This window comes from Dicentrarchus labrax, unplaced genomic scaffold (assembly GCF_905237075.1).
Source record: "Dicentrarchus labrax unplaced genomic scaffold, dlabrax2021, whole genome shotgun sequence".
In the NCBI taxonomy this organism is placed as follows: domain Eukaryota; kingdom Metazoa; phylum Chordata; class Actinopteri; family Moronidae; genus Dicentrarchus; species Dicentrarchus labrax.
This window is the reverse complement of record NW_026136719.1, coordinates 23,552,806-23,772,604: the sequence shown is the minus strand read 5'-3', so window position 1 is coordinate 23,772,604 and position 219,799 is coordinate 23,552,806. Positions and strand designations below refer to the sequence as shown.

Sequence of the window (219,799 nt, the reverse complement as noted above, 5' to 3'; positions counted from 1 at the left end):
GTAGACTTGGGAAAAGTCTAGCTCGTGTGACTTTTAAGCAAATATGTAACAGCCAATAGAGAGAACAAATCATGTTTACTAGTGTTGGTAACATCTACTAGAAGTGCAGCAGAGTCAGCAAAAACATTCTGTAGGAAGACATTTCTTGTTCTGTTTCTGCTGTTCATAGTTAAAATACAGTTTCATATAATTATAGCAACAGCTATAAAATACTTAATTCATCTTTCTAGTTATTCTTTTTCTGTAATTCAATATGTATGACGTTTTGATCAATGTTGCCATGGATACTGAATATATATGAACAGTGAACTGCGTAACCTGTCATCACTTTAGGTGACTCATATGTTTGGCTATTTATAGGTGAAATTTGAAGTACAGTATCTCTTAACCTCACCAGTATGTCTTTTGGTCTCAAATGAGGTGCTGAGTAAATGTCTGAATTATCATGTTAATATCCAGTCAGCATTTCACCACGTTTAGACAAAGTATACATTTAAAGGTACTCAGTTGTTGTCATTGTTTTGGTTTTGCGGCCACAATAATGTTTTGGTTCACTCTCACTGCTGCTATCATCCTCCAAAGTTGCTGAAAATGGTAGCAAACCTGTACACTAAATCTAAAGATCTCAGTTACACTCCTGCATAAAAACAGTTTCCATCCACTTACTTTGAAAAAAACATATCTGTCAGTCAGTTAACTAGACTGAAGAGAATCTGTCACAGTAATGAAAACAACAAGCTGAAGATATTGGAGAAAGTCACTGAAACGAGATCGAGTGATGCCGTTTTAAAACTTGAAGACAGGACTCGAGAAGACAATAACAAACCAAAACAGCACAAGAAGCAGTTCACATAAAAATAATCTGAATTTTTCTATAGATTTGTCTCTTTACCTTCCTGCGCTGATGTTGGCCATTACAGCCTGATCCTATAGTGTGTCCTCAATACAAATTTCTAATCTACATTTCACTGGAAATCATTGACACCTATTTCTCTGCTGGTGCACACGTTTTTTCTCTAATGTTGATTGCCCCCCCTTAAATCCCTGTCTCTTCTTAGAACAAACATCCAGGGAAAGAAATAATAACGTTTCAGTCTTTGCGTTATTTCTGTTTGTGTCACAGAGGCTCTGATATGGATTATGATGTTATTGTATGAATCACTTCATGAGATGAAGGTTTACAAGCGTTGAAGTGAGTTTTTTATATTTGTATGACTTGTTTTTCATATCACACACTCTTGTCACTGCTTATGATCTCTCACTGAACACTCCTTATTCTGCTGTTTGTCCCTTTTAGCTTTGCTTGAGTAGTTTTGCACGACAAATAACCCATTCAGCATGACGTGACCAAGGGTGAAGATGTGGTCATGTGTTTAATAGTGATCTATCCCTTTTCAAGTGTACTCCTCAACACCAATTAGTTAATAGCCAGTCTGCTCACTGGATTAAGATGTAATCAGATGCTTGTTAAACCTGATATTTGAAATTCATCACTTTCAGATGACAACCTTTCACTGACCGCTTAAATTAAAACCATTTCCAGTTATCAAAGACAGATGGACAATTAGCTAATTTTGACAATTATTCGTAGTGCTGCAAGGTTTTAAAAGAACAGATAATTTGTCTCAGGACATATACTGTGCTGGGGGTTAATATAAAGTAGTTGGCTAAATGTGGCAGGTGTAACACTGTAACCATGCCAATAAGAAAGTACGTGAATGTGTGTACAGCACAAAAAACGTCTCCTTGTGGATTTCCCACATTAATAGACAGCAGTAATTTACATTTCCTCTTACACATGCCCAATGAGTTGAATATCATTTGTTCCTTTTTCAAATTTCTCCGTATCTTTATATGAACTGTAAGGAATATGTCATCTGTAATTGATTAATATGATCTGACAAACCGTAACTGCGTGGCTGCGGAGAAGCTAAAACTAACCATATGGTGATGGATCTCTAAGCGTACATGGAGACTTCCTGGCTCACCCCTGAAGCTCCACAGCGCCAAAACTTGAGATAAACACAGCAGCTGCCTCTCCTTGTGTGACCTGACCTCAGTACCCGGCTGCTGCAGCTATGGCTTGCTTTTTTTAATGTGTCACTTTAAAACCTCCCTTCTCACTAAAGCTCTCAAGGCACACTCTAACAGCATGACTACTGCATCTTTACTTCAGATAACGATTGTCATGCTGCTTGCAATGTATTTTGTGGGTACAATATTTTAGATTTAAGTAGTCACAACACGAATACATTGTGATCTATGCATAGATATTTTGCTTTTCTGATGTAAATCTGCAGTTCATTTTATGTTGTTTATTTGTAGATATACTTATCTAGTCTATCTGTATGGAAATCTGTGTTCTACATATGATGGTACTCGCTGTCAGCACAGGAAGTCACAGATTGCAAAACCAGAGTGTATCCTGTGGTTGCACACACACACACACACACACACACACACACACACACACACACACACACACACACACACACACATCCAGCTGAATTCTCTGGCAGCCATATGGTGCAGATTGATTCATGTTGATTCCCCCTGGGTGTAGCTTTAGAGTATCTTAAAATAAATACTACAGAAGGAAAAAATAATTATTTACATTGCAGTGACAAACACACATTGGCTGTGCCTCTGCTTGCCTAATTACTCACCAAATTATATTAATGGAAGTAACAACACGTGGGACAAACAGTATATACTGAAGACAGCCCCTCAGACATGTATTAAGACATAATACAAATAGTCTGCTTGGAGCAATGTGTCTCCACAAGAAGTATAATGTGGCATTACAATCCTTAAAAAAGCATCTACTTCTACTTCATTAGAAATTGCATATGCACATTTATTTAATTTTTTTCCTGCTGGACACAAGATGTTTCCTACTTCTCTGTTAAGTGTATGTGCACTGGTGGTTTCAAGTTTCTACATCACACTTGTATAAATTGCATGCTGGACCAGGATTGATTTCCAAACGATTTGTGATGTCACAAATCATGCTTGTAGGCCCCGCCCCCTGTCATTCTGCACAGTGAGTCTCAGACATCCAACTGTAGGAACGAACAAAAACATATTTTTGAGTGGAGGGGAACTTAAAATGTTTCTCTAAAAAAGCCAATATTATTTCAGTATTGATTTTTATTTGTGAGGCTTATAAGCAGTTCATTTCAGGACACTTGAAATTAGACTCCAACCATATAAATAACATAGCGAAAATGAAAGCAAGCAAACCAAGCCTCAGCCAGGAGGTAAGTCTGCTTCTTGTTGACAGTGAAAACATGTAATTAAAAGGAAATGTACTTACACATGAAAGGAATAATTTGACATGTTGGGAAATATGTATGTAATAAAATATGTATTTGCTTTCCTGTAAAAAGGACAATTTGCTTTTTTATTGTGGGGGATTTTCCTGACTCTTTCTTGGACCTAACACACCATAAACAGTGGAATTTACGAGAAAAGATTTAACAATAGTATGATGTCAATGTTATGGCCATCAGGTTTAATTATTTCAATGCTGTTTATGAGAAATAATGCCTTTTCCTTTATTGTGGTATGACAGAGGGCAATTGGTGGTAACAGAGAAAGTAAAACAGTAGAAATTACCAGTGTCCATTTCATGTAGAAAAAATTAGTACCCAGCGATGGTTCAGTGATGAAGTCCCCTGCCTCTTACAACACATGCAGGGAACATTATACCCCTGCTGGTCAAGGATCAATGCCTGCCAGAGCCTGCTCCCCTGTGTCAACACTCCGCTGCGAGAAAATATAATAAAAGTTCCTTTATAAGCTAATAGTCAATCCTTTCCCCACTGTGTGCTTCCCACATATTGAGAAGGGACAGGAATTTCAAGCTAAGGGGATTGTGATGAAGGCTTTAGCTCCAGTTCAAGAAATTACATGCTCCAGCTGCTCCAGTCGAGATGGTGAAGTGTTGCTTGGTTGAGTGTTGAAGCTTGGTCGCCTCTGTGCAGCAGGGAGTTACGAACTACACTTTCATGCGTTAGTCTACTGATTGGCCTTTCATTGATTGTGAAATCAGTTCAATCAAGCTGTTTACATGCAACTTTGAAGCATCTATTTCCATCCTCATTTTGCATAACTGAATATATTATCATGCTCATCAGATCAGCCTTTTATTCTTTGCGATGATGACATACAGTACCTTAGAGGTAAAACACAATAGAGTACTGTAGCTGTAACTGATTCTGTGTGAAAATTAACTTGGAAAAACTTGAGACTTGATTTGGAATGGTCCATCCATCACAGTGAATGTGTTAAGCGCTATTTTATAAAGTTTACATTGTTGTCGTGTGGTAAAACATGTATTAGATTTATCTGAAAAGTGGTGGTATCTGATATGTGAAACCTGTGTAATTTATGGTATGTGTTGTAAAAGCCAGTCTAGAAACAAACTAAAATAATTTTTTGATACATTGTGGAAATGTAGGACAATGATCTGAGGCGAAAGTTTAAAGAAAGTACCAGAGAAAAGAATATATAAGGGTCAAATGAATGATTTTCATGTTTATGTTCTAATTTTTTTACCAGGCAAATTAAAAACCAAGAGGCTCACAAGGAAGAAACGGATTCCTGTGAGTCACCTTAGATAATGACTCACTGTGAGGGAGCCGGATGTGACAAAATAAAAAAACGTTTGTGGAGGTGGGCGTGGTTTGCGCTCAGCTGCAGGAGGGAGAGGTGTGGGGAAGGCCTGGGAGAGTGGCACCAGGTGAGTTGATTACCTCACCTGCCAATGATTGTCTGATGACTCTACCTTTTATCTTGGCAGTAGTGTGCTGGATCCGGGGGAGACACACGCCGAAAGACAGGCCTCTGGGCGGAAGCTGCCGCAGCGGTACAGCTGCATTTTGTGCCTCAAATAAAGAGTTGCGTGAACCGACAGTCTGGTCCGGGAGTTTTGTGTGCTGGGGAACCCCGTCTGTAGCACGGCTTGCTACACTGGCGCCCAACGTGGGGCAGCACACGGAAATGTCCGATCCACAACCGCCCATGCAGCAGCCTCCACAGCAGCCGCCTCCGCAGCCGGTCCCGCAGCCGCCTACGGAGCAGCCATCACAGCTGATCACACTGCTGGGAGAGATGCTGGGGCAGATCACGGCAATACACAGCCAGCAGACGGCAACAAATAGACGGCATTTGGAGGCACTCCAGAACCAGGCGGGGAAGCAGAACCAGCTGCTGGAGGGACTGCTGGCCCGGTCGGGGGCACAGTCTCCATCCTCTCCATGCTCCTCCTTTTCCGGCATCACCATGCACCGGATGACAGCGGCGGATGACCCCCAAACCTTCCTCGAAATGTTTGAGGCGACGGCGGAGGCCTGTGGCTGGCCGGCGGCGGAGTGGGCCGTGCGCCTGCTTCCCCTGCTGTCAGGAGAGTCCCAGACTGCGGCGCTCGGCCTGCCAGCTTCTGCTCGGGGGGAGTTCCGGAACGTCAAAAGAGCCATCCTAGACAGGATGGGTTTTTCCCCCGAGGATCACCGCCGCCGGTTCCGGTCCGCCACACTGGGATCCTCTGACCGTCCATTCGTCTTTGCGCAGCAGCTGAAGGACGCTGCCACCAGGTGGCTGCAGCCGGGGGGATCCAGCGGTGAGAGGCTGATGCTGGAGCTGGTGGTGCTGGAGCAGTTTGTGGAGGGGCTCCCGACCGGGACCGCGGAGTGGGTGCGGTGCCACCGACCGGTGGATTTGGAGGCCGCCATCACCCTCGCCGAGGATCATCTGGCTGTCCACGGTGGGGACCGAGCCCCCGGAGAGGCGGCCCTCTGCACCCGCCCCGACCCGTGCCGGCGCCCCGCAGGGAGACCTCCACCTCCGCTTACCCCCCGACTGGAAACTGTTGCCCGGCCTCTGCCTCTGCCACTCAGTAACCAAACCTCTTCTCTCTCTCCTTCCCAGGGTCCAGCCGCTACGGGTGCCGCTCTCGGCCCACAGAGGGTTCCTCAGGCGTCAGGGCAGGAGTGTTGGCGGTGCGGGCAGCCCGGGCATTTCCGCAGGGAGTGCCCTCTCATGGAGGTCGGACAGGTGGTCCGGGTTGATGGCCCACCAACACCCTCCCCCGGTCCAGGAGGGACATACAGCGTCCCGGTAAGGATCCAAGGGGGTATACATCAGGCAATGGTGGATTCGGGCTGCACGCAGTCTATAATTCATCAGCACCTGGTTCGACCCGGGGCTTTGGTAGAGGCATCGTGGGTGGACATTAGATGTGTACATGGGGATATTCACAGATACCCGGTTGTACCCGTGGAAATTAGATATATGGGTAAAAAGCATATTGTTAAGGCTGCGGTTAGTTCCCGCCTGACGCACCCCCTGATTTTGGGCACGGATTGGCCTGGGTTTAATCGATTAGTGGGGCAGTGTGCGGGGGTGCGTTCACGGCCGGTAGGGACATGGGATATGTGCGCTGTGCTCAGTGGTGACGCGAGGTTGTCCGACGCTGCAGAGGGGGGAGGGGGGATCTGTGGTGCCTCCGCCAGAGGCTCCACAGGTCCCCATGTTGCGCTCCACGGAAGATTTTCCACTCGAGCAGTCTCGCGACAATACTCTACGCTTTGCCTTTGACCAAGTAATAAAAATTGATGGTCAGTTGGTGCACCCTGATGCAGCGCAGACATATCCGCATTTTGCATTGGTTAGGGACAGGTTATACAGAGTGAGTCGTGACACTCAGTCAGCAGAGGAAATCACCCAGTTGTTGGTGCCGGAAAGCCGCCGGGAAACAGTTTTCCAGGCGGCTCATTATAACCCAATGGCGGGGCATATGGGGTATGAGAAGACACTTAACCGGATAATGGCCCGATTCTATTGGCCTGGCATTAGGGCAGATGTACGCCGCTGGTGTGCATCTTGCCCGGAATGTCAGTTGGTTAACCAACCGGCCATCCCGAGAGCGCCTTTGCGCCCATTACCACTCATGGAGGTTCCATTTGAGCGTATTGGCATGGACCTCATCGGGCCATTTCACCGGAGCGCACGAGGATATCGCTTTGTATTAGTCCTAGTGGATTATGCAACTCGATATCCGGAAGCAGTGCCTCTGCGCACAATCTCTGCAAAGAGTGTGGCACAGGCACTGTTCCAGGTCATCTCCCGAGTTGGGATCCCAAAAGAAATCCTAACGGACCAGGGCACCTCGTTTATGTCACGTACACTCCGGGAACTTTATGGGTTATTGGGCATCAGGTCAATTCGGACTAGTGTGTACCACCCTCAGACCGACGGCCTTGTCGAGCGTCTGAACAAAACCCTGAAGTCCATGATCCGTAAGTTTGTGCACGATGACGGCCGTAATTGGGATAGGTGGCTAGATCCTCTGTTGTTTGCAGTGCGCGAGGTGCCCCAGGCCTCAACGGGATTTTCTCCCTTTGAACTGCTGTTTGGCAGGACACCACGGGGGGTTCTGGACCTTGTTAAAGAAAGCTGGGAGGAAGGTCCGAGCCCAAGTAAAAATGAGGTTCAGTACGTCCTGGACCTGAGAGCAAAACTCCACACATTGGGCCGGTTGTCACGGGAGAATTTGCTCAGGGCCCAGGAGCGTCAACAGCGCCTGTACAACAGAGGAACTAGACTCAGACAATTTGCACCGGGAGACAAAGTACTTGTATTACTCCCTTCTTCCAGCTCCAAATGACTCGCCAAGTGGCAAGGGCCCTTTGTGGTCACACGGCGAGTGGGTGATGTCGATTATGAGGTTGGGCGTTCTGACAGGGGAGGTGCAGCACAGATTTACCATCTCAATCTCCTTAAAGCGTGGAGAGAGGCGGAGCCTGTTTCTCTGGTGACCACGGTGAAAGAGAGAGATGAGTTGGGGCCTGAGGTCCCAAATTCCACCAATCCTGCCTCACTCCATTGTGGTGACCATCTCACACCGTCCCAGAGAGCAGACGTTGCCGCGTTGCAACAGCGTTTTGCTGACGTCTTCTCCCCCCTGCCAGGACGCACAAATCTCATACAGCATCATGTTGAGACTCACCCGGGCGTGACAGTGCGTTCACGGCCCTATCGGTTACCTGAACACAAAAGAAAGGTGGTTCAGAAGGAATTGAAGGCCATGCTGGAGATGGGGGTAATAGAAGAGTCCAACAGTGCCTGGTGTAGCCCCATTGTTCTGGTACTTAAGAAGGATGGGTCTATTCGGTTCTGTGTGGACTATCGCAAGGTGAATGATGTGTCACGGTTTGATGCTTATCCGATGCCTCGGGTCGACGAGCTCCTGGATCGGTTAGGCACTGCTCGCTTTTTCACGACACTGGATTTAACCAAGGGCTATTGGCAGATTCCCTTGTCTCCAGAGTCTAAGGAAAAAACGGCCTTCTCCACTCCGTATGGATTGTACCAATTTGTCACACTTCCTTTCGGGTTGTTTGGGGCCCCAGCCACTTTCCAGCGTCTCATGGACCGGGTCCTGCGTCCGCACTCTGCGTATGCGGCCGCCTACTTGGATGACGTTATCATCCATAGTAACAGCTGGCGGGAGCATGTGCAGAGTGTGGCGGCGGTGCTCGAGTCACTGAGGCAGGCGGGGCTCACTGCCAACCCGAAGAAGTGTGCAGTTGGACGGAGGGAGGTACGGTATTTGGGGTACCACTTGGGCAGTGGGCAGGTGCGTCCTCAGGTAGACAAGACAGCAGCAATTGCAGCCAGCCCACGGCCCAAGACCAAAAAGGAGGTGAGGCGGTTCCTGGGGCTGGCAGGTTATTACCGGCGGTTCATTCCGCACTTTGCAGACTTGACCAGCCCCCTGACCGACCTCACTCGAAAGGGTGCCTCAGATCCGGTCCAGTGGACGGAGCAGTGTCAGCTGGCGTTTGAGAAGGTAAAACAAACCCTCTGTGGGAAGCCTCTTCTTCACACACCTAACTTCTCTCTCCCCTTTATCCTGCAGACTGACGCTTCGAACAGAGGGCTGGGGGCCGTTCTGTCCCAGCAGGTGCAGGGTGTCGACCGCCCGGTGTTATACATCAGCCGGAAGCTGTCGGAGAGGGAGTCTCGGTATAGCACGATCGAGAAGGAGTGCTTGGCGATCCGGTGGGCGGTCGAGGCTCTGCGTTATTACCTGCTGGGGCGCTCGTTCACCCTCTGTTCGGACCATGCCCCCCTCCAGTGGCTCCACCGCATGAAAGATGCCAACGCCCGGATCACTCGGTGGTATCTGGCCCTACAGCCATTTAAATTCAGGGTGGTCCATAGACCGGGGGCGCAGATGGCCGTGGCCGACTTTCTCTCCCGCTCTCCCGGGAGGGGGGGGGGGGAGTAGGTTAGGCCGGATGACGCCCCGGCCTAAATCGGGCGGTGGGGGTATGTGGAGGTGGGCGTGGTTTGCGCTCAGCTGCAGGAGGGAGAGGTGTGGGGAAGGCCTGGGAGAGTGGCACCAGGTGAGTTGATTACCTCACCTGCCAATGATTGTCTGATGACTCTACCTTTTATCTTGGCAGTAGTGTGCTGGATCCGGGGGAGACACACGCCGAAAGACAGGCCTCTGGGCGGAAGCTGCCGCAGCGGTACAGCTGCATTTTGTGCCTCAAATAAAGAGTTGCGTGAACCGACAGTCTGGTCCGGGAGTTTTGTGTGCTGGGGAACCCCGTCTGTAGCACGGCTTGCTACAACGTTGTATATGCTTTTTTGATTCATTCCCAAATAGAGACCATTTGAATGTTAAGTGAGAATCAATCAAGTGTAAATCAATAGTAAATCAATGAAAGTGGCAAAGAACTACTCATTCTGTTGTGTCCTCCAAATAAAAGAAAGTAAAACACAGGATAGTACAAAGGATATTACAAGCCTGGAAATGTCTCTACCCATCTTAATGATTGTGAGGTCAAAAACAGTACCTAGCAGTTTTTGTTGGACAATGTTGCATTGCGTTGCAGAAAACGCACTTTTATGCTGATGACGCCTGACTTTTGTTGCCAGATGACCTCAGTGCAGGTCCTCTCCATTAATGAGGAGGCTGTGTTATTTGTTGCAGTTATGTTAACCTGATCACATTATTCGATGGTAGGATGATATATAAAACCATATTCAACCGATTTGTAATGAGAGAATAAATTCTGTTCCTGCATATTATTATAAAATTCATAAAAATACTATTGAGAGCTACCCAAGGCATAGCACTCCAGGATGTGTGCAGTGAGTGTAAACTTTGCTAATGAGTCATACACAGTAAACTTTTAACAGACTCATATAACTCTGAAACTTTGTGTGCCTATCAGCAAATATGAGTAAAAGAAAAATCAAACCTTCCATTAAAGGTCTAATCAACCAACATCGGGGCACTTGAGACTGAGAGCTGTTTCCACTCGAGATGAAATTTCATTATCATCAAAATGTGGTGCATTTGTACGAGGACATACCACATTGCCATTTAGCAAACATAGTGGCCACATAGATGTAATAACTGGATAAAATGCTGAAATGTGGCTTCAGTTTGAAATGTCATATTCCATTTCAGTCACATTAAACTGAAAATCGTCTCGCATGAAAAAAACTGTGATCAATTCTCATCACAGTGTCCCTCTTTATGTCATATATTATAAGGCAGACAATAAATATAGAGATAATTGATAGTGATAGAGTGACAGGTAAAGTGGGTGAGGGGATGAAACGCAGCAAAGGGCGACAGGTCAGAGTTGAACCCATGGCCCAAGGACTCAGCTGTGGTACATGGGGTGCCAACTCTAGGTGAGCTATCAGGGTGCCACTTGAAGTTCCTTTAAATACAGGCAAGAAGAATGCTATGATGTGATGTGAATACATCACATCATACTGAATATGAAAAAAAAAAAACTTCAAAGGAGGCTACAGTGAGCTTGGCTTGGCTGGACATGAAGAACATTATACACAAACTCTAAGGCTCAAATTTAAACACTGTGTGCACAGTTATGGCTGGCTGGAAAATATATAAATAGAAATATAGTTGATTAAATTACACATCTCCTCTTGATAAATGGCCATTTAACATAACTTTATTGATCCATATTTTCATTCCTTCCATCTAACTAATTAACAAATGCTTTAAAGCTTAATAGCATGATTGAGTGTAAATTGAGAGCATTCAGTTTGTGTTGTACATGACTTCCCTTCAAGGGCTCATGATGAATGAAGCCGGAAGACTGGGGTGACAAATAACAGCATGTTTTGGGTCAGCGTGTTCCCTTCCTTCCTGGCCGTGAGTTGAACGTGGTGTTCAACTCACGGCCAGGAAGGAAGTTGAACACCACATAACTATCTATTTCAAATTGGAACCGGGGAAATTAATCCGTCTCAATAAATCAAAACAGACCATGCAACATGTATACAAGGACATCCCAAAGGAATGGAAATGCCTTTCTAATTATCAAAATAATGAATGTTGTAATCAATCAGAAAAGCAGGGTGCCCAGGTGTCATAATGTTATGGCTGATCAGTGTATGTTGAGATGTATACCAAGAGGAATTCTCAGAGACTGAGACAGAGGTAAATAAAGTAAAGAAGTAAAGACATGACTGTCCAGCACTATACTAACAACTGATAAATATAGAATTAAACTTTATAAACAGGACAGAGGGAGTCATCTTCATCTTCAGGCAAAGTCCTTCTGAAGTCCATATTTCACTGGGAAGGTATAATTCATATAATTCAGAGGATGTTGCCTCCTCATTGTCACCAGATACATTCTCAGGTTTTATGGTTTATTTTCTGATCATAAATTTGTATGGCAGACAAGCAACATACAAGTATCATTAGATGTAGGGTGTACACATCATTAGACAGATAAAATGTGTCAAAAAGCATAGAAATGAAAAAAAAAAGTAAAATAAAAGATAAAATAAGAGCAGCAATTATCAAGATAATAAAATCATACAATGAACTGACTAATAATCAAAGAGCAAGATCAAATCCATTATCATACATCCTTGGCAAGTACACTATTCCAAAGTTGTTGAAAAAAAGTTTTAGCTTCACCAAATCTAATGCGGTCAGTGGGTGAGAATGGACAAGCCTACAGTACATAACCTGGCTCACACTGTCCATCTATACTCTAAATGACTCATGCTGACATTTCAACCCACAACCTTTAAATCTCAGGACAAACACTGGAGACTGAGTTAAAAGAACAAAAACCCAGCCAATGTTTACAGTTGAGAAAATGTCACTGTGCTGAGCAAACAGTGGTCATACTGTACATACGAGTTATTACGCATGTGGTACATAAGCGGTTCCGGGCTTCAACCAAGAAAATGAAAGAAAGAACCGAAAAGAAAATAAATCGATATATAAAATATATCGAGATAATATAGCACTTTATGTTTCCTAATCTCCTATCCAAATTTCTTTAATAATTTCTTAAGTGCTTGTTTGCATAAATACATGAGGGTTCTTGTCCTTTTCCCAATATTGTAAAAGAAGTATGGTGTTCCATTTCAGCTCTTTCAAAAGAAAAGCCTTGAGGGGCACTCACTTCCTGTGTTGGACCCAGTGTTGACGTCAGTTCTCTGGACTAAATGTTTACTTCATACTTTAATAAAAGAAATATAAATAAGAGGAATGTACACTTTGCCGTAACAGACTAGAGAAGGAACCAGAGAAATGAAAAATAGATCACAATCCAGCACTGGATTGGAATTAAAAGGAGACATTTAGGAGGAGATTTGAATAAAATATTGCTTTTATGAGACTGCTTAAAATGTTTCTTTCCACACTACTGCAAACACTAATACAATTTATTTGTGGTATTTATTTTACATGTGTGGTGGGTGGTTTTACTTCAAGTTCACATACGCCTATAAGGAGAAAAAAAACTCATCCTGACAGTGATAATAATAATAATTCATCAAACAGTAAACGAGACAGAAGGGACAGAAACAATTTATCACCCTTGCTCAGCTATAAAAGTGCCCTCACTTTGTTTCAATTTCTCATACAGCACTCCCATGTAATGGACCTTTGATTATGTAATTATGGTCTGAGGGTGGTCAACCTCTCTCTTTTGTGTTTTTACATTTCTTTCAAGCTGGAATGGATAAGGAGGAGGAATGTGCTGGGGGAAGTTGAGAGAGTGCTTTAATTAATCCCTATCACCTCTCCTCCTGGCTTTGACCTGTGTTCAACTTCCAGTTAGACATTACCATGGAAACAGTGACATATTTATTAAATCTCTGTAACCATTTTGTTAGACAAAATAGATACCTCTGCCAGTGAAGGTGTGCTAGATCCACATAGACCTAGCATATTTTTATGCTTTTTTTTTTTTTTTACACCAGGTGAAAACAAGTTAATGACTGTAATCATGTGATCATGAAATATCATGCATAACATTTTTGGCTGCCCTTCCTACTGTCAACGCCAAGCCCAAGATATCCACTATTTAGCCCCATTTTAGCCGATTGGACCCGATCTAAGCATTTTTCTCCTTTTCCAGTAGTATGCCTCGAGATGAGAAGCTTTGAACAGTTTTTACTCCCAAATGTAGACAACTGTGTGAAAAGTTTATCACTTCTGTCTTGCCCCATGACCAGCTTGTCAGGTAGGTCTTCTAAGAGCTGTACTCCATTTGTGATGAGATTAGCTTATACAGTATTTACAGTATTTGTCTTTGTCTTGGTAACTTAGACCTTCAACACATTCTCTATGATCTACAGATTCAGCTGACAGACTTGGATCTTCTTTTTGTTGCATTTGTCCATGTTTCTCACAGTCAAAGAGAATATTGTTTTTTCAAGCAGCTCTGAGCCTCAGCAGCCTGTGTGCTATCTCATGAATCATGTTTTATGTAATAGTGTAGCTTTTACTGCAGGATTTCACGCAGCACAGGCACATCCCAAACTGTGACTTTATAATTCATATTTTTTCCCCCATGTCTCCTACGACTTATTTCCTCCTGGAATTTATTTAGATGCTCGGTGTTTGCCTTGCCTTTTTTTTTTTACCACGTGTTGATCATCAGTGGTCATTGTTATTCGCTCTCACGTGTGTTTCTTTTGTTTTCTAACATATATGTCAGTGAATATGGAGTTGAGGTCCGACCACACCCCGGGGGTTTGTGTTGCACGCCTCTGATTGGTATATGGATAAAGGTGGAACGGGTGGAAGCGCACAGGACGCGCTGGATAGCAGAGGAGCTGGACAGCTGCAGAGGATGTCGGTGAACCTGCTAAACTTACAGCAGACTACCCATGGAAGACCACCTTACACGAAGCTTCCGTCCTGCGAAGATTTTTAAATACCTGGGGTCTCAAAAGTGCGCAAAAGGCTAAACCCAGAACTCTCTCCAATGCACAAGAACGTAAGTTTGCTTTTACGCACATTGAGCTTCTTGTAGTCGGGCTAAGCTGTGGTTAAGCTTGTTGAGGGAGACAATATATATGGTTTGGTTTTGAATGTGCTTTAGGACTACAGGGGCACTCAGTGTCACGTGTGGGAAGAGAAAATGAAGTGTGCGCAATATCCACAGACCTCAACTGAAATGTCATTTTTTATTTGAAGATCTGGAAGTCTTTTATTGAACTGATCGGGGTGAACAGTTATACATTGTAGATATATTCAGTATGATCTGTCTGCAGAACAAGAAGGCTGTGTAATAATTCGTGCAAAGTTGCGTCTGTCTGACATGAGTTATCCGCATACTGCAGACACCGGAATGTCTGTGTGAGTGCTGGGGTTTAAAGACTCTTTTGGGATTGATTATTAACAGAAAATGTCAAGTTTCGAGTCAAATTAGTCAAATCAATCTTTGCTTATCTTTAAATCGGATCAAAATAGAAAAATAAGCGGGCGTGCACGTGTGTATGTTTAATTGTGCTTAAATGAGCAGTTTTATATATCATATTCAATACAGAATGCGTTTACATTAAGATTACTTACATGGTGTTATATGTCATCTGTTCTACCACCATATGCTTCCTTGTCCCTTATAACAGCTCCTCTTTTATGAAATCTAACATTAGGATAAAATATTAAATATTCAAGGCAAATAGGTGAGACATCACTTGTTCATTTTTTTGACTTGTGAATGGGCTCAAAAAGGCCTTAACTTTTCTTTTTCTTTTAGTAGGAATACTTTTGATAGTCCATGGTATTGACAGCTCAGTCTAATGTTGGTGATACAGCTGTTTTGCTGTGCAGGTGTGGGCACTACAATATTAACTAATAACACAGAGGCTGCCAACAACCAGGACACTGAACAAGGTCGACTGAAATCCTCCTGCACGTTTCCTGTTTGCATTTCAAACCAGTCAGATTTATACAGAATGATTTTGTTTTCTTGTTGCTGTTTGTTGGGTAACAATTTTTGTTTGGCCACACACCACAACGATTAATAACATGGTGACTCCCCTGTTTGAATTATTCAAATTGTCTTGGTTGAGAAATTCAAATTGTCATTATAATAACCTTTTTTATTACTATTACTATTTATCTATTATGTTCTCTGCCCCCATGTTATTATTACTAAACAAGGAATTCTGCACAGCAGATGAAATGTGTAAATTGTGGTTGAATATTAGCACTATTACAGTACATGCACTCTAGGAAAACATGGACGTGTAGCAGTTAATACCATATAATATTAGCTCATTGTACTGTATTCATAATTTCCCTTTTTCTCACAGTTTGTTAGCTCTATCTTTCCACCTCATTGAATTGAAATACGAATAATGCTTCCATATATGCATATTACTTCCTCTTGATGGGCCTGTGTATTATTCATTTATGGGATGTTTCTCTTTCTCTCATTACACAAATGTGTTTGGATGATCTGCGCCCACTTCCTGGCCCGTGACTCATCCATCTTGTATCTTGCTGATTCCCTCTTTTTGTCTCACTCTTGTTACCAGCGCTGATCTTCATGGTGAATGAGCAGAATGTTTCTTCCTCTGCGACCATCCGAAAATGAACACCACTCTGTGTGACTCTGCCGTGGCCTTGTATCACCTGACGACAGACCACCAACTGAACGCCAGCTGCAACTACTCCTCGCCTACGTCCAACTGGACATCGGGGGGTGGCGCCCTGCAGCTGCCCACATTCACCACAGCGGCCAAAGTCAGAGTGATCATCACCTGCATTCTCTGTGGTATATCGGCCTTTTGCAACCTTGCAGTGCTGTGGGCGGCACACAGCGATGGGAAGCGTAAATCCCACGTCAGGGTGTTGATAATCAACCTGACTGTGGCTGATTTGCTGGTGACCTTCATCGTGATGCCTGTGGATGCCGTGTGGAACATCACAGTCCAGTGGCTTGCTGGGGACCTTGCCTGCAGGCTACTGATGTTTCTAAAGCTGCAGGCGATGTACTCTTGCGCCTTTGTCACCGTGGTGATTAGTCTGGATAGGCAGTCAGCCATCCTCAACCCTCTGGCTATCAATAAGGCCAGAAAGAGGAACAGAGTCATGCTGACTGTGGCCTGGGGCATGAGTGTCGTGCTGTCAGTCCCACAGGTAAGGCCAGGTATCCCAGCTGACAAGGTGGATGTACTCTGATATAATTCTTACTTTGGCTTAAGTTGTTTACATGAATATTTTATATGCTTGGATTTACAGTTTAAGGCCATGAATAACCATTTCCACAAAAAAACTGCTGAGGAAGACGTATACAAAATGTGTGACCAGTTGCTCTCCTAACATCAGTCTGAAAAAAAAAAAAAGATTATCCCATCAGCAAGGAGAATCTATTGCCAACATATTTTGTTTTATTAACATGATGGAGGAGGTTGCGCTAAAAACAGGGTGGAGGGAGGACAGGTACATAATGTGGTACATAAAATGCTTGTTTTTAACCTTTAACAGGATAGTTTGGCCTCTAATGCCTCAACAAATCATTCAAATTACACAACCAGTGGTGAGAGGATAAACGTAGACAATTATAGCTTTGTGGGTTGTGAGAGATAAGGGTTGAGTGTTTTTTTTTTCTTCAGACAGAAATGATGAAGTGTGACCTTCTATTTTTTTGAGAAGCACAAATTAAATTCCATTTAGTTCCATTCATTTTGGGGGACGGAAAAAATCTCAGAAACAGATAACTCGAATCAAAAACTACCTGCATGGCTAAATAGCACCACAGGTAGGTGAGTTACTGGCAGTTCAACCATCACTGAATGATGATATGGCCACCAAACACATGAGCAGCCATAGATGTTTTTCCATATGACTGAAAATGCCTTCCTAACGATCCTCTCCCTCCTCAGTTATTCCTTTTTCACAATGTGACCATCATCCATCCCGAGGACTTCACTCAGTGTACCACACGTGGAAGTTTTGTCACTCACTGGCACGAAACAGCCTACAACATGTTCACTTTTTCCTGCCTGTTCCTGCTGCCGCTGGTCATCATGATCACCTGCTACACCAGGATCTTCTGTGAGATCTCCAAACGAATGAAAAAGGACAACTGTAAGTCTGTGGATCAGTTCACGTCAGTGATTAGTGTTTATATAACATAATTGCTGCTGCACAGTGTGTTTAACCTTTCTGTTATTTGATGTAATGATAAAAGCTCGGCTGTGTTAGTTCTTTGGTGATTTAAGGTTTTTTTACATTAACATATATAAATAACAAATACAGTAACACACCAAAATGTAACTTTGTGATTCTCTAACAGCAATTAATGGCTTAATTAGTGCATGGACTAAAGGGTTAGTTCACCAGCAACAGAATGTCTTAGTATAATTAAAGTTTTGGATGTGGATGTGACTAGTTTTACATCCATTGTGTAACTAGTTGCTCGGTATAATCCACAGACACTGTGCAGTTTTCATGACATAAATCTACTGAAGAAATAGTCTCAAAACTGTTAACAGTGTGGTCAAGATGTTGGGGCGAGGCTTTTGGAATGGCGGACTGTCGGTCTGTTGGTCGGGCAGTCAGTCCATGGCTTTGTTCCGGGCTGAAATATCTCAACAACTATCAGATGGATTGCTGTGAAATTCATGTTCTCCAGAGGATGAATCTTATTGACTGTGGTGGTACCCTCCTGACTTTTGCTCAAGCGCTACCATGAGGTTTTTGGGGTTTTTAGTGACATGTCAATCAGACAACTATCGTATGAACTATCGGATTAATTGCCATGAACTTTTGTACAGATACTCATGATGGATTCAGAGGATGAATTTCAAAAACATTGGCAATCCCTTAATTTATACTCAACTTAATGTGTCTACATTCGAAACTTAATCCTTTCAGCCTCAGCTGTACTTTGTCTTTACTGCTAATAAGCTAATTGGAGCAATCGTGGACATGTTATAGTATGCCTGCCAAACATCAGCATGTTAGCACTGCCATAGTGAGCATGTTAGCATGCTGACATTAGCATTTAGGTCAAATATCTGCTCTGTGTGGCTGTAGATTGTTAGTTTTGTTAGTGCTGTGAGCAGACACAGAGACAGAAACCTTAAGAACTGCAATTTCAGCAAATCTACTTAATGAGTAAGAAACTAATATATTTTTGTACTGTTTTGTTTCTATCACCTGTTGTGCTCTTAGTGCCCTCTAATGAAGTGCATTTGCGGCGTTCGAAGAATAACATCCCCAGAGCCCGGATGAGAACTCTAAAAATGAGTATTGTGATTGTGTCGTCTTTCATCGTCTGCTGGACTCCATACTACCTGCTGGGACTGTGGTACTGGTTCTTCCCCGACGACCTGGAGGGGAAGGTCTCCCATTCACTGACCCACATCCTGTTCATCTTTGGGCTCGTCAACGCTTGCCTCGACCCGGTCATCTATGGCCTGTTCACCATTCACTTCCGAAAGGGGCTCCGGAGGTATTACTGCAACGCCACCAAGGCAGCCGACCTGGATAACAACACGGTTATAACCGGATCCTTCATTTGTGCTGCCAACTCGTTGCCACTGAAAAGAGAGGCCAGCCAGGAGAGGTTCATGTTGTACAGCGATAACCACAGCAGAGCAGAGTCGACGTCACCAAGAAGCATATTTTTAAGAGATCCAAACCAGTCCAGCTCCGAGAGCAACCTATGAGGAGGGAGGAGACTATTTTTACTACTGCTATATAACTGTTTTATTTATTCAGTTTTATTCAGTGTCTGATGTGTGGGGGTCCTGTATTCCTTGAATACTACGTGTCGTTACTTCATAAATCGCAATGTGCTTCTGCGTAACACAAAGCTGGGTGGGAAATACAGAACTTTGTGTTTCCTTGAAAAGGGGAAGCTTCATAAAATAAATTCACTGATCACACTACACTAACCTAATGAGCTTCTGTCTTCTTGTTTCAGTCCTCTGTAAATTGTAACCTGTGTTCATCTTGAATTAAATTTATTCGCTGTAATTTGGAGTGTCTATTGTGAATCCATTCCTGTTGGAAACATTGACGGCCCATTTTCAGAGGTGAAATTACAACAAGCCCTGTGGGGAAGAGAAGAAAAATCACACATATAAATGAAATTGTTTGCATGTAAATTCTTGTTGCACGGCAATGGCGTGCAATTTCTGTGCAGATATCTTATGCAAACACACTTCCATGTTTGTAGTGATGTGTCGCAGTAGGATCCCAGAGGGGACTGCTGTCTATAATCAGTGATGAGTCATAGAGTCCGAATGGAAAGGCAATTTCTTGCTATGAATTATGACAAATGCATGTGTGGCAGAGAACTTTAAATAATCTTTAGCTCTTTAAAAAAATTAAGCATTTTTTTTCTTCTTGTTCACAACAATGAATGACTTAGACAGGTAGGTTCAGGTGCAGTGCCTGTATCATTTTATCTGGTTCTTGAAGATTAGAGGAACCTCAAATGCAGACAAGAGAGACATTACATGTAATTTTAGAAGGTAAATCATAGCAACATGCACTTCTTTTATGTCTTTAACACAGATAATGTAGCCAGAAAATGTAATTAGTCCGGGCAGTTTGTGAAATCCAGCTGTAACAACAGCTGCTGTGTTTCATATGTAAGATGATCTACGTCACTATCTGCCGTGGCTACAAGCCATAATAATTTTAAACTGAGATAAGAATCTGAATCCATTATCTAAATTGATGCCTATAGCATCCATCTTTCATTACCTTTTTTCCGCATACATTTGCTCTTCCTGACTGTGATCAAGTACACCGAATAATTTCCAGATATATGGTGTGCGAACCGAACCAGGAAAAGTGTCCTGATTTTAAGTGTGACCTTTGACAAAACTTTTAAAATTTTTGTGGGCAGCAAATAATTATTATTTTCATTATTCATTAATTCATTGATCTATAATAATCAGTCTTCTCAACTAACTGATCAACAATCTAAAACCTAAACGTATTCAGCTGACTATTATAGAAGAATAAGTAAATACAGAAAATATTCAGATTGGAGAGGCTGCAGCCAGTGACTTTCCCAATTTTTGCTTAAATTTGCCAGAATGATTATTATAAATGTTACCTATTCATATTCTGTCAGTCAACTAATCCATTAAAGGAACAATTTACAACACAACATTTATAGAAATGCAGTTATTCACTATAGAGATCGATAACACTCTCTGTTAAATATGAAGACACAGCCAGCAGCCGGTTAGATTAGTTTAGCATAAAGACTGGAAACAGGAAGGGGACAGCTACCCTAACTGGTCCAAACGTAACCAAATCTGCCCACCAGCTTACAAGCTCATCCATCAACATTATATCTTGTTTAATCACTACAGAAAACAAAGTGTAAGAGCGACACATTTGGCTGCTATCTATAGCTTCATGTATACCGTACAGACATGAGAGCGGTATACTGCAGCTCACCCTCATGTCTCATAACTTTTGGCAAGCGACAAGGATTATTTCACAGAATGCAGAAATCCTTTAATCAACTTCATTTCAGAACTTCTGCATTTATTATTCATGTAACACAATAATTTCAAAGCTCCATTTACTAGCTTTTGTAGCTTTCAACAGTCATTTAGCTTAAGAGGAAGACATTTTTCAGATAAGCAAACCGCTAAGGTACTTGTTCTTACCTTAGCTGTTGCCAATGAGTAACTGAATATATAAAAAAGGCTGATATTACAGTTAATTGTACGTATCTGAGAAAAGGAAAACATAAAATGATGATGGTTGGGTTTTTTTTGCATGTTATAGTAAAATAAAATGTTGAGACAACTAAATACCACAAGTAACATCTATAAAAACACTGATATTAAATAATCAATTAAAAAGTCAAATGAGACAAATCTGACAAGAATGAAAGTCTGCTCTTTGTCGGTGCTTAGTTTCATTTAAGAGGCGGTAAATATCTGATGGGTACACATGCCAAACTCTTTGAATAGAGCTTTCATTACACTTTCAATGATGTGTGGCCCTTTGGCACCCTCAGCAAAGCTTTATAGAAATTCAAATGAGGCTTTGCTTTCAAAAAGATATTAAAATCAGTATCAGTTCTCTTGACAAAGAGACACCACAGTTTGAACTGATTGAACAGTATAAACACTGTCTGGTGAAGATGGACTACAACAATGTAGATACATTTGTGTGTATAATAGCAGAAATGCGACACAAGTGATCCAAAATGCACTCAGTGAAATGAGCACCCATTATTGTTCTGTCACCAATCTAAACTCACACAAGGAGCCAATCAGGAATAATTCTCCAGCCACACATTACTGATTAGATATAACTGAACAGTATGGTCTCTGATAGATTGAGGTTTTCCGACTCTGTGAGCCCACCTCGAATATTTTAATCTAAATTTGCTGTTGCCCTGGTATTCAATAAATATGGACATTATTTAGTAGCTGATTATGCTCCCTTCAATTTGAGTGTGTCAGTTTGCCAAAAATAAAAGTACTTAGCTACTAACGCTGTCCACCCGCTTCTCCATTTTGTTTATATACATAATCCTGAAAAGCAAGGTTTGTTTTTCTTTCCATTAAATTATACAAACTGTATCAATGACGGACAAGAACATACCTCTTCTGTCTAAACCTACTCTCACATTATAGACAGGCAAAGCTCTGAATGAGTATTTCCTGTTGCATGATGCATGTATTTGGTTTAAATTAAGAAAAGTAAGCAAATCTCTGCACTGTCCTACTTTTTGTGTCTTCTGACATTAAAAACATGACGCATGAAGCATTCAAGGACCCTAAAGGCAACAAAATGCCAATGTGCCATTACTGAATACGGCCCAGTCACAATCAGTCATCCTGTGTATTAGAGATGGCCTAGCAGCACCACAGATATAAAAATGTTGCCGTAGTCAACACAAGAAACAATGTCAATCCTTCTTTATACAGAAAGACACAACTGTTTGATTTGTCTTAAAAGCAAATAAGAACTGGAGATTAGGTTATGTTGGTAATGTACATTTGGACCAGTGGAATACATTTAAACAAGGACTTACTGACAGACAGAGTACATTTACAGGCAGAGCCACTGAGTTAAAGTGTTACTGTAAGAGGATCAATTATAAATATTCAAAAAGAAATACTTATTCTGCCTCAATCATGTTATGATTCACCAGTGGACAAAGTCTTGCAACCGTGGATACAGTTACCATGGCATTTACTGCTTGCTCCTGCTTCATAAACAGAACCTTTATTGTTAGCATCAGTTTAGCCTAAATAGACCTTTTCACAGCAGCCATTTCAACATGAAATTGTAGGGTATGCACAGGTGTTACCAATGAAACTAATTAAGGTTCGTTCCATTTCTGTTTGACGTGAATGGAACAAATCCTTAGTTAGCATCATTGGTAACACCTGTGCATACCCTACAATTTAATGTCGAAATGGCTGCTGTGAAAAAGGGGTTGTGGCACTGCCCTCATTTTTTAAAGTCCTGGAGAAAAAGTTATATTTGATCATTTGCAATATGTATTTATAGCGACACAGACAATACATGACTATACCATATATATATTCATTAGGTATGAACCGTTTAAACAGCATCCCTAGACCCCATGTGGAACAAGTAGAGAAAATTCTGTCTTCAAAAGTAAGTCGTTTTCACCTATTTTGTACAATTGTGTAAAAAAAGAAGAAAAAGGAAATATAACAGATATTACATCTGTGTTTAAATGAGCACTGTGTATCAAGGTGAATAGTGCAATTGAAGTGGGAATTAGAAGAAGCTTTAAAACAACATAAAATGAACACACCATGTACAATAGTAGCTCTATCAATCCATGAAACTATGTATCGTTGCAGTTCATCAGCTGGCTGCAGCCCTGCTGTGTCTCTGTTGTACCATCACTGCAGTTTCCTGTAGCTGCCTCCAGGTCTGCGTTATAGCTTTGTTCCTTTCCCCACCGGATGCCACTCTGCACATAAAACCACGACAGGACACAGCTTTAACATTCAAAAATGTACTCTTCGTGCTAGAAAGTCTACACATCATCAGACTTATTTTAAGAGTACATTTAAAAAAATAACTGGACACCTGATATTCAGATTACAGGGGAAAAGAAAAGCAACCTTTGCTGAAGGTAGACGTTGCAGGCTTTCTCTAGAGTGACACAGCTCAGTGTTTTTTGTTGTTGCGGAGAATCTGGAAGTGAAACAATATACTGCTTAAAGATGTCAGATTCTCCAAAACGGAAGGTGAATAGCTGACTCTGGTTTCCTTCTTTAGAAGAACCACTGCAGCTTGGGTCCTGGTCACCTGCTGAGATATGAAAGCCTTTAGTTACAGTAGTTCCATTTCACCTTGTTATTGCAGATTTATTGCTTACATATCAATGTAATATGAACTTGTTCAATGTCATAGTCTTAGTGAACGTCACCAGTGATTCCCTCCTTTTCCTGAAACTGACAAAACTTTCAGCAAACAAAACAAAAATGTTGTCTTTAGGTTTACCTTTTATGAACAGAGTTTGTTGTTTGGTGTTCAGGGCATAAACAGGATTACAGGGAGTACCAATCAGATGAGTTGGGGTAGGAATCAAGAAGCACACGGTGGTTTTGTTGATGACATCTTGGAGAAACATTTTTCCATTTCTTTGCACCACAAGCGACTAATTGACGTAAGGAAAATAAGACAGCAGCAATTAAAATACTGCAAGTTCTATGGAATTGTTTTATGTGCTTTAAACCTTTTATCAAAAATTTGAGTGTTTCTACCAAGCTATGCAGGAATGGCACTGATGCAGTGACAGTTGGGAGGTCCCCGCTGTGTTTTGGCCTGTAGAGATACAGGAAACCTCTTTTTCTTCTGATACAATATGATAGCATTTAATTTGACAGGAAAAAGTTAGATGCATGCATTCAATTAAATATGTAAATTTCAGGTAACCTTTCAGTGAGCTGCACTGTGCAGGATCGTATCCCTCGTCCTGTGGTGACAGTATGAATGGTTCCACTTTTACACAACACCAAAAGATTCACTTTTGCTTCGGTAAAAGTCTGGGAATCATTCGCCGACACAGGCCAGTAATCCACAAATTGCATACAGGAGAAGGCAGTGTCTGTAACTGATACCAGGACAACAGACAACGGAGACCCTGAGGAAAGGACAAGAAAATGAGAATCAAACAGGCTATAACCTTGTTTATATTACAAACCTCTAAAAATGGTTGTTAGCTTGTCAGTAACTCATGCACCCAAATTTGTATCTTCCTACAAACGGATTGTGCCTCATTATTGCTTTTTCCTTTCGGGGAAATCCTAAATATATCACAACTAACTGGACCGAAGAGCTTGATAGAATTCACTGAATCATGCTTTAATGCGTGTGGTTGTGTGTGTCCGGGGGTAATTTAACAACAGGAGCACTCAGAGATGCAGACAAACCACTATGTTCTCTAAAAGATGCCAGTGTAACGGACTTGCAAGAGGAAGATGGCCTCTTTTTTTGTTTGCACTTCTGTGATAGAACCATTGAAACGTGTATGTGTGATTGATGCTGAAATGAAGTGTAACAGCAGCATGAATAAAAGAGATCCTACAGTCAGTCTAGCTGAAGTTAGCTAAGATTAGCCACTGGTCATGGTAAAGCTGTAGCAACAAAACCTTTGAGTGAGCTAGAGTGAGCAAGGGTGTTTTTTATTACTTATAATTTCAACTTTTAATTTGTAAGAGGGAAAAGTTTTTATTCCTTCTTTTTACATGGTGTAATTTTAATTTAAGGCCGATCTGAATTGCCCTTTCCAATTCATAGTATACCGGATATTACACTGCAGTGTCTAGAGTATTGGACTACTAATGAAGATTATGAAAACGGTGCCGCTATTGTGCCAAGCTATCACACAGAGCTTTAACATTATACATAACAAATACTGTAAGCATGTCAAATAACACAGATGGAGAAAGATTATTCGCAGTTACTTGCCAGTAGTTACTTCAATTAATTTTTTGTGTTGTCTGTTCTATAAACAATATCCAATATCATTTACTCTTACCGACTGAGTTTGTGTAGGCAGAATACAAAACTTATGCCATATTTATCAACCAACAAACACTTTCAAAATAAATAGTAATTTTCAAGTATCTAGAGAATTTTCTAGCTCACTATGATTTTGCCTGTAGCTTATCAACAACAATAAAGTGGTTTGGAGACATAGTTAGATGCTGAAAAGTAGTAAAGATTGCTTTAAAGTTAATTTATTCAGGCTTAGTCTTACTTCACCCAAACCAAAGGTTTATAATATATCATAAGGTTTGCTCACCCAACTGCCTGTCCCAGACACACACCAAACCATCATCAAGCCCAAGTGCTACGTAACGGGTGCATCTACTGACAGCAGAGCAGAGGATTTCCTTTGCATTTGGCCATAACACATCTGGCATGGGTTCCACATCTGCTTCGAAAACAGAAGGATCAAAACAAAACATGTATGCCTGTTTCCCACAGCAGACACAAGCTGTGCTAAGTAAAAAAACAGGCAACATATTTTAAAGATGTGGTTGTGAACATCCAGTAGATCGTCTCTGAACAAATGAATCCCTACCTGGTTTGTTCTTTGGTGCTTTTTGCAGCAAATACTGAAGAAGATTATGGCTGCCACTCCACCACACACAGACAGCAACAGGTAACCCTGCTGAGAAAAGGTCAGGGATTAAAGACGACATTAAAAGGAGCTTGGCCTGTCACCACCTGCTATTACAGGGGATTGAATAAATATGAGGGATAAAATCCAAATGAATTCATTAGCTCGGGTATATCCTTATGCCTGTCAATCTGCCATTCACCCAGGGTTATACCTTAAATCACAAAGACCTTGTATATGATCTATTATTCTGGACTGCAACATTTTTATAGTGAAAACACCACTGAAACACTAATGGCCAATTGTTTTACATCATTCTTTATTATATATTCACATTTTAAACACTCAAATTTCAAATACTCATCTATTACAAACCTGGCTGGGACTTTGCTTTACTGTCACCAGGAAACTGACCACAAGGCAGAAGAAAGTGGTGGGTGCAACGTCTGAAAAATACAAGAAAAAGGCTGAACATCACTCATTTAATGGTTTAAATGATCCACACCCAGTGACAGGTGCCATGGTAACCAGATAATCAGTGTTATTCACTTCACCTGTCAGCGGTCATAATGTTATGGCTGATCGGTGAATGTTATCACATATTAGATCTACAACAGTGCTATCATAGCAGCTTAGCTGTAAAATGCTGATTGTATTTGTGTACACTGTATTGCAGTGGTTCCCAACCTGGGTCGCTAAATCTTCATGGGGTTGATTTTAAGGGGTATAAGGAAACTTTAAAAATATACAGTCGTCAGTTTACTCAATGATAGAAAAGGAAAAAAGTTGGGAACTACTGCTTTATCGTACCTTGGGCTTTCAATGGTTTCCTTTGTTTTTCCTGCATCTGTATCAAAAGCCGGTTCCTCCCACTGACGACTGCTCCTGGTGTCTACATCCAGAGCCAGGCAGTGTGTTAAAAAGTCTGTCATCTGCAAGACCACAAGTGGATCATCCAATGCTGTCCCTGCAAAACAGCAGAAGCATGCTGGGATATTGACTCGGCTGCATGATCATTCTTTTACTTGGAACAGCAAAAAACTGTGACCAGTACCCAGACACACACACACACACACACACACACACACACACACAAACACACACACACACACACACACAAAATGTATTTCGGTTCAGTTAAATTATATCAAATTATAGTTGTATTACATTTTTACTCTATATAAAATTATACCTGCTGGGATTGTGGGTGGCTTAATTCTAATCACCACTGCAATTGGAGTCCATTTAACTTCCACATCTCCAGATGAGTTTGGGTCCTGAGGATAAAAAATAAATTCAACTGCCTCAAAGGTTTTTCCTCAAAATTATAAAAAAGTTTTGAACTTTTAATTCACTGGTGTAAAGTCGTATATGATAGCAATTAAAATGGCACATGTTGTTAAAATTGTGTAATGTAAATTAGGAATCTGCTTCCCAGTGGAAAATGCTTTCCAGCCAGGTCAGTATGGCTGTATTATATGTGCACACAGACAGGCATTTATTGACATGAAGAATACAAAAAGACTGGCAGCTACTCAGGACTGCAACACCTTTTAAGCTTAAGCCTTTTTCTGTTATTTTTTGCAATTGTGTGCCTGTATTTGTGCACATATTTAGCATTTTCTCAATTTTACTTTGTTTTCTTCTCTTGTAGTCAATTTAAAACGAATGTCTTCAATAAAAGAGTTAAACCCAAACTAAGCTCAGACTCAAATGGCAGATGACAATCAAATGCCACTGTTAGTAAGATGTCTAATATGATGCCTAAAACACGATCAAGCTCAAACCAACCTAGCAATTAAATCTAGTACAATACCTGTTTCTGTGATAGTGCCATCTCTAACTCTTTCAGCCATGATTCTGAAGGGAAGTGATAGACCTCAAGCCAAAGAGCACCACTGCCTGATAGGAAGTGTGAAATTTCCATAATTCAGTATTTGAATGTGAAGTCACATAATAAAAACTAAAAGGAAGCCCTTACTTACAGCTCACTGATGCGGCTCCATAATCTCCCCCTTCAGACAGTTCAAATGTCAAGCAGATGCTCCTTTTGTTGATATTTTCCTGATATTGAAAGTATTTTTTGAATCTGTTATCTTTTTTTTTCTATTCCTAAAGGGAATTACATGAATTCAAAAATGAAAACGATATCCTATAGATAAACATTTTCAACATATAATTTTTTCTTATACAACTATGAAAACATTGGTGGTGGACAAACAAAATATGATAAGGTATATCTCAAGAAATGACACTGACACTACTCACCATGTTGTTGATAGCACTGAGGAGGTGAATGCCTTCACAGTGATATACAAAGACTCTGGCAACACCTGCAGTGAAAGACGACAGCAGCTGATGTCAGGATGATGATACATTTTTAGCAATGTACCTGTTCCTACACTTTCTGAAAACCTCTTTCTCCACTTTTCTTTCCTCTAATTCACAGGTGTTGATGTCTCAGTTCAGCACAGCAATGGTTCATGACTCCAGCATCAAGCTGTCAATCTGTTTTTGTTATTATGTGGAAATCTATACAGGTTTTAGGCAGGAGAGGAAGCAGAAACTAAAGAGAGTCAGTGGCTGATTAGAGGTGTACTACCCACCCATGTCATCAACAGTGCCAAGCAGATAGAACATGTCAGCTATCCAGGTAATTTGAATAGATGTAATTTCCAGTCTGTCCTGCAGCCACTCTGCAACACGGCTCAGAGAAGACGCACACCACACAGACAAGCCCTGGGAGTGACCCAGGCTGAGGTACCTGCCGTCTTCCGAGCACGCCAGGCAATTGGTACTCTCTGGAAGCTGACAGATAAGTCACAACAGTGAATCATTCATCCCTTTGGAAAACATATCTTCTTATTCGATCGTCTGTATAGTCTTTGGGACACATTTGATATTGGGCTACACAACACAAATCATTTTTGAAGTATTTTTGTCATTAAACTCATTTCTAGAATGAACCCAGTAAATTTAAACTGTGTATCATCTGTACCTGTGTCACACCGGCCAGTTCCAAAGTAGCCGTTTTCTTTTTAGATGTCTCTGTTTTGCAAGCTGCTTCCATCTCGGAGTCTGGGGTACTTCTTCTGGTGTACACCGACATCCTTCGACAAAAACATATTCATTTTAGATGAAGTATTAAGAGTACATAACAGTGCTCTCATGTTGCAGGAAAAGAGCACACACTTTCCCCAAGTTGTGTCTGACGATGCAGACATATGTGCAGTGGCGGAAGAAGTACTGAGATCTTTTAGTTCCAAATGGTAACAATACCTCGTCATCACAAGTTAAGGTCCAGCATTCATAACTGTACTTACATAAAGGACAGAAGTAGCTATTATCATCAAAATGCACTTAAAGTATCAAAACCATCAGTACATTTGTGTGTTATAGCTGAGCTCATTCTGACCACTATTGGGTGGTTTAATCTGTATCAATGAACCATATTTTATAAACTGAACAGGTGCTTTGTGAAGTGTGAATCTGCTAAGTAATTAATTATCAATTAAATTAAACGTAGTGGAGAAAAAAGTCCAACATTTGCCTGTGTCAAGTAGCATGAAATAGAAATACTCAAGTAAAGTAACATCATCATTTACATCAAAACTACAGAACTGTGCAAAAAGTACAGTAACGTTACTTCAGTAAGTAACGTTATAACGTTACGTTAGTTACACTACACCACTGTGAATACACCAGCTATAGCGTAGGAAGTAAGGATGAACTAATGTGGGGTACACACACAAATACACACACTATAAGTTAATGTCGGCGCAGTACAATAAATACATGTTGCATGTTGCAGCTGTTGTCTAAAGCTAACTGTAACGGTTGGGGAGAAACAGAACAGCTTATTAGCCAACTAGAGCTAACAACACAGCACAAGCATCCACACAGGTTAGCTCTTACGCTAACGCTAGCAACAACAACATCCACGGTAAAGAAGGAAAACGGAAAGGTGAACCCATTGTCACCCTGGGTCGGCTGTAATTATAATTTAATTCATTATATTATATCTCATATACCTTAATTTGCCTCCGTTTGAGTTTATGATGGACACAGCAGCAGCGGTAACCTTGGCAGCTTTAAGTATTCATGGTCGTCATGACAACAGGGCCTCGGCGGACGCACTGTTGCCATGTCCACCTGCAGAGCAAATAGCCAGTCATTACCTCCACAAGGCTTTCTCAAGTCTTACTCGCCACGTTTAGGTTGCTGTCACGGTTGCTGTCCGATATCTGTCAAAACCCAGCAGTTTAGGGATCTTGAGGCTTTGTTTCTCACCATACAACCCTCAGAATTCAGCACTGTCAATTGTGAGAAATGGCACAAGCTGGTGTTTTACACACTTATAAACTCACAGTGGTTTAATGAAAAGCTCTTATTAAATACAGTCATTCTTACTGGATTATCTTCCGAGCAGCAAAGGAGATAGGATTAAGTATTATGGGTAGGTACCACTTTCTGATCAATCATGTGAAGGCTTTATAACTAAGGGCTTTATTCATTGCTAATGACATGACATTTACTAATGATGTATAAAAAAAAAAGCCACACTAAGAACAACATCTGGATTGCCTGTCAAGTTTATAATTAGGTAATAAATGGATTTTTTTTTTTCCAGAAGTGGTCCATTATAGGATTTTAAGGATTAAGTAAAGATCTTAAAAAAGGATAATCATCTGCTTGAGTATTTTTTATTTATTTTTACAACCTGGCAACCCAGGTAGTAAATAAATTTGTTCTTGAAAAGGCTTGTAACAGATTATCATCTTCATTAAGTCATTATTTACAACGTAGCCTACAAACCCTTTATAAATTGTGATTTATCAGAAAGTAATTAGTACCAGTTTGTTTACAATGTTAAACATTGTATTTGTGTCTGTAACAGTATTTTGGGGTCTCATAATCCCATGAGCCAGACACTTCTATTCCCCTGACAAAAATAATCCTTTTGGCATTTACTAGCAGTTGACCTATCAAGTGGTTTAGGTGAGGACGTATAGACAAATCAATACACAGACAAACTTCATAGTCCTGTATATTTGTTGACGACTGCACAACTGAACACTGCTGTGATTAAAGAAAACCTGAATGATGCAAAACATTGGCATAGAAAATTCAAGAAGCAAGGTTTGTAAAATGAGGAAATCAAAAGACAAAAATCACTTTGATGTTTTTATTCTTTTGAACTTTGCACAACAGAAAAAGAGAAAGTATACATTTGTAAAACGTAGTCCATAGTGCATACTCTCTTCTCTGACTCCTCTGTGACTAAGATGAGGCTTTCCCTTCAGCAGGTATGTGGTACATAAAAACACCTACTGTGCAGTACACACTGGTGCCTTGTAAATATTCAGCACCAGTCCAAAAAACAGAACACCGTATGAACCTTTTGTTGTAGCTTGTGATTAAGAGAAGATAAATAAAATTAATTTAGTGACTTTGTAAGAAATATTCTGTCTTCAAGACCAGTGATTCTTTCATCATACTCAATAACCCCCATATAATTATGATCTCCATCAAACTCAGTAACCAACAGATAATTATGGTCTTTCATAAACCACTCGACAATATACCATTTTCCCCCTGAAACCTTCTCATAATTGCCGCCCACTACCTGAAAGTGATTGAGTATAGTTATTAACAATGGATTTCTTTTGTGCTTAAAATATCACAGGAATCACAGAAGACAATCTTCCAATCAAGATGATATTTAGATGGGACGTCAATAGGAATATCAGCCACATATATCTATGAGCATATCTCAGAGATGATGATGATAAACAGAGTACCACAAGGATTACAAATGCAACTGAGTAAGCTATGCCACCATAGCCAATGAAACTGTGCACTAAACAAATTTTAAATTACATTATGAAACATTTCCTCCAGAAAGTAATATTCTGACGTGTGACAAAGCCACTGTTGGCATCCATTTTAACATTGAAATGGCTAAGAAAGGTATAAATGTAACAGCTAACAATAATATAAGGCAGATAACAGATGTGTGTGGATAATGACTCCTTGTTGATATTGGCAGTTTGAAGATTTGTCCTATAAAAAGTGTAATCTTAAGGCTTCTACGTCATTGACTTTGTGATAACATTCAGTACAAAAACTGCAACCACGGTGAATGATTACAAATCGGAGTGGAAATTTTATCCGTCTGTCGTCCCCCTTTCTTCAGACTGGGTTTAGTGCAAAGAATGGGCACTGATTATTAACTGGAAACTGAAGGATAGAAAAGCCTCCAGGATATTGTTTTAAAATTCACAAGTACCAAAACTGCTTATGTAAAATCTTAACCAATATGGCTCCATGTTTCCCTGGAGACCAAATATCTAGGGCTGACTCTGAAATCATTCAGTGTCCACTACAAAGTCCCCAATTTAGTTCTGTAGTGCTGTCTGAATTCTTAAATAATCCAACAGTGCAATACAATGTGAACAAACCGGTAACGTACCACCATGCTTTGTGTGTGATACAGTTTCTTCTTTATAGTGAGAAAGTGAACAATTTCAGACACAGCTCAAGTGCACGGCAGGGGCATCATATGTCGAAGGGGCCGAGGCCTTTTGTTGCCATTTCGACATGAATATTTAGAGGACTTTGAAGCAGCTTTAACTCAGCCACTCTCCACAACTCTGTCGGGTCAGACAGAGACAAAACATACAACACGGACCTTTGATTTATTCACAACCTCTCCCACCTCGCTCCCCCAGCTGCTTGGATATAAACACTTTCTCTAAGATCTAATGAGACCTGACGCTTCAAGCTGAGGAGGTCAACAACACAGAGCGGAGGAAGAGGGCTTAAAATAAATACATCAGTAGTTCTAAGAAGGAAGAAGACAACATCTGAGAGGGAAAGACACTTTCTTTTTCTCCACTGGGTTGAAATACTTTAAACTAGACATGGCGCCTGATTAACCTGCCTGATTGATTCAGTAATGGCTTTGGGGAGAAAAATCCTCTTTCCTCACCAAATTATTGCAACAGCCATCATGGCCAAGCATTTTGGTCCCTTTACCAGTCTTTCAAAAGAATGGGGTGGGGTAAATAAATACTTTAAACGCAAGTGCATTTGGGAGACATAGCTGAATGTACTGTATTGCAGCTGGTTCTACAGTATGTGAGTATGTGCAGCTATTTTAATATTTTCCAGTTTTAACTCATTGGATTCAGCGGTTGACAGCAGGTATGTAAAGGATTTGAATTTAGTGTACAATAAGCCAGCACCACTGTATTGCAAGATATCTGTATTTTATAACATCACTTTGTATATTACTGAGTCCTAAATTATTACTTTGTGCCAAGGGGTGAGATTATTTCCATTGTGCCAATACTAAATCTATTTCTTTCTAGATTCATTTAAAAATCAAGTTTCAATATCTTGATGCTAATGCAAAAAGGAAAGGGGAAAACTTGCCTGAAGCAATGTTTGACTTAACAAGTGTCAGAAACAAAGTCAATAAGTTAAAGTCATATTTGCTACCTTTTACATATTTCGTAGAAAATGGCTTACACTGAAATTGGTTTTAACTAGTTTTTGTCTGTGATGGCAAGATCTCATTAGTACCAAGACTTTTTTCCCCTCTTTCCTGGACTTTTCACATCAACAAATATCTGTTAAAAAATGACAACTTTAAAACAAATAGACTTACAAATACCAGACTGGAATCTGCTATTGATCTATATCATTAGTGCTCCCAGCATCATCTGTGATCCCAGCAGAAGCTTGCCATGTTGATGTCTGAAGTTTCATCCAAAACATTTTATATCACTCTCAATAAAAACGCTTCGTTGGACACCTATGTTGTTTATGCAAAGAAGGGAGTTCCATATAAAAAAACTGATAAAGCGGAGAGTGGATGCTATGAAGAGGCCTGTGAGACGTCATAGTCTATGATGAGCTGTTTGATGTAGGAGAGCTTCTCATGGAGATACTCGCACCGTTTCTTCTCTTCCCGGTATCCTGGGAACTTCTGTGGAGGGAGGAGAAAGCATTTTAATAAAAGGTTTTCACACTACTCACAAAAATATATTCCCTTATTCTCAACCCTTAGCAAAGTGATGGATAATACCTGAAGATGGGAAACATGTGAAGGTAGAAATAAATGGACCAAAGTGTAGGACAATTGTAACATTTGATGACAAGGTCTACATCTCTACATTAAAATCTTTTTTAAATAAGCACGCTCATGACTTTTTAGTAGATATCTCCACAACTTTCTGCTGCTTAGCACTTGGTTTTAATTTGTCATTGTCAATTAATGGGGACTTGATGAAAGTAACTTTCCCTTCTAGACTTGTTTTAACATTTTACAGTTGTAATCCATATTGCTTTCAAAGAGAATGTTACAAATCAGTCATTAAAAGTCATTAAAATGAAGTGAAGTCAAATAATAATACAAACAATGATAGTAAGAATGTTCCCTCTACTTAGAAATATTGTGTAAATCCTTAAATAGAAATCATTAATTACATTCGATTCATTGTGGTAATGTACTAGGTAATTACTCTACTGGAGCCAACAATAATTCCGTACCTGTGTAAATTATAGGTCAATATAAAAATACTGGTAGGAAAAAAAAACAATATCACTTAAGGTTTCTGCTTAAATTAAATGCAAGTCTCTTTACATGTTAGATGTGATACTGCATAAAAAAATATCAATGCATGATTTCTTTAAGGAGATGAAACAGTAAACAACAAAATAACTTAGACTATTTAAATGATTGACTTACCTTCCGATACTTGTTGTACTTTTCTAGTATTTGGTCTTCCATTATCTACATGGTACAAAATACAGATCATTAAATTATAGGCTAAATATTAATTTACCTGCATAAAATAACACCGTAGCAAATTAAGATCAGATCTAGTTGTATATATATGTACCTTATATTCTTGCGTGCCAGGGGACAAGCTTTTGATCTTGGATCCTAGCTGAACAAACATGTGAGTTATGGTCGCGATCCGGGAGTGGAGGTCTTTGTATTCATCATACTCTGCACAAAAATCCTCCTGGTACCTCTGACGTTGCTCCAAACTCATGATGGTGCCGTATGTGCTGCAAGGAGACACAAAGACAAACACTTATAGAGTTAGAGGGTGATGATATACAGGCTAACACAGACACTAATCATCATGGCCATGGACAGATTAAAACATAGATAGGAATGTTATCCTGCAGATAGATTTTAGTCACATGTTTTCATTCACTATTACCTTTTAATATTTTGAAAAAACATTTCAAAGCCATTTCCTCAAACCCTGCTTTTCTTTTCTATTTGTGTAGTACCTCTTTTTTGACACAAGGTGGAAGCATATAACCACACTGTAATGCTGCTACCATACAGGGGTACACCAAATCATCCACATTCATCACCAATGGAGACAATTCCTCAATGGTATTACAGTAGAACAGTTATGTATTTAAACAATAGCAATAAATGAAAAAAATAAAGTTGCCTGCTATCTCGTAAGAAGGCCAAGTTAGCTGTAATAAGGATTGTCACACGTGCATATTTAAGCCCACTCAACACATATTTAAACAGCCAGTATTATTTCTTAAATGTGTTAAAAGGAAACTACGCCAAGTGATACCACATGGAACCATCACCACAAAATCATTTACAAATATGTTCATACTCACAGCACATAATCCGGCTTCTCCTCAGAGGCCACAGCGTTTGTGATGTCAGGATCTGGAATAAAGGCACCAGATAAAGAAAAAGAGTTGAGTCAATGCACTTTGTCATTGTCTGAACGTTAAGCAATGTGTTTTTGTTTTGCGCGTGTGCCTGCCCGCCTCTGTGCAGACTTGCTAAGAGCTTGTGGGTATCAGGAGACATGTTAGCTTAGAGACCTAAAGTACTGCCCGGGCTGTTGTTGAGTCAATCAGCCACATAGCACACTGAGGACTCAAGAGAGTGAGCTTAAGGGAGCAAACACAGATATGCTTATGAGATAATACTGTATAAATGCACCAGTGGGCAAATGGTCCCTCAGAGAGACCTCACACACTATAAGCATTGGTCATCAGCTCATAGTATGTGTGGTTAACCTGTTATTGCAGTTGTAGAGGAGAAACAACAGCTCAACAGCGTTTTGGAGATGGAGCCACTGCCATATAATGAGCAATAAAGTGACATCTCCAAACTTTCTCCAAGTCAAAAGGAAGAAAATGTTTATCCGCCAAGACTCACCATCTTCATCACTGTGCTGGTTACAGGATGTGATCAAAAAGTATAAGACAAATGGATGCTAACATCAGTCAAAAGAAAAATCTACATAAAAAGAGCCTTACTGTCAAGTTTGTCCGGGTTCTGCTTGATATCAGGACTCGTCTCTAACCATTCGCTGCCCTTGTTGTCTTTTAACCTCTCTCGTTCCTTGTCTTTGTGCTTTTTAGATTTCTTCTTCCTGTGCTGGCTGTTGGCGAGCTGCTGGTGAGCGCAGTTAGAGTCGACCTGCGGTGGCTGGTGGCTGCTTATTTTGGGTTCTTGCTCTCCCACAGGTGTGTCAGAGGTGCTGTGCATTAGAGGAACTCCATTGTGGACCCCTGGTAAGCCATTTTGGTTACTAGTATGGTTACTTGTCCGTTGAAACTCAGTCTTTGTGTGGAAACTGGGGTTGAGGGTAGGAGTTGCAATGTTGTGTCCTTTATTGTTTAAGAGTCCGTTTACTGTCGGCTGCTGTTGCAACCTCTGGTCTGCAAGTCTTTGTCTCTTAACAGCTAGCCTTTCCGGTGAGTCAAAAGGCACAGGGCGTTTCTGGGAAAGGAAGAAGAAAAAGAGAGAAATTAAGATTTATCACTGAAATCATGCATTCATATTTCCTTACAGAACCACCGAAACAATCTACAACAGATACAAAATACCATTCACAACCTTTACTAATATTGACTTCACTCATACAATGTAAAAAAATCAGCAGTCATCAAAAACCAACAAGCCAACGTATAATATATACAAATTTATTTACATATACATACAGTATATAGAAACATACTGTATGTTACACACAGACTAATAAAGTTGTAGAGCTAAAAACAGATTTTTACACAATATGGCCATTTACCACTGCAGGATTTTTTGCTGTGCTGTGATGTAGCGTTGTATCCTCTGAGGTCTTCAGTATCGACACATTTGCTTGAAGATTCCTCGATTGGTGGCTGATATGCGGCTGCAACTTCCTGTTAAACAGAAAGATAGAACAGGGACATTTGCAGATGAGACAAAAAACATTATCAGTACCAATTTCAAAACTACATCTAACAGATGTCACTGCAGAGTTCTGTGGATTTACAAGAGAACTAATAAAGTTGAGCATGAATGAAGCAGATTGTTAGTGTGGCAGGTACAGGCACGTTCTGTTTCCAAGTGTTGATTAGCACCTGAGATGTGTGTGACCAACAGAAGAAGATGTGGAGGACATATTAAAATAAACCCACCTGGCCAACAGCCTGCTGATCAGCTGCCTCTCCTCCTCGCTGTAGCCTGGCCAGTCCCTCTGCACGTGCTTGTAGAAGTCATCCCTCAGCAGGTAGCTGCTGTCTTTGGGATTCACTTTTGCCACCTAAAATACAACATACCACATGATGTTACTATAAACTCCCATTTAAGTCTTTAATGTCTTACTTAACTCACACCTGAGCACACAGGTTAAACTTATTTGAAAGAAAGTGGACTACTCTGAAACAATCAAACAATTGTTACAAAACTATTGATTATTGATTATTATTGATAACAAGCAACGTAATGTCTATAATGGGATTATTTTGATCATAGTGACTTCGTTATTGCTAGACACGTCGTGTTAAACCATTTCTCAACACATACCTATCTGATGTGTTTGAATTTAACTTATGACTTATTGAGAAATATTCACATGTATACAATACATCATTTATCTACATTTGTCAATAACTGATATGTTTTTGTTATTTTATTTTGTTGAAAATAGATACTACCACTTCTCCATGTGGATTTGTCGTTTTAGGTATCAAGATAGAGAAAACACATTTTGTAGCACAATAATATACTGTAAATTGCCAAATGTACATTTTTAAAGGGCCAGATTTTTAAACAAAAATATCTAAATACTATCAAACCATTCATAAAAATAAGTTCAAAATTCCATTTTGCAATCTAATATAGTACGCTTTTATTTTGCTTTGCATCACATTTGGGTTGGTTCCAAACTTGTGCTGTCAGGACAAACTGACCACTGTAATTATAGACATTTTAGTTGAATCAAATAGTTACACTGTCACTAACTGGAGTCCTGGACGTGCTGAAAGTGGCACATCCACATTCCTGTTAAACTTTTTTTTCTGTGATTCTGTTCCCAACTGAGAGTCTCAGGCTTTACGCTCCTCTCTAATCTCCTCAGACTGACTTTCTTGTAGGACATCTATCTTTCTGGGGGCCTACTGACAGAGCGGCCCGCCCCACTGCAAGCACAATCTCTGCAGAGACAATTACAGCATCGACCTAATTACACACACGCACGGACACAAAAACCGCATGCATGCACACACATCAACAAGTAGAAACACACACACACACACACACACACACACACACACACACACACACACACACACACACACACACACACACACACACACGATGAGAGTACAAACATCATTTAGGAATTACTCAAAAATGTACACAGGAAAGTCATATAAAGTAAACCTTTCTAAATTAGATAACAAGCTCAATTAAAGTACAACTGGCCCCTGGTTTCTTTCAGTACATGATTATATGTTTGATAACTGGAATGTAGATCTCTACTTTTCAGCTCTTTGGTCATATATACTTTTAAATAGTCATATTCAACCCTGCCAAAATGCCAAAATGTAGCTTTTTTGTGGTTTGTTGTTTTGAATGGAAAGGGTGGTGTGAAACTTTGGTACTTGTTGCTACTAGTATACTAGGAATAAATGCTGTTCATTATCATCTTTGAGAAATTGAAAGCAATGACTTGTTGTGTTGTGTTAGTGTATACTATTGATGTTTATTATACATCAATGCTCAGTTGTGTTTTCACCCTAATACACCAGACAGAAAAATGTTTACGTGTGTGCACATAAATAAGTATGCTCTTATGTGTAGGCGGTGTGCTCAGGCACACACACAAGCAACAGCATTCATTGTTTAGGATTCCTAAGGTCAGATATGTGTATATGCATACGTGGAAGTGTTTATATATGTGCATGTTTACACAGACACACAGACACAGACACACACATACACATACACATACACACACACACCACTTCTGCGTACCTCCTCCAGTATGTTCCCCAGGTCAGCCTTGTCCTTGGGGCTGGCCCTTTCTCTTTCCAGCCACAGCAGCAGCTCCGGTTTCCTGTATGGTTTGAGAGCTAGCAGGTGGATGATGCGCTCCCTCAAGGGCTTCTGGGTTGCCGTGGCCATACCACTGTTCCTCCGATTGTTGGTAGACTGCTTATGGAAGCTGCTGTCTGACGCAGACAGAGAAACTGGCCTCTTGTGGAACTTCACGCATTTACCTAAACGTACAAAAAAGCAGATAGAAAGAACAAGATTTATGAATAAAAGTTACTCAGTCAAACAGTTTATTGTTGTATTTGTATTACATTGCTCCCAAACTGGTAGAAAAACACATTATTCCCTTTAAATAGGTCTCAGTAAGTCACAAAAAAATCTAATCTTAGAAATTTACTGACATTAAAACTCTGTGCAAGGAAAATGTACAACAGGAACTGAGTGAAATGTCTTGTGCGAGCATAAAAAAAGGAAACTTCATGAGACAAGAGTTAAAGTCAGACTCTCTCACCACTCACTTTACCTATTCAACATATGTACATACTCTCTAGGGTGCATCTTGACAATTGGTTGAGTAATGGGGAAACATTCATTAAAATATCTTGTACTAACCTTTACCTCTAGATCGCATGTACATGCTGGCCTGCAGCTATTTGTCTTCACATGTAAACACCCCATAGATCATTGCTTACATCTCTGTTGCAGACAGATGGGGCATGTTGGAGCAGAGAAAGCTATCTCTCTGTGCTAAGCCCATTACAGGTTAATCTGCTCTTTGAAGGTCAGAGTGGGGTAGAGGTAGAGGGAAATAAGGCTTTCCTTTCAACCACAAAAGCATGTCCTGCCAAGTGATAATAACTATATGCATTATCATTACTCTTCTAGCAGCCATTAATCATGATAACAATACACAGAATTACGTAACAGTTAGGGTATAGGAAGTATGGAGTGTCAGAATCATGCTTGATAGGGTTTTGGCATGCCTGATAATATGCACTGTTCATGAGCACCCCCTGAGGCTGGAAGGGGAATATAGAGTGCAGATATTAAATGTTTCCCTACAGGCATATGTTATATGTTGCTAAGTCATCTCCACCTGAAGACCTGATGTTGCACAATCCACACAGTCTAAATTTGGTCTAAACCACCCGGAGTTTCAGCTTCCCTGGGGCTCCAGCACTGATACAGGGGTCCAGAATCATGCCAAGAAACAATATTGCATAACCACGGCAAAGGTTGGTGAAGAGAAAAAGGAGAAAAGAAAAAAATAAGTAGCTTGCCAGTTCATGTCTCTTCTCATATGATTAATATGCTGTAAGCTATCCTTGATGATTAATATCAGAGAGTGTGCACACACACAAACACAGACACACAACTCTGGCCAACGTTGCAAGATTTGTTGGAAAAAAAAAACAGTCAAAATTCAAATGCAGCAACAACCTATCACCTGTGAATGTATGCTATTCAGTTTTGTTGCAAAACCATTTATCAGAGGCTTGTGATACATTTGCAACAACAGTGAGCCATTTCTGCAAGTTTGTGAGAGAAAAGTAATTTGCTGAAAAAAAATAGTTATACCCTATCAAGCTAATATTTTATCTTTGTAAGACAGTTATACAGTTACATCTTCAGTTTTCAGTACTATAAAGAGAAAAACTGGTTTTAAATATTTGAATTGGCTTTCTACCTCTGAAATGATGGTTCAAAGACAGATGCTGCTGACTTAGACCAATACAAAACTTCTACTTGGCCAACAAATACAGATGTAAGAGGAAATACTAATTAAGACAGAACAACAAACTCAAAAACAAAAGCTAAAAAAATGGTACAAAATAATAAATATGAGAAACAAGAGCGAGCTTCTAGTCTTATTTGTATAACCCAAAATAAGGCAGGCACATCTGGTTTCATTACACATCAAAATAGGAAAATATCTGGCTTTCTGCTTAAAGCAATGAATACAGCAATATTTTCTCATGTGAGGCAAATATTCCCATTACTTTTATAGGTGCTATTATATTTCTATTTTTGTTTTTATATGCCATTCAATTTGCTGATCCATCAGAAGCCTAAAGCTGTTTGGCCTCATCCCTTGAAAATCTGCACATGTATCATCCTCTGATCCTCTGGTTTTGCTCCACAAAGACCTCATGTCTATTCTTACTTGGATGTGTGGCTCCAGGTTTGATCTCAATGGCAGAGCGGCTCCAGCTGTCCTTCTCCACCTGAGACATCCTCTCACGGGTCATCTGGTACGAGTCGTCGGTGGCACACACTGTGATCTTGTCCTGGATGATGCCTTGACCTTCCAGCTGCTCACGGCCGTCACTGCAAGACAAAAACACAGAGCCATTGGACCGCAGGGCTTTCTGCTGGCTGTACAGTCAACACTGTAAAGATATCCTATAAGCTAACTTAGAGCAACATACCAACATTGACTCCATGCAGCATAAAGTGGCTTTGTGGTGGGAGCTGGCTAAGACAGGTCTATGGTTACTGTATGTTATGTCACAGGCTAGATATAGCTCTGCAGGCTGCTAATGTGAGAAAGCCAGATATCCTGGTTCAAAGCAGGATAGAGCCTGTGGAAAACCACCAGGATTAGCTTGGCTCCGGCCAGCACGCTTGCAAAACAGGGATCATCTTGGACAAAAGTAAAAAGTTTTAATACATGAACCTGGGATGCATTAATGCTCTAAATAAATCAAGGATTTACTGTGATGCCAAACTCTTTTTTTTTTTTTTCCTGAAAAATAGGTTCCCTTGATCCCATTCTCATTTTCACAACACAATTACACATGTGGCCAGTGACCATTTCGCCTCTTTATCCTCTAAATATCAAAATAAATGTGGGGGCAGAGAGAGCAGGATCTTGCCCTCACGCTGTTACGCTGTTTCTCTTGGCTCCAGCAGCTGACTGGAACCAGAATGAGTTTGAGTTCTGACCACAGTTAGCCATCTGGCAGCAGGAGGCAGCAACAGAGCACAACCCTCAGTTTCCAAGCATATCCACTCCATAAACAAGGCATCACAGGTCTCAGTAATGAGAGGGTCAGCCCAGAAATACACAGGAAATTTCAATTGCCCCATCCTGCATGCAGCAAGCAGTGAGCTAACCGTCTCTTATGATGTCCTCAGAGACGTGGGCTCACACAGAGAGCTGGTGGACTGATGACCTATAGAGATGCCAGAAAGGTATCGTCCGGGGTCACATATGCCACAACCAGCATATAAAAAAAACTTGCACCTAAAATAGCCGTGACTGACTGAATTAAGCTTCAATTCAATTCATTTTTTGCTGTAAATTTTTGCCAAAATCCTTTTCTGATTTATGTGGAAAAAAATGATTTCTGGGTAGTTTTCCCTGGAACTTGACACAGGATCTTGAATCAGGAAAAAGGTAGAGTTTGGTGTAAAATTTATAAAAGAAATAAATCAAATAGTACTTGAACTGCTCTTCAATGCATGAACATAAAAATAGTTTCAACTGACTGACCCCATACCTTGAAACATATTGATGGATGCAGTCAAAGCTGGCTTGAGGTTGGTCTTTGCTGTCGCTGGATAAGTAGAAGGAGAAGACACGAAGAGCAGAAGGTGACTCTGGTGTGGGAGCTGGGATCTTGATGTACTGTGCAGAAAAACAGAAGAAAGTCAGATTTTTACTAAAAACATTTACGCCAACAAACATGCAGAGTTGCATTGCTGCATAAACAACCAAGCAACACACAAAAGTTAACATGCCAAGTTTTCCTGTCTTTGTCTGTATAAACATGCTATGTGTAAATTACCTAAGAGAAGGGTTATATTGTTCCATGGGCCTGGTTATCAGCCAGCTGTTTTCAATTGTCAAAATACCTCTTGAGTTCATACATCTTTTGTTATCTTTCAAACTGTCATCTTATTGTAGGGAAAAGCAATTATCTACTCAGCAGAATGTCAGAGACACGCTCTGATGCCAAAAGCATTGTAGCCAGGAACACAGTCCAACGTCAAGGTTTTTGCAATCAACATAAATCAATAAACAACTTAACAGCCCACTGCAAAGACTCTGACAAAAGTAGTTAAAAGGTCCATAAAGAGTAGTTCATCCTAAAATAATACTAAAAGCCTGCTAGAAGCTGCTAGAGGCTGCATGGAACAAACAGCAACTTTACATTTTGACATATGAAAGCCATACCAGGAATGGGGCTAACAATATACACATACATGTAAAAAAGAAAAGATCAGACGACCATTGAAAGTTAACCAATTTATCCTCAGTTTCCAAAAATCATGAATGTGCTCTCAAAATTTTACAGAAATTTAGAGATTTCTTGGATGAAAAGTTTGGGGATGGCTAAAGAGGGAAGATGGGGGGGGGGAGATCACCAAAAACAGTAACATCCTTCCACTGAGGTACTTGAATAGCCACAGCAAAACTCAACGTTGACACCTTGCTGTGGACCAACGTGTTGAACTGCCAGACATACCGACTGACCGACCACCATTCTTGACTACTGGCTGCTAGTTGTGCCACTTGGGAATACCAATCAGAGTCGACGGCACCACCAGAGATAATGGAAATTCCCCCTCTTAATCCGCTATTCACATGAGCTGTCTTAATCCCTGGACATTCAGACTAGACTCTGCATGTGAATGTTGAATACAAATCGTTTAACCATCATGACATGAAAAAGAAATCCTTTTGTTTATTAGTCAAAGATTAGTATTGTCTGATTAACGCTCCACAGAGAAAAGTGTATTGAATCCAGATGACACGCATGTGAGTCTTTCGTGAGAGTACAGGATGCAAGTACACGCATGACCTGATCATTGTCACAAGGGAAAATCTGGAAGATAATGAGAACTTTTGAACAAGTAGTACAACTGTTGGACTACAAAGCACATGGTTTATGATGGATGAGTTGTGGAGAAAATAGTCCCATGAAATAAAATTTTAACATCCTATATGCAGTTAAAAAGGACTAGGAAACACTAACAGCAATCCACGATTTGTACATCTTGTTTTCAGGATATCTCAACGCATAGTCACATGTGTAAATACCGTGAGTAACACACACACACACACACACACACACACACACACACACACACAATCACACACACACATACACACAACTAAACGGATATAGAGTGAGACTCTGTGCCGCTCTGTAACTTTAAATAAATCTCCTTGGGTAAACAGTGTTTTTAAGAGTCTGCTCCACTGAGGCGTCCATGAGATCTCCTGGCAGACATAGTGGAGCACACCAGAGCCAAGCAACCTCCAGGGCAGACAAATGCACACACGAACACACACAGAGACATATAATAACAGATCAGGAAAAATGAGGATCAGAAAGTCAGAATCTGCACTGATTTGACCACTGAAAAAGATGTAATTGCACGTTTCTTCACTGGTATCTTCATTTAGCTTTATGGGAAATTTGTACTGGAGAAGCACTACATTAGTTGTAGGTGGTACAAAAGTGAGAAAGTATGGATACACAGAAAGTAAATACAGTATGTTAAATCTGAAAAGTCCCTGTGCAGTCAAGATCCACACCGTCATCACAAGTATTCTTCACTGCCTCCTAACTGTGGCAGGGAGGTCAGCAGTTTCACAGCAATCCCATTCTTCATGCTGCAGACATCTTTTTGGGGCTGGGAAGCAGCTTTAAGTGATAAGGTATCACAGGGAATTTCCTCTACTTTCTCCTCGTGTCCCTCGGCTCCCGTGTGGCTCTGTCTCCTTGATTTTCAAACCATGTCCAGTTTCTGCTCAGATTTTCCCACCTGTATGTGTGCATGCGACACTGGCATCCACAGAAGCTACAGAGACTGGGCAATATGATCTCAATTTACTGTATAGACAAACACAACTTTAATAGCCACAAAACTGTGTGTATTTGCCAATAATCCACGTCCAGTTTTGTTTATATAATGCCCACAGACTAATCTGTGTACAAATCCATAAATGTTTAATTTCACATTGTACAAATAGTCAGGTAAACATGTTGTTACTTCAAAAAAATTTTAAATTCCATACCTGCTTCCAAAGGTAAGATACACTGAACATGACACTATGAGAATTAATGTTTTAAAGGGTTGTGAACTCAACCTGACTAACAAATTCGGCAGTGTGGCCCGCTGCTTCTGTGCTGTCATTTAAGGTCACTTCAGATGTGTTGACGCAAGTGTGCAACAAAGCAACACAGACGTTGGCTCTATTCTCTTATCAGCCCGCTGCACATGTCCATACTCGCAGGCTTTCACCACAGGAATTTATCCAAACTATATACAGCTGAGCTCCAATAGCACTGAAAGATACAGACCAGCTTGCATGTAGCTTGTTTGACATAACTTGTGTTTTAATGTGTCTAGTTTGGGATTACATAATGTTTTCCTGTGGGTAACCCTTCAATGATACCCGCTTAAAGCCTGTAAGATGATACTCATGTCTATGATTAGCCAATAAATCCAATAGAAAATGTATTCTAAACAATTTTGATCATCAATGAATCCTTTAAAGTTGCTCAAATGACATATATGTAATGTGAAAGGTGTGACTGCTGTTTAAAAAGAGTATCATGGTTCATTTTTCATCTCACATACTTGTATCGTGATTTAACTGTCTCGCGATATATTGTTACATTTCTAATTCGCACTCACACGTTGTCTGTGGGAAGCAACTAATTCGCTACACAAAATTCGCTGTGTTTAAAGCGCTGCCCTCAAGCGGCAAAAGAAACTGTTATAGGTCCAAGTTATTTATAAAGCAAAAATGCTTCACTCGGACCAGCTTCTCAAATGAAACAATTTAATGCCTGTTTCTAGTTTTAAATTAGGCAATACATTCATTTTAAATGGAATATCTCAAAAAGGAATATGAAGAGGTCAAACTGACATCTATAATTATAATAATCATTAGTTGCAACTCTAATCCCCAAAACGAGATCACGGCGTCTCATAATAAGGAACCAGGATAATGGCTGAAGTCCATTTGTCTCTTCCACTCTTGTCACTGTCCACCTGGCAAATGCTGCTCACACGGATTACTGCAAACAGCCAAGACAGATTGGGAAGAGCCGTGCTGCTTGTTTTGAATTCCACTTCCAGTGAAACTTTTACATGAAGTGCGATTAGCATTTCCTGGAAAAGCATTAAGTCAGCACAGAGATTAAGTATGGACGCGTGCCATTACACAGGAACATAGTATGGGAGCCAATCGGTAAAATGTAAGAATTCAACAAAAACTCGAAAACGAAAACTCTACTGTTCTCATTCAAACTAACTGAAAGCCCCTTTTTAAATTTTTTTAGCAACATCAGTTTTTGTCAGTGCCAGAAAACCTGTAAGTTCACACACCTCTATTTGAGGATGCCTGGAAGAGCTGCAGATGTAAAGCACCTCTAGGTGAAAATGAAATACTTATTTGATACAAAGCGTGTGCCACTCATTCAGTGAGGAGATCATCAGAGGATGTTTCCTCCAATCTTCCTGCACAGTAAAAACAATTAATAATTTATGGCCTGTGTTCACTGGATTGGGCTGTGTGCCGTCACAGGATTCCAGCTGCTGCAAATGCCCAGTCATGCAGCGCACCCAGGAGCCCTCGCTGGCATTTATCCTGTGATGGCTGCTCGTATGACCTCCACAGGCAGACTTCTAGACCCCCACTGTGCAAACTACAACAAGCACTCTCGTTCCCAGCCCACATTAAAGCCCAGCACATTCTCCTGAGAGGCGCACATGTCAATTCGAACCCAGAGAGGCGCTCTTACAAAGGACTTGGCACTTAAGGAATTCAACTGACCATGAATAATGAAATATTTATTGTTTTCCTTTCAAGTAAAAACTTTAGGGAATCTGGGAAGGGAAGCAAAAAAAAAAAAAAAAAAACTGAAGCAACAAAACAATCATAAATAAAGTTACCAAGATGGTTAATTGTAAATACGATTGTTATCAAAAGGTCCATGCTTAAGAGATTAATGTAATAAAAATGTCCCTACACTTGGGAGTGACTTATGACCTTAGTAATGCTCAGTGACCTCCAGAGGCCAAAAGGCAAAGAGGTGAACCTAGAAGAGCCTGAATCTGACCAGGGTTTCAACATGTAATTCATTCTTTTGACCCAAACCATGGCCCCTGATGCCTACTAATTTATTCAGCCCAGGACAAGCAAGTTTTATCACCGAACCTACCTGTCACTCTCCACATTCCCCTTTCTAATTTTAATTAATGCAGCCAGGACACTCTCTTCCTGGTTGTCCTGTGTTTTCAATCATTCAATCATCTGTCTTTGTCAACACAAAATATCAAGCCTTTTTTTCCCCCTGTGCTATAATTTCACTCTGTCCGTCTGCCTCTGCCTTTTTTCCTTTGTCTCCATCAATCTCTCTCAAAGGCGTTACTCTTGGCATATGCCCGTGTGTCCATCTGTTTTCTCCGTCTGCAAGCTTCACAACACTTTTTGCTTCAATACAGTTATTTCCATTGGTTCGACAGACTCCTTTCAAGTTTTAGAATTTCCATCAAAATCGTCCTATTCTGTATGGAGATTTAGGTGGTGCACATACTCATTCAAGCAAATTACACAGATGAAAACATGGAGTGTATGTTTTTATTAAAATTTTGATGTAACCAGAACGTAAAACAATCATTAAGGTGTGATTTGTGCCAAAAGCTAACAGGTGCAACCAAGCTTACGGGGTAAAGATGTAAATCAATCAAACACCATCCTGTGAAGAGGCCGAATCAACCCGATTAAGTGAGAACACCTGTGAGTGTGCTTTAAACAGTATCCACAGTACACAGAGGCAAATACAAACCAAACACACACACTGCCATCATGAATGGGCTGCAATCTTCTTCTACTATTTCTCTCTATACTGACTGTGAACAGGACACTCCCTTTAAATCAGCACACATCCATTCCCTCAGGCCTCCAACATTTTTGTCATGATCTTGCTATATTAATCATGTTGGAAAATAGGAACAAATGTGAAGCGTTTCAACTTTTCACCCGACCTACTTATGTAAGCGAACATATCAGCAGTTTAAAGTTTAGTGACTCGTTACTTGCAGTTCTTGGGTTCTTGAGCTGAATGGCACCTCCATGCAAAAACCAGAAATACTAGTATGTATGTGTTTATACTGCAGCGCCTGCACGCCTGCATGTGGGTGTGTGTCTTTGGTGTTGTAAATGCATTTGTATTTTGTTCCCTTTAACTTATGGTCAACTCTTTCTTTGCCAATTAACTATACTGTTTGAAATCTACCTAATAAATATAGCATCATATCATCATCAAATCATGCTCGATAGGTCGAAGTCAAACCCACAGCTGCTGCTGCAAAGGCTCAGCCTTGGTACATGGGGCGCCAGCTCTAGTGGTGAGGTACTGTGGCACCACAAGACTTGAATTTCTGAAAGATTTCTGTGATATTCATGGGATTGCACATATACACAACACATTATTGTAACCTGTTTTAAGAAGAAACTGTTTAAAAAGACTGCGACTGACATGTTAATCGTTGGACAAATTAGGATAGTGCTCCATTTTCCCCAACTTCCCCAATAACCCAGGTTCACATAAACTGTTTTATTGCTGGTCTACAGGAAACATTAGCACAACGCATAAAAAAAAGGAAGAGAGAAACTCAGTTAGTCCTTGTTGTTTATCAAGTTGGTAAATGTACTTTTATTTACAGATATTCCAGTAGCAACTACTTGGCTGTGTTTTTGAGAATTGATACAAAACATAATATCCAGATACTCAAGTGAAGTGATATTTTATTACACCCCTACTTTGCATGTGCCTCACTTTAACCAAGTATAAACGTTAAATGGGTTTTGGGTATGAAAACCTTGTTAATCTGTTAGCGTGACAGACAGTAATTGTATTGCCTTAATATGGTTAAAATTGAATTAGCCTATGTACACACACTACGTGAGAGCAGAGAAGAGTGCAAATCTTAAGTAAAAGTAAGTCAGTACAAATCGTATAAAACCAAAAATCTCATTACATATTGCACATTCTTCTGATCAACTTTTGGTTCATTGTCTCCCTTCAGATCTCTCTTTTTCAGGAGTCTGCTATTTTGTTATCACTGTTTTTATGGACACACAAGCCTGTTGAGGTGACTTTTGACCTTACAAAATAACTGGATGACTTTCAGTGGCCTATAATCACACTGTTACTCTACTAACCTGAATCAAATTGGAAATTCCCCCCTGAGAAATACTTGCCAAGCAACACCAGAAAACCATACTGCCATTTCGAAAAGATTTCAGCAGCTGAAGTTTGGACACAATAAAAGTCCTGACAGTCGGTATGTGTGGCACCACTATCTTAATGAGCCACAGTTCACTCTCAACTGTCATAAATGTCTCCACGCGTTGAAGACGCAGGACGGGAGCGGCTCATTTTCCTGGCTTTATCAAACTATAAAGTCGATTGAACAAAAACTGTGAGAGACTGCTGTCGGTGCACAGGGCTTATGTTTCCTGCTAGCTTTTGGTTGAATGTGGGGTCTGGGTGTAGATCTCATGCAGGCTATTGTTTCCACATCCTCTGCAGCCTGAGTAATGGCCTTCTGAAAACAGGCTGTCTTTTGTTCTGGCCTCCTCGGCTCCAGAGTGGGATGCCATGGCACTGCTTCCCTTTCTGGTTGATAGGAGGAGAGGGAGGAGGTGCAGCAGGAGGAGGAGGAGGAGGAGGAGGAGGAGGAGGAGGAGGTGAAACCTGTCGCCGCCACCGCTGTCTGTTATCAGCAGGAGGCAAGGCACTCTGGGCCTGGTGCTAATGCAAACTCTGTGTATGTCCGTGTGTGTGTGGGGGGGGGGGGGTTCTGTATTAATCCAGCATGAGCAAGCTCCAGCTCCTCTCACTTCTGCCACTCATAAGGCTGAGGAGGGAGGAAGGCCCAAGTCTAGCTATCAGCCAAACATCTCCGCTACTGGCTTAGACACGCACACACACACACACACACACTCTCTCAGACGGCCAGCCAGCCACCACCCTCATCCTCACCACACTTCAGTAAACACTACTTCTCTCATCATCTCATCGCAAACAAAAGAGCCAAATCGTTCCCAGGGCCACAAGTTGACACATGCCATTTAAGACGAGCCCCCACCACAATGGAGGACAGCGATACAAAACACAATGTGCGTCTGTGTCTCTGGCTGAGTGGAGGAACAAGGGACCCGGGCGCAGAGGGACGTACAAAGAGAGAAACTAGAGATTTTCTTGTGTGTTTCTGCGCATGTTTACGATCCCACAGTCAATCAGTCAGTGCTCCAAGCTATGTGGTGTCTTCTCTCTAGCTGAGCTCCACATGCTGGCACTGGGTGATTAATGTGGCTGCCTTGAGTGGGAGACAGTGCATGTAATCAAGCACCAGCCTGTAATCACCTTCCACTCCTTTTCATTTGCAATTTCACAGAGGGACAGAGATGCTGCCGGAGCTGTGAGTGTAGTACATGAGGAGCGGAGGCTGGGTATGAAGGAGGAAGAGGGAGGATAGGAAGGGTGCTGTGCCACAAGCATCCCCCGAGGTTTCCCCCACCAATGCCAAGAACGATACGTCTCTGGCAGGTGCCTGAGGGCCAGACTGTCAACTTCAACAAATTGTGGGTCACTGTGCCTGACAAAAGCCCCTCCTTCAGTCTCCCCGACCCCCAAGCTAGGTTGGATCTTCCACAGAATGCTATCTTTCTAGACATGCAGGGCCATACCATGACACAAGTGCGGGGGGGGTGAAACAAGTGCCCTTTTATGCCTCATTAGCTTATGGTGTGGATTTTCTCATGAGGGAATTAGACGGGACACGTTTCTCAGTGAGCCAAGATGTGCTCCATATCTCCGAGCTGCTTAATCTTAGACAGAGAACAAATTTTTCCAGAGCTGCTGCTACGGGATCTCAGAGAGCCGCTTGTCTCCGTCTCGCACACACACGCTGGCTAAATAAATATGTAATCCGGTCGGTGCACAAGATTTTCATTCCTGGCTTTTTAGAAAAAGTAGCAAGTTATAACCACCAGTGTTTAAAACATCATAATCCCTCAACAATCTCCCCTTTGTGGGAACGCACTGATTAACGCGATCTGAGAGAAAACAACACTATTTATAACAAGTAACAACATCCATATATAGTATACTGAAGAGATTACTGCAGTGAAAGCTCTTTTGTAAAGTGAAAGTATGCTCACGTTCTTAATTGCCCTACAGCTTTTCCATGTGTTTTTAATTTGACATTTCAAGATGATTCACGCACAAATTAAGAGTGCAATTTTAAAGTGCTTTATAGCGCAGTCATTTAGATAACTAGACAGTTTTTATACCTGCATATTTGATAATTCAGTTTATAATGCGATGGAAGTCAGCATTAAAAGGTCTAGACTTTTCTCATGGTTAAATAGCTAAATGTTCATGATGGAAGATGTTGTTTTGCTCCACTCCATTAGATCCACAGCAGGGAGGTCTCTATCATGTTGGGTACAAACAAACCCTCGGGGAAGGCCGCGACACATCTGGACCGACTGTACTCGATTCATTTTGGGTGATCCAAAGAGGGTGACAACACACAGCTTGCATTCCCCCACTCATTGTTATTCAAATCATAGGGGGGCTCTGGGGATCTTAGCATAGGCAGCCTAAACACACACACAGACACAAAAAAAACTGCAACCAATAGCAAAGGCAAACCAAACAAACAAACACACACCACACACAGAGGGTCCTTAGGGGATCCACTCTGGTTCTGCCAGACTAAAGACTGCTGCACAATGGGCAGAGGGGGCAGGACAGAAAAAAAGGGGGGTGGGACATGAATAAATCATGTCTTTAGGCCACACCGGACACAGCATAAACACACACACAAAAAAAAAAACAACCATCCACACCCCCATCATAGCAAACAAATTTAACACATTTAACCACATGCATACATGCACAGTATGCAGTATACCACTCATACACACCACTTCAGCATGAGTGTGTTTTCTCTTTCATTACACACACAGAGAAAAAGTGGGACTCCAACCTGGGAATGGGAACAGGAAAATTAGCAGGCCAAAGTTCATGTCAACTGCCTAGCTATTACTGCAGCAAAAGTGTGCCAGCACTACACACACACACACACACACACACACACACACACATATTCATGAACGTCTGAGTCAGGCAGACAGAGAAAGCTAATGCAAACTGAAGTCATGATGCCTCATGCTGTAATCAAGAGCATTATGCCTTCTGTAATTACCTCTAAACATTCATTTGGCTAATAACTTTAGCTGTCTGTGCCACATACAGGGAGGGGTGTTAAATTCCCTGCAATCCCTCAGTCATCACAATAACAGCAGTGGTCCAAGGATGGGCTGTGATGTAAAAACTCAGATACAAGCTGTTTAATCAGTTTCATTCTTTTCATTTAACAGTTGGTGTATCCCTCTTTGATGGGGTAAAACACTTACATGTTACAGGTACAATAGTTTCTCAGATAAAATGGGACTAACTACTTTTCAGCACAAACTCAGTCCCACAGCTTAATGTGTGAGCTGTGAAGCTTTTTTCTTCTAATTTAATGCCACACGTTCCTGCCTTGTTGGAGTTGCAGTCGTGAGATCAAAACAGTCAGAAAACAGAAAAAAAAAAAAAAAATCAGCAGCTGACCGACTATTCCCTAACCTCCAACACTTGACCCAGAGCAGAGAACTGCTTCTCAGGCAGACCACCCTGTGGTATCGCAACAGTGTGTGCAGGAGATGAATGTGTAACTTTACAGGAATGGACAGGAAGTAAAAATAAATATGACTTCCCTCAAATAAATATACAATAATGAAGATTTAGGAAAAATGGAAAAGGCCGTTAAACACTCTTTTAGTTACTAATTTTTAAAATGTACCTCAAATTCAGACTTAGTAGAAGCAACACACACTCCAACACCACACACACTTACAGGTCTGTTAACCACACAAGCCTCCTTACAAAACTCACCACCACTCAGCTCATCTTATCATGGCAGGAAGGGGGTTGCAACTCTTTCCAACCAGCCCATGCAATTAGACTGAAAAGTAAAGAATTCCCCAAGGACACAGCTGCTCCTGACTTCAAGTCAAAACACACATAGTTCAGGCTGCATACTGCAGATTATGATTCAGTTACAAGAGCACAAGAGTATTACTGTATGTATTAGTGTCTAAGTGTATTACATACAGTGAATACACACCCACACGGTGCACAAAGCTAATCTGTCACTGAAGGCTCCTCATTTGACTTATGATAACTCCTCTCCCCTGCTGTCAGTGTGTGCACGCTCTTCTCCCTGCCTCCCTCCCTCCTGTCCTTTTCTCAGCACTGCTCACTGACCTAACAAAGCATCTCCACAGTCACCAGCCTGACCCAGTAACCTGTATGCCTCCTATCTGCTGGAGACGGCCGGCTATAAGCTTCCATCTGAGCTGCAGTACGGTGGGACGTGTGAGTCAACAGCAATGTGTAATGAACAAAAGCTTCTCTGTAGTTGTAGAGAAAGTTACTCGGCAAACGTTCTTGTTTTAAAAAATGTTTTTAAATGTTTTATGTTATCCTCTTTTTTTGTCATCCCACAATGCAATTCAGTTCATTTAAACAACTTAGCTAGAGCGATGTGGTTTGCTAACAGATAAAGGATTTGAAAAGTGATAGGCATCTGCTCCTTTATCTGTTTGTTTTTCTTTATTGTTAGATTGGATTTATAACAAGATTACACTTAATGTAACTTACCCCTTGGTTTCCTTTGAAACAAATCGATGGTTCACTTGGTAAAGATCCCTGAGGTGAGAGAAAGAAAGGAATAAAAACAGACATTTATTGTGGCATAGTTGCACATATTTCGAGAGATCTGCAATCTACTGCAAACACAATTACGCTGTGTTTAAATGTTAAAGTTAAAGTTACACACTCAGTAACGCCTGCGTGCTGTTAATGGTCTCCACTGGAGCTAATTATGAGACAAACTACTTGTCAATTAGATAACTAGGCAGACTGCCACTGTGGTTCACTTTGAAGCTCAAGGAAGGTTTCTCAGCAAACAGCTGACGGGCTCGTCTTTCCCGACAATCACAGGGTTCAGCCCTGGTATGCTATGCCGCCATGTAGCCAACTGATTCAGGGGTAGCGCAGTCAGAAGTAATTGTAAACTAGTTTGAGCGACTCCCATTTATTTATCTATACTAAACAACCACCGACGTTACTTAAAAAACCGAATAAGCTAAATAAATAAAAACAGCAGAATAGTAGAATTTAACCAAACACAACTGTGAAACAATTTAAAAAGACCAACAAAAAAAAAAGGCTTCAGCGACACTTTGACAGTGAATTCATCTCTAAACACACGCGCGCGCACACAGAAACACACACACACACATAAGGAAAAGTTACCTTGAGGTTTTGGTAAGCCTCCAGCGCCCTGATAGCCGTGTCCGTGAGCTTGACATGGAACAGCGTCCCGTTGGAGCTGTTTTTGTTATTTTTTCCACAGGAGAGCCCATACTGGTGCTCCTGCCTGAGCGAAGCCATCGCTGGCTTTTCTCTCTGCCCAGCAATTAAAGCTGCTTTCCTCTCTCAGCTCAGCACTCTCCCTGAAACGTCACGGCGTGGGAGGGGCCACGGCGACAACAGCACCGTGAACTGAAGGCTGTGCGAGTACAGCGGGGACTGTAGTTCAGTGTATTTGTACTCTTGTCAGTAAAAGAGCATGTATAATATCTAGAGCAGTCTGTCATACGTTTTTCTTTAGTGTTTTAAGATTATGTTTTATTTTTTTTTGCCAAAAGACAAATAACCTGTAGGATTACTGTATTGGGTTTATATCTGCATTCTTTCACATTAAAGCTGCACCAATATTTTTTTTATATATAAACAAAGGGTCAAATGACTATGTGTAATGTGAAAGGGGGCACTCATAAGCACAAACTTACAGATGATTATCACCCGACTCTGCAGTTCTGCTCAGCTCTGCAGAGTTTTAGCATCATTCAGCTCATTGTTTTGGTTTTTACGGCCCACAACTGTTTTGGTTTGTCTCACCAATCTCACCAACCTCATTTCCAGCAGCAGTGGGATGCTGTCCTCAACAACAAAGCTACCCCAACATCCACCAGCAGACAGACAACGTTAGTGACTAGTTGGTGAACAAAGTGAAGCATTTAGCTACAAAAAAGGCAGGTAGTTTTCTTAGAGGAGAGCAAATCAAAGCTAAAAGGAGAGAGAACGTTGGACTTTACCAGGTCATAAGTTTTGCCCGATCGGTGTATATAGGCAACTAATATAATAATATGTATGTTATAATAAAAACAATAACATAACTATGAATCTTTTAATATAATATATATACTACTATAAACTCAAACAATGAACAGTTACTGAAAAAAGTAATAATTAATTGTCAAAGGTACAAAACCACACTCCTCTTCTTTCTTCCAGTGCAAAAGTCCAGCAAAGCATTTTTTTTTGGCCTTATTGATAGAGACAGCTGTAGATAGACAGGAAAGGTGGGTGGAGAGAGAGGAGATGACACGCAGCAAAGGGCTGCAGGTCGAATTCGCACCCAGGCCACTGCAGCAACTCCGTATATGGGTTACCAACTCTACTGACTGAGCTAACCAGGCACCCAGCAAAGCATTTTTTAATAGATAGCAGTGTATGTTAAATGTGCCAACCATAAAAATGTGACAGCTTGTGTGTTTAATACACCAACACATAATTGGACAATGTTCTATTAATTAAACAAGACAAGGCAAGGTGCAAATGTGGCCAGTTAGATAGATTGTTTATATCTCAAACCCATAGCACAAGAGTAATACGTGGCAATGTCTGCCAGAATGATGGGATTGCTTTTTCACATAAGCCAAATTAAATGATAAAAATTTAGGTTGGGCTGGTACCTGTGGATTATTAATTACAAAACCAGTTTTAATACAAATGGACAGTCCCCAATGAGTTAATTTATTTACGATGAAGTAGTAACAAGATATTCTGCACTTTTGGTACAGACAGTAGGCTGTGCCAAGACATCCATCCAATTCATAAAAACAAAATGTAGCTTTTTTCCAGACACCACAGAGTGTACTAAAATGAAGTATTAAACAATTTTATAAAGAATGAACAAAAAAGACAGTGTTAACATCTCAGTAAGCAGGGACGTCTGTCAGTCATAATTTTAGTGTATGTTGTCTGTATGTATGTATGTACTCAGTAAGGGTGTCCAGTTCATCTCATGCATGTGCTTTACATTTACTCTGATAGGCCACACTGCATGTAAGCTTCATTAAATGCTATTGTTCAGGGAAAAGACAGTCACTGTTAAAACCCAGCAATAACAATGTTAATATAGTTTGAATTATTTATAATGGGTCTGTAATTGTCACCAAATCACAAGGTCAAAGTTTAGATTCATTACTTCATTAAATGTACTCTGAATGTAGATTGTTGTACAAACTGTTGATGATAAATGTCCTAGTATCCTTGTATAACAAGCAAGCAATCAATGCAATGAATGAATTGTCCATTTAATGACAAATTATTTTACTGTAGGCTTATGCAAGCAGCCATATTCAATAGTTAGCAAAATAATTAAATCAGATTTAAATAATGTAAATATTTAAACAAACAATAGATATTTGCAGAAATATAATTTCTGCAGATATCTATTGTTTTTAGTTTTTTGTCAAATACTAAATTGTTTGGTGAACGTCATAAAGAGCTAAAAAAAAAAAACATAAGAAAGAAAAAACAAGCAACAGTCACAATGTGGGTCAGTTTGCAAATAATCCTTGACAGGAAAGATGCTTATCCCAAGGAGTTAATGGGCTTATTCATTGACATTTTTGACAGTCTGTCCAACTTTCCTTTTTCTTGTCCGTCAAGGTCCAACATTTACACAACAGAAACAGATAAAACAGACACTGAACCCACTGGTGGGTAGAGCTGTTACCTGTTAAGAAATGTAACACGTTGAATGTATGCGTCTCACAGCCCGGCAAACATGACTAAGCTGAATGACGGCAAATCCAAGCAACTTAAGTGTTTGCATAACTGTGAGAAAGCGCACAAGAGATGGTGGAGGTTGGGTCTGACAAGTAAGCCTATTTAGTTAAATTACTAAGCTACTCCCTGAATGAAAGTACATAACAGGTGGGGGAGGGGTAACTGGAGGAAAATCCTGTATCCTTCTGATAACCATGTAAATCTACAATCAAATAAACCTTATATTCCACCAAAGTATATCTAAAATTCAGCTCCAGAGATGACAACATGCAGTGTAATAGTACTTAAAACAGCAGTCCTTCCCCCCACCCACTGATGCATGTAGGTTTGAAGTCGCCCCCCCAACAGCCAAGCAGTGGGAGATTAACCCACTTCAGCCCCTCCCTTTTCTTTACCTGGCTCGTCTGTCTCATCCACTCATTGTCTATGGATTGCCATCTGCTGCATGGGAAACCGCTAATGCACACCGACCCCCTGGGAGTGACGTTTCACACCTGAGGTCAGTGACTCCCAGAGCACCTGCAACTGGTAACAAGCAGTTTGTTCACATTGTGCTGTTGTCCCTAATGTTTCCCTTCATTTAATGCAGAGCAGAGTGTGTTAAAAGACTAATCGGTGCACAATGTCAGGTTGAATAATACAGATTAAATCACAGCCTCATGGGGAAAAGTTAATGGTCAATGAAAAACATACATATGGATCGAACGGATGTAAGATTAAATGTGGAGAGCTAACAAGACATTTTGTCAGCATTAGGCTACGCATGTGAATAATGAAATACCTTTAAGCAGAAAACATGTATTAAAGGTTGTCTTCCATTGAGTCCATGATGTTGATAAGCCATGATTATGGTATCCAGTAACACTGGTTATAGTTAGAGGTGTACACATTTTTTTGTGCATTTCGCACCCACTGTGCTTGGAAAGGCAGGGTGAAGCGACGGAGTTGCGATCTGCAACTGCACCACTAGATGCCACTAAATCCTACACACTGGACCTTTAAATTATAATTTGTTTTATGACATTCAGTGCCATGTTACAGTTAGTGTAAATGTAGAGCCACTTATTCATTACAATATGTTAAGGCTCAATATGGCCTTCGTACACTTTGCTAATTTGGAGTGTAGATGGGAAGGGAAAATATATTTTAAGGTACAGCCTATCATTGAATCACATCCCAACCAGAAGAATTAAATGTGAATTCCTAGTGAGGTTTACAAACTTTAGTGTGATTAATTAACAACAATGTAAAACCTATTTAGTTTGAATACAATTTAAGTACATTAAAATAATAAATATTATTCATGTTTTGGAAGCTCGAACGCCCCAAAATGTTAGGCAACGCAACTGTCTGTACAAGTGAACTCACTAAAAAGAGAATTAAAAATCATATTTTAATGGTGATAAATTCAAAGTAAAATACCATGGCATGAGTCTATGTTTGAAACCGTTCAAATAAACCAAATTTACATTTACAATTTACAAATACCAATAATTTTAAAGCTGAAAAACTTTTGTTCAACAATTTGTATGTTATCATATGTCATGGGGGCACAACCGTACCATAGGGCTTTTATTTTTAAGTGAACAGGTTATAATGCTAACCGAATATTGCAACCAGAGGGCCCCAAGTGACCTTTATGGCTGAGTAAAAAAGTTTCTAGATCTCACTCAAATTTTGACAAATATACAGTAGCTAATTTCAACTCATAGGTTGGCCGGTACACTTTCCATGTCAGGTGGTACAACCAATGTAAAATTCTTTATTTTATTTTGCAGTAAAGACATATAACACATATATGTTAACACATATGAAATGTATTTTTCTGCATTCAAAGAATGCAGTACACATCACTGCACATTTCACTGTAAAAAAACACGGTGACATTTTCACAAAGACAGTGCTAATGACTCAAAGGCTGAGGCCTAGAGAGGGTGGGTAATGTGCACGTTTGTATTTGAGTGTGCTTGTATACACACACACACACACACACACACACACACACACACACACACACACACACTGTTATTTCAGCTGGCAAGGATGCCGTATCTGGCAGAGTGAGAAAACACTTTTTTGGGAAAGGTATCGGCTTAGACAAACTAACGCCTTTTCTGTGAGACTAACGCGTTCCCTGGTGTCAAACACAACAGCACGTTTATGGTGTTCTTTCACAGGCTGAAAATTTAGATTTTCTTTTTTTGGAGAGAAGAATTTGGACAAGTACAAATAACTGTTTTTAGTTGTGCAACATGAAGACCAACATTACAAAGTCCAGAAAATATACACATATTATATAAATATATAAATATATATTTTATTACACCATCGTTGATTGCAGTAAAGAGTAGCAATATATATTCAATATATTCCAGGAAATATAACATTTAGGAATTATAAACAGTACAGTCATGGAAGTCATGTAAATCCTTGCTTGGCCATTCTTCAGAAAAGCTGAATTAAGAATAAGAATGAAAAGACTGTATCTGCTTCATTAGAATATCTAACAATTGATTTGTATTGTTCTGAACTTTAGCATTAACAAATAATAAAATCATATTAAGTAATTCATTTATTTTAATGACCTCCTAAACATTAAAATAATGAGGCAGCAAAAGTTAGCATGTTGTTTCATTAAGTCAGACTGCAGTGCACTTTGTCAAATGATGACATAGTTTTGCTTGTTCTACCTGGTTGAAGAAAGACAGCATCTAGCTGGCTGTGCTGTAATAGAGATCAGATAATTGATGTTTCCCAGCAGCACATGTGATGTTTGCAAATGAGCATGATCTCTAAATTACAGGTAATACCACTGTGCTCTGTAGGCAAGATAAAATATTAAGCCAATGTCTTTACTGTATTTAAAACCAGTTATATAATTTAAGTTTGCTACCCTCATTGGAATGTATTTTTTTTCTGTAATGTATGTGCAGTAAACTTTATATGTGTAATACTTATAGAATGTGTCTTATAGAGTCATAGAATTTATTCTTAATACAATTCAACACGGTTAAATATTCACCATTTCAATATTGTAAAAGGAAAACATTATTTGTTTGTTTCCAACCCCATGTGAAGAATAACCTAAAGTAATGTAATGGAAATGTAAGGAAATGTTAAAATACTATAAATCAATGTTTCTTTTGGAAATTTCACTGAACAGGTAAAAAAACGAAACTTGTGTGATGACCGTGCTGGATACAAATTTGTAGTGGGCCTACTTGTGTATAGGAGTACAGCCTGAGAGGTATCCTAACATTGTTACATTGAGCCACACTCAAGGCTTCAGTGGTGGAGGAATTTCAAGGCTGTGTGTTACTTGTGAAGCATGTTGGCAGTAGGGCCCCCAGATCACTCCATCTCTCTCTGAAAGCCGTTGTTAGTAGTCAGGATGTCTTCCTGTGCAACACATAGACGACAGACAATCGTGAAAAAATAAAGTAAATCACAATTTTTTTTATCTTACAACAACAGTTCATTTTGAAAAATATTTAGTTAGACTGAACACTACTGAGTTGGAAAATTGATGCGACTCTCATATCTGTACGGTAAATAGGAAGCTGGATCCAGCAGCCGGTTAGCTTAGCATAGCATGGAGGCTGTAAACAGAGGGAGCTCTGTCCAAAGGTAACAAAACCCGCTTATCAGCACCTCTCAATCTCATAAATTATCACATTACATCTTGTTTGTTTAATGTGTAAAGTGTAAAAAGAACAATTTGTCATTTTACAGGTGGTTATGTACCAGGGTACCTGTTTCCCCCTATTTCTTGTCTTCATGCTAAGCTAGGCTAACTAGCTGCTTGCTCCACCTTCATATTTCAGTCAGACTATTCTTTTAAGGAATGCGATGACACGTTATCTTTTGCTCTGTTAAGCATAACAGAATTAGTATTATGTTTTCTCAAACTTGGGTCCAAGGACAAAGACTGCAGCTGTGCAGAAGAGAGTCCAACTAGATTTAAAGCTACTATGGTAACCTGGGTCAGACTCAAAAAACCCACTGCAGCACCATGTAAGATAAGATTTAATAAAAACAATCTTCCTAATGATTGCACAGACTGGAAAGAACAGTGGCTCAGCTCAAACCAACTACCTCCTTCCTCCAAAAATTTTGAAATAATAAAAAAAAATCCGGAAGTGGTTGCGCACAGAGAAGCAGGTTTACTCAGCAAAGTCTGTGGATTATGTTCACATCTGAGATTTGCACATTTGTTTTCACTGTCTTCAAAGTGAAGGTGAGCACAAACGTTCCCACAAAGAAACACAATCAGACTTCGGATTCAGCTTTTTCATTGCCTCTAATGTGTGTGTGCGTGTTCCTCTGTGTCTGTGCCATCACTGACACGCATGCACGTATGCACTCGTTGCTAAGCAGACCCAGGTGTTTGGTGTTTTATTGAGATCATAGGGCCTTTACTGCCACCAGTTTTACAGTGACTGTACAGGTGTGTCTGATCATTCCACGCATGAAAAGAGACAGCAGTCAAACCAGAGCTGCTCTGTGCCACTGTGACCTGGAAAAGATCCTGATAACAGCAGCGCTCAGAGCTTTTGTGCCTTCATGTAGTCAAAGCTTTAAAGTATTCAGAGTTTGGCATCTGATGAGGGGTTAACCCATCCATATCCCCTGTTTTTGTTTGCTTCCCTGTCTTCAAACAGTTTTGTGTAAATGCTCCAGCAGTGAATACCAACCACACTTTGCTTACAGCAAAATCTTAGTAGTGGCGGCACAGTTAATGTCTGTGTTTTTACGGCATAATTGGACAATTTCTGATTAAAACATCAGTCGGGTCTGGCATAACCAGCTCTCTGCCACCACACACAATACACAACAATATATGGCGCCTGCCACTGTAACGGGATTGGGTAATTGGAGCCGATTTCCCATAACCACAGGGGAACAGTGACAGAGCGATCCAATAAAAGTCAGACACCAGACTACTGAAGCATTTATATCAAGGGACCAGGATGGGGCTGTGTCTTTGAAACCATGTTTTGACGGAACAGGGTAATGTAGTGACCAGACTTTAACACTCTGATGAATCTAATCTAGCCTTTAAAATCCAAATAGGATGTGACTTTAAAATTCATCTGCAGTATGCTTTTGGGGATTTTATTGTCCCAAATGAAGTGGTTGAATCTTGGGATTTAAGCCACAATTCTGTCTAATGACATGAGACTGTACTTAGGCACAGTGGTGCTTTTAGCTAAATGCTAATGTCAGGATGCTAACAAGGTCACAGTGACTACTTTCCAATGTTTCATTGGTAATGTATTCCATCTTCACCATCTTTAGCGTATTAGCACATTTGGTAGTCACCGAGCCCCCAGGAAGAGTGCTGGGCTTTGAAGGCAGTTTGACATAGTAGCCGATGCTTATAATCACAGCAATGCCATCCGTCATAGGAAGCTGCTGTAAAATAGAGGATACATTTCTTGAGCATCAAAACCCCCTCGAAATGATTCGTTTCAGTATCAGAATTTGATCCATTTGGTCCAATAACATTTGGAAAGTTTAGAAGAGCTGCAGGATTAAATCATTTTATCTCAAGCGGCTACCTCTGTGGCTGGCAAATAAGGCCAACACAGGAGTAACAAAAACTGCAGTTACTCAAGTGGCCACTTGAGGCTGGCTACAGAGGTGATCAATCTCCATATTAAAATGCTCAACTTTATGGTAGTCTCTACGGCTAATTTACCTGTTCATGACAACTTTATGGTGGCTTCATTTTTACATTGCTCACCCGTTATAATTTCCATTTAAGGCTTAAAGTTATGCATACTCAGGCTGATTTGAGTGACAGGTGGGTGCCGTCACAGGTGACTGTTTCATCTCCACCCACGCTTCATTATTTGCTCATTTTTTATTAGCCAGGATCCGGCAGAATCAGGACGGCCAAGATGGTGACGGCTAGAGCTACCACACTTTGAGCTTCATGGCAGCTCTTTAGAAACCTACATATGGGTGAAATAACAGAGGCTACATCCATTTTTAATTATACAGTCTGTTTTATCAACATTCAAGTTAGCTGAAGAAGTTGTGGCTCAGCCATACTTGGATGGCAAAAGTCTGCAGTGCAAATGCTCAATGGGCCCCAGTCCCACAACACAGAAGATCCATGTAATCAAACTCTTTTGGCCTCATGAACCACTGAGCAGCTTCCATAGGAACGAACAGAGCTTTGCCTTCATACATGGTTTGCACAAAAAAAAAAGCACTGTTGAGGCTGATGGGAATGTCATTAGTTTTGCAGGTATCTGGTCATAAACCAAAGTACTGATAAAAATTGGACCTGATGATGGTGCTACCTGAAAAGTTATGAGATCATTAGGATTCAGGTCTGGGCATCATGAATGTCTGTAGAAATTCTCCAGGGACTTTGTAACAGTGAAAACCATGAGTAATCTTCACTCTATATTGATGCACAGATGAGTATAGTAGTCAATGTGCATCACTTGGTCAACAGCTCATATTTCAACACTCTTCACTCCTAACAAGACTGTCAATATGTAAAACTTCTGAGCAAAGCCTTCTGACTAACTGACAGTTTTTTCTTCTTTTGTGTGTGTGTGTGTGTGTGTGTGTAGCCACCACATGATGCTTTTCCCTTTGAAGCTTGATTAAAGTCGTCACCTTGTCAAGAGCTGTATTATGACGAGGTAATCACACTTGAAAGTCAAAGGACTGGAAACATACAAAAGCGTTGCACAGTGTCTTATCTCAGAGATTTATACGACTCATTTTGTGCCTGTTGTTCAGCTGGATGATTGGAGCTGCCTCATCCCGAGCTTTATGTGTGTGTGTGTGGGGTACAGTCATTCAGCCCCGCTAGTTTCCCTGCAGCTCTTTAGGGTCTTGATGACTCACTCAGGCCACAGACGTCATCATATTCAGGGCAGGTGCCTTCGTATTGCCACAGCTGCACAGCACTTCCAAAAAGGATTGAGAGAGAGAGGGTGAGTAAAGAAGGATAGACTGAATGTGCAAAAAAAGAACAAGACAGAGGGGAAAAGGGCTGATAGAAAAACTTTCAGCCACATATATAGCAAAAAAACCAAAAACCTAATTGTGGTTTTGGATTATTACTGCTGCTTCCTGAAAAATAAATCTACTGTAATGGATTAATGAACCTACAGCAATATGGTGTTTGCTTTGGCAACAAGTCAGTCATATGTACATGGAACTGAAAGAGACAAATTAAAGCTGCAACAATCTACTTTTATATTAACTGTAGGTCAACTGATTATGTATAACGTGAAAGGCACAGAAGCCACAGAGATTTATTATCAGTCTCTGCAGTTCCCCTCGGCTCTACACAGTGTTTTTGTGTCTGTAAGCTCGGCTGTTTTTCTGCCCGTTTTATAGCCTGAAACTTTACTGTTTTGGTTCACTCTTGTCACCATAATTTCCAGTCGTTTTCAGTGAAAAAGCTCAGAAAACTGACTGCGAACTACTTGCTAAGCACTAAACAATACAACATTAAAAATAAATATAAAACAATAAAAAGTGTTTCTCTGTGTCAACTGTATGTGTAAAAAGCAAATGTTTGCCAGCAAGTTCAACATATCAACAATATGTTTGCAGTTTGAAGGTCACAGTTATAGATACTGTGAGCAGGTGCCTGGTTAGCTCAGTTGGTAGAGCTGGTATCCCATGTACCGAGGCTGAATCCTTGCTGCAGCGGCCCAGGGTTCAAATCCGACCTGCGGACCCTTACTGCATGTCATCCCCTCTCTCTGCCCCCCTTTCCTGTCTATCTTCAGCTGTCACTATCAATAAAAAAAGCAACAAAAAAAAAAAAAAACATAGATACTTTGTGTAAAAATGTATTTTGTGTATCCTTAACATGCCATTAGCTTTACCACATCTAACAACTGTTTAGTAGAATTCAAATATTAAAAATCGCATTAAATAATGAACTCCCACTTAACACAGACTGTGTTAAGTATTCCTCATTATCCACATTATACAGGCTTTTATAGCTGAATAGCCCAGGGAGCAGGATCAAGACCAAAGGAACAAACTACATCTAATTTCACCCTTCATAATATTTGTCTCCACGTGTCCTCTCAGGGAAAAGGCACTGTGGATATTTGTTACACCTCAGACCAACAATGATGGGCTATACTGCACAGAACCAGTCTGCTGTACTCATTGCCCTCTGCTCTGGTCTCTGGAGTCCTGTCTCGAGATGGGTAAGGGGTTCCCATGTGTGCTGCCACTCAGCTAATTGAGGCCTGGTAAAGGCAAGTTGCCATGGAGGAGACTCCCACATATGGGATGCTACTTTTAGTGTTGCTCTTTTGGGAAAACTGGTAAGTTCGTGCTGAACATTTTATTTCTATTTTGTGCATAGAGTAGAATTGTTCCATTTGCTGTGATTTCCAATTACACTAATCACAATTTCTTAATACAAAGTTCTGTAAGACATAAACAGAATACAACTTCTATATGATATTATATACAATATCATATGAAGTATTATAGTAACTGATTGAACAGGGGTGTGGAAGTGAGCTCTCTTTTTTCCATTCTTTACATAACTACTTTTACCACTTTTCATGTTTAAATGACACACTCCAGGAGAGACTATCAGAAAACGTGAGCTGCTATCCACATATTTAAACAATTACTGTAAGATTTTACCCCTCTCTATGACAGCCGACTATTTATGTCCCCTTCGAGCGTGGCTGACTGGAACAGCTATAAACACTTTTACCTGGCTCGGACAAATGTTGTACGAACTATAGTTTTAACTGCTTCTTGCATAGCCTGGCCCTTAAGCACAGTGGAGCTTTGAGCTAAATGCTAATGTTAGCAATTTAACATGCTCACAATAAAAATGCTAGCTTGCTGATACTTGGCAGGTATAATGTTTACAAGGTTCCCCCTCTTAGTTTCTGTGCCAAAAGATTTTGAACTGAGTCACCAAATTTCATGGCAATCCATCCAATAACTGTTGAGCCATTTCATTCAAAACCACAAATGTGAACCTCATGGTTGAGGCTAGAGGAAAAGTCAGGGGATCATCAAAATCATAAACGTTTTTTTATGGGAACTATGAATGTCTGTAACAATTTAATCTATCCAACAGTTACTGATGTTATAACATAAGCAGTGGACTGACCAAGCAGCGTTTCCATCCATAGAACCACACTGCTAGCAGCGTGAAAGTGAAAAGTTTCTCTGTGCTCATTAAAAATCTGATTTTAAGGGGCGGGGCCTACAAGCATCATTTGTGAGGTCACAGATATTTTGGAAGTCAACCCTTGTCCAGTATGCAACAAGTGTGATGTAGAAACTTGAAGCCTGAGAATGGATTTCACAGTGAAGTAGGAGAGATCTTAGAAATTAATATATATAATATATTTGCATATTCATTGATTCTGGATTTTTTTTATGAAGTAGAAGGAATAGATAGCTTTGGAAGGATTTTAATGTGGAAATTATATTTTTTCGGACACACATTATTGTTCCAAGCAGACTATTTGTACATATGTTAGGAGGAGATCTTTATATTATGCTACCCAGTAAAACCACTGCTACAGGAGCAGTAAACACTAAAAGACAACATCGTTTCAGGTGACAAGCTTGATATTACAGGTTGTTGTGCACTGTTTTTGTAGCTAGAACATCTATTGGATTTGGCAACACATTTTGTAATGTCTTATTAAAAGTTACATTCAGTCACATCACTTCCACCAAGCATATGTTGTACAGAATGTGCAGAATCATGTATTGGCCACTAAAAAAATGCTGTGAGAGACACACTGATGAGCTCAGTGGAATCAATAACATCTCATGCATGCAGAGTATTTTCAGTGAGTCTGCACTGCACGTCCTCTAGATTTCACAAAAATGGAATAACTCTCTGTACTTTGCATGAAGAGTGGGGAGCCGTCAGTCAGCCAAGATGAGTCAACCAGGAGACAGTGGTGAGCTCATGCACAGCAGGAGTACGAAGAAGCAGTGACAAAAACCCAGACATCTTAAGCAAAAAAATAAATAAATAAAAAATAGGAAGATATGTTTGCAAAAATAAAAGCTGTGGTCCATATTTTGACAGTTGAAGATGTTTGTGTGTGTTGAGATTTGTGTTCACTCTAGTTTTGGTGCCATTATCCTATTTCCAAAATCAATTGATGTTGGACCAGTCAACCTTGTCAGAAGCACTTGAAATGATCCTGCACATCATCCACTGTTATCTACTCATCCCTTTATTCTGGACATCATGCATTAGCTGAGAGATGGCTGTTACCTTGGCAACCATTTGAAAACATATCATCTGGACAATGTCATGATTTCATTTCATTATTGTAATGAGGCTATGGTCTTGATGTAAGCCCTTTTTGCTCAGCATAGGCCTACTGACGTGTGCAATTAAAAATCCATAAAACAGCATTATGGAGGCGTCTGTTGGCTTTGTTCTTTTTAGTCAAATGCACTAAATGTAGTACAGAAGCGAAATGCAAAGTAGCAATATTGAGGACTTTTTATCAACAGCCTGTTGCATTTACAGTTGATTTAATGCGTTCCCTCATTTTGTGCTGTTATAGGCATGTTACAAATGACTTAAACCATGATTCAGACACAGCAACACAACACAGAAGACAGTCTATGTCTGAAAATATAGACAAAAAGACATGATTTGTTTTCCATGGATAACTGCTTTTGTTCCATACCATGTGAAAGAACATTCACTTAATCTGTATCAAAGCTGTACACTACAACATTGCTCATTTGTCAATTAGCAGCGCAAATTGAATTTGTTCTTTCACACAATGTTCACTTAGTGTCACAGTTCCTATCATAGGCATTGTGAGTGTTATGGCACAGAGAGGAGTGATTCACAGAGAGGAGCACAGGGGTAAGGTCCCCACTCACATTCAAAATACTAAATTCACATTACAGCAAGTTCAGTTTATTCGTGTTGTATGTCAAATAACTGTTTGTAAAGATTTGTGACCCTTTTTTGTATTTCCTCATGCACCTGACATGACTTGTAGGAATCCTTAAGTTTCTCAGTGTGTCCTGTCAGTGTAATTCAACCCAGCCTTATCTCCACCCCTGCTGGATTGTGCTTAGTGTTTCCACAGCATAGGGTCAACCGGTACAACATCTGCACTCCAGGAGAAATTACCTTGATGCTCACATGCCTCTTTTGTCGCCAGATAACTTCTGAACAAGTAGACTAGTTCCCCTCAGGCAAGGCAGTTAGACCTGAGATAAAAGGTGACACAATGGGTCTACTGAAGTGGCCTCTAAATAAGGTGAGACAGGGGTTTGAATACAAAAGAAGAATGGGAGAAGGTCATTTTGTCTGGCTCCATCGCCTCAAAAACAGAAAAATCTTCGTCCTCCACATCCCTTTCTAATCTGTGCATAAAACAGATGGGTTTGTGGCAACGCAAGGCACACATAAAGCCACATGAGGCAATATAAAGGACACAGTTAAATACAAGTATAAAGAGTTCAATAGAGAATAAAAATAAGACAGAACAGGATACTAGTTAAGGTGCAGTGTAAGATATCAAGCAAACACAAAGAAAAGGAAAAAGTCTGCCTTGATTTAAAAGAACTATGAATTGCAGCAGACCTGCAGTATTCTGGGAGTTTGATCCAGATATGTGGTGCATAAAAACTGAAAGCTGCCTCTCCATGTTTAGTTTTGACTGGGACAAAAAACAGACCTGACCTGAGAGATCTGGATGGTTTATAATGTAGCAGAAGAAGACCTAAACCATTCTGTGCTTCGTAAACCAACAGCTGTATTTTAAAATCACTTCTTTGACAGACAAAAAGCCAGTGTAAAGACCTCAGAACTGGAGTCAGGACACAAGCAGCGCCATTCTGAATCCGCTGCAGATGTCTTATCAATTTTTTAGAGAGAGCTGTAAAGATACCGTTACAGTAGTCGAGTTGACTAAAGATAAATGCATGGACTAGTTTTTACAACCAACACATAAGTCCTTTAATTCTTGACATATTCTTTAGGTGATAGTAGTGGTGCCCATTGAAATTCAGGTCTGTGTTCATGACTGCATCAAAAACAATTACTTTAGTTTCATTTTTGTTTATTTGAAGAAAATTCTGGCACATCCAATCACTGATTAGTTGAAAGCACTTACTTAGTGCTTGAATGGGATTATAGTGGTGATATGTTAATCATTCATATAATGTGTGTCTTGCCTGTATAATTATGGTAAGATATTTTGTTATTTTCCATAATCTGAGCAAGTGGGAGCATGTAGATGTTACAAAAGAGGCCCCAGAATGGAGCCTTGAAGAACTCCGCAGGACATTTTTGTCCACTCAGATGTGTAATTACCTAGAAACACAAAGTAGTCCTTGTCCTTCAAAGTAGGATTCAGGCCAGTTTAGTTTTGTGCTAGAGAGTCCCATCTGTTTTTTTCCGTCGATTGTGTAGAATGCACAACAATTAAAACCAATAATACTAAGACTGAAATTCTACCACTGCCGTATTTAAGTGGATGTCAGTGAAGACCTTAACAAGAGCAGTCTCGTGTTCTTCAGGAACCTAGCCCAAAAAAATTAATGATGAACTTCTGGACAGTTTTTTGTCTTGGCATCATACAGACTCTATTAAGTTGCTGTACTTTAATAAAACAGTTACAGTGACAACCAAACCAAACTACTTGTGGTTGAGATGTTGAATATCCAGTAGTAGTCAATTTTACTCACACCAATGTCTGTTGTTCGGTCCACCAGTTGAAATATTTCAGCAAGTATCAGATGGATTGCCATAAAATCTGGAACAGACATGGTCCCCAGATGATGATCTACTGACTTTTCATCTAGCGCCGTCATATTTTTTGGTTTATGACCAAATACCTGCAAAACAATGCAGTAAAGCCACACAGCCACACAGACCAGGCAAAACAGATTTTGTGGTAAAGGTAACACCACCTACATTACAATTATATCATGTTTAACTTGCAAACTTGCATGCTCACAGCCAGCGCCCCTTTGTTTTTGGGTTTTTTTTACAAAAAATATTTAGAAAAAGCTGAATTCAGAGAACAAAGAAAGAATGCATATTAAAGTCAGAGCTCTGGAAAGTAACACATTAGCTTGGTTAAAAAATGCAGTAAATATTGCATGTCAAAACCAAATCTTTCAGTAGAGATGAAAAATACATATACAGTAGTTTGCAGTACAGCACAAACAACATAATTTCATAGGCTCATGTCAAAATTAGCTCCAACAATCAGGACACAAGGGACATTAAAGCAATGCAGAAGATGGGATCAGCAAGTCCCATCAATCATTCATGACAGCAGGCAGGACTCTGGCACCGTGATGGATGACAGCGGTGAAATGAGACAGAGAGGAATGCACCATACGTCCAGCTTGTCACACTAAGTTTATACTGCCACACATCAGTGCTTCCACCACTTCATGATCAGCGTTAGCAAAGACTGCTCCAAACAGTGCAGTGTAGTCTATGCATGAAGATGGTGCCATCAAATGTTGGAGAAATTAATGGTGGTTGTCCTGTCTTCGCATCACATCATATGCACCCCACAACTCCATGATTTCATGAATCATCTATCACCAGTTTGGACCGAATAAAAAAATAGCAGTACATACACAAACACAATTACCTCTAAAAACAGCAAATCCCATTGCTTTTGACATCTACATAATTATCCCACAGCACATACTTAATAGTGAAACATGCAGACACACGAACTACAGGCCCAAACTGAACAGTTTACTTGCATGTGATCATGTGAAAGGGTGTCTGTCACTAAGTAGTCAGTATGGAAAAGTGCTGGAGGTAATGAGAGTGCAATGGCTGTTAATATAAAATCCCCCTGTTAAATTTAGTATGAAATTAATGGAAAACAAAGTTTTTCCTCCCCATCATCCCCATTTGATTAAATTGGAGACAGGACGGACAACATGAGGAGCTGCTGAGCTGCAACAGCAGTCACACAAGGACAACATTAACATTTAGCGGCTTTGTAAAAGCAGAAGCAGTCAACATTGTCAAAATTACCAGGTGGTGATAATTGCACTGGGAGACAAAAATAGTTTGCTTTAAGCAGGATGCTGTCACTGAAAGCAGCTGTGTGGAAAACAAGTCAGAGGCAGACATCCTGGGCTGTCCTGTGTCGCCACCAGCCCAATAAACTGACCACAGCGATCGACATGCTGTTCTACACACTGTTAAAGTCTTCATGCTCCAGCACGCAAGTGGCATGAAAAAGCCATTGCTATTTATCCACTCAATCCTATGTAACTGTTGGATGGGTCGTAATTTTAGCAAAAGTGAAATTCATAAAAACTAGATCATTTAAATTTCTTTATTTAAAAAAAAAAAAAAACTGTTTATTTGTTGAACCAATTAAATGGTAGAAAATAAAATTTATAGCCACGCTAGGGGCATGTTGGTCGGTTGGTCCACTGGCAATTAAAGTTCATACAGATGTTCATGGTCCTCAGTATACTTTGGTTTATGACCAAATACACAAAACTAATGGCTTGCTCATGAGCCTCAGCTATACTTTGTGTTTAGTGCTAATTAATCAGCATATGTTATGCTAAGATGACAAAGATGGCAAACATTAAACCTGCTAAACATCAGCATATTAGCATTGTCATTGTGAGCATGTTAGCATTTAGCTCAAACCACTGCTGTGTTCAACAAATCGTTCAAATTAAATGACAAAGTGCACTTCACACTGAGGAGTGTACACAATTGTGTATAGTCCTTCAAACAATTAAGGGAACTTGTGTCCAATGATGATTATTATGTACATCCTTAATTAACACATAGAAATACCATGTGGCTGCTGGTACTTAACTACATTCCTTACTTTTTTCCAACAATTTGAGGAGAGTGCTCTTTTTCAGGTCAGATTTAATACATTTAAATGTCCTTGTGACCACCTGTCACCTGTGTTTGTTATTTTTTAGAAGCGTGCACGTGATTTTGACCTCAAGTATTTGATGAGAAATATAACAAACGTCAGAAAACAAAAAAGTGTTTGGGCTCTACTTAAGTACGTTTTTTTTTTGCCGACATCCATCAAGAAATAGGGCTGTGGACCAGTACAAACTTACAGCATATAATTCAATTCAAAGAAGACCTTATTCTTCACCCAAATAGACTGCTGGCTAGACTGGCTAGTCACAGCAGAAGTTTGATGGCTCATTGTATTCAAACAGTAATTATGTCCTTAAAATACAGTATTCGTCTTTCAGCAAGAAACCCAGCCCTGTCTTCATTCTCATTCAGTACTAGCTCACTTCCACTGCTATGAACACATTTTAGGATTTATATTCCAGATGAAATGTGTCATATCGACAACCACAGACCTACGTTTCCAGTTCTTCTTTAAAAACTATTTGTTTTGGCCTATTTTTTGCTAAATCTGATGATTTTTCAACAATATCTTGTTTTTCAACTGTAAACTACATTATTTAACTAAATGTAGCTGCAGACAATCAGAGGTTTCCCATAAAGTAAAACAGGTGTATCCACTTGTGCACATGCAGGTTAGGCCGCATACATTAAGTTGTCTTCTATTCATAGTTTAAGTGTCTGGGTAGAAGTTCAGTTTTGGGCAGACATGACTCAGTAACCTAGCCTTTAACTGCCCGACAGTCAATAAAATCACCCCACCAAAACTGCAAGGAAAACACTGTGTGGTTCCTATTGTAGAGACAGAAATAAAACCTCCAATTACTATTAAGAAGATACCATTTTGCACTTAGGCAACAATTTAATATTAACAGTGGAATGATACTCTGGTGATACGATCAGATTGTAATTAATTCCAATAAATTTGGATTGTAAAGTAAGAAAATCAGTTGGGTTTATTTTATATGTGTGAGTTTTGTCTGGTGTAATACATAACACTTGGATCACAGTTCATTGTGTGTAATCATATGTTACATTAAATCTATACAAGTATTATAATCTTTCTCTAAAACAATATACTTATTACAGTATAAACTTCATGATGATCAGTCTCTGCATCGCAAATGCCAATGTAGATTCCCTAGTATTCTGAGTGCATTCATTTCTAAATACTTAAGCCTAGTCTGCCCCCTGTTGGCTCTTTTGTGGTAAGTTTTTAAAGAGATAGCTGTGAATTAGAAGTGAACGTCTCATTGAATTGAGTCCATTGAATTTACATTAAAGATGTAAGTAAAATTTACCAAATGTGTGTATTTAGGAGACACCCACAGATATCAGAGGTACATAAAGTGCATCAAACTGAATGCAAATCAAATACATTTTTTGTACATTTTTACCCTACAAGCAACTCTTTCTCCTATCCTGGCATTGGCCCAGGATGACGGAAGAGGAGAAGAAAAGTCACTTTAGGACAGTGCCAGGCTTCACATCCATCAACAAAAGCCTCAGACTCTGTAGGCTTAATAACAAAGTTTGACAGTTTGACAAAAACCTTCTCCGTGTGATTGCTGGAGCCATACAACACTGTCAAATAAACTGACTAAAAACTGACTAAACTAAGAAAACTCACACACTGTACTTATGACAGCAGTTACTGTCATGCATAATAATATATCATTATATTTTTGTTAATAGTTGAGCTTAAAGAGTCATTCTTTGTCTTGCACACAGCAGCTTGAAAAACAAACTACAACTACTATACAAAGGTACGTTTCTGAAGATTTCAGCCACCTCTTGTGGCCTTCCTCAGAGGTGCTCATTTGCCTTTGAGAGGGTTTAGTTTAGTTTAGTTAGTCAAATATATTAATTCTGAATCCTTATTTAGATACAAATGAAAGAAATTGTAATAACATTGTATTATACTTTTTTTTACATTTTAAATATATTTTGACCGCACGGATTTCTATTTAAAATTTTACACTGAATGTAGTATTGCTGCTTTTACTTAAACAAACGATTTAAATAAAACCTAATTCCCGTGTTATTGTGCTGCAATCAGCAATCAGCGATGCGCATGCGCAGTGCAATCAACGGAGAGACGGAATGTTCTGGTTCTCGCCTCACGGAAGTCTCGCGCATATTTGGCAGCCACAGAGGCGCAACCAAAAGCATCAACAGCGACTGGAGCGACGAGAGGGGAACCGACGGCCCTTTGGCTGAGCTGATTTGGATCTTGAGGAAGGAAGCGTCGATTAATAAAATGACCAGTGGGTATCGACATATATTTTGATTGTAAGGCATTAATGTACTTAACTGGCTTGCATGTCGTCTGTGGTCATTGTTTTTGCCGTCCGTTAGCCATGGCCTCCTCCGACCCGGGTTCCGTCTATTTGCTGAAACAGACGTAACGTTTTTTTGTTTTTTTCTTCTTCTTCTTCTGAGGGATTCATGGCAGTGTTGTCGCGTTGGTTCAGAAACCTCTCGCACCGCTGGTTGTGCTGTCTTTCAGTGGGCTGAAATGAAGTAGACGGGCTGTGCTGCAGTGTGTGCCACGTAGCTAGCTGAGTATCACATTGTGTACGTTGTAGGTTAGCCAGTGGGCCATTTTGTTGTTCAGTTAATAGTCAAAGCCTCGGCCTACTGTGAGCCCATAGTGAGCAGAGACATAACACGGGCATTTTTGTGTCTACACTGCTGCTAGCAGACAGACTGCAGAGTCGTTGCCAGTAATAGTTTGTATTGCCTCAGACGTGGCTCACTTCTTTGTTTATTTTGAATTACTCGACTGGATGGACAACCCGTAATAGGATGGAGGACGCTCTGCTGCTGTCTCTGCTGCTGTCTCTGCTGCTGTCTCTGGGCATGAAGCTGCTCCGGAGCGCCCCTCTGCCACGTCGGCTGCCTTCATGTTTTGCACCATTTTTATTTATGCCATCGCACAGTCGTACTGAATGTGAACTGATCGTCTGTCACTCACAGTTATGGTTTGTTGCCGCTTGTAAAGTGCTTGTTGTTGTTGATGTTAATGCTCCCGGTTTTTTTGGTAGTATTTGGTGATCGAGACTCTTAAGAGTGTAGCTCACATACCTGAGGTGGTGCTCATTAAAGTGCCATTTGCTGTTGTTACATTGTTTGTTTTCTTCTTTTGTCCGACATGCAGGAGGAAACCAACGTGAGCTTGCACGTCAGAAGAATGCCAAAAAAAACAACGATCAGGGGAAAGGAAAGAGGGGCGATGATGGTCTGTCTGCGGCTGCTCGGAAGCAGAGGTAGGCAGCTGGAGATTAAAGAAATGGGATACACACAACTCTTCATCATCATCACTGTGTGTTTTATCCTGACTTGGATGTGGGGCTCTAGGGACTATTTCTCTTCTTTACGCAGTTATGTATTTTCTGTCACATAGAAGCAAATTCTTGAGCTCTTAATGTTACCACTGCTGAAAATAAGTACACTGCATGTTTGTAAAAAAAAAACACAAGTAATTTTAAGTATATGGTTGTGTGTTACAGTAGAGTTTCCCCTAACAAAGTCTGTTCTCTTTCAATGTCCCTTTCTCTCCAAGGGATGCCGAGATAATGCAACAGAAGCAGAAAAAGGCGAATGACGGAGGGGACGGAGGGAAAGGAGGGGACGGAGGGGATGGAGGTAAAGGAGGCGCCAAGGCCAAGTAAAGAACGACGTCGGAGATGAATTCAACTGAATTCAACTCAAGTGTCTCAATAACATCCCATGTTCAGCATACTTCCTGATATTTATGAGAATGGATCTGTCATTTTTGTCTAGACTCAAGAATCTAGGATCCTACATTCTTCCCTATGGCAAATGACATTGCTTATTGGATTTGTTATTTTTACTTGGTGAAATTATGTCTGAGCAAGTTAGCAGTTGTCCCACATTTGTGCTGCATGCAGAGGAGCATCAGTGGTGTAAGCAGTAGGAGAAAGATGAACGATTCTTGACACAAAGCATCCACGTAAACAGTTGCGTGTTTTTGTACAAAAATGTCCCCAGCCGGTTTTAAATAAAGTGTTATCTTTTTAGTTCATGCTTGCTTGAGTTATTCTGAATGTTGGAGTTGGAAGACAGTTTGTGTAACATTTTCACATGATGTGTATTTCTGTTGCACGGGCATTGAATGGCCAACATTAACTTTATAGTTACGTTAGTTACATCTTGTAGCACTTTTATTTTGGCGTAGCATTCAGATGCAATTTATTGAAAACTTTCTATGGCACAGGGGATGAGGAATCATTGGTAAATAAACTATTAATAGCTATTCCTCAGTGTATTCTGGTATTTGAGTAATTTGACTTCAGTTTCTCACAGATAGAAATGTGGTCAAACTATTAGAAAATTGCATTGCAAATACTTACTTACAATACCTACTACAAACAAATTGTTAAACAATATAGCAGTGATAAAATATAATTTCACCCAGGCCCTTAAAACCAGGTGAACCTTCCTGGTACATCAACAGTTCAATCTATAAATAGCATTGTATGGACTGACAGCCTGGATAATGTGCTTTTCTGATGTTTAACACAGAAAGATAAAAATATTACTAATCCTCTTACAATGTTCCTGCTAGGATTTCTCAATATAGAACTTTTTCCTTGATTAGTGTGCCAGTTTTTATTAAATGAGGTGCATCGTTACTGGCTTTTATCACATGGTTCGTGGAGATGGACTCGATAATCTGACAAAAGAGACAGTTAACTCAGAGACGGCCAACAACTTGTTGCAAATAATGAAAAGTTGATAATCATTTAGAGATTGCCACTGCATTTTCTCAGCCTCTGTGACAGGATGCGATCAACATCACTACGGGATAAACAGCGCAGCTGGTGTGGTACAGTATGCTCATGCCCTCTTTCAATCAATGGTGTATCAGGGTCTGCAATGTGTGCATCCCAGGAAAATACAGTAGGCTATTATGAATAATGTACACAAATTAATGCAGCACAGCAGAAGATCTTCATCCAGTATTAAGGTCACGGATGGCACACACTGAACAGTTAACCAGCCTATCAAGGTGCAGTCTGCAACAGTGGTCGGCTCAGAGGAAGCTGGTACAAGCGGAATACAGTTCACATTCAGTAGTACATGCCCTTGCATACTGATATTAGTAGGACAGAATAGCTCCCATTTTCCATAAATAGCACAAGATCCTGCCCACATAACTTGTGGTTAAGAAAAGGATACATCTGTGTTCTGTCAGTGTTGTGTATCACTGGTGTCTGCCAAGTGTACTGTAATTAAACCAAGAGTTCCAGCAGACATTATAACACTGCTGCAGCATTTGGGCCACTAGGTGGAAGCATACACCAAGATATTTTTTCAACTGTATTCTTACTGGGCAGCACTGGATTTGTCAGAATGGCTGATTTTGATTATGGCGTTATTGTGCCTTCGCTCTGCTTAAGCCAGTCACAAGAACACATACAGTGAGGAGGTTAAGGGTCAATGTGACATTTAAAAGTCTTTTGAGGTGAAAAGGGACATTGGATTAACATGTTATTTGTACTATTGAAATGAAGCAAACGCACGGACACATACATAACCTGCTCAACCTGCTATTACAGAACATTTGTATCATGACTGTTGTCCTCCAACATAAGCACAAAGTGCATATTGCTAATATTTTATAGTGTTCACTGAGCCAGTAAGCTACAGCTCAGCCTATTTATAGTCAATAAGCTGTGTGTCTATTTACTGAAATCCAGTGAGTTTGTATCCTCAGTTCTCAGATTACAGGGCGTATAATTAAGTCACCAGTTTAGCTCTTTTCCATCTCAGATAGCAGGGGAAGTAGCTGAAGAGCTGAATAGTGATGAGGAACAAATGCAGAATCAGCAAGTTGCTTAAATTCAAGAAAATTCAAACCTTATCCAGTATCATCCATGATACTCACAGCTTTGGGTAGATCTCACTTAAATTCAGACATAAGGCTCAACAGACTGACTGTGGGTTCTGGCAAGTTTTCTTAAAACAGACCAAGAGAAGAGCCCAGTGGTAATGAGAGAAGCAGAACACAAAGAAAAGACAGGAGTCAGCTCATTTAATTAAATTCATATAAGAAGCCTCATCTCTTTATGCCTTCTCTGCTGAATTTATTGAGATAGGGTAGCAAAATGCATTGTTGTAGCAGAACCGTTGCTCTCCTATTTACCATGTTGAATAGTCCAGTGTCAAAGTACAAATTGGGGAGAAGATAGACAGCAATGTACTGTAGCTGCTTGGCTTTACGTATGTTAAATATGGCTGTAAAATACCCACTGCAAAGATAATCTAAGTCTAACCCTATTTATACACCTGCTCTTCAGAAATACAGCTTCAGCTAAGTACTGTTTTTAGGTAAAAATAAAATATGATGTATACAGGTAAAATAAAAGCTGTCTATCCAAAATGACCTGCACGTGAAATCTGAAGTAAAAGAGCACAAGAGAAATTAGTAGTTGTGTCAAAGAAGCACCAGAAAAGGTCTGGGACTGATAGAACATGCACAGTGCTAATGGTTATTGATGTAGTCCAGTACCATTTCCACACTATAATTAAAAAGGCTCCATAATATTACATTTGTATAAAGGTTCTGTATACAGGTAATAGGTTAATGTCCCACTTTCTGGCTTTCAGTACTCCTGCTTGGTTTGTGTAGTCGTAGTGAAACACACAGGGCTCAGAGATCAGTACAGGGCAGAAAAACTGACTGAGTTTAAACTTGGGGCTGTATAATCTCACTGTTCTCCACCACTTTACAGCACACAAGATCTGGTCCAGAGGTGCTACCCCCTAATTACACAACAATGTGATTCTATCGTCCAAGGGTTGGGAACTGTGTCACATTTAATAATTCCATTTTTATCACCATCTCAAACAAAGTTGCACTTCTATCTATCCAGACTTGTCAGCTACATGCAATTTTATTTTACATCGACAGGAAGCATATACAGGATTCTCCTTTGCAGAAATATATGATTATTGTGCCTATCATGTGGTTGATGAATATAGCCACTGGCAGGTATTCCTCCTGTTTGATTACGCTGAGGGTGAAGGCGGCTCAGTGTTTTAATAATGCTTGTTTTTTGAAAAGAATACATCTCTTAAACAGTGACACTGCAGTAACCACTTAGATAATGACTGCACAATGAATGATCGATGTTATAAATCATGTAACCGGTTGAATGCCACAGTGTGCTCCCAATACCTTATTACAGAAGCTGTTTCTTCTTAGTTATTATTCTATAAATAATGATGAGGCAGGAGGTACATACATCGACTGTAAACCATTAGACTGCTGTGATTCTCCTAAAGGTATGTCTCATGCTGCTGCATAATGACAAGCTTCACCCAACACTAATTAAATTTGATATGTCTGTAAATATTTAATAATACAATTGTAGTTTTAATATTTCAGGACAATATAATTCTATATTGCCACTAAACATTTAATAGAACAGAAGGAATAACACATTTGCAGTATGTTACTTCCATCAATGCTGTGTGTACGTGGAGACACTGAGAAAATTTACTTTTCCTCCCTTGCGTCACTCTTTAATGATCTTGCTCTCTTAACCCATTGCACACATGACTGCTTCTTATGATGGTAATCCAGAAACTGAAGCTCATTTTTACTACTTAATGTATTTTTCTGAACTAGAGAGCCACCTGAGCTCCTGGAAAGTAAATGTAAAAATGTCTGCACACATGCACACATACAAGACTGTATGAGTTCATGCATGCAGGAAAATCTGTACATGCTCACGTGTACAATATGATGCATGTGTGTATTTGTCCATGTGAAAAGTGTAATTTATCATCGATTGTTAGAGCTAAATTATTTGCTGAAACACTAATAAAGATGAATATACAACCCCAAAACCCATTTTACACTCAATGTTTATGCAAACTAAAGCTGCTGATTTTTCAGTGACATAGAGGTTGACAATTTGGGGTTATGGATTATATGATTGGTATATTTTTGAGGTTTTACATCAATTTGAGCTACATTCATCATTACATTTTTAAACAGTTTTGAGTAAAAAAAAAAAAAAGCTGCCTGATCAGAGTATTAAGAAGGAATACTTAGTTAGAGATTTCAGGAAGTTGCTGCTCCAGGTCATGAAATAGTCCCCATAACCTCCTATAAAAGAGCTAATTGACGTTGTTACATTTAGTTAGATAGGACACTAATAATTAGTGAGCTTTAGAGCCTTAGCTTAGTACAAAGAGGCGCTGGTAAATGGAGTTAACGGAATCCATCTACCAGCGCCTCTTTGTACTAAGCTAAGGTAATGGCTTGCTGGCTTTATATTCATCATACTGACATAAGAGTGGTATAAATCAAGAATAAGTGAACATTCCCAAAAAAAATCTAAATAAATTACTTTACAATTTTTCAAGCACAAAAAGAGAAGGAATTTGAACTATACTCACATTTTCAGTATAATGACACAAGCTTGTGCCAATGTATCACAGGACTGTACACACTGTGACAACAAATTCCCCCGGTCTACCATGTGACCCTACACTGTACAGACTCAAATTCCTTTTTAATTTTAGTGTGTCCACAAAATCAATGTCCTATTCTCTGAAAGCAAGACTGGAACAAACTGACTAGGTCAATGGGAAAAACTTGTCAATTCTACTTCTGGGTGAAGTTTCTTTTTAATTAGGAGATGTTTTGGGTTATTACTGGATGAGTTACAATCATCACCCATTCAACAATATTAATGTGAATACCCAGTTTTAAGAGAGATGACAGTGTGTGACCTGGGAAGTTGGGTCTGGGCTGATTTAAAAGATCTTCCACTTCCTTCCATTCACTGTGAAAAGTAAATCTGCTTTTCAATTTCACTGTCAACGAAGCGTTGCCATGAAATATGCAATGCAATCACAGCTGAAATGCAAGTTGACTGTAATTGTTTTCAAGGCTGAGGCAAACAAAAGGCACTTTTCACAGCGCAGTGATTTGTTAATAATGAATAGCAAATTACCGTCTTTGCTCTTCATCAAATGGTCGGTGACAGCAGATGAGCGGCTGGTGTTGAAAGTAAATGGGATCTGTCGTGGAGAGAGAGAGAGAGAATACCCTGAGATTTAGTGGGATTCAGAGTAAATAGAAAGACAGGCAGACATAGACGAAAAAAAGATGGGAATGGATAGGCTTCTTTTTGTTTTTATTAACCCTGAGTCATCCTGAGGAAAGATGCTGGATCAAAGTCTTCTGCACAGTCACGGTCAGCTCCACCCATGTGACCATCAGAGCTTTCATACTCATGTGCAGTCTGTGCGGGAAGAGGCCTATTATTCCTGCTGGCAGCTGATCTCTGTCTCAGCAGGGCTGTTAGGACATCAATAAGGTGAGATTTATTCACAGTGCACCGTCCTGTCTGAGCAGAGATTCATGCAGAACATTTTGTGCATGTGGAGGATAATTTTGGGTGTGAGGTCTCAACAGAATTCTGACTTTTGGGTCAATTTTTGGCATGTCCATGAACTTGCACTTTCTCATTAGTACATATAGTGAAATAAGTTGTAATTACAAAAATCCTGATGCAGGTACATAAAAGCAAAAAAAAAAAATGTTGTCACAGAGGCTCAGTGGACATGTGAAAAGGGATATGTGACTACAGAGTTTAACAAAAGGGCTGTCAGGGGATGTCTGGACGTAAGTAGCGGCATCCATCATTTATTTATACTGCAGAACGGATCTTTAGAAGACCTTTATAATTACACCCAGTGGTATTTTATGAGCTTATTTCATTTCCACTTCTGTGTTTGTAGTATTACTTCTGTCTGGTCTTTGAAATGTCAGCAAAACCCAAAGTGAAACCAACTTCTGGAAAATGTGGAGTTACTGACGGGACAACAAAGTCAGCACAGAAGCAGATTATTACACACACATACTAATGGTTGATGATTAAATTGTTGCTTTGGTAAATAGATCTAAAAAGGGACAAATGAGTGATGTTGCTCGCTTTCTGTAGAGCTCTTCACTCTGGTCTAACCTGCCCTTTTCAACAGCAGAAATAAATGCAATGAAAATTAATATAACAAACCAAAAAGTCAGGAGATGAAACGTTCTCAAGACCCATTCTTACACATCAATCCAGGAAATAAATGTATCATTACCAGACATACCAAAGCCCAGCACTCTACACAGTCAGCAGCATTAAGAAAAGAGCTACTGACTGTCATCAACTCCATCCCACCTCTTCCTCCTCTTCCTCCTCTTCAGTCTCCACTCTCCATATCGCTTGTCTTTGTGTGCAAATCTCCGTGTGCACTTGTGTACTCAGTGGGTTGCAATTTTAATACCTGTCATAATGTCACACTTGCCCTATAAATGTCCAAGACTTTAAATTCTCTGATTTACTGTACAGCCAGACCAAACAAGACAAGGCAGATCTAGAACCACTGATCCACTGTTAGTATAGTATGGGAGACTACTGATGCAAATTGAGAAGAGGATTTGGCCAGGTTAGGAGCCCTGTGGGACACTTAAAGGAAGAGATTGAGACAGGAGCTTTTTAAATGTAATTATCTGAATGTGAGAATGAAGGTTTAATGCTCATTTATTTTTGTGTTAATTTTATAAAGAAGAATGAAATGACCTGCTGTATTTAAAACTTTGGTGAATCTATGTCAAATAGAGCAGTTTGTTCATAGTATCTTTAAAGATTTTTGAGAATTTTAGAAAATAAGTGCAAAGATCTGCTTAGTTGTAATAATGCTCAAGAACTGGCAATAAAATATTGCTAGTTGGTCAGATTTTACATTTCACTACATTCACTATAGTTTCCTTTAAGCACTCCCTGAATGGCCAGATAATATCTGTCATTACATGACAATGACAGATGATACATTTTCCCTCTCTCAGAAGAGACCATCTGCAATGTGGCCTTAATACAGTAAAGTCTGTAAAGTACAGTAAACTGTCAGTCATCCTATCAGGCTGGATGTTTGCAGATGTATTATGCAAAAGATGGTCAGTGATATGCAGTAAACAAGTATTAGAGGGTATGAATAGTTGCTTAATGTTTGCAGCAACTGTGGTGAAGAATAGAAGAGCAAAACGAAATAATTAAGTGTTCCTGAAATATTATATTTAAAGATGTACTCATGAACTTCTTGCTTCCAGGTTGTGAGAAAGGACAGATCTTTTATGTGGGCAGGTCCTTGATATTCAAGTAATCCTGATGTGGATTTGAGTGCTGGTGGAGAGTCCAGTGGAGTTTTTCTCGTGTGCTTGTTGCAGCATTCAAAGTCCACAGCAGAGAGACAAACTGTAAAGAAAACAAACCCAGTCTTGACACAACATATATACAGCGCGCGCACACACACACACACACACACACACACACACACACACACACACACACACACACACACACACACACACATAAACACAGTATTATGTTTATTTATTCTTTTCAGAACATCAAAGCAAGTTCTCTTATGGAAATGTATGCACAGTGAACTTCAAATAGGTTTAAATACTTCAGCTTTACTTTCATATCTAAAAAAATATGTGAATTTGGTATTAAAGAGATTTACTATTTTCTCTTTCTCTCTTTTTCTTTCTCAAACATGCCTTCTATGCAAAAGTCGGACTAAAGAGCAATTTCCAGAATAAAATGGACTCACACATACATGTGTCAAAACATGTATTTTATTCTTTTATCTTAAAAAATTAAAATAAAGTGCCTTTTATGTACAATATAATAAAAACAACAGTCACAATCTCAATGATACAAAAAATACAGTTCACAATGTTATTTGTACACAACAAATAAAAAAGAAATCATGCAGGCAAGACCACATTTGTCTAATAGTTATTCAGTCAAATAAGCTTATGGTGTTTAGTATGCTGAGGCAAAGCTGTTGCTGTGTCTCATGGCTGATATGGAGGATTTGAAGCTGTGCTTGCATCTTACTGCAGTACTACACCGTGCAGCACAAATGATTCATTACGTCTATTGTGCCGCTTACTTGTAGTATGAACCTTTCAACAAAATCCTGAAAAGATGTTGCGATGGATTGCTTACTTAAGCCGTTTTAGGAAAATAGACTGCTGTAGATATTCTACAAAATGTGATATAGTTGGCTACATTCATGTCCAGTACAGTATGTTGCATTATTGAGGAGCCACTCAAAATGAAGCATCAATCACCATGGTAGTATCTGCTTTTTGATGAAAAGCACGTCATTAATAAATATGCATTTATGACACAGTATTGACCTTTTTGGCATTGTTAACTATTAAGGTCAGATGGCACTGTAACTTCAGCTGTTCTATATGAGATTAGGAAGGATTACTATTGTTAAATATTGGCCTGGTCAGAAAGAGGTTTCCTATGTGCACAGTATCACTTTTGACACAAGCAAACACCGCAGAATGGTACGAGATTTTGAGCAGCTCCTAGTCTTACGGTTTGCAGGTAAAGTTAATGGTGGCTTGGGTGAATCTGTAAATCTACTGTTGACCCGTGTTGTGTCGTGGAGTTAAGTGTGCCCACGGAGGGCTACAATCAGGCCACTCACCACGTTCCGGTTAGTGAGGTCCCTGCTGGGTGGTATAAAATGTGGCACATGGCTAAAGGCAGAACAATATATCTAAAAGGCATTTGGAAAATATGTTGTGAGGTTTTCCACCAAGCATCTCAAAGCAGGGTACCTGTTTTATGGTTTTAGAAACTAAGCTGTGGTCTTATAGAGTGACCTCTTTGTGGTGACAAACATTGTTCTTCACCACGGCTTTTAGAATCTGATTATTCTTGTTACATATCTGTTGGCAAATGTTATCTCTGGTTTATTTTGTCAGTCTCAGTTTGCAAGTAAGCACACAAGGCTAAAGAAACAGGTAGAACTGTGGGGAAAATATTTCTTGTCAAGAGTTAGATGCAAAGATTGATACCACTGTCATGGTTTTAAGGGGGAGGGCAGTGACTTCCTGGAGTCTCTGCTTGTTTGTTACCTTTGGCCAGAGCCAGGCAAGCTGTTTCTCCATTTCTAGTCTTCATGCTAAGCTAAGCTGAACGGCCACTGGTGCTTGCTTCATATTCAGCATGCAGACATAAGAGCGGTATCGAGCTTATTGTCCAACTCTCATCCAGAAAGTGAATTAGCCCATTTCATCCATACCCGTTTGACTCAGTATGGCATGAATATAAAAACAGATGACCTCTCCTGCTTTGACATGCTCGATAAAAACCAGCCCAGGTGCTGAACTAACAGCATGGTGAGAAATGTGCAGTATTCTGTGCAAGTCTGTTGAATTGTATGCTGAAGTAGGCAGTAAAGCACTATGAAAACAAAATATCAGCAGTGTTCACTCTCTAGTTTCAAGACTATCTCTACAACACATCTTGCACAAGGTCCCTTAAAAACACACAATATTAAGCACAGATACTGTATATACACAACAAAAACGTAAGAAAAAAGTAAAACACTGACCACTGCTGCGCAGTATGCTGTGCAATTACTTTGTCAACTTGTAGCAGTTACATAGCATTTCGTCATCCACTCAGTGTTCGAAATAGCAAAAATGTTTATCTTGTATGATACTGGAATATATACTGTAGGCTTACTTGATCAATACAGTGAACTGGTTATGTATTCTAAGACATGTGGTGCCATATTGTCCCTATGGCCATGTAAATGTTTCTCGTTCGGATTTACACAACACTATAGGCTTCCTACATCTTTGGAAAATTCTGCTTGATAAGTCTCAAAAGTCTCTAAGCAATGTGGGTGCAAGAGCGTTTGTGATGGCTGCGCTGGTCCCTGTAATTACTGATTTCTATAAATCATTGTCCTTAGCAGCCATACCTTTCTGTCTCTCAGTAGTTGCATTTATTAGAAGTTGCTCCAATTTTACTGACATGTGCAAACCTGTAAGTATTCAAGACCCTGATTACTTGTGCTTTCACATTAACGTCGCCTTGACTTCTGACTGAGTGTGGTGAATGCCATGTACGAAATGTAACCTGTTGGGGGATGTAATATTATATAATATGGCGCTCTGTGAAACTACATCACTACATAGTGCAGCAAGAGACCACTAAATATTATCTCTTCACTACAGTGACAGTTGTTTATTCGTTGTTCTGTGACTTTAATTAACCAAAAACTTTGTACTGTTAGTGCTCGTCAAGCTCTACAGTTAAACTGGTTGTACCTGTATGTTTCAGTGTATGCTAACAAGGCAAATGACTCCTTTGAGGGTAGCTGAAGCAAAACCGGAATATTTTCTCACAACCACAAGACAAGTTCTAACATGAAGTAATCTCCATGCCATATCCTTTGGCCCCAGTTCAGATTTGACATTAAAGTCAATCATTTTGCCCAACACAGTCTGAAAGGTTCATTATGAGCTAACAGTCTTAGAGAAATTCCCAACCTTGCACTTCACATTTGTTTATTATTAGTGCTGCTTTACTTTTTTCAAAATCCAACTCTGGTTCCGTCACCATGTGCTCTTTGACAGTGATCAATGCTAACACAAAGCATGGGAGTGGTCATAACAGAATGGCACTATTGCATTTAGAGAAGACAATCAAGTTATTTCTGTTTTTTTGGCACGATGCACATGATGATTTCAGTGCCGCCCTGAACATGGTAGAGGTGTGGCCATCGGCTTTTTTTCTTGGCTCTCTGTGTTTTTCAATGTCAGGTCTCTTTTCCATATTCGCCTCAAAAAACAGGTTATCTGTGTCAATTTATGAGCCCATCGTGGTACCTCCGGGTCAACACTGAAGAACAGGGCTGTCTCCGATGAGCAGAGATGCAGAGCAATGGGTTCCCTAAATTGTCCATGGTGCAGTGATGTGTGAATGAAACAGACCTTCTTTGAACAACAATAACAACAATGTACATTCAGGAGGTGAATGCCAGTATTTAGGCCCTGGAGAACAATTTATGATCAAAACATTTTGATCATCTTTCTTATGTCGCAGTCCTTCTAATTGCTGTTTGTTAAGAGGGCTCTATCTTTCCCAAGGTGTGGCGCATTCTTCTGCCTCCTCTTTCATCATCTTTATCCTCTTACAGTCGTAACATTTATTTCAGCAAAAGGGAACAAATGTGCTTCTGACTTGCTTCCATAATGTGTGGATCATAATGAACAGGCAATATATGGATTATACTCTCCTAAACCTGAACTCTTGGACACCATGTAGCTGAAGCTTGGTTCTAATGTGCATAATAACAGAAGTTTAGACTTTGTGGCAGCCAACTTCTGCAGATCATGTTTACACATCCTCAAATAGGGCTGGGCAACATATAAATATTAATTGTTTATTTTTTCTACTATATCATGTGATGGAGATCAAAACGATAATTTCATGTTGGAATTTTGCATACCTTAAGAGAAGTTGTGATAAATACTGATATTGGAAGAAGATCTTCCGTTTACTGTGTTATTTTCTTCCCCATATTGCCCAGCCCTACACTCACGCACATTAGTGGCCATGAGAACGACACAAACAAAGACTGTGTTATAACTCTCCTTAGCAGCTGTCATGGTTTGTGATCCTGGTTGAAACTGGAGTGTTGAGCTGCTTCGTCTTCCTGCCCTATGCAGCAAACCGGACCAACCTCTAGCTTCGGAGTGGAAATGGTTAAAAGAAATGACCTCCGCACTGATCACAGTACAAAGATGACTAAAATAAAAGATGTGCTGTGATGTAGAAGGATGTCGGGGTCTCCTCTCCTTTACTCGGTGGCCTGTATCCTTCATGGAGATACAGGGTGACATTCTTTAAGTAGATACTGTGCTCTCATACGATAGAGTCTTTGATCTCCGAGCCTAGCCTCACTCTGGGTCGAGGGCAGGTTGGGGAGTACTCCACGTGGCTCTCCTTCAAGTTAAGCGGCCGCCTGTCGGAGGACTCGGAGAAGCTCTTGCTGTTGTCTGGCGAGGACTCGTGGGTGGGTGTGCTGCAGATGTAGTTGTCATTTAATGTCTGGTAGCCCTTGTGATCAGAAGTGGAAACAGGGATGGTGTTACCGTTTAGGGGTAAGCTCTCTGCAGGCTTTCCCACTATCCTCGGCTTCTTCTGCTGCATGTTAGGACACTCTCCCTGCTTCAGCATGGACTTCATATGATCTCGGTTTCTGTAGATGACGAACAAGGAGAACACCACGAGGGAGAACGCCAACAGGGCGCACACAACAATCAGCTCGTTCCAATACGTCTTCGTGTGTACCTGCTCAGAACGGGACTCGCCGGGCAGGATGATGGTCTCCTCTGGCTCGATGTGCGGTGTGCGTGAGTGACCAATCAGAGTGGTGCTTTCCTGGCGGGGCTCCGCCCTCACACAGTAGTTGGACAACAGCTGGCGGAAACCTTCCTCTTCTGACCAGCACTCATAGGTCTCGATCCTGTCGGACTGAGCCACAACCACCAAATTTCCTTCAGGAGTAGCGTAGAGGAACTGGCTGGCGCTGTCACTGTAACGCCACCTTCTCTGTGCCAGATTAGAGCGCAGCTTACAGGGCAGGACCCTGAATGTGTTGGCAGGGATTGTAATGAGCTGGCAATGGGAGCCTATAAAAAAAACAACACAATAAGAACAAAATTGCTTCAAAACACTTAAAGATTCCATTCTAGGAATATTTTACTAATTGTACATGTTATTAGCTTAACTTAAAGGACTAGTTCAATATTCTGAGAATACTGACACCACTCTCACATCTATTTGTTGAATAGGAAGCTACAGCCAGCAAATGGTTAACCAGCCTAGCATAAAGACTCGGAACTGGGGAAACGGCTAGTCTTGCTCTGTCCAGAGGTAGCAAAAAACACCTTTAAAGTTCACAAATTAATATGTTAAATCTTGTTTGTTTAATATGTATCAAAACTTGAGTGTAAAAATGACAAGCTGAGGTTTTTACACGGGTGTGGAGGTGCTGGTAAGCAGAATTTGTTTTTAGCCTTTTTTTAGCCAGGCCAGCTGTTTCCCCCTGCTTCCTGTCTTTATGCTAAGCTAACAGTATCTTGGCTGTAGCTTCATATTCAGCAGACTACTGAACTCTAGAAAGAGCAAAAAAAAAGCAAGAAAATAAGAAAATTTGCCAAAATGTTGAACTATTCCTTTAAAAGTTTGGTGAATATTGTACAATGTTGAATTCAAACTATAATATATATGAATGACTCACTACTTTCCTGACATCATAACAATCTGCAACAACATGTGACATCTTCTCTGACATGTCTATGTGCATGTTGTTGTGGCGTCCATGAGGTAAATGACAACAGTTTAATCAAAGACCCCAATACACAGAGAACACACTCACGAGAAGCTGCTGGTCTGGCAGATCTGGTGCTGGGAAACGTCCTGTTACAAATCGCTGATGTATCGGCCTCCTCCACATCCTGCTGCCAGTGACTGAGTCAAAACATACCAAACAAAACAACAGGGTGAGTGTGAGCAGCTGTAATGAGAGGCACCTTGCATGGATGCACCCATTTCTCCCTCCAAGCCTTTCATTTACAACCTTTGAGTATAGCTTCATCAGTATGACAAAGAGAACAGTTGTCTTTTAAAAGCTACTTATTCAAAAACACATGACTATGAGCTTTGCATGCCCACTTTATGAGTCTGTTTGGGTGTTCACATCTAACAAAAACATCACATCTATCTAAAGTCTTTTAAGGTGAAGTAACACGATTTCTGTGTAAGCACATTGAGCCTCAGGACAGAACCACTCGTACAAACAGATGTAAGTGGATTGAGAGAATTTAAGGCATTAAATGTTCTGCAAATGTTCTATATTTAAAATTTTTCCTATTTACAAACAAAATTCACAAGTTGTTGTTTATTTCTCAGGGACACTGCATATTAATAAAATATTAATGCTAGAATTATCCAAGAAGCTAATTTTATAACATTTATAGTCCCAGGCCAGGTGTAAAAGTTGGCAGTATAAAATCAAGAAACAAGTTTAAAACAATGTCTGCAATGTTAATTACAGTAAAGGCAGAACACAGGGGCAACAATAAAAGTAGAGCACATTACAGCTCAACAAAGCAAAAAAACAAAACAACAAACAGAAGCAAGGATGAACACGAGCAACGAATGAACATAACGGCTTCGCAACAACAGGCGTAAGCAAAGACTGAGCAAACAGGACCACAGTAGGAGTGGTTCAGACCTCCTGTATGAGCCATGTATAGATAAACTAACTCTCTACATAGGAGACATCTATAGTGTATGTATGTATTTAAAGTGTAAATGCAAACTTTTCTGAAGGCAATATAGCAAATCAAATCTATTAAGGTGGCTTAATAAACAAATATTGCCGTACTGACTGTGAGCTACGGTAGATGAACCACTTAAAATGTTTTGGAACAGTTGAGGAATTTGTGACCCTGTGTATGTGATCTCTCACCTGTCAGGTGGAGCCATCCTGACATCCCGACACAGCCGCCCAGTCCAGGCGCAGTAGGGGTCTCTGGACAACACACACTCTCCACAGCTCAGGTAGTTGGAGCAATTGGCCACAGGAACCTCCACCAGCCCAGAGTTGGACGACACAAACAACAGACCCTGCAGGAGAGAAAACAAACATGTGAGATACAAATCTCTCCCCAAAAGGTGAATGCAGGGCAGAACAGAACTTCTGCTTTTGGTTACGCATTTTTGATTTCAGAAAGGAAAACCATGCTAAAACAATTACTTAAGATTAACATAAGAATATAACCTAAACAAAGGACTAACTATGACCAGCTGTTAATCTTACTTGGTGTCAGCCAAGTAATTTGATTGTGCTCAAAAAAACATGGCAACAAGTGGCTGCTACACAGCATCGTCTTAAATTTGTTATTATTGTGTACTTTCAACACTTTTCAGACAGTATGTATCATTGTGTAGAAGCACTATTATCCAGAAATTCATTTTCACCACGAATGTGACGTTGATATTGATATACAGCACATCCCTGTGTTCCCAAAAGCACTGTCTATATTTAATCCATCTTATCCACCAGTTTATTAGACAGACATCATGTCATGTCATCATATCCCTATTTGGAGCTAAGAATATACTCACAAAAAGTATGTTGGACTTAGAATTACATAATCTTAGATAAGATTGCTGTTTGGCTGCTTTTGCCCAGGGAGAGGCCATTATGTAATAAAGAGAGAAAGGTAATGAAATTTAGCTCCGGGTATAATGCCAGAGAGGATCATAAACTCAGTTCCAGACGGTGCTGTAACTTACAGGAAAACTAAATGGAATGGCCACTGCGGAAAGAAAATGTCTGTAACCAGTCTGTGCTCTGGTAAATTTAGCTCTTCCACAGTTTTATTACTCTAAAATGAATTTGAGTATGAAATGAGTAAACATTAAATATAAACTGACACAAACCAGTGTGACAATAGTCTTTACAGAAGTGTATTATGATGACAGAGCTGTGATTTACCCGCTGAGGATCCAGTTCGATGTGCTGCACAGGCTGAGGCTCAGGAAACAGAATCATCTCCTCTATGATGTGCATTTTATCATTGGCATTGATGGCCTTATGAAGCTTTCCATCATCTGGAAGACACAGAGGATGAGTGGAAGTGACTTACACTGAAGGAAGTTGACAGTTTGTGAGGGGATATAAGCAACTTCTACAGGTTTACAATCACAACTTAACTATTGAAATGAACCCATAAAAGTCTGCTGTACCTGTTCCAATGAAGAGCACGTCATACGCCCTCTCCATGCCTTGGATTTTGTGTACAGCAATCTGTGTGTAGCGAACACTGCGTTTCAGAAGCAGGGGAGAGCTGCGGATCACGCTGTCCATCAGGAAATGGTCCTTGACAAAGTTGAGCACTTTATCGGGCATGTGCAAGGACGACTGGATACCCATTTGCCTGGCGTGGTTGGTCACGCACTGTCAGGGAGTAAATTAGAAATGAAAAATGAATCTCTTATTCATCCTGGAAATACAAGCATACAATGAGAATATATGTAGAACTATGACCCTAGCTTTAGTTATGAAGAGCATGACGTTTTGGGGTGAGGTATCATTGGAAACAACGTCATGGTGATATACAATAGCAGACCAGAAGTTTTTTACCATGTTTTTAAGCAAATATCTACTTGTTTTAAGTTTTTAGGCATTTGTTTTGCTCCAGGGACTGATGGAGAGCCAAGCAGAACATCAGCAAGACAGTACTTTTGGATTCTGTCATCAGGCAAAGAAAATAAAAGGAGAACATCTGCTTAACATCAGGCTCACTTGTTGAACAGGCCAAAAATCTGTCTACAGGTACAACTGGGTATGTTTGGTTGGAGACTGCAATATACATTGTTTGTAAGTGTGATAACAAGAAAGATATTTAGGATGTTAAAAACCAATCTCTATTCATTTTATCTGTGTTTTCTGACTGAACAGAGCTAATTGAATAAAAAAGTTACACAAGACTGAACCAAGAGAGGTTGAACTGTATTGTTTGTCGCAGGGCACTGCCTGCACCACTCACCGCCCCGGGCCGTGGTTCTGGCACTGGGTGATTGTAGGTGTACCACTGCTGTGTCTCCCTGTTGACCTCTCTGTAGCGCCCGCTGAAGGCTCTTTCCACCTGTGCCATGGTGAAAGCGCACACCGCTGAGCTGCCTGATGCTCCTTTATACCTGTGAACACAAATGTTTATACGTTTTCCCTGTTTGAATCTATGTGTTATGCTTGCATGAACTATAGCCTCCATACATCTTTGCCACGGGAAAATTAAGCCATTTAATTTCAGTCTCACACTAGCATCTTGCAGCATGTTACAGCATGTTTTTACCTCATCCATCCTTTCTGTAGCTGTTGTCAGTGTTCTAACTGGAGAACAGTTGTAGAGTGGGCACTTGAATGATTTCCATATTAAAACCTTTATTTTGTTGATACATTAATTAGACATTGGGGTTGCATGAGCTTGTGTTAGTGTTTAAGCTCATTACAGCTGCTCTAAATTCAGAGGAGCCAAGGAAGAAAAGGCAACATGCCAAGTTTGAGTGAAGATATTAAATAAAAACTGGCTCAAGATGGTGTGTGTGAGCCGTGTAGATTTAAGTGTGTGTGTGTGTGTGTGTGTGTGTATAAACATAAACTGTTACATAAATCAGATTCATTGAAGTGCTTGTGTGTCTCAGTTATGTAGGTCTCCATTCGTCTCTTACCACTGGGAGGTGAAGACGCCATAGAAGACGGTGCTCTCCCAGCTGTCTCCCATGGGCTTCAGGACAAACATGTCCTGGATGATGTTAAAGGGGAAGCCGTCATCAGGGAGGGAGCACAGGAGCTGGGCCTTCAGGAAGGTGGTCCATTTCTTCTGCAGCACCCGCTCACCACCTTTATCACCCTGCAAACAGTTCAAGTACGTAACAGTATGTTATAGAAGACTTTATGCCTCATTTAACAATTATTTACACAGGTTTGATTGTTGGAGCATGCGTAGGCAACACCCTGGTTAGAGTTATCCTGAAAATTAAGAACAGGGCCCAAAAGGGACAGGACCAGACACACAGCTAAAGAAGTTGTGTCCCCAGTTTCTTTTACTATTGCAGTAAGTGTCATTAGAGTAGACATGAACAACAATTCTGGAGGTGGAGGGGAAACATTATTAGAAGAAAGTAACCAAGTTAGAGCAGGGCAGTATATTAACTTAAAAGGTAATTTAATCTACAAATAATTATAATACACCACAAATAGTCAGATATGGTTTTATTATTTAAAAATGTATTCTTAAAATAACATCAGAATGAGTAAATATGCAAATATTTTTCATGTTTAAAGCTGCAGTAGGTAACTTTTATAAAAATAACTTTTTGTTGTGTTTGCTGAATCTTGCACTATATCCTAACTAATATCCTATCCAAAGAACTGTACTGTCTCCCTTCCTCTTCACCACCTACACTGCAGACTTTAAGTACTGCACTGAGTCGTGTCATCTGCAGAAATTCTCTGACGACACGGCTATTGTGGGGTGTGTTGAGGGTGGGAGGGAGGCTGAGTACAGGGACCTGGTTGACCGCTTTGTGAAGTGGTGTGGGGAGAACCACCTGCAGCTGAACGTTGCAAAGAAAAAGGAGATGGTGGTGGATTTTAGGAGGAACAAGCCCCTGCCCTCTCCTGTCAGCATCGCCGGGAGCGATGTGGATATGGTGTCGGTGTGTAAGTACTTGGGTGTCACACTAGACAATAAACTGGACTGGTCCACAAATACAGAGGCCATCTACAAGAAGGGCCTGAGCCGGCTTTACTTCCTGAGGAGGCTCAGGTCCTTCAATGTCTGCAACAGGATGTTGCAGACATCAGTCTGTTGTGGCGAGCACCATCTTCTATGCTATGGTGTCCTGGGGTGCGGGCATCAAAGCAAAGGATGCCAACGGACTGAACAAACTCATCAAAAAGGCTGAATCTGTTGTTGGCTTGAAGCTTGTCACCCTGGAGGAGGTGGTGGAGGAGAGGATGCTGGCCCACCCCCTCCACACAACACTGGACAAGCTAAAGAGCAGCTTCAGCAACAGACTCATTCAACCACGCTGCTCTAAGGAACAATATAGAAAATCATTGCTCCCCACTGTTATAAGACTGTATAACTCATCTGCCTCTATCAGATCCACAATCACAGAACTGGACTAAATCTACCTGTGGAACATATACTTCATCATATAGCTACTATCGTATGTGATATGTGTTAATATAAACCATGTTGATATTATATATCATATTTATACATTATAATTATATTATTATTAATATTATAATTGTATTATTATTATTACAATTATTATATAATATATAATGTATGTATATCTTGTATAATCAAGTATCTATTATACACATGCTATATATCATATCATATCTTGTGTGTGTATATATATATTGTGTATATATATTACAGTATGTATGTATGCACACCTTGCACAGGCTGAATATATCACACGTTTACATTATATCAATATTAATGTATAATATCTATGTGTATACATGTATATCTGTTCAGTCATCATATTATATATACATATTATTATATTATTATAAATATTATTAATATTATCATTATATATTGTTAATATTATTATATACTGTTATTAACAATAACACTACCATCATGTCATCAGTACTATTACCACCATCTTGCAACTACAACTCTTTGCACTTTACCTACCTATTTATCTTTTTTTATCTTTTCTATTGCTGTATTTTATTCTATTGCTGTATTTTATTCTATTGTATTTTATTGTATTTTAATGTACCTGGCTGCTATGACGACCCAATTTCCCTTCCGGGATTAATAAAGTCTGTCTATCTGTCTGTCTATCTGTAGTACATGAAATAACCAAATAAATAACAAATAACCAGGATTTAAATGTTCTGAGGCAACTCCAGGCAACTTATATCTTTTCCTGTGGTACAGCATATGTGTCGTGCATTTATACAGAATTTCAAAGGATATTTTGACAAAAAAAATCTCATAAAAGATGCCTTAGCACCAAATATCAGTTGCTCTTTGAAGGAGAGGAGATGGTGAAATGAAAAACAAACAATGGTTAGTTATTAATTACAGCTTTGAAATCCACATCAGTGGTTCACGGCTCACTCCGCCTTTAAGATACAGAGACAGCGGTCACAAAATATTCACCTAAACAGTTATCAGACAACTTTGCTATGACTAGCAATTATCAAAGAGTTTGTAAACACACACACACACACACACACACACACACACACACACACACACACACACACACACACACACACACACACACACACACACACACACACACACACACACACACACACACACACACCAAAAGAAACTCCCCCCAAATACATCTAGCAAGCTGGAAAACACAGAAGGAGGAGGAGGGGGAGGAGAAAGAGGAGGAGGTGGAGGAAGAATACGACCAAAACAAGTGGTCTCGCCCAATCTCAAGACAGCTTTCCTGCCTCAGATCCAAACTATCCCGTCAGCAGGGCCTCCAAAACCCTGAACAACTCGTACGTAACAGCACGAGGAGTGAATCCCCCTTGAGGAGATAATAAAATGCAAAATTATAACTACCTCTATTTCCTCCTCTGTGTGCTGCTACACACAAACAAGCATGATGCTCAATCGTGAGGTGAAACCTCATGGGACTGATGCAGGGCCTGAGAACCAATTACTAGGCTGTGGTAGTAGCCTGTCCACATAATGAGGAGACCACATTCCTGCTCTCTCAGCTGTCCACCGCTGTTGTTGCTGCGCTCCGCTGCGCAGCTTGTACTTTCAATCGCATCGACCACTCCCCCCCAATAGCTACCCTACAAAAATATACTCCCTTCTATGTGCTGTTTTACACTGCCATCGCATTTTATCTGAACTTCACATTTCGGATTCCTCACGTTTGTCAAATGGAGAAGTTGCTGAACAAGAAGTAAGGAAAATGGTGCCACACAACGTTCATAATCTGCCTTCTTTCCACAGTTCCTCAGTGAGCACACCTGAATAAACAACTGAAAAAGAGGGAGTGGAAGAGGGGAGGGGGACAGATAGGAAAGAGGGGGAGAAAAAAACAACTCGGAAGCAGAATTACTTGGCAAAGTAAAACAGTAGTTAGAAACTCATGAAAAAAGCTAAAGAGGCTTTGATTTATCTGATCTTACGAGAAACATGTCCTCTTTATATGGTAGAAAAATGTCTGCCAAGATGGAGCACATCCATTTAAAATATTGAAATAAAGCCACATATTTGGCCTTGGCCTGATACACAGAGTGTATGCTTTCTGTCAGTCTGCAAAAAAGTGTGTTAAAGATACTGAGCCTGCTAACAGGGAGGGCCCTTCATACCTCGCTGTTACCTAACTCTAATCTGAGTTCAGCACTTTCTGCTCACCAAAGGAGTACACAGGGCGTGTGTTCAGATGTGAGAAACTATCCTGAGAAAACCAAAGGTTTATATGAATATGGTAATAGTTTAGTAAGTCAGCCTGCAGCAATTCAGGGGCTGGTTTCTCAAAAAGATACTGGTCTGTTAGTGTTAAGCCAGTCTTGATTCAGCTGTCTAATGCAGAATTCGTCAAACTGTGTGGGAGGCTTGGGAGAGTTTCTGAGAGGGATGTGAGGCAAAGACACTGAGAGGTGGACAGGTGCATGCTGATGTCCTGGAAACCACAGGAAGTTAGTTATTGTGGTTTGGCCCGCTCACTAACACGGTGAGCAGTAGCAGCAACAGTGACACACAGGCTCATGGAGGCAATTAAGGCACTTGAAAACCCTTTCGACCTGATTGCCGCAATTTGTGTCACAATCGCACTGCTTCTCAGAGTAATAACTCTAAAACACACAGACACGATGTGCATATTTTTAGATTCAGTGTGACACGTTCCTATGATGTCCATTGCACATAAACCTAAATACATTTGGTTAGAAGTCATACAAAGACACTCATAACTCAAGAACTTGATTAAGAATCATCACATTTGTCCATATTCTTCAGTATTGAAGTAATCCAGTGACAGCTGTCTGCACATCCATAATGTAAACAAATATAAGTTAAAAAAAACAACCCAAAAACGGGTCTCAAGTTTAAGCCTAACTCACTGAATCATTGGCAACATTAGACTTCCTGTTAACATCCCGCAAAGAATTATGGGAACTGTAGTATAGGAGCTGGCTGTGATGTACAGTACTGTATTGTCTCAATATTGTGTGTGTGTTTCAGACCTCTGGTATAATGTGAGTTTCCCCAAAATAAATTATAGTAGTAGTATAAAGTATAGTATATAAATTATTTTATGCCTAAAAAGTTAGCCATCCTAACCCCCAGGCTAACTCTGAACTAAGAGCCATGTTTCCATAGCAACAATCAGTGACACATACTTTTTTTTTTACTGAATTTTCACAGTAAAATGTCCCTGTAAATGTTGAATTTTCTGCTCGAGTGAGGGGAGCTAAGCGGCTTGGTGCAGCTGCTCGGTCAGCCATGTTTTTTAAATTTGAAAAAAGTCTTTATTTACCCAGATTCATAAAATTCAAGACAGTCAACAACTAGATGGCTTTGTACAACAGATGAATTTAGACATCTATCTGAAGACTGATGATTAGTTCACCCCAAAGCCTTTCTTTTAGTAGAAACTGGACATTTTTATGTTGATGTTCTTAAGCATTTACCCAGTTCAATGCAGAATAAACCACCTGTATCACTACTGTATTGCCACAAAACATCATCTGAAAAGATGTCAGTCGGGGGAAAAAAGAAGGCTGCTGCATTCCAGTGAAATAAAGGAGCTTTATAGAGCAGAGAAAGCCATTCTTCTGTCTCCATTGCACAGTTCATCTGCAGCAAGTTGCCACAGTCTGGGGGCCTTTCTGTCAATGATTTCCATATATAGAACCCAGGAGCTGCTCTGCTGGCTTCGAGAGGTGTCGCAGCACTGAGTGCCAGAGCCTAGCAGGACTAAGTCATTAAACTGTCACTTAAGATTACATGCTGTCCCCATGATTACTCACATTACTGCCTGCATGAACAAGAGGCATCAGTCAGGAAGGGATGCTGAGTGCATGTATATCAGGCAGCTTCATAGCCGTTTAATTGATCTGATGACAGGTGAAAAGGGATAAAGTCTGGTGTTGATTATTCAGGGTGACCAAACTTAACTCTCGACGAGGGAGGAGGGGGATGACGTCGATGGGTTTAAACGATGCGAGTGAATTCTGCAGTTGCTACAGTTTGCATGCTTTGCCTGCAACAAAAACAGGCCATATAGTAGAGTGGAAAAAGCATTTCATATTGCTGCGAAGCACCCCTGAATACTAATAATGCCTGCAAAGCTCAAAGCGCTGGTGGAGAAAGGCAAAGAGCTGGAGGGATGGACGAGTGCAGCTGACATTGTGAGGGAGATGGAAGGAGAGGGGGAGATGACATTGCAGAGAAAAGGGAGGGAGGGTGGCATGGTGAGGAGGAGAGGATGATTCAGGCAAGTGGAAACCAAATCTGTTGAAAACATGTTTGCACAGTCAAACCGAAGAAGCTTTAACGCGCCAGTGACACATTTCCATTGCGTCTACACAGGCACAATACAGTTAAATGTTACCAAACGTGCTTTGACACGGGAGCGTCCCGCCTTGTTTTGAGGTAATTGTATCAAGATTATTAAGGATTATTGAGACAAAACTTCAACCCTGCTGTGACTCTTATTCTCGCACACAGCCGTCTTGTGTAATGACTTCACCCCCCCCCGACTCCACTTGTCTTACCTTACACACGCGAGCAATCCTCGACACAATGGTGTTGTCAAAGAAGTCGAATTCTTTTCCCGCCTCGCTAAAGAAGAAGTAAATCTTGTCGTCGTCTCCCACAGGGTTGCCGATTGGCTGACTCTCCTCGATGTAAGCAGACCCCACAAAGACGGGATCTGGTAAAAATAGAAAAACACAAAAGTAAATGTGGTTAGAGAGACATGTTATACCTTTATCATCTACGCAAAATAACTATTTTTTCAGCTGTTTCATCACTTCTGTACAATCGTAAATTTAGAAAGAAGTCAGAGATCACACAGGGAAGCTGTGTTTTGAAGTGCATGTGCAGCGACTGATAGGACCGAGTTCCTGCAATCTAAAAGAGCCTTGCTCTCAGTCTGCATGCATTAGCGGCCGTGTCTCGCTAATGATCGCTACTTTTTCAAGCTTATCTGCTCTGTTGGGTACATAATGTGAGATGTGTAGAGGGGAAAAAAAAACACAGCCTGATATCTGATGGGGTAAATGGAGTTTACCTTGCAGCCATTTTAAAGAGTTTTCTGTCTTCAGAGCAGTTCCCTGACCCAAACTCTTGTAAATGACTGGTTCATTCCCTTGGAAGTTGCTGACTGTACCAGTGTACAATTCACCATCTGGAGAAAAAGACAAAGATTTAAAGAGAGGCTTTAAATTAAGATTTACTATTAATTAAACATACTAAACTACAAATAAATGACATGCTGGGGGCTTTCTTAACTGCAATAGATGAAGCCATCAGGAGAAAGCATTATGAGGGAGGGATTAGGCAAATCATGTCTTCCACTCATATCCAGCTCAATTATTCACTAATTGCTTGTTGAAGAAGTTGAACACAAACAGCATCAGTTGGTGTCCGGCTATTTATCAGAAGGACTGATGCAGACAAACAACATCAGCAGGCACATCATGACTCATTACTGAATCAAAGTGGTAGTTAACATCAAAGTAGCTTCGGAAAAAAACAAACTGCTGAGCCTCTTCCCAGAAAGAAGCCACACAAAATAATACCTTGTTCTTTGCACGGCAAATGTTTCAAGTGACCTGAAGACAGAAAGAAATATAATAAAATCTGTGTATTTCTACGTACCAACAATGATGGCAGTGGATTTGTACTCTGGATTAAAGGGGCAGCGACTGCGCCCATCTTCCATCACAACCTCGCCCACTTCGTCTCTCTCCAGCGTGAATGTTGACGTGTTCTGGAGATGAGACACAAACAGCAAATGTCCCTCAGGCACAGTCCAATTAAACTCTACTTACAGTAAAGACTGAGCTAAAGTGAGCTCAGTGACCTCAAGTTCATTCTCTCCACTTCTTCCCTACAACACACACGCACAGTGCACTGACTTTTTAGTGAGTTTGGTCAATTTGAACATACAATAGCTCGGTCTGGTGAATAAACTATATGTCAAAGGATATGAACGCAGCAGTAGTGTACTGGGAGTCAGCCCCACACATTCAATCCTGCTAATAAGCATTTATCTCTTGCTCAGAATTGCCCCGCGAAATGCAATCTTTACTCCAATTAATTGATGTTTGCTAAAAACTACAGTCACCAGCTGTTTCTGAGTCTGACTGACTTTTTTAAAAAAGGAATTATTTGGTCTTTTCATGGGATTTCGTAAGAAAATATAGAATATCAACCTCATGTCTTCATGCAGTTAGTATGGTCACTCAGATTTGGTCAATTGGTCACTGTCAATTAATAGGCCATAGAACATACTTTAGGTAATTTTAGGTGCCTATGTATATACCATATATGATATTGGCAATGTATGTAGGGCAATATTCAGCCCCTGAAACAGTTGTAGAGCTGTGTAATAGTTGAAGGAGGTTTGTCAAGTCTGAGAAGAAGTGACCTCACTGGAGTAATCTCAGGGCTGGGCAGTTTTAACAGAAAGACTGCCTTAAAAACAGTGAGCAGAGAGTTGGCATTAATAGGCAGGGAGGGTCTAACAAAAGACACTATTATGTTGCATCATGGTAAGTGTAGGTGACGTCTTCAAAATACTTGTTTTGTTATGACCAGCTGTCCGAAACCAAAACATCTTCAATTTAAAATGGTATGAAACAGAGCAAATGCTCAAGATTTTGCTAGATGCCTGATGATTGATTAGCAAAATTGTTGGAAATAGTTTTCTTTTGACTAACTGACCAATTATTTCAACTTTAAAGTGTATGAGCCAGTATTATGAGTCAAGACTAAAATATAGATAACACTTGGGTTTAGGACAGATTCACATTTTTTCAATTTATCTCAAAAGGTCCAGTAACATTTAGGAGAATCTATTGGCAGAAATTAAATATACATAGATATGTTTTCATTAGTGTATAAAAACTACAATAAAATAGCTCTTGCCAGTACAGAGTATAGAGGAGGAACAATTACAGCGATAGACACTAAAACAAATTTATGTGGGCAATTTGCAGTAATAGTAATAACTTTTATAGTAATAACATTCCATTTAATAATAATCAAATCAAACCAAACAGGACAGTAAACTGTGCCTCCAATGTCTGGAAAATCTTCCCATGCTTCATTATTATGAGTTGTTGTTATACTCTGGGCTTGTTTGAATTCATGTCTGTCATTTGATTGTTTAGTGTATCTTCCTGGCTTCAGTGCCCTGGTACACTGCCCGTAAAACCTTCTGCGACTGTTTTGAGAACAGCTATAAAAATAAAGCATTTATTAATGTTAATATTATGCATCACAGAGAGCGTCTGGCCGTTAGGAATGCTCTGGGTGCACACACACACACACACACACACACACACACACACACACACACACACACACACACAGTTCTGGACTCTGTCAACATGACAAGTGTTCACCCAGAGCAATCAGGCTCAGAGCTGGAATCCCAGTTCAGGGCCTAAAGTCCTGCCAAGTCATCTTCAGTCTGAGAAGTTGCGTGTTTTCCTTTCACTCTGACGTCAAGAAGGAGGGAGGGGGGCGGGGGGTGTTCGTCATTAATGTCCCGCTTTAAGAGCTGAGCTGTCGCCAAGCTCGACTGCTCCCTTATCATTGAAATCAATGTCATCCTGCTTCCCGTTACCATCACTCCAGATTTACTCCTCCGCTAGATAAACAGATCTACTCCTTCCCTCGCCGGAAACCACACAGCTCGTATACCCCCTGTTGACTTGTCTGGCTAAAGTGCCTCTGCAGCATTTGGTTACGCTTGGATAAAAACAGGTCCAATACTGACATGGTGGAATAAAGAGCTCTATTCCTCAAGAACACCAAAGAAACAGATCCAAAGTCAAAAGCTGTGCTAGTGAGGGAAGTGGAGAGAAATAAAAATCAAGACTTGGGTAGATTGAGAGGTCATTACTTACTATGTAGGCGCAAATGGGACTGAAGGCATAGGTGCCACACACATAGAGATGAGTGCTGTTCAGCCGCAGGAGAATTTTGATGTAATTGAAGCAATCAGTCTGGATGGGGAACAAATGGAAAAGCAATTGTGACGTCAATGAATCCACAAGAAATTCTTACAACTGAATGTGTTTTTCATGCAAGCTCCTTAAAGTCTGTTCCTTAAATACTGCAGCTCCTAATCACAACACACAAAATACATCAGAAATTGTTCGATAGACATGGTTAGAAACATACACATGGTACCCTTTCTAAAACGCTGTTGGGAAAAACCTCCCAGCGTCACACTTTTTCCTCTGTAACACACGGACCAGAGTTGTACACTGCCATACAAAGATTACCAAGGTTTGTCGCCTAGGGATATAACAGCCGGTGTGACAACAAGGTAACAGACAGACAGACAGACAGACAGAGAGAGAGAGAGAACGAGAAAAGAAAGAAGCAGTGCACACAGAAAAAGAGCAATTCCCCGGTGAGCGTGCACACTTGATGAATCTATTTGTAACTGGTGGAAAGGTTTTTCAACACAGAACTCAATGCTCATTTTATCTTCTGGCAACACCAGTGAAACGATTCCGAGGACAGCAAGGAAAGAACACTCTCCCTCAAAAAGAAAATCCATGCTTTCAATATTGTCATTAAGGAACTATTTTCCTGAGGTATTTTCATTATTTCGCTGCAGCGGTAAAAAGGTGCCTCTCACCTCCAGGTTCTTCCCTTTGAAGCTGCATTCCTCTCTTTTTCCAGCAGGAGTGCCCCACGTCAGCTGAAGATGAAAAAGAAAGCCTGAGTAAGTCGTGCAAAATTCAGAGAACCATGCTGATTCTACTGAGGAGTTTATTTAAGACTAAAATGTATACAAAGAACTTGTGTATGGTATGGAAATGATACCTCTTATTCAACAACAAATAGCTAACATATGGAGTCAAGTGATCTGCTAGATTATCAATTTCGCAAGTATTACAAACCGCATTATTGACTCTATTACCTAAATTAGTCTCCCAATGCCATTTATAACCATTATTAAAATGAGAGCAAATTATCTGCCAGCCCACTCATTCATTGCCATTTTGCCACTGATAATCCACTTGGCATTTGGACTCACGTTCTTCTGCAGCTTGGTTTTGCTGATGTCCGAGAGGCTGAGGGCGTACAGCGCCTCCCTGGCTCCGACGTACAGCATGTCGTCCTCCTGGCTGAGCAGCAAAGAGGTGTAATTGAAGACGCCATCCACAGAGAATCTCTTGGCCGACCTCTCCTTTGCATCTGGAAAACAGCAGCAAAAAAAAAGAGAAACAATTCATGAATTAAATATTACAGTGCTGGGATTTAAAATGCATGTTGATGGAGTGTTAAACAGTATCAACATTTCATCTCATTATCAGGAATAAAAAGTGTTTTAGATACAAAATACTTGACAAAATGATTCGTTTTGTCACTAGCTTTATCAGGTGGAAAACCTTAAAAAAGAACGTTATTTTGAATTAGAAACAGAGGTGATTTATAAAGTAGATATCATTTAAGAAATCGACAGAAAAGTGACGAAGTTGGGGTTTATTCCGAATCCTGTCAACATATCAGCACAAAATAAGTCCCACTGCTACTGTATGTGTTGGCCAGACACAAATGTACGATCGGAAAGCACTCCAAGGAAATCTGGGAATCTCTGTCAAGGCATCACAGAGATCTTGCAGGAAACGAGAACAAGTGGACAGACATCACATTACATCCAACTACAACACAACACATAGTGGTGAGCTTCAGTCAAATTAATTTATGATACAAGGGGGAAAACTGTCTTTGAGCATCATTTCTGTACTCCTACAGGGGACTGTCCTGTTTATCCGTCTTTCCGGTGGTAGCAGCCAGCAGCTACTGTAGCTCCATGAGAACAGGTCACATGTACGCCAGTGAGCCAGGTCCACACTTCCCTGTGCTGGCCAGCTCTCTCTTCGCTCTGCTCTGTACTGGCAGCAGGGTAAAAGCCTCTTCTACTCAACACCAATCTAAATCTCTTTCATTCTGCTGCTCGCCAACCCTCTTCAAATGGATCTCTTTAGCAGTGGGCCGTAAGTCAAATTAGTTACTTTTTCGCCCCGCATAGCTCCCCTCCCTGCAGCCTCGAATAGCTCTTGTGATGAATTACAGATTTAATGTACACAATCCCCCTTTTATACAATTTCCCTTGGCATCACAAACAGCTCGGGATTCTCTGCAGTGGCATCAGCAGCAGCTTTTTACTGCTTTCCACTGTGAAAGTGGAGATTCAAGAGGTTTGGATTGATTTTTGCAGCCAGTTTTTGTAAAAGGCAATAAGTCTGACAATTGGTCACTTTTCAGTTTGACTTACTGTGTGATAAACTGCTCAAACTACCCAGTATAAATTGCAACAAAGGGTCCAGGAAGCCATGAAAAGTGGTTTATTCAAGACCTTCAAGCATTGTGGTCCTTAGGGAAACAACAGTTGAGCTTGGGTCTGTAAGTATCTGGATGCGTGGACGTTATCACTTGATATCTAACAAGACTAACAGTCTTCTAGAGGTTACCAAAGACATGGGATATGTGCAATCAAATATTTGTGCGTCTATTGCTTACATACTTCTTACCCTTTGCAGTTTTTTGACCATCTATGTAAATGTTTATCTACTGCCTCCCATTCCAAACACATTAAACATACTGGATGTGCACCCCAAGCCAAATCGCTGGGGGTCACAGACTCCATTTGCTTATCCAAATAAGATTACTGGCTCGTATCTGGAGTCGTCAACACTACTATTTGCTGCAGTTAAACCATTACAGCCTTTTTATTCGTGTATAACCAGCAAACTGAAATCAAATTTAGACACTTCTGACAGTAAGAAAAAGACACCAGCAGTACGTTTATCTCCAACACTCCAGGAGGTGCAGTGGACCATAATGCAAATGGAGCCAGTAAACAGCAATAAATGTTTACAACCCACGATTTAAACTTTTCAATATGCTCACAAACAAATGGTTCATCTAACAGTTGAGGCATTTTGGCAGATGATCTTCTTCCCCTTATGGGAGAGAAAGCCAGCTGCACAAGCTACATCTTGTCCAAAATCAAATCTGAGGCCCTTTCCAGATCAACAGCCCTCATTCTGTTTAAAACATTGTGACATCTGGAGTCAATGAAAAGAGGGGCCTGTCATTGAAGTCCAGGGAGGGGATACAAAAAAAAAAAGACTTCCTATTGTCATCTTTAGGAACACTTTTTTCCTGTGCTAAATGACCTATGTGAGGAAGGAAAAAATGGTTTTATTTCAAGGTGAATTAAGTCTGTTAAAAATGTTCTAAATGCTCATAAAGAGAGCTATACTCAGTCCCAGTGGACCCCACTGTTGGCAGACAAAGGAGTGCCGTCTCTCCTCTCAACAGGGGGACATATCATAGCTTGACTGTCACGGCTCCCCTGAGTTTTGGCCATTCACTGGAACCAAAAACAGCCTTCCCTCGGCATATTAAAACTCTCTGACATAAATCACGGTGACATCCTCTTAGACAGACAATGGAATAACGAGCAGAGGAGAGCACACTCATGAAACTTTTACTCAGAGAGCAGTCCGGGGCTACTTAGTGGGAGGGCGGGGGGTTGAAGTCGGAGTACTGTGAGTGGGAGTTGTGGTAACCGGGAAGATTGGATTGAGATGTTGACCTATGAAGAAACATGCAGACTGGGGGGAAGAAAATGTTATTTTCAAAGCACCCTGAGATGGATTTTTGATAAGAGCAGAAGGTCAAGTAGTAACAAACGTCAGTGCTGTGTCAAGATGCTGTGATTTCAAACTGAAACTCATGGCTTTCTCTCGCTTTCATCTAGAGCAGCTGATTTTATTTTAATTTTATTTTTTTGCGCTTTCCGATGCTGCAAATCAGTTGTGTGTTTTGACATGCTTGCAGCAGAATGCCGGGCATCTGCAGGCCATTTCACAGCCAGGCTACAGGTATATTTATCACCCGCCTGTTTAATCAGCTGCCTGTCACCAAGCCAGGCCCTCAAACTCTGCTAATGCTCATCACATCACACCTACCGTAAATATGGCTGCTTTACTGCCGGTGCTAACATGCTAAATTAGTTGGTACCACAGGTACTTTGAATTTCAGGCTGGAACTCAAACTGTGTGTATCTGCCTCAAGTCCCCATGGTTATAAAGGGCTACATGCTTCAAAAGAAATTGGCCAATGCTACAAACTAATGTAATACTGACAACAGTCAAGAACTGAATGAATATTCTCCACTGGCACATAATAACCTCGCCGCAATTAAGTGAAATTTAATTTTGGCAGTGTATTCATTATAATCATTCATTGTGAGGTTCTTTTTTTAAAATCAGTGGAGGTAAAGATAGCAGGAACAAGTCATATTACAGAGGATTTCAGAGAGCAGCTGCTCTGTGATCACAGAAATGTTTGCTTTATAGTGAGGGAATCAGACTAATTCTGTACAAACACAATGAACAGCAAAAGACATGAGGGGATAGGCTTGCGTCTGTGCCTTAAAAGGGTGTCATATCTCAGATATTAAATCCATTGATTATCTGAATCTTATTTCATATGTACATATATATATATATATATATATATATATATATATATATATATATATATATATATATATATATATATATATCATGCCTGTTGATGCTAGTGTTAACGTAAACTGCTTTACTGATAATGCAGATATTTCAAACAATCAGATAAAAATAACTTAATTTATCTGTGAGGAACTTCATTTGTGTAAAAGGCATCTCTTTTCAGTCTTTATGCTAAGCTAGCTGGCTGCTGCTTGTAGCTTTATATTTACTGTACATAAGTGAGAGTGGTACCAATCTCCTCATCTAACTTAAGCAGAAAGTGAAGAAGTGCTCTTCCCAAAACGTTGTACTTTACCTTTAATAAAAGCACAAAGACTGAGTCAAATATAAGTGGCTGTAATGTGTGTGTGTGTATATATATATATATATAAAAAACGAGTACACGAGGGAAAACACTTTTTAATATCTCAAAATCTTCCCATATTTTTGACTGCAACGTTGAAACAGGTTTGAACAACTATCACTGTTGAAAGGCCAGACCTTCAAAATAGCAGTGACATCAATTAAGATTTGCATGCCTCTGAATCCCTTCATTCACATCACAGCTGAGTGTGTTCAGTGTGTGCTTACTCACCACTGAGGTAACTAAGATATCATCAGACGGTGCCAGCTTGCAGACAGTGTCACCGAGTAATAAAATACATGCCAGCACGCTGGCAGGCATCATATTTCAGGGAAAATGGAGCAGGATCAACCTATTTTTCCAAGGTTTAATAGTACTCCAAGGGTGGGGCGATTGATTGGCTGCTTGGTAGGCATACGCCTGCCAAGACACTCCTAAAAGCCCCGACTGTAAACATGCCCCAGATTTACTAAAGCAGCATGAGCCAAGTCACAAGGCAAGGGGGCAACGGGGACAAAGGGGTTCACTTGCAGCCGGGCAGAAAAAACCCAAAGGAGAGGAGAGTGTAGCACAGCTGATATTAATCTCACCCTGAGCTCTGCTTATCTTACATGCAAGACAAAAAAAAAAAGAAAAAGAAGAAACTATCCATCCCTGCCCTCTGCCAGCCAAAGCCACACAACAGCACACAGCTTGAAGGCACTCTGTTTGACATGATTTGACAATGGCGCAGAAGCTCCCTGACAGACGCTGACAGAAGTCACTTCAAGGTCATCGCAGCACTGCTCCTCTTGATATTTGGGCAAAGTGATGGTTATTTATTGGTTGGTGTCTACTGGCACCCAAAGCAGCCTTGCTCTGTGTTGCTGCTGTAATATGCCAGCCAAGTCGGCAAAGAAACACTGTTTGTCTGCACAGCTAGAGGACACAGACCCCTGATAGAGAGACAGACTGGGCCGGAGGAGCTGAGGCAAACTTTAAAACAGATTCCATTATAACAAAGAAGTCGCTCGGGTTCAATGAGTGGATTCTGTTATTCTTAAAAGGGCAAATTTGCAAATGAATGCACAGTGAGTAAAACCTCTACAAAACACGATACGGACAACAGAGAAATTGGGGCAGAGAAACTCACACTTTCCTGGACTGTAAATAAAAGCTGACGGTGCTGAATCTGTCTCAGAACGAGTGTTACACCTACAGTATCTGTAAGGCCAGGCAGTGAGGATCACACATGTGTTGTTTGTAATCACTGGGTATGATGTGATGGCTTTTTGCTGCAATTTTGTGTGAGCATGCTGTACATTATGTTCGTATTTGGGTGTGTGTGTGTGTGTGTGTGTGTGTGAGTAAGTGTGTACACATCGTACTGAGAGACATCTGCACCTTGCAGATAATAACCAGAGCCTGACAGTGTGTAAGTCCAGTGTTTGCTGCGTGTGAGGATTATGCAGCAAAGAGGTGTTAATGGTGCCACACAGTTACATGTGCAGGCTCAGAATCAGGGCAACAACAATGAATTTTGGTTGGTAATATCAAACAGTTGCATGTACTGTAAAATAAATGAAATACTGAAAAATGCCCCTTTCACCCTCTGAAGGAAAAAAACATCTCCCCAACACACGTACCAAAGATGAGGTCATTGCATAAAACACTGCATAACTCTAAAAGCAGAGAACAAGGGGCTGACACAGACATGATGCTCTGCTCTGTAATTATTGGCTCTTAGGTGTCATCCTGATGCACTCTGGATTGGCATGCACCCAACCAACACTCGAAGCAGTGGAGCGATGGAGCGCAGTGGTCTATCATGGCTGAAAGCTTACAAAATCCTGGATATTAGCTCAAATGACAGAGAGATGCTCTATGTGGTATCTGAAGGAGTTATTCAGACACAGAGTAAAACACAGAGAGAGGGAGACAGATAGTTGGTATAATTTCCTCTCACACGATTCAAAACAGACATGCCTGCGCTTGTCATGTGCATCATGTCTCTCTGCATCCTCCTACAGTCTCTCACTCAAGAGACAGTAGATGTCACTGGAATCTGATACGCAAAGATTCAGCCATCCCACTGATTGTTATGTACTAAAGTGGAATTGATGCCCAAAGCTAAAGCTAAGACAGAGAAAAGCATAGTTTTATGGTTCAAATGGAATGGCTAATACTCAATATAGTTTGTAAATGTAACTATACTTACTTTTATTTTGTAAAAAGTTATGGATGGGATATTTTACTACTATTCTTTATTTCAGAAAGAAAAAAAAACCCATCTAACTTTGATTTAGTCGTACAACAATGATCATTGCAAAGTGTGCTAATGGGGTCATAATCATCGAGATTTTCATGATAGGAACCCAGTGTTTTTGTTTATAATCAGCACTATTTTTTTTGACACTGACAGTAACAGTTCATCAGAAATGCATCAACAAAACAAGAAAACTTTTTATTTTTATTTTCTGTATTTATTTGAATGGATATACTAGTTCCTCTTCTGTTGTATTTTACTGCAACACAAAGTAGCTGCTCGAAGTGTTTGCATTGCATTATACAGCACTTAAGGTTATCTGTAATGCAGGGTGTCAAATTTAATCAGGACTGAAGTAAAGGTATTGGGCAGCTTCTGATGTTCCATATCCTAATCCACCTTCCACTACTTCAAAAACTTTATTTATTTTGGTAGTCAAGTTCATTCATGGCTTTAAATGCACAGAAAAAGCACAGGCAAGAAAGATTGGCTTGATGAATGACAAGATTATCTATAGCTCAGCCAAGTGGACTTGAAGAGAAAAAATAATGTCATTTGTATTGGCACGGCAAATATCCAAATCCAGCTGGCTTGCACATGCTTGCAGATGGTTTCTGCTACAGCTAGAGTCCCATCAAAGTACACTTCCATACTTCTCTTCTGCCATTTTCCAGCTTGCACACTTGTCGATTTTTAGGGCACCAGTGGAGCTGTGTGCAGCTTACTAAGTGCACTCACTTTGGACTGGCATGTGTTGGAGGTCTTTAAGTGCTACCACAGCAGGCAGACACAATCCTCTACCCTGTGTGTGTGTGTCTCTGGAGAGGCCCTTGATGAGAAGAACAGGCTGGAGTCGCAACTGAGTATCCTGCTCTGTAGTCATCCACCACAAAGTATCCGAGGACAAGAAGTGGTCAAGCACACTGGGTTTACACTCCTTGCTAATAGCTTTTGTCACACACACACACACACACACACACACACACACACACACACACACACACACACACACACACACACACACACACACACACACACACACACACACACACACACACACACACACACACACACACACACACACCCTGTAGTCATGCTATCAGGAGCCTGGTGAGCTAAAATCTACCTCCATCCTCTGTCAACAGTTGTCACTCATATTGATAAGGACAACGGTTCCTCTCATGAATCTGTGAGGACTATACCTGCATGCACTGCAGACTGTCAGGTGCCATTACTGATCATTTAGAAATCAGAGAGATAGGATGTCCGTAAAATGAGAATCCTTCAGCTCAGTCTATATAGTATATAGTCAGCCAGTCAGGCCTCACAGGGACACACATCTCACGCTCTCCTTTACACACACAAGTAGGAATAAAAGACATGTGGTGTGTATTAACATACTGGAACTGAATCAGGAAAGTTCTGACTTTTAATGAAAGATACACGAGACAACGGCTTTTAACTATTTAAGTTCCACTTCAACTCAAATATAAAATGTCTCCTGAGCACATGTGTGAGCACATGCTTATTTTTGTAGTGCTTTGTTTTTAGATAATGATGGCGTGCGGTAGTGATATATTTTTAAAAAGGCATACATTTTTTTTTAATTTTTCATTATGTGTGCTAATTATGTCACAAGCCAGGTTGTAATTCTACATAGTCCGTTACCACTTCTGCAATACAAAGAAAATAGTTTTTCACCTGTTTTGCAGCCACTGTAGTTTATCCATTATGGTTCGAACATTTCAATCAGACTTGAATGGTTCCTGGGAAGCATTTACACTTAGCTTTTTTGAAACCAGATACATAGATAGATGCCCAAGACACATGAAGTGACTCAGTGTAAATGGCATCCAAGTCTCAGATTATTTTCCCATAAGAGCGGCATCAAAGCTCCCTGTGAAGAACGTTCTCTTTTCAAAGCAACATGGACTGTGAGGTGTGACGAAAAGCATTAGTTTGTGTGTCATAAAAATAAATGTTATGTTGTGTGTGTCTTCAGTATACAAGTTGTCCAGAGTGATTTACAGCCAGCACCACAGGAACCATGATTCATCACGCTATGAAATATAAAATTCAGTCATTCATCAAAAATATTGGGGGTCATATTAACTGTAAAACTATGAAAAAAAGATGTTAATAGTGATGAGGCAAACTCCATTTATGTTTTGGACAAATCTACACTGCATCCCAGAGATCCAAAAAACAACTAATGACTCTCTTTAACCTCACATTCCTCGCTGTCCATCTTAATTAACAGCTACACCATTATTTCTTGCTGCTTGCCATTTTCTTCAGATCAAATGTTCCTGATTGAAATCTGCAAAGACTGAACTTTTCTGTACATTCCCTGGAGCGTGCAAGTGATGAAGTCCTTAAAACGTCTGAAACAGACGGAGTTGATGTGCTATAATTATGCTCCATTGTTGTGCCTGTTATGGTGTTATACTCAGGCACTTGTGAGTGCCACCTCTGCTGGAAGCCACAGACCATTTTTCTTTCAGGATCAGTGGGCGTGTCCTTGCCGGGTTTTAGGTGGGCATCGGAGCATGTCATGAGTATTTTGCCTGACCCCCCTCTCGCTGCCCCTCCTCTGTTTCTGCACTGTGATCTGCACACTGCCAAGGTCACTGGATTAGCATGCATGAGAGAAAGCGCACAATACTCGCTGAACATAAACCAAACGTAAACGGGTAAGGACACTGTGTACGCTGAGCACACACAGCATGCTCTGTATCTTATTTTGATTTGCTTCCCTACTAGCAGCCTCCATGAAAGTATCACGACTGAAAATGTTCCCTTCTGATTTGAATGATTCCTTTGTTATACGTACAGTACATCACATACAGACCTTGCATATAAAACAGTAACTGTAACTGACAGAGTCTCTGGATGCCTACTTGTGACAATTAGCAGAAACAGCCTAAATTTATTCATTTATCATAATTACACACACAACTCAAAATCAATAATACTGCAAAATAATAATAATACCTGCAAAAAGACACAAGATTGACTGTGATTCTTTGTGACTATCAACACATATTCAAAATTTCTCTAGGGGCAGCATATACTACAATGTAGTTGATAATCAAGAAATTCTTCATTTAAATTCTCCATTCTCACATCTGTCTGCTAAATATAAAGCTATTTTTATATTTGAAATGACAAATATGGTGAACTGTTCCTTTAAGAGGAACCAGAATCACAGCAGAAACAGGGTGACATACAATACGGTTCTTGCACTCGAGACAAACTTAAAAAAAATTAAAGATCAAGTTGTTCCTTAATGCCCTAACCAGCTCATTAATGTAAACTGTTATTATTAAGTGCAGAGCTTGAATTTCTTCTTCTTCTTCCAAGTGAAAGAAAAATAAAAGAGGAAAAATAAATCATCTTCTCAAGCAGGATTTTACAGGTCTTTCGTCAGAGATGCACAGAGAAGTTTCTGATAACCAACAGTGATACATGCCGCATGCTTAACTGATGCTTCCTGCTTCAAGTCCCATGATCCTTTGTGCTGTCTCTCTGCACAAGAGCCATAATGAAAAACAGACAAGCTCTCCCAGTGCAGCGACCACAAAAACCTCCTCTCACTACACATGAGAGATTAGCCTGCTCATTAGGAGAGAAGGAAGGAGCAGGAGGAGGAGAGGGAAGGAGGACAAAAAGAAAAGGGACGCCTTTCCAGGAAAAAGGCCATGTTGAGGCAAGGGTCCTCTCTCGAGAAAACAGCCAGGGTCCCCCTTTTCTTACAGACCTTACAAACCAGAATGGAGGTTTAAAGGAGTGACCTGCTTTACATGTTTCGCCTCAATGCTGCGGGTTGAATTGAGGCTAGTTTATATACGAAACATTTAGCATGTCAGTGATGCTGTAGACCCTGTTTATGCAAAGCTGTACCCTTAATGAATAGGTTACAATAAGTGTCAGTGACGTTTAAATAAGATTTTCTACACCGTATTATCAGCTGAAAAGCATGTTGTCTCACACCACTACTTATGCTCTCCAGCTGAAAGAATCTCAATCACTGACTGCTGGTGTCAAAATACATGAAATTTAGATTATGAATGCTGAGTGGAGTAAAGCAAAGAGGGAGAGAGAAAAAAACATCAGTGGTTTGCAAAACACTCAGTTGCTGGGAACCAGCCTTGGGCCAATTTAATCCATTTAGTTCTTTCAGAAACAAGTTAAATGGCTCAAGTATGTGAAAGGTTGTTCTTGGGTATAAGCGATGCCAGTTTGAGATGGTGCATGTGAATTACAGCATTACGCCTCACTGAGCTGGCTCAAGAAAACAAGCATCGTTGTTTTCAGAGGAAGGAACTTCAGACTCAGACAGGTAGTGTTTACAGGAGCACACGCACCTCTACATCCATATAAGCCTATACTTCGGTTGCTGCTGGATCGGCATATTTGCCTGTATGAGCAGTGTTGCAAAACAGAGACAAGGTCAGGATAAAAATACACAAACCAGGGAGCTAATTTTGAGAATCAATTGGTTGCCTGTGTAAAGCTGTCCTTTTCCCCAACAGCTACAACACAGGATGTTAAAAAGAAAAAGTGTTTACCAACACTTCCCTGAGAAGCAGTCAATTTCTCCTGTGAGCTGCATCCAAACAGCAACCTTATTTCTCTTTTCTCCCTCTCATCTGTCATAAGCTCCCATAATGCATCAATCAATTGCCAAAAAGCTGTTAGCTGAACAAATAGTGAATAACAGCACCACATTTTTGCATTATAAAAGCTTAATCCAAAGTCATTATAATATGAGGAGGGTTGCAGTGTGTGTGGAGTAATTACATGCAATGATGAAGTCAGGCGCAAAAAAGGTCTCCCATTCAATCAATGGACTCACCGGGAGAGACATTAAGTTTATGTTTGAGAGATAAATTGTTGCATTCAGCTGGACAATAACAAAAAGGTCAATTAGTGGCAAAAGGGAGGAAGAACTGAGTGCATTTGAAGGTACGAAGACAGACTATATGTGCTGCAGAATGTGTTTCTAGGTCCCAAATTGTTGCACTTGAGTAACTCTGACTCTGAGGAGTCACATGTTATGCCATGCATACTTCACCCCATTGTTCTGTCAAGGCTTAAAGTGACAGGTAATCTTAAAAAAAAAAGACCCCCAGGGAACAAACTTATAATTGCATGTATTTATGAGAAGTGGTATTTGTAGATCAGGCGTTTTGCCATGTGTGCATCTGGGCCTGAAGGCACTTGTAGTCTCTGACATTTCTGTGTCAATATACTGTTGCTTCACGGCACACTTGTTTGTTGTTCACCATTAACCTAAATGATGTTATATTGTGTGGAGTTGACAGCTTGCTAAGGTCATGACTGGGGTTTCTTTTTAACATAGCCTGTAACCCCACAAAATAATGTATTATAAACTGCCGCTTGTCTTGGAAGCAATGCAAAATTAAGTTGCTATTGTTGGTAGTTAGCTAGTTAGCTGTGAATGCTAATGTGTACAGCTTAAACTGGATCAGATTAACACTGTTAAACCAATTCCTTACATTTTTGCTTTTATATTTTGGTTTTTGAAAGGACAAAAAAAGAAACCAACATCCAAACACTTTATATAGCGAATTAGTACTGTGAGCAGTGAATTATTATTTTAGAAACTGTAATAACACTGGAATTCCTCGTTTCCAGCAATGCTTACAATAATCAATACTGAGTGTGTCAGTTAATTATTTGTACTTACTGTAAGGGAAACTAATGCGCGGTGTGACATCATCCTCAGTGGCCATCAGTGATTGGAGGCAGCTAGCCAATAGCAGTGCAGCAGCCAGAAGATAGTGGACAGTCGCAGCTAATGTCCACATGGTTGCCTGATCCTCTCACACCGACACACGCAATTGCACAGTTTGTTTTAAGATTCCTTGGTATTCATTAAGCTCCTCTTGACTCTGCAGAGCTTTATTTTCTCACTCCCATCTTCCTGCAGGCTGAGGGGGAGTGAACGTGTCCTTGGCTTGATTCTTGTACTCCCAGTGGTCTTTACAAACAGTTAGCAGACTCTTAGCACAGAGAAGAGGAATCCTTTCTGGATTAAAGGCTGCTTGTTGTCATCTACTCATAGTGCTCTTCGATGGATCAGCACTATGCTCTGACCAGTGGCCGTTTAGCAAAAGTCATTGTGGATCTGTGGAGGGAAGAGAGAGAAGTCGTTTCTTTATGTCTGATCCAAGAACATGTTAAAAAAAAAGATGAAACACAAGCTAGAATAACAGATCCATATCCAACTTCTGACGCTATAACCAACAACTACAAAAGCAAAGAACTGATATATTTGGCTGCTGTTCATTTGGGGGGGATGGGGGGGATTTTACTGCAAACAGTTATGGTGTAGCCTTGATGAGAAACAATGGAATCACCCAAAAATCACCCGCCTCCCTTCTTTGTCCTGAGACTTTAATATTAAACTGCAGCACACTGATGGTTTCAGCTAAAGCCTTGATGACATAAACAAATGTTTATGCTTCTAATGTTTGCTCTTACACCACACTGCCAAAGAAAAACTCAACTAAACAGATCATTTTAGACCACCAGCCAGCTACCATGTGGTAGTATACCGGGTTTTACAAACTTCTAAATCTAAGTGAATGTCCAATTTGCACAGCAGCCCACATAGTTTCTCTTTGAGATAAAACGCATGGTGGACTTTTTTTTAAATCCCTGCATTTAATTATGCTGTCATCAACAATCGGTGAGAGATCCCCGAGATGATAATATGGCAGCCTCGCTCTAATTTTGTGGCTATGTGGAGAAATAAATGAAAGAACAGTGACTCCCAAGACAACTCTGTAATTTGTCTCAAAGAGGCGCAATGAACACATCTGCTCTCTGACTTTTATTGGCTACAGCACGAGTGTGCAGATAAGGTGCCTGTTGTGTAGATTTTTCATTTAGTAGGGTGTCGGCTTTCTTTGAAAACCCTTGAAATAGGTACTATTCCCATCTGATTCATCCCTCTTTGATAAACAAACACAGGACGTAAGATATACAGCTCTAGGGTAAAAAAGAAACTTGAAAACCGCGTTGTGGTAGTCCTTAAACCGGCAAGAACACATGCCACTAGGAAACAAGCTGTAAACACAGACAGTGACTTTTTAGTTTGTACGGTGAACATCTTGCCAATATAAAGCTACATTAGCATTCATATGGAGTCATGTGGCAAATCTAAGTCTTCTTTTAGCTCTGTTTTTGGTCTCGACCAACACCTGAGAGAAATATCTAAACCTGACGATGGTGCTAGATGAACACTGAATAGATGAAGAAAATCATTTATTTATTCATCAAACTGTTCATCGATTCTCATGATTTTATCCTGAGCAGAGTACAGACAAGTCAAGAACATAGCAGAGCCTGTTCCTGTGATAGAACACAAGTCATTACTCCTTACTGCCTGACAGCGCTGGATACCTTCCCTCCCCCTCCGGGCTCCCACATAGGTGGTGACGTTTAGATAGTAAACACTGGAGAGCACATGGCGTCTCTGGTTGAGAGCTTGCATCACTGCAAAAACTCCCAGAAGACCTCCTTGAAATATTTACGGGAGCTAATAAATCCAACAACAGTACAAGACAACTGGGGGTCGGTCAGTGGCCCCTGGTTGGCCTGCTGGGGAATACCATTTTAAAACTTCTGATCAATCTGGACAGATTACAACAGCCTGCAGGATGAACAGATTTACAACCCCGTCCCCCCGCTACCTGTCAGTAAACACGGACCAGTTGGCTAACAGACTTACAGACTGGCACCAGGAAAATTAGCAGCTTGCTGACTGAATGGCTTGTTGAGTTGCTGGCTGGTAGCAGACAGATTGCCGTTAACCGGCAAGCTGTCCGTCTTGCATAATAACGGAAAAACTTTTTGTAGGTAGGTGGATGGTCATCTGTCTCGCCTTTGCAATGAAAAGACAGATTAGCGCTAGTTTTACTGAATAAAACCTTTTCCCCCCTTATCTCTGCATCTGTGCCTCGCTGTCACACCCGTCTCTGTCCGTCCCCTGGGTCTCGACCAGCGAGACAATATGTCTGTGTCACTCGACACTACCAGCCTGCTCTGGTTCCTGCTGCTCCACTGAAGTTAGCCGAGTCACTGGAGGCTGAAACATCCGTTCATGATCTTGTAACATCTTCCACCTCCTCAGCCGGTCCTTTTCATGCCTGCTGAGACTGCAACAACATGGACTGTGTGCGTGTGTGTCGCACACCCCAGGTCTCCATGTTCCCAGGGCATATCCTTATGTAACTCCAGAGGTCTTTTAAATTTTAATGAAAAGAAAGGGGTGCTGTTGGGAGGGTTTCCTGCCACTTTGACTTTTTGGCTAATTCTTTTGGACATTAATGCTTGAATAAATATAATTGAGTGAATTGGTTTGAGCAAAGATCACTTTTTGTCATATGGTCTAGTAAAGTGGTTAGAAATGGTGCCTATGGACACCAGATAAGAGCTCATAAGTGGTAGGACACACAGGTGTGAAGTAACCAGTATGAGCCAAATCAAAGCTGCTTAATAAACTGTCTTGCAAACATGTTATAAATCTTCACACTTCTCTTCAGTGTCTTTTAAAAAAGGCACACTGTATTTTAAAGCAACAACAAAATGTTACTGAGCTCAGTCATAAATGAGTTATGTCAATATGAAGAGGCCCCTGCAGCAGACTGGGAAAATAAAGGTATCTGGGGAATCCAAAATGCAGTATGACTCATGAGCGTGATGCTTATATATAACACAGGCCAGTACCTGAGGAGGACAGGATGGACGTTCCACACCCCTGAGGCAGAGCCACTGAGGCTTAACAAGGGCATGAAGGGCAAGTAAATTTGTGTAATGACGTACTTGTCCCGTTTTCTTTTACTTTTTTTTTGTCACAAGTACATGTATTTGAGTCAAATGAATCATGTAGTGTCCTAATCCATTCTTTACAACAACAAAGTATGGATCTGTATTAAATATTAATAAGCATTAAAGCATATTTGACAGCAAGTACTCGACCAAAGAAAGTGATCTTATTAGAAACAACTATTATAGGACTTATAGGATTAGAGCTCTATTCAGCTGGAGTTGTTACAGTACAGGCGACCCGCCTTGCTCAGTGCCACAGGACCCATCTGCTCATCTAGGAGAAGGTCTGCTGCTCCTTGTATCTATGAAGGGTGAATCTGGTGCCATATTGCTTAAGGCTACAGATTAATTAACCTTTCGAAACTCCCTCGAGGCTCCCTATTAATACCTGCATCTGTTGAGAGAGAAAGGATGTGACAGACACATTGGGCGATATACTCGGCCAGGTCATGGCAAGTTCACTGGATAGGGAGCAGCGTGAATGCTAACCATTTGGCTAGCTTTGTATAAACGACTGGGCTTTGTGCTCAACAACCAGCTCCCAATAAGTCATCCCCTCAAAGTGACTTGTCTCTCATTTAGTCTTTGGCACAGACTGAGGCACTTCTGGAGATAATCAGTGGCCAGGCAGGACCCTGTGATGAGAGCACTATCACAGAGCACGACATGAGGCTAGATTAGGCCGCCGTCCAATCCATTAACAGTATCATGAGTACATATAAGTCCAAAGTGAAAGAGAACTATAAAAGCATTTGCATTTAATTGTGCAGCTGCAATCAAATTTTAAACTTCAGTGTCTCAGTTTTTGCCAGGTTTAAGGGTGACTTTGTAAGACAGCAACTGAAAAAACATCAGGTTTAATTGTTTTTGTAGGGTCAAATCTGTTTTTGTCTTCCACTAATGTTCAGGGTGAATTTTTTTCCATGTCCGACCCTAAAAACAACATGGCCCCTTGAGTGCGGATTACTATTCAGGAAGATTTATGGAGCCATTATATTGGGCAGAAAAGACCTCAGTAGGTGACTGACAAGGCAGAGACTGCTCGCTGTGTCTGCCATTATAACTCTCACTTATAGCCGTCTGCTTAGCTGAGTGGGCAGAGCCTCACTTGTTTAAATTTCACCAAGGGGATGGTAGGAGGATGGTACACCATTTTCCCCCCCAAAAAATCAATGGTGGCAACTCCTGGTGGCTAAACGGTGCAGAAGATAGAGCTATATAGAGTTATATGCTCAAAATATAATCTTCAAATGCCATTAAAATTTTAGGTTTATAAGATTAAAAAAATACAGTTTGTCAACAAAATTTTGTTAACTTGGTGTCTGCTCCAACAGGAAACTTCAACTTTTAAAAAATGGATAGTAAAAGCCAAATCCGGTGCGGTATGCTGACAAAGTGCCGGCGAGGGACAGTTCAGATTGAGCAATCTGCCCTCAGAGTGCCAATGGTGCTGATCTCTTGCTAGCTCTGTTTCCTGCTCATGTAGTTACAGTTTTTAAACAATGATGCGTTTCTCCTGATTCCAAAGAAAGAAATCATTGAGTTTGATTACTTAAATCATAAACTATCTAGTCCTGCTGGGTTTAACTAGCCTCTCCGGACAGCCCTTTCACATCCAAACTGTGGAGGTCGGACAGAAGCCGTATGTTAATGTTTGTTAATGTTTTTTTCCCCAAAGCCTGTGTGATAACTAATTTCATGCTCAAGATTTGAGACGTCCACTTTCACACAGATCACCTTTATCTGTCGCAGGAGGCGACTGCTGACCCTGAGGTAACCCAAACATCTCTGCTTTCATCGTCAGTGTAAATGTGTTCAGTTGCTGCCAACGCAGTAATGGCAGCTGCGCTTGACAGCACAATACATAAATCAGCTGCAGGATTTGTCTATAAAGTTTCAGCATCTACATCACATATATGAGAGATGCAATGTAATTGCAACTTGCAATTTAAAAGATCATAAAGATTATTTAGACTTTAGATGCTAATATGGACCTGCGTCAGATATAAAGTTACACTGAAATAGAAAAGTTAGAACAGAGAAAGGTACAGAGGTACAGCACTGTATGGCACCTTGTGTGAACATGGGAAACCACATTTCCTCTCATCCAGCCCACCTGGGGGTGGGACAGGGGGGAGTCAAGAGGAGTCAGCTGAGCAGACTGCTCCCAGCACCACGAAAGCAGACTCCTAAATAAATCACGACTGGGTTAAAAATAAACTGTAACTGTAAGATCTTGGGTACGTCGACACTGTTGCTAAAATGGCTCATTGCTTTGTCAGGAATGTACAGCAACTTATGGGTAATACTTCTACCAGAGACAAATCCCCAGGATATACTCTGACTGAGGCCTTCAAGTAGCTTTTAATATGGATAATATAACTCATAACAAGCTGAACACAACACAGGCTTTACATCTTTCCATCCAAATACTGTTTTGTTTTTAATTCTTAAAGGAATTTCCTATATAACAGGAAATTAAATGCTGATTCAATGTAAATATTTTTTAAAGCTTTCAGAGAAGTAAAGGAATCAATGGGACATGCTTTCACTTTCTCTCCTATGTTACACTTTGGAAGAATAACAAACACATAAAATGCAAAAAATGTTTTTATATTGTCTCTCCAATATCATTTCTGCCCTGCAGGTAACATGCTTTTCTGTTGGCTCTGAAACCAACTGAGGCCTCTGTGTCAGCACACAACAGAGGATAGTTTAACCTGGGATAAAATAAAAACCTTTATGCACACTCCAACTTTTAGGTCTGTAATATGGGACAGCTGCATTCAGGATCCTGATGCCAGAAGGCAAACTTCCTTTGAAGAGACAAATTTGTACAAATGCCACGAATAACCCCATCTGACTGCTAATCAAGAGCCATTGATTTAACTTATCCCTCTCCATTTCCCCTATGCAAATGTGCTTCTCTTAATGATAGCAAGCAGCTGATAATGTATGTGAGGTGCAACAAGGTACAGCCATCTGGCACTTTTCTAATCCTTCACAGTGAGTATGTTGCAAAAGTAATAAGGATGAATAAGAAAGGGGGGTGCCAGCTCCACCAGGTGAGCTACCAGGGCACCCCCTGTACTAAGGCCGAGTCCTCCCTGCAGCGGCGATGGGTTCGAGTCCGACCAGTGTGCTGTGTGTTTGACAGTAATATGAAGGTCTCTGAGAATTGAAACCAACAGCGTTCACTGAATTATTGATTCACATGTGTGATCTCAGAGTGATAATATGAGGATACAGACTTTTCCGGCATGCATTATTAATTATTCATAGTATCATCTTTCTATTGATGACTGGCTGTAATGCATCCTGCTGTGGTATGTCCCTGATGCATTCACATACACAATGATGATGACTTTTACCCAACAAAAAACAGGAAAAGGCTGTATAACAACTTACTACAAAACTAAAGGCAATTAACCTCACTTGCCATGGGTAAAAATAAATGAGTATGTGAGTAAGTTTCCTTTTAGCATAACAGACACAAAGCATACTTACTAAACTAGAACACACTCAGTGATGGCATATTCTACAGCACAGTACTCCAAATGTGCTATTTAATCCGCTTCTGGATCCAGATCTGCATCAAAACCCACAGTAAACTTGTTATAGTCTTGAGCTAAAGATACACTTAAATACTAACCATATCACAGACACATTTGCATGCATGCAAGGAGACAAAGCTAATATTGACATTACATGTGGTTCACAGAAACACAACATTCCCAGTAATGCTTTAGATAAGACATGATTTGTTTTGATTGATTTAGTCGATGTCCAGAAAGAAGGAAGGTCTCTAGGCTAAATAGAAAAAATATAAATAAAAAGGCAAATAGAGCACCTTTTGTTTGTGCTGGACTTGGTTGAATTTATAAAATCATCTTAGTTAAAGCTGTAACTTGCAGTGTAACATGAAAGGCAGTTAGCTGAAATGCTAAAACAATAGTTATTAGCTATTCATGGTTTTATAGAATAATAAGTGTTTGATATTAATCTTAATGTAAGTAAGAAAACCAGGTTCAGGAGTGACATGACAATAATCTGAGTACTTCACAATCTGCTCATATTCAAGTTATAATCAGGCACTAGGCTGGGCACTGAATATGCCCTAATTGGCTTTGCGTGACCTTAAGCTTCCAGACAGGCCTGTGTTAATTGTTTAACTACAGTACGTGAACTGTTTCCATGATCCCATCGCGCCGTGTCTCTGAGTAAAAGGTATTCATTAAAATGCAACGATGGACTCAGATTGTACATCCCCCTGTGTTATCTTTAGGTTAGCAACGGAACTTGTCTTTTGCCCCCTACCCCCAATCCCCAACATGCAATACACACACACAGCGTTGAAATCGAGAGCGAAGAGCGTGGTGGGACACTACTTTCCAAAGCTCGAATGGGCTCTGAGGAATATTCAAACTCACTTTTACATTTGTGCACATACTGCTCGAGCTTTGCAGCGCAGGAAAGAGCAATTATCATTTCAAACGAGTGAGTGAAGCAGAACTGGCAGAGGAGATAAGTGCTTAAAGGAGAGTTGGGGTCACCTTATTCCCTCTGATACAGAGTTGCCCTTGCCTCAAATTATTCAAGCCTGACGGGGGAACAGTGGGAGATCGGTTCTTGAAAAACTTGCAAAGCGTCAATAATGAGCTGTGCGTGTCAGTCAGAATGCAGTGTGATAGAAGGCATAATATCCCAGAGACCTGCTTGATCAGAGTCCTGTCACACAAACTATGGGAACCTTTGTGCAAGCCACTTATAAGAAAATAACTTTAGAGCATTTAAAAATGATTGCTTTAAGTCTAAAAACTGGAAAACAGATTACACTAATCTCCTTTTGTTTATTACGTGCTACTGGGTTGGAAAGAGCTCCACACTTTTAACCTGATGACCCATTCAGACTAATGAAGTACCCTGACCAATCAGGAAATCCTCATCATTAAAGCTGAACATTTAGCTTCCGGTGGGAACATCACAAGAAGAGACACAGAGGAATTTAGATTTACACTTTGCTTAGGGCTCTACAGCTTGACAGACTGGAATTTAATGACTGGCCAAAGACGTCAGCAAAGAAGGAGAAAGGAAAAGAAAAGGGTATTTCATGTATTTCCCTACCACTCTGGTCTCCTTGTGACTTTCTAACAAAGATGTATAGGGAACACTTGTTGATAGCAAAAGATGCAAATGGCCACAACGCAGGACAACATTTCATTCATCTGCTGGCTTGATGATGATGTCAGTCAAGTCTGTGAACAAACTCTGTGGCGTGACAAAGGAGACTCGAAGATTTCCAGTCATGTAATCACACAATAGAGGCCTTTGTGAGGTCTGGACCATGCTGTGTTAGCATCACAGTTCATCTGCTAATTACACCATCAAATCCAAAGACTTGGCTATCCATAGTAGGCTATTCATCTCATGACTTAAACATCGAGTTGGGGAGGGGGGGCACGATTAATCCCTGCAGTTAAAGCGATTTGAGGACTCATTTCTTTACTCCATTTGACAAGCAGGGCAATAGGATTTAAAAGCGTATCAGATGACGATATTCTGTTTCTGGCCCCTGCTTCACCTCGTCAGACCTGCACTGCAATCACTTCAGCGCGTTCAGGTAAGAACGTCAATGAAAGTAACGACGTGCCTTGACCACAAAACTGTTCTCATTACTCATCCCAAGTGGAAACATGACACAGTTTGTCTGAGTCGTTTGTCTGGTTCGCTGCCTCAAGGCTGCTGGCTGTTTACTCTCTGCAAACATGTCGACTTCAAAAAGGAACAGCTGAAGCACTTCTGCTTTGTTTACTGTCACTGGCTCCGTCTTTGTCTTTGCGAGCAGTCGCCGCCAATAAAGGAAGTAATAAGTCAACAGTGTGGTCCCTCCTGGCAACAATACCGCTGATAATAGCTGATACATGGCGAGATAAGGAAAGCTATCATAATGAATTTATAACTGCTAACAGTAACTGGGAAATAATTAAAAATGATTAGAAAGACTGCTGACATTATGATTAATTGATTTCCAATGAAAATGCAATAGAGCACAACACCAGCCTATTTTTTATAAGTAAGGAACTGTATGAAAATTATTTGTGTGGGGAGGGGACCTACATTTTAATTTTAACTAAAAAAAAAGCCCTCTCCAGCTTTTACAATATTTTCTTTGGACCCGTCTTCAGAATTAGAATACAACTGCAATACTCCTTCTCCTCCAGTAGGCACAGAAAAGTGGTACAACTCATTTGACCCTGTACCTTAAAGCCACATGTGAGGTTTAATTGAAAATTGCTAAATGTATGGCAAACTAAACAAACTGGTGCATATAAAATCCCAGGTGATAAAAAACTAGTAAGAGTTCAGGCTATCCTCTATTAGCTTAAACAAAAACAAAAAAACCCTCCACCTTTGCTTTCCCCCCAATAATTTTCAGACAGTCCCTAATATAATTAGTTTAACTGACGAATTGCTTAGGTGAATACGTGCTTGTCGCTTTATTTTGCATCAAATAAAAATGATTTGATATCCAACAAGGGAAAACTGGACACGTGGATTGAGGCACTACAGTATGTACTGACATAGTTTGTTAATGTGTTAAATTAAAGCTTTAAGAAGGAAGTTTTGAAAGAAATAAAACTGCAGTATTTCCTTCTCTAAATGGAAAGCTTATCTCTTCCAAACAACACTTTTCCCGTAACCACAGGTGCCTGATAACTTCCCCCACCTGTCACACATAAGAATACACGTTCTATGTTTTTTATAGCAAAATAATATGGTTCCATTTTGTAATTTCCCATGTAAATACTGAATCTCAAGACTATCTTGGGGCAAAATAAAAACACAATAACAGTATGAATATTACTCCAACTGAAATATAAGATATGGTTATCAGCGGAGTCACAAGGAAAAACATCCCAGGCACACAGAAAGTCTGTTTTCCATTACAAAGTCACAGTTTATCTTTTTCTCTACATTTCTTTCAAAAGGGAAAATGGAGAAGACATTAATTCCTCTCTGGAGAGGAACATGTTACATAACATATTTCCATCCAAAGACAGCCACCTCAGTTAAGGCCTCATCCAAGTCGATGCTGAGGACACTTAATGACAATCTTACACTTTTTCAGACAGACACAGTGAAGTAAAAAGTTATAAACCTGCCTTTATAATAACGTGTGTTGTTGAACCAAGCCAGTTTTGTAGTTAAACACTGCTCAACTTTATTATAGCAGTGTGAACACACTTTTCCGTAACAGCTATAGGATTACTAGGGACTCCAAGGACGGCTACCTACGACGTCTGTAGATAAAAACGGCTCATTCTAAGGGAACAAAAAACCATTTCTGTATTCAGGTGATTATACACATTAAAGTCCCTTTCTGCCAATAGAGCCTCCTAAATGTTGCACACTGGACCTTTAATGTGTTCAATTTAAAATTTCCCTTAGCAATAAAAAAAGCTGCTCCTTTTTAAAGTATCAGTTCAGGCACCAGTACTGTTTTAAAAGTATAACTTAAGCACCAGTATATGAAAAAAACCAAATGATACCCAACCACAGGCATGGCAGCAGTCTAAAATAAATTGGCCAAATGCAAGTGGAGCACGTTTTTACTATCAAAAATCAGATTAGTTTGTGGGTGTAATGCCAGAGTGGGCAAAGACCAAGCAACAAGGTAGAAAAGTCAAATTGAATGAATTTTAGGTCCATCTGCATGGCCCCCGGAGAGACATCACCTGCATTCAAAACCCTACTCTGACCCAACCTCTAAACCCCTGCAGGGCCTGGCCAGTCTTTCTACAGGACCTGCGGGTCATGCTGAATATGAATGGCCTTCCAACTGGCAGACAAAGCTATGCATAGACACAGCAGAGGCAGTCAGCAAAAGGGGCTGCAGCCAGGTTTGACTGAATGCAAATGCAAACCATTAAACCTTATCGCCCATGTGTAAAAGCGAAGTGTGACTTTTCACAGTTCAGGTTGCAAAAATGCTACAAGAATTCTTGCAGATTCCTCAAACTGGCTGCCCTGACTGCAGGAAACCTCGGAGAAAACAGAAACCTGCATGGGATTTTTACACATTGCTCTTTTTATTTGGGATGCAAAAACCCTTTCTGAACTCATCTGCACTAACTCAACTCAGCTGATGAACAGACAGCGTGTCTGGCTGCATGCCTGCCCCCGTCCTGGTGCAATTTGGCTTCAGCCCAGCCAAATGACTGTTTTCCCACATATCAGCACTGTTTGGGAGGCTGCACAGGGAACAACACGCAAGTTCCCATCAGCTTTTACTGAGCACTTCAAGCCCCTCCGGACACTGTACGGGATATCGCTAACCTATTGGGGGTTAAAAGCAGCAGTGTCTCCCCTCCTCGGTTTCCACTTCCCTTCCAACTCTTTTACCACAACCTCTCCACATGCTGACCATTCCTCTGAAGTTGTTACAGTGGGTGGAGTGTTGGGTGGAGTCTGCGTGTTTGTTTTGAGTGTTTGAATGTGTGCGTGATTGTGTGGGTGGGGGTCTGTGTGTGCGTATGTGGGGTTTTTTTTGCCTGCAAGAGAGGGAGGATGAGGGCGGGCGGGGTAGGTGGGGGATAGCACACAAGATGCTTCAAGAGAAAACGTTTCTGCAGCTTTGTTTACAGTAAGAGAGCCAGACACTAACGGTATTAGTGTTTCTGATACAGTATCACACACTGGTAAGGGGAGTAGAACCAGCAGCAGAGGCCCAACGGGGAAAGACTGCTCCACCGGTCATTTACAATCAGATTCCAACAAAGCATATCAGCACCATCTAAACACTGAACTAGGCTTTGGCTCTCACACGCATCACAGCCTCCAGATTTGGTCCATCAATTCAGGATAAAGTACAAATTTCATAATCACTCATGGTTTGGGCTTACTTGTTGAAGACACACACACACAGAAAAATAAAACGGATCCTTTATCCGGGGTCAAACTGTGGTTGTTTCCTAGAAAATGCAGAGAGACATGGGAGTTATGTCAACACCTACAACAAAATGCCAACAGAGATAAGAGGAGGCGGCTGTTGGGAGAATAACAGGGAACAAGCGAGGTGTCATTAAGCAAGTGTAAAGTTGGACAGAATCAATTCCAAAATGGTGTTAACAGACTTGTATGATCAGGGCTTAGCAGTAGCAGCAGCCTTTGCCAGTGTGTTTTCAAGACTGGTGAAAATACAGCAGAGCCAATGCAACAGAAGTGTTTCTTGTTTGTTTGTCTTTTGGGGCTAAATACGAATAGCAGCTGTTTACCCACATGTGTACATAGAAAACAGAGGGGCCAGTCCATCAGGCTGCTTCCCCACCTACATAAAGCTTTCACGACGAGGCTGCAAAAGCTGCAGTCGAATTCACTTTAATTCAGATTTAGGAACGATAATTTGGGTGATTTTGCCCAGGGGTACGCAGGTGAATGTGTACATGAGACCATCACCAAGAACATCCCTGATGGAAATGAGATGAAAGCAGTTCGGGGAGGGGAGCAAGACCACAAACACAGGGATACATTCAAAGTCTATATTGACTATCATAAAGGCAACACACCACCTATCTAAGCAGTTTCTGTGAAACCCTGAATTTGCGCGTTAGTAAACCCCATTTCAGAATAACTTGCCTGAGCTGAATACTTGAAGTGTACATTCCTGCCAGGCTAAAGAGGTCCACAGAGTATTCTTTAGCACCCAGCTCCGTCTAAACGCTGCAAAAGGTGTTTAACCTGGAAACCAAAGAACACCGCGCGGGCACGAGAAAGACCTTACCGTCCACGAAACCTCGCTCACAGCTCAGCTTTTCACAGTTCGTGGGAACAAAACAAAAAACTGTCGAAAAATGAACCGAAAAAATGATTTAAATCCGCAAAGTGAGCTCAAGCTTGTGTGTGTTAAAGTCCGTTAATGTGTCCGTGAAGTGCAGTCCATCCTCCGAGAGACTGAAGACGAGCCTCCTCTCTACTACACACTGAGGGCGGGCCGCTTTCAAGCTTGTAAACTTTAGCTCCTCCCACAGCACACGCTGCCTGTGGAGAGCCGACTGTCACTCATTTCCTCTAAAGTCACTCCTAGTTAGGCCAACTCAAGCAAAATATCTCCTATGTTTCAGTTACATGTCTTGTTATTTTCTATTTGTAAAGGTAGAAAGCCTGAAGTTGCGTATGAGTGTTTGTCACAAATAATGTATTTTTCATAGACAAAAAAAAAGTATCCATGCACATAAATCCTTTTAAATGTAACAATTTTCAGCTGGAAACGCCTAAATAATTTGTTTTAAAGATCTGCAAGTATTTATGCAAATAATGTGAAGGCCCTTTTTGTCAGACAGGCATAATGCAGCCTACGAGTGTTCATAAACTATGCAAAGGCCAGGCAAAAATGCAGCAAATGAAAAAAATTTGCACGCACAAAAACAGCAGGTTGTCAACAACGAATTGATTCAAAATGCCTCTCATATATAAACATATATCTGAAGTATATATAAAATGTGTTATAAGAGAAGAGACTCCAATGATCTCCCAGATTCTGACATTGACAGATTTCGTTACTGGGAGAAAGTTCCTGCTCTGTTGTCTTGGGTATCAGAGTTCCTCTTTCTTTCTCTTCTCAGGGCTACCCTGCAGCTGTCAAACAATGAATGACAAGTGAGAACGTCCACCACAAAGAGAATTACAGGGGATTATGTACAAAGGCAAAGACCTGAACACAACCAGACTCAGCTATTCATGTAATCTCCTTTTTGCCCCTTGAAAAGAGTAAAAAAGAATTGTGGACTCAAGTCATGTATAGTCAAAACAACAGTGGCTGCCCCCTCTGCTCTGCTGAGGATGTCCAATCAAAATTATCATTATCTTTTTTTGACACGGAGGGACACAAAACCTCTCTTCACGCCCGCCGGGGAGGAGATAACATTAATAATTAGTCTCCAGCTCCCTGCTTTCAGTGACGTGCTACAATGTGAGAATTTGTCAGATATTTTGATTGTTAACACCGAGAAATGTGATGACAGTAACCAAGCCAGGCGCAGAGTGCTGGAGGCTACATCCTGATAGCCCAGTCTGACCGACCCCTGACACTTCTGGAAATGTTGTCACTGTCTGGTTTTGCGTGACTGTGCCACAGATAAAGCAAAATCTAACACCCCCCTACACCAGAAAGATATGTCGCAGGTGAGGGTTAAAGTCATGGAAATGTATCTGCTTCTCTCTCACTTTCTGTCCTCGTCGTTCTTTTTCTTCGACTATTTACAGGTTTCTGTCTATTGTATATTCTCTGATAGACAGACGCCAAATCAAAGTCACTCTCCTTTATCTGCCGGGCCTTCTGTAATCCCTCAAATTCAATCAAGGATTACTTCTGAGAAGATTAAAATCATCCAACTTATGCAAAAGTCAGGCTTGCAACAACAGGAGGTGGATGGGCCACTCAGCAGTATGAATTCTTCTGAAAACGGGCAGAATTACTTTTATATTCCCTCTGCAGTGATGTATGGTGCAATAATACTGTATGAATACATTAAGCTGAGTCCCACAAAACTGAGACCGAGTTATCCAAAAACAAATGGATTAAAATGGAGTGCAAATTAGCCTGTATCTCACACTGAAACAAGGAGGAAAAGTGCCAAGCAGCCCTCAGACGTTGGCACTCCCAAACTGAAGATGCAATAACAAGATGCTGAGTAGCTCTGCAGCTTTGGGTGAAGCACTTTGATAAGAATGAAGTGGCCTCCTGGTAATGAGCATGCCGGGGTTTATTTGGAGCTATTTACACTTTGAAGAAATTATTTCTGACCAAAGAAAAAAAAAAATCAATCAGTTTTTAAGATGTGATGGTTGCATGGTTGAACGCTCAGTTGTTGACCACATCACCCTTAATCTGCCCGCTGCACCCAAATAATATCCCTTTGTCGTGGCATGCGAACCCACTGGGGAGTGTACAGAAGCCATTCATATTAAGGTCATGGCCACCCATGGAGCTTTTATTGGGGTTAAGTACATGACAGACTCTTTCAGTAATACACAACACCAGATTTGGAGACTCGCCTAAATGTTTTATGAATTTAACCACCCAACAATCTCTAAGTAGTAGCAGCTCATAGCAGAGCTAAGCCTATGTCAGTGAGATCAACAATTCTTTTCTTTGACAATCTCAAATGCACTCTAAGTTCGGATGTTTCTCCGCTTATATTGTGTGTATTCATTAGTGTGACCTACATAGGCAGCAAAAATAAGAAGTTTAGGTTTTAGAAATTACCACAAGAGTAATCTTTAGCCATGCTAGCAGCTTGGCTTTAGGGATGGCAAAGTTGGTCTGACGGTCAGTCCAAGGCTGAAATGTATCAACAGCTATTGGAGGGATTTGGAAGAAGTTTGGTCCAGACATTCATGTCCCCCTCAGGATAAATTTAGTAACTTTGGTTCATCAAGTTCCATCATCAGATCAAAATGTAAATTTTCCCTAATACTTTGGTTTATGACCACGAACAAAAGTAATGACATTCCCATCAGCCTTCGCTGTACTTTTTGTTGAGTGATAATTAGCAAATGTTAGCATGCTAACATAAGATGGGGACTTTTATTGCCTTTAATTGATAGTGACAGCTGAAAGGGGACAGGAAGTGGGGATTACACTCAGCAAAGGTCCACAGGTCAGACTCAAACCCTAGGCCACTGCAGCAAGGACTCAGCCCTGGTACATGGGACACTAGCTCTACCAGGTAAGCTATTGGGACATCCTCGATGGTGGCAAACTTTATACCTCCTAAACATCAACATATTGGCATGTGGACATTAGCATTTAACTGAAAGTACAGCTATGCACACAGCCACTCAGAACTGCTACACGGCTATAAAGGCTTTCTCTTGATTGATTACTGGCTTGGGGGTAAACTGAATGATGACAAACAGATTGTATGCCTTTACACCTACAATGAACAGCAGATTGATGTACAAAAATGTTCCACGTGTATTTTAAATTGTACATAATATGAGTAGTATCTGTTAGAGGGGATGAAGACAAGGGTTTCTAACATGCAACAAGGTCGACCCATGACTCTTTGAGTACAAGGTGTGCACACCCTGACCAGTAAGCTCAACCCCTGCAGGCTATGATGAAGTCAGAGACGCCCCGGTACAGGTGCCTTCTGCAGAGCTAACAGCACTATGACTCATCCCCATGTCCTCACCTTGTCCCGCGCTGACAGTCCCCAAACTGTCCCCACATCTCACTCACTCTCTCTCTCACTCACTCACTCACTCTCTACACAGACCTTCTCTCTTCACACTGATGATTCATGGCTATTCAACTGATGCAGCGCTCCAGTCTGAAAGTGTCCCATTTGCTTCCTCTTTAAATGATCCTGAGTCGAGTTGTTTTGAAAAGTTGGTCATATATCATGGATAGGAATGACTTGCTGTTTGATACCTTTAAATCAAACTGCCGGTGCTGTTGGCTCTGACCATATGTTTCTGCACATTTGGGTAACTGATGTAAACTAATGTTTCTTGGACCAGATCAGAATCAGAATAAATAAGTTTGTCATTTATGGACATGTGAAACTATCAGCATATACAATTTAATGTAATGAAATGTAACAGTGATTCTCAGATCTAGTTTGGACCCTGATACAGTTAAAGACTCAGCTCATCCAAATTACAAAGATATTTTCTCACGTACCCCTATTATTAGCATCTAGTCATGCAGATAGATGGAGGTGGAAGACCTTCATTGTTTGTGCTCCAACCAACAAAAGATGACATGGTGCTTTGAGCTGAATGCTAACACATGGTATATGCCCACATTGACAATTTTAACATGTTAACTAACTTAGTTTAGCCTTATAGCACACTAACCCTTGCTAATTAGCAAAAACAGTGTGTCCCTACAGTCAATTTTTGAGTGTGTTGTTGATGCACACTATTCCCTCACAATGCAGTTCACAAAGAAAATGAAGAAGCAGCTCACATTTTAAAAACTGTGAACTTAATGTGAAAAATAACTAGTTTGACACTCAACATCACACATGCAAATGTTTTTTGTTATAGTATAGTAACTGCTAAAACAGTATGTTTGGGACACAGTTAAAGCACAACTGAGGCTCATGGGAATGCCACTAGTTTTGCAGGTATTAGGTGATAAACCAAAGTATTGGACAAATTGAAATTTTGACCTGATGATGGTGCTGGATGAAAAGTCAGAGGATCAACAAAGTTATTAGAATTTATCCTGAGGGGGACATTAATGTGTCTATCAAATTTCATGATAATAACAGCTGACAAAACTCTATTTACACCTTTACTGGGAGCATGGCAGACATCTCAGAGCCAAAACTCTGAGCTTATAAAACCAAAAAAGGGATCAGCACGCCCTCAGAGGTAAGTGAGAGAATATGTTTTATTTTTTGTAATTTGGGTGAACTGACACTTTAAGAAACCAGAGTAACAGCCAGCGTAATCGAACACCATCAGTGAGAATGAGAGTAAATCACTCTGTCGCCACAGACGGCAGCTCGCGTCCATATCAAAGACAAGAGTGGTGGCTTCCCCTGTTTTTACCACTTCCATCCTCTCCTGCGGCCTCACAGCCATCTCTCTCTCTCTCTCTCTCTCTCTCTCTCTCTCTCTCTCTCTCTCTCTCTCTCTCTCTCTCTGGTGCACACACATGTCAGAAGTAGGCCTGTGTTTATAGTGACAGGGAAAATAATTAAACCGGAGATGCAAATCATGTCATCGACTTTAATTGGCTCTTACTTTCATTCCTGACATGCTCAATCATCCCAGAGTCAGTTTTTAAGGTTTTTTGGCTCCCCCACGTAATTAAAGCGTAGAGGTTTACCAGCTAACTTGTCAATACAGCTGAATACTGGATAATTGAACCTACCAATGAAAAGTCCTTCAAGGTTCTGCAGAGTGTTTTATTTCATGAGGGGTGCCAATTTTTTATTTCTTTCATTTTTCTTTAGGGCTGCTTGCTTAGTAAAACTTCACAAAAGAAAATTTTTAATCAATCTGAAGATGTGGTAAGAAGTATGGAGGTGGCCTATCTTTTGGATTCTAAATACGCACAAACAAAGAAAGACAAATTCATATCCATATTCCATTATTCCATAATGCATAATAACCAATATCTGCTGTCTGACAGCTTTTGGGGGGAAGGGGCTGACATGTGGCTTTACAAATGATATAGGATGTCATGAGATTAATGCACTTTAATGTGGTCTGGTTTCCCCCCCGAGAGCTTGAGGGAAATGACGTGAGCAATGGCCAGTGCAGTTTAGATGAAGACGTCGGGGTGTGTGTGTTTGCTCAATACATAGATTTTCTTTGTCTGGTTCTTTCTTCATGGTTTTGAAGCTGGGAGGCTGTGGATGCCGCAGTAGGAGGGCATAGGTGAAGGTCCTGCACAGCTGCACAGCGGGAGGGGGGAGGGCTGTGGAAGAAAGCCTCCAGGCACCGGGAATGAATTAATGAGGTTCTGATTTTTTATGATTTTTTTCAGCACAAAAAAACTTTATTAATCCTGACATTAAATATAGTGCAGCATTACAGGGGAATATCATTAAATGTAAAAAAAATGCCTTTGTGGATTTTCTTAGGTCTAATGGCAGGTTTATCCATTAAGTTTTTTTGTGATCCTTTCCTGAAATTAAAGAGCAGAAAATGCTTTAACTCGAAGCTGCTCCATTTTCAGTAAATCTCTGCCAAGGTTTGTGGAATGTTATGAAAAACAGCTCATTGAAAACAAAATGAAATTTCCATCAGCTGTTTGGACAGCAATGCAAGATATTAGTAATCCATTTAAGCAAGTATTTAGGCGTTCCAGTGGTGATGATAGCAGGCACGAAAAAATAACAAAATCTTCAACTGTTATTTGTCTTTTCATAGCTCATAGTTCTTGTCTTGCTCTCTTCTGTTCTGTGTTTAGTCTCTGTTAAAAAACTGTACAGTACCAGGTGTCCTTCTGCTGTAAACTCTGTGTCCATTTGCAGACAGCACTCTACTTTAGCCCATAAGAACCCAGAACCATTTTTCTTGAAGGAAAATTATGGGGGATATACCACAGACCAAGTGGAACTCATAGAACACATTTCTGATGTTTTTTCTTTTTGAATGTCAAATATTTATATTAAGTCACAATGGGCGTTTTTGGTAAATAAATACTCTATTAATACCTTAATAATTTGACATACATTTTTTGTTTCTTCAAATATACTTTAAATTGAACAACAGGACATATATTAATTCTAAATAATTGAAACAGTGAAATTAATTGAGGGGCTTATTACCTTTTTTGTTATTGTGACACAGACGTCACATCAGATTTTCCATGACAACTTTACGGTTAAAAGCCCGATGTGACGTATACGTCACGGCAACATTTTCGTAACTTGTTTTATATTATTTTGTCCAGGAAATATGGTCAGAACAGATTAATGAGTTAAGGTCCAGCATAAAGCTGTATATGGAAGATTTAAAGTGTTTGTGAAATTAATTTTTTCAATGCAGTTGCAAATTAGAATACATGTACGTTAAAGGTTGGCAGTTTTTTGTTGAAAAAAGTATGCATGACATTTGTTACAGCACAGCTTGGGTGAAAGAGCTCTTTAAGATGTGTTTTCAAGATGGAAGAACCAGAGCAGCTGTCTAAGGCCTGGTTTTTCCATAAGCAAGCCCCAAATCGTTGCATGTTTTATTCTTAGGAATATTTGCGGTGTGTCTGTTTAGAGTCAATGGGAAGAAAAATCAAACACTCACAATCTTTGATTAAAAAAAAGAAAATAACAGCTGACAGTGCTCATGTAGAGGCCTGTGTCTGGAACCAAACAGAAAACACACTTGCACACAGTCAGTGCAGTAAAACTGTGAGAGGTATGTGAATACTTTGTAGTTATATTCAGGATCCAAATCCGTTACACAGTTGGCAGAGTTGATGAAATATTGATTGAATTGACCTTTTTACCTTCCCAGTCTTTCACTATTCTACCCTGAGTGAGTTCAAATATTCATATTCCCTTCAGGTGATTGGTTTGACGTCAGTAGACTCAGCGAAGGGAAGATACAAAATGAACAGGTTCAGTCAGCATGAAATTGTAACAGATCTAATGTAGCAACAGTACAACTTCTGCATCCTCAACATCACTTCACAGGAAGATCAAAAGTCAGAGTTTGTGACAAAACAGAAGAGAGATGAGAATCTTCACAATTAGAGGATGAGCTGTAATGGGATTCAAACAGTAAAAAATCAATAGACTATCTCAGTATGACCACACACTAACCTTTTAAGGACCCAAATAATCCTTCAACAGCCAATGGGAACTGGCTATGCACTGCACTTCCTCATTGCCTGTTGGTTTATGAGTTTGTTGTTGGACCACCATCCTAATTACTTTCCATTTATGCCTACAGAGAGTATGTCAGTGTTAAACAGCCTCGAGGAAGAGCTGTTTCATGTACTAATCATCGATTTAAAAATCCACCAACATATTTGCACACACTGTTCCATTAGGGTCTGCAAAGAATTTGAACAAGGCCAGCTGACTTCCAAAATATCGTTGTGGTTTGTTTCCTTTCCATGTGGTTAAAGCTGCAATCATTGATAATAATGAGTGAGTTGATCAACACAGCAAAGCTTATTTGTTTGTTGGTTATTAAGAACGGCATATTGATTATCAAGCGAGGAAAATATATTGTTTGGTGTGGTGCCAGTCAGCTGGTGGAAATTGATGGATAACACTTCCTTTCAGATTTACTAGATATTTGTTTGAATTATGGATCCCACCAATTCACTAATCAACTGGACAGAACTGAGATACTTTAAAATGAACCAATTTTTGGCAGTTATATTGAAATGGAAAAGCTATGAATCATGTCTGGCTTTTTCTCAGCTCCATGTTGTATAGAAATGGGGAAAAAAAGAAGAAAACATCTGGATGAATTAGTTATGAGAGTATCCACATGTGAAGTAGACCAACCATTATAAAATATTAACATTTCAACACACTGGATGTAAAAGGTTAGGTTGCAGTGCATTGCTACAGAAAATGCAATTTGGTCAACCTCGGCCAAGAAAGAAAAATGCACCAGTGACTTTGTTCCTCAGTTCCATTATCATTAATGTGTCATTTAGCAGTCAAAAGCCGAGGCAATAATAGAATTACTTTTCCTATTAGACTCAATGTCATTGAGCCTTACAGTGAAAGGGCCCAGTGCACATAATGGGAAAGGAGAAGACAGAGAGAGCATTGCAAGAGTCCAAATGTCACAGGCGTACGAGTTCACACCACATGCACACACCCTGTTTTGTCAGTGACACAACAGGAACAATCTATACGTACATAATGAGACTGTCAGGTCTTTATTGTAGCCAATATGTCCTCCCTGTCCAGCTGGAAGGAGTCAGAACAAACTAAACCATCACAGGAACTTAATACAGTAGCATCTTTGCTTTTTTTCCTTCCCTGTGTTATCTCAAAGTAAGGTGACTGACATTTTTCAAAGAGGAAACCAGATAACACACAACACCCAGGAGCATATTTAGGCTTCCCAATTCAGACTGCACATGCACACATATGAATACAAACAGATTTCTCAGCTCACTGAAAGCAGACACACGTGCACCTAACCACGGCTTCTAGCACCTTACTAGGACACAGACACAGCCAAGACTCTGGCTGAATGCAATCTATTGCCATGGCACCCAGCGTCTAGATGACCGGTATCTGTAGTAACTGAGCAACCTCACACTTCATCACTCCAAAGCACAAACTAAGCTGCGAGCCTCTCCTCCCAGGCTGCAGTGGCAGCAATGCCTCCCGGTGTTTGTCCACCACTCTCTGCAGAAAAAAACCAACGTCCTTTCATCCTTTTGTCTTATTGTGAACCACTATCGCCTGCTGTCATATGAGAAAGGAGGGACTCACCGTGCTTTCCCCCCACGGCAGAAGACAGGAGCCAGGTGGAGCGAGCAGAGGCTGCAGTGGTGGAGGAATCCCCCTGGTAGTGTATGTGTAAGAGTGTGTGAGAGGAAGCGTGGAAATGTGCGTGTATGTGAGTGCATGTGTGTGAGTGTGTGTGCATGCAAGTGTGTGTGTGTGTGTGTGCGCGTGTGTGCAGGGAGTCAGAGCTGATCCAGCAGATGCAGGCGGGAGCCACCAATAGAATGAGGAGAAGGAGAGAGAGAGGGGAGAGTGTGTGAGAGACAGAGGGAGAGAGAGACAGCAGAGGAGGGGTCTGATAGCATTACATCATGGACTAGAGAACGGTAGGTTTGCAGGGGGTGGGCTAAGGATGGGGGAAGGTGTGTGTGTGTGTGTGTGCATGTGTGTGCGTGTGTGTGTCTTTGTGTTTGTGTTTGTGTCTGCATCACTGTATATTCTCCCTCTGCAGCGGACCACAGGATGATTAAAGATTGTGTCCATGCTGCATACAGTGCAGTGTCGTCATGGTGCCTGCACCTGTGTGTGTGTGTGTGTGTGTGTGTGTGTGTGTGTGTGTGTGTGGTTGTAAACATATGAGGAGAACATAAACAACAGCTATAATCAAGAAGGGATAATAATCACACCACATTTTATAGATCTTGTGGCCAAACCTCCTGGTAACTATAAATAAGTATACTCACAGCTTTCATGTACAGATACATTCCAGATGCTGATTTTCTTTCTTTTCCCCCCTATTACATGGATGTCATACAAGCTAACATTTTGCTGTAGATGGACATTGGGAAAAGAAAATCCCAATCCTACCCCTTCCCACCCCAGGACACACACTCATACTCAGGGAGCTACCGGCTAATGGCCCCCTTGTCAGTTTAAAAAAAGCTCTGATGGACACCCTGTTAGGAAGTCACTGACATTTCAGGTGAGTGATTCCAAACACTTTCTGCTGGCTTTGACATAGCACATCTCTAAATGGAAGAGAAAAAACAGACTTTTTTTTTTACCCTATAGCAGCAGCAATCACCTGTCTTTGTGCAGCCTGCCATCCCTAAAAAGGAACAGAAATGGAGAAGGAAGGAGAGAAAGAGGGAGTGAGAAGGAAGGGCGTTCGTAGGAAAACAATGACAGCTAAGGGTCATCCTTGCACCTCTTGCTCTGTCTGTTCCAATCTGGCACCAGACAGGCAGAAAACGAGATAGGAGGGATGCAGGTGGCAGAAACAGAAACACGTAGATAAGGAAGTGTTTCCTCCCAGCTCTCTTCATTAATTTTCATAACTTACGTTTGTGTTTAGCCCCACAGGCTTTTACTTATAGCATGTTTTTATGTTACACTCCCACTCAGGATACCACCATATCTACCTCATGTCGCTTCTCTTAAGAGGAAATCACATTGCAAAGTGACATTCACTCGTCCACAGAGACTAGGCGTGGCCCGAAGCTTGGTGACTTAGTGACTACACGCAGGGCTTGCTGAAATGCTGAAGTTGGCGAGCTAACCGTTAACTTGCTATCTGGCTGGTTCTTTCTGCAGTCTCGTGGACTACAGGACACACATACTTTAAGGAATGACACCCCCTGAGATAACTTCCTGGAGTACCATAGGCCTCTGTCAGTCACAATAGCACTTAATTTGTTCTCTACTGTTCTGTTTACTCCCCCCTGTTCACCACTGTACACATTTGGTTAAATATGTTTTTCTTTCTTTTTTTTAAGGGAAAATAAAGCTCTACAAGCCAAGCAGTTGGTTAGCAAATTAATTAGCTCTTTGGTTCAGCTCATTTGCTAACGGCACAATAAGTTCATTCAGTTTATTCAAAAGATGTATTTGTACCGTCAGCTCCTGTCTCATGTAAACCATGTCTCTTTTGTGGAACAGCGTTTATAATCTAGCTCCCCGTTTTTGTACTCTCCCGACTCTCCGTCTCCTCAAAGATCAGCATTGCCAAGACAGCTTGCTATTGGTCAATGAAGCCAATTTGCATGACAAAGCTCACCAACACAGAATTTTTTATCCTCGATTGGATCCTCAAATCACGCCAGTTCCATTGGAATAAATTGATTTCATTACAACCTTTGGTCCCTTTTAAATCCTGGTATGAGTTCATTATATGTGATACTACAGTATCAGAGTGACAGAAGGACTTTGTTTAAAAGATAATAAGCAGAATGATCCAGCAGTGACTTGGGTTAATGCATCACTAACACAGTTATTACACCTGCAAGTACGGGGGAAATCTCAGTGGGAAAACCAACAAAAAAGGTTCCACTGAGTTGGAATGATTAATAATATTTATATTTCTGGCACCTTTACTATTACACCAGCTAAGTGCTGCCAACCAAGCTTTTCCTGCCAATATGATTTTACGAGATATTGGATATTTACACACCCCTTCACTTAATGATTCTCATTGCTGTTTCAAGTTAAGGAAGATTTTGGCCATAATCAGTATCTGGCAAGAGAATGGCCTTCTTTTATGTCTTTGTCCTCTCATCTCCAACATTGGAATTGCTGACTGGGAACGCTCCATCTATCTTCTGTGAGGTAGGCTGTCAAAGATCAGAAAAGTGCCTCATTTGGAGTAATTTCAAGATATTTGTCAGGCAATGCAGTTGGAATATCCCCCAAAAAATACAATTCAGCAACAATTCAGTCGTGGTCATAAGTTCACCTTTATGTGTCTATTCAGAGGAAATGCAGCAGATTTTTGAATTCAGCTCAACAACATTTCATACATCAGTTACACTGACATGTTCAAGTGTTTAGTACTAATTATATATTCTTCACCCACCTCTTCTTTTGTAACCTGTTCCAAATAGGTTTGACCTTTTATTTGTCACAAGCCATTAGAGATACACATAACTCACTAAATAAAATGTGACAAAGGCTAATGAACCTGTGCCTACATGTGAGAGGATGGGAATCATTTAGGCTACATGTTGCTCATAATGTGTACTTGCTAGACCAGTGCCTGTTTATTATAGGAAGCACAGTTAAAGACTGAAAGTGACATTAATATGTTATACTTTTGTTAACTTGTCAATTTAATCAAGATAAAATCAGGGACACAGGGACATAATGCAGTGTGAAATCTGTATTTATCAGATTTTTGATGATTATGGTGAATAATGGATCAAACACACAGGATTCATAACTATTGAGTGTTTGGCATGGTTTTCAAAAGTATGTTCCAAGCACTTAAATTGAAAGATAAAACAGCACCCTGAAGCTGTTTACATCATTTAAAAAGAATGGTCATATCTTGCCCATTTTGGCCAGCTTGTTATGTGTAAGTTCCAGTGAAGCAGTATCGTCCTAGTCTTACAAAAACAAAGCCATGCCCTGTTGGGAGGGGGCCACATCTAAAGTCAACATGGTGGCAGGGTTCCCAGGCTCTGGAAGCACCAATTAAGACCGCTGACATGAGAATGGCAGGCCAAACTGTAATGGATGGTCTATCATACAATGTTCCACTGTATTGTCGTATGCTGCCACGTTGCTTAACTTGTGATTTAATTAGCATTTATGGAAATATGTTTGCTTTGGTAATTATGTTGAACAATAAAATGGTTCGTGTATGAGAAATTACAGATATGTGCAGATAATTACTGTGTTGATTTTTACAGCACTGTCATGAAAAGCACAGTTGTTACTAATAACTAATTAACGATGTCCCTTGTTTTCAAGTGTCCCAGTAAGTCATGGCAGTGTGACAGTGAGCCAGCATGCACAATACCAGGACCCTGGAACACCTAAATGTAAATCAGCAATTCATTTTATTATTTACACCTGCTTTTACTACTGTGACGTGTCAAAATGTCTTCCATGAAAAAAGGCCTATTCAGTGTATATTTTATCTGTAGGCTAGTGGATGGACACTAGTCAATGTAATATTAACGTTTGTACTACACACACTCGGGTACACAGCACTCCTTCTCTTATAGGCTCATGGACATTTGGGCCAAGAAGAGATCATCTGCTCTGCTGGAGGGTCAGTGGCTCGGGGTACGTTCATTCAGCCTTGTAGTTGGGCATAAGGAAACACTTTGTAGTCAACAATAAGGCACAGCCAGATCAATAAGAAATGTTATTGGGCACAGTATTTTCTTGCAAACACCTTCTAAGGATACCTGGCACAAGGAAGAACTCATGCTTTTGATATAATTGAAATGGTCACATCTGAAAGGTAGCGTATAACGTTTTTGAACTTACATCCAAAGGACATGGATCTGTATTGTTTTATTTAAGATAATTTGTCGGGGTATTTAGCTTTTTATCTGAAAGTGAATGGAGACATGAATTTGAAGTTTGTAAAGGGAAGACATACAACATAGGTGCTCAGCTGTAATTGTACCAGGGAGTACACATTTTGAATCACGACCCCTGCAGGACCCCTGAGATGCCCCAGTCTTAAACAGCCTGCACAGAAGTTTAGTTTAGCCCTTTGAAAGTATTCATGGAAGAAAAAAAAATTGCAGTATTTTTTGTGTCAACAGATCCTTTCCATCAGATGGTCACTGCTGGTGTCAGATCTACAGAACAGTTTGTAGTCAATGAGATTATGTAATTTATGACGTATTAACCACATATTTCCAATACATGTTAATTTGTTTTTTATGTAAATGTGTCTATATTTATGTCCTGGCAAAAGGCAGAACACCACTTTCAAATAACACTTCATCCATGACACGTTCATCCTCACTGGGAACATACAAAACAACCATCTATCAGCAGATTTATTTATTTATTTCAATAAAATGATCAGGTCGAGGGAATGTACCCGTGTTAAGTTTACAATTTAGTGTAAGCATCAGAGTAATGGAAGATGATGTACATTACTTTGATACACACAAGTGTGTACATTTTCAGTGCACCAAGGACCACATCTAATAAAGCAGACATGAGAAATAGATCAAAGAACCCATTCACCCTGGTCTGGATACCGGAAAATGGTCTGTGTCCACCCGTGAGGTACATCCCCTGATATTGGGTTGTTCAATTTCAGACGCTGCCTAACCAGCTCTATTTATAGTTTCATTTAGTTTGGTTTAAAAAAAAAAGAAATTCTCCTTTTCCCCCTCAAAGGGCGTGTGGAGTATCTTAATGCACAAAGGTGTCCCCTGGCTTCTCCAGTTATCCCTATCAGTCCAGACCCCCTTCTTCTTTCACCACCATGCCTGCACTGTTCCCTGTTGCCTTGGCAACCCTATGGCCAGACCTCTCTCTCTCTCTCTCTCTCTGGATACACAGGGACTTCTGTTCTTGCCCCCAAGCAGCTGAAGAAGGACTCACTAAGGTTGTGCAGAGAAAAAGGTACATGTGTGTCCTTGTCTTCTCTCCCCAATGAGACACTTGCATGACCACAAACAGGAAAATTGCTTTACTCCAACTGAATAAAGCTTTTACTAATAAATGTGGTGCTGAAAACTGCACTGCATATATAGTCTGAAAACTGGAACGCTAAGGTCCAATGCTGTTAAGGCTCAACACTCCTGAGTTTCAGGTTAAAAAGGTGCAATCTGTTCCAACTGAAAGGGAGTGCTGAACAGGAACAAAATAATGTGCTGTGTCATTTTGAGAACAGATTAATGTCCATTGCAGAAAGCGTGAGCACAGACATTGTGTTGCTTTCATTCACTGTCTCATGTATTTAGCTAAAGCTCATTGTGCAGGGCAGAAAGTTCCAGCTTTAAATAGTTCAACATTTTGGGGGAAAAGGCTTATTTGCTTAATTGAGAGATGAGAAAGTTGATACAACTCTCACGTCTGTGCTTTAAAGGTCCAGTGTGTAACATTTAGGAGGACACAGACACAAGCAGTGTTCAGTTGGTAGCAATCTGCAACTTCACCACTAAATGCCACTAAATCCTACATACTGGTCTTTTAAAGAACAGAGTTAGAGCCAAGAGCAAATAAGCCTAGCTTGGTATAAAGGATGAGGAAACAGCTCACCCGGCTCTAGTTTTCCACAAGTTTTGTGGCCACTCCTTCACGCTTGGAATGGGAAGGTGAAGCAAGGCTGCTAAATGTAATTGATGTAGATAAATCCTACACAATGGTCCTTTAACACATTGGATCTTTGTTGAATCTAAATTGAATTGAATAAAATGTTATTTGTATAGTGCCAAATCATAAATGAAATTATCTCTGGACATTTATCATATAGACTAGGTCTAAACTGTACTCTAAATTAGTTACGGAGACACAACAATTCCCACTATGAGCGAGCAATTGGAGACAGTGGCAAGGAAAAACTGGGAGCACAGTGTTCTAGTGGGGTACTATTAGCTCTTTAAGATATGATGCTGCTTGACCATGAGGAGCTTTGTAGCTGAAGAGGTGGATTTAAAATTATATTCTGAATTTCACAGGGAGCCAGTGCAGAGAAGTTAATACAAGATAAATATGATCTCTTTTCCTAGTTCCCGTCAGTACTCATGCCGCAGCATTATGGATCAATTGGAACGTCTTAAGGGACTTATTGGGGCAGCCTGATAATAAGGAATGGCAGTAATCCAGCCTAGAAGTCACAAATGCAATGTAATAACTACAATTTGTGGTTCAAAGTGTGGTTACCATACAACTAGTGGAGATGCTGCAAGTTTGAGTATGGTTAGGTGGGAATAACCTTGTTAATAAGTATGTAGGATTTTAAACAGTAATGCACACTGAATAAGGAACCCTTAGAAGTGGTTCTTGACTCTCTGACTTACAAACTATGTTATAAGTTATATATGTTTCCCAGAGTGCTGAAGTATTGCTTTGAGGTAAAACCAAATAATAATTCAGATTTAAGCTATCTAGAATAATTTTGTCGCTGTGTGTTAGACACTGTGATGGCCACCCCCGCACGGCCAGCACACCAGCAGACAAACACTTGGTGATGTAATTTCCACCTACCAGCAGTTTCACTTTAATTATGACCTTTTTACTAATTAACGTTACTAATTTAATTTGTTTACTTACAGGCTACTTTCACATAATTAAAAAAACCCAACACAGTTTGATTTTGCATTTAGATTTTTTATCATTTCTGGACATTCTTAATTTCTAAATTAGGTTCTGTTGCACTTCAGGTTGCTGTTTGTTCAGTTCAGTTCAGTTTTAGTTAATAATCATTTTTTATTTGTATTTCCTGCATCCAGTGGCTTTAGTAACATCAGTCTGATGATGTTAGTCTCCTCTGTGAAGGAGACCAATTAATTAATAATGAACCAATTATCATCAAACTGATTTCTTACAGAACTGAGCGGCAGATTCAGGCCCAAACAGTCCAGCTCGCAAAAAATACAGTAAGCAGAAAATACCAGCACAGATTGCTTTGTCTGACACTGCATTCAAAGAAACAGCACTGGTTTGTGCACCAGACGGTAACACCAACACACTTCATCTAGAGCAAAAGAGATGTAAGGTTGACAAGTGGAGGGCAGTTGTTGCCATTTGGAATCTCACGTCCCATTTCACCATAACATCAGCACCATACAATGCAATATGTACAGACCGAGGGGCCTTTTCCCATGCTCTGTTTCGAGTGATTTAATGAAGTGTCAAGAGAATGGTTATCACTTTGTCTCCTCAGCTGTAACTCATCAGCTTTAATTGCCTGGTTTTGTCTTGAAGGAACTTTTTCTCGTTGGTGTGTGTGTATGTGGTGTATGTGTTGTCCCCCCTTTGGCGGAACAAATTGTTCTGTTCTTAACAAGATCTCCCAGTTTAATAGATTCTCTGGTCAAGGGCCTCTCAGAGCTAAAGGGGAGCAAAGAATAAGAGAGGCAGGTGCAGCCTGAAGTTCATCCTGTATTCTACCTTTTCTGGAACAATACACAAACACTGAAGGGCTCATTCTGCCATGTTACTGGAATATAACCTGTTCTGAGTTCGAGTATGCACGTACTTTGTACAAATAGTCAGCATTTATCAGGATCCAGATGACATGGGAGCCAAAGGAGACGCTTCTTTTAGTGATTGAGTGTGTGCAAGAGAGTGAAAGAGATAGGAAGCAAGAGAAAAACAGGATGTCTTTCTGCCTTAAACCATCACTTAACCCTGTTTCATGAAGCAGCTGAAGGAAAGAAAAGGGACAAATATGGCGTTTTCTTGGAGAGATCCCTGACTGTGACCGCCCTGGGTGACAGACAGATAGATCTTCTGGAACAGCTTGTTTTGTTGACACTGGCAGTGAAAGAAACATATCACTCCAGTAACTTAATGAGATAATTACTCAATCACAAATGCAAACAATGACTGAAGCAAAAGCTTTGTGAGAACAAGATAATCTGTCCCCTCCTGACCTTTTTCATCTGCTTCCATCAGCTTGAAAGATCTTTCACAACTGAGAACTCCTGAGTTTCGCTGAATGATCGTACCAAATCGAGATATAATCCAAACCTTTTATGGGATTCTGACGTCTGATCCTTGCATAATATTATCTAGTTGATTGCCTTATGCCCAAAGATGCACTGATTGTTCCCTTTTGTAGGTAGCACAATAGAAAATGTCAGTCAGCTATTTTGCCTCCCTCATTTTAAAACTCTTTAAAACTTAGTTTTAAATCTGAAGTTTTTCTTCATTACAATAAATGTTCAAGACTAAATAAGCAACAATAACAATCAGAGGTCAGATTTGAAAAGAACAGTTTATTAGGTGCTAAAAACAATACAAACAAGTATGCGACATCACCTTTTTCCAACTGAGCTTCGCCCACTTCAAACCAGTGGGAAGAGAACAAAAACAAAAACACTTTTTGTGAGTTCATGTAGGTCCACATTGCTAATAACAATACTCACATTGGGATAATATGTTTTCATAGCCTTTAAAGGATAAAAAAACACACATTTGCACTGTGTGACACGTTGAGTCGATCCCACGTATGCTGCCGCAAAGATCAGAGCATGTGTAAATGTGTATTGATCTGCTACTAAAAATACTCCCAAACAAATACACTATTTACTTGTTACTAAAACTACAATGCCCAGCTGTTTTAGGAAATTATTTACCCTTTAACATTAAATTTTATATTCCTGGCCTATTTTTAACAATATTATGTATTCAGTAGGGACCAGTGGGTTAAGGGCTGAGAGCCACATACAGCTGGGGAATCTGCAAAGTACTGAGAGACTAACACACTGTTGGTTTTGTGTTTTTCATGAGACATTTTGACAATAAAGAAAATGTAGAATGACGTCATCCTCATCCTTTAACTCAGTCGGTGATGTATAAGTCATAAGTGAAGGTAACGGATGAGAGACTCAGCCAGCAAACCAGCCAGTCGGTCACCTTGGCGGTCAGTCAGCAAAAGAGCCAACTAACTGTACAGTCAGTCAATCACACAATCACAGTTTGATTGCAAAGCATCCAGCCAGCCAATTAATCAGCTTGGCAGCCAGTCATCCACAAGACTGATGACATAGTGGGAACATAAGGGAAATGGGAAAAAGCTGACGAAAGGTTTTTTTCTTCAATGAGGACAAATATTGTCATAGATGTGAAGCACTTCACACAGTTTGGCAGGATTGCAGACGGAAGAAATAGGCTGGCTGTAAATGACCGAATTAACAAATTTATTAATGTGTAAATTAGTTCTAACATGAATTAATGTGTACATGTTTGGTAAAATGTACAGGATAACCTGAAGCCATACCCTATTGGTATATGTTTTAAACAACTCTTCTTGTCTCTTATGGTCACTAACAAGAGAGATCATATGTACTGTATATCTTCCAGCCAACTGGAAATGCACCATGAAAACCTCATTGTTCCCCCTCTGTGATTGGCTGTATATAATCTGTCAGGGTCATGTGCAAATGTCAGCTTGGCCACATTTGGCCTAGTTAAATGTTAAGGGCATTAAACTCCCAAGAACCAAGAAGACCTGTCAAGCAGTGGCAGACATCCATTCACAGCACCGTAGGGGAAGGCCCGGCAATTGATTGTCTCATTGTAACTAATGTGACGTCAAGGGGAGCCTGAGCCGGACGCCCCTGATGCGTCTCAATAGTATTTTGTGCAAGGACCAGTCCAGAACTGAATACACACACATATTCTTCCTCTGTCCCACTAAACAGGAGGCACACACACCAACAAGGGGGAGAGGAAACTCTTTGAGATGTGACAGGGGGACTATTAGTGCTGTGGATAGGTTCCCCATGATGTCAGCCATCTGACGATTCTCTTGTTGATGAGGTCAACTTCCTTCTGGCTAAATGGGAACAGATTCTGGCTGCTCTTGGCTGCATGTGACTTTTCAAACAATCTTTTGACTTTATACTAAGGGAGGAGGGTATTTTTACCCTGATATTGTGAGTTGACAGCTGTACCTTTTCTCAAATAGGTTGACATTTGGTGCAATACTTTCATTTATATATTTCCGGGTATAATATATTCAATATAACAGCATCAAAGTCATCAAGAGACAATTTCCATTTTGACTTTTTTCAGTTCAAAAAGATAATACACTTGCTAAAAGTGTATTACTTTATCAGTTTGTTGATGCTATCTTCCTCAACTATGTGTCCCATACCACCAATAAATTAACAGATAGAAGTGTATCAGTAGCTTGGGACTAATGTGCAACTGAAATCACTTAATTTTATTTTAATCAGTAATACATCAGTGTAATGCACATTGTTGGATTGTTTGCGCTTGCATTTCTTGAGTTACAAATAAAATTCCACCAGAACTGCGGTTTGATGCAATAAATTAAAACCTCTGTCAACATCTATCGGGGCAAATTATTTTGGTTTGGCTCTTTTCCCCGTCCACTGACAGAACATGTGTGTGCCTGTGCATGAGGAAAGAATGTAATTAAAGTTATATTTAGGAGATGTGGATGAACGTTTAAATAAGATACTCTTTGAATTTACTTCACAAAATTCAAGTTGTGTCAGAATCATTTGAGGCAGCAAGATAAACAGGCAAAATGCTGAAGCTCTTGATCAGAAAACATGCCCATGTCACACATAAAAAGCCTCGATACTCTCTCTACTGTTCTGTTTACTTCCCTCTGGCATTTTGTTCACCATCACACACATTTCCCACATTTAACACATTGAAGGGGGGAAATAAAGCTGTCTGAGCTTACAAGCTTGCAGTAATTTGTAATGGAATACTTTTTCTTATTCTTCCACAACACAACTGATCAATGCCAAAAAGTAAAAAAAGGATAATTATAGAGAAACTTCCCGTTGACGTCCCTCCTCCATTTCATGTTTAAAATGGGGATAGGATAAAGGATGAACACAAATTTGGATAAACATTATAATGACGTGTAGTGGGATTCTGAAGCAGTGTTTAAATTTTTTTTCTACGGCTCTAGAGACTGAGCACAGCAGTCAGAGCACATTTGTTCCCAGCTGGACTATTGGATTGTGTCAGTTTTCTAGGAAGCGATTGATTCAGGACCAGCCATGTAGAACAGTAATTCAATTCACATGCATTGTTGATGTTTGTTTGTCTAGTTCCAGTAAAGCAATTTTGATTTGATTGCTGGCTTCGTGTTATTGTCAAGGAAACTTGATTCTGTCATAATTGTCTTGACTTTCCAGTCTTTGAACCTTGGATTATTCCAGAGAAGGGAGGTCATGTTGAAAAAGTTGGAATAAACAACCAGAATATTGGTGTCCTGTTTCATATCAACTGTTGTTGAGACATGAGTCATCTAACATTATTATTGTGCATGTTGTGAAACAGCGAGGCGTGTGTTTTGTGATTTTGGAACATTACTCTCAGGTTGCAGTAACAAGATAAGTAACAAGTTGGAGTCAAAACGGTTTCACCAGCATGTTTACTGGACTTTTATGAGTTAAGTCTTCCTTGTAAAAATTTGGCATGAGTTTACCGTATTTCTCTACATAATGAAACTCTTGTGAAGATGACCTCTAAGCATATCGCATAAATGTAGTAAAATAAAGTGAAACATGAAAATCCCCACAACTTTCTTGTGGGATCTGTTAGCTCTCTCCCTGGCAATCCTGGAGCTTTGTTTTTAAAGATTACTCCCCCAATTTAATATCCTATAACATTTAAATCAGTGCAGCAGAGCCAGAGATATTGTCTTTTTTTATTCCACACATTCTTCTTCCTTGTCAGAATCTGGCTCCTATGTTACCCACAATGCAACTAAACCAGTTTATTCAAAGATTCACGTGTGTTATGGGAGTAGCCAGGGCCGGATCATGGTCCTGTGAAACCCCTGTAATGTCTTTTGGAGGCCCCACCAAACCATGAAAATATCATACAACTACAATCCTAAGAGGCGCAGGTCTTATGCTTAAAGTATAACAGTGGTCAGTTTTCATTTTAAACATCATGGATCTAGGGACCCTCATGTAAGTAAGCCTGATGTGGTCAGCTTCCACTGTGCGCAACGGAGGGCCCCTGAGCCTTGGAGGCAAACTGGCAGTGTGAGGCCCTGGGGCACTGGGCCCACTAGCCTGGTCAATAATCTTAGCCTTGCTAATAACGGACAATGTAGCCTCAAACTGCTCAAGTGAGACCACTTCAGGCATTTTATCAGACTTTCTGGAGCTCCCTCTGGAGTCATGAAAGGCTTTATAACTACAACTATTTTCCACATATGCAGTAGTACTGCCCAAAACCTGTACACAGACTGATGTGTAAAGTTGGTGGACCTTAATCCTTTAATGCAACAACACCCAAACATGTTACACGGCTGCTTTGTGAAAGAGTCATTGAGCTCTGCATTGTATTAGGTAGAAATACAAAATACTTGCTGTCAATTGTATTCAAATGTTTGAAAGACTCTGTTAGCCCTCTTCTGAGGACGTCTTTCCAAACACATGCCGGTCTGTCTGTTTAAAACAAGGATTTTGGTTTAAAACTTTCTGCAAGCATAATCTCTGCCCTAAACCAAAAACCAAGGCCAAACAAACAGAAAAGATACTGTGGCTAAGCCAGCGCTGAGTATTATGACCTGCTCATCATATTTGCATGAATATGTAACTGAAGGCGCTGTGGAGCTGAGCGTTAGCATAAAGCTTTGAGGTCTGTTGCCGAAGAGGATAAACATATTTATTCAGCCTTTCCTCACCTTTGGCTTCAAGAAAACGCTGATCCGTGTGTAGGGAAAAGCAGTTTTGCTGGTTTGTGAAGCAGCATAATTGTGCCTGTCGAGGCGCCTGCCGCTCCCACACCATCAATAGACAATACAAGAGAAGAACAGATGCAGCTTCTGCAATACAATGGGCTCTGACAACATGGAATTACAGCCTCTGCAGCTGAAAAGTGGCTTTTTATTCCTGTGCTCCTGGGAATGGCAATAAAGGGTGGGACATATATTGAATAATGGCATTGATTCACACAAAGATGCGAGTGGCAAAAAGGAGGCAAAGCTAGCATCTGGGCTGATCTGCCACTCCCGAATCTCCTCACAGTCTATAAAGAAGAAACAAACATGCAGAGGAAGAAACTCAGTGGGGAGAGAAATACTGGATGTGAGATGATTCATGTAGAGACCAAGGCATGTGATAGATCAGCCTTTGGACTCTCCAAAAACCACATCAGCCGCTGAGGATTTATATTATGTTGTGCAGAGCCGTGTGTTCATGCATGTAGGCCTGTGCTGAGCTCACTGAACAGCTGTGAGGCAGGCTGCAGGTGAAAGATGAGTCAAAACCTAGGGGGAGACATCAATCATTGATGGACTGACACATCTGAGAAGAAAGACAGAGGGAGACAGAAGGAGAGCCAGGAGAAGGCAGACAAAAACACACACTGTCAAATTCTGACCTGGTTGAGAAGTAGGAGAGTCATCGCTGTTCAGCCCAACCAAGCCCATCCCAGCAGCACTCATGAATCCAGTCAGCCCAGAGGGGGAAAGAAGGATATGATGCAACATATGACGGGAGCTCAGACAATAAACACAGTCAATTTCCAGAAACTCTCGTCATATCCTGTACTTTAGCATAATTTTACCAATTAATATCTACTTATTGCCAAAAGTTTGATTTTTGTAGCGCCCCTTGTGCCTCATGCTGTTTCAGGATAAAGACTCACTGATGTGTATGTTACATGATTATACTGAATGCTAGAGCACACAAAAGATTCATGTTTAGCAGCTTGGTTGGCCAATGATGACTGAGATATACAATAAAGGAATGCAAAAGATTTAATGTTGGTAAGTGCTTAGCTACTCAGAAGATAGTTTGAACTTATTTCTTGAAGGCATTTATTTGGAGTTGTGTTTCTGGCCACTTGACAAAAGTAAATCCAATATTCACTCTCCTTTTATCTCTGTTTTGTTAAAAAAAAATCTGGCCCTGTAGCCACTAAGTACTCAACTATGTTCACCGGCTAGCCATTAACATTGTCTTTCTAACATTTGCCACTGGACAGTTTTTCAAAATATTTGTGCTGAAAACAGCTGAAGAAAAGAGTGAGTTAAAAGAGGCTAAAAAACTCAATTGAAGAAAAACTCCAGACTGGTGTGATATGTCTCTGTGGATTCTGCACCATGATAATCTCTGTTCACATTACATGTTGTCATTTGATTGATTGCTAATATTAAAAATACTCATTAGTGCAGCTTTAAGATTAAAATTGTTTGACATAAACAAAATGTAAAGGGTACATTGAAGTTTGCTTATACCACAACATGGGCATGGGAAAATGACAGTGGGACCAGAAGATATCAATAGAACGTGTACCCTGTTTATGATTTACACTAATAGGACAGTGTAAATCATAAACTTGCCAGTGCAGCTATAAAAAGCATTTGGTTTTTATACATCTAAATGTCAAAAGCCCTTTATGTAACACTGGCTGAAAACAAGATATATCTGGACGTGTTACAGTGTAATTCAGCTGTGAGAGCAGGTGAATAATCTTAGTACAGTCTTTTTGAGGTTGTTATCATTTCTTCTTAAGGCCTTTAGAAAGCAATGAGAGAAAGATAATTAATTCATTTTTGGGTCCACCAGTTGCATCACATCGGAAAAGTCTGATTCTTTGGGAAAATCTGCTGTTACATCAAAAGTCCCAGCCAGTTTGCCCAGCCAGTTCATGCATCATTTTTTATTGAAAGACTCTGAAAACAATTGAATCGAAATGACACAAAACAGTTCTCTTGTGGCAACATTAAAATCACATTTCAACCAAAGTGACATTTAAAGTATCTTTGACCTCACAAATTCTAACATCAAAAACTGAATATCACAGAGACTCAGAATGGCTTAATGTGCCTTTGAGAGAGTAGAATAATAACGATCACTGCCCACAATAAAGACAGGGAGATGTGACCAACAAGGCCACTGAGACATTTTGCTTCTCTTTAATAAGTACAATTGGTCTTTCAGAGCTGAAGTGAGTCACTGCTAACAGGATGTGCTAAGCCATCATCCCCGGCTCATCCTTTGACCCGTTAGATAGTGGATAACCTTTGACTGGTGGGATTTAATTGATACATAAAAGCAAGTGTGAAACTATCAAAAGAAATGTGTCACAGAGACATTTGAGTCAGTGGCCAGTGTCACACTTTAATCACTTATGATGGATGAGCATTTTTCTTATGTGAACTGGTAAGGTTAATGTCTTTCCTTTTCAGTCCAGTTTTAAGTGCTGTCTCTGTGAAACCTTTTTTCAGGTCTATTGAAAAGCTGGAAAACTAAAATATTGCAAAATAATAGAAATAAAAGGACAGCTAAATAAAATCTCAAGGGAGGCAATTACGAGATTAGAATGAGCAAGATTAAATAATCTTTGAAAAGCAGCTTTCCAAAGATCCTTGTTTATCTCTATTAACAGCTGAATGGTAGAACCGACAGGTTGTGTAAATTCCCTCAGACACTTGAGATGAAGTACAGCTGGATTTTATACAGTCCAAAGCCACATCTCATATTTTTGGCCATGTGGTAAATGTGGCCTCTGTGACACTGCTGCAACTTTTTATGCACTTTTTTCTTCCTACTACTTATGAAACAATAAAGAACTGGAAACAGACCAGCTCTTTCTCGACCAGACCAACAGTTGTTATTATTTATTTAACCTTGGTGTTAGTGTAACAAGAAAGCTTGGTTCACCAAAAAAAAGTTACTCTGGACAATCCACCAACCTTGCTGTCAAATACTTTTGTTGAAACTATTTTCTCGTAAGGGTAAAGAAGGGTTGCTCATGCTGTGAGGTGCCGTAATGTGAACAAAAATACATTAAAATAAAATTGTCTTTTAATTTGTTTTGGGCTTTTTTCTTCTTGAAATTGTCATCTATTGTGTACAAAAGGCCACTCATTAGTCATCTATTTAATCAAATACCCCCCTCAGCAAAGCTGCTATTGCAGGTGCTGGTTTACAAGAATGGCACTTTTTTAAATTGTAGTTCAACCTCTAAATATATGTTTCCTTTTTGTTTTAAGGAATCTGGAAGACTGTGGTATCTTCAGATTAAACAAATAGTCCTGGAATCACAATAAGAGGTATTTGCTGTATGTATATGTTGGACATATACTGCCAGCGTTTGCATTTAATACACATACTCATTATGTGTTTCTTCAGGCTTGAATTAATCTTACAGATCATCCATCGGTGGAGGCCATCTTGGTATCTAATGTACCTTAGGAAAAAAGAGGTTTGCTTTCCCCACAACCACAAAAAAGAGATGATCAATATTTAATTGATTGATGAATTGAAAATAGCTTTAATGATATAAAGTCTATGAACTATAGCTGACCCTTTATTCAGGCCACCTGTAGTAAAGAAACCCTCGGGTTACCATCTCATCTCAGTTTCAAATTGCAATAATTTCAGTCTCTTCTGTTATGTGCCAAAGATTCATCCTTTACTTTAAAAGGTACTGTAAAACCCTGTGAATTCAGAAGAAAGTTTTCAATAACTCAGATGGATACAGGTGGGTGGATTTCCCCCAGTCAGAGTGTCTACATCAAACAGAGGCAGCCGCTCACCTCGGGCTACAACACAATCTCTTTTTCAAGGAACGAGGGAGAGACCCCTTACAGGTGCACGGCTTACATCCTCCCATCCACCAAATCACAAGGTTTGTATCAAAGCTTTATACTGAAGCCGGATAGACACCAACAACCTTACTGAAATGTCTTTTCTCCCAGAAGAACAAGGTTGCTTACACACATATAAGCCGTGCTCTGCTTTCAGGAAGGTGTATGTATCCTCCAAATGTTCAGCTGTTCAGACAAGGATAAACAAGTGTGTGAAATATTTTGGTTTTTGCTGCATTCAGAAAATACAGCACAATGTAATACTGCAAATAATTCCAGCTGTTGTTTTCTAGGACTACAGTCGTTAAAAGGCAAGTCCACCAATTTTACACATCAACAGTCTGTTTACAGGTCTTGTGGAGTACTACTGCATATGTGAAAGAGTTGTATAAAGCATTTTGTGGCTCCAGATTGAAGACTGATAAATTGCCTCAAATTATGTCACTTGAGTCAGTGTCGGTTAGGGATGAAGACTACATGTCGGAAAATGAAAAAAAGAATCTGGGGGTGTGGTTAAAAAAAGGTGATGAGACCTCTATAGCACACTCTCAGCTCGAGGCTACAATAGCCGCTACTACCATAACATACCTAAATCACTGACCGAAAGGTAATAAACATGTTCAGAATGAATGAGCCATTACTCGTTAGTGGAAAGGTTACGAACCTAAAGAAAAACACTCTCCTCTACTCTCTATTGTCTGTTATGGCAGAAACAAACTGTGCTGAGTGTCAGCCTGCAGCCTCACTCCTGAACCTGGGGACCTGTTCCTGCACATATTTCATTTTGGTTGGCTATGATCAAGTACACTCACTTTGTTCTGCTTCTTCATTCACATATATATTTGATACAGGCAAGCACACACTGCTGATGGAAATCTACATATATGGTAATGTGAGTGCAGACAAACCATAATCTTCTTTGTTTTATATTCTTCATAATGTTAGATAAACTAATGTTTCTCTTGTTCCGTGCAGTTCTAATGCCATTTAGTAGAACAGGCTTCCGTTTTTTGGTGTCATTTTTGGAATCAGTTAGACTAGACACAAACTACAACTAAAGCAATTATTAAAAACTGTAAAGATATTTCAGAGTATAGATACATTGCAATATTTTTCACAGCAATGATTCCCAATTTGACCAATATTGCCGTCCTGAACAAAGAAGGAATGCTGTGTGCCTGGTCAGGTTTTGTGCTTGTTTTAAAACAAGTGGAAATGGACAGTAGATTCTGAAAGGAAAACAGAGGCCCAAGAACAATGAAGTGTTAAGTGGTCAGGCGTCCATGCTGATTAAAAGTGCAGTTTTCAAGGAAACCTTGACGGGTCAGTGCCATTTCCAAGACCATGTAGGTTAATGAGGATATCCTTCACAGACATGAACACATTTCCAACATGTAAAAAGGAAAAGGATTAGCTACAATACACCACACAAAAAAAGGCAGAGTCAAGTCTGTCAAGAAGCAGAGTACAACAACATACTTAGTGTGAAATAACAGTTGTTGCTTAAACATATAATCAGTAAGGTTTTCATGAAATCAGATTACTTTTTTTTAATATTATTTTAAGCAATGGTCATTCATGTATTTACATTCAGCAGTTGTCTCTTTATACGGTAGCTTTTGTTGTTAGTGGTGGACTCCGCCATGCAAAAGGGATTCACAGAGAACAATGCAGCATTTAATCCAGTGTAATAACAGCCTCACTGTTTATTGTTTACTCTCTTGGACCATGCACCTATATTACACATTAAAAGTGTGCAAGGGGCAAAACAGGGGGTGGCTTTTATTGTTAAAAGCAATAGCAAATCCAATTTATTTGTCACTGAGGTTAGCGATAACCGCGGCCATTCATCACAGTGTTAGACTGCACTTTCTGTTACCACGGTAACCACGGGTGTCGCCAAATCAACCAGGACTAACATCTGAAGGATTATGATGTTAAGAATTGTTATTAATTTATTAATGTTATATTTATCAAGTAATTATTTCTTCTAATCTATCTATCTGTGTTGAGGATAGTGGGGCCAATTAGTGATTGGATTGTTGCTTGTTCAATTAGTCTGGTGTCTGTGTTCAGTGAACAAATTGCTCCAGCAATTAGAAGATAGCTGGTGTTACATCAGCGGTGCTCTTTGACAATACTAAACCCCTTTAAAAGGTGATGCAGGGCGGCAGACTGGTGTTTTGGTGCAAATACACCTGTAGGACATGAAAGTGTCATGAAAGTGTGTGTACAAAGGCCAGCTTTCATTCAAATGGATGTTAAAGGACATGTATTGGAATATCAGCTACTTTGCGATACACAGCTCAGTATTTGGCAGAGTGTATGGGGTAAAGCAGAGGTCTGTTTGTCCAGGAACAAGTCCCACTGTCTTGTCTGTCTACTAACAGTAGTTAGGCCACTTGCTGAGTTTCTGGTTGTACTCTTCCAAAGTCCAAACACATGGATAATTTGTCTGGATTAAGAAATGTTAAAATCAGGGAGAATGTGCCTGACATAATGATTACTGCTTGTTAAAAAAAAAAACAATGTATAGAGCCAATATTTAAATCCTTTAAGCTTCTCTCTTTTTCAGCAGACTCAAAAGCTCAGACATACTTCATTTTGCAATACATGAGGATATAGCTCACTTATGTATGATGTAACCACATTTTAAGTTTGGCTGAAGAATCAAATAATAAATCAAGTACTCCATGCACTCAGGTAATCAAATCAAGTGCAGCATTCAAGAGAATGTTCAGATATATTTTTCCTCAAGTGTTATTCATCTTGTGATGGAGTGGGAGTGTACTGCAGTCTGTAGCCATCAAAGAGGTCTCACTTTTTCTGGTGTAATGTTGTCTTCAGCTGTTTGTTTTCTTTATTCAAATGGTACAAATGTAGCAACCATAGTAGACGTCCATGACGGCACCCAGTCTGCATGTATGGAGGTTATTAGCCAGTTGTCGATGAAGACGTCTTTTCCCCCTTCTTGTCTGTCTGTGGACAGTCTGTCTGCACGCTTTTATACATTTAACACTGTACACTCCTGAACAAACCTAACTGGAGCTGTATGTCCTGAAATAGGCACTATAATAAGAACTTGGTGCAGAGGGCTGTGTGGCAGCATGTCATGGAGGAGGATGCCCCTGTGTTAATTACTGGTCTCTCATCAGGGGGTGAGAACGACCTCGGCTATATTAAACCCCTCACTGGAATGGGATTCCTGAGACACTGTGACCCCACTGTGGCATCCACACTGCTGTGGCATCCACACTGCTGTCATAGTTCTTGTTTTTCCTACAGTCCTGTGGAATGTGTACCTGCAACACCCTCAGAGCTGTACAGTATTTTTAGCATTTTTAAAAGAAAGACTGCACAGACTGATAGGTTTCTACCATTTGTAGCTGAATTTAAATCCTCATCTGAGCCTACGTGCACAGCCGTCCAGAAAACAGAAAGAATGCTCTCTGTTTTAAATGCTTCATGACAACACAGGATATTTCTTTGAAAGAGGGTCTTATGCAACAACTTGTGCATTCTCCGGGGATTTGGTTTGAATTTGAACATGTGAACTTCAGTTGCCCCAACACGCCCTGCCTGTACATCTCTGGAAAGCACTGAAAGCTTGGAGCGAGCTGACAGAGGACAAATGAGGTAATACAGTTACACCCCAATAAAAACACGCTGTCAAGTAAATGGGAAAACAGAGCACTACACTGCCTTGAATGAATAGCAAACACATGGCAAAGTTAAAACCCACTGGTGTAACAAATTGGGGGGGGGGGGCTCTTTCATTTTTATGCCCTATCAAATTTGTTTAATTAAATATGACACGAAATGAAGTGTTTGATAAGTACTGTCTTCGAGGTGAGCTGGGTCAAGTTGATTCATTACAGTTGATACTTACTTACTTACTTTAAAGCCCAAGTAAGGGACAAGAGTTACTGGATTTTCTTTTTTAATTGTGAGAGTAATATATTCATAAATCCATGCAGCAAAACCGAAAGTCTGATAGCGGTCCCGAGCCTAGACTCTGATCTGTTATGTAATTAAGAGACAAAGCAGGCTGCTCTATTATCAGTGATTTTAAATAGGTTTTAAGCACTCAAAATAGTAGTTTGAGCATTTTATAATTATGAAAATGAAATTTCCATTTATCATGTTTCAGGTATGCTGCACAAACTTGCCCAAATTCCTGTTATTCTCTCTCACAGACGTGCACTCCCTGTCAGTAACTAGTTACACAATTGGCTTGCAGATGACATCATCATTGGCTCTATTATGTGCAGTTTTTGAAGAAAATTATACTTGATCACAAAACAGGTCTCAGCTAGCCATAACAAGTAGCACATGGCAAATTCTCTCTCTGATGTATTTTCCCTTTAAGAGAATATCTGTTACAGATTAATCATTGTGTAACATGTTTTTCATCCTGAGAAAAAAGATCTTTCAAACTCACCACACTATTCTTGCATCAGTCTGGAAATACTGTACTTACAGGATGGACACCAGCTTCTAATTCAGTATATACGATTTACTGACAAAATGTACTTTGAATAAAGGGAGACTGGATTTATCAGCAAATAAGTCTGCCAAGAATCTGCTTTAGTATCTTATTGTGTTTATGGCTGTTTGTGTTTGTGTGTGTTTGTGTGTGTGTGTGTGTGTGTGTGTGTGAGAGAGAGAGAGAGAGAGAGAGAGAGAGAGAGAGAGAGAGAGAGAGAGAGAGCACAGCAAACAGTGGACCGTCCAAAGTGATGAAGCAGATGGTAATCACAGTCTAGACAGGCAGGGCAGAGAGGAGGTAGGCGAGGAGGAGATGGGCCTTGCTGTTAAATCAACCACCCACAGGAACAACATTTTTAAGCCGTTTTCAAAGACTGCACAGATTTCTGCAATGCGAAAAGCAGGCAGTCAAATTATCATGGTAGCGCATCATGATGAACCAACAGTACCAGACTGGAATATTAATACGTTGGCATGGAAAAAAAAGGAGTGTGTTAATGTAAGTCAAAGCGTTTGCTGCCTCACATATTATGTGAGCTGCACTTTTTCTGCTGACAGATGAAAGAAGACATATGACTATGCCTCAAATGGCTGGAAGTGTGACTTATAACCCAGTAAGCTTCCCAAACACCCCCACATTGTCTGCTGAATGCTCCAGTGCTGTTCTCTACCTGTGGGAAAACAAGCGGATTTTCCCTCTGACAGCGCGGGCAGTGTTCTTACAATCAATAAAAAACTCATCTCAGTTTGCTGACACAGTTTGAACCTAAGTTTGAGACCACTAACCTGCACACATTTAAATTCACAGCACATTTGTATTGATGGGCCTCTGAACACTGAAGGGCACAGCAGTATCTTTATGTAAAAGAGCATATTCCGTCAATAACACTGGATAATCGCAGGCTTCAGGGGGCTCTACACTGACCCATAGCACAGTGCAATGGGGCTGGAAGGCACAGTTAGGACGCACAGACAAATACCAACTGCATGTGTGTCTTCTTTCCATTTATACAACACAAAACCCCTCACTCATTTTATGACTACTAGCAGCATATTAACAGGATCAATCAAGTACTATTTCCTTTCATGTTGTGAAAATTAGAGCCTTTAAAGCTGGAGAGCTATACCACTGAACATGCACTGGTTTCACTAGAGGTTACAGCTGACCCGCCTCGATCTTCTTTGACGTTCTGTAAGAGGAACACTGATGTAGTTATTCCCACATTAATGGCAATTAATTAATTCAGGAATCTTAATCATATGAGACATTAATCATCAGGACACTGAAAGGGCATTGAATGATCAGTTACAGGAGTTCAGTGGAGTGCTTGTGCCCTCTAGTGTCAGAATGGTAGGCTACATTTATCTTAGGACATTAAAGGTTTCAAATCTTTTACTTATAATTCATATTTTCTGAAATTAATCTATTTAATCAAAGACTCATCAGTGACTCACTTCAGGATACATACATTTTAATTTGATTAGGGGTGGGTGAAGTATTTGGATGTATCAAGAGGCTAGTTTCTTGATATGGCCTATCTTCTAATTATTCTTTAAATTAATTCATCTAAAAACAAACAAACAAACAAAAATAAAGGATCATATTTCTGTAGAGATCTGGTATTCAGTGTGTCATCTTATCATACTAAATATAGGTGACAGCTCTTCTCTGATATAGTTGTCAAAATAATTGAATATAATGGAATAATGCAAATGAATTCTTGTAACAATGTGTTGTTTGTGTGTGTGGGTGTGTGTGTGTTTGTTTATAACTCACATCATGGAAACTCACATCCCACTTTGTGTACAAACAGCTGGTTTCCATAAGTAAACCATTATATTTGGGGGTTATGGCACCGTCCACTCAACAATATCATTTGCCTATTATTACTTCACTTTGATGTTCATCAGAATAATGTAGGTGCAGAGTTTGACACTAAAAGACTGGCAGAAAGTTTCAGAGTACAGCAGATCTTCATATAAAGGATGTATCTTTATATGAGCGAGAAGAAGTAGATCATGTGTAACTAGTTTGTCAAACTTTTGTTGTCGTTGAATAAACCAAATCAGACATTATTATTATTATTCCAAGCAAAAATATGTGTACATGTCTTACAACAGAGGGAACTTAATAGAGTTTGGCCATCATGTCAACTTCAGTCCCGTCCTGTGGGCGCAGACATAGCGCCACCTGGTGGATTTTATTAATGCCATAAACAATGTGTGTTTTACAGTAAAAAAAAAAAAGAAAGAAAAAAAAAGAACAAAAAAATAACCACCCTTAGGTTTGTATTACTTTATATTAAAATAAAAAGAATACAATAACATAACTGTCACGGATTAGCCCCAAAAATAAAGCTTATTTTAACCGAGCAGATGAACACCTCACACTATGGCTACAATAGTCGCTATCAAAGGTCGCAAAAGCCTGTCAAAAATCCCCCCCCAGCATTAATGGATAAAGCCCAGCCTGCACAGAGGGGATGTTTAATGGCTGCTGGTGAATTGCACTAAGTCAGCCACATTCCGCCTTTACTTGTGGCGTTGAGGAGGAGCTCAGTTGTTTATTCATTCACGTCAGCCCCTCTCGCCTTCCCTTCCCTCCTTCCTGCTACACACAACGGGGACCCACCGTTGTAACTGTTTTTCCCACATTAAAATTAACCACAATCACGTCGCCACCATAAACCGATTTTGGAATCAGGTGAGTTGGGATTTTTCCTGTCTCTCTTTTCTTTGACGATAACGTAGAGAAATGTATATGTGGAGCGTTTTTTGACTTGTCCGGCCCGGCGAGGCGGAGGAGGAGGAGGAGGAGTGTTTCAACCGTAACTTATTAAATTCCTCCTGACCAGGCTAGAAAACCTATGCGCGGTATGTATGGCGATTGTGTTGCCTGTGAGCTTTGGACGGGTGTCTTTCGGTTGCGGGGGGTTTTTTTGTGTTGTGTTTGCGCTACACTGAAAACAAATGGTCGATGTAGGTCAGCAACTACAGTCAAAATGTCGTCTTTTCTTTTTTTACTTCCACATTCTCTCATGCCACAAACAGATGGCGTCGGGAGTGGGGGGTGGTGGTGGTAGTGGTGGTGGAGAATGGAGGGGAAAGAGACGCATAAAGGAGTAGGGGCTACACCAGGCCACATTAGCCCGGGTCTGCCCCATCACTGATCTATCCTCCTGCACATACACATAGCCCACCTCTTCATGCCGAGACACGGGAGGCCGAGATGTCTCGCGTAGGCCAGCCCCGAACAAAGTTTTTTTGCTGTTAAGTTGTCGGGTCTTTTCTTTTAAAGATACAGCGCGAGTTTTTTTTTTTTTTCTGGGGGGGGGGGCGGGGATGTAATGTTTTATTTTGAGCAGGTAAAAAGTGTCCCCTGTCCTCAATGTGCAGCACATTTCGGTCACAACCCGGTTGCAGAGGGGGTATTTTCTCACGGGGGAGATGCACTGCAGCAGATAACCTGTAGCCCGGGATAGTCGCTCCTGTGGCGGAGACAGGCCGCCACCAGTTGGCTGACTCTGTCACCGGGCTTTCAGAGATCATTGATAGGCCACAGGTATCCTCCACTGCTCTAATGAGGGCAGCACTTCTCACACTGAACTGTCAGGGGGATGTGAAGGTTCCTGCGTGGCTGTCTGGGTTTGCATCTTATTTTTTCGGTCTGCTTCAGTGCTGTTTTATGGATTTAAATGCAAAGCCAGAATGAGTAATAACAACTGATGACCCCTTGCATACCTGCCATGCAGTGTCTAATCATGTAAATGTGGATGGTGCACTGCATGCAAGCTAGGCAGCTGCACACTGTGCATACCAGTTGGCAGCCCGGGGCCTATAGATGTGCTCTGATGCAGTTAGGCGTCAGTGCACTTCAGTGGCTGGCAGTAATTAAAAAGACATCCTCCCCTTGTGGTGTATGGGTCATCTGATTGATGGTCAGTTGAATGGTAAACGTTCAAATGACTCAGCATCGTTTGCCAAGGTATCGCTGCCATGTACATCCTGCTGTTTGCATTTTTGGAAGTGACCCATTTGCGCTGTCAAATGTGAGCAGACATGCGTCCTGAAATGACACCTAACTGTCTTAATCATCTCAGTGCCCAAGGGAGAGCAGGGCGTCAACCATCTCCATCCACCCTCTCCTCGTGTGAGAGCAGTCGTTTTTTAGGAGAGTCTCTTTCATTGCAGCTCTTTGAACAGTCCTTTTTGGCCTTCCTTTCTTGCCTTTATGAGTGTTGGTCAAGTGATGCTGGTCTAGTATTTTAGAGTCCACCTCCACCTTTGGCTTCTACAGTGTGCATTTATTGCCTCCTGCTGTGCTTTTCTCCCTGATTTGTCCAGCATTGCTGGTGGATGACCAGTCATGGCTAAATGGTTGATTTGATTGCTTGGGGTCCCTGAATGCAGTTTTGAGCTACTTTGACTTACACTGTTTGATGATAACATCTCCAGTCTGTTTTTGCTTGAAGGCAACTCGCCAAATATTCATTTGCGTTGCAAACCTGCAGTCTCTCAGCTTGCTGCTATATTTGTTGTCTTCTGTGTTAACCTTGTGTTAATAGCCTGTCTAATCTGCTCTACCTTGTGATTTTCATGTTTCCTGCTCAGTGATGAATAAAACGGGCATTGTTCTTGTTTGCAGTGTTGAAAGATTGCTTGATGATGATAGAATAGTATTTGGTATTATGTATGATGATTCCCTAACTTGATTTTATAATGGTGTACCGAAAAATTGTCAAGATCAACAAAAGGCTTTGGCAAGTTCTCAACAATTCAGGCTCATACTTTATCTGCAGAATTAATGCCTCCAACTTTAACTGTGCAGTTTTTTTTATTTCTTGGCTAGCTCGACTTGTACGGTGATGAATGAATTTCCCCACGTTTGGATCAATAATGTGTTATTACACTGGTGCTGCTTCTGCTACTACACAATCTGTATGCTACTCCAGGGATCCTCAGCGGCTGGGTGACTGAGTTGAATGATGTCCAGCAGGGCCAAACAGACAGAACATCAGGACATCCACAATGTTCCTAAAAAATAACTGTACCAATCATCTTACCAGACGCTGGAAATAAGACACATCTCTTGTAGATGAAGATAAATGAAAATTAGCTGTTCTCTTTTTTTTCTCCCTCCTTTCTTTATCAGGATGTGGGAATATAGCTGTGGTAAAAGGTTTAGAATAGCTGATGATGGTGTCAGCACATTGCAGCGCTCGGCTGTGCTGCAGGCAGGGTTTTAAAAAAGAGGCTGATGTTTCTCGAAGCACAAAGGCCTAATGTGTAGGGCCTGGTGGTTGCAGCCATGCTGAACGACCTCCAGAGTTTAATGCCAGTCTGTTTGTATGCGCTGTATTAGTGTAATGTGTAGGCCTATTAGAACACTACAATGCTCAGGCCTATTGCGGAAAAAAAAGGCCTGCAACATTGATTCGTTCATAAATAACACCAAAATGTAGCTTTGTGTTGTTAAGTGGGATAGTAGCTTACTCTATATGGCTCCATTAATAATAATAATGATCTTTTAGCTATTTTCTCACTGAATAACATTTCAGCATTTGGTGTTTAATGTTTTTCTGTCAGCATTTTATCTCGCTGTTGGACCATCCATGTATGTAGATTCTTTGAGTCAAAGCAAAAACACTCTCATCATCTGAAGGAACCTCAATAGATACTTTGATTGCTAGTGAGAAATAGATACATGTTTTTAGAGACAGTGGGCAAAATATGATCTAGATTAAACTAATTTAATTAATGATCTGCTGATGGCAAATTTTCGTTAAACACCCTAAATTAAACTAGTGGTTTAGCTCTAGGTCACTGTCAATCCACTTCTTTGGTCCAGACTGAAATATTTCAACAGCCATTGGATAGATTGCCAGGAAATTTGACTTTCATGGTTCTCAGAGGATGAATCCTAATGATTTCGGTGACCTTCTAAATTTTCCTCCAGTTCTACCGTAACGTTGACATTTGTGGTTTGAGTGAAATGTTTCGACAAGTATTGGACGGATTGCCACGAAATTTGGTATACATATTCATGTCACCCTCAGGATGAAGTGCAATAACTTTGGTGACCCCTAACCATTAATATAGTGCCATCGTCAGGTCAAATTAAAATTTTGTCCAGTACTGTTGAAGGAAAAAAACCTGCAAAGCTGTTCTTTTAGTTTTGTGCTAGTTGGCAAATGCTAACATTGTCATTGTAATAATTAAACTCAAAGTACCGCTGTAAGTACATTCCCACAGAGCTGCTAGAATGGCTGTAGACTCTCAGTCATGTTATTTATGTACTTAACATTAAGTTGTGTGCCACTTTCTTAGACAACTGACAAAAAAAAGCTGTCTGTTTGCTGCAGATAAAGAAGTGAAGACTTTACTGTGCATACTTGTTTGTTTTTTTTATAATCTGAAGTATGCTTTGTGGAGTGTATGGAGTAGCAGTATGTAATTGGTGCCAGTCATGCTGCAGTTTTGGTCTTGCTGCTGGTCTGGCTAAGTGCTGTCTTTGCCAGCTTTTGCGGTGTGAAGTTGTTACTAGTTGTCTGGTGAGTCAGTTTGTTAGTCAGTCCCCCCCAAATCCTGCCAAATTTTCTGCATGAAAAAGATTAGGTGTTGAACTTACTTGCAGTTTAACAGAGCATTTTATCGTCCAATCTGTTAATTATTTTATAGCTGAAATTTTTTATAGTTCAAAATTTGAATATTTCGTTCTCATGTATAGGGACGACTTTGCTCCTCATCATTTATTCATTGTTCTCTTTCGCATCCTGATTGTTAGCGTCTGTATTGAATCGTGATCCGTCCATATTTATCTGGGCTGAGAATAATGGTATTGTGTGTAGCAAGACAACAGTTGAGTCGCATAGGTAACTGAATTCAGTGTTAGCCTTCGGGTCTCCGTTCACTTAGCTAACTACCACTCTCCGGCATAGTGCAGAGCAGTGGCCTAGTTCATGCCCTCTTGAATGTAATTTTAGCTGTGTGTCTGTGTGTGCGCGTTTGTGTGCATGCATTGTGTGTATGTGTACGTGGACGGCTCTCTGTTTTGTCTCCTTCTGTTATCGTCTCTGTTTCCCGTTCTCTCATTCCCTTTCTGTCCTCTCACACTGTTCCTGTGTCTCTCTCTGTCAGTTGTGACACTGTGCAGCAGGGCCTGTGATGCTGGGGTAGTTACCTCAGTAGTTTTGCAGCTAGTGATGTATGTTTCACAGTGCTGCACCTCAGTGGATGGACGGTGTTATTCTCGAGGGAGTCAGAGACCCTACAGCCATTTTACAGTGTTGGTTTGATTGACACCTTGTGTTGCTCAGCCATTACTGCTGATATCAGGTTTACACTGAGACTGTGAAAAGGAGTTGTGCTGGAGAATTGGATAAGGAAGTTGCTAGTTAAATGTCTTTTAGGGGCTAGTATGTAGGTGAACACATATAACTTAATACAAGTTAATGTACAGTCATTTACAGAAACATCATTTCCCCTACCATAAAGAAAAAGAGAGAGAGCTAAAATGTGGTCCACCAGGCAGTTATGTGGGCCGATGTTAGCTAATTGCATATATAGCTATGGTCATTTGGCCTATAAGAAGCAAGTAATTGCAGTACAGGAATGCAAAATAAGCTTTGTGGTCATTTGGAGACAGTGTGACCATCATATAGTCCTCGATAGAGCTCTGACATGTTCATTTTTACACTGTCAGTATGGTTCTTGCTCACAATGTAAAAAAATAAATAAAATTGAAGGAATCAATATCAAGATTGTTTGTTTATGTTATGCGTCAAATATCAATATTGGCCTCAGAAATCCAGTATGAGTCAAGCTACAGTAGATAGACTTATGGCTGCGGGTTTCACAGTTCATAACTCTGAATCATAATTCATTCTTCAGTTTTAAATGATGACACATGCCCACAAGCCATCAAATCCTAAAATAAAAATAAGAAATAAACAAACATCACCCCAGTAATGTCCTCACGACTTGCCTCAACGCATACAGTCCCCGGGACAACGCTGCCAGGTTCACTCAGTTACACTCGCTGTGCAAAGGGAAATCAGCTGCACATGGGATGAAGGACCTCACAGTGCAAACATGCAATACAATGCAAATTATTTCACAATAAAGAGAGACATTTAATCCGAAAGATGCTGCGAGGGCAAGGGCAACATTTCCAACTTAAGCTGCCAGTATGCTTCCGAACCCCCCTTTTGCCTTTATTGGATAGGGACAGAGGCAGTCAGAAAATGGGGGAAAGAAAGAGGTATGGCTGGAATCGAACAGGCAACGGTTGTGACCATGTGGCCATACAGCATGCACTGTAACCATTTGGCTACCAAGGTGCTCCATGTCCGCCCATTTCTATAATTTTCTGAACTGACAATCTGACATCTAGACCCACTTCATGCCCTGATTTGCCAGCTGTGCCAGCTGTGCAGATGTGAGAAAGGAGGCATGGTTGTGCGCATAGTTGTCCACAGGTTCAGATAACATCGCGTCTGCCCGCTCTGTATGATGCTTTCCAGTGTGCCTGTTGGGAACAATTATGAACACTTTTGATTTCGGAAGGGGTCGGAGAACACTTAGTTGGAATTGCTTCATTAAGCAAATAAGCTCCTTAATTGATTTAAAATTGTATATATATAACATATAAAATATGGTTATCAGCTTTATTTAACTGTGTCCAGTGATATGTTACAGGTAGAAGACTTAGCAAATGCACTAAATACTACACATACAATGGTGAAACATAGTTTGTTCATCTATTAAGCTCATTTCCAGAGTTATTCAGTGATTTAGTGAAGTATCTTCTTCCATATATTTAAACATATGTATGTCCTTTCTGTTACATTTCTACTGCACAGACCCAATAGGTACTTGTCGGCTGTCTGTTGTTGTCGGTTACCTCAGAGCCTATCAAAATTCAGTGCTTCATATCACTATTGTCTAAGCTAAGTTACTGAAGCTGTCGCATGCCGAGCACACCGGCAGAAGGGCGAAGCGGTGTTTGCAAGCACTGGGTGCAACATCTCAGCAGGCTTCTGCAAAGTTGGCCAATCAGAAGAAAGTGGGCTTTTGGGGAGGGGTGGAGCTTAAAGACACAGCTTGTTTCAGACAGAGGATGAACTGAGGGGCTACGTGAAGGGCCAGTATAAGATAAATAAAGATGTTTTTGAAGCATGAATCAGATTCTCTACTTGTTGAGTCTCAGACTAAGTGTTTAGTACCTCCTTTAAACAGACTAAATGGTGAGTTTGAAAGCAAGACGCACACAGAGATGCACCTAAGGTTTAAATCTCCTTTTCTGCAACTGTCTTCCCTGCTGAAGTGTCCTTCAGCAAGACACTCAACCTCAGTCTCGTCTCTGGGGGTGCTGTTGTGTAGCTGATCTCCAACTGGTGAAGAACATGTGAAAAGAGAATTTCCTTTTGGGGATCATTATAGTACCAGAACATTAATCCTGTTGTTTACATTTTCTTTATAAAGGACATTTATTTTCCTCACCATATCACATTTGCATTAAACTACATGTATAAGAGAGGAATTTGTTGGGGAAAGAACAGAGCAGTGAAGGAGTGTACGGATGATACTGGAAGAGGAATGATAGGAAGGAAGTGATAAAAAAGGGGGGAAAGGGAGAGAGAAAAAAGGGGAGGGGATGTATCCATGGAAACATGAGAAAAGAGTGATGGGAGAGAGGAGGAGAAAGGAGTGATGTAGTTTGAAACTGTTAGTTACAAAGCACTGGAACAAAATGGTCGGCCCACAGCAGCGTTTAAAAGAGCAGCAGAGCTGAAATTGTGTCTTTTCTCATAATTCCAATCACAGTGATTATGTTTGATAGCTTCATGCCTTGATATTGTATTATGCAATTGTAAGTGAATTTGTAACATAAGGGTGAAACATGGTAGGAATAAAATGAAATGTAGGACTGATGTCTTTATGCTGTCAGGTTGGTTTAGATTTATAACCTGAAAACATTTAATAAAACCACAGTCATTTCCCTGGTCATTCAAAAAAATGAGTGAAACTGAGCAGCCGGACAGTGTCTGAATGTATATGTCATAGGTCACGTAGCTGTTTCCTACTCACATTTAAGGAGAGCAAAGATCAGATGTTACCAGGAACAGCTAACACACCACACCACATGTTTGGGATTTTGGGACCTTATTCCCAAAGGACAACCCCTTTATAAATATAGTGTACTGTATACTTGCCTCAAGCACTCCAAATAAGCTCCTTTAATCTGCCATTTATACCTGCTGTAAGCTTTGATGGCACATTCATAGATGGCAGTTTAATGTGGGTTTCAGATTGAAACTTAGATTCAAGGCATATAAACTTATCAGCTTTATTTTGTCCCCTGTATTGGACTCCATAACAGAAAGAAAATATATGAAAGAATGGCACAAATAAGTGAGCACTTCCATCCTCTCAGATACTTCAGACTTCATATGGTTCTTAAATCCTGGGGAATTTCAAGAAAAAGAGTGAGAGGTTTATGTGTCACTGAACTACAGGTCAATACAGTTCGACCCATGGCCAGTGGTGCTCGACCTCAATGTTCGATTCTACTTTGTGAAATGCTTATTTGTGTGCCAGAGCTGCAGTTGATGTTGGCTGCATGTGAGTGTAAGGGGAGGGCGAGTGTGAGTTCCAGCATGCTGTTATTTTTATTGTTTGTGTGGGTTTGATCTGTGGGGTCAAACATTTTATAGTACCAACTTTCGAACAGTTATTTGTTTTTTTTAGGGCTTGAGGATGAACTGATTAACAGAAATGTACATTTAATGTCTTCAGACCGGTAGCTATTCATTTCAAAGGAGGGCTGCAAGACAGGGAGCAACATTTGGGAGAGGAATAAATATGGGTGACAGATTAAAGGAGAAAACAACATAAAGTGTCACCATGAGCCTCCGGGGTAACAAGGGTCTGTGCAAAGTATGTGGAAGCTGTAGAGAGCTGTTGGTCACACTCTCCCCATGTATCATCTCTGAAGATGGACTGCCTGTCCATAGCTGACAACACATGGACCACTGCATAGGAATAGGTAGAAGAGAATTTGCAGAGCCGCTTGGAGCACTGCCCTTTTTCACACATAATGCACACCCGAACCATGGCTGTAGAAACTGCATGTCCGTTAGGTTTTTTCCATCTGCCCAGGTCTGTCCGCTTTAGCCGCGCTGCTGTGGTCCTGTTTGCGAGCAGGGCTGAGCCGGTCTGCTTCAACAGAGCCATGTTGTCACAGCCCACAGATGTGACGTCACACTAAGCGAGGAGGGAGTCACAACATCAGTCTCAGCAGTTTTGTTTTTTGCTTTTTCGTTGTTGTTAGTTGGAAGCTTGGAAAAAAAGAAAATGCAGTCCAGAATGCGTCACTTTGATTACGGCAGTGGCTAGAAACTCCACACGTGGTCAAGGTGCCGCCACATTGTAATGGAGAAACCAGTTGGGTTTCCCCCCCCCAGATATGGAAAGAAAAGTGCAACCAGCACTTTCTTTATAAGCATTCTTTCTTTTTATAATTGCAGCCTAAACATTGATCACAACACCAGCTTGACTGAATTTAGACCTCAGCGTTGTTAACTGTCTAGTTAAGGATCCTGATGAGTAACTGCTGACCTGTTATTTCCTCTTATGTCAGTGGATATTATTTGCTCTGTGGCCACGTTAACAATAGATGTGATGTTTAACCAGTCTGCCTTTGTTGGTACTACTTCTTTGAGGTCAGCTCAGTGTTTCAGGACCCTTTGACCTTTGTGGTCACTTTGGATGTGGGTAAGCAGCTGTCCTACAAGTTTTGTTGTTGTTGTGCTCTCTGGCCCGTTAAAAGAACTGACAATAGTTAAAAGGTTTCTAAACACACATTACTAGAGCTTTTAGTTAGAAATGTGCTAGTGCTGAGACAGTATCATAATGTCTGTATTCTCCTGTCTTATAAAGACATACAATGATAAAATATGCCATATATTACTACTCTTATGCTATCTGTCTGCCCTCCAAGTGTATTATATCACCTGAATTGCATATGTGGGTACGTAATACAACACAATGTGACTGAAGTTGTTCCCTAATGTAGTTGGATTTTAATGCTTTTCATAAGGATAAATTAAATTTAATGTCCAGTGTGTTTTTATTTAGGCAGAAATGGAATATAATATTTATAGGTTTTTTATTAGTCTATTATCATGTGAAAATAAGAACAGTTAGGTTTTTGTCAAGGTCACTGTGACCTCATGAAACACTTTTTCTGCCATTATTTAACACCATAACTCAGGAACAGAAGGGGAGATTGTGACCATGTTTCACAGTTGGTCGGACTTTGAATTGGTGACACTTTTAACTCAAAGGTTAAAGGTCATTGTGGCCTAAAAATAGGTTTTTAGCCAAAATTAAGAATGAATTAGGCGATTCCAGATTTCACACCCATGTGGACTGAGTGGCAATAAACGAAAAACAACTTGCGCAGTACAGGCTTTCCATCTATCTATCCATCTCATCCATTGGTCATCGGAATAACCCTAACCCGACTGCAAACAACATATTGGAGTGTGCTTAGCTAATTGTGATCCTGTGAGTGAGTTTCACCTACAGCTCACTGAGAGCTGTCACATCTAAAAAGAAAGGCACCAACATTTTGTGTGGCTATACTCTACAAGAATCCACTTTACATAGTAATCAAGCACATGTGTAATGTATATTAATATATTCACTGGAATCATACATATTACAACTGAGGTTATTTCCAAATCCAGAGTACTGATCTAATATCAGTGCTTTCAGTGCTATCAGTCTTTTTCCCATAACACGAGGTCAGGGATTGCTATGGTGCTCAAAACTGAGTTGGTGACCTGAAATGACTGAATGAATGTAACTAAAAGATGAAACACAATATGACTACATTGACAAAGAACTGGTATCAGTGCATCACTGGAGAACTATCTAATATTTGCTGTAATGTACGTCAAAAGTCGCTCTCCTTCTTGTAGTCATAACTCATTCTAAGCTAACAAGAACACAACTTACTAGCCACTTCTTATTTTCAGGTGGTTATACACTAAAGAATGTTCCAAGGTGTGGGTTGTGGAAGGAGGCCCCTCACACGATTGCTAATAAATTATTTGAAGAGGTGGATTTTTGACATTGTGTTGAGTTAGGAACATCTGGAAGGCCAAGTGTTAGTGACAGAGAGAGAGGGTGGGATAGAGTCAGCGGAAAAAAGGTTAGCAGTGAACTCGTCAGTTTAGCAGTATGTTCAGTGTAGGATCGTGAATGAAGGCGGCAGCTTCTCAAGAACAAAGTAAAGCTCTCGTGTGTTGTTTCCCAACTGCGGGAAAAGTGAAGGAGGTTATTGCGTTGTCGCATTAAAGACGATGTCAGGCAGTTTCACGTGGGGCTGTTCACACACTAGTCCGTTGTTGTCTTTGTGAGATAGAAAGAGAGAGTGACAGCGAGAGTGGGGCAAGGCGGGGCAAGGCGAATCAATGTGCTGTGCACAGCTCTGCAATTAAATACGTTTTTACCTATTTTAAATGGTAAAAAAAATCAATAATCAATATGTGGTGATCAATGTTGATATTGTGGCAGGTCGCGTAGTTGGCCCAGAGTGTCAGGCTTTGAAAACCTAAGATACCACAACCACAACACCAATATATCTGTGATAAGATAACATTGGCTGATATATCAGTTGAACTCTTACTGTGCACCTTAGCAGTTATAATAAGAATAATAAATGACTTGGGCCTTTTAGCAAGGCCTATCTATGAACACATCACAATATACCTGAATGGAGCTCTACAATTAACATAGGTGATTACAACTGATGCTGGTATATTAATATGTTACTGTGTGTGTGTGTGTGTGTGTGTGTGTGTGTGTGTGTGTGTTAGAGAGAGAGAGGACTTGTGAAAACCATTCTTCTTTTCCTCCTTCTTTTGCTGCAGCCATGTTTGTGAAACCACAAAATAGAGCGAGATAGGTTTGTGCTCTCTTTCTCCCTTGCTCGCTCCCTGTTTTTTTCTACCTCTTTCTGTTTTTCTCTCTCCAGCTCTCTTCCCCTCCCCCTCTCTCTGTTCCTCTTTCCTCCTCTCTCCCTCTTTCATTCTCTCTCCCTCTCCTCTCTTTTTTTTCCTCTCTTGCTCTCGGTTTCCATCACGCTCTACCCCTCCCTCTCCTAACTCTCTCTCTCTCCCTCTCTCTCTCTCTCTTTCTCTCTCACGTTGCACACTGCCCCTCCCTCCCTCTCTCTGTCTCACTCTCACGTTGCTCCCTGCCCCATCTCTCTCTCTCTGTCTCCCTTTTTTGTGTCTTTTCTCTCTCTCTCTCTCTCTCTCTCTCTCTCTCTCTCTCTCTCTCTCTCTCTCTCTCTCTCCGCCTCTCTTTCTTTCTCTTGCTGTCCCTCTTCATCCTCCCCTCCCCCCACTGCTGCCTCTCATTTTCTCTCTCTCCTTCCCTCTCTCACTCCACTATCTCACTCACTCACTCACTCACTCGCTCACTCACTCGCTCACTCACTCGCTCACTCACTCACTCGCTCACTCCCCCTCCCATCCCTGTTCTCTTTATCTCCTCCCCTCCCTCCCCCTTCAATCCCTCTTTCATTCCATGCAATCATCTGTTCTCTCTCTCTCTCTCTCTCTCTCTCTCTGCTTCCTCTATTACGCCCCCATTTTGTCCTCTGCCGTTTCCCTCTCTCTCTTTCCTCCATGTTCTCTCCATCCTGTTGTTTACCACACTCCCCCATGACATTTATGATAAAAACTTTATCAAAAAAACTGTTTTCTCTCACAAAAAAACAACGTGTTATGGACAGAAACATTCATAATTCTACAATAAAAGCCATATCTTGATTTGTTTCTTATTTAACCCGTCCATCTGTGGTGCAATTTACTGCCCTCTGTTATTCACATTAACCCGAATATAACCGCCTGCCTCCTCTAACAATCTGCCCCAAAGCTAGCCATTTACCCCAACATGGTGGTTGCTTCTGTTTGTCTATATTCAACAAGTGTTTAACTTGCTGGGCAACAAAACAACCTCCAATGACAGTCATCATCCTCGGGGGAATGTAAACTAGATGAACCAAGTGACGGCCTCACCTCTGACGTTCACAGACAGGATTCTTCTGCATAGCTGGAAGCTGCACCCATTGGTAGTTTGCTGGGTTTAAGTGTTGCTATAATGCGGGTGATGCTGCGAGGGCTTGGTATGATTAGACATGTTTTCAATACTACAAAGTGGGAGGAGTTATTTCTAGCCTGCCTGGTTTGGAAGGTAAAAGTCACATTCATGTTTGCCAAAGACAGTGTTGCATGTTATCTGGTTCTTTAATGAAAACGTTGGAGGTACAAGCCTGTGTACATAAAAACATGAGGCAAAAGGTGTCGAGGTGCATTTCGGGCAAGAGCGCAAAATTCTCCTGCAGGGATGAGCTAAAGATGGGGCTTGTTTGATTTTAAGATCTACAGATTAAATCAGCTATTACTGGTTTTTATTTTTATGTCACTTTAAGGTGGATAAAGCAAGTATAACGGCACGTTTGGTTTACAAATGCAATGATGAAGGGTTTTAAAATCACATCTCGATTAATGACATCCACCCCTGTAATTCTCTGACGGGCTGCAAAGGCTCTGACCACCACGCCAAAATGATTTTAAAAGCATAAAAGAAGTTGTTAAAATTGAAACTGGTGATAAACCTATAGGACCAGTACACTGTCTAGGACTATACCAGCCGTCCCCCCTATTCACAAGTTAGTGTCATTATGGATACCAAAATGTACAGTGTCCTACTTTGGGTAATGCAAACATGTTTTTCCATTTTTAATTATTTTTTTTAACTTTTCATTTATCAAAAGAAGCCAAAGTTCTCCATTGTTGAGTGTTGTAAACACAAGCAGCTGTACAATACATTTGCTGACTAAATAAATTAGTAATTTATTAAGAGTAACTTACAGTGAAATTGTCAAAATTCAGTTTTAGACTGTGTGTACAAATCTGAGCAAATATTGGGTGACAGCTTTTGTTGGTTTTCAGTTCATTTCAGTCAGTACCAAAACATATTGAGGATTAATACCCAGTCATAGTTGCTGCCCCTGCTGTCTGAGTTGTACCGTTTCCAATTAATTTAATTATGGATTGGTTGGTTATTTTAGATTAATAATTTTAAAATGTATAATATTTAAAATTGCCTGTCATACTGTCCCTGAGTCTAAGGTGATGTCTTCAAACATCTTGTTTTGTCTAGCCAATAACTTAAAAGCCTACAGTTATAAAATGATATAAAGCAGAGAAAATACATTTTAGAAGCTGAAACCAGTGTATTTTGTATTGTGCAATAAATAATTACCACAGTTGTTTCAGTACTATGATCTAATATAAACCCAAATATATAAAGGTGATCTGACTTCAACGTAGAAGTTACTGACGCAGGAAGTTACAGAGCAGGAATGTGGAGCCAACATGGCTGCCAGCAATGCCGGCTATGGCCAAATTGTCTTTCAGTGTCTCTGTGACAGACCCACAGGTCAAAGGCAGCCAGCTCTGTCTGCACCGTCCACCTCCGACCCACTTCAATTTGTTTTATGCAGAACGAGTTGAGACGGACGGCAGTTTACACCTGGAATCGGAATGAATGCCGAGCAGTCACGTTTGGTCAGTTTCACTTCCTGCTCCCATTTGATTTCATCTGTAGGAAATAGAAAACATGTTTTGCTCTTGACCATAGAGCTAGGAAAGACAGTTGCAGTGTCTCATGCATCAGATGTAACTTTGTCCCAAGTTTTTCTGGCATGCACAAATCTCCAAGTGTTTGAGGAGTCTTGTGCACGTACCACAGAGTAAACTGCGTCCCAACTTGTGCCTTATTTTTTGGGGGTAAAATCTTGCTCATGTTTAAAGATGTCTTCCCATGATTAAATAACACATTTTAAATCCTAAGATGCTGAGTCTGGGAACAGTACTCAAGAGAACGGGAGTTCCTCTGGTTGAGAAATATAAGTCGCACCCCTTGGCATGTTGTGTTGCTTCGTTAGGAGAAGGGTCTGTTTAGTTTTCCTGTTAGTGGAGAAATGTGTCTCTGCGATCAGGGGCATCCATCAATTTGAAGAAGATAAGAACTTTTTGCAACAGCAAAGCAAAAGTTTCAATAATTTAAGATAAAGGAGCTGGCAGCTTTGAGTAAGAGTTTAAAGGTGAACTGTGCAAAAGAAACCAATTAAAAGAGCAGTGAGTGGAGTTTAACACATTTGTACATTAGTATATTGTAGAGCTAAGTTTTGGGCTTAATTCTATTTTACAGACTATATTCAGTGGCAGCATCTTGCATTGTTTAGTGCTTGATTGGGTTGTGATTGACAGGAGGTGGGTTGCAGCATAACCACAGAGGACGTCAACTATTTGTGGAAAGTTTTATTTTGTAGATGAAAACATGGAAATTGGTGAGACTGAAAGTCAAGGCAAGACACCCCCCTCTTGTCACGTCTCAGCTCTTGCTGTATTTCTGAATGTGCACTTCCACATTCCGGGAAGAAGGTTTGAAATGTATATTTTTAAAAATAAATTGTATTAACCATTAACCAATTGGTACAGCTTTGAAAATGTCCTTCCGGTCATCCACACTGTAAAATTGTGAAACAGTTATTATGACACAACTAATAAGAATATGTGTACATCTGGGGTTGGAAATAGTGATTTTATTAGACAGGTTAAGAACCAAATCCACACATTACCCACCAACACTGCTGCTGCAATTTTCCCCAGAAGTGCACCTTGAATTTATGACAACCAAACATTGTTTTAAAAACACTTTATCAGTACAGTCCACTTGAACAAAGGCTGAAAGAAATAAAAATAATGGTGATTATGGATGGTTTCTAAGTTATTAAAACACGATTATGTGGGAATGATCTTTCTTGCATCATAAATGGAATTTATAGGAAAAACTATTAAAATCATTATGATGTAAAATCTTTGGGGGCCTGTACCAAACAAACATATTTTCTTGAATCTTGAGAATAAGATTTGTAGACAAGGGCATCTCTCTAGCGATTTTGATAATATTTCGATTAATTGTGCAGCCCCTAGTGTCTATTCAACACGCCTGCGCCTAGAGTCAATGTTTCACTGTATGCATCTCTCATGGGAGTCTTGTAAAAACTAGTCCAGCTTGAAAAGGGGCAGTGCTAAAAGAAAATGTTCACATTGCAATTAAAAACAGAGTTGAAGTTGAAGTCTGTTACAGTTGTGTTCTGTGACATTGATCTAAAGGAAACATGGTCACCTTACGTGGCTGCACAACATGTTGTACAGCCAACACACCTTCGACATGTACTGCATTGGGCTCATACACTCATTATTAATGCACAGCAGCATCTACAATTACAATCAACTGTCCATTTACTCTTGGCAGCTTCCATTGACTCACATAGTCTCAGGAAATTCCAGCTCAAGAAATCATTTTGTCCATTTGCACTCTTTCATGGGTCCTCGCTGACCAAAGACAACAACTTGAATATAGGTTTTCTGTACATAATGTATTTGTGTCAGTCATTTTCTCATTTCCCTCCATAGTTTGCAGCTTGGTAATTTGCAGATTTTGTGTCGTCTCAGTTTCATCACTGCCGGAGTATGCATGACCTTTGTGGGCTCTCAGGCCACCGCTCGGCACCGTCTCACAGCTCCGCCGCTATCTCATCTCTCCACCCGTCCCTAATTTTGCTGGCGGTGCGCTGGTCGCAAGATGACGCGAATAGAGATGAAAGTTCTTCACACTCGAACCTCGATGTTTCCTGAGGTGTCAATCAGCAGCCCCAATTTGTGTGTGTGTGATTGAGGCAGCCAGAGAGGGACACATTGGCCTTTGATGCATCATTAAGAGAAGCACAATACCTTTCATTCTCCCCCTTAACTCTTTTTTTTTTGTTTCTTCCCTCCATCCATCTTCCATTTCTTCTTATTCTTTTACCGCATTCTGCTCCTCTCTTCCCATCCCCCTCCATCTCTCTCTCTCTCTCTCTCTCTCTCACTCTCTCTCTTTCTGTCTCTCCCCTCCACCCCTCCCATCTCTTTTCCTTCAGTTTCTTTCCTTCCACTCCCTCTTCCTCTCTCCCTCTTCCTCTCTCTCTTTCTTCCATTTGCTCATCTCCTTGTCAGTCACCTTCCATCTCTCTCTCTCTCTCTCTCTCTCTCTCTCTCCATTCTTCTTCTCCCTCTCCTTTCACATACTTGCATCCAAGTGTGTGCATGAAACAATCTTCCAACACTTTTCCGTACTCGTAAAGCTCAGTTGATAAATGAGAGAGTGAAAGATACAAAGGCGCAGAGAGGGAGAGAGGGAGAGAGAGAGAGAGAGAGAGAGAGAGAGAGAGAGAGAGATACATAGAGGATACACAGAAAAGGACTCAGCAATAGATTGAGCTACAGGAATAAACAGATAAAGGAAGAGAGACAGACAGGGATAGGCAGAAACAAAGACAAAGAATGACAGACGGAGATGGAAGAAAGGAGGGCGAGGGAGGCGGGAGGCAGCCTGGTGGATCCATAATTTCAGACTGATATGATGTTGGTTTTATTTTTGTTGTTGTTGGTGTGTGTGTGTGTGTATCCTGTGACTTTGAGGTGACTTATCCCATTTATCACCAGACTATCAAGGAGCCTTCTGCATCAGTCATATAGGAGCTGCTTTTTTATTTCTCTCTCTGTTTATTTGTTTGTTTGTTTGCTTTTAAACCTGCTGGCCACATACAGAACACACACAGAATTGTTTGTTTGTTTTGCGTCTGGTCTGTGTTTGTGCTGGTGTGACCAGAGTCACTACCGAAACTGTGCTGAAGAAGAAGAAGAGGGGTGGAGGCGGGCAGTGTTAGCCCCGCCTCCCCTCATCCCTCACGTATAAACAGGAGGCGAACAGAGCCTATTCTCACTCAACACTTGCACTGAAGAATGAGATCCTTAAAGCACCTGAAACCTCACAGCAGGAGGAGCATGGTGAGTTCATTGGCTCTCACTCGTAGCATGTTCAGTGGTAGTTCAGTGAGGTGGTGGGCAACATGCGTTGATCCCATTCACAGCCGAGAGATGGGTAGAAATCTGCCCTCGGAGATGCTTTGATTCTTTGTAGATTGTCTTTGTTTTTAAAGTTGCCGTTCGAGGATTTTTTTTTTATTTCTCAGGAATTATGAATTGCTTCTGGCATGAACTCATAATCGGCCTCTCCGTTTTCCCGCTTTTTAGCTTTTTCTCAACTCTTCTTCATTCCTCTTTTTCTCTCCCTCACTCTCTCACACAATTTTTTCTTTATTTCTTTCATTCTGTCTGGCTTTCATTTTGTCATTTTCTTTCTCCCTCTGTCTCCTGGTTTGCTCACTGCCTCTCTCTCCCTGCCTCCCTCCCTCTGTCTCTACATATCTTTCTTTCTCTTTCTTCCTCTTGCTCTCTTTTGACTGCTGCCTCACACTCACCCTCTCACTCTTTCACTCATCTCCCCTCCCTCCCTCTCCAGTCTCTCTCTCTCTCTCTCTCTCTCTCTCTCTCTCTCTTTCCCTCAGCCTTCCTCCTTCCCTCCTGTCTCCCCTACCCTCCCCCTCTCTTCTCCTTATCTCTCCTTCACTCTCCCTCTACCTTTCATTTTCTCTTTTTTTCTTTTTTTCCCTCTCCCCCTCCCCTCCACTAGACTCTAGCCTGCTCTAAGCTCTCTCTCTTGCCTCCCTCCCTCTCTCTGTCTCTGCTTTTTTCTCTTTTTTCCCCCTCTGCTCTCTCTCTCTGCTCTCCTCTGTTTTTGTCTCCTCTTCCAATTTTTTTCATTTCTTAATCTTGCTTAGTTTTTCGTCCTCTTTTTCCCCTCTCGCACTTGAATGTGTGTTTGTGTGTAGATCAGTAGGCCATCTAATCCCCCACAACACACACACTCAAGCCATACATGGTTAGCACTCTGGATTAGGATGTCGTCTTTAATAGTTCCTGTGTTTCAGTCACTAGATCTAGAGGTTTGCCTTCGGACAGTCTTCATTCAGGTTGACTTCTTGTACCAGAATAATTGATTTGGGATGAGATTATTCTCTGTAGGAGGAAATGTTCTTTGTTTTTGTCGTGTATCCTTCGTAGTGATGCAATAAAGGGCTCTTTTAAAATCAAAATCTCTTTTTCTCTCTGTCCCTTCCTCCCGTCTCTCTGTCTCAAAGGCACACTTTGATCGGCAAATTGATGATGAGCCCCAACATCTTAGTACGGCTGTAGCTCAGGAGGTAGAGCGGGTCGTCAACTAATCAGAAGGTTTGCGGTTCAGTCCCCGGCTCCTCCTGCTGCATGTCGAAGTGTCCTTGAGCAAGATACTGAACCCCAAATTGCTTGGTGGATGAATGTGTATGAATGCTGGTTTCTGTTTGTGATGGGTCATCCTGTATAATGTGTCTGTATGGCGAATGTGGCATGTAGTGTAAAAGCACTTTGAGGCGCAGTACAGTCCATTTGCCTTTTTGTCCTTATTGGATCACTTTTGATGAAGGACACATTATCATTGTAGCATAGTATGCTGTAGTTTGGCCGTTGCCAAGTTATCGTATTACTTCTCTGCCTTTATAACAGTTTAGGTCAGGCCTTTTGGTTGTAGACTAAAATGTTCTGCATTGACAAATGTGGGTTGTTTTGAAGTTGTCAAGAGCAAGCAATATTGTGTTCTCGGTTGTTTACCTCGCTCTTCCTCCTCTTCAGCCAATTTTGTTCATAAGTTTGAGAAATTGGCTGAAACAACAAAACAGACCTTTACGTAAACTTAGGATGATGACAGAGAAAAAAATCCATAGTTTCATTTGTTTCCCCACAATACCGTTCCGTAGGATGAGTCACAACAAACTCAGTTTTCTGACAATATAGTCAGATATATTTGTTAATTGTTTCCTTGCTGTGCTGATGCCTTGCCTCTCTATGTATGTGTGTCTCTTTCTGCTCCAGGAGGAGGCGAGCCGGCGCCTGGGTAGATGTGAGCCCAAGGTAATGGCCAGGCTGGTGGACATAGGCACACAGACAGATCCAGTAGTCGTGCTGTCCTTGGCCCAGGCTGCCGTGCTAGGTCTCATCTCCCAGAATGAAGTGTTCGGCGCTACCATTGCACCCAACGGCTTCTACACCGGCGAACCCAAAGAATCCCCCGCACCACCTGTAGACGGAGTCGACTACGAGTACGCAGACCAGCTAATCGGAGCCAACGGAGATTACCTAGGAGACAACTTGGGAGAAGACGGTCAGATGCAACCCAGTTGCAGTCAGAGGAGGTGGCAGCAGGGCCCCCCCCCTCAACATCCAGACGGGAAAATGGTCGGCCCCGATCGCCATAGCCTTCAAGGAAGTGACGTGTCCTCGTCACATGTGAAAGGGGAAGGCGTGAACTCTGGAATGTCCTCTTGTGTCCACATGCTTAACAATATGGCTCCCAGAGGTGGTTTAGTACAAGTGGATCCAGCCACCCTTAGAGGCACCAACAAGAACTGTACAGAGTGTGAGCGGGAAGTGTCCAACCAGCAGCAAGCCAACACACACGTTCACCCTCCTCCGCCCCAGGTGGGCCACAGAGGAGGGGAGCAGGGCCACAGAGGACTGCAGGGCCAGCGCCCTATGGGGGGCCACGGTCGAGGCGGCAGAGAGGATGAAGAAGAGGTAGAACACCAGGGGAACAACATGATGAAGCCCACACAGCAGGAGGAAGCCATCAGCAGCTACTTCCAGACCAGTGAAGTGGGCAGCTATGATTCGGCGGAGATGGGCATGGGGACTGAGTATGAAGATGGCAGCCAGAGCATGATGTGGACAGACGGGAGTGGAGGAGGGCAGCACCAGCAACCTCCGCACCCCCAGCCTCCTCGTCGGCACGGCGGGCGCAGAGTGGACCGGCTAGACATCAACATCCAGATTGATGAGTCTTACTGCGTAGACGTGGGAGATGGTCTGAAGCGCTGGAAGTGTCGCATGTGTGATAAATCGTACACCTCCAAGTACAACCTGGTCACACACATCTTGGGACACAATGGCATCAAACCACACGCCTGTCCGCATTGCGGCAAGCTCTTCAAGCAGCCCAGTCATCTTCAAACCCACCTGCTGACCCATCAGGGTACACGACCCCACAAGTGCACAGTCTGCAAAAAGGGCTTCACCCAGACCAGCCATCTGAAGCGGCACATGCTCCAACACACTGACGTCAAGCCCTACAGCTGCCGCTTCTGCCGCCGCGGCTTCGCATATCCCAGCGAGCTGCGAGCGCACGAGGTGAAGCATGAGCGAGGGCGCTGCCATGTCTGTTCGCAGTGCGGCATGGAGTTCCCCACCTATGCCCACCTCAAACGCCACCAGACCAGCCACCAAGGGCCCCACACCTTCCAGTGCACCGAGTGCAACAAGTCGTTTGCCTACCGTAGCCAGCTCCAGAACCACCTCCTGAAGCACCAGAGCCCGAGGCCTTACACCTGCTCCCAGTGCGGCCTGGAGTTTGTGCAGCTCCACCACCTACGTCAGCACTCGCTCACTCATAAGGTACACCGCCGCCGGACTCTTATGCTCCCACCCAAACTTCCTGACTGCTCTAGTTACACATTGTAAATATCACTTACATATGTCATTAGATTGTTAAGGGTTTTTCTTTTGTCATGTAAAAGAAAATGATAGTAGAGAGGGAAAGCAAACAGACACATGAAAAAAGAGGCACTATCGGATCACCGAAGGGAGGCTACCACACCTCTAACGTCCAAAGTCCTCACCTCAGTTCATCCTCTGTCCTTTACCCACTGAGATCTGGGTGAAGTAGACAGGTAAGAGCCCTTAGCTAGCAGGCGTCCATACTGTGCACTGCATCCTTTTGTGTCTCTGTCAGATTTTGGTTGTGTCTAAAATTTCTAAAAAAACAGCAAAAAGTCCCATTTTAATATAGATTAACTAGCACGCAATCTAATATTTGATTTAGTAAAATGGAAAAAAACAGGAAGCTACTTACAACATAGAAAGCACAGACGTTGCTAGAGATTATTTCACCCATTTAAGGCTTTTATTTTTTTATTGCTATGAATTCCTGGATTAAGATATACGCTCATTTTTGCTGTCACCCTTTAGAACAGTTAATCACCCATTCACTCTTTAATAGAGCAAGCTCCAAGATGTGTCTTTGGAACACCATCAAGAGAATTTAGTTTCTAGCTTTGAAAGAGGTTTGTTCATGTTAACAAATCAGGACTGATCTGTTACCAATAATTCTCCTGTAAGCTGTAAAAAAAAAAATTTTTTTTTTAATTACTTTATTTTGTTACTAGGTATTAGTTTCTTTTGCATAAGATGCAGTTTGCCCTGCACAAATGTTATGACCCCGTGACTGGAAAAGCTTCTCTGCCTAATTTGCACCGTGCACATTGCACTTTCATCCGCTTTTAGAGAAATGGAACTTGAAAAAACAAACAACAAAGGAAATGAGAAATAGAATAGAGCATTGCTGCATTTTCACAAAGATCTGATTTTGCACATCCTTAATACTGAGCATCCTCATGTACTCCTCATTATACTCCTCGTCTGAATGAAATGCGTGTAATTGCTCGGTGCCCCCTGCCTATTCTCCACACATGCACGCAATTATGCACACACACAGGTGAGGAAGAGAGAGATGAGGACACTGAAAGATCACAATTCATTTAATTTAACCACAGGACTATCTTTTCTTCTACTCTTGCTCCGTTTGAAGCCTTAATGATTAGTTGTCGTTGTAAAGTATGCAACATATGGCGTCTTGACATTTCTCTGAAACCGCACTCTTCACTTCACCAGAGCAATGGATGGATTGATCGGATCATTTCAGGTAGTTTCTAATAGAAGTCTCACACAGTGACAAATGAGGATGCTGAATTCCTAAGGATCTGCCCAAATTGGATTACTTTCAGGGTAACAAAAATCCTAAGCCACACTCATCATGGAAATGAGAGAGCAGTCAGTATTCTATTTTGAGCCTGCTGTCTGCTTACTGCTCCCCCTGGTGGACAGCAGCAACGCAACCCATTTGTTGTGCAGACAGTGGGTGGACTGACAGCCTGCCAGATTTGTCTGCTTATACAAACACTGTCTCTCGGCACACTAGTGACCTGTAATACATATTTGTTCTTCTCAATAACCCAGAATCCAGTTATTCAGCCCCACTTTTTTTTTCTGCTGACATTGACTGCAGAGTGGAGTGTATGGTGCAGCAGCACATTCATTTATACAAGCCTCAAGGCCTCAGATGCTGTGAATTGTCTGCTCTTGTGACCTGCTTCTCAATGTTTATACATTTCCTGTCACATGTGCCTGAGAATATTATGTGGACAGAATAAGGATGGGTAGAAAGGGCTTTTTTTTTACTGTAATCTCTTTTGGTACACCTACAATGTGCCTGGCTGCCATGGATTCTGATATGACAAATGAGCAATATGCAGAATGTGAATATCTTTTGAAATACAAAACTAAGAACTGAAAAGCTGTTTTGTCCATTAAACTCTCAAGCTTGCTCTTCAGTCTGCAAAGTCTGGCAGGTCCTGTTTGACAGGAAGGTTATGGCTTCCCTGTTTTTGTGGATGGAATTAGTCAGATAATAATTGTGACCCCTGGACCCCCCCCCAACAACCCCCAGGAAGTATAATGTTGGACTGGGTAAGTTAGGTGGTGGACTGCAACTTGAACTTGCTAAATTAGCTATTCGCAGGTCCTGTTTGCAACATACTGAAAACTATCACTGGATTACTTTGATGATGAACAGACAAGTTCTGGAGTGGACATGGGCATTGGAGATAACTGTACTGTGTAAGTGTAAGTCACACTGAATCTAAAAATATGTATGTCACGTCTGTGTGTCAGAGAAGGGAGTGCAATTTTTGTTTCTAATTGCGGCAATCGGGTGCTAAGGGTTTAAACGTGCCTTAATTGCCTGCACGAGCTGACAACCGGTGACTGTGATGACAAGTGGGCCAAATCAGCAGCCAAACTACAGTAACAACCTTCATTTCCTGTAGTTTTCAGAACATCAGCACGCACCCGTCCCAGGTTTTCTCCCTCCACACCCACCCCCCTCTTCAACTCTCTTGCACCCCCCCTTCCAGTTTGCAATCCTGTGAATTAAGCAACAAACCCGCTTCTGTCTCACTTTTAGTAGACAATGTGACTAAGAAAACAGTTGCACACACACATTGCTATGTTTGAACAATCAGCTCTTCCCTTCTGTTTGGACTCTACAGGGAATGAAAGGCCACAAGTGTGACGTGTGTTCCCGGGAGTTCACCCTGTCGGCAAACCTGAAGAGGCACATGCTCATCCACAACAGCGTCAGGCCTTTCCAGTGTCATGTGTGCTTCAAGAGCTTCATCCAGAAACAGACCCTCAAGACCCACATGATCGTCCACCTGCCTGTGAAGCCATTTAAATGCAAGGCGAGTATTTGAACTTGATTCATTTGGCAAAAGAAAAGATTATATTCTGGGGATAGTAGGAAGGGTAAGAGTTTCTAATTAATGATGGGAAAATTTGTGAAAGGAAATGTGATGACGCATTTTAAGTTCAGTTCAATTTAATGTTAACAGGATTCTGTGAGGATGAGAAATTAGAAAATATGCTGCTAGGAAGCTAGTTAGTTATATGGTTTGATATCAGTGGTTTTTGCTACAATGAAATTCACATTCTTACAGTGGGAGAAAATCCCAGAGGTTTGAGACTACCGTCATCGGGCAGGATCATTAACTACCATCTACAAGTAGCTACTTTGACATATATCTTTAAATTTTTCTCTGTCTGTGATCATCAGTGTCAATATTTTTGGTTACTATTTCTTCCAGGTATGTGGAAAGTCTTTCAACAGAATGTACAACCTGCTGGGCCACATGCATCTCCACGCTGGCAGTAAGCCCTTCAAGTGTCCTTACTGCACCAGTAAGTTCAACCTGAAGGGAAACCTCAGCAGGCACATGAAGGTCAAGCACGGGATGGACGTCTCACCAGAGGGACAAGGTGATACCCGCTGCACATATTGTCACATATTGTCTACTATTCACCACACACCTGTGACCCTTTGCATAAACATGCTGCTGGCCTGGCCCCGGTCCAACAGCTATGAAGCAAACATCAAACCTCGAAAACACACTCTTTCATATATACCTGCCCACAATTATAAGTTAGTTATCATTATTTGTAATAAATTAGAATTTTTAAGTAATATTTTTGTAATAAATGTAATTTGTTTTATATTTAATAGTAACAGACTGTCAGTGTACATGCAAAAACCAACTGAATATGTCAATATTCTTGGACCCCGTCAAGCTCAGCCTAAGCTGCCAACCTCAGCCAAAGCTTGTTTCATAATACGTGTTTTTATTTTTATCAGACACATTGCAAGAAGAGCAAACCTATCTTTAAAAAAAGAACATTTGGCAGGTAATCAGTGGTATCATTTTTCAGGATTAAGCTATTATTTATTCCTTTCCTTTATTTATCCCCCTTAAGAGAAATTCAGGTTGACACAGCAGCAATAGGGCAAAGTAGTGCAAAAACAGAGAACAAAGAATATCACAATAAAAATATTACTAATATTATTAAAAATTGTAATATTTGCTTTTTATACAAGCAGCAATCATACAAAAGGCTCTTTTTTGCTGCATATATGTATTGTTTTATACATTTCTCTTCCCTTGTTTTTTGTTTTTAACTTTATCATGCAAAGTTTCATGTACTGATGTAATATGTTAACGATTACGTCAACGTTAAAGGTTTCCAAAATTCAGAGCACCAGCATCTCAGACCAAAACCATGGGCACTATTACTGACCACACTCCAGTAATTTTACCAATAGATAATTGTAAAACACACATCAGACTAAACTAAAAAAAATAAATCTTACCAAAATTGTCTTTCCACAGTCTTTCCAAAAATCACCAACGTTGGCTCGGTCAAAATAAATCCGTAGTTCACCAATTTAGATGTGAAAATAGCCGGCAGACTGCTAAGGCTGCCATGTAACGTTAGCTTATCTTTGGTAAGAAATTTACCGGTCAAAATCCTTTGAGTAAAAGTGCTTGTTTTTGCCACTGACAGGCTCAGTCAGTGTTTGGCAACATTATGGAAAGGATCCCTACAGAGACAGACCTTTTGTTTAACCAGAAACAGCCATAATATCACTATTCACTTTCCACAAGACTGCATAGACAAATAACGTAATTTACCTTGCATATGACTGTAACATTGTACAGTCCATCGTGTGTGTGTGTCCGCTCCTGCCTGCTTCCGCAAGCCTTCTGATTATTCACTCCTGCATTTCATGTCTTCTACTGTCCCGCAGGTGATATGTTATTCTACTGTGTCCGTAACAACTGAAATGTCTCCAAATTCCAGACTTGCTTTGCTTTGCTTTGCTGTTGTTTTGTAAAAACCCACTTTAATCTTTCTCTGAACTTCATGTGTTGACTCCTTCTCCATCCCTCTCGTGGGTGCGAGATAAATCCCGGGACCCGCGGTGTTTTTTTTTTTGACCGCCTACTCCCGCCTGCAGCAATGTCAAATCCACCCGCACTTTTGAGCTCCCACGGGATCCCAATCCCAATGCAGCCCTCTACAACATGACTTAATTCAAAGTGAACAGAAATAAAATAAAACTCACTGAAACTGTCTTTGTTATTCTTTTTTACTATTCCAACAATCGCAGACTCTGGTTTGATTGAATTCACAAAGCAAATAGTTGTTTGCTGCTATATTAATGTTTTGAATCTCAGATATATAACCTTCAGGTATTTCAGGAATGTCTTAATCCCTGAAAACTTATTTTCTCAATCAGCTTCTTACTATGTGCAACAGGATCCTGCACGAACACAACTTTCTGCCAAAGTTAGGACAGTTTTGGTTATTTAAAATTTGTAATGCTCGTCTCACTGGTTTGAGGTCAGCGGGTTAGATGACAGTTGTGGAGCTGATTGCTTATGGTGCCAGGCCACTGTTCATCAATCTGTCAAATCTCACCCACACAGTGTCTTTTTATGTATTTTTTTATTTTTCTTCGGGGACAAAGGAAAAAAACAACAACACTGATTGTACTTAAGGATGAAGGTAGATTTGAAATGTTTATTGTGCTTTTTTTTTTTGTATTTTCCAGAAGTTCTTCCAGAAATGGAAAGCCAGGGGGAGTATGAAGGACAGAACTTCAACTTTACATCACCAGACAATATGGACAATGGTGGCTCCCAAAACCTCACTAAACTCACTACAGCAAACATGGAGGACATGGAGGAGTATTACAATTTTGGAAAGGACACGGGCAGCTACACTACACCTTGAGTGGACCAGAGAACATTTTGGTGGGGTTTTTTTTTTTTAAGGCAGAGTTGTTGTCATGGCTTTGGGAGACACTGGGGAAGGGGTTTTCATTTAGTTTTGGCCTCCTTCCAGAAGAGCCAGAACTGCCGGACTCTGATGGGAGGCCAGGAAGCAGACGCACTTCAAAGGAGAGGTTTCAGCTCTGTTGCTGATAGCAGAGAAACTGAAACTGTTGACGCAGTCTGGAGCTCCTTTTTTGGGATTACTGCGCTTACCGACTCAAAAGACTCTCACTGGCGGACAGTCGAATCTGTATGTTGTGTGTATGTATCAGTTATTTGGAAAAAAAAAAAAGAGAAAGCAGTTGCAGAGCCATCGGTTACATTTGATGTGATAGAAATTTGTTTACCATTTTGCCATTTTTGTCATTCACAACCAATGTATGCCCTTATATTTTTGACTGAAAGTGCCAGCCAGATACATTTGCAACTAAGCTTCCACCGTGTCAGCTATTTACTCACTGTATATCGAAACTTTTGATACATAGTCACAACATATTCATAGGTTTGAATGCTCTTACTAAACAGTTCCTAATTGTAGTTACCCGTTCCTGCCCAGCCTTCCGTTTGAACAGGCCGGTCGTTCAATGCATTTGTGCTTTTTTTCACGGGACATCGTAGCCTTTTTCTCGACGGGGCACTTACTACCAAAGTTGCTACTGTCCCATGTCGGCTGATACCAGAAAACAAATGTTACCGACATATAAAGCCCTCTCACTGTACAAATGATTCTTCAACATGCAGTGTGTTTACCCAACGTTTTTTGTTTCACATGGTTTAGCTTTACATTATTAACCTATCCCGTGTAGTGAATATACTGCTCTAGTTTTTGAATTACTGAGTGAACAATACAAAAGCACTTTTTCATTGAGACCTGTCATTTTTCTGTGAAGGCTGTCTTCAGTAAGAGTGAACTCATTTGCCTCAAGGAGAAGAAGAGCTGGCGGGGGGGGGGGATAAGATCATAGAATCTTCCAAACCCCCATAATGGCAATATTATTAAACACAAACAGATATGCTTTCTCAGTAGGTTCTTTTGTAAACTGCAGTTTCCTTGTCATGGATAGTTCACAGTTGTCAGTTCACATGTGAATTGAAGAATGAGCAGTTGGTACGGAGAATCAGCAGTTTGGGTTTTTTGTTGTTTGTAGTTTCAGCACTCTTAAATCCAGGGCTGTTTTCACTTTACTTTCAATTCAGTTAATTCAGAAAAATATTTACCCTCTCAACTAAAAACTAAAAAAATGACTGAAAATTAATATCCGATCTGTTGATTTAAAAGAAGAATATAAATTGTTTGGAGGGCCCAGTTACACTTTGAATTGTTGAATTGTAATTTGAGTGACACTAGTCCTGCTGTTCATAATTCTGTTTTGGGGAAGACAGTCAGCTCCCCCTGTCCTGCCATGCAGGTCAGCCTTGATATGCACACTAAACCAGAGGAATGGTCTTCTAGTTCTTTTTTGAAATGAGGAATATCAAACTGAGACCTCATGGAAATTGACCATGAATTATTTAATAAAGGTTCTCTAGTTTAAATGATGGTGTTTTAATCTGTCACTATTTGGGGGGGGCAATCCTCAGTGTCTGGCATTTCTAGCCTTGCTAGTGGCTCTAGGTATGGCAGTGTTGGTCCAACACTAAACTAAAATATTTATTTATATATAACTATCAGATGTATCGCCATGACATTTTGTAGAAACACAATACTGGTCATTGAAGGAATCTTAATTACTTTGGTGATCTCTTGACTTTTCATCCAAAGCCATTTTAATGAAATAAATTGCAATTTTTCTAGTACTTTGATTTATGGCTGAACACTTGGAACAACTAATGAAATACAAAGAGCACCCACACACTGAAATCACAGTTCCTAAAGTGCTATTGCACCATCAATTACAGATTAGGGTTAGGGTTAGAGTAGGGATATATGTCAAAATGACCAGTGACATAGCCATCAAATCATGACATCGCTATGTAGTTGGAGCTTACCAGACAAGTGTAAAAAAAACAGAAAAAACACTACCAAAATGAAACTGGACATTTCTGAATGAGAAAAGAGAGGAGGGTCTTCTCTACTTCATGCAGTCATCTGGTAGGAGTTCAGTTTCGCCTGTTAAGAGAACTGGATTGCAACTTTTGGGTTATGTCTGTGATCTTGAAGCCTCAGTCAAACCTAGTAGAGACTGCTGTAAAATGTCCTCTCATGGATTGTACTTCCGCTGTTTCACTGATGCTTTGCGTTGTGCATGGATTAGGCTTCCATAGGAAATCATTTCCCAGGACGTGATTGATCAATTTGCTCAGAGATATGACTCCTTTATGGCTGCAGATCATATTAAGTGGGAGGTTCTTTAGCACTTAGCAGTTCCATGGGAATGTTCCTCCAGGAGGAAATTAAAAAAAAAGGGGGGGGTAATCTAAATGCTAATTTCTGGTAATTTTGTGATAGAGGCACCTTGTTCATTTTCTTTGACTTTTTAGTGACTGGGAGAGACATAATAGCATATTCCCCAGTGAGTGGTTCAGTTCTAAAGTTAACCTCTGTCAGGACTTTGAGTACCAAATGCTTTAGATTGAGAACAGCAAGAAACATGTGATATCAAACTAACTTTTGTACCCTCAGTGTTTGTATGTCTATAAACTGCACCAGCCAGGCCTAATGAGATCTTATTCACATACATGTCTGAAAAGCATGTTTAGCATTAGTGCTTTGGTTACTTTTAATATTGGATAATATAATAAAAACCAGGTAATTAGATGAACAGAAACAATTTTTAGGAGGGATGTTTCAGGCACAGTCTTGCATTGTTTAGAGTGTGTGACAGATAAGCTTTTAAACACAGTACATTGCATAGCTGGCCAACTGGGACCATGTCGACATCTGCTGGTGATGATGTATCATTCAGCCAACAGAACTCCCATCAGGTCTGGCCCTCTGCTGGTGGAAACACTACTCAGCGTCATGCACTGGAGGGTACATATAACGCCTTCTAGTGACTCTTGGCTGGAGCCTTTGTGAGGAGGAGTTGTGGATTTCACACTGGTTCAACATTAGCCAGGTTGTGTCACTGATATTTAAGATGAGCACTACCGCTAACCACAGCCTCAGTGTTCAGCGTAACAGCACTGAACACTGCTGAAGTAAAGAATAAAATGACAACCAAGCATGAGGCAACTACATATGCTGCTTGTTATAGTGATTGCTAATCACTTATTTCTTTTTAATAGTCATTCTGACAGTGCAAAACAGATCATTGTTGTCCTTGTTTGTATATACTTTTCTCTGAACATACATTCTAATCAAATGTGAAAGATAAGCTTCTTTGAAGCGGGCATTATAAGTTAACTTTAGCATTCATCTTAATTACAATACAATCACTTAATGCCGCAATACAAAAATGGACCATTGGCAACAGGAGAGGAAGAGGACAGTAATGTCATACAAAAAAGGCACGAAAAATAGCAAACTTGGGTCCTTCAGAATTGGATACAAAGGTTCATACAAACGAACAGTAAAAACAAGCTAAAAATCTACAGACATGGTTTGTCTCTCTACATTGGCATGTGTATTGGTCTCATTGTTCTTCATTTGCCCAGAGCTTTGTCCAGGTTGGTCTTGATAGCGTCCAGGAAGTCTAATGTGTTGACATAATGTTCATTCAGCTTACAGCTGCAAGATCAAGGGGAAGGGGCAAGTTATAAAAACTGTTCTCACGTAAAAACATCAGAAAAGGTTTCCTAAAGATAGACCACACAGACGGTTAGCATGTCTGAGGGATCTGAAAATGTACACTCACTTGGCCAAGCCATGGATGCAGCCTGCGAGGTCCTTGGTCATCACTCCATTTTCCACAGTTTCCACACAGACTTGTTCTAAAGTCTGGGAGAACCTGGAGAGTGACAGTGCAGGGTTAAATAATTATTATGATGTAAAATTGCAAGAAAATGAGTAAATGACACAAAATAATCTGATAACCTACTTTATCAAGTCAGAGTTTCCGTCCAATTTGCCTCTGTGCTCGAGTCCTCTGGTCCAAGCAAAGATGCTAGCAATAGGGTTGGTACTGGTTGGTCTTCCCTACAAAGCAAGGACACAGTTAAGGTAAGTACTGAAACTTCAACACATCTTGTGGTTGCTTTGCAATCAGGTTTATTGATGCTACCGTGGATGGAGAAATTAGTATCTCTGCTTCTTCTACCATGGATTTATGGAATACATTTAAAAAATAAAAAGAAGAAGAACCAGTACAATTTTATTTGCAAATCACAAACAAAATATAAAATTAATGATGTGCTTTCCACTATTTCTGCTCTTTAAACCCACTTTCAACCGCAGTTGGCGGAGAGAAGCACAAACTGAGTGCAACTGCAGTTAACATTAACACTTGCAGTTGACGTTCATTATCTTACAAATAAGACAAAAAGCAAAAGAACAAAAATGTTTTGGTTAGCCTGGTTCTTCAGTGCACTTCTGTCATTTGAAGAAAAGTTGGACAGATTTGCACCAACTTCTAACATTCTCACGAGCGTTTGTTAAATAAGTGGAGCTAATTATTCCAACTTCAACTCAAAACCTTTGGCCTAAAACTGAATCTAACCTCAAACCTAACACTAAGTCCCAGCCATGAATGAGTACACAGAAATTTTGGGTCCGGCCAACATGTCCATCACTTTGCAAACATTTCCTCACTCTCAAGGTAAGAAAAAAATCAAATAAGTTCCAACAAAGGTACAAATGTTTACAAGGTGACCTGCTGGCTCTTACCCTCTGGTGTTCACGGTAGTGTCTGGTGACGGTGCCGTGGGCAGCCTCGGCCTCAATAGTCTTGCCGTCAGGGCACACCAGTACTGATGTCATGAGACCTAGAGAACCAAAACCTGGACGCAACACACAGACACATCTTGCATCACAAGGCAATCCCATCAGAAGCCCACATACAAAAACAAAAGCTGCAGCTCATGTACATAATGTGACTCTGTGTGTGCCTTCGCTGAGCAAGAATAGAAATATCACAACTTATGTACCAACCCATCATCAAACTGAAGTGCACTTACCCTGGGCCAGAATGTCTGACTGCACATCTCCATCGTAGTTCTTGCAGGCCCAAACAAATCCTCCAGAAGACTTCAGGACCTGGGCTACCATGTCATCAATGAGACGGTGCTCATACCAGATCTTCAGCTTGTCGAACTCTGGCTTGTACTCCCTGAAAAAGACAGAATAATGAAAATGTGTTGTGTCTCCTTCACAGTGTCCTGACCATTGAGCAATAAAACTGGAGCCAATACACTGTTCATCTGGTTTTAACACATGGAATTACAATGAGTCGGCAGAAGAGTTTATTCTTTAAGCAATGTAATGAAACAAGTCTGAATTCTCAGTGTCTCACTTCTCGAAGATGTCCTGGAAGATGTCTTTGAAGCGCCCGTCGTAGGCCTTGAGGATGGTGTTCTTGGTGCTCATGTACAGAGGCCACCTCTTGTTGATGGCATACTGGAAGCAGCTGTGAGCAAACCCACTGATGGACTGTGTAAAGAAAATATAATAATAAAGGTCCAGATTTTAAACATAATAAACTGAACAATAAATAAAAAAACAGAAGGCACTCACCAAAATATTGAATTTTGCTGTAGAATTGTCTATAAATATTACATTGGAACAAACTCATTCTTACCTCATCAGTGTTGTACATGCCCATCCCACAGCCTCCTGCAGAGAAGTCATACACCTCCCACTCCTTCTGCTTGCTTCCATCAGCTGGGGAAAATACCATCTTGAACTTGCCAGGCTGGTCTACAACAAAGTCCGTGGCCCTGTACTGTGGGATTAAAACAGAAAACCTGTTACGTGAGACTGCTCTTCTGACAGTTTGGATGATTCTTGGCTGAGAGAAAACACGTTTGTATTTTTTACCTGATCGCCAAAAGCATGTCTGCCGATTGTTATGGCCTGTGTCCAACCGGGAACAAGGCGAGGGATGTTTTTACAAAGGATTGGCTCACGGAAAACTGTGCCACCCAAGATGTTCCTGATGGTTCCGTTGGGACTCTTCCACATCTTCTTTAGCTTAAACTCTGACAAAGAAATATGTATAGTATTATAAGCTTTTGCCATTTGAAGACCCAAAGCAGTTAGGAAACTAACATGAAAAGTATTGTTATCAACACACTCACATACATACAGCTGATTCTATTTATTTTTATTTATTATTTATTTTAAAAACTAGAAATAGTCACAGTTTGCATGTAATTTAACACAATGAGTCCAACTTACCCTCAACTCGGGCCTCATCTGGGGTGATGGTGGCACACTTGACAGCCACGTTGTACTTTTTAGTTGCTATAGCCGAGTCAATGGTGACCTGGTCGTCTGTCAGGTCGCGGTAGGGCAGGCCCAGGTCAAAGTACTTCAGCTCAACGTCAACATTGGACAGGATGAGCTGCACATGTACAAGATGTTGATGTGTTATTTGTTCGAGGACAACACTGGACAACAACCACACACAAATGCAGTGTTTCTAATTATTCTAACACATTTTAACTTTGAATACAAACATCTACAGTTTCTTTATAGTTTAAATAATTAACAAAGTTAAGCTTTATTAGTCTGTTCCATTAACCTTCTCTTTGATGAACTCCCATATGATGCGAGTCATCTCATCCCCGTCCATCTCCACCACCGGCTGGTCCACCTTGATGCGCTGTGTGGCATCTGGAAAATGTACAGAGACAGCAACTATCATGTGTACAGCTGCAGATGATAATGAACATGTTTTAAACTTTGCACACAGTCGAGGTTGCCACTCAGTACTTTATCTTCTAAAATCATTTAGCTGAAGGGTCAAACCCTAATAATTTGCACACTTTCATTGCTTTAGACTGAATCAGCCGCCTTATGCAGTATAATTCTTGGTTCCAGAGTTCATTCTGGCTGACGTGTAACCGTCCCTGCAATTCGATCGGGAGTCTTTAAACTCACATCCCTCTGGGGAAGCTCATTGACAAGCCAAGAACAAACGTCTTGCCTCAACCTGTGACAACTGTCTGATCCACCACAGACCCCAAAAACACGCTTGTTTTGTTTGCGTTGTATCTCCCTCTCACTTCTTAGTAACACACAGTTGTCTCATTCTTGCTGAGACAGTGAAACTCTGCCAGACATTGTGACCTTTGGGATTATATGACGGCTTTGATAGCAGTTATTACCTGCCAAGCCCTCTTTGTACCTGACAAAACACGTGGACTCACATGCCAGGACAGGCTGGCACCAGTTGCTATTATGGCCTTTAGTCTACGTAACATACAGTATATTATTTATATATCTGCTGTGGGCTAAATGCACCAACCTGTGGCATTTATACAACAAATACCTTACATTTTATTCAGTATCCAGCATAATATTGCTCTGTTGTTGGTTTCTTACACTTCTAAGTTGTCAATTATGTTATGTTGATGTATCAAGTTCTTAAGAGTTGTTACATTTGTAAATTAGTGTTAGAAATGAATAAGTAGACTGTCCTGGATTTCCATGATCTTGTGTGATTCATTGATGGCAACTCGCCAATCAGCCACATCGACTTCCTGCAGGTTTCCACTGTCACCAACTATTTATTACTCATTGATCCTCACTGCCCACACATACAGTCGCTAGAAACACGCCGTGGATTTTGAGTCATATTGTTGTGCTTTTAGTCGACGGCTGACTTACAGTTCCGCTGCTGGAGTCTGTGGTGGTGGCGGACGGCGGCCGGTGAGACCACTGCGGGGTTTTGCGACAGTGCAGCGGCTGTACTCCTCGATAAGGTGGTCAGAGCTTTTAGGTAACCCGCCATGTTTACTAGAGTCTGTTTTGGTCGCTGACACTGACGCTACTCTGTTTTCTTATGAATGAATCTCCGGCCGGTGGAGCCCGGTAAACTGCTGACACCGGATGTAGATTCCACATACTTTGGGTAGAGCGCTCCGATTGGCCAGAATAACGTGCTCCGGGCTAATCATAGTGTGTTTGTTGCGCAGCCTAAGGTGAGTTCAGGTTATATATGCTGTCAATGGTTCAGGTTCAAGTTCACTACTACAAGTTAGTCTTCCTGTTTCCTCCTTCCTGATCCTCACAGTGTTTTGCATAATCTATTGCATATGAGAAATTAAATACGGATGTAGTAGAAGAGTAAAGACATTCATATGATGAGACAAAAATCTTATTTATATTTATTGGTTTCTTTCTTTCCGCTGAAAACTAAATAAAATTGTTATTTCAAAATAATTCGATTATTATTTAAGATTTAAACTTTGAAGCCCAGAGCCTTTCTGTGATAAACAATGTTAAAATAACCAAAGAGTTAATAGAACAATAAGAAAAGAAGCCTACTATGTAAGAATTATTGTCAATCATTTTTAAAAAATGTATGAGATAAACTCATCTCTGATGTAATATTCACAGGAAATAATATGCTCAAAATTCATCCAAAAATGGCTCGTTTTAGGTTTCAACTTCCTGCAGTTACTGTGTTCACAATTTGGGCTCATTGTACAGTTCATCAGTTGTTCTGTACTGTTATTGTTATGTGTTGAATATGAAATATCAATAAAATATGTCAGGGGTGGTAGGTTCACTGAGTGATAGATAAGGGATCTCTTAAAGAAACGGTTGTGAAGGCCTGCACCAGGGTAATGCAATTTGTGTTTTAGTTTTGAGCTTTTCCTCCAGTGTACTGATACTTTAAGATTTTTCCAAACCTGCACCTGGTCTATATAGGATTGGAGTTGTGGACTTTTCTGTTTTAATATGTAAACTAATGTCGTTCTTGTCCAATCTGTGTTATTTTTGCTCTTGATAAGAAACATTAAGAGATTCCACTAAAGGGGCACGAGTCGGCCGGAAACAGCTTTTATTATCTCCTGTAATTTTCCATCAATTAGAAAACACATAAGAGAGCTAATATCTGCACAATTTACAATCAAAATGTCTCTTCTTAATAATAAAACTCAAATCAATAAAATCAAAAATACATTTTTATGTGAACCTGGATCTGAAATGGCATCAGAAAATACCACAAATGTTCAAAATGCAAATCTTAGAAGAGGAAAATGGATTTGCATCTTCACCAAACATGACTTTTTTACTAAATTTTACTTAAATCTGATTTTACAGATAATAAACAGATGGATAAACAAATAGGACTAAAGACATAACTTTAGTGGTGAGAAAAAAGATCCATAATAATTGGTCACTTACTAATGTCCATTAAACGTATTTCTTACAGTTACACGGACTTGTTATTGCAACCAAATTTAAAACATAAAAGTGAGAATATCTAATCAATCAGTGACAACAGGATGGCATGTAACAGGCAGTAAACCGTAAACTTGGTATAAACTTGGTACATTGGTAGGAAATGAAAAAATAAATTTCTTAAGGCACTTTGTTAGACACACAAGGACATGAGGGAGACAGAGCTCTTACAACTGGTAACAACTTTTTGGACATAAATTAAGGTAATAACAAACATAATACACATCACACACTATAAAATAAAACTGACATTCGGAAACAACACTTTCCACAACTATCTAGATCGAAATCCTTGACGGTCCTACTGCAAAGCAATCCTGGCCATTACCAGATGCATCAAACTAAACATGCTTTATTTTGTATGTCTATAACAATATAATAAATAATCTGTGCAAGGTTGAAAGGTGTCGATCTCAATTTTCAACACAAGTACAAGCGTTGTTTCTTTTCAGTACAGCTTCTTACAAACAAAACATCACAGACACAAAAAAAGGCATTCACACACTGGGTAAGCAGGAAAAAAAATGACTTCTTGAACTTTCCCTGGAATCTTGCTGGAAATAATACAAGATGGATGCTACTCTCCAGATGCACCTATGTGTTCACACTGACGCTGTTCCACCTTGTCTTTCTGAGGACGTATCAAGACTAAGACTTCTAAGTGGTGGCTGCCACAGAGCCTTTCTTCTCAGTGAAGAAGCTCCTGAGCAACATGACTTGACCGATGCCAATGACAAACAGCAGGACGGTTTGTCCTATGGACCAGAAGGTCACCCGCTCGAGGAGATGCTCTGCTTTTGTGCGGTCATACGCCTCTCTCAGCCTGTACCATGTCTGTGAGTCAGCCACCACCTTCAGGATCTCATGAATAGAGACGCAAGACGACTCCAGCTGAAAGTGGAAAGATCACCACAGATGAATCAAGAGCACAGCCACGGCCTGGGCCAAAACATTCAGTAAACTAACTAAATTATATTCTCCAAACTGCTCCTGAATAGTTTCACCTCAACTTCCTACACCTTTCCTACAAGTCTCAGGACTTGAAGTGGTCATAATTGGAGTTTTTTTTTATTTTTATTTTTATTTTTTTATAAATAGTTGACATATCTAACTTCAGTTTACCTAAAACTGAAACAGACTGCCCTTTAAGTTTTCATTGTGGGGTAAGGCGAGCACATTAAAAGACTAGCAAATATGATTTGGCCGAGGTTAACACAATATTTCCAGTACATGGTGAGACTTAAGTCAGAACAACTAGCTCCACCTGGTGGACTTTATAGAAACTGTCTAACATCTGAAACTAAACCAACAATAATGTGACAGCAACAGTTTTGCTTCACCTGCTATCACCTCAACAGATTTGTTAGCCTAAACACAACACTTTTATTATATGCTATTAGCATATAATGTTTTTGCTGCAGCATCACTTCAATCTGTATCATACCTTGAAGGTGAAAATAATAATTTCTAGTTTCCTTTTTGTGTCTTTGTGTTTTCTGTTTACATACATGTGCAATTTTGTGGTCCGCTGAACACTTTAGGTAAGCACATTTGATCTTTTTCTAAACAAAGGAGCAGCCAGAGTTTAAAGGGTTTCCACTACAGCAGACAGATTTATACCAGCCTGTTTTAAAGTTCCTCAGACTTACCTGAGTTAGTGCAGTAGAGCTGGTCATGCTCTGCAGGAGAGGATCCTCATCTCCATGGCGGAACTCCAGATAGACGATTTTATGTGTAAAAGTGGAGAACTCGTTGCTGAAGCAGACCTTGTAGACGCCCTTCATAGCTGTGGTGTGAGAGAAGCTGTCATACTGCTTCTTCTTCTCGTTATATAAGACATTGTTCTGAGGATCCGTCACAAAACAGTCCACATCATAGTTTCCTCCTGAAATCACCTACAAGGGGGGGAAAGCACACATAAAAGAAATGTGTGGATTACAGGACATATGTATGCTAACAGCTCTGTAACACTGTAACATATGTTGTTTTGTTGTATCATGTACAATCAATGTGGCTGTGCAGAAAAACAGTTAGGTTTATTAAAACAAGGTTCTTAAACTGAGGTATTAAAATACATGCATTTTGGGATTATGTATAAAAAAAAAAACCTAAAAAAAACTAAAACTAAAACCATGCATGTTCTTCCTTTCCAAGAGCAAGAGACAGAAAGCACTCAGAGGACACATTTCTAACTAAAAAGGAACTTTGGCAGTCGTCTTGCAACACACAGAGTGACAGGGATGAAGCTTTAAGAGGAACTTACTTGGAAGTCTATGTCAAACTTCACGTCTTTCTCCAGTTCCTCGTAGAAACATTGCTTATCGTTGTCAGGGAGCTCAAAAGTGAGCTCAGTCCCAAACACCACAAACACATGCAGCAGCAAACAGCTCAGTCCCAGGCCCAGCATGGTGAAAACAGAAAAGGGAGCTGCTGGCACATACAGTGGAGCAGTGGTAACACTTTAGTAGCTCTGACGTGGCACGAGCACGAAGAACTTCCGGGGCATGTTTGTTTATTTTTTGGTAAAAAATTAGCCCACGGTTACGAAACGTAAATGGAGACCCAGTATAACCTCTAAATGTAACACAAGCAGTTTCTAAACTAGTTAAAGCCACGAAGTGTCAACTCACTGCGACACATTCATACTGTGACCAGTCATGATTGTTAGGTTTCAAAATAAAAGCCCGAACTAAATCAGCCTACAAACTATTTTAAACTAAAACACACTTTGACTTCTTTTCTAAAGTCAGTTTATGAGTTATACATTTTGCAGTGATGGACGAATTATTAAGATCATTTTAAAAAGTAGCAGAACTAAAATGCCTCCCACATAATCGGTCGGTTAGTTTTATCTGTAAAAAGTTGTGATAAACTAACATGGGTGGGCGAGCTGCATTGTATTGATGTGTGTGTTTTATAGGGCTTGTGTAATCTACACAGATAGACTTTCCTTAGTAATAGATTATACCTTTTAGATTTAGATAAGACCTTTACTAGAAAGTTTGACATTATCTCGCAACTCCCAATTCATCATAGACAAAGGAAACATAGGAGCAGATTAAAGTCATACTACACTAGCTGCTGTGAACACCGAGGGTTTAATTAAACTGAGTCTTATTCTGAAAATCCCAGTCGGTGCAGACCACGCCCCCACTCGCGAGAAGGGATTATCTTTACAAAATACGGAAAGGAATAAAAACTCCTTGGTCAGGCTTTGACAGTACTCCATGCTGTATCTTATCCATCAGTACGTAACTTTTATAAACGACCAGATTGTTAACTTAAATTCCGCCATAATCTTTCCGTTCAAGCGTGTAGTCATTTTTCATTTAAGTTGGTTAATAATTAACAGCCTTAAATATGCAAAAATACTCACAGGTGATGAGTGACTTTGTACAGAACCATGCGACCGGTCTCATAGTTGCTTTTACTGCAGGTAAACCACTTATTTTATCTAAAGGATACTGTGTAAGCTATGTTTTGTTCCACATTTTGTTTCCATATTTTCTTAAATGTCAATGTAAGACAAGTTGCCTAATTCGTACTACTGAGAACGTAAATACATAATAATGTAATAACGTAATGTAGCTGCGGACAATGTGCACTAAGTAATGGTGTATACTTTGTCATCAGACCATAAATCCGTATGTCAGATAAATAGCTCATGGTATGATCATATTTGTCTCATCCTGACAGAGATATTCATTGTGAGGACTGCTCTCGTTGTCAAGGCCAACAAGGCATATTAAACTACATTTGACATTTCAGCTGCAACAATTAGTCATTTAATCTATTAATTGTCATCTATTAAATTAATTGCCAGCTGTTTTGCTAATCTATTAATAGTTTTGATCTTTTCATTTAAAAAAAAAAAAAAAAAAAAAAAAATGTGAATTCTGGTTTCTTAGTCCTCTATGACAGTAAACTAAATATCTTCTGTGGACTAAACAAGACACCTTAGCGTAGCAATCAACATTTTTCACCATTTTCTGACATTTTATGGACCAAATGAAGTGAATCAATAATGAAAATAATTGTTAGATGCAGACCTGCAACACTGTTAAGATTTTCCTTTCTTTCAGGGGCAGCTGTACTGGCCTTGCGTAGGTGGATGGCTGGGGGTGTGTGTCGGAGCAAGGTCAGGCTGGAAGGGAAAACAGTCCTGATCACTGGAGCCAACACTGGCATTGGGAAGGAGACGGCCCTGGATATGGCCCAGCGAGGTGAGACCCTCATGGTATCTGACATTATGCTGTACTACGATAGGTTATACTGTCTTATTACATTATCTGCTCTAATTAATCTATGATTAGGTAATGGATTGGATTTACCTAAACTGACTTCTACCATGACGACTACTTCAACTATTCATGTTAAAATCTGAATGAAAGTTTTTTTTATTTTTCTTAAGGGGCCAGAGTGATCCTAGCCTGCAGAGACATGACCAGAGCCCGTATTGCAGCTGACGAGATCCGGCAGCAGAGTGGAAACGGCAACGTGGTGGTAAAGAAACTGGACCTCTCCTCACTGCAGTCTGTCAGAGACCTGGCCAGAGATGTTCAGGAGAATGAGGAACGTTTGGACATCCTCATCAACAATGCGGGTAATTTACAGTGGTTCTCCATTACTCAGCCAGCAACGGTGAAAATTTGGCATTGCAGAAACAATTCTAAAATAATCATGCTCATATAAAAGGTGCAAGCAGGTGATAAGTGCATCAAACAGACTTCATGACCTAAACGCACATTGAGGACTTTTAACAGGATCAAAGTTCAGCTGAATGAAAAGACAAGACAACTTTTTTAGGCCAAAAGTGAACTAATGGTGGACCATTAGGTTATTTATTAGTCAGTTCTATTCCATATAATTTTTTTTTGTTGATTGTTAGGTATCATGATGTGTCCTAAGAGTAAGACTGAGGATGGCTTTGAAATGCAGTTCGGTGTCAACCACCTGGGACATTTTCTCCTCACCAACTGTCTTCTTGACCTGCTGAAGAAGTCAGCTCCAAGTCGCATTGTCATCGTCTCCAGCCTGGCCCACGAGAAGGGTAAAGGGAATCATTGTAGTTCTTCAACACATCTGTGATTGTCAGATGGGGGCTTGTGATATTAATATAATATTCCACTCTGGTTGTGTTTTAATTGAGACAGTTATGGCAGATCAAACTTACATGATTGTTTCTACAGAATGTCATTTCTGTTTAAAGACTACACTGGTTTGTTTCTCTTGCAGGTCGTATACACTTCGATGACATCAACCTTGATAAAGACTACCGTCGTGAGAGGAGCTATCGCCAGAGCAAGCTGGCCAATGTGCTCTTCTGCAGAGAACTGGCAGCAAGACTGCAAGGTAGCGTCCAATGTACAGTACGTCCTAATATTGTTCTGTGTTCAGATACAATGCAAGGGTAAAGATTAGTGCTTTTTTTTTCTTAGTTTACCGTGGTGTTCTTGTGTTGTCTTTTTATTTCTCCCCATGTTAAAGGGTGTTAATATTTCATGTATTTCAAATAACACTTTATTTGATGGATCCCTCTAATTAGGAACTGGAGTGACGGTGTACAGTCTTCACCCAGGGGTCATCCACACCGAATTAAGCCGCCACTTGTACCCTACTTTAGCCCTGTGGCAGAAGGTCATATTCATGCTATTTACTAGTCTGGTCAAAAGTCCCTGGGAAGGAGCTCAGACCACCATCTACTGCGCCGTGGACGAGAGCCTGGCCAACGTCAGTGGCCTTTACTACAGGCGAGTATATCTGCAATAAAACTCACCTGAGTGTGAAGATAAATTAATAGTTGCAGTTATCTAGAAAGTTAGTCCCCTTTGCATGTTTTCTTTGTCCAGTGTACAATCACAGACAATGACAATGACATAATGGTTTATTACACAAGTTTTTTAGCAATTGTACTACATCAGATTAGATTATGGCCACACTGTATTGGACTTTTGGTGAACTTTTCCCCCTCTTTTATTTCTTCCATGATACAGTGACTGTGCCCCCAAAACACCGGCACCACAGGCCCTGGATGATGCTGCAGCAAAGAAGCTGTGGGACCTCAGTGCTTCCATGGTTGGTCTGGCCTAAACACAGCAGCCTGTCCCGGTTTTATCGCCCATTGCTCCTGCTGGAGTCAATGTCCTTAAGGTGTATAAAGCATGGCAATATTTGTATTATCTAAGGCACAAGGGCATTGCATTAATTAATTAAGGACAATTTCACCAGTTCAAATCTTGAAGACGTCAAATCTTAAGATGAGATGCTGAGTGGAATATTTTGCACTATTGAATCGGAGACTTCAGTCAGTTGATTGAATATTAAAATTAGGTGTATTGCTTCATCTTTATATTATTCATATTCTGCAATATAATTTGTGCTTTATTGTATATCTATGGTATGCTGCTGTCATGAGAAAAAAACAGGTAATGCCTGCTTTTTAATCTACTATCCTGGTTGATTGTTTGCATTTTAATGAGCAATTGCTTTCATACATTTATCTTGTTTTTTTTCCCATTTAGAATAGTAAATAGGCAATAGCCTACATTTTTTCCTCATATGATTTGCACTGTAGATACCAAAAGACTTTAAGGGCTTCAATATGTAATAAGATTTTACTCATGGCATCTAGCAATAATTGCCAAAATATAGTAAAATGATTGTATATTCAATTCTGTATCAACCTAACCTGCAGAAACATGGCCATAAAAACACGTAAAGCGACACTACATTTTCTTAAGAACTACAAGAAAAGGAAGACGAGAGCCTATTTGTGTGCAGGCTGAAGACGTAGACTGTGTTGAAGTAGTGCTGAAGTGTTGAAGTGTTAGAGGAAGTGACCTCAAATGCCGGCAAGTGGTGAGAGGATTGTTGCACTTCAGAGGAAAGAGGATCCTCTACCAGGTGTGGAGAGGGAGTGGAAGCCTCGGGGGCAGAGAGCAGTTAGGAAGCAGCCAGTAAATCCAGAAGACTTGTCAGCTTACTGAGCACCCTCAAGTATGTGTGTGTGTGTGTGTGTGTGTGTGTGTGTGTGTGTGTGTGTGTGTGTGTATGTATGTGTGTGTGTTTGTGTGTGTCAGTGGATACCATTTTGTGTTTTCTGGTGAGAATTGAACCGCGTGCCTTTGAAAACTGAACTTACTCAAAATGAACAATACAGAAATGTACAATGGGACTCATCAGCAATGTAATACTAATGGCAATAAACATCTGATTAAAAGGGATTTCTTTGTCCTAGCAGTTATTAAATAACAGGTGCAATAACTAAGACTCTTAGATATGTATTTATGGAAGTTTGGTGGCTCTAAATGAGAAAGAAAGACAAAATTGAAATGTTGTATTTTCGAGTTATCACTGCTTGCTGAAACACATACCGGCATTTGTGACCTAGTTATCAGCGTATGTGTTGATGTGCTGAAAAACGGGGCGAAGCAGAGCCGAACTCCTGATTAGAAGCTTGCTTGTTTAATAGTGTTTTCCTAGAGAATATAAATATAAATGAAACAAAAGGGAATAAGTTGAAATAGCTCAGGCATTTGAAAAAAATAAAGCATCCCTCAGCTGTTATACACACCACTTTTTGACTTAAAGTCTTCAGATTTACTCTATGAATCAACATAATGTTTGATATTGGGACTTTAGTATCACTTCCTACGAATTTTTCACATTCTTGTCTTACAGTCTGATGTTGATCCATCTTTTTGTGTCAACATGTTGTATTCTTGTACAGAATGTTAAGTATGAGATATATTCTTCAGTTTGACACTGTCCACTCATTTAGGTGTAATTAAGTGAAATGTAAATGTCAAGGCTGCGTGTGTCTGGGTGTGAGAATCGTGTCAGTGCATTGGCATGCATCATGTTTGAATTACTCACCTAATTTTTGTATTCCAGTTCACCAGTTGCATCATCCTCAGTGTACAGTTTTAATGGATTATGTCAGTCATGCTGTATCATGTCAGGGTGTCCGAGTTCACGTTTACCCTGCTAGTTTATACATTTATTGTCAGGGGAACCAATTTTTAGAACGCCAACGTGTTGCTCATCCTAACGTGTTGCTCATCCTAACGTGTTGCTCATCCTAGCGTATTAAATGTGTTTCTGCGCAATAACTCCATTGACATTTGTACGGATCTGGTGTCCCAAACCATATTGTGTCAAACACTGGTCTTGCCTATGCACTGCCCTTTTAAGAGAAACACATCATTTTCCCTGAAGTCACCTGTGACAAAGAAAGCTGCATAGTTGCTTCCTGTCATATTTCTGGGACATATGATGTAAAATCAGAGCTGCCTGAAGGAAATCCACTGTCTCACATTATGCCCAACAGATGTGTAAAGATAAACCTTTCCACTTTCCAGTCTCTGGATGTAAAGTACGACTCAAAGTATCCATCACTAAATCATCTAAAAAAAGAGAAAGATTGTTAGATTGTTTAATCAAACACAAGTTATATTACAATGCAACCTTAAAGTTAGTGTTAGTTACGTAAGTTCACATTTAAAAACGTAGGACATAAAATTATTTCTTAACATCTTTAAAAAGCAATAAATTACAGTTCTAGTCATCCAAAAAATAATTTGTAAGCAACTAAACCACAAAAACTAATAACAGCCTTCAACATGATGACTCATAATGAATTTAATGACTTAATTACCCTAAAGGCTCTCTGACTCTGATGTCTCCAGTATCTGTAGGTAATGTCATGCACATGCCCTTATCAGTTCTCCGTCCAACGGATACAGAAAATATAGCTGGGCTGGAAAAGTGATAAGGAGATGTGAGCGACCACAGTAACACCACAGCTGTTAAATCAATATCACACTGTGATGAAGGACTTATTCTTAAAAGTCCCGAGAGGTTCAAAAAGTCCCCAACCATGGACTGCCTGAAGCTGCCATCCCTTTCCTCGAAGTCCTGGCCCTGAAAGAGGAGTTCTCGAGGTTGGAGCAGGAGATCTGTTGGTCCACTTCCATCATTCAGCCACAGCAGAGGTAAACCTGTCATGGATTTTCTACCATCTCTGCCAGCTGAAAGCCGCTCAGATCCTCCTGCAGCAAGGAACTAGTTAAGCTTTAACCAGTCAAAGTGTGTTCCTGCAGCAGTTGCCCTTCGCTGTTTGACTGCTGACAAACTTTTGAGACACACCCCATTGATGAGTTTTATTTCACTGTAGCCCCGCCTGGCTCGGAGGGATTTCTCCGGCTGCCATTGGTTCGTACTCAGAACTCGCCATAACTGCCCCCTGGCTCTTGTGGACTGGAGCCAAATAGTTCTTCCAGTTGTCAATCACGCAGAGATCAGCCAGTGGGATGAGAGAGGCCAGGCTTGGCGGGTGTGTTCCCCACAGGTGTGGCTGAGAAGCACATTCCAATATGTACATACCTGTCAGCTCCTCTGGTATTCAGCTGCTCCTAGAAAGACCTCTGTTGACCACTCGCTCTCCCCTTTCCTCCTCTTGGGGCCCATGCAGAGGGAGAAGGAAATAGCTCCTGTTTCAGTTGCACAAATAAGCGATTTTTCTACCCATGATGTGTGTATCTTCAATTTCCACTTACCTATAAAGTTATGATGTCCCATTCAGGAGCAAAACCTTGAGATTGCTGTATTATTGTATATTACAGATCATATTGCAGAGTATTCAAGGAGCTACAGCCTTCCACAGTTGTATCCCATTATACACTCTGATATGTGGAGTCAGTCCGTGTACAGGTGCAGGCAGTGGCATGTGCTTCTCCCCCCAGCAAAGAACCTACAGATCATCTGCACCTTTTTTCCCCTTCTGGAGATCATAAAGCCTTTCCGAGAATGTGTGTGAAGTGTAGGATTGTGTTGTCTGTCTCTCTGGTATGCATCTCTTTCTTTCTCCAATACAGCCATTTTCCTTGTGTCTTTCTCTGTCTTTCTCTCTTTCTCTCTCTCTTCATCTTGCAGCGGATCCCTCTATCTCTCCCCCTCTCTCTCAGAGTACAGAAGCAAACAGTGTGTGCCTCAGGCAGGTGTGAGAATGCAGGTTTGCAGCATTCATGGGCCTAAAGCAGAGCAGAGCAGCCTGTGCAGTGATTACCTTTGGACGAGTCTGTGCAAGTGTTGAGCTGAATCAGAGCAGCCACAGTGACTAAGCACCTCTGTGTCACTTACACATAGTACAGCTGTAGCTCTCATCAGACATTGCTTGTTTTGTTATAAGAAACTCCTCGGCTCAGCAACAGGCCCGTAACACAGTGTGTATCCTTGCTCAGACAATCACTGGTATGAAATAAGGTGCTTCGATATATGGAAATGGTACCATTAAGCTAATAGTCTCACAATGTTTACTTCTGATAATTGTTGTGGAATCCAATCGATGCAAGAGTTTAATAACAAAGCATCCTTAATGTGAAATACTCAGTTGTTGTAGTTGACTTATGAGAATAATATATATATAGATTTAAATATACTGACATGTCTCATGTTGTCTTTCATAATTTTCTGTGCCTCATGTGACACAATGAACCAGATCATTTATTTTGGTTGCTACACTAAATTTGTTTTCAGGGAGGAGTAGGGAAAAGTTGACAAAAAATGACATCCAACTGCAGAGCTGCTAAATGTACTCCACTTCAATAGCCTTGCTATAAACGATATGTATGTAAAGCTTAAAATAGATGTTTTCAGACTGTATTAGAGACGTGTTGATTCAACACATTACTATAGTTCATGGTGCTGTTGTGTCGGACTGTTGGACTATTATTTTGTAAGGTGTTTCTTTTATTTTGACCACACACACTCTATATTTATTTTAACCCTGTTTGTCTGTTTAAGACAGTTACTAGTTAACATTGTTTTATGAGGTGGTATGTCGTGACTTTTTTTCCCAAACATTTAAAAAAAAATTGCTCATAAACAGGATTTTGAACTGTTGATGTTTCAGATGTCCTCCAGAGAAAGTGATGCATTAGTTGTGTTTGGGTTCTCAGAGACTTCAGCTATAATTAACAGTGGAGTTCCATACGCTTCTTTCACAGCACTACCCTCCCAATCCCCGACTGAGTCTATTACAGTTTGTTCTAACAGGGAGTTACGTCTAACGTCACTATGTGGGATAACATACTGTAGATTTCTGTCTGTGAATGTTTGACAAACAATGTGAAAATCATTTGTCCCTGCATAGCCCATATATTGTATGTAACATGAAGTATTTGCTTATTTGATTTATGGTAATTTCTGTATTTTGCCACTGTTATTAAATGTAAAATAATAAGGTCAGAATATATTTAAAGGAATAATAATTATTAAATTATGATTCTTCAACAATTAGCAATGAGGTCTGTGGGTCCCAACCAACAAGGAAGTCAAATCAATGTAAACGAAACACAAGGGTTAATATGGTTTCAGTAGGAGCGAACATGTGTCTGTAACATTGTTGGCTATAAGAAATTAAACACAGTCAGCCTATTGGGTCATGATTGCTAACTTTACCTGTGTAATTGACACCTATAAGATATAGTACATAAATAAAACAACCCAACCTCCTTTCTCATGATTCTGCTTGTGTTTTCTGGGGGGAAAGAGAGGGTGGATCAGGATCAGAATCAGGGGTGTCTCTAAGAATTCCAGGGCCTGGGCTGGGAGGAGGTTTTTCAGAAGGTTATGAGGGGTGCTCGGGCCCTGAGGCTGTACTCTGTCGCCGGGGATAAAGACATTGTTGAGCGAGCACACAGATAACAGGGGAGGTGCTGAGTCAGCTGTCCGCCTGGCTTAGCACACGCTGTGCTGCTCCGGACTTTTCACAGCCCGGTTCCCATCAGATCCTCGAGTCAGGAATCACGACTCCCACGTTCCTATTCAAAGAGGCAAATTCAAATATTCTCACTGCTTTATTGATTGATTTATTTTAGCATTGACAAGGCCCAATCTTTGATCAGAGACTTTTAAAAGTATAGAAATCCAAAATATGAGAAATACAGAGACTGGTGCATAATACTGGCTACCTTGAACTTTAATTGCATGTCCCAAAATGTCTTTAGAAAAATTTTGTACACCATCATAGTTTAATTTATATGAATACAAAGTTAGAATTTATACTAATAAATTATTTATATTATTTACCTAAATATACTGTATATGTAAAAGTTTAACCTCTATACGCACTCCTAAAAGATCAAAACTGCGCAAATTGTGGAAGTTTTGAAAAGTTGTGTTAGCTGAATGAATGCAGTGTCTAGGTGCATTAGTTTGGGATGTTTAAACCGCTTATATTTCAAGATCGGGCGGAGAAAAACATACATATTGTTTAGTTTCTGACTGAGTTTTGGGTGCCTAAATTATCGTCTTTTACTTCACATGTAAGGTAGTTAAATTATTACTCTTTACCTAGAGTAGTTTTCCATTTGGTGCCATGCAGCTTTAACGTGTAGCCCTCTTCCGCATGGTTTGACATTTTGCTCTTGATAATTTGTGATGTCTTAACATACCATCAGGAGAGGAAGGGCTGTAGCCGTCTCTGCTGGCATTGTTGTTGATTATATAGTTGAGTTCCTCTCGTCAGTGTGAAAGTCTGGTGCTAACCAAACAGCCGTCAGCCTCTCTTTATCCAGTTCCGGGGTTTGTGGGAACATCGGACACCAGGGCCACTCATGTGGACCAGAGGAGATCTGCTAAAACATCTTCTGTCCCTCACTGGGATTAGAGTGGACACATTCCTGGCCCCTCTGCTCTGCGGCTCCCACCACACTGTTCACATCCAAATGTGCCACTTTCACAAAATGATAAAGACAAAATTACTCACTAATCTGTACAAACCTTTTTAATAACAAGTCAAGCAAATGCTATTCATTTAAATGAAACATTGTTTCAGATGAGGCCATCAAAAAAACATACTACCTGTTTAACAGTCAATCAATACAAATTACACAAACATGACAGAACACAAAAACTCAACACTCAGATTATTATTATTTTTCTTTTTTTTTTCTGTTTTATTTCATGACCGTACATGACACCAGACTGCTGTTGGGTGAAGACATGTTGTAAATGAGACAATACACCAATCAAAAGCAAAGCACTTTACTGCAGTAGCGTAAACCGTTGCTTAAATATTCACTCACATCATATTATCTTCCTCAGCTTCATGTTTCTGGCTCTATGAGGCCATAAAATGTCATCCACACTTAGCACGCGATGTTAGCCCTGGCCAGGCAGCGGGGGAAGTACCCCCTGGCGCGTCAAATCCTCCCCTGGATGGACTCCAGTGGAATGTCTCTGCATGCTTCCTCCAGCATTGCAGAAGGTTTTTCTTTCTCGTAAGGACTCCTGTCATACACCTCCTACCACCAGACCATAAAAAAACTCAGATTTATTGATCCTGAAATTCTAATAGCTGTGTAATTGGTGCTGTTTAGTGTTTGGACCTGGAGAATGAAGTGTTAAATGAGTTTAGATATGTTGGTGTGATGAGGTTAATAGCCCTGGATGTCAGTGCTTGTTGGATGAACACTGTGCTGTCTGAAGGAATAGGCTATTTTTAAAGAATACATTTTGACATGTCACTAATCTCAGGTTTAAATATAAATATATATGAGTTCCACAATTGTGTATTGTGCATACTGACTCACTTTCACACTGTCATGAAGCTACTACTGTATGTGAAGCAATTCATAAATCCTTCCTTCAACAAATCCACGACTTAAACATACCTGTGCAGTTATTTAAAGTGGGAACAAACACTAAGTGCAACCATAAAGCTTGACCAAAAAAAAAAAACAAAATAACATACACACTCTCAAATATTCCAGAGGCTTAAATTATCAGACAAACAATACATGCACATCAATCACACATAGATGTGCTGTGTCAACTGGAATTATTTATGCTCTATTAATGAAAACAGCTGCAGTCAAATATCCAGCACTTGACACCTCTATTGTGAGGCTTTTCCAACATATTTCCAGGTAGGGACATCTGATTGAACTTGATTTTACAGTAAACCCAAGAGGCAGTGTGTGGGTTTTTGTATTTCTACTTCAGGGTCCTATATTGTTAAATTCTGATGTTTCTGTTTACTGGGAACTTGCTCTTGTTGTCCTGATAAAGCCACATGTCAGGGTGAAGCTGACGCAAATTTATTCAGAGAGTCTGATTATGTCTATAGCACAGGTTTGTATTATTATTTGCTTACAGCGCACTTGTATAATTTAGTTTATTTTGGGGCATTAATAAGTGAATAAGCATAAGACACTATTTGGTCCATCTCCAAGGGTGCAATGCCTTCTAGTGGCCTAAAGTGCAAACTGACCCAGCATTACAATATGCTTTTAAATAAAGAAAAATCACCATTGGTAATCCTTGTTGGAATAAATGGTCACTCCAACCACCAAAACTGTGTCATATCTCCAAGGCAAACGTACACAGGACATTTCGTTGGGAACGTCTGATGGCCACTGAAGTGTTGAAAAAGCCTTGAAAAACTCTCCACGTCCCCCTTTGTGCCTGTTACTGTAAGCTGGCTTTTACACTGCAAGTAATTTGATTGATGGGTTGTTCTATTTGGACAGATTGAGAGCCACACTTTTGGACTTTTAGAGACTCATGGAATAAACAAACCCTGCAGTTTGACCTTCATCTCATCCATGTGCAGTAAAATAAAGTAAAGATCATGGAGAATTTAAACCAATGTGTTCACTAATTGTGATGAAAGGCAGTTGGTTTACACAGTTGTGGACTGACTGGGACTCAGTGAATCTGACATGAGCTGATATACTGCTGTCATAGACTGCATTCAAAGAATACTGGCTTGTTTGAACTTTTGTCACGCTTGATCTCTCAACAAACTGCAATACTTTGAATAAGGATTTCTACATATTTGTTTTGATACACAGAAACACATCCACATACTAACCCACAGATTAAAGTACACAAGCACACTTAACACATACTGCGCTTCACTGGGATTCAGTGCACTGATCTGAATAGATATAAATATTGTTATTTCTAAATAAAGGAAACACATTTTATCACTACCTGAAACAAGCAGGTAGTGTTTTTTAGTCAATTTTCAGATAATAACAATCACATCAAATTTAACATACAGTTCTGTACAAAGAAGAACTACACTGATGCCACTTTTCAGCTATTTGAACCAGTGGAGTTGCACTTGATTTAAGTTCCCAGCTGAAATGTGTTAGTCTGTAGCTGATCATACGTGTTTTCGCTGTATATGATCCTTGAGTTTTTGATTATTTCCAGACCAATCCATAGTCCATTTTGACAGGCCAAACAGCACTCAGTTGCCATGGACACAGATCATGTGAGGTTTGAAATAATGTGTCCTTGACAACAAACTACAGCGCTCTCTCTCCCTATTTCTCTCTTTCTCTCTCTCTCTCTCTCTCTCTCTGAGTGTGTGCGTGTGTTTGTTTATCTGTTTGAAACACGTTATACAGTGGTTTGCTGGTGTTTCTGTGTGTGTGCATATGTGACTCATATAACATAATAGGTAAGTGTGAGCCAGTGCACACTTAGGGCAGAAATTCTGTTGAAAAACTGATTCTACAAAGATAACAATAAGGTGTAATCCCCAGGCTACTAAAAGTAATGGCATTGTGTTACTGTGTGGGAGAAACAACACAATACAGGCTCCAGTTTTGAGCTTTGAGAAAGTATCTGTAATCTGTAGCTGATAGACTTTGAAAGCGAGCTTGTCAAACTCGCTGGGACCTGAACAGATGAGAAGCAACACTGGAGCTTCCAGAGCTTCTGCTGCTGTTGTGTTGTGCTACACCCCTGCTGTTCACTGAAGGGTGAAATGTGATCATGGAGGGCTGCCAGCATACATCAGGACCTAGCAGTTGAAATGGCAAGCCCAGCGAACTGAGATCTAACACGTCTCCACTGTCACTGTCAGCCTCCGAACACTAGAGGGCAAAAACTGCATTTACTTGTCAGTGTCTTGGTGACAGAATGGACACTATCTGCCCCATGATACAGTCAAAACACTCTCATATATATATTGAAAGAAAACTGGGAACTAAGAAATCAAGCAGTAGTTTTCAGTTCTCAAAACCTGACTTTGTAATCATTTTTGGCAATACAAAAACCTCTACAGGATAGGCTGGTTGCCCAGAACAAGAGAAACTTACCATGTTGTGTGTTTGAATATGGCCCATTGTCTTTGTATAACATGTCCACCATTTCTTCCTAAAAACATGTCCTAAAATTTTTTTATTTAGTATAACTTTCATTTGAAAAGATCAGTAATTTATCTACTATATGGTGTTTATTTCTGTCCCTAGGAAGCATGTTAGATTTAATTGCATGTATGCTGTCTCATGGAGGTGGGATCTGAGTCACATTACTGGAACTCCTCTCATTCTCAGGTTGAATTGATCGATTTGACTCAACAATCAACTGTCTTTCTCCAGAATGACCTTTAAATATTGTATTTTCTGTTAGTTGTTGGTTGTTCAGTTCAACATTAAAGTTCCAGTGTGTTAAATTTAGGAGGATCTATTGGCAGAAATGGAATATAATCTTCATAGGTATGTTTTTATTAGTGTATAATCACCTGAACACACCCACATACTAACCCCCAGATTAGTAGTACACAAGCACACTTAACACATGCTGTGCTTGATTGGGATTCAGTGCAGTTGGCGCTGATCTTGATAGATATAAATTTTGTTATTTCTAAATAAACCTACCTGAAACAAACAGCAATGACATCAGTTACTGCTCCTCCTCACCTGGCTCTTTATGCTTTAACCGGGCCTGTTATCAACAAACTCAAAAAAGAGGTAAAACCACATATAATTACATTTATATCTTTATATAGTAAAGTGATAGTGATTTTCTCTTTTTTTAATTATTTCTTTTTTCATGACTGAATACCAGGATTACCAGTATTGTATGACACTGCGCTGTGGGAGATTGCATTGTACTCATCGATGTGGATCTGTGGGCATAATCATGCATCTGTCAATATGTTTTTATGCCGTGCACTAGCCAGCCTGTAGTTGTGTGTAGGTGTGTGTCAGCGTGTGTGCTAACTGATTGTGTGTTGTTGTCTGTCCACAGTCGAAGGCGCTGTGGAAAGAGGAGCAGGCCAAATATTATGAAGAAGCAGACAGAGGGAGAGACTGCTTCATGCCCAGCAGCACCCCGACTGGTCAGCCAGGGACAATGTACCTGTATGCGCTCACGTACATGTTTATATCAGTATGTCAGAGCTGTGAGAAACAGTCACTGCAAAGAGTCTTGTTTTTATAAGATGATATCAGATGGAAAGTCTAATGTGTTTTTTTTTTGTATGGTGGACAAAAAGAGGCAGACAGAGGGGAAAGGCTTTTATCAAGGTTAAAGGTCAGACAATACTGTTATAAATTACAGCATGTTTTCATGTGAGATGTGAGGACTCATCATATATATCCTGTAAACCTAAAGGACCAGTGTGTGGGACACATTATACACTAATGAAACAGCCAGCCCTGCCACCTATGTGGACTCAGCAGGATCAGCACAGCACAGGGTCCCCCCACTGCACATTAAATAATTATATTAAAAAATTGACTTGACTACCTTATTTGCCTTTTTAGTTTTTTTAAACTGTTTTTAAAGAAACATTCCATAGATGACAGGTAACATTTAGTAATTTATATATTCATATATTTTAAAATATTTGATTATTTAATAATATTTGACTAAAAAACTCTTCTTAACCCAAATAACAAAAAATGAAAACACATTTTTACATTTTGGCCTCTCATTGATTCTACTTTAGGCAACTCTACTGCTTTATAAGGTTTGGTTTCATTTGTATCAAAGATATCTGTCTCTGCCCAAATACCCAATGTCTGTGCTGCTTGCATCATTAAAAAGTTAAATTTCTGCACCAAAGAATTCAGCACGAGTGTGACCTCCCAGAACCAATGCATAATTTCTCTGGACTATCCAAGCACCCTCTGATAATGTATCTGGAAAAAACATTTATTTTTATATATTTCTATAAGCAATAGCACAAACCAAAGGAAATTTCATTCACCTTCATTTTTTTCCATAACTGTCCTTGAATCATGTGTTTTCTGCTTCATCCTCTCTCTGCAACTTCTTTTTTTCTTTTTTCTTCTCTTTGTGTGACTGGTGTCCTTGAGTTCAGCCTCTTGTCTGTCCTCCCTCCAGGTCTCCATGGTACAGAGGGGGTCTTGAAGGTGCTTTTGCTCCACATCTTCTCCCTGATCCTCAGTCTTCACTTCAAACCCGTAGGTGAAGTACATTAATGTACTTAACATTATAATTTTTTAAAAATTAAATGTACTTAATATTTTAATTCTACAAATTCTGTCCACTCTGTACATACGACATACTACAGCATGTCTGTCCATCCTAGAAGAGATCTTCCAATAAACAACCAGTAGGCTACACTGCTGCACTGTCCTAAGATATGATGCTCCTTTTTCTCTCTTTCTGGTCATCTACATGGTTTTATGATTGTGTTATGATTTCACATCGACCATTCTGCTTATGCACTATTTCTTGGCTACTGTCAACACTGCAGTAAAACTACATGGTGCAATACATGAGCAAATCAAAAAGAAATACACCCAGACTCTCTTACATGCATTTGGATTTCTTTAAACGTTATCAACAGCAGACATTTTCACTTGTCACAGCGGGAAATGCACAGGCGTTACTAATAATATTAAATATGGACCTGTGTCCCAGGTAGTCATGTCAGTGAGAGACCCTGGAACAGATGGACTATAGCCATGGTTAATGTTATTAATTACATTTGTGTTTGACAAGTCAAAATGTCTGCCAATTCCCTCTTTCTCTGCGGTGCTGAAGAAATTTTTTCTCACTGAACAATTATAGTTTTACACCACCTCATGTTTTAGATAGATTTGGGATATTTTTTATAAAAACATGCACATAATTTCATTGTAATTTACCCTGGTATTCCTTTCCCCCCTTTCCCGCCTTGGATATTGAATTTCAATGTATTTATTTGATAGGGGAGATGTAATAGTTCATAGCTCCAGTACAAAACCTGAAACTGATGTGCTGCACACAGAGTTTATAGATATTGCTATTCCTGACTCATTGCTCAGTAACAATATCTGTGATCATTAAATAGGCAGTAATTGAAAAAATACTTAATACATGTTAACTCCATGTAGTCTCTCTGCTTTAAACTACAACTGAGCTGTGTGTTTAGCAGGTGTAACATGAACCTTATAGACAGTGACCTCTAGTGGGAGTAAAGTATTTTCAATAAGACACAAAAGATGGGTTTAGGACAAACCACAGCTGCATAACTACAGCTTGAGGACACAGCAGTACTTTTAAGAGACTAGACACACAGGTTATAATACAGGTCATAACTTGTCTTAAACTCCAAACTGCAGAGTTGAAGGCAGAGCAACAGTTCCCACAAGTTTGCAGTTATTTTACAGACCCAGCTGTGTCACAAAGTACTTCATGTCCTCACCAGATCATCTACGCTGCTGTATAGGCTGCTTTACATCGGCCTGTTCCAACTACTTGTTGATGTGTGATATGTAGAGCTTATCCTTCTCTTCAGTCAAAATGTGACTTGTCTGCTCACTGTCTTCATTTGTGTGGAGCAAGTTTGACAGGGATGTATCTCAGCTAAGACAATATATCATGTGAAAAGAAATCAAATTTAAAAAAAACATTCTGCCCGTGAATGCTGAATTATGTTCTTCCTCAGCATAACAATGAAAATGGATTATTATACATGCAGTGCTCTATATACAGTAACATGTTAAATGCAGCCTCACAATAGAAAAAAAATGACCCTGAAAGAGGAGAGTGATATGAAAGATTCAGTTCAGCATGCCCTCAGAAATAATCTAATTATAGATCCAAATTAGTTACCTCATGCATTGTTAAAAAAAAAACTATTAACTATTAAGTAACTATACTCTTTTAAGTATATGCAGGGAACCGGGTGAACAGGGGATGTTTTTGCTCAGAGATCACCATTTGCATAAAAATAAGTACTCTGTCTGTCAGGAATGGTTTAATACAGTAACAACCAAAGAGCTGTTGGGGTTCCACCTATGACTATATCACAGCAAGAAGGAGGGATTTAAACAAAACTACACAGGTCAGACTATCTATTCCCCCAGTTATGTCGACCCTCAGTATTGTGCCTATTCCAGTTTATCAGCGGGTTCATGCGCTGTTGTGCACTGCAGGCGGTGAGTGCCAGTTCTGCTGCAGTTTTGAAACTAAGCGAGGCATACTCTGGGAGGTTTATTAGTCCTCCTCTCTCTCTCCTCAGGGCATGGCAAAGGCAACTGTGGAGAGACACTGCCACAAATAGACTCTCTAAATATGGAGGGCTTCAGTCAAGAGAAAATGCATGATCGAATTTTGGGCCTCTCCACCAAACAGCTTCTATAAAAGGAACAGAAGACAGAAAAGAGGCAGAACAGTTGATGACACTTTCTGCTGGAATATGTTTTGAGTGTTTGTAGCTGTGTGTTAGTGTGGGTATGTGGCCGCTTACACCTGTGTGTGTGTGTGTATCTACAGTAAATGTGCAATCATCTGTGCTTGTGAGGTTACAGCTTTGCCTTTGTAAGTTTGCTTCAATGACATTTTTTGTCTGCCCACATGTTTAACTTTGATGCTCTGCTGCATCAGTGTTAGATCTGACAATAAATAACTCACTGGCTTTAAAATTAATATAAGATATAAGCAGCACTGACATTTATGACACACAAAACAAGTTGCAAATTGCTTGTGGAATCAAAAGGACTGTGTTTCATAAAAGGGACAATATCTAGATAATTTAGATAACAGAGAATTTACAGCTCAGCTTTTCTATGATAAAAAAGTAAAAAACTTGATGTGTCGCTCAGGGGCCCCAGCATGCCAATAGGCCCTTGCATGTTGAAAGATAAAATAAATATAAAATGGGAAAGTCCCATTAATGTATTTTATCACTTGTATTATTATTGGTTGCTGATTTTAATGTGTTATTGCCCTTAGTGTTTTTTGTTATTTTGTTTTTTTCTTGGTTTCTGTAGCACTTTGAGATTCTTTTATGAAAAGTACTTTACAAATAAAATTTATTATTATTATTACTAATTTATCTGGTTGCAAACTGGAATCCAGCAACAGAACAATCACATCATTTTCATTTAACACAAAGATCTGTGGTTTACTGATCTATATAATATCTATTAAACAGGGTTATTTTATACAGATCCAAAGTCAGTGAGTTGCTTTCTACCATCAGAGTTACTTGCAAAGATTTTTTTTGTGGGTAAAAAAGAAAAAAAACTTAATGGGAAATGGAAAATGGACAATTTTATCACAATCAGTGATAGGCAAGAATGCGCCAAATCAGCTCTAACTGGGCAAAAATCGCTTGTAGGCATTTTCTTCTTGAGTATTACCAGACTCTTCAAACCTGATAACTGATTTGTAATGAGATATATATATATATATATATATATATATATATATATATATATATTGTGTATATATATATATAATCATCTTTTAAGCTGATAATTCAAACTTGATAGGAAACAATTTCCTATTGACACATTCAGCTGATATGTAGCAACAAAAGCATTCATTTATGGTCCTGTTTCTATCCACCTGATGAATTTAAGTCCAATATTAACTCTCCTTTTGGTTGGAATTGGCCTCCACCAACTCCTAAGGGAAATATCTGGTTCTTGTAAATGCTCTTCTATGTTTTCTAACTCTTGCTGAATTCATCTCTTTGGTGCGGAACACGTCGTGTACAGTGGGGTTTTTAGAACTTTTTTGCTAAAAACTGCAGCTGAAAATGACACTATGAGAGTAGTGAGAGTGAACCAAAACAGTAAACAATAAGCTGAACACTATAAATAGCTGAACACTATAAAACTCCATAGGACTGAGGAG

General features: G+C 40.4%; 10 protein-coding genes and 2 long non-coding RNA genes across 23 annotated transcripts; 5 read left to right on the top strand and 7 right to left on the bottom strand.

Annotated features, from left to right (window-relative positions):
- Nucleotides 1-2,654: 2,654 nt before the first annotated feature.
- Nucleotides 2,655-6,264, top strand: LOC127352152 (uncharacterized). The gene is made up of 3 exons (XM_051380324.1): nucleotides 2,655-3,260; nucleotides 4,805-5,767; nucleotides 5,932-6,264. The coding sequence occupies exons 2-3, from the start codon at nucleotides 5,005-5,007 to the stop codon at nucleotides 6,069-6,071; spliced, it is 903 nt and encodes a 300-aa protein (XP_051236284.1). The 5' UTR covers nucleotides 2,655-3,260; nucleotides 4,805-5,004; the 3' UTR covers nucleotides 6,072-6,264.
- Nucleotides 6,265-14,120: 7,856 nt separating this feature from the next.
- On the top strand, nucleotides 14,121-19,303 carry LOC127352056 (putative gonadotropin-releasing hormone II receptor). Its single transcript, XM_051380164.1, has 4 exons — nucleotides 14,121-14,303; nucleotides 15,853-16,456; nucleotides 17,203-17,407; nucleotides 18,497-19,303. The coding sequence occupies exons 2-4, from the start codon at nucleotides 15,908-15,910 to the stop codon at nucleotides 18,991-18,993; spliced, it is 1,251 nt and encodes a 416-aa protein (XP_051236124.1). The 5' UTR covers nucleotides 14,121-14,303; nucleotides 15,853-15,907; the 3' UTR covers nucleotides 18,994-19,303.
- LOC127352057 (uncharacterized) lies at nucleotides 16,690-18,720 on the bottom strand. Its single transcript, XR_007881030.1, has 2 exons — nucleotides 18,619-18,720; nucleotides 16,690-17,381 (listed from the first exon to the last, which is right to left on the bottom strand). It is a non-coding gene; the product is annotated as an uncharacterized LOC127352057 (long non-coding RNA).
- On the bottom strand, nucleotides 18,857-30,230 carry wdr93 (WD repeat domain 93). 7 transcript variants are annotated; one of them, XR_007881028.1, is made up of 17 exons: nucleotides 29,957-30,228; nucleotides 28,924-29,035; nucleotides 28,532-28,733; nucleotides 28,194-28,258; nucleotides 27,911-27,989; nucleotides 27,742-27,827; nucleotides 27,118-27,202; nucleotides 26,736-26,892; nucleotides 26,301-26,371; nucleotides 25,887-25,976; nucleotides 25,605-25,739; nucleotides 24,233-24,440; nucleotides 24,061-24,121; nucleotides 23,798-23,954; nucleotides 23,416-23,605; nucleotides 23,100-23,261; nucleotides 18,857-18,987 (listed from the first exon to the last, which is right to left on the bottom strand). XR_007881028.1 is itself a non-coding variant. In XM_051380162.1 (16 exons), exons 2-16 carry the CDS (start codon nucleotides 29,032-29,034, stop codon nucleotides 23,153-23,155), a joined length of 1,803 nt encoding a protein of 600 aa, XP_051236122.1. In that variant the 5' UTR covers nucleotide 29,035; nucleotides 29,957-30,230; the 3' UTR covers nucleotides 20,816-23,152. The 7 variants fall into 7 exon arrangements, 5 of the variants coding, with proteins under 5 accessions (XP_051236122.1, XP_051236119.1, XP_051236120.1 ...); XR_007881029.1 differs by lacking the exon at nucleotides 18,857-18,987 and adding an exon at nucleotides 19,296-19,380; XM_051380162.1 differs by lacking the exon at nucleotides 18,857-18,987 and having other exon boundaries at nucleotides 20,816-23,261; nucleotides 23,416-23,602; nucleotides 29,957-30,230.
- An 866-nt stretch (nucleotides 30,231-31,096) lies between these two features.
- Nucleotides 31,097-54,842, bottom strand: LOC127351569 (RNA polymerase II elongation factor ELL). Of its 2 annotated transcripts, XM_051379231.1 has the most exons (12): nucleotides 54,660-54,842; nucleotides 54,003-54,050; nucleotides 42,756-42,883; nucleotides 41,417-41,580; nucleotides 39,232-39,476; nucleotides 37,392-37,516; nucleotides 37,019-37,133; nucleotides 36,246-36,711; nucleotides 35,592-35,643; nucleotides 34,835-35,006; nucleotides 34,681-34,725; nucleotides 31,097-33,918 (listed from the first exon to the last, which is right to left on the bottom strand). In XM_051379231.1, exons 1-12 carry the CDS (start codon nucleotides 54,795-54,797, stop codon nucleotides 33,808-33,810), a joined length of 1,809 nt encoding a protein of 602 aa, XP_051235191.1. In that variant the 5' UTR covers nucleotides 54,798-54,842; the 3' UTR covers nucleotides 31,097-33,807. The 2 variants fall into 2 exon arrangements, with proteins under 2 accessions (XP_051235191.1, XP_051235192.1); XM_051379232.1 differs by lacking the exons at nucleotides 54,003-54,050; nucleotides 54,660-54,842 and adding an exon at nucleotides 45,284-45,434.
- A 4,716-nt stretch (nucleotides 54,843-59,558) lies between these two features.
- LOC127351894 (uncharacterized) lies at nucleotides 59,559-83,506 on the bottom strand. The gene is made up of 3 exons (XR_007880992.1): nucleotides 83,282-83,506; nucleotides 81,156-81,222; nucleotides 59,559-60,665 (listed from the first exon to the last, which is right to left on the bottom strand). It is a non-coding gene; the product is annotated as an uncharacterized LOC127351894 (long non-coding RNA).
- Nucleotides 74,258-76,202, top strand: serf2b (small EDRK-rich factor 2b). The gene is made up of 3 exons (XM_051379869.1): nucleotides 74,258-74,426; nucleotides 75,320-75,428; nucleotides 75,725-76,202. The coding sequence occupies exons 1-3, from the start codon at nucleotides 74,420-74,422 to the stop codon at nucleotides 75,831-75,833; spliced, it is 225 nt and encodes a 74-aa protein (XP_051235829.1). The 5' UTR covers nucleotides 74,258-74,419; the 3' UTR covers nucleotides 75,834-76,202.
- Nucleotides 83,507-83,815: 309 nt separating the features above from the next.
- Nucleotides 83,816-138,034, bottom strand: sema4bb (sema domain, immunoglobulin domain (Ig), transmembrane domain (TM) and short cytoplasmic domain, (semaphorin) 4Bb). 2 transcript variants are annotated; one of them, XM_051379240.1, is made up of 15 exons: nucleotides 137,789-138,034; nucleotides 115,711-116,151; nucleotides 103,899-104,059; nucleotides 103,497-103,559; nucleotides 102,754-102,852; nucleotides 100,496-100,607; nucleotides 99,906-100,022; nucleotides 99,388-99,545; nucleotides 93,324-93,505; nucleotides 92,642-92,792; nucleotides 91,839-92,049; nucleotides 91,588-91,703; nucleotides 90,556-90,713; nucleotides 89,461-89,552; nucleotides 83,816-88,711 (listed from the first exon to the last, which is right to left on the bottom strand). In XM_051379240.1, the coding sequence occupies exons 2-15, from the start codon at nucleotides 115,829-115,831 to the stop codon at nucleotides 87,942-87,944; spliced, it is 2,511 nt and encodes an 836-aa protein (XP_051235200.1). In that variant the 5' UTR covers nucleotides 115,832-116,151; nucleotides 137,789-138,034; the 3' UTR covers nucleotides 83,816-87,941. The 2 variants fall into 2 exon arrangements, with proteins under 2 accessions (XP_051235200.1, XP_051235199.1); XM_051379239.1 differs by lacking the exon at nucleotides 137,789-138,034 and adding an exon at nucleotides 128,641-128,832.
- Nucleotides 138,035-161,811: 23,777 nt separating this feature from the next.
- znf710b (zinc finger protein 710b) lies at nucleotides 161,812-190,140 on the top strand. Of its 3 annotated transcripts, none has more exons than XM_051379415.1 (5): nucleotides 161,812-161,958; nucleotides 181,199-182,773; nucleotides 185,485-185,676; nucleotides 186,079-186,250; nucleotides 188,382-190,140. In XM_051379415.1, exons 2-5 carry the CDS (start codon nucleotides 181,241-181,243, stop codon nucleotides 188,561-188,563), a joined length of 2,079 nt encoding a protein of 692 aa, XP_051235375.1. In that variant the 5' UTR covers nucleotides 161,812-161,958; nucleotides 181,199-181,240; the 3' UTR covers nucleotides 188,564-190,140. The 3 variants fall into 3 exon arrangements, with proteins under 3 accessions (XP_051235375.1, XP_051235376.1, XP_051235374.1); XM_051379416.1 differs by lacking the exons at nucleotides 161,812-161,958; nucleotides 188,382-190,140 and adding exons at nucleotides 179,137-179,236; nucleotides 185,932-185,996 and having other exon boundaries at nucleotides 186,079-186,213; XM_051379414.1 differs by lacking the exon at nucleotides 161,812-161,958 and adding an exon at nucleotides 179,140-179,236.
- Nucleotides 190,141-191,784: 1,644 nt separating this feature from the next.
- LOC127351665 (isocitrate dehydrogenase [NADP], mitochondrial) lies at nucleotides 191,785-196,630 on the bottom strand. Its single transcript, XM_051379426.1, has 11 exons — nucleotides 196,313-196,630; nucleotides 195,225-195,316; nucleotides 194,879-195,044; nucleotides 194,519-194,679; nucleotides 194,280-194,423; nucleotides 193,995-194,131; nucleotides 193,660-193,811; nucleotides 193,370-193,482; nucleotides 192,585-192,682; nucleotides 192,402-192,494; nucleotides 191,785-192,274 (listed from the first exon to the last, which is right to left on the bottom strand). Exons 1-11 carry the CDS (start codon nucleotides 196,434-196,436, stop codon nucleotides 192,190-192,192), a joined length of 1,365 nt encoding a protein of 454 aa, XP_051235386.1. The 5' UTR covers nucleotides 196,437-196,630; the 3' UTR covers nucleotides 191,785-192,189.
- Nucleotides 196,631-197,475: 845 nt separating this feature from the next.
- Nucleotides 197,476-200,491, bottom strand: tmed3 (transmembrane p24 trafficking protein 3). The gene is made up of 3 exons (XM_051379449.1): nucleotides 200,160-200,491; nucleotides 199,546-199,791; nucleotides 197,476-198,787 (listed from the first exon to the last, which is right to left on the bottom strand). The coding sequence occupies exons 1-3, from the start codon at nucleotides 200,301-200,303 to the stop codon at nucleotides 198,554-198,556; spliced, it is 624 nt and encodes a 207-aa protein (XP_051235409.1). The 5' UTR covers nucleotides 200,304-200,491; the 3' UTR covers nucleotides 197,476-198,553.
- Nucleotides 200,492-201,060: 569 nt separating this feature from the next.
- Nucleotides 201,061-205,119, top strand: LOC127351669 (retinol dehydrogenase 11). 2 transcript variants are annotated; one of them, XM_051379436.1, is made up of 7 exons: nucleotides 201,061-201,332; nucleotides 201,979-202,119; nucleotides 202,308-202,499; nucleotides 202,785-202,946; nucleotides 203,132-203,248; nucleotides 203,442-203,646; nucleotides 203,890-205,119. In XM_051379436.1, the coding sequence occupies exons 1-7, from the start codon at nucleotides 201,257-201,259 to the stop codon at nucleotides 203,984-203,986; spliced, it is 990 nt and encodes a 329-aa protein (XP_051235396.1). In that variant the 5' UTR covers nucleotides 201,061-201,256; the 3' UTR covers nucleotides 203,987-205,119. The 2 variants fall into 2 exon arrangements, with proteins under 2 accessions (XP_051235396.1, XP_051235398.1); XM_051379438.1 differs by having other exon boundaries at nucleotides 201,068-201,143.
- Nucleotides 205,120-219,799: the final 14,680 nt, after the last annotated feature.

Coding starts and splice junctions, on each gene's coding strand:
- LOC127352152 (XM_051380324.1), top strand. CDS start 5,005: ATGTCCGATCCACAACCGCCCATGCAGCAGCCTCCACAGCAGCCGCCT. Junction 5,768..5,931: donor GGATCATCTGGCTGTCCACG/GTGGGGACCGAG, acceptor TCTCCTTCCCAG/GGTCCAGCCGCTACGGGTGC.
- LOC127352056 (XM_051380164.1), top strand. CDS start 15,908: ATGAACACCACTCTGTGTGACTCTGCCGTGGCCTTGTATCACCTGACG. Junction 16,457..17,202: donor TCGTGCTGTCAGTCCCACAG/GTAAGGCCAGGT, acceptor CTCCCTCCTCAG/TTATTCCTTTTTCACAATGT. Junction 17,408..18,496: donor ACGAATGAAAAAGGACAACT/GTAAGTCTGTGG, acceptor TTGTGCTCTTAG/TGCCCTCTAATGAAGTGCAT.
- wdr93 (XM_051380159.1), bottom strand. CDS start 29,034: ATGTCGGTGTACACCAGAAGAAGTACCCCAGACTCCGAGATGGAAGCA. Junction 28,259..28,531: donor TGGCACTGTTGATGACATGG/GTGGGTAGTACA, acceptor CTTTCACTGCAG/GTGTTGCCAGAGTCTTTGTA. Junction 23,262..23,415: donor AACGTCTACCTTCAGCAAAG/GTTGCTTTTCTT, acceptor TTTTATGTGCAG/AGTGGCATCCGGTGGGGAAA.
- LOC127351569 (XM_051379231.1), bottom strand. CDS start 54,797: ATGGCTTCGCTCAGGCAGGAGCACCAGTATGGGCTCTCCTGTGGAAAA. Junction 35,644..36,245: donor GAACCCGGACAAACTTGACA/GTAAGGCTCTTT, acceptor CCTTTATTCCAG/ATCCTGACATCACAAACGCT. Junction 33,919..34,680: donor AGTACAACAAGTATCGGAAG/GTAAGTCAATCA, acceptor CTCCCTCCACAG/AAGTTCCCAGGATACCGGGA.
- serf2b (XM_051379869.1), top strand. Junction 75,429..75,724: donor GCGGCTGCTCGGAAGCAGAG/GTAGGCAGCTGG, acceptor TTTCTCTCCAAG/GGATGCCGAGATAATGCAAC.
- sema4bb (XM_051379240.1), bottom strand. CDS start 115,831: ATGTGGACATTAGCTGCGACTGTCCACTATCTTCTGGCTGCTGCACTG. Junction 99,546..99,905: donor CTCTTTAAAATGGCTGCAAG/GTAAACTCCATT, acceptor TATTTTTACCAG/ATCCCGTCTTTGTGGGGTCT. Junction 93,506..99,387: donor GGATTGCTCGCGTGTGTAAG/GTAAGACAAGTG, acceptor AACTGTTTGCAG/GGTGATAAAGGTGGTGAGCG.
- znf710b (XM_051379414.1), top strand. CDS start 179,192: ATGAGATCCTTAAAGCACCTGAAACCTCACAGCAGGAGGAGCATG. Junction 179,237..181,198: donor CTCACAGCAGGAGGAGCATG/GTGAGTTCATTG, acceptor TTTCTGCTCCAG/GAGGAGGCGAGCCGGCGCCT. Junction 182,774..185,484: donor AGCACTCGCTCACTCATAAG/GTACACCGCCGC, acceptor TGGACTCTACAG/GGAATGAAAGGCCACAAGTG.
- LOC127351665 (XM_051379426.1), bottom strand. CDS start 196,436: ATGGCGGGTTACCTAAAAGCTCTGACCACCTTATCGAGGAGTACAGCC. Junction 195,045..195,224: donor GGGAGTTCATCAAAGAGAAG/GTTAATGGAACA, acceptor GTACATGTGCAG/CTCATCCTGTCCAATGTTGA. Junction 192,275..192,401: donor TGCATCCATGGCTTGGCCAA/GTGAGTGTACAT, acceptor TTGATCTTGCAG/CTGTAAGCTGAATGAACATT.
- tmed3 (XM_051379449.1), bottom strand. CDS start 200,303: ATGCTGGGCCTGGGACTGAGCTGTTTGCTGCTGCATGTGTTTGTGGTG. Junction 199,792..200,159: donor AGTTTGACATAGACTTCCAA/GTAAGTTCCTCT, acceptor CCCCCCTTGTAG/GTGATTTCAGGAGGAAACTA. Junction 198,788..199,545: donor GCTCTACTGCACTAACTCAG/GTAAGTCTGAGG, acceptor TTCCACTTTCAG/CTGGAGTCGTCTTGCGTCTC.
- LOC127351669 (XM_051379436.1), top strand. CDS start 201,257: ATGCAAAAATACTCACAGGTGATGAGTGACTTTGTACAGAACCATGCG. Junction 203,249..203,441: donor ACTGGCAGCAAGACTGCAAG/GTAGCGTCCAAT, acceptor CCCTCTAATTAG/GAACTGGAGTGACGGTGTAC. Junction 203,647..203,889: donor GTCAGTGGCCTTTACTACAG/GCGAGTATATCT, acceptor TCCATGATACAG/TGACTGTGCCCCCAAAACAC.